Source organism: Dermacentor silvarum, chromosome 2 (genome assembly GCF_013339745.2).
Source record: "Dermacentor silvarum isolate Dsil-2018 chromosome 2, BIME_Dsil_1.4, whole genome shotgun sequence".
Taxonomy (NCBI): Eukaryota; Metazoa; Arthropoda; class Arachnida; order Ixodida; family Ixodidae; genus Dermacentor; species Dermacentor silvarum.
The window spans coordinates 174,374,414-174,662,771 of record NC_051155.1 but is presented as its reverse complement, the minus strand read 5'-3'; the positions used below and the strand labels follow the sequence as shown (position 1 = coordinate 174,662,771).

The 288,358-nt window shown below is 47.5% G+C and overlaps 8 protein-coding genes across 10 annotated transcripts in view; 4 read left to right on the top strand and 4 right to left on the bottom strand.

Annotated features, from left to right (window-relative positions):
* LOC119442150 (formin-like protein) overlaps window positions 1–67,552 on the bottom strand; it is a 262,196-nt gene extending 194,644 nt beyond the window's left edge. Inside the window, exon 1 of one of the 2 annotated variants that reach the window (XM_037706904.2) lies at window positions 67,092–67,552. In XM_037706904.2, coding sequence (XP_037562832.1) covers window positions 67,092–67,223 — 132 coding nt within the window. In that variant the 5' untranslated portion in view covers window positions 67,224–67,552. The remainder of the gene's footprint in view (window positions 1–67,091) is intronic. The other variant, XM_037706905.2, reaches the window with a different exon arrangement.
* A 211-nt stretch (window positions 67,553–67,763) lies between these two features.
* LOC119442153 (uncharacterized) lies at window positions 67,764–69,196 on the top strand. Its single transcript, XM_049661934.1, has 2 exons — window positions 67,764–68,102; window positions 68,283–69,196. Exons 1-2 carry the CDS (start codon window positions 67,908–67,910, stop codon window positions 68,748–68,750), a joined length of 663 nt encoding a protein of 220 aa, XP_049517891.1. The 5' UTR covers window positions 67,764–67,907; the 3' UTR covers window positions 68,751–69,196.
* Window positions 69,197–69,352: 156 nt separating this feature from the next.
* Window positions 69,353–80,518, bottom strand: LOC119442151 (4-trimethylaminobutyraldehyde dehydrogenase A-like). The gene is made up of 8 exons (XM_037706906.2): window positions 80,115–80,518; window positions 79,556–79,701; window positions 78,989–79,118; window positions 77,388–77,632; window positions 74,643–74,870; window positions 73,060–73,248; window positions 70,776–71,005; window positions 69,353–70,136 (listed from the first exon to the last, which is right to left on the bottom strand). The coding sequence occupies exons 1-8, from the start codon at window positions 80,239–80,241 to the stop codon at window positions 69,917–69,919; spliced, it is 1,515 nt and encodes a 504-aa protein (XP_037562834.1). The 5' UTR covers window positions 80,242–80,518; the 3' UTR covers window positions 69,353–69,916.
* A 234-nt stretch (window positions 80,519–80,752) lies between these two features.
* On the top strand, window positions 80,753–104,475 carry LOC119442152 (CCR4-NOT transcription complex subunit 9). Of its 2 annotated transcripts, XM_037706907.2 has the most exons (10): window positions 80,754–80,927; window positions 81,038–81,064; window positions 81,209–81,327; window positions 87,433–87,553; window positions 89,786–89,873; window positions 92,343–92,449; window positions 96,484–96,579; window positions 98,610–98,708; window positions 98,861–98,952; window positions 99,522–104,475. In XM_037706907.2, exons 1-10 carry the CDS (start codon window positions 80,916–80,918, stop codon window positions 99,697–99,699), a joined length of 939 nt encoding a protein of 312 aa, XP_037562835.1. In that variant the 5' UTR covers window positions 80,754–80,915; the 3' UTR covers window positions 99,700–104,475. The 2 variants fall into 2 exon arrangements, with proteins under 2 accessions (XP_037562836.1, XP_037562835.1); XM_037706908.2 differs by lacking the exon at window positions 81,038–81,064 and having other exon boundaries at window positions 80,753–80,927.
* Window positions 104,476–109,601: 5,126 nt separating this feature from the next.
* Window positions 109,602–119,335, bottom strand: LOC119440577 (sulfotransferase ssu-1-like). Its single transcript, XM_049663125.1, has 3 exons — window positions 118,935–119,335; window positions 117,363–117,654; window positions 109,602–110,796 (listed from the first exon to the last, which is right to left on the bottom strand). Exons 1-3 carry the CDS (start codon window positions 119,243–119,245, stop codon window positions 110,428–110,430), a joined length of 972 nt encoding a protein of 323 aa, XP_049519082.1. The 5' UTR covers window positions 119,246–119,335; the 3' UTR covers window positions 109,602–110,427.
* A 12,631-nt stretch (window positions 119,336–131,966) lies between these two features.
* On the bottom strand, window positions 131,967–135,171 carry LOC119440576 (sulfotransferase ssu-1). The gene is made up of 3 exons (XM_049662972.1): window positions 134,759–135,171; window positions 133,065–133,431; window positions 131,967–132,161 (listed from the first exon to the last, which is right to left on the bottom strand). Exons 1-3 carry the CDS (start codon window positions 135,169–135,171, stop codon window positions 131,967–131,969), a joined length of 975 nt encoding a protein of 324 aa, XP_049518929.1.
* A 26,718-nt stretch (window positions 135,172–161,889) lies between these two features.
* Window positions 161,890–236,670, top strand: LOC119440575 (uncharacterized). Its single transcript, XM_049662971.1, has 18 exons — window positions 161,890–162,105; window positions 163,906–164,142; window positions 171,724–171,986; window positions 175,675–175,778; window positions 176,390–176,513; window positions 181,208–181,402; window positions 182,703–182,825; window positions 186,400–186,758; window positions 199,285–200,173; window positions 216,826–217,081; window positions 217,650–217,886; window positions 220,384–220,646; window positions 222,063–222,166; window positions 222,910–223,033; window positions 230,149–230,343; window positions 231,138–231,260; window positions 234,122–234,429; window positions 236,150–236,670. The coding sequence occupies exons 1-18, from the start codon at window positions 161,967–161,969 to the stop codon at window positions 236,313–236,315; spliced, it is 4,209 nt and encodes a 1,402-aa protein (XP_049518928.1). The 5' UTR covers window positions 161,890–161,966; the 3' UTR covers window positions 236,316–236,670.
* An 8,017-nt stretch (window positions 236,671–244,687) lies between these two features.
* LOC119440574 (endochitinase) lies at window positions 244,688–282,463 on the top strand. The gene is made up of 9 exons (XM_037705472.2): window positions 244,688–244,886; window positions 248,523–248,798; window positions 251,621–251,880; window positions 253,217–253,320; window positions 255,970–256,090; window positions 256,936–257,130; window positions 275,110–275,232; window positions 279,662–279,814; window positions 282,340–282,463. The coding sequence occupies exons 1-9, from the start codon at window positions 244,688–244,690 to the stop codon at window positions 282,343–282,345; spliced, it is 1,437 nt and encodes a 478-aa protein (XP_037561400.1). The 3' UTR covers window positions 282,346–282,463.
* Window positions 282,464–288,358: the final 5,895 nt, after the last annotated feature.

Sequence of the window (288,358 nt, the reverse complement as noted above, 5' to 3'; positions counted from 1 at the left end):
GCGTTTGACTGTATCCCCAAGTCGTGTCGCTCATGTAACATTCATGTGTCGCGCTTGTTTGACGGGGGCCAATGTTGAGGACAGTCGGTGGCATATTACAAGCATCGCGGCACGCACCGAGATGCCGGCAATTCTTGCGGGCCAATCTATGCGACGTAAGGAACTAAAGCCGCTGACGCCGGTGAGAGGTAAAACGAGTAATGCGATTTACTGCGTGTCCGATCAGCCTGGAGGCAGGTTACTTGAGAGATCATTATGGCAGGTTACTTGAGAGATCATTATGATCTACACTGCAGGACCTTTTCAGAAAAAAAAAAAAAACTTCGAATTACCGTTGCCCAGCGTAAACAGAAGCCATATAGCAGCAAATCTCCCGATATCATCACACCAACGGACAGAGGCAAGACGGCCGACGGGATGTCATGCGCAGTGCTGTCTCGCTGCCTTTGAGTTCCACCACTTCCACACAATTACGGTTCGCAATTCGTTACAGATTTGACAGGTCGTCGCCGGCATAAGCGCAAAAAAAAAAAAAAAAAGAATAGAAGGAAAGACGAAAGAAACATCGGTGCACTAAGTTACTCGCAAATTTTACTAATGAGGAAGTTTTCTTATCATACATCTGCACTAATTAGTCTGATCTACAGATTTACACCTGCACTTCATCTGTATACAACGACCATCGTTGGCGCACAATTACACGGTGCTAATTTTCCCGTGGGGTGAGCGGTTTCTCGCACCTTTGGCAGACTAGCGTCCGCGTGTTGTTGGGCATACCACAAATTTAACGCTTGGAGATTCTAAACGCCACGATAACAGAGCGAGCATTCATCACATCACCATCATCATATTTATTTTTCTTGTGCGCTGGGAACAACACAAAGACACAGCAAACAGTTCGCGTCGCATACGAGACGCTGATCATTAAGTGATTATAAGCAAGGACGCGCGAAGCAGCATCTCTCTCTATCCTCGGCGGCCGTAAAGCGTGGGATAAGTATATCAAGTATCCGCGGGAAAGGAGTTACACACGACGGCGCTGACGCACCCTTCCGAGACGGCACTGGACCTCGACCCGAATATAAGCTACGAACCGACGCGCGTATACTCGTATAGTGTTTGCAGAGATTATACACACAGGCAGAGAGAGAGAGGCAAGAGAACACGTAGCGAAGAAAGGCAAAAAGAGCGCGTACGAAGTTATACAGCGGATCAGCAAGCGCGGAACACGAGACGAGCTCCATCTCGCAGCGTCTGTGCTCCAATGTTGACAGACATCCCGGCCGCGTGCTTTAGTCTGCGGCGCCGGCGTACTCGGGGACGCAGCGTGGAACAAGGCCGAGGGAAAGCGCCCACGTAAAGAGTGACAGCTATATAGAGCGATCGATTGTCGTAAGAGAAGCACTAAGCTGCGCGTTTCAGCCTCACAAGTGAGGTGACAATTCAGCCAGCGAGGACACACACACACGCACACACACACAACCTCTCCCCCTCCGCCCTTTCTTTTTCTTGAATTTCGCGCCGCTGCCAGTGCGACGTCACGAATTTTAAAGTATACGTGTTGTATATATGAGCCGTATAAGCACGGCGGACGCAGTTAAAGTCAATTACGTCACGGGGATCTGGCGCGGGAACTTCAACGTATATAGCTTCGCCACCAGCCTCTTCGCCACTAATTTCGGCGCATTTTCTGGCTTGCCACCAGGCATTCTGTCACATGATCTTCTTGGCACTGCCGAAGAGTATATAAATAAGGCAGCTTAGCCAACATTCCTCTATAATATAGTGACCTAGTAAAAGAGCAGAACAAAGAAAACGAGATGTCTTCCTACAGTTAAACAGCGCCGCAGAGCTGTGCTAACGATATCGGCGACGGGAAAAGGAAGTATACAACGCACTTGAAATCGCTTCAGTAAACAAGTATGCCTACATTCCACCGACGGCCGGCGATAAATGGCGCTGTCCAATGGTGACGAATGCCCTCTCCCTTGCGCACTTGCCGCCGCAACGGAGGCGCGGGCCGTGTATGGACACAGCCGGTGCGGGAAACGCGCGTTGCTGCTCCATTAATCCCCGAGGGACGGGCGGCCACAATTGCCGCCACCTCGGACCTATCGATCAACGGGGCGATTGTGCGCCCCTCCGCACATGGCAGGCGGGCGGGCCGACGTCCCAGGTGGGGAGACCCGAAGCTGCCAGAGACCTTCTCCACGCCGCCGCCACCATCAGTCTCAAGTGGGTTCCGGGCCTAATGGACCGCACGGGCGGGCAATGATCGCACCGCTTTTCCTCGGAAGTAGTAAACAGCCCCCCACCCCCCGCCCTCTTTTCCATCACCCGGTTCATGGTTATAGCACCGGCTAAACCTCTCAACCTCTGTCATTTTTTATATATACGCACCAACACGCGCAGCGATAGGAACAGTGTGCTATATATAGCAATGACAAGATCGACAAGTTGGGCAGCTCGGAGCGCACACGGTGTATGCACTCGGAGATGACTTTCTCTAAAAGGGACACTAAGGAGCAACACTGTAATCAGCTTAGGATGTTATTAGGTATTCTTCCAAAATATTAAAAAAATTATCTGGGTTTAGGGGATGTTAGCGCCTGTAGACAGCGCCGAATACTCCCGTTTCTCTTAATTGACAAATGGGCACCAAATGCTGCAAAAGTTTCCAGTAAGCAATAGAGGAAGTAACTTTGGCATTCCAACGGCAAAATACTACAACAAAGCGCAAAAAAAAAAAAAAAAAAATCGCTTAACCTTGCGCTCGACCGCGCAACGATTGAAACAGCGAAGCTGGGCGATCGTAGCGCAGCATTTTCCGGAAGTGCGCGCGAACTTTTCATCGTATTACTCATGATGATGATAATTTCTTTTCGCACGTCTTGGACTTACGGCCGTCACTGCGCGTTGCATAGCGCAGCTTGCAACACCGACACCGCGTTGCAATGCCGACAACGCGTTCCAGCAGACCCGCTCCCTGAATGCGTCGCTCTCTCTCTCACTCTCATAGCGCGCAAAACCTCTTCACCTCGCTGAGCACGAGCGTGCGAACGCAATCATATGGTTCGCATAAATGCATGCTCTGCAAGCGTGGCTGTATAGCCTTAAAATATTTACACCCTTAAAAGTGAAAAAGGGTGTAAATGTGTCTATAACTCACACCCTAAGGGTGTGAGTTATAAACACATTTACACCCTTTTTCACTTTTAGGGGTGTAAATTATTTTACAGTGTATATGGTTACGACGCTCGCCTTGGGATCGAATCCCGCCTCGCTCGGCAAGACAGTTCATTTTTTTTAATTTCTTCAGTTTCTTGATACGAACCACGAACCACATTACGGCTCGCTTAAACAGCTTCGCTGTTAAAAGAAAAGGTCATCGCTGGACAAAACGTAGGCCAAACATCCTCTTGAACATCCTCCGCAAGGCATTGCACTCGGCGCTATCAGCCATTTCAGAGGCAATCGGAGAACTTGCATATAGAAAGGAGATTGCGAGCCTTGCACGTGGGCGCGGTCAATAGTTCATGCACTACACATAGTCGAATACCATTATCGCATACACACAGGCATGCAGCGTCGCGATCAAGTTGCATCGATGCACAACGCGCTCCATCGTGTCGACGCACACCATGGAAGCCGCACCAGCACGAGCAGAAAAAAAAAAAAAAAAAAACAGCACCCGTACGCATCGCGCGCATTAATTTCCCGGGTCGGCGCGCACGCTGTGTCGCTGACGCCTCCGCCGGCGACGCGTACACGCGCGGTTCGGGCTCGGGTTGTAATTATTTATAAATATCCCAGCCTCCGGGAGAGCGCGAGAACACAACATGCAACGCCGCTCGGGCGATACATTACACGGAGAGCGCCAAATGCGGCCCCCGCAAGACGCACGATCCGCAGGGCGTATGGGTATACGAGCTTGATGAGTGCATTCGCTTCACCGGCAGCCACGCGCGAAGCATGCACGCAAAGCCAATTTTCCGCTGGGACAGAACTTTACACGAGGTGTCGGCTTAACCACCATATGCACATCGATAATGCGTTGCAAGAGAACACAGATATTCGTTTCGCACCGTTTGCCCCTTTTGTGGAACTAAGAAGCGAAAGAGGCGTAAGAACCTATAAGAAGCCGTCCGAAAGTCGAGAATATACATATTCGTATCTGTCATTTGCACCCACATAAATTACGAAATTAGAAAGTGCATCGTAACTATAAATAGACCAAATTTCTTAGCGCGGTGAAAATACGCGATTACCAACTAGCCCGATCTCTGACATTGTTAAACCAGCTATATATATAGGCGTACGCGATACTGAACCGTGTATTGTGTATTTACACAGATGTAGAAACGGTAGCAAACACGGCAGATCGAATATGATGCAGTCGTATATACGGCCAGTATGGACACTACATATAATACGACATTTGCATATATATGCAGCCAGCTGAATTCGCACAATGCAGCGTCTTGAAAGAGCGCTAGTTATATACTATATATAGCATCAATGGATCCTCGACTGAACCAATTAAGGCGATAACTGAAAGCAACATGTAAATATCCAATATGTACACTCTTATGAACTGTATTTTCCGTGCTATGGTGCGTTGTGGGGAGTTCGAAACATGTATGGACTGACTACATACATGTCCGTTAGAACTATATCTCGCCTTTCCTAGCTTTTTTTGCAATTGATGCTTCCCAATACTGCTGACAACCGCGTTGACTTAAAAGGAAACATTTTTCTCAAATACGAGCCAGAATGTTCCTTTGAAGGCGTGTGATATGCGCATACCATTGCCGACAAACGCACTAGACAGAAAAAAAAAAAAAGTGTCCAGAACGTCCCGAAGCGAACACGCTGACTTCTTTTACAGCGAAGGCACGGCCGCGTTGGAACGCGAGTTATCGCCCCGGCCATGCATTAAGTCTGCTGGCACGCAGCTTATACAAAAGGCCAGGAAAAACAAAGAAACCGGCACAAAGCGACACGAAGCTATGCGCGTATACGGCGGAAACCGCAGGTATTAACAGTTCAACGCCCCGCGTACGGAGTAATCGGCTTCCTGCAGTCTTTTTTACGAGGGATGTGTCACAGCTCTGGCATCGCGAGGGCCGCCATAAAAGAGAAGCACGCGCTGGGTATGGACAGAAAAATGCCGCAGCATGTGTGCCAATCTGATGAACCGTATATGTACAACGGCGCAAGAAACTGCGGTGCCTTCGTTGGTGGACGCAGCCGACTTGCATAGTGATTGGAGAGGATAAAAAAGGCCTGCTGCGTGAAAAAAAAAAAAAAACACAACAAACAAACAAACAAAAAAAAAACGAGAAAATGCGCCATGTATAGAGCAGATCTTGACTTTATGGGCTAGTTGTTGATAAACGTGAGACACAATTTTTATTTGCGCCACAGAGGCAGGGACGAACAAGACGGCGAACACGGCCAATGCAAAAAATATAGCTTGAGGCAGCGTGTCAGCGAGCAGTCAGCCTTGCTGACAAGGGAAGTCGCGAACTTCTGCAAGAAGGCGATAGAATGCAACGCATGCGCATGTGACTAGCACAGCAATATTATATATATATATATATATATATATATATATATATATATATATATATATATATACCGTAGTCACTACCTCATTTAAAGCCATAGCCTTTCTTATACTTTCTCCAACTTTACATCTGGCTGCATTTCATGCCATGTGACGCTATATATAGGGCCCATTATTTGGGGCCACAATGTTTTTAATGCACAGCTTTCCTGCCTGGCCTGGCCTGGAACCTCTTCAATAGCAGTAATTTAAAACACATGTCCAGTGGTGGAATTTGAACTATAGGGCACTACAGCGCCACCGGTGGACGATCTATACCCATTCTAATATACGCCCAGGGCTTCCTCGCTTCCGTAGTGCGTCACTTGAGCTCATGCCCCCCATGTGACGCACATTAATTTTCTTCCAATTTATACACGCGAGCGGTTCCTGGTCCGCTGATGCACTGCCCCTTCTGTTAAGTTCCGATTACTTCGTTAACGCACACCTAAGTGCGCGAGATATAAAGCTTTTCCTACACGCGCGAATTCAATCACGGTTAACCAATATCCGCCGACTTATCGACAGGCACGTTACTCACTCTTCCAGCCGCGCATGGGCGATCGCTCGCACGGAGAGTGGTATAGTACCGCGACTCTTCCGACAATTTCAACAAAAGAAAACGCAACCGACGCGCAACACGCCGACAATCCCCGATGCGAAAGACCTCGAACAATAGCACGTTCGCATTGAGAACTGCGCGAAAGTGTAACTATGCTATCTTACCGGCCGACGGAAGTAACTAGACGATAAGGAAAAGAAGCAAGAAAGAAGAAGAACAACAACAAAATCAACGCACTTTCGCAGTCAGTCGAGACCGACGGCGTTTCGCTCGCGTATACACGTTAGCGCACATGCAACGAGCGCGCTGCAGCATGCTTGGTATATACGATAAAAAAGGGACCGCGCGCGCAGGCGAATGGAGAGTTCTACGCGCCGCTTGGGCGCGCACTTTGCACGTTAACCCGGTTAGACTGGCGTAGCAGGTCGCGGCTCACTTCTCCGCCATCTCCTGCCTGCAGTGAGAACGAACGCAAGGCAGCAGCCGCTGCGGGCTCGTGATTGCGCGCGCCGATGCTTTCACCGCTACAGGAAGTCGCTCGGTTGATTACGCGAGAGACAGACATAAGGAGTCAGACCGTAAAAGTAGGAAAATCTAGGAAAATCCAGGACTGCGTATACACGCAAAGAATATAGCAAGAACTTCGCAAGAAGGGGCCCGGCACAGCACCGCGTTCTCCTTATATGCTAAACGCTGCTCATCTCGTTTGATCGCGGCATCTCGCGCGAAGTTTTTTTCTGAAGCATGCCCGACCCGGCACTCTCTCATCTCACCGAAGATGCGCTCGTTCGGTAACGCGGAGAATGGGGTACTGCGAAACTACAGCAAACCTAATAAACGGCGTGAAGAAGGAAAGACGCGAGCTGGAGCGCTGTATATGCGTGCACAAGTTGAGGGGGGGGGGGGGGGGGATACCTAAATGAATAGGCAAATTAAACACTGCCGTTCGGCGCGCTCTGCTAAGGTTCCACTTTACACTCAACATAGTGTCCGTATACATCGTGCTCACTGCAGTTCACGAACCGTAATGCTCAGCATACATACATATATATATATATATATATATATATATATATATATATATATATATATATATATATACAAGAGCTGTAACTGAACATTTTCGTTTCTTTTTCGTCCTCGCTCCGCTGTCATAGCGCTGCCGCCATATCATTTCATACAAACTCTGTACATGGCCCCTTCCATAACAAAGGAGGTTCGCGGCCATTCCGCTCGAAAAATAACAAGGCCTGTGCACTCTATGCGTTTCACCATCGCTCGCATAATCAACGTCTTCTGCAACGCGAAGAAAAAGTTGAATAACCACACAAATGGCTTCTAAGTGCACTTTCCGATTTAGTTGCGATCACACGGGACGCTCCTCAGCATCGACAGCGCGCGCGACGCGATAAACGCGGAGGCTGCTGCGCTGCAGCGCTCAGAGGTAATGCACCACAGTACGCGCGCAATCTGCGCGCGCTGACGCGGTATATATACAACGACGCACAACACACGGCGCGCATATGCGGCAGCCAGAAAAAAAGAAAATGTAACACACATCGGGTCGGTGCAGTGCACGTACTTTTGCCTTCGATGCATTCAAGGCGGGTGCGAGGGCAGCGCGTGCCTTATCTCTGCCCAGAACTCGGAGACTCTCAGGGAGAGCCGACACGGACGTGCCCGCGCGATAGTGAAGCGCCGAGTGCAGCCCTGAGAAACGAGCACCCGTGATGTAGTCAGATTGCTTGGCTACATCAACAGCTGCCAGCGCTATCTGCTCAATACATCGGCGGCGCGGCTTCTCTCCCCGGGAAGATCTATCCGCGTAGCACAGCACTCGAAGCCGGCGCACTGTGAAAAGCGAAAGCGAGAGATATCGCTTGCCAACACCGCGCAGCTCTAGGGGACCGACCGCGATTCTTTCTTCCGAGACACAATGCAGGCAACGCGTGCCAACGCGAATGCAAAACGCGTTGACTTTCGCAAGACGCCACTAGTATCGCGCTCGCATGCGTGCGTGCGTGCACCAGGTGCCGTGGAGGAGAAGGCGCGTGGTGTCAATGTGCCGAAGGCATCGCACCCCCAGGGCCGGTAGAACACCACGAACAACATATAGAACACCATGACACGAACACCACGAGGGAGCAATGGGAGGCACTGCTGTCTAGCTCGGCCCTCGACGACCAGCTCAAGCTGATTCAGAGAGCAGAGAAGATGGCAAGAGCCAGCGGAGCCCTGGACTAAGGGCCCCGACCATTAGCGATGCCCCATTGGGGCAAGACAAAACTATCTTTGGATTAAAGTTTATCTACCTACCAGGGCCGGTATTTTGTAGCGGTGCCTTTCCGGTAATAATGCCTTTTCGCGCTTATCGCGCTTTGTCAGTGGTCGGAGCGACGGTCCGCTCGCGTTATCAACGGGATCAGCCGGCCGTGAGCGGTGGATGATAAGAATAGCGTAGAATAAGTCATAAGGCATTGCTACAAAATCGCGGCCCAGCACACATCGACAGGAAAACACTGTGACGGTTGGAAAACATTGTCGAAATAGGTTATGCATATAACGGCAGTCTGGTGTCGCAGGAACATACGTGTGCGCGGAGCAGGAACATACGTGTGCGCGGATCAGATCAGACGGCGGTGCCCGAGGTCTACACTATACTCGGGCTTGTCAGCGATTCAGGCACATAAAACGAGAGCAGAATATGATCAGCGGCCTACAGTTTATAAGTGTCGTGAAAGCTTCCTTGGAGTGACATTCCGAAATTAAGCTTGGTGACTGCAGTTTACATATAATGCAAGTGAGAAACAGAGGAAAGCAAAACAAAAGACTGTTTAAAATTAGGGAGAGTGCTAATGAATTAAATCCTTATGTTCAACAGGGAGAGATGGGAGGGTGAAAGGATGGAGGGAGAGCGAGTTAACTCATAACGAAGGGTAAGTCAGTGCTCTGCGTCTCGTCTTGCTCATTCCTGCTGCCCTTGAGAGTGCGCTATATAAAGTGACGCGCCAAGTTACCAGGGAATAATATACGCGTATCCACGCTCTCGCGAACAGCTCAACATCTTATCTCAGTGACTCGCTATGGCGTCGCGCTGCGAAGCACGTGGTCGCTCGCGGTTTCGACTCCCAAACACGGCGGCCCCCTTTCGATGCGGGCGGAGTGCGAAAATGCTCGTCTGTATACCGTTGCTCTAGACAAACGTTAAAGAACAGAAAGTGGTCGATAATGAATCCGGAGCTCACCTCTGGCTGCTACGACGTCCCTCAAAGCCCAATGTGCAACTTCGGGACGTTAAAGGCCGCCATTAAATTTAATTTTAATTAAAACATCTCACGAAACCGACCTACCCAGTCGAGAAGGAAGAAATCAAGCTCTGCAGAACAACCGCGAACACGGAATCGAAGCGCTAGAAAATAAGCGGATATGAGGAGCGCAGATTCTTTCTTCGCCCATTCTCAGACTCTGGCAAACAGGGCTTAGAGCTCGGCGGCGCACCGTCGAGTGCGGCCGAGCAGCCGACGACGACGACAGGCAGGCGTCGATGGCGGCGGCAGTGCCAGCAATCTCTGCATACGCTCAGCTCGCGAGAAATATCGCGACGGAATAGCGCGCACGCTCGAATTCAGCGACGACCGTCGGGAGCTGCTCTCCAGCCTGGCATTCTCTGGCTTCTATTCACGCCTTGGCAGCAGGCTGCTGCAGCGGCAGATTCCGCGACGGGATCGAGGAGACCGGAGCAGCCGAGAGGAGGAGAGAAAGAAGACGGCGCATCCCCCCCCCCCCCCCTCCCTCTTGCTCCTTAAGGGCGGGACGCGGCTTAAGAGAAGCGTACGCGGCCTGATCGAGACAGTGAGCGCGAAACAATGCCAAGGACGAACCAAACGGTGGCGGCCGATGAAAGGCGTACTCGGGCGCCGACGACAAACAATGGCGTTCCCTCGCCAGCGCGAACACACACGTACTCTGCTTCTTCGTCTTGCTGGCCGCGCTGCGGAGAAGCTATAGCAGGACGACGTCGCCGCGATGCCCCGGAGAGAGAGAGAGGACAGGACCAAGGCCGGAAGAAGAGAGTTTTAAAAGACTCTCGACGAGACAAAAGGACGTCTCTCGCGCGCAGTGCCGGAACGGCCCATCAAGAGCGGACGGAGGACGCTGCAGCGACAATTGATTCCCGCTGCACGCATAGAAAACGCGAGCCCTTTTATCCTCGCGGGAAAAAAGACGGTCGCCCTCATTATGTGCCTGCGTTTGAATCAAACGCGGTTAAACGCGCGAGTATTATAGACTCCCAATGCGATATGGACTGATGCCATATATGGCGTCCGCTATATATATATATATATATATATAACGTGCCGTCGTTGATTAATCAGACACTCGTTCCAGTGCAATGTGCATAGGCTTTGATGCGCGAACACGAAGTACAGGCATTCCTAGCTCCATCGGTGACCTTTCTTTGAAGAACCCGCATTACTTGTGCTTGACAACTGGGGACACAGTACAGGTGCTCTTTGTAATACGGTCCGGTCCGCATTATATATATATATGATTGTTTCACTCTACATATTTATATATCGCCAGGTCATTTACATTCTGCAAATTCGAAAGACAGAGACACCGGATGTTCAACCCGCTTATCACGTCCGTCATGCATGACCTTACGATGGCCTAGAGAGCTCGTGCTCACTACGTTATCCATTTAATAACACGGGGAATGTTGTCTAACTGCGAAGGTTAACGCGAAGCTGTATAAACCCACTTGCGGCGCAAGATTCACCAGGGAGTTATTTTCACCCGCGGCGCTTCCGCATATCTCACCAACTGGGCGAATAGCTCGCTGACTGCGCGAGCACTGCCAGGCGCCTTAAACGCTGTAACACGCATACGTGATTGACATGCCATATGTGCTGCAGGAGCGACGAATTCCGGAGCCAGCGTTGGCAGGCAACCCCGATTGGAGTGCGCTGTTCTCAAACCATGGCCTGATTCTACATATACAACTGCGCGGTAGATCAACACACGCCTTATTGGAATTCCTGCTTGTCACGGGACTAGACGCGGCGCTTTGACAGAGCCGCTGTGTAACGCACTAGTGCGCATCCACTGCTTCTCTCTCCATCCTCCTTAACCGCTACGCTTTCTCCCTTTCCCTCTTCCGCAGCGCAGAGCAGCTGGTCAGAGCGCACCTGATCAAGCCAACCTATCTGTCTTCCATGTTAATAGAAGCATTCTCTCTCACTAAATTCAGAATGAAATAAAATTCACGGTTCTGGCGCTCATGCGGAGCTACAGCACTGGGCGAAATGCACGAGAGAAAAAAGAAAAGACACCATTCAGTGGGGGGTGAGAGAGAATGACCACTGTGAGAGAATCGCTACTTCAGGATCTCAGGAAGACTGCGCGGTGAAAGAGAAAAATGTGGAGCTTTCTTTAACAACCCGTCCTTTGGGCGACGACTGTGAAGGTAAGGGAAGCGCACGATTACGGCCGGGCATAGACAGGTACCATACCAACTATAACAATGAGAGGGATTGCACAGATATTCTATAACGTGTGAGAGCGTCCCGAAAAACGAACTGCATGGAAGCACGCACGGCAGCCGCCTCCAGTACTATATATGCGCAGATCCCGCTTGACGATGAAGTAATCAAAGCGGGCCATATTATACTGTCACCATCACGGAGTGAAATGAAGCTCTCCCGAGAACTAGAAGCCACTCAAGAAAGCCCACCTGGCATCACGCAAGTGCTTCGCAGCACCAAACGTAAATTGAGAGAGAGAGAGAGAGAGAGAGAGAGAGAGAGAGAGAGAGAGAAGAAAACAGGCCGTAACCACGTCGTGCCTTATACGAGCGCGCAAACGGCGGCCCGCTCGTAAAGCGCAGCGCAGTCTCCGGCGGCGCGAGCCCCCTGGGCAAGCGGCATCGCGCGGTCATTTCGGCGGATTAGGAGCCTTTTTCTATCCCCTTCACAAGAGTCGCGCAGGTTTCTCCCGGGAAACCTGCAGCGCTGCCGGGGGCACGCGGTGGTGCCATATCCCTGGCCCTCGCCTCTCCAAGACGGATTAGGAGCGAGAGCGGCCGCAGTATACCCGCCAGTTCTCATTTAGGCTGGCCGCTCGTCGGGGAAAAACAATAGAGGCGGGCAGACAGGCCATGAAGAGACTCTCGTCGATCGCTTCAGACACCGAGGGCTTTGAGGGTAGAGAGGGGGTGGGGGGCACTCGGCCCTGAGGTCGTCGGGGCCGCCGCAACGACGACCACGCTGACAGGTTGTCTCCGGGAGGGGTTAGGCCTCGCCCGAAAGATGCAGCGGGGCGCGCAAGCGCTGGTCAAAGAAGTTGCCGCCTCCCTTATTAAAGCAGATGCTTAGGGAAAGAAAGAAAGAAGAAGATTGAGCACTAGTAGTGAGCGGGCTCTAGGCGAAAGAGGATAAGGCGCAGCATGTGTACGTCTCTCGCACGGACCGCGACGGAGAGAGAGAAATAAAGCGGAGGCTATGCTGGCACGACAGGTGAGGCCACCGAAACGAGCCAGTGTTAGTAACGAAAGAGCCACCGCTCGAGGCGGAAGAAGATGCGACCTGCACGAGCGCGCGGAGACGAGACGACGAGGCGGCGCGAGCGCGCTTTACCGCAGTGCTTGGGAGCACGAAACTTACTATCCGCGCCACAACACTCGCGCACCGTTTCTGTACCGCCGTCTAGTCTATCCGACGAAAGAAAGAAAGAAGAAGAAAGAAAGAAAGAAAGAAAGAAACAGACACACAAACAAACAGAGAGAGAGGGAGGGACGGAGGAGATTTAGTTTGGGATGCGCCATAGAGTTGCTCACTATATTACCTAGAGAGAAAACTGGCGCTGTTGCGCTGTGGTATCCATGGGAATGCCGGTATATTGTGACTTCGGATTGGCAATCGTTCTCCGAGAACCAGAAAGCCTTGAAGACGCGCCTGGCTAGCACCGTTCCGCCTGTCACAATGATTCACTTGCTGCTAAAACAGAACGTAAAAAGATGCTTTAGCTTCATTATTACACAAAAACATGTTTTTTTTTTTTATTTGAGGACGTACTATAGGATGTACAATTATATGAAACGTAAAAAAGTATCAGGTGCCGCTAAAGTTGGAGGGCAGACGACAAGATTCTCGCTCGCTTTGGAACAACTTGCACTGTTCTTGCTTTTTTTCGCTTGATTAGATGTAATATGGGTGAATGAATGCTTTTTATGTAGATTTTAATTTAAGAACGCGTTTTTTGTGTAGCCATATGCACGTTTTAGACGAAGCCTCGTACAACACCAGCCAACGCAAGCCTCGCAGACACATATATACCATCATTCCCATGACGGCACATCGCCCTTTAAGAAACTCGCATAGACGGTGGCGCCAGATTACCCTCTAGGTGTTACAGTGAGAAACTCTACGGGATGCGCGCGCTGTGAGCACGAGCACGGCTGCGCTTGCGAGAACTGCGCCCACCCCGAAAACCCACTCTTCCGAGGACATATGTATGATTCTGGCCCGCTACAGCTTTTTCATTGTGCCGCACGCACAATGAAAATAACTTCGCGACGTTTATCTTTCCCGCCAAGTCTACAGGCGGGCTACAGCCCTCCCTATTTAAAACCCGTACATATACAAAGAAGAAAATTTATTGCGCCTATATACAACACGAAATGACCGACGCCGAACTCTGGTCAGAATTCCAAGAGCAGCGCTGCATGATGAAGAGGCGCAAGGAGCTTGATGTGAAGCGACGCTGAGAATTAAGCATCTCTCACACGCTTCTCAGAACGCAGACGCTCTCAGACGTATATCTTTCAGAGGTACGTATTCCTTCCCGCGTCGGTGTCCAGCTAGGTCCAGTGGCAAGTCAATCGCTTCTTCCACCGCACGAATAGTGACCGTTATTGTAATAACGGTCACTTCTGGCACGCAAGAGGCGTGTACCTATCCTATTGGGATCAGTTCGAGAAGGTATAAAGCAGAACACCGCCTTACATAACACACCGGTGAAGCTATACGAAAATATGAAGCAAGGTTGTCCGGCGGTACACAACAAGCACGCACACCCTTCCGGCAAACAAGTTAAGCGGCGCTACGCAGCACGTCTCTGCATACAGATCATACTGCTATACACGACCGGCCTTGGCTTCGTGAAGCGAGGTCGCCGAATCACAAACACCGTCTTTGCAAACAAGCTGCGCGGCGTGCAGCTGACTCCACCACGATACTCGTGCTGCGCATCCCTACTTTGCATATCCCGTAACTTTGGCAGCACATACCTATGTATACGTGCCGGTGCACTGAGAGATGCGCACTACGTGCAGCATGCCGCCTGCACACAACCGCTGCATCCAAAACACCCACCAATCTCTCGCGCTCTTTCCCGACCAATAACCAGTTCGCGCGTGACCGACGCGAAGCGGCAACAACACCGCTATTACGCACAAGGGCGCAATAATTGTACGTTGTGCAACTGCCCCCCCCCCCCCCCCCGGGGGGGGGGGGGGGTACGCGATGTGCGCCCAGAGAGCAAGCTTTGATCTTTCGCAATAGCGTGCGATGCTCCGCACCAAGCATATGTAGGAGCGTGACTACAACGCTGTGTATAGCAGGTCTCGTGCACTGCATGGTTCGCGATTACCATACGATGAGCAGATGAGGGATGCGTGCGTTCAAGCGCCGATACACTGAGACGAAAACAGGAGCCCAATAAACCTCTAACTTCCGACGTCTGTAGTACACGCGGGACGACGACCTACACGTTAACTTTAAACTCTTCGTCACCTGTGTATGGAGCCACTACGTCAGTGACAATTTCTGTAGATGGTCCAAGTTGAAAAGGCTCTTGCGACAAGCGTGAAGTTCCGAAGCTCAGAAGAGCGAGGACCATTTTTCCTGTCAAGCGCCGCCGTTTTAGAGCAACCGAGCAGAACCTTCGCAGAGAGTATATTTCAGAGCTGTAGTCATGACTGTAGTCATCTTATATGCGCTGTCAACAACGAGCATCAGAGGCGTCGCAGCTCCACGCGACTAGCACATACGGCGGCAACGATGGCGGATATGCATGTTCCACTTGCTGCTTTCATTTCGCCTTGACTGTTTTATTTTACTCCTCCACAACGAACACGTAGTGAGAATCATTTCTAAGTCCAAGCGCGCAATTAAACAAACACGCCACACTCTCTAACGCCTGCTGTAAACGTTTGCGTCTAAATAAATATAGCGCGCAGCGCGTCAAGAGAAACCCATAAGCAAGAAGAATCCAAGAGTAAGCCATAGTGTATATACGCCTCGACAGCACGTTCAAGTTTATATTGAGCTGCCACTCCAAGGTAACAAACACCGTAAAAGCGCCGACAAGTCTGGCTAACCATATCTATTGCGTCACACACACACACACACACACACACACACACACACACACACACACACACACACACACACACACACACACACACACACACACACACACACACACACACACACACACACACACACACACACACACACACACACACACAGAGAGAGAGAGAGAGAGAGAGAGAGAGTGAGAGAGACAGCTGCGCACAAGATGCAAGACGGAGCACAGGACACTCAGCGTGTGAAGGCGAGCGTCCGCGATCACATCTGCGGTGCATTATTCAGGCGATACACTTCAAGCACGCACGCAGCAAAAAAATTCCATTTGTCACAGAGGAGCACACAATGTGTATCGCGCGTGCATATTCCTTTTTCTCTCGATCTCTCCTTGTACGCATAGTGCGGTCATATTATGTAAATCTGCGTCACCCCGTTGCCTTGCTCTATGCCGCTATCATCAGACGCATTGTGAATTCATGCCTCGTGTATAACGAAGACCAGACGCACGCATAACGAAGTCGAGTCCAGAAAGCGACGCCGTATAACAACTGTACAGAGCAGCACCTTCACGCGCGCGCGCGTGTTCAGAAAGCGACAGCCGCTACATCACTTTCCGTCGGCCACGACGGCATACATTCACGCCGAATATAAAGAAAAACGTCATAAATAAACGTACACAACAAAGAAACCCGAGCGACGACAGGCTGGCCCGGTAAAAACGGGGTGGCTCGCGAAAAGCGAGAGGCATCGTATACGTCACACTTGTGCTGTCGGCAAAAGGCGCGCGCCAACGGGCTTGCTGCAAGAAGCGAGTCCGCGTGTTCCAGCTGAATTTAGAGGGGAAGCGCAGATAGAAATGTGCAAACGCTTCAACACGCAAGGAAATGTGTAAGAGCGGAGAACCGAAGCTAGACACGCCGGCAACCGCATCGTGAGTTCGCATCTGCATATACGACCACGTCACGTAGGGGACGTTGAGTGGCGCTAGCGAGGTGTACGCATGCGCGAACTTGAACAAGTTCAAGTTTATTCATCAACGATGTCAGTTTTACAGAGAAGTGCATACATAATTAGTATATACACAGGGAGTCCCAAAGTTAAAAACTGTCAGGGGGACTCCCATACATAAAAAAAAAAAAAAAAACGAGATATAGATCAAGCATTGGTTACGGTGATTTTACAAATTTAAAAAAAAATAAGGAATAGTGCGAAAAACAAGAATATAAGGCTGTTTAGTAAGAAATAAAATGGCAAAGAAAACTTCTGTAATAAACAAGCAATTCAAGTTTACAATACAATAAAAATAGGGGTAATATATCATGTAGTATTATAGCTACGTCAATTATTATTACAATCACAAAAGTCTGTTGTTAGGATGAAGAGAGTTGTTGTAAAAAATATTTCTTAACTTGGTTCTTGAATATACAGGGTGTTTCATTTTAGCTGCACCAAACTTTTAAAAATAGCCTTTGGCAGATAGCACAATTATAATCCTTGATCTAAACTACTCGATGAGGCGGCCATTACTTCCACGAGAAATCAAAACGCCTAATTGAGTAATTAGCATAATTACGCTAGTTAACTTTTTAATTAATGATTTTACGGCACATCTTTCAATCTACGAATTATAGCCGCTGGGTTCGCAAGGCGTATCCACTTGGGACGAATTCTCAGGACTGAACCAGTTTCGAGATAATAATTTTCAAAGTGTCCGACGAAATGCATGGACGTTCCAGTTAACTTTGTGCTTCAATGCATAAAACAGCGTTTTCCTCAAAAAGTTAACTGGAACGCCCATACATTTTGTCGGACACGTTAAAAATTAATATCTCGAAACTGGTTCAGTCCTGAGAATTCGTCCCAAGTGGATACGCCTTGCGAACTCAGCGGCTATAATTCGTAGATTGAAAGATGTGCCGTAAAATCATTAATTAAAAAGTTAACTAGCGTAATTATGCTAATTACTCAATTAGGCCTTTTGATTTCTCGTGGAAGTAATGGCCGCCTCATCGAGTAGTTTAGATCAAGGATTATAATTGTGCTATCTGCCACAGGCTATTTTTAAATATTTGGTGCAGCTAAAATGAAACACCCTGTATGTACTGTGGGTGATGATTTAATGGTATGTGGAATAGAATTCCACAGTTTGATTCCCGCAACCGTGGTAGTTAACTTACCATAGTTGGTGCGCACTTTAGGTAAAAGGCAATTATCGAGTTCAGAGAACCTAGTAACGTTAGTATTTACAAAAGTTTCAATGACAAAGCCATCTATATGTGCAATATTACGAAATAACTTATATATCACGATTGTTAACTTAAGCTGAAAGAGCTGATGAAGAGGATGAATGTTTAAACTGCAATAAAGTGGCGTTGCATTGGATTGGAAATGGCTGAAAGTCATGAGTCGAAGCGCCTGATTTTGCAGGCGTTGAAGTTGGCTGAGGTGTGCGAAGTATGTGTTACCCCACGCTGATATGCAGTAAGATAAATGACTGTGAATGTGTGCATGATAAAGGGAATGGATAATGTGTGGCTGAAAATACGAGCGGGTTTTGATTATGGCGCGTATTCCAAAAGAAATCTTACGGACAAGCGACTGCGGATGAATATTGAATTTCAGGTGCCTGTCTAAAACTACGCCTAGAAACGTTGTGCTATCAGATATTGGTATTAGGTTGTTGTCGAGACATACAGATATAGATTTCGAAATTAGTGTCGGGAAGGAATGAAAAACCATAAAAACCGTTTTTAGTGGATTGATGCACAACATGTTCTTTCGACACCAGGAAGTTATGTTATGCAGATCAACGTTAACATTTCGCTGTAGCTCGTCGACATTATTAGCGCAAGTAAAAATAGTCGTGTCGTCTGCATATAATATACAGTCGGTAGTTGTCAAAACGTTAGGTAGGTCGTTAATAAATAGTAGAAACAGTAGCGGGCCTATAGAATCGAGCCCTGAGGAACACCTTGATTTATGTTCTTAGCAGATGACAGTTTACCGTCAATTTGCACAACTTGAGTACGATTGGTTAGATAGCTAGAAATAAACTGAAGTGGCGGGCCAGTTATGCCGTAAGACTCAAGTTTATGTATAAGAATTTGGTGATTAATGGTGTCAAAAGCTTTCGTTAAATCTATAAATACACTTCCAACCAGCAAGCCTTGGTCGATTGCCTTCTTTACTTTATCGGTGAAGGTTAGAAGCGCAAGCTCGGTTGAGCAACCCTGCCGAAAGCCATACTGTTTAGGTGATAGTAGATTAAATTTTGCTAGATAGGATGATAAACGTGTATGAACTAGTCGTTCAATTATTTTACTAAAAAATGAAAGAATACAAATAGGCCTGTAGTTAATCAGAAGTTCGCGATCGCCTTTTTTGTAAACAGGTGTTATTTTACCAACTTTCAGAGAATTGGGGAATATGCCTGCTTTAAACATTTTGTTAACAATATCTGCTATGATAGGAGACAGATCATTAGAGACTAACTTGATACGAGATGGGTGAACAGAGTCTAGGCCAGGTCCAGTAGACCTAAGCGAAGATATAACATGAAGAACTTCCTTTGCAGTCGTAGGTCGCAAGTAGAAAGAATGAAGATGACGAGGCAATGTCGGTAATGGGGGATCTGCTTGAGAATCGCAACTACTACTGAAATACTCGCTGAAGGCATCCGCGATATCTGCTGGATGACAGTATGTTTGTGTGTCAGATTTTATTTTAGTTAAATGCTCACGACATTTATTATTTAAGAATTCGTTGATAACCTGCCAGCTGCGCCTCGTATTATTGCCATTATCCAAGATCTTGTTCTGAAAGTAATCTCGTTTGGCACATTTAAGTGTGGCTGCAAGTGTGTTAGAATATTTCTTGAAACGAGATTTAAGTTCACAGTTAAATGGCTCACAAATTACCCTTTTGTGGAGCCGATTTTTCTTAAAGATACATCGAAGTAGCGCCCTCGTGACCCAAGGTTTTCGAGGGGAACTAAAAAAACGAGTTATGGTAAATGTAGTAAGTGCATTCGTGAATGCAGCGAGTAATTTCAGCCAAAAACAACTGATAAGCCTCTTCAGCGCATGATTCACATAATACAACGCCAGTGGAGATGTGCGCATGACAGATAGCAACGCGTTGCATCGAATGCATCGGACGAGAGCAGTATTTCCTGTTTTAATTATTAAATGAGACAGCGTTCAGAGAGCCCGTCAGCTCTATATACCATAATGCATCAACAGCAGATGACTGCTAGCGCAAGATGCAGTTTTGTGAGGTATATCAGTCCAAAGGGCGTCTAAAGGGCGTGAGACCTACAGGACGAAATGTATACACGTGTCAGCGACGACTGTGCTTCAAGATTCTCAATGATGTCAATACAGATATTTCGATGGAGGCGAACAGAGCAAATATGAGGAGGGTGCTCCACACAAGGTACAAGTATAGCGACCTCTGCCGAAAATTCGACGGTTTCATTGGCATCACCATTGAACTCGGTCGCGATCACCACCGAACATCGCGAAAGAGGCGCATATTCCTTTCCTCTTCTTTTCGGAAAGTCGCTAAACAGCTATACTATACGCTTAATCGACACGCCCGACTATCACTATGACCCTTGCCCAACCAACGGCCTGCGACGCCATTTTCAAGGTCGAGTCCAAAGACTGGATTGCGTGGCACGTCGCCAAGCATTATCCTTCAATCGAGAAATGTATCGAATCGATAAAGCGTTGATATGTACTGCAAAAGGTTACGGTACATGTATATAGATCGCCGAGATATAAACATTTACCGTAACATAACTGGTCCAAGGCTAGCTGCACTGCGGATTGCGAGGGACACGGTGTATGCAAGCAGAGGTCTCCGGATCTCCACTTGTATCTCTGTCGCGCGCCGAGACCTTAAGTATAAATGGACCTTCTCGCATTCCACCTACGTCAGATCGCGGCTGCAGCGGGCAGAGGCACGCCATACAGGCACGCTGCTGAGCCAATACGGCTGCCTGGAATTATAGGGTGTCTTTCTACACAGGGCGTCGCAACTATCATGCACCAAGATTTGAAAATATGCAAATGCCACGTAGCTGGACAGAACCAAGGAAACGTTGTTTGCCGTCGCTTGGAGACATTCATATTATTTTTTTGCATTCCACCTAATTACATAATTAGTCTTAATTATTTATCAGCTTCTCGAATATTATAATTAGACGAAAAGTGTCAATGAGAGAATTGTAGAGCAACATGAAAAACTCCCGATACAGCTTTCTGTGGCGCAAGACGTGCTTCGTAAAAGTGTTTTTCCGAGCGTGAAAGAAGCCCGCGAATATACGCAAAACTGCAACGCGACTGGTCGTTCGAGGCACTTTGCGTGTATTCGCGGGCTTCTTTCACGCTCGGAAAAGCACTTTTACGAAGCACGTATTGTGCCACAGAAAGCTGTATCGGGAGTTTCTCATGTTGCTCTACAATTTTCTCATTGACACTTTTCGTCTAACTATAATATTTGAGTTGACTTTATATATATATATATAGAAAGCGTGCACAAATAAATAAAAAGAACGCAGTGCTGTTTTGGCACTGCAGTATAGTGAGGTGGGCTGCCACACCTTCGACAAATAACGAAGTTCCATATCCGGTGTCGCAAAACAGAAGGCGGAGCTCACTTACACACGAGCCGATATATTTTGGTGAATGAGATAGGCTTCGCAATTTTCGCGAGCGCGCTGCTCACGGAATCGCCGATATCGGTACTTATGGGCATCGGCTCACGATACTGGTATACTGCTGTTGATAGCCTAATAAAGACAGCTGACTAGTCCGCGATGTCTATATGTCCAGTACACGGTTTCGCTGCAAAGACCAACAATCAAATGGACATAGAGCGCTGCTGGACACACGCATTACGACGTGTCTACGAACCTGCAGAAGCTACCGTTTTTCTCGTTTACACGCCTTCACTTTCAAGTGTGAGGCACTCGAGCTTGGTGAGCACTCGGGCTTGGCGAACCAGCACTTAGCGCTGGCCGCGTCCACGTACCTTCTCCCATGAAGAGCAACTTGCCCTGCAGAACGCAATATGGTTCGCGAACTCAGAGAAGATGCCTAGCTATACAGTTTAGGCGACGCTGTGGAATGCAAGCAAGGCTTCAACTAGCTGTGCATTTCAAGCTGCGCTTGTGGCGTGCAGTTCTGAGCGTACAAGCTTTCAAATGATAAATCACACGGCATGGTACCTAAAGTGCGAACTTTCCATGACTCCTGTACAAGGACTAGCCGAAGAAAAAAAAATTCAGAACGCTTCCGCTGTCGAGAAAATGGGAGTAAGCGAAGCTTGAGGCAAGGCGACGCTGTCGCAAGCGTTCCGCTTCGTTTGCCCTAAACTCAGGGTCGGCGGCTTTTCGCTGACGTTTGGCCTCAACATCGGACTCCCACAACACGGGGTCCGCGGCACTTCGCCGACGTTTCGCCCCGGCTTCGGAAGCCCTCACGCTAGAATCGTACAAGCTTCGCTCACCCCCATTTTCTCGACAGGGGAAGGGGCTGGCGATTTTGCCTCTTTGGGTCCCACGTGTGACAAGGGTATGTTCAAGGGCGCGTTACGGGTCGCCGAGCCCACAGGCGTATGTGCCATTGAGCGTGGATTCTTTCTGCGCTATCACCAGGATCGGCACACTTTTTAGCGTGACACCACCGACCACCGACACTTGTGAGCCTATAAAGCTTCGCCTAAAAGAAAATATCGCGCGTAGTACCGTTACGCAACAAGGTACCACGATGCGCCTTCGCAGGCTCTCTCTTTCGTGCCTAACGGTCGTTTTCGTGCCGTCGCATCACTTCGGTAGTCAGCCGAACGAGCAGAACGAGCGACACTTGCTAGCAGGTGTGCTCGCCCGCTCGCGCGGTCTTGCGTTTGGGTCCGCGTGGAATCCGCGCGTCCCAAAAGCGTGGCGCACGCTCCACCGGCAACACCATCGAGCAAGCAAAAGAGAGAGAGAGAGACGTGGCCGCAGCGAAGGAAGGGGGCAAGCTAAAGAAAGGAGCCCGGTCGTATGACTACACACGCCTCACGCGCAGCAGGGTGGGCTACGTACGGGCCGCTAGGCCGGCGAGGTCGACAAACCCGCCTGAACGCCCCCTTCCGCGGCGGCGGAGGCACGAACTGCTGCGCTTAGCCGCGTCAGTGCCGGAAGGAAACGGGCGTCGTGCGAGAAAAAGGAAGGACGCCGAGAAAGCAGCTGCGTATAGCGGCCGGAAGAAACAAGCCAACCAGCGACACTGTGCGGGTACGCGGTGGCAACCGCGCACTCCTGCAGGGAAAACGCCTCGTTAATACTCGAGCCTACAAAACATTCAACATTTCTTTCTCTATAGGCAAGAAAAGCGGTTATTATGGCACTTAACGGGGACGTTATTGAGGAAAATTAAGCAAAGATTGCCCAACACCTTCGAAGAGTAAAATGTCGCCGGGCGAAGAGACCCGGAACGCAGAAAAACCGTATTGGCCTCCTTCTTGCACTTTTACTACCACCCCCCTTACCCTGTCCTCGATCTTCCACTATACGAGAATATAGTCAAGGCTGCTAAAACGAATATGGTGATTTGTGGTGTTTAATTGTGCGAGGGCCAGAAATTGTTTACATCGTCCTGATGTAAACAAATAAACAAATCAAATCAAATGGCCAAAGAGCGCCCATACTAACACGAACATAAGAGAAATATAAGCATGAACGACAACAGCAGAGATTAATGTAATACAGGCTTCAATGTGAAACCTAAACGGCTGAACGACCGCTTGAATACAAACAATGTGTTTCCACTGGGAGCTGGTAACCCAGCTTACAATCGATGTAATCGCGTCACGTGAACCACGTCACTTAACCACGATGTAACCACGAGGAGCATATTCGACAGGGTCTTCTGGAATGCTGACGCGCGGAGTTGGCCCCTGTGCTTTCCGCAGACATCACAGAACGCGCGCTGGCATTAACGTTCGCCAGCACAGAAACCAGGCCATAGCTGCCATAACTGACGTCGTCGACTTTGTAAAGGTAGTCGCCTTTTTCGCACATTTAGGTTCGGTAAAGCACCCGGAACGTGTGCGTCCTGATTGAGATGATAATCACTCGCACGAGCCCGCATCGACATCACCGTCGTCATTCCCCCTGAAGAAGGAACCGAGTTGGTTCCGAAACGTTGGGAAAATAAACTTTGTTGTTGTTGTTGTTGGAGTCACTTGAAAGTCGTAACTTCCACACTACGGCTGCGAACTTCCAAGGTCCCATCACGATTTCTCTTCCACTCCTGAAACCCATAAAATCACCTTTCAAATACTTCTCCGAAATGTTTTTCATGAGCTCTCCGTACCTTATTTTCCCGCCATAACCTCTGAACTCCAATTGCTCGCCTTCTGCCTGAGTTCTTCCAAACCGCCACCCATCCAATGCCGAATAGACAGACGGTACAACACCGACATCTCAGGTCATCCGTGGTCGCGACCCCACGGAAGTGGGCCAGCACCGCAGGCGCCCCACTTGCTCCGAACAAATCAATAAGGAGGAAATGGGCCGACAAATCGAACTACCATTCATCGCTCAACGCATAACAGTTTCAATCAGTTACGCGGTTCGCCGGCGAACGAAGCACACGGAGAGACGCGGAAACACCAGTGAATCACCCCATCAGTCACGACCGCCCGAAACAAAAAGGACCTTGAGCGTCACGAAAGGCAATCAATGGACTCACGCCCACGAAACAGTGCGCGCCGCTCAGCTCCCGCACGCCGGTGTACACAACGTCCCAACGCATTCTACTCGCGTCTCCTAACCGTATACGTACAGCACATACACCCGCAACACAGTTTTTTCCCGTGACCCCTTGCGTTGCCAGGGCCGGCCCGCGCACCACCACGCCTCGACAAAATGAACGAAACGCTCTGTCAGCGCAACGAAACAAAGCCATATACGGGACATGCAAGGTCACTCAGCGTCAACAGCAACAGAATGTTCGACGAGAAAGAAAGAAAATGGCCTGCTCCATTCACACGACGCCATGTGAATCTTCTCCCCTTCCTTCTTGCGGTTCCGCTCGGCTACTCGCACGCACGCCAACTCCCGCGAACTCGTTCACAACCCCTGACGCTCGCCTGCTTGAAAATCCTGACGCTGCGTATTAACGGCTCCTCCATCGGGCAACGCTGCGGGTCCATCCATCGTCGTCCTCGTCGCGAGCGGATGTTTGCTTCCACTCGTTCGCACGCGCAAACACATACACACGCCACGGAGGCCGCCAAGTTTCGGCCACCACCACCTGCGAGCCGAGACAACCCCTCACCGCCAAGACAAAACGGTTCCGAGCACAACAATGCAGCTAGCGCACGGTGGCGGCCGACCCCCGGGTCCCACGAGCTTCAGTCGTCCCGTGGATGCGTGCCCTCGTTCCTTCCCACCCACGCAAGCGCGCACGCGCCAGTATAAATACACAGAGCGCCGAAAACAGAAATCGCAGTCTAAACAAAGGACGCGAGCCCTCTATTTATATATCTGCCTCCTACGTGCCTCAGCACTGCATTCCTTTATTTATTTACTCCTCTATATTTTTCTCTATTTTCAGTACGTGCGAGCGTTCGATCGAACCATCCCTTCAACCTTGCGCTGTCTTTTTTGCTCGTTTATAATACGGGGCAGAGAAATGCGGGTCGCAGCTATCTGGACACGATATATATGCGCTAAGACATCGCGAGAAGCCGTACGCGAAATGTTGCGCCCAATTATCTCACCGCGGAATCGTCGAAGCAGCGCACGACGCGAAAGAAAACCTGCGCATAGATATACGCCGCCAAAACGAAGCCCCGGATAGACGAGATGCTTTTGCCGCGCACAGGGCGGATAAACATTACTGGCTCTCAAATCCCCTTGGGGCCCTCTCCTGCATAATATAATGTACCTTCCGTTTTCCTTTTTTTTTTTTCTGAACACATAAACACTTCTTGATTATAGAAAAAAAAATTGAAAAGGAAATAAAGACAGAAAAAGAAAAAGAACGTCTCTATTTCGCTACCTGCTCGTGTTAGCCTAATCCCACCACTTCCGGTAGTGATTTTGGAGGAACGTATGTTTGTAAGCAGGCCCGGGTTGCATATATAAAAAAAAATCCTCTTTCAAAAAAATTCTCTTTAAGAAAGCAAACTACCACAACACAGAAGTAAAACACGAGGCCGCGTGCACGAGGCATTCCACCCACGTGACCTCCCTCCCAGCAGCCCCTTCTTAAGCCACTCGAGATCGGAGAAGTCATCGCTCTCACCTGAAATGATAGGCAGCCGAGAACGGGGGGCTTTACCTACACACTAAAGCGGCGACTCCAGCAAAATGACAAGGCTTATCGCCATTTCCGCCAATTGAGCAAGGAAGCAATGGGACGGGGGGGGGCACCGACACTCGGCAAATGAGCTTCGCGTACGCGCGGAATACCTGCAGTCAAGACTCCTCGGAGACGTGAACTCATCAGAGACCAAGTGGTGTGAGTGGGTGTGAGCATACACAGAAGGTGCCCCACGCCTCCTGCTCGATGTATATGGCTCTCTATAGCCCACTGCAAAAGAAATGAGGTCTATATAGCGTTCGTGCGGCTAAATGTACAGTACACGGTCTCTCGAGATCGGCAGTTCAGCACAGCCGTACACTGAAGGCGCGGTCGCGCCCTCAAGAGGCCGACGGCGGTGTACGGCTCCCGTTCGAAGCCAGGCCGGGAAAAAAGAAAAAAAATATATATTTCCGTTAGGCGCGCTGCGGGGGTGGGGGGTAATGGCCCTGTAGGATTTACCGCCGCCACCACCGCAACCGTGCACACATTTATCGCGTCGCCCTTCTTTTCCGCGCAGTTCTTCGACGGGGCTTTACTCTCGGACGCGCTGGCCAACTCACCGCGCCGCCAGCCACTTCACCCGGACCGCCGCCGCCGACCCCAAAAAGGCGACGCCAGATGGATTGCTCGGGGAATTCATCCCGGCGTTTATATACAGCCGCCGCCACCGCCGCAACGTCTTACGCCAAAAACTATTTCCCGGTTATCCTTTTGTTTTCAGATCGCAATCTTCCTTCGATCTTGGCTTTTCTTCGAAATCCTAAACGTCAGCTCGAGTTCGATTTGAACCCCACTGCCCCGCAGACCCGTGCACACATATCTTTCCTTTCACTCCCCATTCCTTCGGGAGGTACACAGCCGCCATCCTGACTTTCTGCGCACATATGTGTTTTTATTCCTACCTGACTTCGGTGGGCGCATCAAGAATTTATCACGCCCAGTATACGGTCTGCTCTGTGTACGGACATCTGTTATCGTTTTGCCAGCCGCGTAAATCCTAATTCACACAGAAAGCAGCGAAAAGTGTTCCAACTTCGCAACAAAGAACAAACAAACAAACCAGTAAGGCAAAGAAAGCGATAAGTCAAGCTGGTGAGATAGCGCGACTTGCGGTGAAGGCTGCAGCGGACGAGCTCGCCGACGCCCGGAGAGAAATTCTCGCGCATTTCACTGCTGCAACGAAGCCAATTTCGCACACGCACTTTCCTTCCAAGTGCGCGGAGGTAGAAAGAAAGAAAGAAAGAAAGAAAGAAAGAAAGAAAGAAAGAAAGAAAGAAGAAAGAAAGAAAGGGAAAAAGAAAGAAATTAAGCTGCGAAAAGCGGTCGTGCGCGCACCGGCGAGGAAGATTGAAGCTTGTCTTCGGTCCACCTGCTGCGGTCAAGCTGGAAATGTGGGCGTTCACCCGAACAGCTGCGCGCTTGTTTCTTCCCTTATTTCTTTATCGACGCCGGGAGAAAGGGGAAAGTAAATTAATTCCCAGCATTTGCCTTTATTAATATCATTTTCTTGTTTTTAGAGATGTCTGCCCAGTACGGTCAACGACAATTCTTCCGAAGGTGCGGCCGGCCTCAACGAATCGCTCGCTATCCCCATTAAACGAGATACCAACGCAAAACCACCAAGAACGACACCCGCACATGCACGGATTCGGAGCATAATGTCAGAGCGTCGCAATAAATGAGGTAGTGTACACATCCAGAGTCCGGCAGCGATCGTACACTGTGAAGTACCGGCTGCTAAACATTACGTAACGCAGCAACTGTGAACAATATACGAAACCTCCTAACATCCGAGGCACGTGCTCGTCGTACCTGCGTACTTTTACAAGGGCTGTACACGCTGAGTAATGCTAACGAAGAGAATTCAGTACCCTGACTTGGAACAACACCCTCTAGACTATATAGAGGGTGTTGCTTGGAGCCTATGTTACCTTCTCTCTCTCTCTCTCTCTCTCTCTCTCTATATATATATATATATATATATATATATATATATATATATATATATATATATATATTCCCCTTCTCATCTACTGCAATTCTCTCCCTTCGAAAAGTTTGGACATCGACAACAAACTTCCCTATGCATCTATGGACAAGTTTAATGAGCGCCAAACGAATACCATAACAAGAGATATAGACCAGGAACGCTTGTCTCCCCCCCCCCCCCCCCCCATTCCGCCCTTACTAAAGTTTTCAATGAATATCGACCAACTAGCCCAGCAAGGAGCAATTATAAGTTATCTTTCCCCTGTTCACTGACACCATCGCTTTGTCGGTGACGCCGTGCGGCGGCCACAGCAGCAGCAGTAGCAGCGCATGACGTCACGCGTATGTGTTTGGCCATGAAGCCGCGCACAGATTGTTCTCGGCCCGCAAGCACGACGGCTGACGTCGTCCCCGCAAACATGTGTTTGCCTATAAAGATCAACGTCCTCACCGCGGAGCGCTATACACTATTTATACAGAGGCGGCGGCAGGTGGAATGCAAAGCAGCCATTCGGGCGCGCATCACCGACGGGGACTGCATTCCGTGTATAGCACGCCCGTGCACCGATTGAGGGCGCGATGACGCGAATGCTGCTCCTATATGTATACCGGGCCCGCAGGTGTCCTCGTGGCGACCCGAAATGTTCGCTCGCCGCCAGACAACCTCGGCGCCGGCCGCTTAACAACAACAACAAGCGAGACGGTGCCCGCGGCCACGTGGGCGCGTGTATGCGTACCGTAGTCTCGCGCGTGCTATCCATATAGGCTGTCTACTGTATTCACGGTTGAATTAAATTATGGGGGTATTACGTGCCAAAACCACCATCTGATTATGAGGCACGGGTAGTGGGGAACTCCGGAATAATTTGGACCACCTGGGGTTCTTTAACGTGTACCTAAATCTACAAGTACACGGACGTTTTCGCATTTCGCCCCATCGAAATGCGGCCAACCGTGGCCAGGATTCGATCCCGCGACCTCGTGCTTAGCAGCCCAACACCATAGCCACTAAGCAACCACGGCGGTAAAAATGCTTGCACGCGCAGAGCTGCTTGGTGTGTCCCGTACGGCTAACACTTTTACCCGTAAAGGGACACCAAAGAGAATGATGAGTAAAACCTTGTTCTAGTTTTGCTCATGGTCTTGAATTTCCATCTCCCACCTTCCCCGTGTGTCCCCACCAAAGAGAACAGTTATTCGAGCCACAGTAGTAAATTACTTTTTTTTACAATACCAAGAAGGTCACTCTTACCGTGACATAGGAGGCTTGGCGAGCCAGAAAAGACTCTACATGCGAGAGACGGGCGGCGACGCCCCGCCGTGACATCACATATTCAGACGGCTTCCGCTCGGGCCTTCGAGCTTTTATCGATAAAGATCGATTGCATTGCATTCCGAGAGATCTAAAAACACTGAACGTATCGCAAGTTTCGAGATCATTCACTGAGCCCACAATGGGTCGAATACGCATGAAATACTTTGAAAAGCGTGACGTAAAACTGACGTCGTGGCGCTGGAGTTGCGGAGCGAAATAAATAAATAAATAAATAAATAAATAAATAAATAAATAAATAAATAAATAAATAAATAAATAAATAAATAAATAAATAAATGAAACATGGAACTTCGTTGTCTCTTCTAATTATATATAAAAACATTACCGCAAGGTAACAAAAAATTTCATCTTGAAAGAATGGTTTACCAGTTTAAAGCAACCTAGCGTATACCTTTAGTGTCCATTTAAGGGGCAAAATATCGAATTGTTGATCGGGACGAATGAAGCTTTCTTTTCTGACGACCTTTTGTGGCAAGTAAACACAGTGATGTATAGCTGCAACAGACGACACGAAGTGTAAACGTTAATAGCTATCGCAGTCAAATTCCCAAAGTAGGATATTTCGGTACGCACCAGGTGGTCAGCATTAATACACAGTTTTCAACTGCGGGTTCTCTCACCGCAGCTGTAGTCCTGGATATGATCAAATTCTCTTACAACCTTAAAGGTAAGGATGTTCGCCATGGGGCCAACAGGCACCCTTGAGAGAGCAAAAAAAAAAAAAAAAAATTAATGTGTACGTCCGCATTTTCAACGCTGATATTCCCACGTTTTACCCCGGTCGTTTTAGATGAACATTCCTGGGCGCTCTGCGACGCTGGCGCCTCAGGCGCAAGAAAAAAATTGGTTTATACTTACTATAAGCTACCGCCAGCCCATAATTCTAAGCGACTACACAACACATATGTTAACTATACGTGTCCCTCGCATGCATCATGTACGCGCGGATGTTTTATTTATTTATTTCATCATTCATCATTAGTACAGAAGGAGGTCCCGGAGTTACAAGAACTCACCTTCACCTACCTGCATTTCAATTGCAATGGTTTCATAAGGTGCGCAAGTTCTGCGCGATAAATTACGGTTTACGAGAATGTGCTCAGTCGCAAAGCGTGGACGGCAGGTGTAATAGAAGGGGCGCGCACATGCTCGCGACACCACGAACGCCGCCGTGGGCGCCGGAGCCATTAGAACACGCGTCGACGCTATCAAGCACGGCGAACGGTCGCGCAACGGGACCGCGGACACGTATACGTACACGTATACGTACGCGCAGCACGACCACGCCCATATAGGTGACGCAGAGCAAAGTGACAGCACGAAACATTCGCCCAAAAGGACAGTACGTCTTAAGCAAGCCGAATGAAGGACTCGGAAAGTTGGACGATAAGGACAGCTTCATGTGTTTTACATACGAGCGGACTGTGCTGGAAAATAGACAACAGCGCGTGACAATCAGTCACTACATGCACGAGACAGAGGGATTGGAGATATGAACACAATAGCACGCTTTGTCTCCCGCATACAGTCATATATACGAAGGATCGAGCTGGTGCGACGCCTCCCACTTCAATGCGACATAAGGCTTGTTTATCTGTACCTTTACGAGTAACGCGGTAATCCCCACGCATCTCCCCTGTGCGTTGTATAGTTTTGGGGGCATTTGTGCCAGCGAAGCAGCTTCCACGTGTATACACTATTTGACACTGCTGCCGCTCATGGCAAATGCGTCATTTGTTACAGCTGCGATGTCAAACGGGTAAACCTTTCTTGAAGCGGCGGAAAAACCAGGAACTGCGCAAAAAAGCCAGAGAAGCTGCAATTTAAGAAGTAAAAGAAAATCTAAATATAAAAGGTCCTTATAAGATAAAGCTTAGAGGCGAGATGGCCCAATGCGACTAGCTAATAAAAGCCAGCCATGGCGACAGCCCTGACTGCACGCAGGCGTTAATTCGCCAAATCAACTTCAACAGTTTTATCGTCGACGCCGACCAACGATGTGGCGCTGTGCGCTGAAAGTTTGAAAAGAAAGTCGCCGTCGATCAGCCTGAATAGATCACGAATCCAAGACTGAAGCCGTGCACACTATACGCCTGTACATTCTTGTGGACACTGAAACGCACCTTCTCACGGAACGAAAATTTTACTCTGCTCTCGGAGGACTCCCGACGGACGAAATATTGTGAAAACCACTTCAAATGACCTGTCGAGACACCTTCGCTTACATACCGCGCAATCCCGGCGCATCGTTGGCTTATGTATGCACGCACGCGGAGTTGTTTTAGGTAAAAAAAAAAAAAAAAAAGGGGGCGTAACAGTGTACGTGTACACACTTTCAGGCTTTGCCACGCTCATGATTGCAAGCTCAGCGCAGCCGCCTCCTGCCTACTGCCCCGCAAAACCCACCAGCGAGATACGACGCAGTCGCAGGTCCGCTCATACCCTGCAGGGCTGTCCCAATTTCCTTTATACAGCTTGTTTGTCGCCACACTTGACACCGTGGTGTCATCGCCACCGCGCGAAGATAACCCACTGCCTTCCACCTCTCCGTTATCGCGCACTGGAAAAGCGGTGGGGCACTAGATAGAGACCCCATTCTCGAACAGAGCAGTTGCGCAATGGTCTGCAACGTCGAAGCGATGCGATGAGGGATGTGGAACAAAAAACGCGCTTGGCAACACTGCCGCTGACTCAACGAGCGATGAGAACGTATCGGTGGCTTCCGTTTTGCCACCACGCGTGCGCTTTGCTTGCTGTCCAGCAAATCTTACACACGCCTAACTTACCTGGGTGCCATGGGGAAAAAACGTGTGCCAATGTGTGAAACGTGTGCCAATAGCATCGTAGCACACGGCGGAGAGAACACTTTTGACTTTTCAGTATATAGCACATGCTGCCGATTCTATATGTCAGCAAATTCACCGGTCATCTTGAGGCACGTGTTTTCGGATTCTGACGTGATCGCGCATCGGCGAGATGGAACGTATATAAGCATTAGAAACGGCGTGTACTCCTCGCAATGCGCATGGACAGAGCTTGGCTGCGGGCGTATGGGGCTAAAGCAGACGTCGATACAAGCGCGCGTCTGTTATCGTTGAAAATGTCGCGCCATTTTCGTAGCCTCCCTATACCGGACGGTGTCAGCATACTTCAGTTGCACATGCACCCAAACGGTCGCTTGGCGCCTCCTGGCCAGTCAAGTCGTCCGAGTGTTCTCCCACTAACGAACGCGCGCAGAGACGGAAGTCGCGAGAAACAGATGCCGTATAGTTACAACGGACCCCATTTAAGCCACGCTTCTGCAAGACGTATTCATGCACGACGTATGAGGGACGCGTAACATAAGCGTTCATTCAGCGCAACACTGGACGAACTGGAGCGACAGGCGTCCTTTCAACCCGCTTGAGAGCTGGGCGTGCCATGACGTGAAAATAACGCGGACGAGAGATGCATGCTGTTCATATATACTCATGTCAGAGCCTCTCGCTGGCTTTCAGCCGATATCAACGAGCACTGACAGTGAAGTGCCCGAAAAATGATCGATAGAGAACGCAGGGCACGTGGGAAAAGGCCGAAGGCTCCCATCGGGTGCCCCACGAACCAGCACATATATATCACACGGAGCACGTTCGATTCTGCAAGCTTGAAGCGCACGTCGTCCTCATTTATTACTTATCATGCGCCGACACTATATATGCTGTTTATCGCACAACATTAGCTGTTCTTCACAGTTTCGATCACAGCGAACGTGAAATGCAGTAGGAGCGTCACAATCGCGGATTGGCGGTATTCGCTATATCGGGACTTCCCAGTTCAGCTCGAAACGATTTGCGAACGTTTTCAGAAGCGGCGCAGGTTCACGGCCACAAGACGGCGTTCCCGAAAACAACGAAAGAAAAGAGAAACTTTGGGTCCTGGAGGAGACTGCTGTAATCGCGTTCACCGATCAGTCATCATTAACTTACCGCGAACGGAACACAAGTACGGGCGTCATGCCTCTGGCACGGAAGACAAGGGACGGACACGAGAGTCGTGCATCGCGAAAAAGCAAGAGCACCCGCTGCCACGAAGTGGCCATTATATAGACGTACTAATTCGGCGGGACTTCTCTCTCGTCCTTTTTTACGTGTGACTGCGGACTTGCAACACCATGCGCCTGTCCGGGTAGGGGCCCGAGTGCTAAGGCGACGAGCTAAGTGGCCGCACGCCCTAATGGGCTGATCGATCATTGCCGCCTGCAAGCCACCGCTTTCCTCCTCCTATCTCCTACATCCTGCCTTTATCGGTATAGACGACACCGTTATCCATCGCCGTTAGGCCGACGCCAGTGACCATGACGATGGACCAGCGCCGAAGGCACCACGCGATGACCGTCAAAGACATATACATGTCCCGGGAAGAACTTTTACAGGATGCAGCGGGCTATAGGCGAAAAAAGAGAGAGAGTTAACGAAGAACACCAATTCCGCAGATATAAACGAGCTATAGCCGATAAGCTAAAAAAAAAGAAAACTAATTATAATAACTTACGGCCACAGCATATATATTATACGTCCCCAAGCTACATCGGTGGTCTACGAGCAATGATAACGGGATTAATTTTGACCGTGCACCCTTTGCGAGTTCATTGACCGGCATGCATGCACAGAATGTGACGGATGCTTTCCGCATTCGTCCTCAAAGCTGTATACTACAAATTACGACAGCACACCGTCAGTCGTGTTAACTTCGATGCACGACAAAACTGTGCCGCATCAGTCACCAAATCGACTAACACGAACAAGTCTTCTAACCACGAATCTCCTGATCAAAACGCTTCATATACTTTTCCGCCGACACCGGCTATGTATAGACTCCCTTTTCTAGCGGTATCCGCTTCCTTACTATAGAAATGGAATGTCGGCTACCTGTCGTATGCACGAATATTTAAGGGCGTTCCAAACAGTTGTTGCTAAGGTGATCTTGGAACGGCGGCATAGCGTTCATAGGCCCAAACAGCACGCAGCGAAATTTACTTTTGCGTGCTGCTTACTGAGTGGTCTGGTTACTGAAACACGGTGAAGAAAAAGAAGGAAAAAAGAAAAAGAACAAATAAATTATTGTTGTTAGAAACAGAAAATTTGAAGAAATGGTGGCAACTGCGCTCGTAAGAGACACAACGCCAGGCGACCTGCAAAACGAAGCGTTGAACTCAACGGCGTCAGCATACCTACAGAACGCGAGCGGTCGTCCCTTAATTAATCGGCGGAGAAACCGAAGGTCGACTGACGTGCATACGCTTCAGCACTAAGAGAAGTCATCAACTGAGGGAGATTACAAAGTGACGCCACGCTTGTACACACAGCAAGCCCTAACGGGCGGATCACACGCAAGCGTGAGTAATTACGAAACAGCGATTCGATTACCGATGGCTCAGATAATCACGGGGAGCTCATTATTGCAATGAGCTGTGCCAACCGGAGACCGCAATTTATGTGGCGAACGTAACAGCTATAGGAGCCAACTGCCCAAGGTGTGGATAATCACCGATTTCGGTCACGCCCATAGCTCTTTAAAAAGAACTGCAGCTATTCGGAGAAGATATACAAGCGCGAGGAAATGGAGCGAGACTGGCGCGCGGTGGAAACAAGACAGAACATTAATTGTAGCAAGCAGGTACAGGAACGAAATACTGCACTCGCGACAAGTGTAACACCGGTGGCATTAAACAAAAGTGAATCATATAACGCAATTAAAGCAAGCCCGTTAAGTCCTGCGCAGTAAAGAAGGTCGTTATCCTCGAGCAAAATGCGATGACTGTTGCTTCTAAACACCACGCCAGTGGAGAGTGACACCGCGAGAGGCCGAATAATGCGCACTTAGCAGACGCAATAGGGGAAGTCGAAAACAGTATTGTTGGCAACGTTTGAACAACGATATCTCGATGCGGAATACCGCCAACGGGCAATCGGCGCGCAGCGGTTATTGACACTTATCGTGTGACAGCGTGAAATCCGAATATACAGTGGCATACAACAATATACTTGTGTAGCCAATCATAGGAGTACAAGAGCACGATAAAGCTACAAGTCACGTCGGAACATATAATAAAGCGCGAGGTATTTGAACTTCGCGTGTTTATAATACGTGCCGTGCTAACGTCGCTTCATTTAATACGTGTCGCGTTAACGCTGTTCAATAACCCTTTAACATCGTTAATGTGTGCCACAATTCCAACAACCAGCTCGCCATGGCGCTTTCAGAAATATAGATGAACACGAAACGCCATGCCACACGCATATGGGCCATTTTACGTCTGGGCTCGTTCGACGCGCAGCCCCTTCGAAAAAACGTGCACTGTTTACTAATTCGGTGAGCACAATTAACTAAATGTTCGCAGCGGGTCTTGTTGTCTGAACCGTTCGCTAACAAGCTCGTTTTATAAGCTTGTGAACGACGCCCAAAAACGGCAAATAAGCAAGAACGGCAGATCAACGAGCGATAGAATTAAACCTGCAGGACAAGACTTTCACAATCCGAAAATCCCGCGGCACACGCTTTTGCAGTTTCTTTTTCTATTTTCCTTTTCAGTTGGGATGCTGGAAAGTGCGACAGCAGCAAACTTGCGCAGTAACGCTCGACGTCAAATAAAGCCAACGTTTTTTAAGTTCTATGGGAAGGGGAAGTCAGTTTCGAAACCGGCGAAGGCCTGTAGGGATGAACGCGGCGTTTTTTGTATCTGCTTGCGGGCCCAGCCACCAGGGTAACTCAAATTAATTGCCCCTCGCGATGCGCTATATAATCTCCTCGCGGTATACTTTTAAACAACCACTGCTCGATCCAAGCATAGCATACGCGGCGGGCTTCTCCTATCGTGAAAAACACGCGCAGAACTTCTTGTAACGTTCGCGCGCTGGCGCGCCGGGACGCAATAGCGCCGGCTTATTAGTATTAGTGTATAGGTGATCATTTGTAAGGTTTACGGAATTTTTAAAGCGTCGCCTGTGTCAGATAGCATAATTCTTAGCAGGAATATTCGAAGCAGATAGGATAAAGCAGGAATATTCGAAGAGGCGGACATTATCACGAGAAATCGAAACACATATTCAACTTATTAGCAATAATTGGCTAATTTAACTTCTTAATTAACTACTTTACGGTACATATTGCAATTTAAGAATTGTAGCCAGTGAGTTTACAAGACGCATCCCACTTGAAACGAATTTCCAGGATTACATCAGTTTCGAGATATTATGCCCGAAAGTGTGGGACGAAATACATGGGCGTTCCAGTCACTTTTGTGCTTCAATGCATAAAATAGCGTTTTGTTAGAAAAATTAAGTGGGCCAACAGAGCATTTTCAGGGCTAGTTTGATGGCGCAAAACTCAAAACTGGTGTTATTCTGGAAATTCATTCGTCTGACAATCTCGCCGGCTACAACTCGTAAATTGCAATATGTGCCGGCACGTACAATAATTAATTAGGGAAGTTAATCAGTGGATTTTTCCTAGTTAGTTCAATATGTGTTTCGACTTTTCGTGAAAGTAATGCTCGCCTCTCCGAACAATCCAGCTGAAGGACTAGAATTGTGGTATATCTGGAACAGGTGACTTTTAAAAATCCCATAACATTTAATAAAAATGATCACCCCGTATATACGGCTAGCATCGCAGATGCCTTAATTGTTGCGTGGAGTGCGCACATGCATTTACCATGCCCGTCACAACGTAGCGGGTACACAGGCCGCCTTAACATTTGCCGAATCGGCACGTAAAGCCGGAGTATACTTCTAGCCTTCTGACCAGAGTTCCTGCGTCTTTGCACATTTGCGAGTCCCCGCGCTGAAAGAGCCAAAACGGTATAGCGACCATGATAGAAAACCCCCCAAATAAATATGCAAACTCTTCTGTTGCTCAGATAGCTGTGCACGTTACGTCTGGCCATTCAGGAAGCGTGACGAAGCTGTCAGTTAAACATTTGCTTTTCATCCCTTTAATCTGGCGATTTGTGGTCAAGCCTTCGTAAAAAGCCGAGCTATACATAAAAAAAAAGAAAAAAAAAACACAGGAAGAAGGCGGTATTCTAGCGATACTAACATAAACATGATTAAAGAAAGAAAGAAAGAAAGAAAGAAGAAAGAAAGAAAGAAAGAAAGAAAGAAAGAAAGAAAGAAGAGCGGGGAAGCGTACGAAGTTTGTGTAATAGAGAGTTAGCCAAAGCTCGTCTGTTCGGGATGGAACATGGCAAAAAAAGAAGCACACCGACCAAATAAAACTTTAATAAAAGGAAGGCGTTTCGGCAAGCCATTGTGAAGAAGGCTTCCGTATAAGGAAACCGAAGCGTCTTGCTTTTAAAGTTTTATTCGGTCGGTGTACGTCTCTCTTTTGTCACGTAGAAGGTTTGATGTTACGATCCTTCAAAAATATTTTTCGGTGCGAACGGTATACCCGACACGATGAAAATAAAAGCTCGAAATTTCCGTTACACAGGGTTACAGCACATTCCAACCAGAAACGCATTTCAGAAACGCATTTTCCTAAACACCAACAGCCTCCGCTTTCGCCACCAGCGATACCTATCCACCTGGCCGTCTATCGCAGTCCGTCTTGCAAGAGAGACAGACCTCCGTGCTTCCCCGGGTCTGCTCAGATGCCGACGAGAATAGACCACGCACATCACGCAAACCGCGCCTCGTTCGAGGGCAGAAATTTCAAGAAAGAAAGAAAGAAAGAAAGAAAGAAAGAAGAAAGAAAGAAAGAAAGAAAGAAAGAAGGGATGCCTCCAAAACGGCCCAAAACCGACAGTTTCGGCCAACCGGATCACGCAAACCAGGCGCACGAACGCACGCTGCACACGGCCGCGCGCTGCGATGGAATGCAGCGCCGCGCCGCAGATCTTCCCGATTCAGACCTGCAACAGCATGGTCTATAGCATCTGCTTGCCGGTCGTCGTGACTCACGTGCAGTCTCTCGTTTCCGCCCGAAGGGAGAAAACACTTCTGTTGTTATTGTTTTCGCTTCCACTTATTCGTTACCTTTTTTTTTTTTTCTGCCCACCAAGAGAGAGAGAGAGAGACAGACACTACCATCGTGATCCGACTGCTCTGCAGCCTTCCATTTCACGCCGCTTTTCCTCTGTCTCCCTCTAGTTTCTCTTCAGGCATCAAGTAGCCGGTTCCGGCATCACGTACCGTCAAAGCCACGGAAAAGGGAAATCGTGAAGCCGAGACAGACAGGCAGGCCGCAGGAGGAGGAGTGGGAAGCAAGAAGGATTCAACGGGGGTGGGGGGTCGACCCCGCTTTCGGCCGTTTCCCGCTTCCACAACCGCGCGTATACGGAATGTCAACTACGAACAAAGGTCGGGCGCGCGTCGTGTTCCTCTCAAACCACCCTTTCGCCAGCCGAAGAAATCTCGTCCGCCTCTCGGGACTGCTCGAGACGAGACGACGGACGACGGCTCTGAAGTGTGGCGGAAGTCAACAGCGGAACCAAAGACGGAAATCTCGCGCAGCGGTCGCGAAGAACCAGTACGCGCTAGAAGAAAGAAAGAAAGAAAAAAGAAAGAAAGAAAGAAAGAAAGAAAGAAAGAAAGAATGAAAGGCACTTGGTCCCTTTTACCGCAGACCACACGCGCGGAGAGCAAAGGTCAAGAGAGTTACTAATGTTGAGGGGTCCGGAATAATAGACGTTCAGTGCCACTTACCGCGTTGCCGAAGAAAAAAAAAATTGCAGACATACTTACGACAGCTTACGAGTGGGAATGCGAAAGCATTATAGTCCCTTTGGTGAAATGCTTTTTTCCATCGCGTTCGTTGTCCGCATAAGCTCTCGCCTGCGCTGTAACTGCGTCTCGGTAAAGCCAAAACAAAACGAGCCACGTGTCATGTAGCTCGAAGGACCACTCAGCGGCGTTCTAATGAACATTAATGCGTTTTATTGCGATAGGAATTATATGAACACTCCAAGCGCATTTCTGCCGTCGCCGTGATGTTCCGTATAAAGCCCGAGGGCGATAACATCGTCGCCGCGTGCCGTATGTGTGAGTGAAAGCGTGCGAGGGTGAGACGACGATGGCAGCTCAATCTCGTGCGCGCGATGGAGGAAAGCGGGGAGGAATCGCGCCGTCTTGCGTCGCGCGCAAGGCACCGGTGGGAGGGGAGAGAGAGGGGGGCGCAATCGAGCGTCATTTACTTCTCTTGATCGCTCTCTGCCCGGCGGCTGCTGCGTATGGCGCGCCTGCGCGGGCCCTATATTGAAAGCGATCTGCGATGGGGACAGAGTGCGCCGAGTGCTGATAGCTTCGTGTGCGCTGTGTTATCGCGGCTTCGTTCGCGTTGAAGCGAGCGGCGGCACAAAGGTCAATTCGCTCTCTGCTGCTGCGGCGCTTACTCACTCCAGCGTTTTGACATCCGAGTTGCCGAGGTCATCAAGTGAGATGCGTTCATGTTTGCTTGTGCGCGCACGGCACCACCCTTGTTAATTTAGTTTGTATGCCTATGTCTACAAGTTTATACGGCCGATAAAACTACCATCCTTACTTCGCATAACTGTCCGGTAATTTGCTATCGCAATCGATGCTTCGCCCAGTCAGCTGTGCCTCGATCCGACCAGAATAAACGTATTCGGCATGTCATGAACGATGACCACCATCGAAATGCGCTAACGAATACCTCAGGCTAAGTTTGCAAAGTAAAAGTAACATAATGACTTTAATTGCACCCCCAAGGAGAACGACGATTTATGTTCGGGTATACCATCAGCGATCACACAAGAATGAAAAACCTCACACACCACAGATGCTTTGTCAGTCACATCGGAGGATATATACAGGCGATTACATCTCCGACGTTCAACGTGACCTGAAACACGTTGTATTCGTGTGAAGCGCACCAAACCACTAGTTTTCACGTAAGCAAAAATGTATGTATGTATGTATGTATGTATGTATGTATGTATGTATGTATGTATGTATGTATGTATGTATGTATGTATGTATGTATGTATGTATGTATGTATGTATGTATGCACGTACACACATAGTATGCACGTACACGCGCTCGATCGCTCGCGCGCGTGAGCGTACGCACACGCACGGACGGCTTCGTGATCCTGGGACGCGCAGCTGGCATCGCGCGGTTCTCGATTCCACGAAAACGCCTCATAACACCGACGCCCGTCGCCGCACGTACTACACCTGTTCTCATCGTGCCCGGCAGGTGTCTCGCCTTATACAATGTTAATTAAAACAGAAATATGGCAGGGGTAGCGTAGCTTCTGCAGGCAGCTCTGAATACGGTGACTTGACTGTCTGTGCGTGCCTCTGCGTGTACACACACACACACACACACACACACACACACACACACACACACACACACACACACACACACACACACACACACACACACACACACACACACACACACACACACACACACACACACACACACACACACACACCCGTGCACGCAAATAGCACAGGGCCATTCATTTGTTTTATTTTTCGTAGCACTACATACATACTCACGCTGCCTCGGCCGCTAAGTGCGCGTGGCGCGTGCCTGACCCTAATGACACCGGCGGCGGCCGGCGCGGGTAAAGAGGTCGAGACGGCCGGGGACGCCGAAGCGGCGGCGGCAACACCAACAGACCGCACTCTGTCTGCCGCCACGCAACGTAGTACTCCACCGGGCAAACCGCCGCGCCTATAACGGCAACCCACCTTCCCAAATGGTCCGCATGCGGACGTTAGACGACCGAAGAAGTATGTATCGCTCATTAGAGACGCAACCACACTATAGTATATATAGTTCAAACGAATCTTGCGGCTCGGCGCGTCGGCAAGATGCTTATACACGCACTCCTTGCCACACGGACGGTTTTTCATGCTAAAATGACGTCGACCCAAATACTTAAACTTTTCTTCAAGCACGACTTGGTCGAGTTATAACGAGATCGCGAAGTTCGGCGTGCTTGGAAACGTGCGCGTATAGCGACGCTCTATACCTGCAGAGAGTTCGACCCGCAGTGGCACGAGTGTCTGCCTCTATAGTGCACGGAAAGAGCCACGAAAACAAGCGCAGGGTGCTTGACATACGCTAACAGGCAGCAGCGTGGCGTCTTTCTGTCTGACATTAAGGTTAGAAGAAGAAACTTTCTAAACTTTTTCTTTAATGTACCGCACGCATGCACGCGTGATCCTGGGACGTAGCTGGCATCGCGAGCGGATCGCGCACTGTCTGCATGTATTTAATTTAAATTTATTTTCTTGCTACTTCATTCTGCCATTTCACGTTTCCTCGTAAACTCCTGGAGTAGCAAGCGTGTCACACGTAAACGATGTCATCCAATTGTTAATACAAGCCTCCTCTTCCTCCTCCTCTTGGTTCCAGGCTCGCATCGAGAGACGTTTCTCAATTCTGGGTCGATTTCAACGCATTACAGTTAGTCTCTGTGAATATGATTCGGAGTATCGCAAGCACTTCGTTAAGCATCGTTAAACCGGGCAAGACATTTTCAACGCATTAGACTTATGAATGAATCGAAATCACTTCGTTAAATCTAAAATTTCACCAAATCGGGCTTCATTAAACCGAGATTTGACTATAGAACGAGGTTTGACCGTAGTATGATCGGAGAACTCCGGGCAAAGCCGCGTCGAGGCCGAAAACGAAGCACCGAACGAAAGAAGGCGGGCTGTCCCGCACAGCAGCGTCGGTCTGCGGAGCAGCCGCAGCTCCAGCACGTTTGCGCGCGCCGGCGCCGGCGGCGGCAGGTTCGATGAGTCACCAGCGGTTGCCGGCAGCGGTCGAGAGACGGGGCGAAGAGGAGGAGGAACGGTGTATAGTAGTTGGGTGTGAAGAGGGGGTTAGCGCCGGCGACCTTCCACGCGGCAACACGCTCGGCCAAGGCGGACGGGGAAGGGGGGAGCGTGGTATAGGCCAGCCAGCCGAGCCGAGCGGCAAACGCTCGAGGCGAGAGGCTGACGTTGTCGCTAGCTCGCTTGCCAAAACTGCGAGGGACGGACAGGCGGCGTGCGCGCATTTCGTGTCGCGCCAAACGAAGCTTGCCAGGTGTTTTAACGAGAGCAGCCGACAAGCGAGACCCGCTGGGCAGGAGCGGCTCGGAAGGACGCCGCCGCGAAAGATCCGCGGCGTCGGAGGACGTTTTCTTGGCAGCAAACAATTTTTTTTTTCTCTTCTCAACTGCTTCGCTCCGCATACCTCGGGGCTGCGCTTGCGGCTGCGATTGATTGATCAGAGTGAAAGGCGTCCCCCGTTGCCTCGTGGCTTGCTTTCTTTTGCTTTATTTATCTTACCTTGGCACTGAAACAAGTCATCCGACAGACGGAAAATCGAGGGGTAAAAGAAAAAAAAAAAAAAAAGACACCTGCGCTGCCTTGGCCAGACCCTCGTGGGGGACCGAAGCAAGAGCGTCACGTGACCGTACTGTCTCCTCTCATCGGAGGAACTGCACGCGTTATCGCGTGAGCTTTCAGTAATGAGAGGAGAGTGCGGGAGCTCCGACAGATGAGGGAGTAGGTCTGCGGATGGTGTCGACAACACGAAACCATACCAAACCGAGCAGCGAGCTGAGAAAAGCTGAAGCTCTAAAACGGTCTTTGCTACAAGTAACCACTACAGGATACGCGTACTTTTTTCCACTTACAATGAAGAGATCGCGAACGTCATCTAACCTGGGTACTTAAAACAAAAACACCCTCTTCGCATACCAGTCAATAATAAGCAATATGAAAAGTAGTGACGTAGCTGCAGATGTGTCCTCGGGTCTCAGGCGGATAGAGAGAGAGAGATAAAAAAATGTCACAGTTTCGACCTAAGGGCGAAGCAATGAATGCGATAGCAACACAGCAATGCCATACGAAGTAAGGTGAGCGGCTTTGGTAGCAATATGAATTGTAGTAAACGTGAGCTGATTAAGTAAGCAGGTGTGCTGCGCCGTAAGTAGACCGACATGAAGAGAGACTCGATGACCACGAGAAGGCACCTGTGAAACGGTGGTGTTGATGAGAAGCGCTTCCCGTGGGCAGCGCGTGCGAAGGGACACACCTGTAGCGCTGCACTGCCGATCCGGGCAGCATTGCATGTGTAGCGTGCGTTGGAAAATGTGGCCCGACTATTACTAACTGAATGAACAAGCGTGGTGTGAGCGCGCACAAACAAACATGAATAGATCACACTGAATGACTGCAGACGACTGTCAAAACGCTGGCAGCAAGCAGCGGGCGAAGGTACGTGCGGTCTATCGCTTCAACGGAAACTGAGCGGCGAATGCACGGCGCATAAAGGTCAGAGCCGTGTGGAGATAAGCGACGGTGCGAGCGAGCGACGAGCGCGGTTGCTGGTCCACTGGCCATTGGCCACTCCACTGGCCATGGCTGCTCGACGTACTTGCTGGACGAGAGCTTTTTCTCCCGCCAGGGTATCGCCGGTCAGCTGTACCTCCCACCGCTCAAATGACGTGTTAGGCGTCTTCAAATGTTGAGGTTAGCCCCCGCACCCCCACGAGATGTGAAAGAGTGTAGGGCGTGTGTCGCCGCACCAGGGGCAGATGCCGCGATATGTTTGTGGGTATATTTTGCTGTATCTGTGCAGGTTTGGGAATGTGTTTGTTTGGATAAGTCTGAGGGCTATTGCCTCTTCAGTGCTGAGCTTTTTGTGAGGGGGAGGATGAATCCTGCGGTTGAGTCGCTGGATCTCGAGTCGGTCGCAGTAATTTGATGGCAGGGGCACGAAGGTAAAGGGTGGGGATTGATGAGACGAATGGTTTTGCCCCGCTCGGTTGATTACCGCTCGAGCTAAGGCGTTCGCCCTTTCGTTCCCTTCCAGTCCCGCGTGGCCCGGCGTCCACGTGATTTGATGGGATTCTTGCAGCCTCGGGCCTAGAATATGAGCCGCCAGCACCGGTGTTCGTCCGTTGGTAAAGTTACGGCAGGCCTGTTGCGAGTCGGTAACGACATGGACTTCCCTGCCCACCCTGTCATGTTGCTTTATTACTAGCGCCTGCGGCTATGGTCTCAGCCGCAGCTGGGGTCTCTGCCCTGACGGAGGCCGCGAGGGTCAAGGAGTTGTCTGTCCCGTTCACGGCCGCTACCGCGAAGAGGCCCCCTGCAGGGTAGGCCGCCACGTCTACGTACGTTACGTACGGGTCTCCCTTGAATTGTCGGCGCTGTCTGTCGACCCGCGCCTTGCGTCGTCCTTCGTGGAGTTCATGACTCATGTGCTTTGGTATGGGGTTCACCTTGATGTTGCTCCTGACCTCGGGCGGGAGTGATCGTTGCCCATCGAGGGCACGAAGATCCGTTGCCGTTCCGGTCCGGTGGAGGATGGCTCTGCCCGCCGTCGTGTTCTGTAGTCTGGCTTTTTGCGAAGCCATAACCGCGTCCGACAGGTCAGCGAAGGTGTTGTGGATACCGAGAGCCGCTAACTTCTCGTTTGAGGTGGTAACAGGGAGACCCAGGGCCGTTTTGTACGCGCCTCTGATGATGGCATCGACTCTGTGAGATCAGCTGTTGGATGACGAGTACAAACATCATAATCGCAATCGAAACTGAGCGAAGCCAACCAGGAACTAAGTGTAGTAGTGTTAAGTTTAGGTATCAGTGGCTTACGAAAGCGGAACCGGGTGATCCACGGACTTCGTAACCAGGTTTCCATAACATCCTATCCGTTTCACATATAGATACACAAATAACGCCGTTACTGCGTCTCAGCACATATACCAACTATATATATATAGGTTCCCGTGTGCTCCATACGTACTGACCTACAACGAACTTTTTAAAGAAATACGCTTACTACAAAGGCGCAATAACACGCGGAAATACACACTCCGCGCTGTTAATGGGCGCTCCAGCCGGACATCTCACTTTTTATTGCAACTGCAAGACTTGAGATTTTTTTTTCCCCCAAACATGGTAATGTGAAACGCGTTGTATTAAACTGATTGTATTATTGCGTAGCACGCGTAACAACGTATCAAACTGTAGCTCAGCGCAGGTCCGTTCCACAAATCCTGGCGCATACGGTTCCCGAGAGCTCACGGTCACGTCATATACAGCGCCGAGATTAGAGTCCGCAGACCTTTCGCCGAAGGCGAACACAACGGAAAGGAGACGTCTACTACAGGTCGTCGTCGGCGACGCGCTGGCGCAGAAGGCGACGCCATGGACTTCGTGAGGCGATGGTGACGACGGTGGGGTGGTGGAATCGACGGGGCCATTTTTGGCGAGCGGCGGAAATAGCAGCGGGGTCGCCAGCGCTGGGGGGGAACACATTCCTGAACCGGGACATGGCCTCTCTTTGAAAAAAACAGGGCTGGCGCCGAGGACGACGACGACGCTATTTCCAACGCGACCAGGGCAGGCCGGCACGCTCCACTACGCAAGCGCGGAAGGGCGCAACCAGGCGACGACGACAACGACTCGTGTATACAGCCGCACCACATACCCCCCTGCTGCAGTGGTCACGTGGATTTCCCGGAGACGATCCACGTGACGAGCATGACTAGTATGGTCACACATACCATACGCACAAAAAACGAGAAGAGCCACGCGGCTTTCTTTCTAACAGTAAAAACCAAGAAAGAGGACAGGGTCGTCACAGGAGCTGACAATGGCACAGGAAGAGGGATTGGCCTCCAAACAGCGCAGCGCAATCTCTCTCGCTTCTCCTAAGAAACGAACGAAAACGTCCCGAGGAACTCAAGATATCAGGAAGTTATCATAAGAGAAGTATACAAAACAACTTATAATGTCATGTTGCTACTATATAGGCAGCAACACATGAAACTTTTGCGAGGATTAGACCTAGATATGTCTGAATCTATTTGATTTCGACCAACTATAGTTAGCATAGACTAACTGACTATATGTTGGCAATATCACTTGCAGAACATTACCAATCGCGCAAGCCTGTTTGCGCATTTCCATATGGCCTCCCTCTCTCTCTCTTTTTACTTACTAAACCTGAAGAGGAAGGAAGGTCCGCTTAAGATATTTATTTTTTCGCTTAACTTCGTAGCCCCAGAATGTTTCGCGGGAAAATACGCCTATCACTTCACTGCGCATCAGCCGCACTGCACAGACGCCAACTGATAGCAGCAGTTACGTGGATGGGCTGCCGTTGTTCCCGAAACGTTCCTTCCCACTTATTATTTTCAATTCCTTTTTTTTATTTTCTAAAACATTCTTTAGAAGCTGCTATCTGCAGCTAGCGGAGCAGCTTCAGCATACGTGAAGTGGCTCTTGAAGCGAATTTGGATGCCCATCTTGACAGCCGGCCGCTTCCCGGTCGCTCTCGGAGGGAGGTGCGAAGTCCAGAGAAGAACTGCCAGAGAGAAAAAGCTCGAAAAGGCTGATGAGAAAAAGAAAGAAAAAAAAATGAAGAGGGGGGACGGGGGAGCAAATAGCACCGCCGTCGTGTTTTTGAAAGCGCGCACGTTTAAATAAAATTGCAATTTGCGTACGATAAGAAATCCAAGAATAAAAGCCTCGAGACAGTTTCCCACCTACAAACGGGAAGCGGTGGCAGGGAAGCGGTTCTTTCTTTCGTTCGTTCTTTCTTTGTTACAGTTGGTGCGTCGATGCGCGCTGCTGAGACGGAGCACGCAAAAATAGTAAGGAGGCACATATCTTCTTAGAATGAATGTCTGAATATGCAAGCATACAAAATTATATAATGATGTATAGTCAGTCTATGTGAAGCCTTATAGCTGAACGACAGAAATGATATGGTAAACAAAAACATAAGCAAGACAGGTTTTGAATGTTGGTGGCACGCAAATAGAGAAAAACGTGAGTGATGTCGAATAAGTATTGGTACATGGTGACGGTACATGGTACATTGTATATAAGTATACAATGTATAATATACAATATAAGCATAAGTATTGGTACATGGTACATTGTACCGATCTCATATAGGATGGTGTACTCGTGTGCTTGTTAGAAACAACAAGGAGTTGAAATTAAAACGTGTGTAATTATATTACAGTTACACATGAACCTAAATAGAATGTTGGAATGTGGTGGCAGAAGCCATCGCACTATATCAAAGGTGAACTCACCCATAATCATCATTATAATAATTATCATCACCCATGGCCGCCCCATGCTAGTGTCTCTTCCTCCTCTTCGGGGTTTTCACTGCATGTAGGCGCCTTATTTTTCATTTTTCGTTATCTAGGAATAGTTTTGACCATCCGATGAAAATGCTATAGTCGGCTATTATACTCGGTGTTTTTTTTTTTCTTCGTTTTTTCCCTCTCTCGAAGAGATGCTTGATCGTAGCAATGGTCACGTCTGACTGGGCATTGCCGCCAGTTTCGACATGTTATATACAAATATCTACTACTTCCATTGCGAGCTACCACAATGACGAGAATAAGTGTTTAACAAGTGCCACGCCGACCCGAATAGACGCTGAACCTTCGCGAAAAACAGGCTTAGTGCAGCAGACAAGAGCAAACGATTGCGTTGACACGTCTATTCTTCGCTGTTCGTCGATCGCTTCAAACATACACCATTTGACCACTGAAAACTCAGTCGCGCGTATGTAGCCTTGTCTTTAGAGAAAATTCGCACACCATTGTCCAACGCGTGTGCAGTCGTACCGAGGGGCGCACACGACCACTACGACACCCCAACTAATTAATATAGCCACTCGAGAAGTTCTGCGCGCCACGCACCGTGGCCTCCGAGATCTGGCAGCGCGCGGATCTCGGAAGCCATCCGCGAACGAACGAAGACACCATCGAAAGTTCGGTCAGACGAGGCGACGGCGCCGCAATAAATTAGCCACGCCGCGCGCCAAAGGGTTGGCCAAGGCCGCACACGTCCACAGACGCAGAGGAGGCGGCGAGCGGCCGGTTTTTTTCACTGCCTGCACCGAGGCACTGAATGAAGGACTCCGCCGAGAAGCTCTACACGGGGCAATCGCGGTGCACGCGTTACACGCGCGATCTCTGATTTCCTGACCATTCCGGGGCGCCCAGATCACGCCCCGGAAACCAGTTTTCTGGAGTAAAAAAGAAGAAGAAGAAGAAGAAAATAAAAAAAGAAAACGAAGGCAGTTGACTAGGGCCGGCCACATACATGCACCCACGCGGCATATACTATGTGCATGTACGAGAGTGCATGCACTGAGCAACGTAGTGCATGTAGTCCGTTTTGCATACGTATCCGAACGCCTCTAACAACGCATGCACCCGTGCGCGTCGCCGCGGCTTCCGGCCCCCTTCCCCTATAAAATCCCGAATGCGAGGAGGAAAAAAAAAAGGGGGGGGGGGGGGCGTAAGAAGCCCGTCATCGAATGTTTTTTTCCAGTACGACCAACGCGCAGAAAGCGCTGCGCACGGTGTGTGCATAATAGACCAAAATGATGGGGGGTGCACAAAGAGGAATGAAAGTCGAGCGGGAAGAGAGAAGGAAATGAACGCGTATACACGGAGACGCGCCGTGATACGGAACGGCAGCTCGCGTATGTATACTTCTGTAATACACAGTACGGTAATAGCTTAAGCTGCGGTCGTTCCTATACGTTTGAATACACTGGGCTGCATGCTGCTATAGCTGACTAGTTCACAGTGGTACTCGGGCTTTATGCTGCGTAACTGATCGATTACCCTTCTACGTAATCGCCTATAATGCTTTGCCAGCGAAAGCCATGGTAAACCCGCAGCTCGGTCACGGCTTAGACCAGCGTCGTAGCACGAAATTACCATGTTGTAATGTCAACGGTATAAGTATATAAAAAAAGGGAAAAAATAACCGAAATCACAGTAAGCGGACAAAAAACGGAGATTCCTCGAACAGGAACAAACCCGGGCCCTTTGGTTTCGGGATACATAACGCTCCGACCAACTGTGCCGTCATGGGAATCGGCGAAGTGAATTGCGCCGCCGCAGGGAGATTGAAGGTCATTTCGCGACACAGCGACAGCAATAGAATGAGATGACAAAAAAAAAAAAAAAAAAAAGTGAGGGGTCGTGTTTGTTGCGCAGCTGTTCGCTAGGGAGTCAATCCGGAGGTGGGGTGCGTACCCGGGAGCAAATATTCGCAATACCGATGAGGCATGCGTCTGCGCTTCAGCAAAAGCCCGGATACGACTCAGCACGTAGTAGTGGGATGTCAAGATATTCATCCAGCCAGAACCGCCCCATAGGGAAGGATCCACCATCCAGAAGCGCTGGCGTTCAAAGCGGCTGGAAATTTTAAAGCGGCTGGAAAGACGTTTAGAGCATTGGTAAAAGAAAAAGAGAGAGATACAGGGAATAGATCGGCAGAGCCGGGTTCGTTATATGCACAGCTAACTGTACAATATAGAGGTTTTAATGGAGTGAAAAGATGACGGATAGAAAGGCAGATTGCGAGATTGGTATTGATGTAGCAAAAACTGATTAGCTCACGCAGGCTATGTGAGTAGACGCTCTGTTTCGAAGGGTATGTCGATAAGAATAATCATCAATCATCGGGTAAAATCACCGAGAGCGCAATGCAACGATGAAAACAGCAAGGCTGAACTGTGGCAAATATAAGCAGAAAGGTATGCCAGCACTCTCAACGGTGTCTGCGGTTTGACAATAACAACGAATCTAAGCAAAACTCCTATAGTAGTGACCCCCGCCCCCCATCGCCCTCCTTTAACTGCGACGTGCAGTTAAGAGCCATAGAACCTGGATTTGCCGTGTCAGGTCCGTTCATTCGTCCGTACGTTCGATGTAGGGCGTGTCAAACGTAATTAGTGGGAAATCTTTTCAAGAGCGTGGGAACAGGAAACACGTGTTTGCCGAGAACTCACTCCGAAGCGACAAGGAGCGCCGCCGCCGCCCGCAGCTTCCTTTTACCACAATGCTGTTGTTTTGTCGGAGCTAATTGCGTTGTGACTCTGCAAGGCCGTACAAAAAGTCTGCCGGAATCTTTTTGAAGTCTGTTGGTTTACTTTAGCATCGCCTGTAACAGGCTGACTTCCTGACGACTCAACTTCCAAACGACACTCAGATAATGCGGTCGCCAAGCGGCGGTGGCCGAGTTAGAGACCGAGCACGAGGGCACGTTGCGCGCCACTTGAAAACAAGAAAAAGAATGGAAAGACGACGACAATGACGAAAAAAAAAAAAAAAAGGAACGAGAAGAAAAAAGTACGTAGGAGATGGAACACGGCAGGACTTTTAAACAAGAAACCAAGACGCAAGATCCAACTCCGCACAAACCGTGTGGGCGCAACCACGAACAGCTCGCATTTTTCTACCTTATTTGTATAGTCCGGCGGGGTGGTAGCCCGGCCGTTGTGTTAGCCTATAACGCGCGCGGCGGTGGCACCGGCAACTCCCACGACCATTACATCGACATTAGAGGGGGAAGCGACGAGGCGCTCACCGGCCGCGGCCGCCTTCGAAGAACAACCCCGGCAGCCCCTCTTCTTCCCAACAAACCTTTCCTCGGCAATGGAGCGCCGCGCCATCAGCAGCAGCAGAAGAGCCGTCCTCCATGCAAGTCATGAGTGGCGCTCGTCGCATCGCCCATCGAATCGGTTCTATATCTCTCCCCGCGCGCCGGCTGGCTTCGTGCCGTTTCGGAGCCGATGGGGACTCGGAGAGTATGGTGCCTGTAGTACACTGTAGTACACTATATTATACAGTATATAATATGCACAAAACGTGCATACGCGTGCATACGAGGAAAACGTGCATACGAGGATATACGCGTGCGAGCCGGAGAGAGTGCCTACACTTCTTCCGCTATTCTGCAGTCGCAAGTGACCACTTTCTGCGTCTTGACACGCACACCTTCATGGGGGAAGAAAAATGGAAACTCGTTCGGGGAAAAAGCTATTACGGTAATTTATTTCGCGTTCTCTGAACTAGACTTGTCAGTATTTTCTTTCTTTATTTTTGTGGGGTTTTGAGGTCGAGGACCTTCATTTAAAGCAATAGAACGAAATGTCAAAAAATGTTGCGCCACTACTCCCTTTATAAAGAAAAGAAGTTAACAGTTAAATAACTTCTAGGTTTCCCCGGCTTCGCTGTTTGTTAGCGCCTCACGTGGAATTGTAGCCAGCGAGACACTGAGCCACCTCGGTTCCTCTCTCTCACTTCTCGCTCACTGCCTACGATGAATGCGTTTCATCCGAGAGCGTATACGAGCCTGTATACACAGTCCCTGCAGTAGCGAGAAAACAGTATATCGTTCAACCGTGTATACGAGCAATGAGCGCTCTTGCGGCAAAAAGGGACCCGGAGATACGCAACGCCGTTTTCTTATAGTATACCTGCATATATATATATATATATATATATATATATATATATATATATATATATAAGCACACTCGCGCGTCAGGAAGTGGCCGCACGCGAGCGCCTTTCTTTGTTTCTCCGTGGAAGAGAGAAGCTTCGCGTGCGCTCGCTGTAACACCCAAGAAGCCAGCTCATTTTTGTCGACAGGAAGCGGTCCTCAAGTCGGCAGGGGAATGGCGTAGAACAAAGGAAACAATATAATCAAACGCACAAAGGCTCGTTAAGTGTATTCCGGCGGCTACAGCTTTCAAGGACGTCGCTGACGTCGCACGTACGAGGCGTGAACCGCCACGCGCCCGCTTGACATGTACGCCTTTGTGTGGTCAATATCTAATGTTGCAAGGATGATTTAAGAAAAATGTAATAACACCTGGTTCACAGATCATACGCAAGACAACGTGCTTGCATATGCGCCCATGCAGGCATCTCGCGTATATGCGCCAAAAGCGCTGGCGATTTTCGGAGGCGAGGAATTCGAACCGGCGACGTTTCCAACGACTATACGGCGCAACAATCGTCACAGAGCCTGCTCTCAGCGGGGTAAGCGCACTATATGCCAACGTAAGAGAAAAAAAAAATCATGATGATTAATATAGTTTTCTGGAACGAAGGCTGCGATGGTAATAAAGCGATAAAAAATGGTGATTGGTCGACTCAAGGTAATATTAATAAATGCACATTATCAGTGCACTATAAAACGAGATAAAAAAAGGCTGATGCATAGTGCTACACGTTAAGACAGAGAATGTTTAGTCATCCAATCCTTAGAAATGTTTCCATAATAATTTCAATAATACAGAAATTTAAACGAAAATAAACAGCTGAGAGATTCACTGCCTGCGAGTGATGTGGTGGCAACACGTCTTTCACGGATTTATATAATGACCTGCACAGACCTCAACCGACCGTCCAGGTCGCGCCCAACCATGCACTGCTTCCAGCTAGAAACAGGGGGACGTACTACGTATTCAGGCCCCCAATCCTCAGCGATACAAGCTTTCATCCGCGCCAATTCCATGCAAGAGATGCAGCTGGCCAAGAATGATGTACGCGTGCTGTCAGCTGCTGCGCCCGAGTCGTCCAGTGCATGAGCTGCATGCCAATTATTTCCAGGCTGCCACGCGCGTGCGCGTGTTGCCAATACAATTCGAACTACCTTTGCGGCTTTACATCATCCGATCACAAGTGAATTAAACGCAGCGTATATACAACCTATATACATGGCTTGAACGTACGCAGTCGTGTCCTTGCTGAGAAGACCACCGCGACTAACATTTATACCTTGGCATTTGCATGGCGGAGGAGTCTTTTGGAAAGTGCGAAGGAAAACCAAGGCTCGCAGAAGTCATTTGTAAGAACTATTCCTACGAAAGGCCGACCCCGCGCACGAAACGATCGAGATGGCAGCGAAGGCACCGGCGTGCGACTAAGCATGGTCTTACGAAAAGAATAAAGCTTTACGAAAAACCGACGCCACACAACCCGAACCTCCGGTTCTCCCTCGCGGGGTTTCAACACCCCTTTACACTTAAGTGAACATGACGTACGAAACGTGATTAATATCGAGCGTATATGGGCACGCTGAGACTGGAAAATATATGAACCGCAGAACGTTTTTCGTAGGGAAAAAAAAGTGCCAGATAAAAGAAGACACGGCGGATGCATACTAAGAGAATGTGCCACACAAAACAGAAACGTGAGCAACGGAAAACTGTCAACAAAAAAGTTGCAACTAAGCAATGCACCAAATGGAGGTGACTGATTACGTATGCGCGCAGAGAGTATAAGAGGAACAATTCACCGCGGCCACGTCCATGGCACGACGCCAACGTATACAGTGAGTGGGTTACGAAAACCCGTGCCACGCAGCAGCAGCAGCAGCAATGCGAAAGCCCCGTTCATCCACACACATGCACGCAACTCACATTTTTCACTCGGGGCCAATCAATCACGACAGCCGAGCTCTGCAGCACCGGCATCGTCACACTGGCTCTGTCAGCAGCGTGCGGAAGCCGGCGCAGACTCGATCGCACCATGCAGCTTCGTATACAGCCTTTTGTTCTCTCTCCTAATTATCGGCTTTCTTATTCAACTTTGCTGCGTGCATCAATAACTGGAAGCGCGCCGCTGAAGGGCCGGCCGGTCGTGCGATGCCGATAATTCAATATATGCGAATTACGCAGATATTGAAATCCCAGGAACAGCGCTTCAGCTATACTTTTGAATCTCTTCCGGCGGAGGTGGAAATGTTGAAACCAGAAGTACGCCTCAAACGTGCAGGCAGACGTCTTCAAAGAATCAGATTGAAACGAAATTAAACGCGAGCAGAAAAATGTAGAAATAATAAGAAAAAGAAATCTTATATCACAAAATAACAAAATCGAAAACTTATTATGTGCAGCTCGACACAATTAGTACTTGAACGTCTGCATGTATTTAAAATCAATGCGCCTCACAAGAAAATAGTCAACATGCATCATGAGTCCAATTTGTTAATGCTGATGTTGCGTCCTTAAAAACATCAACGAAGTAAATGCACAGCGCGTAACCTCCGTGTTCCGAAGTGTCATAAGACAAATGAATCGCGTCAATCCAACTGTTACGTGCAATTAATTTTTCCCCAGTAATCAAACGCGAAGAGCTCGACAATCGAATACAAGCTGCGTGTGCGTCTTAGCTCTATATAGTGACAGATATTTAAAGTTAAAGGGCAGAAAAATCGCAACCTATGGAACAGGCAAACGGGTGTAGAGCTGATATTCAAGGTGATGTTAACAGGAAGAACTGAAATTGTGCCGGTCATGTAAATCCGTACAGTGGTCTATTTGAGTAGCAACATGGGCGCCAAAAGAAGGTAAACGCAGCCGATAAAGACAGTGAATTAGGCGGTGCATTATGACATTTGGAAACTTGCCGGCATATATGGGAAGTCCGACTGATGCAAGACAGTGTGGTGATTACGGATATCACTGGAAGAGGCCTTCCTTCGTCCTGCAGTGGCCACAAAATTGACTGAACGACGGACTCCGGAGGTAATAATCTCGCCATTTCTCGGGGCGAACGCTGCATCGCGATAACTTGGTATAACCGTTTCCAAGTGTCGAACGCGCATACAGGAGCGTCAAGCGTTTCTGAATTCGTGTCCGCCTCGGGGAAACGGACCCTAAAAAGCGATTCGCGTTGGACATACGCGCGGGAGCATGACAAAGCAAGATCAGTGCGCCCAGGAGGACGGTGGACGCTGAGTTAGATCGATGATGACGGAGTATCGGCGACATCAGACGCGCCGGGAGAACACCGCGGCGATACGATATACGGGCTCACTATATAGTTATACGTTTACGGGCGCGCAAGCAGGGAGCAATGAGACCGACCCACTCAATTAGCTTTCAATGCGCCAGTGGGAGTGGACCGCAGCTGCACGACATTTAGTGCGACTGTGAACAGAAATCGCGATGAGAAGCAGCGCATAAAGCAGAGTCGACGCGTGATCTATAGATACATATATAACTATATACTCCTGGACGCCGCATCTCCACCGCACTCCAAAATATAAAAGCATGTTTCTCACAACTATATATTATACAGATGCCGATAGCAGTATATATACTAGTTATGCTGTAGTAGTATAAGCTAATCAGGAGCGCCTTTGGCTACACCCCTGCCAAGTGCCAGCTCACGTCTGCAATCATAACTACGCCAAGTTTTTTTTTTTTTTTTTTTTTTTTTTCGGTCTGTTCAGAACAAGTAAGCGCCTATATCATTTCTTTGCATTCATACTTCCGCTATGCTTTATTTCTAAATCGCTTTCTTAATCCGGAAATATTTCAGGCTACGCAGTTTTTCTTTCACTTCAATTTGTCGTTTTTAATACCTTTTTTTTTAACTTTCTGGTCTATTTGCGCAATATCGTTTTCTTTTCCTTTCTCTCTCTCTCGGCTCCGTCCTATATAAACCGTAAACTCGACGCTATCAGCTCAATTGCTGTGGTGGTCGTCGGCCACGCTAACGCGCGGCCATTCTAACACGTCTACGACCTCACCCCCATCGCCAACATACTCAGGAGGGCTAGATCACTGTGTTACGCGCAGTTCGTCTCACCTGCAGAAGTGACGCGGCACCCGCATGCGTATACAATGTTTGTCGTGCATCGTCATCGTCAATGATGACGCGAGCGCTTGCTTTAAGACATGCCAAGCCACTATATACTCGGGCCACAGTAAGTAAATACTTACTCATACTCACTCACCTATATACTTCGTATGCTCGCTCACTCCCGTTCTATACTCACGCTCACCAACACCCACTCGCGTTCATTATTCGTAGTCCATTCACACTTACCGCGGCACTCACTCCAGTCCATGCTAACGTTCACTCACACCCTCAGTCACACACATAACACGCCAATGTCAATGAGTGTGGAGCGAGTACTCGTGAGTGCGAATATGCCGACCGATTGCTATAGAAGTCACTCAACGCATCGGCGCGACGATGAAAAAGAAGAAAAGCCGAGTAACAACCACTGGGCGGCCAAGCGTACTCTCAAGACGTTAAATCGTTTCATTCGATGATGATGATAGTTGCAACTATCGTGTAATAACCGCTGCGACATGGCTCAGTGGATATACGGCGCCCTGCCAATAGCGCACCCAGGATCTCTGGTAGGGGGGATTGAATTTTTGTGAGGGGGGGGGGGGGGGAGCACTTCGCATAATATGAAATTTCCTTGCTTTATCCATAGGAGTTCAACAGCAAATAAAATGCCTAATATTTTTAATAATAATGACACCAAGGATGATGATGTTTATTTCTTCAGCGTTTTACTCAATGTAATTTAAGAGTGAATGAATCAATGCAAGAGAGTGATGGAGTGTTTTTGTTAACCAGGAAAATTCGACCTCAAGCCCCCTCCTGAATTGTAATGAGTGACAATGTGAACAGAGCACTGAAGGTACACGTTGGACTGGTGGGGCTGGACGCGTGGGGGGGTGTTACAACACCCCCCCCCCCTCCCCCCGGGGTGCGCCCTCTGCTTAAAGCACGAGGACGCGGGTTCGATGTCGGCCACGCCGGCCACATGGGGAATGCAGCAACGCTTTCTTTTTTTTTTTCATTTCTTTTTTTTATTTCTTTTTCTTTTTTTCAACCGTGCAGTGGATGCACTTTAAAGAACCCTAGGTGATCAGAATTAATCCGGACCACTCCATTATACGGCGTCCCCCATAAACCACTGGGTAGTTTCGAGACGTCATACACTTTTTTTTTTTTTTTTTTTGTAGCAGCGAGCGTGTTTTCACACATCCCCTGCAAAAGCGGGGTAATTGCGCATGCGTGACGAAATATATCAGATGCACGCGCAACAGGAATCTGGACAAGACGGTAACAGGCCACACAGTTAGAACCGTGCACGCCGTTTGCGAGCCCATCCTGCATGTAGGCCACATATCTTTTCTCCACTCACGTGACCGCTGCAGTAGGTTTGAAAGGAAAATCGGCTATTGTGGCCATTCAGCACTCCTACTACGAACACTTTATGCGGAGGGAGAATGCAAATGCTGCCGTTTCCGATAACAACAGAAGGGTCACCTAATCCGAATGAAGTCTCTGCTCAGGATATTACAGTACGCTCCGCTCCAGGGGCGTTGACCGTGGAACGACGCAACCGTTGCGACTGGCGTGCGTACACGAGCTTTATCGACTGTCTCGATCGCGCCATGCGCCTGATACAGCGAGCCACAGAGGTGCTAACGCAGGCAGGAATCCTGGCTCGGCTAAGCTGTGTAATAAAGTGATCGAGGCTGTAGCGGCAATGCAGAAGACGGTGCAAGAAGTCAGGAAATGAAGACAAAAATAAGGGCGGAGCTGGCGCTGGACGTAAGGACAGCGCCCTTTGGCTGCGCGAGATCCCACGGAAGAGATTCCATTGTGCCGGCAAAGTAAGGCAGAAAAATACCTTCTACCAGCACTCGTTGAGTCATACAGCGAGATCTTTTATCGCTTTTTTTTTTTTTTCCTTTCGCCAGCTGCGTGCCCGCTTACTCGGTTGGGTTATTGCGAGATTTTATTCACGCTGGTTTATAGCCACCGCTAAGAGAATTAATAGCGGCGGTGCATGTCCGAACGCATGTGTAAGAAAGAAAAAAAAAAAGGAGAGAGAAAGAATAATGCGGTCTTTTGAAGTGACAGTTATTTTTGAAAATAGGCGCTTAGCTTTATTTTTTATGGGAAAAAGTGCCTCGCAGGACAGCATGGAGGAAAGTTCTGAGCCTGTCAAGCAGCCAAAGCGAATCAGGCTTATCTGTAGAGAGAGAGAGATGGCAAAAAAATAATTAAATTCTTGTGTATCACGTGCCAAAAGAACGATCTGATTATGAGACATGCCGTAGTGGGGGACTCCGGACTATATTCTAACCACCTGGGTTTCTTTAACGTCCACCTAAATCACAGTACACAGGCGTTTTTTTATTTTTTTTATTTCGCGCACATCGAAATGCGGCCGCCGCGGCCGGGATTTGATCCCGCACCTTCGGGCATAGCAGCGCCACGCACTAGCCACTACGCCACGAAGACGGGTAAGAGAGACAGAGAGTAAAGACAGAGCGTTTAACCAGAGTAAAAGTACGGCTGGCTACTCTGCACAGACGCGAAGGGGTATTAGATAGAAGAGGGGATAACGAAAAAATGAAAAGAATATGCCTGCGTAAACGCAATGAAGGCGCACGACAACGATTGCGTGCAGTCTTTCATATAGTCCCGGACCTTTCTTAAAAGACAAAAATGCTTTTAAAGCAACTCGGGTTGACGTAGGCTAGAACTGGAGTCAGTGAGTGAGTGACTTTATTTAGGTCCTGAGGAGAAAGAAATATCTTGGTACAGACCAGCCTAAATACAGTTGTTTTTTTTGTGTATTACCGGTATAAGTTTTAATACGTATATTGTTAAAAAGTCTAAACGGGCACATCACTCATCGTTTTGTATCATTCGAACCGCAGCACCCTGCATAACGATCATCATCATCAGCCTATGTTTATGTCCACTGCAGGACGAAGGCCTCTCTCTCCCTGCGATCATCCAATTACCCCTGTCTTGCGCTAGCTGATTCCCGCTTGCGCCTGCAAATTTCCTAACTTATCACCCCACCTAGTTTTCTGCCGTCCTCGACTGCGCTTCGCTTCTCTTGGTATCCATTCTGTAACTCTAATGGCCCACCGGTTATCCATCCTACGCATTACATCCATGGCCTGCCCAGCTCCATTTTTTCCGCTCAATGTCAACTAGAACAGCGGTTATCCCAGTTTGCTCTCTGATCCACACCGCTCTCTTCCTGTCGCTTAACGTTAGACCTAACATTTCTCGTTCCATCGCTCTTTGTGCGGTCCCGAACTTGTTCTCCGAGCTTCCTTGTTAACCTCCAAGCTTCTAAAATTAAATTATGGGGCTTTACGTGCCAAAACCACGATCTGATTATGAGGCACGCCGTAGTGGGGGACTCCGGACTATATTCTAACCACCTGGGTTTATTTAACGTGCACCTAAATCTAAGTACACGGGTGTTTTCGCATTTAGCCCCCATCGAAATGCGGCCGCCATGACCGAGACTCCAAGCTTCTGTCCCATATGTTAGCACCGGTAGAACAATGATTGTACACTCTTTTTTTTTTTCAATGACAATCGTAAGCTCCCAGTTAGAATTTGGCAATGCCTGCCGTATGCGCTCCAACCCATTTTTATTCTGTAAATTTCCTTCTCATGATCAGGGTTACCTGAGTAATTGACCTAGATAAACGTACTCCTGTACAGACTCTAGAGGCTGACTGGCGATGCTATAACAATTATAGGGTCCAAATAAACGCCTTCGACCGAAACAGGACTTCCAAGTCCGGTCAGCGGACAAAGGCCCAGCCGCTTCCTGGCACCTGCACACCTCATTCCAGGAGCAAGCCATGCTCGTCAACTCCAGCTGTTCATTCTCGAAGCCTTCGGAACCGTGGTCGCCAGTCGACGATCCGCGAAGACAGAGACGCAAGATGAAAACACCCCCGGGGACGACAAGACAGCAATCGAATAAAGTGCTTTGCTGTCTGCGGAGAACACATTTCAGAATACCGGCGGGCCAATCTGCTCGTAGATTGTGTTCTAGCTCAGGCGACTGTCGGCATGAAATACGGACCAACAAAACACACCGGACCTTGCGGCGGCGGCCAACGAGAAAGGAAAATTCGCCTCGAAACGCAAAGAGGCGAGCGAAGCAGCCGTTCAACAAATCTCGTTCGAGCGGTCAAAGCCACCCTCAAGGACGCTCGTTCTTCGGGGAGACAGATACGCAGACCGAGAGAGAGAGAGCTCGAGAACGAAACAGAGCAAAAAACGAAAGAAAAAGAGACGACAGTAGGTTTACAAAAGACGACAGAAGAACAGAAAGGCAACCGGTTTTTCAGACGTAAATAAAAAAAAAAAAAAATAAACAAAAATGCCGGCTGGAAGCTTCGAAGGCCGTCGTGCGGCCGGCCGTGCTGGCGAAAATCAACGTCGCTGCCGGGACGCCGTCGGCTCGCGAAGAAGCGAGGGGGAAGAAGGACATGCACGTGACACGCTACGCTACACAAATGGGACCATGCGCCACTTGGGGTAAACACTTTCTCTCGCGCCTCCAGCGAATCACGCACGCCGGGCCTATTTTTGTTTGTTTGCTTTTTTTTTTTTCCCGCGGAAGGAGGGGGCACGGTAATAGGTCACCTGGAGGACATGCCGACAAAGAAAAAGAGAGAGAGAGAATCAGACAGACAAGGGCGGAAAGTGAAAAGGAAGACACTGCCACACTGCACAGTGTATACAGCTGTCTAGCACGGAACCAGGATACGCTTCACAAGAAGAGCCGACAACGGACTCGGCAGCAGCAGCTGATTATCCGCGGTTTAAGTGGAGCGCGCCGCAGACCTAGAACGACATATACGAGAGGGACACACTGCCAGCCACACGGGCCACTTTCTTTCCGCTCCTGCACTGCGATTCGATTCGTCTGAGACGCGAGCAGAGATACTGAGCCGTGCCGAGGATGAAAGTCCGCAAGATCCTCCACGTCGTCAGTTTATCTCGATGGGGAACGGACGCAGCAAACGAAGGAACCGGCAGAGGACGTGATAACAAATTAGATACGGTGCTTGTTAAGCGCACGCATGCACGCACACACACCTGCCCTCTCAATAAGACTGGTCTATAGTCGGCAGTATACTGCTTAAATTTTCGGTCATCTGACGGGAACTGGCGTGTTATTGTCAATAAATACAGGACACAAACGCATGCATCGGTATGACGTGAAAATAGTGCTGTATCACTGCGTTTGGTTCATATTTTCTCATTACGCAATGTAATTGCACTCTGCACACTTTTCCTTGTACACTTCCTTCTTTCCTTCCTCGCACAAATTAGAGCATCAACTGGACTCGGCGCAGGGTCGCGGTCAGCTGCACGCCTGAGTCACCAAATCCGATTGTAACTAAAGTATGGTTGTGAAGCACGCCAACAGCGAAACGGCGCTGAAACCGGTCGTCGCGTATCGAGGCCAGCAATTCGATTCCGTCACGGTGACTGCCTTTCTTCCAATAGGCAAAAAAAGAGCCACTCAGTACCCCATTTGCAGCGCAAAACGCGGACCTTATCCACAATTCCCATCAGTATACAAATAATCCGCTCAAATTACTTCAGTATAACGGTCTCACTAAAGGGAAACTCCGGAAGGGTATATATATATAAGCCAGACAACAACTCCTTTTCTTTATATTTATATTTTTTTTCTCTAGCGTTTTCTCGAGCATGTGTTACCCGGACGCGTCGGTTTCCCGATCACTTCCTGCGGCCAGGCAGCAACAACCACGGCGAAGAAACACTGACGCGGACCGCCGAGCTCAGGACGCGATAATCTCTCCCCGACAGGAAACTGATCCGGCCCTTCGCCAGGCGCACTCTCGCAATCTGTGCCCTTGCAGAACCGAGTGCATGCACTCCGCACAGCTGGTGTCAGCTAGCCCTTTCGAGCGTCTCTCGCTGGTGCGAAAAGCGACTGCAATTAGACGGGCCATACAGAGACACTCCAACTGGCGCGATCACGCACCCGAAAGATGCCCACGACATTCAAAGCCGAGTACTCGGGGTGATCATTTTTTATAAGTTTTACGGAATTTTTTAAAAAATCGCCTTTGCAGATAGCATAGTTTTTGTCGTTGAGCTGGGTTATTCGAAGAGGCGGAAATTACTGGTACGAGAAATCGAAAGGCATATTCAACTGATTAATAAACACTTACTAATTGACTTCTTAATTACCTTACGGCACATGTTGCAGTTTACGAATTGCAGCCGGTGAGCTTGCAAAACCCGCATCCACTTCATGATAAATTTCCAGGATGACACCAGATAAGGAAGGGATTTGGCGTGGCAGCTGGTATACATAAAAGGATAACGCGCAATATTTCGCTTTAAGTTTCTATAATTCTATGTTTGCGAAAGAGTAAGTCGGTATGTTCTGCGACCGTTACATTCTCAATTAAGGGGAGTGCCTTTATCTGCATTAATATAAGTTTACCCTCATTTTAAAATGTGTGTAAACGGAAGAAAATGGATTCAAAACGTAGACAAAACTGGCGAATGCGGAACTTGCGGCCTCCCCCCCTAATTTGTTTTTCTCTTTTTCTTATTTTCTTTTAGGAGGCTCCGAGCCCGCAGTTGGAGCATCGCTCGCCTAGCATATGGACAGCCTGTAGCTGAATGCGTAATTACGTCTCCCTCGAGGCCGACACCTGAACGATATTCCAGGCTTCATTCACATACCCGCGCTGGCGCCTCGTGACAAGATCTGGACATGCTGCCGTCTGCTCGGCACTGCATGTACTGACAGTTTATCCCCGACAAACAATGTTCACAATTCATTCCAACGGAATCAACCTAGTTACTTCCGATAACATTTGTTTCTACGAGAACGGTCTAAAAGTGCGAAAATACTTTGCGATCAGTGACGTCGTACTAACGTGCTGCGGAACAAGCGCCAAATTCGAAAAGGGATAATGTGCCCTCCATTTTCTCCACGGATAACCAACCCTTGCCCGACAAATAAATATTGTAATTCAAGTCTTATATATACTTCACCAGATTAGATTTAGCGTGACCATTTAATCATGTGATGTAAAACCGGGCTGCGACTACGACTGTCCTTTCATTTCACTTAGCGTCACCGTAGTTTCTAGTCAGCAGTAGTTTTTCTAACATTCCGTATATGACCATCGACCGTAGATATGAGCAAACCCCGGGACGTTACCTTGGAAATTGCGCATGCAGCCAAATTTTTATTGCTTATAATCCTGTCTGTTTCGCCTTAAAGTCGTGAGCAAAAGTCTGAAGACCACAAACGGCATTTTTTTTTTCTTTTCTTGGCAGCCTATAGGCATGCAGACTGAAATCCACTAGAGCCTTCTTGCGCCTGTTCAACCAATGTCATGCACCGAGACAATTTCACGCTGCACGGCTGTGCTAGAATTTATTAGTTTGTACTGATGCCGTGGCCTCTTGACTTTTGCTTCTAACTGTAGATAGTTATACGTAAGAGGAAAACAAAGAAAAAGAAAAGAAAAAAGAAGAAAACGTCGTCAAGGGGATTCCTTGCGGTTGCTGCAAGAAACCAGGGAACGCGCAAACTCCGTGTTTGAGCACCACCCAATTTTCCCAATCGTTGGTCTACTTGAGTTCATTTAAAATTAGGTCCATCATTCCGAATTCTTTCTATGTCTCGTTTTGCTACCCTCTGTTTCCTTCCAAGCATTTTCTTTTTCTCGCCGACTTGGACTTTAAAGCTCAAATGAGGAGGAAGAACCGGTCTTCGGCGAGACAAGTTAGATTTCCATCACTCACGAAACGCTTACACCTCTTCTTCGGAGCGGAGAGTTGACAAACCGGTCGCTAATTAGGAAAGGCCTTCTTTGATTACAACCCCTTAATCAGGGTTTCAAATTCGTACCTATAGATCTTCTCGATCTTGGAAATATATGTCCTGTTGTGTCGCTCTTTCCTAGTCGGTTCATTCTCTGTTGTCAAGTACCTCGTTAAGTTTTCTGACAAGTTCGATAAAGGCGCCGCAATGTTGTTTACCAGGGAAACGCATAGCCGGGAGATGCACGCTGAACACAATTGTTGCTGATTGGGGTGATTACTTAGAGAACACTGCAACGAATTTGGCTCAAGTGACGATAACGGTGTTAATGACCTTCTCCAGTGCGACTACTTTCAAAGGACGAAAACCGCAGAATCGAATTATCCTTTAGCGCGTTTAAAGAGCGAAATGAATGTAATATATATATATATATATATATATATATATATATATATATATATATATATATATATATATATATATATAAGTTCATCGCACTGCCACCGATAAAGATCGGCCGATAAGTTTTCAAGAGCGAGGCATGGTGCTCCGACGAAAGCTAAGTAAATATACATACCGTGTGTCCCCAGCTAACGTTAGCCAAGCTGTTCCCACGATAAAAACAAAACAAAATCACGGAGAAGCTCTTCTGGGAGCTGTCTAAGTATGCGCAAGCATCGTGCCACTTGCTCATCTCCACGCAGCCCGGTGTCGTTATCAATGTTATGAAACATGATCCAAGCAGTATAAACGACAGCGCTTCGGCGACACGAACGAACTGCTGCGGATGGCGGCGCAACGTTGAATTGACGAGGCAAGTAAACTACTGCAGGTGGCGGCGCCAGGTGCGCTGATGACGTTCCGATCACTGCAAGCCGATATCGTTCCTTTAGCGCTTTATCCATCCGCGTCGAACCACTATCAACCGTAACCAGCCGTTCTCCGGAGGCGGCTGCCGCGCGGGTCCCTATCATGAAAGCAATCTGCGATGGGGACGCAGTGCGGCGCGTGCTGTGTTCTCGCCGCTTAGTTGCCGTTGAAACTAAGAGGCAGCACGAAGGTCAATTCGCTCGCTGCAGCGGGTATACTATCTCGAAAGCGATAGTCATACGGGACGGACGGACGGGGTTTTCTCGTTGGTAGCATAGAAATGCTTACGCCCCATTAAAAGAAAAATTACAATAAACACGGCACACGATACAAGAAACCCTACTGTGTTGGGTCGTCCCCGCATAGGTTTTAAAATCGTATCTTGTACCTTGTTCCTTTTTTTTTTTTTTTTTCGTTGAGCAGTTCCCCTAACGTTAATCGGGACACCCTATATACGAAGCGATTGCCAAGCAGCTCTCTCGCCACATCAAGTACTTCAAAGGGGGAAACTAATAAAAGAAAAAGAAACGCGCTAGCTCCTCGAGGCATCATCACGCTGAATACATTCGAAATGAGCTGACAAACAAGGAAGATGGATAGAGAAAAAGCCCTCAACAGCCTCACAACGTAATAATCTGGCCGTGCCGACAACGCCAGCGAAGGGTTTTCCGGTAAGTTTACCATACATGCATCGCTTTGAAAACACATTAAAATGAATCAAACACCGCCAGTTGCAGCGACTGAATGCAACAGATGAAATGGAACGGGCTGACTATTTGCAGCAAACTCTCCACACACTCTCAAGACGCGAATTCGGGTCTCTCACACCGGGGCAGTGGTAGCTAAGTACGCGCTCGAATCCTTGACCACGAAGCATCCGAAGTAAGCGGCGAAGCAGAACACTCGCCGTGCGTTCATTCAATCGCGCGATGAAAAGCAGGTTTCATCACAGACGCACGGGTCGTCGCGACGGGCGGGCGAGCGTGTCCTTGGGGGCGGCCGGGGAGTTTTTTCCACTTGCGAAATTCACGCAAGGGTGACGAGGCTCGCTTGGCGCAGCGGGAAATGGGCGCGGCGTCCGATTTCCAGACAGACGCGATATCCGTCCGCACAAGCAAGCTCGCCTCGCGCTGGTCCGCGCCGCTTCCAAACGTCTGTCTCGGCTGATTTTTTGCTAACAGACGTCTCGGCTGATTTTTTGCTAAAGCCCCCAAGGCGCAGATAACCCGTTTCGCAGTCAACGCGGCGCGTAAAACAATCCGCGCGCATAGTATCATTTCTCGATGACAGTATGTTGGCACCGCCGACGGACGGATAAACAGCAAAAGGTTTCGGAGAACTGCACACTTCCTTTTTGTAAGACCGTGAAGAAATGTAAGACGCTATGGGGGCAGAATATCTTTTCGGCAAGTAGGTACGCGGAAATGTGATTTTTTGCCGTGCTTGTCATACGCAAGGTTAATTGCAGCAATCGACCATTCGAAGACTGCTGAGGTGACCGTCAGATCTAGATTTCACAACTCAAGATTTTCTCAAATAGCAACTCAGGGTAGAGGAGCCACCTTTCATGCCATCCTGCTGGTCTCCTAGCAGCAAGTACTATACTGCTTACATTACACTTTATATGGGTGAGACGGCGATAGGACCAGCTGTGGTGCAACCGGTGCATCAGACCGACATTTAAAAGCCCTTTCGCCTTCTGCACCTATCCATGCCTCGAAACGAAACCTTACAAATCCGGCACGCTGCAGCGAAATTGGCGCACGGCAAGGCACCAGTTAAAAAAAAAAAAAAATCTGTTTCTTGTTTGCACATGCGTCGTCCGCAGCAGCTTTGTTTGAAGATGAATTCAGCAACGGACATCTCCGCAATAACTATCAACAGTTTTTACTTGCAACTCGTCAAATCGCTGCAAGACGAGCGCAGCGGGTGTGAAGAAGCTCTCGTGTGCCTAAGTTTGTATGCAGTGGTATGTGCAGCCGGATTAACTGAAGCGAACATCCCAAAAGTGTTGGAGTGTACACGAAAGGCTCTATCCGGGCATAATTATAAAGGCACAGCGATGTCGGCCGCAGCTGGAGACGGCGGCAGGAGATGCGCAACAGACAGCCAGAGAGCAACAAGTCGCAGACTAACGATCTATCTGCCTCTACTCCCCACTGCGAAGCCCAGCGCTCTTCGCCGCGCTTTTAAAAGGGCACATTCCGCACAGCACGCATAAGTATGGCAACAGCTGTGCGCTAGCTCAGGCTATGACGCGACGTCTGAGGCCTGCTTTCGCTTTTAACACGCGAGTGACTACAACATCTACCGCAAGGAAAAGCAGCGCAACTTTACATGCTTCCTTTACTAACACCTCGCGTGGACGACACGAGCGCGACAACCGGTGCTTCATAAACAGTGAGCAACAAGTGATTCATAAAACGCGCGCCTACTTAGCCTCAGGCAATATGCGTGATCCAAATAGCTGTATGATAACTGGCGCATACGCACACAATATTCCAGAAAAATAAAATCCCTCCATGACGAGCACTGCCGCGTCTCTTCGACGTCTGCTTGTCTTCACGTCGGTGCAATGGGCTGACAGTTTGGCAGCGCTTGACGAGCCGTGACAATGCGAACACTGTTGCGTGCCCGACCGCGAGACATCCGACTGCGGGCCGTCCGGCCCAGCAAGCGGGCGGCTACGGGACAGACAATAGAGCGGCGACGCATGCCGTCTTGGGACGGGGCGATCAGCGCTCTGACAAGCGCCGTTGGGATGAGGAGAGGCCTTTCCTTACCAGAACTTTGGTGAAGCGTCGCTCCAGCTCCGGCGGTTCCGGCATGGGGAGCTTGGCATTATCCACAGTGTGAAGTCGAACCATGTTCGACCTGGGCGGATCCTTGCGCGGGGTGCTCGCGCCGATGCCCATGTTGTTTTGTCGCCGCGACTCCTCGTCCACTCCCTCTCTCTCAAATCCACTCGGACGCGGTAGTTGGGGGGCAGGGCACACACACAAGAAAAGAAAGTTCACAGCCGGCTATTAGGCACTCCCACGGCACATTCACAGACGGCACTCGACGCTTCTCGACACCGCACTGAACAAACACAAGACATCCGTTCGGTTCCGCTGCACTCGCATGATCCAACGACGCGCGCGAACTCGGAGCGCCGACGACGAGCTGACGGCGGCAGCAGAACGGCAGCGGCACAGCGAGCACCCGCACAGGCCGCGCAGACTTCTCCGAAACGGGAATAAAAGTGCGCATGCGCCTGAGAATGCAAAGACGGCGAAGTTTGCTACTTTCAGCCAATCACGTTTCGAATATAAAGTAAACACTTTTTGAAAAAGATGCTAATTAATAAAGTCTAAGTGTTACTTTTATAACATAGTTACATAGGTTTGATTAGTTAACATTGCTTAAGTTACATTCAAAGCGTTTTTTAGGCTTGCATTATTGTTTCATAGAGGGCAGCACTAAACAGTAAGTTGCTTTTGCCACACAGCACGCGGGATAAGCAGCGAAGTCTGGTAAGTGGCTCGATAGCGAGAATTGCGTATGTTCGTTTTGCAGCGAGCTAACACGTGCTTTGCAGCTTCGATACAGCCGCACAAATGAGACCGAATGCTGCATGTTTGGCGCTGCGTCTGGCCTCCAAGTTCGAGAGGATTCCAGCTTACCGCCTTCGTGAACCACCATGGAGTTTTCGTGCATGCAGTCACGCGAGTGTCCAAGAGAGGCACCGAAACGCACAGTCGCGCGTTTCGTCGTTGAAGACGGACATTTTCGAGGCGATGAAGGGCTACCCGGTGAGCTTTGATCATCTTTATGATAGTGTGGTGCGGACGCTAATAAGACAGGGTTTCGAAGACAAGCACATCGTCCAGGTCGTCACCAAGGCGCCGCGGATCGTCGAGTTGCACGGGTCCCTGAGCGACATTCTCTCCTTCTGGAGGACCATGTTCAGGAGTGAGCCCGTTTTCTTGCAGACGATGTCCGAGTACCCCGAACTGCTCTACTTGAGTCCCGAGGCGGTCGAAGACAGGCAGAAGGAACTGTTCACAGTCTTTCCTAACAAGGACATTGTCAAGCTGGTGGAGACATGCCCGCAGGCGTTTGTCGACGACTGGGACGAGATCATGGAGAAAGTGAACTATATAGCGCACGGCATGGTCATCAGTCCGGAGCACATCATCAGTAGCGCCGCCCTCGGTTACAGCCTGCTCCACATCAAGACGAGGCATCAGTTCTTGCTCTGCTGTGGCAAGTACCGCACGCCAAAGCCCAAGGAAGTTACAACCACTAATCCACCCCTGGACAAGATCATCGGGCTCCCACTTCGCCTGTATCTCAACATATGCGGAGTCACGGCTGAAGAGTACCACGTGTTTGAAAAACTTATGAAAAAAGAGCAAGAACGGGAAGCAGACGAGGATAGTGACGACGAGCTTGATTAGCAAAGCGCCTGTTTTATATTCATTAGGTTTGCTGATGTGTGCAGCTTTATACATGCGCCAAGTTACCGAATTGTAGCGCCAGAAGGAAGTCCTAATTGTGTATTTCAAAGTGCGTGACACGTACTGCCTTTGACATAGACGCGAAGCCCGGTGTGCTGCAACCGCTGGCCATTGTGAATAAAGTGTATACGAGAAGTTAGATGTCTAGCTAGCATAGATTACAGATGACAAGTTACAATAATTTTCTCTTTCATACCTGCTTTTATTTGTTTGTAGCTTGCAATATTCGCGATGAACTCCTCTGCGGAAGGCCGGCTGCATGACAGCACAAGACGGGGAAAACTTTCACTTGTATCCGTCTTACAGCAAATCTAGTTCGGCTTCTGTTTCTCACACCTATTGTAGTCGTTTACAGTAGCGCACCCAGGATCTCTGCCAGGGGGGGGGGGGGGGGGTTGACAGTTTGCCAATACCATCTAAACAGCACTAATTTCGATTTCTTCACAGTAAATTGTAAAAAAATGCGCTTTTTACGAGTGTGCAGACGATTGCGCGCCTTATCTCTTAGTTGCAGTACTCAAATGCGTAAGGAAAGAAAAGGGGTTAAACAAAAAGGGGGGCTAAGTGGGCCTCAGGGGGGGGTTACAACCCCCGAATCCCCCCCCCGTCGGTGCGCCACTGGTCGTTTATACCAAATTTCTGTTCCAATTTCCTCCGAGAACCATTCTGCTGCATTAATCACTGGGAAAATTATGATGTGCTGTTTGCTAGCAATGCCAAATGAAATTCAGTGACTGCACCACACAGTAATTGAATGCCACACCTAGAGCAGCAGCACAAAAGAAGAACACAATTACACAGAGTGAGACAGCATTGACAAAGGAAAAATGTCAATTCAACAAGTACTGTTCAACGCATCTTTATTTACAGACAATACAAAATTCCAACCTTGTTGGGCACTCCTGCATGGCTTATCGTGCATTATCTTAATTAACAAACCAAGCCATTTTATTTAAATTGCTTGGGATTCTGTCAATTGAGCCACAATTTAAAATGTTGGATCACCAGGATGCAAGGACATGCACAGTGCACTGAACCTCCACAAGTCATCTGTAATGTTTAATAGGAAAGCATAACTGCATGAGCCTGGCACGGCTGCATTTCATTCAGAGCTTGTAAAGTGGACAGTCCACACCGTCACCCATTTCTACATAGATTGTCTTCTCCTGGGAGTAGGCTTGCAGTGCTGCCAAGCCATTTTCTCGTCCGTATCCTGACATCTTGTACCCTCCAAAGGGCACCTCTGGTGGGAACACATTGTAGTTGTTTATCCAGACGATGCCAGCTTGAAGCTTGTTTGCTACTCGGTGGGCTCTCCTCAGGTCTCTGAAAAAGAAATTCGGACAGCCATGATTAACTAAGGTAGCCAAAGGTATGCTATAGATAGAATTCCATGCACCTTTTGTCTTAGTGCTAAATGCCTGAAGAACATCCTCAAGTAGAAAGACCAATGTCATCTTTGCTAGCTGATGAAAAAGTCAGTCAAATAGAAGGGAGGTTCATTACATTTGCTTACGGCGGTATATGTTGAAGATAATTTTTTTTTTGCACTTGATATGTTGCACAATTTATGTTGCAATTATGTGGGCAAAAACCAACATAATATCCACCCTACCAAGCATGCAAATATTGAATGCTCAAGCTCATGAGCCATTGTGAATTGATATTTTCGTGCCTCTTTTTGCACCGTATCATCATTTTGCCAGTGCTAGCCATGAATATGTTACATTGCAAACCTCACATTGTCACAATAACCACTGTGTCATCTGTAACCGAATGCCCATTGCAAGCTGCATCGTCCGACAGACGACCTCTGCCGACATGGATATTTAACATCGGTTAGCATAAGTTCATTAGAATAAAAAGCTTACTTATGACGATGTTTTTTTCATCTACGTTCCTGCATTCACCAACCTATGACAATATAACTGATAGAAATGGCAACAACCTACTGTAGCCACTCACTTAGTCATGACTCCAGCAGCCAGTCCAAAGGGGCTGCCATTGGCTCGGCGCAGAGCTTCTTCCTCGGTGCCAAATGCAGAGACGCTCACCACTGCACCAAACACCTCCTCTTGCATGACTCTCATACTGTCAGTGCAGTCAGCTAGTACACAGGGGCTGAGGTAGAAACCCCCAGACAGGTCTGGGTTGGCAGGACTCACCCGCTCTCCGCCGCACAGCACACGTGCTCCCTTTTTGCATTTTGAGGAGAGGAGGAAGAAAATAAAAGCAATGTGATATGATAGCAAGCAGACAAACTCGACTGCAAAGCCTGAGAAAAATAAAAAAATGCACAGTTGTGAAATGTACTGCAAGTTCTCTGCTTAATGGGCAAAGCAACGCTGCACATACATTAAATAACTTGCCCACATGTTTCGATAATTCTGTCATCAACATCTGAGCCAAACATTGTGTCTCTACAGTCGCAAAGAGTGCAGAATGGTCCACTTTAAAAGGGGCTGTGAGGCCGCATGCTTGCTTCATATGTTCTCACAGTGTTGCGAGTTGCCCACGTGTCTGGGAGGCAGCCGCTTGGATTTTCTTTTTGTTTTTGAGTGCTAAAAAAAAACGGTGTGGAGTCGGTGGTCACAGTGAGCACTGTAAAGGTGCTGTACGGATGTAAAGAACAGATTCGGAGAACGTAGTCTTGTAGACACAGAGTTTGGATTCCACCAATGGTGATTATTTGTCCCCTTGGGCAAACATTGAGTGAGACTGCTGTATACAGTATTGCGGCACCGTCTCCCGACTTCTTTGCTGGCTAGAGACATCACCGAGGTTTGAAATGGCCTGGAAATAAATTGTACGTGCCCAGCGTTTCTTGCCGAAGCTGTGACTGATATTTTCAGCCACAATTCATCCCTGTAGGTTGTGGCATACCAACCACTGGCGATTTCATTGGCAATTATGATTCCCATTGGCAATTGCACCTGAGGTACGGGCCAACAGCACTACTGCCCTTTTTCTTTGTCTCTTTGACCTATATTAATCTGGACAATATCCTGTCCCTCAGTCTTGGCTGTTCTCAGATTTGCTGATTAATCAGTGAGGCACCGTACAGTAGTCTGGGCTCTTAACAGTCATTGAGACAGTCAAATAGTGAGACACTGCTTCCTCTATCGTTCAAGTTGCAACTAATTTGCCTTACATGACATGTATCTACGTAGAAACCTCTACGTATAACCATTTCTTGACCACCTGGTCAACATAATTTCCTCTCTGTGTTTGATCATCACTGCCGATCATCATCCGAGAAACTTCACATTCTAATGGAGAAGCAAGAACAAGAACAGACCTCAAACCCTACTGGCGCAGCACGACAATAAGCAACTAGTAGGCCTTCAGTGAGCCTGGCCACCAGCCAATTCCACAAGCGTTTAAAATTATCTGGACTAGGATGTCGGGCAGCACCGCCAGCAGCAACAGGTGAGCGGAATTCCTTGCATTTTGTCCAAGTTGGCATGGCAGTTGTTCAGTGAGGTTAACCATGTCTACACATAAAATGGCAAACAGGATGAAAGCTAATGTAAACTTTGATATTACATCTGAAAAGGAGAGGGTCAGAGACGGCAGGAACTGCAGAGCTCCAGAAAGGCTGAATCTGAGACGTCAGGCACGGTAATTGTTACCGAGATGCAAGGAGCTCCGTAACGTCCAAGCAGGCCAGATAGAACGATAGAATGGTGCATATAGAATGATATAATGATAAAATTCCCACATAGAATGATAGGTTATAAGTGCAAAAGAAACATACATGAATGGTGGCGGGGATTTCAGTAAATATAAGGAAAGAGCAGGCAATCTCTTGAACAAAACTGAAACCTCCTCGCTGGTTGCTCGAAAATCAAATTTGCCTCAAACGTTCATGATTATATTGTCTAAAGACACCCCAAATTTATTTGCCATGTTCAAAAAAGATGGCACGGTCCTTAAAAATAAAAGAAAGGACGTATTATTGCCATGCATATCCTACTGCGCTCGACTGTGTCAATCATCTTTAGAAGAATCTAACCACTGACAGGGACATAGTAAGATGAATGTATACCAACTTTCCCAGGTTACAGTTCTTTCGCTGTGGCAATCATCACTACATGAGGAAGTGTGCATAGCAGCAGCCTGCCTATCTCTCGTTTCCCATACTCATAAATGAGCTGTCCAGACTGGAATTCAAAGACAAATAGAATTATCATTTGGCATCGCTCCTAGAACCTCATTAGAGGTACAAGACCCTGCAATGTGGATGTACCTCCTTTTTAGCACCTTCGATGTAGGACTGGACTCGTGCCGCATGCTCAGCGCTGATGGTTGCGCCCACAGTGGTCTCTGGGTCAGCGGGGTCACCAATTTTGAGCTCCTTGGTGGCCTTCACCAGGTGATCGAGAAACTCTTCTAGCAGTGGCTTTTCTACGAAGACCCGGGTGCAATTGCTGCATACCTGCAGCGTGAGGAAGAAGCAGATGCCAACAGACTCTTTTTCAAAAATTAGTTGAGGGACACGGTGTAAGAAAATGAAATTATCAAGTGCCAAGAAGATTTGAATTAAAATTGACGGGCATATTTAGACCATCATTATAAGCCTCTTAGCCAAATTTCATTATTCTAACTAAATTTTCAGAAAAGCTGTGTCTGGCACAGGCACTCAGTCACTATGCTAGCTTGAACAAACCATGGTTTTAGAAATTAAAAGATAGCTTCCCGTGTATATGCCTTGGACAGCTTAAAGGGGGCCAGGTGTGCGCAAGTGGAGAGTTATATTTTTATATTTATGTTTCTTTCTTCAAAGTAAAAAACCATCCAAATGATGACATTACATTTTTCCATCTTCTAATGAGCCTAAACAATTTCACTATTTCGTTATGAAAGAAACTAAAATTAAGAAAACTGAGCCAGAAAAAAAATATTCTAAAGCTGGTCAGGGCACAGAATTTTGTGACCGAGACCTTAATCCAGGCTTAGCATTACCAAGCTTCATAAGAGCAAGTGCAATGGTTAGAAGTTATGTTCTGTAACACTTAGTTATGTTCTGTAACACTTATCAGTTAGAATAATATGAAAAAGTGAACATAGTAAAAGCGCTACTCACGCTATGAAATATTATAAGAAAATTACTACATAACTTTATTGCCATAATTTTATTTGTTCTTCATGCTCAGACATAAGGAATGATTGGTAATTTTCGGCAGTATAGCAAGTCATTGTGAGAACTTGTAAGTCATTCCGAGCCATAAGGGGAATTGTTTCAGTTTAGCGGTTCCTAAGAAAGAACAAGCATAAAGCAATACTTGGAACAAGATACCAGGAGCAACGTTTACAAAACTGTATTTCTAAAAGAGCCAGGCATCAAGCTGATCTAAGTTCTCAGGTTGTTGTAACACCATAGTCGTCGAGACTGTTGCATTAGCAAAGTAATAACACTGGACATTCCAAAATTCAAGAACTGCAAGCCCCATCTGAAATCAGAAGAATTATGTTGTTTCAATGTGTCCAGAGAAGTGAAGTAGAAGAGGAATGAAAACATCCATTCTAGGTTAGTATTTGTTGGAAAGTTGGACTGGGGCATGAGCATGAACAGGGCCTCCCTCAAATAGCACTAAAGGCTGGATGATGCTGTGTTACAAGACAGATTTGGCTTACAGGATTCCACTTGCTGGCCACTTACACGAACATCATCTTCTTGTGAACATCATAATGCAATGCCAGAATCAAATGATTACATATTCCTATCAACAAGACAGCAGCGCCAGAATTTCAATTGAACACATGGCCTCACGCCGTCACGCCCTCTTGGAAAAACTGATGCTCCAAAATAAGCAAGCAAGTGAAACTTACCTCTCCTTGTGTCAGAAAGTTGCCCAGCAATGTAGCCTTCACAGCTTCAGAGGGTGACGCATCAGCGAAGACAATGAGTGGGGACTTGCCCCCGAGCTCGAGGGTGCAGCGCTTCATAGAGTCAGCACAGCGGCGCATGATGGCCTGTCCAGTAGCTATGCTACCCGTGAAGCTCACTTTGGCCACGTCCGGGTGCTCGCACAACAGCTCACCTGTCTTGCCCTCGCCCTGCAACAAGCAATGCGGTGGTCAGCTAATTGTCCAGTGCCATGACACGTCGGCGTTAAACTTTGAACTTGTCTCCCAATCACATGCACTGAGCAGCTGCAGTAAAGGCCAAGCCGTCAACAGTCATCTCTGAAGGGACGCTAAAGAGAAACACTAAAAGTTTGAAATGGTAAAATATTCTTTCAGAACTTTCCCTTCAATAATTTGGTGGGAAAATGTTAATAACTAGTGGCGAAACTTCTCTTTCAAATTATTGCACCAAAAACTGCGCTGGTACATCAGAGAGATGTCGCTGATTTCAAGGCACTTTCTAATGTTTGGGCCACTCTGACGCAGTAAAGGTTCTCGAAATTTGTTAAGCAGAATCTTTCGTTTCTCGATAATGCAGTGTTGTCCTTAACTGATAAACAATTAACTAGATCTGGGCAGACACTATCAAAATAAAGGATGCCATGGCAAGTTGGTACAGGAACTTCGAGGCAGGAGCTCCATTCATCTTCTGCTGTGCCATAATATAAATGACAAACTTCACTCTGTTTCCTCAAGCAATCCAAATTGAAAGGACGCATGCTCCCTTCAATAGATGACCCGTAAAATGAGAAATCGCAGGGAATTGTGGGGCGCACCGTCTGCTAGCAGCTTCCGGTTCGACGGACGACGCGGCGGCATCGGCGGCATGCCCGGCGCACGTGTTTTTCTACGCGGTTTCAACTGTCAGTCGTGCGAAGCTTTCCGTCCGCTTTGTGGACCAGCAATGTCGTACCATTCATGCAGCTGATTTCTAGGTTTCAGTTCACTCTGGGCGCGACGATGACGAGCCAATAAAGGCAAGGATACGCTTTTATTCATAAATGAACTCTGGTTTTTGTTTCGGCAGCTTTTTTTGTTTCTGCCAGGTTTAGCTCTATGACATTTGCCGCTGCTTTGACGCACCGTCACTGAGTGCTCTGCCTGTGGGTCAGTCATTTTATCAAGCGTATAGAAGCATTACTTAGAAAATCGGGTGCTGAGGCGATGGCTATAGCAGCCTGGTAGATACTGCCCTGTGATCATGGCTGCAACTGGTATCGTCAGTGACGGCGCAGCCAGCGTAATTAGAAAATGAAGTGGTGAAAATGTTTGATAACTGCCGGCATTTCTTGGTCAAAACTCGAGGTTCATTTGAAGTGGTACGTAGTTAGAAGTTCTTGTTTTTTTTTGTCAACAAAATGGGGAAATGGCCGTATCGCCGACATATTACGGCTGCACATTATCTCTATTTGTATTCAAGGAACTAAGGTGGGCTAGTTGGTTATGAGTATTATGTATGTATCTCGCTGTGTCCCGTATAAATTTGCGCTGTAAAATCATGTTTCATACTACCTCTATATGTGCATGCGTGTACTAAAATAGTTATTATTGCTTGAGTCAATGTTGGAGAATTTTGGGATCGAATCCCGGCCACGGCGGCCACATTTCGATGGCGCCGAAATGCGAAAACACCCGTGTACTTAAATTTAGGTGCACGTTAAAGAACCCCAGGTGGCCAAATTTTCCCTACTACGGCGTGCCTCATAAATCAGATCGTCGTTTTGGCACGTAAAACCTCATAATTAAATTTTTTGAATGTTAGAGAAATAAATATCTTGGGGAATCATTCCGTGTCGGCCCTATACACAGCTCATCGCCGCCTGATAAGTGCCACTGTACGTTCATTTTCTTGTTGTTCACTGATCGTTCAGTTTTGGAAGTGGCAGCCATGCCTCTGATGCTTGTGCACAGCTGGCTCAGCAACAGACGTTGCAAGGCCGTAGTTACATGAGTTTACCTTTAACGGTTGAATTTGAGCAGCCAACGCCTGAACTGCCGATCATGGTTTTGCTAGGCGCCTGCAACCGGGTAATCTTTGTGTGTGACAAAGACGGACTGCAAGCGCATCAATAGGCTTCAGCGGCGAAGCGGTGGCGGCGGCTGCGCTTCCTCGAACCGGAAACCACGAGCAGACAGCGCATCCCAGAATCCCTCGCTCTTTTACGGGTCACCTATTGCACGCCCCTCAGAGACTAAGTCATCTCTTGGAACTGGAAGAATGCCTGAAAGGTTTTCAGAAGCATATTCCCTCTAGCAAGACTTAATGTTCTGGCTTCTGTGACAATTTAAAATTTATTTCACAGTTTAACGCACACAGCTCGATTCCTACACCTGCACGTGCCTAGTATCTTGGTAAGAGTTGCAAGTTGCATTTTCTTTATTGCAAAGGCATAATTTACTGACACAGCTTAACTCACTATTCATATTTAGTATCTTTCTAAAATCAAAAAGTTCATCAAACAAGTCACAAATGAAGAAATTGGAAAGGCAGTCAGACGAAGGGACAGCAGGGTGCCTAACTATCCTCTATGCCAATGGCAGCACCACAAGGGCTGCCATGTCATATCATTTAGAACTGCATTCTCATGGCGACTGAAACAAAAACTAAATGTCTTGTGCGATTTCATACACACAGTGCGTTTTCCACACCAGCACACGGTGGCATACCTGGACAAGATTGACGACACTGTCAGGCAAACCGACATCGCGGCAAATCTCGGACAGCAGGATGGCGGACAGGGGTGTCAGGGGCGATGGCTTGAAGACAAAGGTGTTGCCGCAGACGAGCGCAGGTGCCATTTTCCAAGACATCACCTGGAATGGGTAGTTCCATGCACCAATGGCTGCCACCACACCAAGTGGCTCACGACGCACCATGGCAAAGCTTCCTCCAGGCAGATCGAACTGCTGACCTGGACCACAAAGTGAAGGGCTGCAGAGGTCACTTTGCTTGAGCACAGGGAGTTGCTACAGAACAGATTGAGCAATTATTTTGCCTGAAGACAAATAATGGCCATTTGTGATTGGCCATCACCACAGCAATTGTCATGTTATCACACCAATTGCTATCAGGAATAGCAGATGCCCAAGCGCCAGCTGATGAGGGAATGCCCTAATGCAAGAGAAGCTTTCAGAATACAGGCTGATACATAGAAGAAAGAATTTAAAGCTTAATAAAATGACATCAAAATTTCAGAAATGAAATTACGAGTTCTCGGAAGCTGCAATGCTCCAGCTGCAGTGCCAAGTTATGTCATACAATCACAACTTGTTCTTTAAAAATTTTCTCTCCTCTTTTGCAATTTGTTTAGGTGAAGCCTACATATTGTAGGCTTCATATTAAGGAGTCACTTGCCTAACCCATGCAAAAAGTGTATAAAATTTAGACCAGGGATGTCTGCTCTTCCATGTGCCTTTCACAGAAAGAAACAGTGCCCATTGACACTTAGATCAGTGATCCAATGAAGGCACAAGCTTCATGGTTGCTTAATTATTCCAATTTCCCCTTAAACATTTATTTCAATGGTGTAAAAAAAAAAAACATATTTACAACTTATAATTGGAACTGATGCCAGTTCAGTATCTTGCTTTGAGCTAATTGGTCATTCAAACCAAATGATAAAGAGTGTTGCAAGATGATGATAACACACAAATTGATGGGACTTTTGCCAGCCTGGTGTGCATCTCATTAACAGACCAATTTCATCACATGCAAATCTGCTCTGCTAGCACCACCATGCCTGTAGTCCATGCTTTCCCAGTGTACTTAGGTTCAAGCAATCTTCAGGGGAATGTTGATGAAAATTTAATTGTGGATTTTTCCAGTGAATTATTAGGAGACATAGAACTCTAACACCGCTACAACTGTGGAGTCCTTTTTTTTTTTTTTTTTTTTTACGACCCTGCCTCCTGTGCATAGGAAAAAATTACAAGACGCAATAAAAAAACTATGCACTTCTTAGCATAGTTGCCCTTCAGCCCACTAAGGACTACAGTTACTGACATACTTTGCAGCACCAGTGGCCACATTTAAACTCATGGTGAGATCTGTCTAATCACCATTTTGGTCCACCCTTTATCATTTAAATGCCAATGATACCAGTCTTTAACATATGCATACAAGTGCAAGTCAGAATCCAAAAGTGGGCTGCGCATCCAAGAGCAGCGCATTGAATGCTTCGAAATGCAAAACTTAAAATCAGTATCTATTACGAATGAGCTCCTCATTCTCTCTGTTGGCAGCTGCAGCAGTTTAACAATGTAGGTACCTTTTATTGATGCCGCAATGCCACCATAGTACTCGAGCACATCGGCGCAGCCGTCAATGTCAACAAGAGCTTCCCATATGGGTTTCCCTGTGTCAATCATTTCAACCTCAGCAATTTCCTGTTGCCTTTCCTGTTGAAAAAGGACAGTGTAGGTATTAGACATAGGCACTGGTCATAACATTGTTTTATTCTGTTAGAGTAGTGGTGATGGTTCTTCCATCACTGTCAGCCTTTGTAACTAACATTGTTTTACTAAAGCTGTCCTGTTTAATAAAACACATTAAAATTCAGGTTTACGAGACCTTAAAATATCTCTGCATTTCCACAGGTTAGAAAGTCCTGTTATACAAGTCATAACTTTCCAAGATAAGAACCCGTCACAAAATTCATGTGGTTGTATGCACGTGTATTAATGCAATCAGCGGTGAAAAGAGCATTACGATATGATAATGCTGGGCATAAATGGGCTAACCACTTAGTACCAGTTGCCTTTTAATCTGTTGTCGCAAGAAGACGCAAAACACGAAACAGACGTCTTTAAGTGAAGTTATAGAACGTTGAACGTACTCTGACTTTTTGTGCGATGGCCGTGAGAAATTTCCCACGCTCCCCATGGGAGAGTGCTGACCACCGTTCAAATGCCTTCTTGGCTGCAGAAACTGCTTTGTCCACATCTTTCGGTCCGGAGGAGGATACGTGGCACAGTACTTTGCCTGAAATACCACAAAGAGGGAGTTGTACCCAGCAAATTGACCCAACAATTGTTTCTCTTGCTAGTGTAAGTTAAAGTAGGCATCCAAATTAAAATATTTCCAGAGCTCTCTACACTTTTCAAATATTTAGTCCGCAAGCTTTCTGACCTCAGTTTTCGTAAGCAATATATGCAGAGTACCTCAAGAAAACTTGGGGTATTGCATTCAGTCATGCTTTTATTTTTTTGAGGTCCTAATGAGTTATGAGCGTGTTCACTACCACGGAACATTTTAACACAATAAGCAACTGTACCGCTTAAGCAAAATGATTTCGCTAGACAAATGAACAAAGCAGACATATGATTCACAGCTGCATAGCTAATGAAAACAACTACTAATCATCGCCCACGCTTCCCGAGCAACTGATTTCTGACCTGTCGCTGGTTGCAGTACCTTGATTTCCCCGACGGGATCCACGGCGGCAACTTTCTTGCCAGCGATAAAATTATGTGGTTCAACGTAGAGCGAGCGCTTGCTACACCGCATGGTTTTCGCGAACATTTCACGTGTTTTACTCAAGCTGAACCATCCGAAGCACGGCTGAGGGCACGACCGGTGCGATCGCCGCGATATAGATTACGTGGAAACCATGGCAACCATATATCACACGCAAAACGCGCGAAGCGCGCATGTGTCACTGCTTCTGTTGGTAGCAATTAAGCCCAGTTCAAATGATGTGCCATCGAAAACACAAGTAAACTGGAAACCCGCATCAACAAACTGCTCAGACCAAACCAGGCGGGCTGCCGGATAACTTTCGGTCTTTCGGTTTTTCAGTGCATCGACACCATCACAATCCAACCATCCAACAAATCCAACATAATTAAGTACCGTAGCCATCACAAGTCAGTTTAATTAAGGAGAATAATAAAAATACTGAAATGTTTGCACTAAAACACAAATTTTAACATTTTACTGCACAATCGCACTTTATTATTAAACCTGCCTGGGTTGCCATGCGCAGTTGACCAAACATTTACTATGGGTGCTATGGGTTCGAGACTAGACTAGTCTAAAGCCAAATACGCCTAGTGAATAAAAAAGGACGGTCGCAGCGGTTTGCTGGCACAGATCAACCACTCAGTCAGACTCAGTTTGCTCGAAGAAGCGTGAACAAATTTACCTGCTTTACATTTGCGCGTTGGCTGTGTCAGCAGCTGTATCACTGAAGTGTTATGAACCCTACGGTAAGTCGTAATTGCTTGAGACGCCGCCGGTAATAGAGCCGCATTCCCGTTCTTCGGCTGCGGACTGTCAGTCAATGGAACCAGATATATTGTTATTGTTTGCTTTTCAGGCCTGCAGGGATCAATTGAACCGACTCGTTAGTATCAAGAAGTACTTTCCTAATAGTTAACGGCGTTATAAAGTAAAAAGCGGCTGAGCGTCGCGACTGGCGTGATTTTTACAGCTCACCCTACTCATATTCGTGCGTTCGATGTTTTTGTGTTTCGATGCTCTCTCGCAGGTCATGATGAACGTGTCGCAGCATTCTGTCATGCAGTCCGTGGACAAGGAGAAGATATTCCAGTGGATAATTGAACTCTCCAATCCGGAGACACGCGAAAATGCGCTTCTGGAATTGAGGTTAGTGATGCTGCCTGATTTTGGGGTTCATGGTTCGCGAGTGCATTCGAGCAACGGAACTCGTTTTCGTGAGAAAGTATTGATGCGCGCTGTTATGAAAGCTGAAGGAATAGAAGCTGTCTGTATAATTATGCAATCGTAGCGCTCGTTATCGCTCGCGTTTTGAACTTTTGTGCGTGTGTAATAGCAATGTTCACAAGGACGGAACAGCTCATGCAAGGTGAATGTTGCGCCGAATCGGTTGAATGTACCATTTCTAAGCGCCTTTAGAGCTGACAAAATTTCGTGTGTTTTCGGGTCGTACATCAAGGATGCTGCATAAATGTGCACATGACACACGAAAGTAACTTGCTCGCAGTATTACTGACCCATGTTATTACTTATTAGCGGCGTTAACAGGTGCGAGTGTTATTATTTTTTTTTTTTTTTTTCACAGTTTACTTGAAGAACACTAGATGCATAATGATTTATGCGACAAAGCAGCTCATATTGTCAGATTTACTGTAGCCTCTAGGTATGAAGCGTTTTGGTCTGCCATGTAGCATACTTAGAGCAGTTTTCCCTGCTCTCTGTGTTGGTGCAAGTGCTCAGTATCACGAGAAGGCGATATTTCTTTATGTAACTTCAAGGCACCGTACACACTTTTCGATGCGTATCTGTGGGTCTCACAGTTTTGCAGCTTCGTGATAGAGCTAGAAACTTCATCCTTGTTATGGTTTACATCCTTTGAAAGCCTGTGTGAGCAGGAATACATTGTGCTGATATGCAAAGCAGTATGTACCGACTGCACTACTCGGCAAGTCAAAGTAATGACGGTGAAGAGTAACAATGTCGACCCATGCTTGCAGAAATGTTGCATGACCGTAAATGTAAAGCGATGTATTGTGGAGACAAGGCTGAAAGGTTGTGGAATTTAGTTTTCCTGCAGTCATTCAAAAGCTTCTGAAAGCTGCCAGGATGAGAATATCGCCACAGTCTACTATTGTTACTGAAAAGGCACAGGCCCATATTGGCTAAATTCATCATCTAGCTTTCCATGGAAAATGATTTGACTGGCCTTTATGATAGATATCTGTTTTTATGTGGTAGAAAATACAGTCCACACTTTCAGTCGTGTTGAGTGAATTTTTTAATCAATTTCGAAGAATTGTATGATATGAATAGATCCTTACCACTGGAAATAAGTTGATCCATTACATCATACACAGTGGTATATCTTAAAGATGTTAATATTTTATTTTATTTTCAATACTGTGAGCCCTTTCGGGCTGTTACAGGGTAGGATAATTCACAACACTAAGAGTGAATATACAAACAGCGTAATATAAGCAACACAATGCAAACTGAAAGCAAAAATGTATAAACAGCATACAATAGCATAAACAAAACAGCAGCAGAAACAGTGCAGTACAACGCCAAAAAACATTGAATTTAAACATAATGGTTCTAGGTTTCTTTCAAAACTCGCAAGCGAATTCATACCGTCAAATATTTCTGAGTTAAGCTTGTTCCACTCTTCTACAGTTTTGACCAGAAACGAATGTTTGTAAACGTCAAGTCTAGGCACATAAGGTCTAACAACGTATGGGTGACAGGACCGAGGTGACACTCTGCCAGGAGGCCGCAAGTAGAGTCCGGGATTTATGTTTAACATGCCATTGTACAATTGATAAAAAAAATTTTAGCCTGGCTATCTTCCTGTGTGAAGCTAGATCTGGAAAGTTTGCCTTATCAATCAATGCAGTAACAGATTCAGTTCTCTCGTATTTAGAAAAAATAAAGCGCACAGTAAGACGCTGTATTCGCTCGATCTGATTTATTAGAGTTCGTCGATACGGGTCCCACGCTATGCTCACGTACTCCAGGGTAGGTCGAACAATCGTAGTGCAAGCCTTCAGCTTTACGTCAGTAGACGCTTGCTTTAATTTCCACCGAAGCATTTCCAGCTTTCGCTGTGCTGGATCCACAAATGTTGGCAACATGTTCGTTCCAGCTTAAATTATGTGTCATGGTAACACCGAGATATTTCATCTTCATTGTTCGTCGAATTTCCTTACGTCCAATTCTGTAAGCAAATTGCAATGGGGATTTTTTTTGCTGTAACGCTCGTGCAGACCGATTTATCAAAGTTAATTTCCATGTCGTACGCTGCACACCAATTAGAAATTACGTTTAGAGAATCATTTAGCAGGGATTGGTCGTGGACGCTCCTCACTCGACAAAATAACAGACAATTGTCCGCGAAAAGGCGAACTCAATTAGTGGGTCCACATCTTTAGCAATATCATTGATGTAAAGCAAAAATAGCACGGGTCCTATCGCAGATCCTTGGGGCACCCCAGAGGTGACAGGCAATGAGGCGGAGTACTCCAGCTGTTTTCACAAACTGCCGTCTGTTACACAAGTACGCCTCAATCGACTTTACTACCATGGGATTTATACCATATGTTTTCAGTTTTTGAATAAGCTTTACGTGGCAGACTTTATCAAACGCTTTTGAGAAATCCAGTGCAATAACGTCAACTTGCTCTTTCTGGGTTATAGTATCTGCAAAATACCGAATTGTTTCAAAGAGCTGCGTAACGGTTGACAAGCGCCTTCGGAAACCATGTTGTTTAGCATAGACGCCATAGAGTAAATTGTCTTCGGCATACTGTACCAGATATTTGTTAATTACATGTTCAAGTAGTTTGCATATGGTGCATGTTATCGAGATGGGACGGTAATTACTTAATTGTAGCTTGTCTCCAGCTTTGAAGATCGGAACAATGCGGGCAACTAACCAGTCATCTGGTAAGGCACCCATTTCGAGAAAAGCAGTGAATATTTCTACTAAAAAATTGGAAACCCATTCACAATAATGTTTTAGAAACGCATTCGGTATTTTATCAGGATCAGAACTTTTCCTCACATCTAGATTTAGAAGTAGTGCTACGATTCCGTCTCTAGAAATAATGACGTCACTAGTATGTTCTTCGTTTACCCCAGCTTCTTCTACCAGATATTCTTTCTTAGAGGAAAACACCGTGACAAAGTAGTTGTTAATATAACACTTGCTTTATATAAGCAATCCAAAAAAAAAGAACTACTGTTGTGTTTTTTTATGCAAGACGAAGGCTTGTTTTCTCTCACTTGTGCAAACAGAGTAAGGTCTCGCTCTGTGTTGCAGGCTGTATGACATGGATGTTGCTTGAACAATGGAAACGATGTGACTAGTTATAAAAAAAATAACTAAATTTACTTGACAATGAGAGTCGAGTGCACTTAAGGGGCTATGACGGGGTCCTCTACTATTCTAAGTGTATTATTGTAACTTAAGAGTAGAGAGGCCAATGTGTTTGTACACGCACACACACTGGGCTCTCGGCATGCAATTTAACTCAAAATGTAATTTTGACACCGCTCTAGTTTTTTTCCACCGACGCCAACCATCATTTTGGCATGACTTGTGTGATGTCAGGAAGTGTTAAGTCTCTGCTGTGTCTGTCGACTGCTCTGAAACAGTACAAAACCACATTGGATGTCTTGCTCCTCACCCAATTGCACAGCAAGGGCATTGTGGTTGAATTGTGCCCTCAATTTTGTCAATAAAAGTAGCACAAACCATTGAACTCTTACAGAAATTATCTCGGGCTGCCCGCCGAGACGCACCTGCAAAAAAAATAAAAAAAAAACAGTGGATGGCGACAACAGATTTCCAGTTCTTGCAATTGCTTGCAAATCGCAAAAGCATGGCCTTTCAGATTGGCTTCTGTTACTCTGAGAGAGCCATAGCTCAAAGTGCAACTCATTTTGCCTCCAGTTAGTGTTGCCAGACTGCTGTACTCAACTGTGATAAAAAAAAAAAAGAACGACACAAATTTTGTACTAGATTGAGTGTGCTCAAATTTGGCCAGCTTGTTGCGGGATGCATACGGTTTACCATGCAATGCATAATTCTAGCTCAAAAATTTGTTGTCGGGGCCCCTCTAAAAGAAAGCAGCCCTTGTAATGGTACATGCTTTGCCATTCACGTGTGGTAAAGCAAGGAAAGCACATCAGCTGGAAGACTGTTTTATTGCTACATGGCTTGTGTCCCATGCACATACTACCTGCCATGTGTGCTTCGCTCCAACCTCAGACTTTCTCTTTGGTTTTATAGAGCACAGGATATAGTCTGAAGCAACCATTTCAGTAGAGGACACACAAAACAGTGATGCCGTGCCTGAACTTGCTAATTCTATCTATTCTCAAGTTTAAATCTGGTTTGTCGGTTGTAGCTGTGCATATTGCTCAGAGGGCATAACCTGTTTTGCCCTCTGATCATTCAGACCTACATAACAGAAGTGCATCTATGGCAGCTGAGTTGGGTAATGTTTTCTCAGCTGGCCGCTTTCAGTGTAGTACCTAATCTTATTGCTGCCTTTGATGTGATAAATAGGAAATCAAAATTTTATAACTTTTAGCATTTGTGGATAAATTATTCACTGCTGTTTGTGCTTCTGTCGAGACAACCTGGACTCTATATAATGCTGACATTCAGAAAATGAGTGTGCTTCAGGGAACAGTGACAGCGCCCATATTGCCCACTTCACTATAAATTCGACATCATTCTCAGTCTCTACTGCTGGTGTCGCAAGCAACTACTGCTGTGGTCCTTCACTTTAACATGTCTCTTTTCTCTCAAAAGTTCGAATGATAAAACATATTTGTTTGCATCAGACTTGGAGCATCCTCTAGCCTGTTTGGATGTGTTGCCACGTGAATGACATTATAACAAGACACGTTTTTAAGTGTGGGAGATTACTGACCTAAAAGCAGGCAAGAGGAAAAGATTAGTGTGTAATCAAGTCATTTTTATTTGTTCACTTTGCTTATTAGTAAAAAAAAAAAAAAGGCAAGAAAAGAGTGATTTTTTTTTTTTTTTTGCTGCAAGCTTTGCTCTTCAGCTGCAGTGGGACTGTAAGTGCCTAAGCCACTTCGTTGCATTTTTCTCTACTTTCTGGTACCGTAATGCTTCAGCTGTACTCTGTGTACTGTATGATTATGTTGTCTTCATCTGGCCTGTAGTTACATTTCATAAGAACAAGCTGTGTGTCTCGTTGGACGACCCGACGACGGCCGAACATCACTCGTCGTTACTCTCAACATAGCGCCCTCAGAGACGACGGCGATTTCGGGTCGATGCGGCAGGCATAGTTTCTGTATTGGAGGCTGTGGCTTGTCGTCTCGCCTGTCACCTTCGTTAGGCTTTTTTTGCGAGTATGACCTGTTTTGTGAGCCTCGCTTTTTTTGTGCGGCGTGCTGCTGCATCGGGCGCAGTGCGACTCCGACAGACACTCCAGTGTTTCGTAGCCATAGTGGTTGCGAAGTGTGATGGCGTGCTTGAAGCCTCGTCAGTACTAGACTCTATCGGTACTTCCAAGTGTGTTTGAAGTCACACTCCTTGGCAGAATTCCCGTGCCCCCCCCCGGTCGCGAGTTTACGAATTTGAAAGTCTTGAGGTTGGCAGGTATGCATAGAAAATGTTGCACTCGTCTAGTTTTATCTGGCTGCGTAAAGTAGATGCCGCCATCGTGGGGTGCCACTATGTGCTTGCTCGCTCAGGACAACTGCATGCTCTGAGTAGTCTTTGTGGGAGATGTAGATGCAAAAAATGGGAAGTAGTAGTGTTCTATGTGAACATCCAAAATCAAATGTGAACTGCACGCCATGGTGACGTGCAGTAGGCAGAGCATTGTGGGCATGCACAGCGAAGGGGATCAAAGAAGATTTCCGATTGCCAATAACTACGCTTCTGCTGAACGCAATGAAGTACTATTTGCTGAAAAGTATTTCTGAAATTGTTTGTTTTAACTTCAAATGCATTTCTTGACTTCCATAAAAAGTGTTTCAGGGCCACTTTAAACGGCACAGCTGTTTTATTTTCGGTGCGCTGTTTTCTCATCACTGCTTTTGCTTACTTAGATTGTGAGCCATTCATCCTCGATTCTGGTCTCCAACATTTTACTTAAATGCAGCTTATTGCAGTAGGCTTGTGGCAAGTTATGGCTCTTTGGTATTACCTGCCGAGTTTCCTGTTTAACCTGATCACACAGGTTAACGGACAATTTAATGTACTCGCAGCAAGAAGCGCGAGGTTGTTCCTGACCTGGCTCCGATGCTGTGGAACTCGTTTGGCACGATTGCAGCTCTTCTACAGGAGATCATCAACATCTACCCCGCCATTAACCCTCCAACACTCACTGTGAGTAGCCGTTCCTTGATTCTATTTTTGTGGAGGGAAGAAGGGAGTAATCTGGAATAAGCTGGCTCTCCCTATTTTATGCTCCTTTTTTTCCTGCCTACGATTTAACAGGATGTTGTCCATTATTGGCAAGCGTGCGCACAGTCGTTGCCAGCGATATCTCTGCAGAAGTTGTTTGTTGTGTTTTACTAGGTGTCCAGCAATTATCTCCCAAGTTTCAGATTGGCAACGAACTTTTACGGGAAGCATAAAAATGTGAGGCATGTTTGATGATTGTTGCAGCCACTTCAGCAAATGTGTCGAAGTACAGTGTTCACAAATCCTGGTAAACAGGTAACAAATCACAATAGTATTCTCGTCAAGTATAAATTGCAATCTTTTTTTTTCTTTTCTGCTGTAGGCATCCACATTTTTATATTCATCTGCTCTTTATTTATTGGTCATTGAAGATAGCAGTGCGCATATAACAGTCGACAAATTTATTGTTTAATAGATAAAAGTTGGCACAAATTGAGACATGAACATACTGAACTTGTTGGGTCTCCAAATGCGCTCTTGGGACAAAGGAACGACAACACAGTGCAAACAATCGCAAGGGCATTTATTGCACTTTTCCTACACCAATTCCAGCTAGCCGAATCACAACCAATAGAACATGCCGATGGGGCGCTGACGAATCGAGAATGTTCGACTCACCACCACAGGATAGCGAGCGAATGTTTGCCTATGCTGGACACCAACGCCTAATCGTTTGCATGTATGGTCACACGAATGGTGTTGTGTTCGAACGATCGGGTTCGTTCGTCTCAGTGCCCCACTCCAAAACCTTTATCGGGGCGGTCACACGAGGCGTGCTGGCGCACGCGTGAAACGTCCGCGCAGCTCGCTGACCCCAAGTCAAAGGGGCACAGCCCCGCCGTTAGGTGGCGTTAGCAGCGCAACTTTCGCGCTGTATCGTACTAATCTGCAACTACACAGACAGCCAGCGGTGCCCAGCTGCGCGAACAAGCCGGATTACATGAGATGCGAGAGCCGTAGGGGAAACCATAGGGGGACATGTGAAGGTCGAGCATCCCCATAAACTACGATGCAGATTTTCATTTCAAGGATTGCTGAAGTCTGTGAAATCGGTTAAGATGGGACTTGAGCTTGCATGAAGTGTTTTATGAAAGCTATACATTTAGTGGCTGACTATGCAACAATGTTACAAGAGTAGTGCGTGTCGCATTACTTCGCATCCAGCACCATGGGAGCCCAGCTCTATTATTAAGAGCGCAGCCAGTGGCAGTGCTCTTGGAAACACGTGGCGAAAGTGAGGAGCAACTTACTGTGAATTGATTCAACGCCGACTTAGAAGTCAGGATGTAGAAATATGAATGAGATAGGCAAACTGAGGCACATTGCAGTTCTTGTTGCATGAACCTTGCACTAAAATTGTCACATGCTTCTGTGTTCTCGCATCAGTATTGTTTTTGCACCTTAACTTCTAAAGTGTGCCCAGTTGTTAGCCTTCTCAAATTGATGTGCATGGCCTCCAAGGTGATGGTGCTCAGTCTCGTCTATTTGCAGAAAACACTTGGGTGTGGAAAGTGTGTGAACACCAATGTTTTTCATTGGTTAGGACATCGACTAAAAACTTAAACCTAATTACTTGGAAACCTTTAAGAGATTAATAACAGAGTATCTGAATTTATGTATGCGAGCTAAAAGAAAGTAAACAAGACGGATGATTTATGCATGCAAACTTTGCAGAAAAGACGTAACCATGCTATTTGAATGGACAAGTCGCCTGTCAGCAATACATTGCCCAAGTGGACATATCAAGCTCATTTGTACAGCTGCAGGTGCAAGGAAGCTTGTTAAGGGGGTTCCTTTTGCTTATTAAGTCAGACAAGCTGCAATATGTGTTCCGTGGCTGCACTGGGGAAGTGAACAAACAAAAAGGAAAGAAAAGGGAAAAAAAAATCGGTAATCCGTTTAGTTGTTAAGTGGATAAGCATTGAGATGCTTGTGTTGTTTTGCTCGTGTGAGCAGCACCACTACTTTGCGGAAAAAAATATGTTGCAATTGAAGCATTATTTGCTTAATTGGTAGGTTAATCAATCAATTACACAGCCCTAGTTTCTCACCTCTAATAGTTGAAAAAAAAACATTTTTGAGCGTTTAAGCAGCAACATTGGAATATTCACTGAAACACATTCCTGCTGGCTTTGTCTCTCATACTTTTTGCAGGCACACCAATCCAATAGGGTTTGCAATGCACTGGCCCTGTTGCAGTGTGTGGCTTCACACCCAGACACTCGCACCTACTTCCTTGCAGGTAAGAAATGTGTTGACTGGCACTGGGGGGGGGGTGCACTTGCAATTTAGATAGATTAAATGCTGGCAGTCCTTGCTGCAGATGGCAGTAGTATGTTAGAATTTGCAAACATGACTCAGTTTGATAAAATGAAATTCTTCATGCAAAATCTTGTTTTATCAATTTGGTTTGCCTCATGTCTGCCGTGACTTGCGCATATGCAGGCACGAAATGTGTAATAGTATGTTGTGAGCTGCTGAAATAAAGTATGTATGTATGTATCTATGTATGCATGCGCTGGTCCAGGAAAGAGCTAATGAGAGGCAGAACATGTTATTGAACATTATGAGGCCATGCCACTGTGATGTAACATATAAATAGAATATAGGTCGACCCTTTGTCTTGACGTAAAGATTGCCTTTGATGCAATTCTCCAGAATGGCAAGAACGCGTGATGCGGCTTGTTGCCGCTACCTTAACATGTAAAATGACTGGATTCGAATTGAATTTGAATGCGCTTTCATAATCAGACTGAAAACAATGTGCCATTATTGTCATGCTATATGTGAACTCGTTTTACCTTGGTTGCCATCTTGTGATGGCAATATTGATGCTACTGGTAGACTAGCTTTGACGGTGGGTCGTTGCAAACGTGGTTTTGGTTTTGTATTGTTATTGCGTGCTCAAGCAATTTTCGGGTTCATTTTCTTTGACAATAAAGCGTGCATTTGAATCGGGTAAATACTGTAATAATTGTGAGCTACCCTGATCCTGGGGCAGTCCGAAAATAGGCGTTTTCGACAGAAGATGACATGTGACTGAGACCGACGCTGACACCATTAGTGTCGCCACTGGGCTTAGGTGTGTGCTGAGCCAAGTTCGAATAAGGCCAATTTTAGGATTGAAATAACGGAAGTTTAGGACCATAAAAAAAATGGATGGATGCCGACTGAATTAATGGAAGTCTACTGTACCACTATGGGTTCTTTCATGTTCTGCAGAAACAGCGTAGCATCTGTCGAATCGACTGTTGCGCCATTTCACTTCGTTTTTGGAAACCGTAAAACTGGGCAGTGCTATCATGCTCTAGTTCACTTCCTATTCTATCACATTGTTTTCGAATTCAACACTAAATTGGAGCAGAGATCCACTTTTCTTGCACCCTGAGGCAGTATTAACCTTTTAAGCAACACTAGTAAAGCAAATTTGCATAGAGTTTTCAAAGTTTGTGTTTGCATTGGAAGCAACGAAAAGAGAAACGCATCCCTTTTCATTACGGTGTCTCATAGTGGCAAGACGATGATTAGAAATATGCCAAAGACTGGTATATGAAACGGCAGGGGACTTTATTATTGGGAAAAGACGTCGGCCTACATTACGGTTTATAGGATACACCAATGGAAGTGGTCAGAAAGCTCTAGCGTATGTATTAACATGCAGTATTGTCATGCTGTCTTAGATGTTTTCCATCTGGATGGTTGTTGAAAGCTGGCTTGGCACTATCTTTTTTTTTTTTTTTTGTCACAAAGGCAACCCCATTATATGTTGTATCTGGGGGGGGCTTCTTTCAGTTGATTGCTAGGGAAATGTTTTGGGTGCATGACTGACATTTACTGAGCCTTTAATTCTTAAAGAGGTGCCTCATGTTAGTACAGTGGCCTAAGAGATGAGTGCTTTGTTGGCCAAGTCTTCTAGAATTTATTAATAAGTTCGTATAATTAACCCCTTCTGTGCCATAGACAAACTGGGTTTACCCAAGTGCTTTTGGTAGCTTCAGCCAACCCATCAATGATAATTTTGATTTTTTTAGAATGCCATGGATGAGCTGATTTCTGTGTTTCGCCATAATTCTGGTAGATAGCACCAAACATTGCAATGGGGTGATACAAGCAGAAACAAGTTTGAAAGTTTGTGTGTGCTGAGGTCTTCAAAAAATGGCACTGCTGGCAGCTGCAGCTAGCCATGTTGGCTTTCGAAAATCAAGTGGTCGGCTTCTCGAGCAAAGAAGACCGAGATTCAGCGCGATTGATTCACCATGCGATTCGAAATCTACTATTCGGTATCCACAATTTTGCACACCCCTATTGAAAAGCTGAGAAGTGCTCTCTGCAACCCCCCCCCCCCCCTTTTTTTTTTTCCTTATCAAGGAAGTTTCACATAAGCATGCTGTTCACTTAGCTGTGTAATGCACAATGTATGTTGGACTATATGACACCTGCTCAACCTGAATCAAAAAGTATTAACTGGGTGAGGCAACAATTAATAACTATAGTGGGAAGGCACGAGCACATTTTCAGATCTTCCATTGTTACCAGCGTTGAATTCCATTACTGTTTTAATCTAAGAATGTGTCATTGCATGCAAAATAAGCATACATTGCCACATTAGAGAGCTGAAGTCATGAAAATAATTGCTGGATATATTTGAACTTGACAGTACCATTTCTGTTGCTTTTCTTTAGCATGTTGTGACAGAATGTTTTTCTTGCAGCAAACATCCCATTGTTCCTGTACCCTTTCCTCCACACTGTCAGCAAGACGAGGCCTTTTGAATATTTGCGGCTGACCAGCCTAGGTGTGATTGGTGCTTTAGTCAAGGTAAGCCCCCGTTACAGTAAGCGAGCAAAAGAAAATGCACGATTGCCATTTGATAATTCTTACAACGGTGTGGTTAATACAATGAAAGCTTGTCATTGTGACTGTTATTTAAGAATACTATTGGACAAGTCGCACTCCTCATCTAGTCTCAGTAAATGTATGCATTGCTCTATGGCACATAATGCCCCCAGATTTGAATGCATTTGGCCAAGCATCAAAAAGCTATGGCAATGATGATGTACAAGCTATGAAAAAGTAGTGATAAAAAAAAAAAAAGCTGAAAGCAAGGCCCACTGAAACATGGCCAGAAGTAACAGTATGCATCATTGTCACTCAAAAAGGAATTGCAGGAATCAAGGGTATGGCCTTGCCTTGTGGGACGGTGGGTGTGACGGACAACTTTCATCTATTCACTGTGACACGAGCAACATGCGATATGCCGCAGGATCCATTGGTGATGCTTAGTATGCCAAGTGCATTGTAACGGATACCGCTGTTGTAGTGAAGGATAGGAGCGAATGTGTCAGGTGCGCAAGTGTGTTGCAGTGGCAGTACAGTGAGGGTACTAATGTCTGTATCCTGGACAAACTGCCGGTGAGTTATAGACACACACATGATCTGTCCATAGAGTGTGTGTGTGTGTGTGTGTGTGTGTGTGTGTGTGTGTGGAATTGGTGAAACTCTGTTGTTGTAATGTGTCTAGCTTGGTTAAAGTTGACGACATCTTTTTAGTCATTTCTTCACTGGCCACTACCCTTCCACCAGAATGGTTGGCTTTGTTTATGCCTCCATTTCCGCGCACGAAACTTGGTTACATTTATGAGTGTTGCCACAAATGTAAAGCATCATTGTAAAGAATTTAAGTGTGGTTCACTATAGATGCTGCGTCTTTCTGGCCATGGTCTAACTCTTGCATATCCTGATACAGTGCAGTAGGACCTTGTTGGTACAATTTTATTCGGTACGATGTCTCGGCGCCAATGTTCGCAATTGAGAACAAGCAAAACGACTCGATGCACTCAAACTTCCTTTTTACCAGTTGATACATTCTTGGTAAACACTATCTTTTGGCGCCAATGTTCAGTATATCGCCAGACTGCGATTCTATATGTTTCCCAGCCTCTAGATCCATTGTAAGCAAGAAAAGGTTCGAGGCACGTATTACTGAGAACAGTATTTTCCCACCGCAGCAGCTTTCCCGCAGTACTTACCCGCCCGTGCCATGTGAAAACACCAGTGTGCACTTAGTTTCCTATTCCAGTGCCAGCAAATCTCCTTGCGGGTCATGCAGCGGTCCTTCGAGTTATAAACTCCTTGTGGGGAATCGAAGCGCGTTAAAATGCTTGGCGCGTTTTGACTTGGCCTCACCAAGACACAGTTGGAACGCAGGCAAGAGCTTGCATGGACAAGGACCACGCGGGTAACAAAAGCAACCAGAAAACAGCGCCTGCACGCTGCGCCGTATCTGCTCCGTCGAGGTGCGCTAGTGATGTGGCATCGCGGTGATGCCCTCTCCCCTCACTCAACACCTGGCGCACTAGCGCAGCAGCAGGTGTTCCGATTCACCCGCTCTGCTTCTTTGAGGTGCACTCGTGACGTGGCATTGCAACCAATGGGAATTTTGGGTGCCTTTTCGCTGCTACAGACGCCGTCGGCTTTTTCGCTCAATGGGCCATTTGATGCTCTTGCATAAAGATGTCGGATAGCACCAAAAATTTACAAATAAAGATATACAGTTGCCATTGAGCTTGCTCTGCATACAGAACACTTATCGCATTGCTTCTCGTGAGAAGTTCATAGAGAAGTGGCTGTGACAAGTGCAACATTTTTGCATCTGATTTAAACAGAAGTGAATTTTGCGAAATAAAGATTGTGCTGTATTGTCTGCAACTTTCACTTTTAAATGAGCGGGAGGGAAGATAATGGTGGAATAAAAAATCCCTTGTAAAAAAAAATGGTGTTTCTGTAGTAGAAAGTCTGCATGTGGTTGATAAGTTCGCCTGCTTCTGCTATGGGGATGTGGCAGGGCTTCATGTGGCAAGTCTTGCTGACTGCTAAAGTTGTAAGCAATGCTGTGGATGGAGCGGCACAGTGGCAAGGAAACTAATGCTTCGGTAACTCCTTTCGACACAAGTCTTTGTTTCCTACTGCAGAGTGGATTGATGATGCGAAGACTCGTATTTCAAGAGTGGATTGTGTTTAGATGCTTTTATTTTTCTGTGTGGTGTGTCTGAAAACTTTGGCAAGAACTGCAGGTACGAGCATAGTGTCTAGTGTTGTGCAGAGCATAGCAAAACATACCAGCTCTCGGCGACTGAAGTGCCAGGTACTTTGCAGTTGGCTGGCTACGACTTGACTGCCGACGATGAAGAGAGCGGCTTCCAGCAATACAGGCTCATGCATAATGGAAACGAGCTGTCCAATCCACTAGCGATGCTGCACAGGCTAATGCTGATAATGTGCGACAGCGCTACTCGACGCCAGAGTGTCACCCGTTCTGAGCACCCGGTGTTCGGAACACAGACCGCCAGCTCTTATCGCATGTGAAACATCAACCTCTTCTGCTGTGTTAACTTAAAAAAAAGAAAACATTGTTTTTTTGCGCCATTGTATTTATTGTAGCTATGTTTCTTTTTTTCTTTAGTTTTTGAAGGAATAAAGTGGTCAGTTTCATGCATGTCTTTGAAAGAAATTTGCACCTACCTTGTGCCTGTCCCTCTGTGTCGAACAGTCAATTAAAACAGTTTTTGAGAGCATGGGAGTTCTCCAATTGAAGTTTCATAGACAAAAAACAAAACAAAAAAAGGCAACAAAAAAGGTCACTCGAATTATGTGGTGTAATTGAAAGCCCTGCTATTGCATGTGTCAAAATGTTCATTGTGAATTGTGGTTGAAAAAGCTTTTAGGAAACTGTTTTGCTCTTCTGTAGTGTTGTCTTATATACCAGATGCTTGCAAGAACACGAATGCCTGGCATTTGAGCCTGACATTTGTACTCTGAAATAGCTGGAGTGTTCCTTGGTGAATGAATAAAAGAAAAGTTAGAATGGTAAGGCCTGATATGAGGGCTCAAGTGCTTTATTGAGTGAGGCTTGCAAGAAACTTGGTTGAAGTTTCAGCAGTGTCTTTCTGGCCACTTTTGTCCTTTCAAAAATGGCAATAAAAATGTAACATCAGCAAAACACTAAAAGTGAGCACTTAAATTTGCATAGCAACAAAAGATGGTTCATGTCTCCAGCAAGAACTGGCAGTTTGTGTCTCTGACAGCTGGATATTTGCGGCTGTGTTAGCAGGTGCACCTTTGTGCAGCCCTAAGCCTCAACTCGACCCCATCTGAAGCAGCAGGCCCTGCATGTGGCAGAGCCGTCCATCTTCAGCTTCCATTAAACTTTCTCCTTGACTTAAGTAGTTGCTGCTTTTCATGAAAGCCCCTCAGCGATTCGTGAGCTAGTTTTTTGCAGTCCGGCGCTTTCGGCATGTGCTCAATGGCTCTGAGTGTAAAGATATTTCTGAAAGTAGTCATCGTTTCAGTAATTGCTGACAAGTATTGTTTAAGCAAAAGAACTCAATTGAATAAGTGGGCTGAAATTAAGGTGTAGTTGAGGGATGGGAAACATTCAATTTCTTGAGCTGGACATGGATTCGGGAAACTAGCACCTGTGTGTTCATTGGGGTTAGTGCAGGACAGGCTAGAAAAATAGTCGGAAAGCCTTCACCCTGCAGCAACTGTTGAGACTGATGTGTACGATTACAAGAAATGTTGACAGGGGCCGACTTCTGTCTTCACCATTTAGTGCTTCTTGGCACGTTTTGAAGTCTCCAAGCATTGGCAGCCTGTGCTGTTATCCAGGTTTTGTGGTCACTGTTTGGACTCGTTGCCACTTCTGGTTACTTGCTGCTATTGAAGCCTTAGTTTGGGGATGTGAAACCGTATGTGTTGCTCTGTTCTTGTTCGGAGTTGGTGCAAAGTGGTCAAACGTGTTTACATTTTCTTTGGCTTTTCTCACACGATTGCTTCTGCTTTATTCCGATCAGACTGATGAGCAAGAGGTGATCAACTTCCTCCTGTCGACAGAGATCATTCCGCTCTGCCTGCGGATCATGGAGTCTGGCAGTGAGCTCTCCAAGACGGTAAGGCTTCTGATACATGTTCGCAAAATCTCTTTGAAGCCCGAGGCAACTTGAATTGTAAAACTGAAGTTATCTAGCCGAGCACATCTCAGTGCAGCATGGCTGAGTATGCAAATGCCACACACGGTACACAGATGCATTGCAGTGACAATACGAGAGGGGTAACTGGGATAATGCAAAGAAATAGCGAAGCTGTTGGGAGATATTGCAAAGAAATCTGAGCTGAAAAGCCACATGAGCAAAGAACATCATTCATGCTGTTAGCTTGTACGTGAAGAAAGTGCGCTGCTCAATCCTAGTAGTACCCACATTCACGCTGAGTTTGCATATTGCTACTCACCGTGTACCTTGCTCCCAACAACCCTTCACAGGGCCTGTCTACAGTCTGTCCTGTGACTTGCGTCATGTACACTCGGCCACAAAATATTGCGGGGCACGCGAGTGCGTGGCGAAAGGGCCCTCCGCACCTTTTGGCGGTGCACCCCTGGTGTCGAGACCGACGCTTGCACGCATGTGCGTCCCTCCGTGACTGCAAGCGTGCATGTTTTCGCACTGCCTCCTTGCGGGCCGGCGATATTTGAGTGTAGTCGTGAGGTGCCCCTTTTACGATTGGCACTGTGGCGGCTTCAACTCGCTGTGCAGCTGCTGACCATAACAGGTTTTAAATGTTGAAGCTTTATAGTATCCAAGGTTTTGTGATTGAACCACATTCACACACCAAGAGAGTACTTGAAGAGATTTTCTATTTTTATAAAGAGTGAATGCACAATGAATGAGTGAATGATAGTATACAGTTGAACCTCACTACAATGAACGTCGCATCAGAAAATTTCCACTACATTGAAGTATTCTCGTTTTCTTGTCAGAGCTCTATAGCTCTTGCCAAAACGCACTTTTTCATGTGTCATGCTGTCTCATTGAACTTTTATAGAGTACCAAGCCTGAAAATTTCATTTATGTGCAGGAAGTCACACTCTGTTTAATTTAGCACATAAAAAGACGTCTACGAAGTTTAAATCATGGATTGGTTCCACCAGAAACTGCCGCCAATTACCCGTTCTCACCACACTGCCTGGGCATGCAAGTCACCATTGTTTGATAGTGATGACGATGAGGTTGATCAAAATTGCGGGTGCATTTTGCGTCCACCCATCGCGCAGCTTGTGATGCGTCGACGCGAAGCTGGTACGTATCAAACATTCGATCTTGATGCCCTTGACTGTGCGACACTGCCAGTTGAGGCTGTGTTGCATAAACTCAGTTGGAGCTTTCTGCCCACGAGCGAGCTGGAGTCATTACGACCAGTAAACATACAAACTTCGTAGCTATACACGGTAGTTGACGGCTGATTGCCTGTGTACCCAAGCTTTGCTTCATGAGTGTGGCTGTCAGTCCAGCCTGTGTGCATGTTCTCATGCCGAATTGCTAATGTGGTCTAGTGGCATAAACCTTTTCAAGAATGAACTTCCCACGCCCGCAATACCCACCAGCTAGGCCTAACCAGCGCTGCTTCGTGGGAGGCGGTGACGAAAATTGTAGTTTGGGGCTGAGTCGACGAAATTGTCGTTGCAGCTGCTGTACAGTATTCGGAATGCCAAAGATTCGCCTCTACAATGAAAATGAGACTATGGCCTAGAGCCTGAATTGTGGCAACTTTGTTAGCAGCTACCATGTTTCCGATATCGTCTGCACAGATCAGGTCCGAAAAATTGAGACACACCTGTGCAGTGTCTGAAGTTTCAGTCACTGTTACACATTGGTTCCGAATAATCGAGCATGTCTGAAAAATGAGGCATCCGAAAAATTGGTTGCCAGCTCTAGTACTAATTTCACAGCAACGAAATTTTGTTTAGGGGGGTTTAACTGTACATAAATTTTCTGCCTCTTTTAGCAAACGGGGTTTTCTGTTGCCATGCATGATCTGCAATTTCCATATGTGATTGGATACAGTAGTAACATTCTTGTGAAGGTTTCACACAGTTGCTGCGTATCTAAAGTGCGATGATTCTCCTTTTTGTGCCATATTTCAGGTTGCCACTTTCATCCTGCAGAAGATTTTGGTTGATGAGACTGGTCTTTCGTACATCTGTCAGACGTACGAACGTTTCTCTCATGTGGCCATGATCCTGGTAAGTTAATCTTTTGTGACCTTTCGTTGTAGCTTTGAGTCAATAACAGGCCTTTTTTCATTTCTATGTTTACGATCCATGTGCCTTCTGTGGCTTTTGCTAGTGTGCCAACTGCCAAGCCTTTGTGGAAATGTTGTGGTTATATTGTGCAGGGCAAGATGGTTCTGTCTTTGGCCAAGGAACAAACTGCACGGCTGCTAAAGCATGTGGTCCGGTGCTACCTGAGGCTGTCTGACAATCCAAGGTTTGTGTCGTCATGCTAGCAATTTACTAAATGTGTGCGCCGCAATGGCTCAATTGCTGGTTCTATTCTTTGCTATGTTGGCCACATTCCAAAGAGGGCACAATGCAAAAACACACTTGTACTTAGATTTAGGTGCACGCTGGTGGACCTCGTGTAATCCGACATCTTTCTGAGGGCCGGTGTTTGCAAGGTGCACATTGTGATGAGAACAGGCTCCTACGAGAGTGTATGGAGGTGAGCATAGAGCTACACTTTAGTATTACAGCATTAGCCGTAATTCATGTCATCCAGCTTCATTTGTGGCATTGCTGTGGGTTGTTTTCAAGAAAAGTATGGCTATTTAAAGAAATTCGAGGTGCTTTAGCCGCCATTGCTTGTGGAGCCTTCGCTTACAAAAATTTTATGCTTCAAACTACCAGGCCACTAGGACAGGGATGAAGTGCAAACGCAAGTGGGGGAATGTTTTTTGGACAGTGGCTCATTACTGCTTAATGAGAACAAACACGAAATGCGTTTTAGTGCCCCTTTTAGACTTAAGCCCACCTACTGTATTCCTGCAAAACTTGCAGGGCTCGGGAAGCCCTGCGCCAGTGCCTACCAGACCAGCTGAAGGACAACACATTTGCAAGCTGCCTGCAGGATGACAAGTCCACTTCACACTGGCTGGCCCAGCTGCTGAAGAACTTGGAGACAGCACCGGTCACTGACCCCAGGCTTACCTACCAGGGGAGCCTTCCTCCCCAGTAGCCCCTCCTCATCACCACCACCCAGGACGGCAGGGCTAGGTCACCACAAAGCCCCGTTATGAGTGGGAACTGAGTTTGTTGACAGCAGCTGTAGTCTTGGCATCATCTGCTCGCATGTGATTTGCGTCGGCGTGATGTCATCTTGACGAACACTGAATGTGATACCCTGCAGAGCGGCAAAACGAGGGCAGGCTTACTGTGTGCACAGTCTCCTTCTAGGCTTTTGGATTACTGTGGTAGCGCATGCATATCACTGCTGGCTCATGTCATTTTGAATATGTGCAGTCAAAGTGTAGATTAAGGCATGGCTGTCCTGTTGCCTCTTTGCTGTCCAAAAGGTCTTAAAAGGAGAGTGGTTACTCGTAACATCAGTGACATTCAACCAGCCTTGCATCTGCCATAATGTTGTGTTGTTCTTGACAGTAACCAGAAATAAGTCGTCCAAAAGCGGTACGCAATTTCTCAAACACTATTGAACAACTATGTTTGAAGAATTGGGTAGCTATGTGTGACAGTGTCGGACAAATGCGTGTAAATTGTCAGCTAGGCTGCAATTGCCATGTGATATTGTAGTGTCCATCTAGGTGCCACTGATGTAGTTGTCAGATGAGCTGGCACAGTTTCAAAATTGTGAAAGTGACATTCGTTAAACTGAAATGTGCAGTAATCTTCTTGTTTTGTGGCTTTTGTGACCCTTCGGCATGTCTGCAATGTTTAGGAGTGAGTCATTCATGCTTGGGTGCTCACCTCTAAGGTGACTGAGGTTAGCCTGACTTTTGTCACAGTGCCTGGAAACAGGCAATCGTCTTGCCCGTTTTCCTGATGTATGTGGAAATATTGCCTGTGTGGATTCTTGTTGGGCTATAACAGTCTCCATCATCTGCCAATACATGTTGGCGGCTATTGAGTTTAAAAAAGAATTTTGATTGATGAAAGCTTTAGATTATGGTAAACAGAGGATGCCTACAACAGGCAGATGTTGAAGTGCGCTGTTCTGTAGCACGAAACAAAACGATAACTTTGGAACAGTCCACACAAAATGTGGAAAATAACAAATGTTTCATTTCGGTGGAGACGGTGCTGCCCTTCTAGTTATGCACGGTTAAGAATTCTCAGCAACAAAATATTGTCGAAGGCACACATGCAGGCCCCCAAAATCATCCACAAGTGTATCACTCTTCTATCATTTTAAGCTTTAAACTGTATAGGATCTATTCTGTGATGGTGTAGTATATAGTCTTGTATATGAGGTATGCCTGAAAATTGTTGGGGGAACGTGTGCGTGCATTAGAATTTTTTCTCGACAAAGGGCTTGTGCATGTGCCTCAAACATTTCTATGTAGCTAAGGGTGCAGCACCACTCGTTCCGCAAAGAAATTTTGTTAATTCCCACCATATGTGTATTGTCCAGAGTTTTTTTTTTTTTTCTTTTGATGTCTTATGTGCTGAATGAGCACTCCTAAACTCAGTTTGCCAGTTGCCATAGAACTGATTTGCCAAAACTCAAAAAATGTGCAACAAACTAGCCCCATTTGCCAGTTCAATAGGCAAATATTGTTTTATTGGATAATCAAAGAAAAAAGGGATCATGCTCTACTTCAGCACGCTGTTGATCGCTTAGAGCCACATGACCTATAAATGTGCTATCCTTGTTGCACATGCTGCCCCTATGACAGCTCTCTGTGGACCACTCTGCCTCCATGTAAATAGCATAAAGAAGTCCAAGGTGCCACAAGCTCAGCCGAATGTAATGAACCTAAACATTTTTTAATAATCTATAGGTGGTGGATGTATTGCAAGAGTAATGTTACCATGCAGGGCTGAGCGCAGGTCCTAAATCTTCCTTCTTTGTACATAACTTGTCACAATGTAAGTCTGTTAGTCGTTACACAGGAGATTCATGTGGAAAGTGAGGCTTCCCTGGTTTCTGGTGGTAAGGAAGAACAAGAATGGAAACAGGGATTGTGATGCTTTCTTGTTTCCCTCTATTTACCCTTTGCTGTCTTTCTTTGTTTAGCATAAACTTGAAGCACCTGTCCCTAATTTGCTTGATTTCTCAAGCCTGCACAGTTGCACCGAATATATGAGCAATTTGCAGCCGACTTCAAGCAGCTGCGTAGTGTTGGCTATTATGTTTTATTCATCATAAAACTTGCGAGTGTAGTTGCAGCATGGATATTTGGTGCCACTGCTTCACTTTGTTCGTTCTGAGCTCTGAAGGGCCTGTTGACACTCCAGCAACAAACCTTGCGGCAGGATTAAGGAGAATGGGCTGGACAGGGAATTGTGGAGCATATTGTGACCATGTAACATCTCGGTCTTCTGCATATTGCTACTGAAGGGCAGGTTTCAAAAGTTGTGGAACTTTTTTTTTTTTTTCCTCTGACACTTCTGATGCACGTAAAGTTGTCTGGTTGTAGATTTTGTTGTTGTAAGCACATGTTTGGGTACACTATGTGCAAGCTTCAAGAGCAAGTTAAGGTGGAGCATATCCTGTGATTTGGTCTCTTATAGTACTTCATTGTATGTTTTAGGTGTCGGGATGGGGATAAAGTTTAAAGCTTGACTCGTGTGTGCATTGTCAAGAATTCAAAACAAATATGTGCATTTAGTTAGGGTAATCTTTAGTTGAGCCTCTATTTCTATCCTTAGCTTCATCTCTCCACATTTAGTTTTGAGCAACAACTTCATTTTCCTGGGTGGGCTTTCCTGGTGCCCTAGCTTTAGTCTCCTCCTCAAAGATTCCTTGACTTGGTTATTGGTTGGGCTAAGTGTACTGTGAAAATGTTTAACACAACTTTCAAATGGTACAGTAGTAAGGGGTTAATGACGTGGAACATGGACGAACTACAATATGGCTGAATAAGAAGTTAATTACGTGTATGGCTTTCAGACTTTGACTCTTAGTCCACACAAATCAAGGAAGCAATGTGGGCAATATTTCTTTAAATTTGTTTTTCCTGCATCTATATATGCAGGTGTGCAGTTTTAGATGTACAGTCCTCTAACACTTGATATGCATGACATCACCCCACAGTGAATACCAGGTGAAAAATAATAGGGTGGTCTCCTTACCCCCCCCCCCCCCTTTTTTTTTGCGGAGTCGCTATTATGGAAGTTACTTAATTTTGCAGGCCAATTTACTGGTATGGTAAACAAAAGCACCTAGAGAAGTTATTTTACTTTTGACTGCTTGTTATTTGTCTAGCCACTGTCGTCACCTTGTGCGTGATGCATTTTTTTAATGATTTTGTTGGAAGCTGACCAGGGTGCAGATAATTGTGTAAAGTGTATATAGCTCTTTCTTTTTTTGAAATTGTAATGACATTTGCATATCAGAAGTACTATTATTGTATCCATAAGCCACTGATGGTGTAGTCTCCTTATCCCAGCCAACAGTTTCGTCCTTGCTAAGCTTTTGTATGAGCGGAAGGGCGTGAAGCGATGTCACTTGTCCACTCCAGATAGCCAGTAGTACTCCAATCATTCTCAGGCTTCCAAGATTTCACAATATGAAAAGAAAACTGGGCCATAACATGACATAGTCAAGGAGGCATTTTTATGTTACAATAATGTAACCTTCGTGCTCTTATGTCCGTAGCTGTAATTATTGTGTGAACAATGCATTTTGGGGTGTCTTGGTGTTTGAACTGATGAGATATCAATTGACAGCGCACATTGAAGCACAATTTACTGGTGCTTAGTGTTACCTTGAGTGTGGTGATTTCATGTGTGTGTTTGTGTGTCATACATCTCTGGTGGCATGGAGCTTGTTAGTGTTGTGAGAGATTTATCTGTTTGTACCAAAGAGGCATTTGCCACTGACACCAGGATGTCATACGAATTTGTGAGGTGTAAGAACATTTGATGACTTTGAAGTTATCTAAAAGTGGGTTGTGCTCTGAATTGTAACTCGCACACAAAATTCATGAGAGCATAAATTGCATTCCTACAGAGCTGTGAATAGTCGCTACTAGCAGGTTCTGCCCATTTTATAGTAATGGAACTGCCTGGGGGGTTTTTAATTGACTGATTTTCACGAGAATCTCAAAATAATTGATGCCTTCTGGTATTTTGGCTAGTTGAAATGGCCTCATGTCAGTGTCACTCTAAATTGTGATAGCTGTATTATAGAGCATCTTCATTTATTTGTATGTAAACGATGGCATTATACATGCCTGCTTAAATCACAGTGTATTGGTTCGTGTCCTGGCATGTGCTCTATGCTGTTAATTTGTAGCCTGCGTGCCAATAGGCAAATTATCTATGAATGGCGTGTTCATTCATATTAGTATTTTTTTTCATAAATGTCAACCAATTGCTTGCACAAAGCAAAACTTACAAGACATGCCAGACGACATTATGAAAAGATTCTAGTGTATTTTGACCGTCATCTACACGAACGCACAAATGTAAAATTTAGCTGTGTGCTTGTTGACAGCACCTGTCTCTTCATGTATTGGAATTATGGCTGTTGGATTCTGTCACATTATTTTGTGTATTCTTCGTCAACAAAGCATGTATGTCAGAACATTGTATTGGTTGACGATAAGCAGGCTTACAAACTGGATGCCGTCTTTTGAGTGTTGCCATGAGCTAATGGTGTTTCTTCTGCATCCCTACTTTGGGGCCATCTGCGTCGGAATGGTGAGGGAGAAATTTGATTGCGAATGCTAAGCCTTGCTCCATCTACTGGGTTGTGCCACTTTGTCACTTGTGATTCCCAAAGTACAAAGTTTGGTTTTAAAAGAGCAATAAACTGAGCACTTCAAACATGGCTTTTCGTCTGATGTGGGAGAAGCCTCAATAATTGTATCGGTGCTGACATGCAGTGTCGGTTTAGACACTACAAATGAGGTTGCATGCTCCGCACATTCCAAACATTTAAATATAATTTATCTACATCTATAGCTGGTACTCTCTTTAGCCCACGAATTTGGAGAAACGTACAAAAAGAAAATGCCTATATCTATATGTTTGGGAGATCTCTGTCATATTTTAATGTCTGTGATCTGAGGTGGCTAAGGGGGCAAAGGGCCCTCTTGGTTGATTCTCACTGCTGATGTGCCTCATGTCTTGTCTTTCGATGAAGGAAGCACTAATCGAGAGAGAAAATGTCCTGCAGCTCTACGACCTTTTTTTCTGTGCATCAGCTGATGCAGAGAACACACACCTACTACTACCAAAGCCCTCTCTGCAGCACCAGTTCCCTAGCCTTGCCAGCGGTTACGTGTGGAGACTATGGCGGCACCGGTCACGTGCAAGTGATGATGCTGCTTTTGTATGAAACGACTTTGTGTGAAAATCTGCTGCAGAATCTTAGTACCCTCGGCAGCCCCGGGTCGCTGGCTGTAATATATAAAAATCAAGGGGCTTAAGTTTAAGTTACGTAGGCCCAAGGTGGCGCTGGCATCAACCTGCTCTTAGTCCTCTGAACTGCTAAATGCACAAATGGTCACATGATGCTCAGTGGCTGTGGCATTGTGGAGAGAATGTGGAAGCATAGGACCAATACGGGAGAAGGCAGCTACTATGGTGGAAGAATATGGCAGTGGCTGCTTACTGACATCTGTGGTTCTCATGGCCTTGTAGCATGCTGCAGAACGAAACTATGGCTGCGGCCTTTCACCCATGAAAGAACTCGCAGGTACTTGTATGGCTCACTCGAGTGACTAATGCAATATCGACATCCGCATTACTTCTACATTGTCATCTGTGAGCTATCATATCACATTATGATCAACTAACGCCGTCTACTTGCAGCTGTTTACGAGTCGCCGTCTGCACGACAATCATTGCTGCTCCTCCTGTCATGTATGTCATTCCACTCCGCTGCTCTCGGTCATTCTCGTCCTGCCATTTGCTGCGCCAAGAACATATACGTCCCCATATCGCCAAAGGCTCAGATTTGACCCGCATAATGGTATTGCATAAAAACCTTTGCGAACACTCATCCGATGCACTGATAACACGTCAGCCCACCCATGGCTTTGATTGCACTGCTTCTGGGATTGGGCCCCGTTACAACCAGGTTACAATCCAGAAGGCTCAGTTCTGATGTACCTTTCCAGATAGAAGCAAGTGCCAGTGGCTGGTGTGCAATCAGTTTATGTTAAAAACGCTGCAGGGTGGATGGTGCGTGTTCGACGCTAGATTCTTGTTCCTTGTAGCTTGCTGTCCGGTGTTACCAAGTGGTAGGTGACTGAGGTTGACGGGCTGTAGGCGTCGGGAAACCAGGCTACCGGGCAGGGATGAAAACGTTGCTTTTGCAAAATCTTGAACAATTTGTTTGCAACATGGTGAATGATATCGAAAAGAGAAATTGCTCAAAATAATTTAACTCTTTAAATAAAAAAAGTCACCCTTTAAAATTCACTGTTTAATACATGAACGTGTCTGTGTCTTAGTGTGCGCTAGAAGGCGGGCGCTTTGTAGACAAATTATCACGGCAGTTGATTTTTGTAGAACTATTTAGACACAAAACACAATAGAAATTGGAAAGCTTTGTTGTGGAATGCTGTAATAGGTTAGCAGGTGCGTCAAACAAAATGTAATTGATGAAAGTCGCGTACGGCCATTTGAATATGTCCGTTGAATAGCATAAACCCATATTTATACCAGGAAACTGCAGCCAGGTCGCGTAACTCCTTCAATGGTCACACCTGAAATAAAAACACGTACTATGTAAATTTCAGAAATGGGACATGCGTAACTATTGTAGGAGTGCTGGATATTGGACCAGATAATCTATGGTCTCTCAATAATCCTTCAAGCATTGTACTTTGAAGCAGGTTTTGACGAATCCACGATTTCTCATGACAAACATTAAATACGCATCACGCGCAGACTCGCGTTATTATCCTCAACGTAAGCATCGCAAAAATCTGACGCGAGCGGGGCAAAATTCTACCGCTACGTAGATCGTACACACCTCATATATCACGTGACGGGCACTCTATGCAGTGCACACGTCGCGATGCTCCACGCGTTCACGATACCGATGCACCAAAAGTGTGATTTCGTTTGCCCGATAAGCTTTGGCATGCGAACTCTTGCACATACAGTGTAGGTAGAAAATCCACAGGGCATCGAATTTAGGCCGCGTTATAAATATGCTGATTTCATTTAACACGGAGTCCGCATTTCGATGGCGAAATGCGAAAACACCCCTGTTCTTAAATTTAGTTGCACGTTAAAGGACTCCAGGTGGTCGAAGTTATTCCGGAGTCCTCCACTACAGCGTGACTCCAGGTGGTCGAAGTTATTCCGGAGTCCTCCACTACAGCGTGCCTCATAATCAGATCGTGGTTTTGGCACGTAAAACCCCATAATTAAGATTTCATTTAGTTCAACTTGACATGTATGATGAGCAGATCGAAAAGCGCGGGCGAGCTCTGGGAACAAAGAAACGCCGCCTCAGTGTTACGCGCTTTCTCTCCTGTCATCATCCTCATCATAAGCCTATATTTATGTCCATTGCAGGATGAAGGCCTCTTCCTGCGATCTCCAATTACCCCTGTCTTGCTGCTAGCTGATTCCAACTTGCGCCTGCAAATTTTCTAACTTCATCACCCCACCTAGTTTTCTGCCGTCCTCGACTGCGCTTCCCTTCTCTTGGTATCCATTCTGTAACTCTAATGGTCCAACGGTTATCCATCCTACGCATTACATGGCCTGCCCAGCTCCATTTCCCCCTCTTAATGTCAACTAGAATATCGGCTATCCCCGTTTGCTCTCTGATCCACACCGCTCTCTTCCTGTCTCTTAACGTTAGGCTTAACATTTTTCGTTCCATCGCTTTTTGTGCGGTCCTTAACTTGTTCTCGAGCTTCTTTGGGAACCTCCAAGTTTCTGCCCCATGTTAGCACCGGTAGAATTTAATGACTGTACACTTTTCTTTTCAACGACAGTGGTACAAGCTCCCAGTCAGGATTTGATAATTCCTGCCGTATGCACTGCGTATGCCGTGTGCACTATTAATTAAAAAAAAAAAAAAAAACATAGGCGCGAATAGTGCAAGGAAGACGTGCGACTTCCGTGTTTAAATGTGGGGGCCCGTAAGAGGTGAAAATCTGCAGGCTGGAAATTTCACGTCCATCAAAGCGAACTTATCGCGAACAAGAAGCGCAGCGCCAAAGAGGTCGTGCGAAGTTGCGCCGATCGAAGTAACAGCAAACGAAACAAAACTTTTCCGCAGCGCAGCCATCGAACTTCCGTGTGATACGTCACGCCTACAAACACAGATTCCGTCGCCTTTCAAAATTTACGCAAGTGGCGGCGATTCAGCTCATGCGACCTCATAACATTAGATGCTGAAACAACAGGTTTGAGAGCACAGGATGCCCACATATTTCCCTCAGAGGGCCTGCTCGTGAATTGTGCAGTGCAAAAAAAGAAAGAAAAGAAAAACCCACTGACTTGGAGAATCCGCCAAGTTCAGCAGCTTACATGATTTGCCCTAAGAGTCTCTCTTTATTCCGGAACCCCCGCACCCTTTTATATGAGACAGCGGAAGCGCGCGCGTTTGTGCTGATTGATTCATGACTTGAGCGGAAACAGCGCAGAATAACAGGACGTCTGTCCCTTTCTCACGTCCTGTTAATTAGCGCTGTTTCCGCTCAAATTATATTTTAGCTTGCCCTCTACAAGCTGTACGCGGACAGAGTCCTTTCAAATCCTTTAAAGATGTACTACTCCCCTGTTACCGAACCATGTACGCTGCGAATTGAAGCTTGCTGCGTGCTGTGGATTGAACAAATAAGCTTTATACTATACACCGCTTACATAAAGTAACTTAGGGGGTAGTATGCTGGCGAAAGCTTTCTGGGCTCAGCGTACCTGGGCGAAGTCGAGAAAGCTTCGACGCGTCTTCAGACGTGGTGGCTGGGACTGGCCAATCGGAGCGTCACGTGCTCCTCACGCGATAACGGCATGAACATCTTGATTAGTCAACGTTACCTCGGACGAGGTGGCGCCGTGGCGTGATCTTTTAACAGCCGTGAAGCCGGCTCCCAAGAAGGAGCACAACAGCGTAAACTTTCGTGGAGAAGCCCCACTCGCAGGCGGAGGCGTAACGGAGGCTTTGCGAGGCATGCTGGCCGTCATCGGATGGGCCGGTCGGGAGGCCTCCACGGGATGTGGTTTGGACATCCTTGGTTTACATGATGCCAGTGGATCTACGTATTTACTAGCGTAACACTCGCCGGTGCATGACGGTTAAAGTTGGAATAGGTGACTATACCTGTTCTTTACGCGTGGTCTATTGCGCTGCGTGACGTGCGTTCCTGGTCCAACACTGAAAGCCTGAACATAGCTGCGGTGGTTATAATGCTTTCCGGAGCTGTGAAAACGAACCACTTGACTAGGCGTTCGCGCAGCAATATTAGTGCCCTCAAACATCTTAGATGGTACCAACGAGTTACCGATGCTGCATGTAGACCGAACGCATGAACACATGAATATAGACCACCAGGAAAAAAAATGAGAGGCTATGGCCATACCCGTCGAGTCTGATCCATCGCCATATACGCCGCCAAACCTCCTCGACCACTATATACACAATCGGTAAACTTAGGTTGAAATTGTTCCCACAGAGCATGCGGTCTACATTATTCTTGTATCTACTAGCTTTTCTGCGGATGTGCTTTTACAATATAGAAGACCAACATATTTTGGCCGTCGATGTGGCGCTTACAGGGCCGCCGATCATGATAATTCGGTTATAATTTATAAAAATTACTTCGTTTCGACATTCGAAAATGAACCCCATTAGTAATGGTGACGACCTTGTACGATAGCCTAACGTCACCGCTCCTCTAAATACAACTGCTAACACGTTACAACGCATGTGCAACAAGCTGTTCCTAACTTATAGTATATTACTCCTGCAATAGTACAGGGTGTGCTAACCAGGTAGGCCAACATGGTCGATGGGTGGTATACCACATGCACCAACCAACATGATTGGTGGTGGTATACGTTCACCCATGTTAAGTCACTGTAAATGTCGAAACTTCGGTCTCTCATGACAGCTGACTTCGGACCGACTTCGGCAAGATTGGCCAGTGACGCTTAGGGCCGATGTTGCACCATGCACATTTCGGATGAATGGTGATGACTAGGCGTGCATAGTTTATGTACAGCACTATGCACACACTGAAAACATCAGGGGCCGTATTTAGTAAGTATCCTTTTCAATTTCAGTTCTGATAATATGAGGCCGATCCCGGAGATAACGGCAACGCGCTGGCGACCGAATCATTAACTGATAGCGAAAATAGTAGAAAATGAAATAGATCGTTACAAAACACAGCCCTCAATCAGTATTGACATACCTCGTCATATGATAGCTTTGCACAATGCAATTTTCATTACATACACGGAGAGATAACAGGCGCTATTGAATGCATCAGAACATGATCTAAACAGAAACCCAACACATGTTTGGCCGTAGGGGATGGTCTGTTTGATTCTCTTGCTGCATTTCATCTGGTAGGGTCCACCGACGAGTATGCAAACAGCACTAGCGTTTGGGAGCCGAATTTGACGCACCGAGCGCAGGATCTTGCTCGCAGCTTTCGCTGGGGAACACGCATGGCTCCCAGCGACGTATTTGAACGGACTGCTCTGCCCTCCTGGAATTCCTCGGGTCCCTATCTTGACCTACTTGAGATGACCACAACCATGGAGGATGTCGTCGAAACCAATCCTAATTATTATTAAACACGCGTTAATTATCATTACGTAATACGGTTTCGAGGTTGCAGGCGGCGACGTTCTGCGCGTTGCTCTGTCCCAGCGTGCCCAAGAGGTCTTCGAGTGGCGTTCCCTTGGTTCGTTCGGCGAAGCACTGCACGAGCCTCGTGGCTTGCTCTTCGCTGAGTGCGGCCTCCCAGCGGTTGCTGCAGTTCAGGCAGTTGATGTAGCACCGGCCGTCGCGGAGGTATTCGGGTGGCGGCGGTGACAGTGATGCACCCTTGGATGGTGTATTGAGGGAGCAGTCGTAAGTGCACAACCGGTGCAGTTCTTTCAGCCGGCGGTCGTCGCGCACCAATCGCTCGGCGGGGCCGCCTAGGAATTCGCCAAGGTCTTTCACAACCTGCACCAGGCGAATGCGGTACACTTCAGTACACTTCCGGCAAGGGATAGCTCGACGTCGCCGTGTCGACTTTATACAATGTGCAGTATCACCACACTGTACAAAGTCCAGCTAAATGTGTTACATAAGATTATGAGATACAACGAACAGCCGACGCGCTTCGGCCATTGTTACAGCATCGTTCGAATACGTTTACCAAAATGTACTCTGATGACCCCATGCAGTAGTGAGTTTTTACCGCAGATGGAATATACTACTACATCCTATGCACTATTATAGGTTATGTCTGGAATAACCTGGAGAAAGAAGCTGCGCTGGCTCGCATGCGGCGCCGTGAACTATATATTTGTCGTCATCGCGTAAACGAAAACGACCATAACCATTTGTAGCTGTTTTGAGACGTTTTCAAAACGTTCTGTGTTTCGCGGGGATCGCGCTGGATGCGTGGAAGCCGAGTCCTTCGATGAAAAATTATCAAAATGCTCATTGTGAAGGGAACCTGCCAATGCTTGGCGACGAGAAGACCAAAAGGCGTCTTAAAACACGTTTCACTGTTTCTGCTTTAGTTCAGAGGTTCTGCAACCAACAGCCTCCTCAGAATTGAAGTCCAGCCCCACGCAATGCATTGCGTGGGTCCAGTTAAGTGTATACAACAAGACGTAGAATTTTACATAATTGCGAGCAGTTATGTAAGATTTCCGGAAATTCTGAAGGCGTGGAAAAAAAAAAAAAACAAGAAACAGGCTTTTTCCGGAAATATTGGAAACACTGGAAACATATCTTAAAATTTCTTATCATGCACGCAGAAAAAAAAAAAAGACAGAAAAAAAGAACAGAAGACGCGGGTACATGTAATAGCAGGTTTCCAATATTTGTGGCAAGATGATGACATTCTATAACAAATAATCTACTTCTTTATTCGGCCCGAGATTCACGGTATATAGCTTTCGAAATTCTCATCTATCATCCATGAAAGCTGCTCTTTTGCTCGCTTAAGAAGAGAAGGCTGGCGTACACTGTCTCGCACACGTCCGGAACTTAGTTTTTCGCATTGCGGATGCAATATAACTCATACGCGGTCGATTACATGTTGCTGTTTCGCCATGGCAAAAACAAGGTCAAACATGAGGGCACCTTAGGCTTACGGAACTGTGACAAAGGATCAGCCATATTTAAGTATATTCTCTTACACGACCCGCTTAAAACAGTTCACAATTCTAAAATATTTTTTTTCACCGTCTTTATTCATTGTGTGATGAAAATGTTTGTTAATAATTGAAGAAAAAAAAAAACAAAACTTCCTTTACTAAATTCCTCGTCGGAACCTCAGTGCCTGTACATGAGACCTCACGAATTCAAAAATTTTATTCTCGTATTTGGGACATTTCTGGCTTCAGATAAGTTCTCAAAGCCTGCCATTATAGTTGAGCCTTTGATTCCTTCAGAACGCATTTGTAGTCCTTCGTTAATGAAAAACAACTCACTTTAGATCCCACATGCAAGTGCTATCGAAATGCATGACGTCTTTGACTAGCCATCGTGGGGAAGTTCAGGGCAGCGTCACCACCCAGATTTCATTTCTTGCGTGTTTTCTGCCTCACTAAGCCTCTTCTTCACGGGAACTTTTTGCCATTCATGAAGCATAATGTGCTAACGCTGCTTAATTTAACATTTTTCTTAATTGTAACCTGCAAGAATAAAATTATCCGCTTGATATGAAATCTACCGAATGAAATAATTTGTCGCAACCAAAACCTTCAGCACCTTGCTCTAGAAGTGCGTCAGTTCAAGTAGTGCAGCCAGACAGCCCTCGATAGGAAGATGACCGCATAAAAGCTTGCATCGAAATTGAAAGCCGACGCAAAGAAGGACCTTTTGTATATGCTTCACTTGTTGGAATGACAATGAAACCACGCCAAGCGGTTTCTTTGGAGAGAAAAGCTACTGGAAGAATAATTTCTAAATGTGGTTGTGGGGGGTGGCAAGAGGTGGCGCGTTTTGTTCCGCCATGATACTGAGATGGAACTACTATAGGACGGCGCGCTTGCTTTGATACCAGGAAACTCAAACGCAGAAGAGCTACTCAGAAATACTGCCCAGAATTGTTAGTCTATTGACTCAAGTGCACTTAACGCTAAATTGAGACAAAAGCAAATTCTGTTCCACATATATACCGACCAAAACGTCGATGGGCAGACTACGAAAGACATCTGGGATGGTTTCACAAATGTTTCCTACTGAAAATATCCTCGCATGGTGTTCTGAGGACGTCCTGGGGATGTGCTCAGACCATACAAATGGTCTCGATTGGCGTATTTTCAAGCTCGCGCGGGGGTGCCCGGAAAACTCCTAAGTATACGTCCTGAGAATCTCAGCATTTCACGGTGTTGTTTGGAAAATATCATTGCGAATGAGAGCTTTACCAGGGCTGTTCTCCCTGTCGTTCTTCAACCGTAAAAGGCTGGATCCCGTGTCCGGCGGTAAATGACGCACGCAGATAAAACAAAAACGAAAGCAAGAAAAAAAAATTAACGCAGCACACCCAATATATGGTCAAATAATTTACACAAGCTGTATGAAATATTATGTCGCATGAATGTTTGTGTTCTCAAAGTGATACAAACTTAAATACATGCGTGATTTACATCAACGAACTGCCATGTTATTAGGTAAATTTGAACCTTTTTTCCCCGCTCTTTATGCCTTTGGAAAAAACGACAAAGAAACAGCTTCTCCCTCAAATTCTGTTTTTTTTTTTCCCGAGCCCTCAAATCTCTACCTACGGTTCCGCAGATAACTTAGGTCTGAAAATTACAGTAGCGATTAGCTAACTTGAAAGTTCTGATAAATGGGTGACGTCGTGCAATGGTGCTTTGTTCTGAAGTCCCAGATAGCAGTATGAGGCGGATCGCAGCATTTGACATGGCTGCGTTGACATGGCATACGTCACGCGTGCTGGGATCGCCATAAACGACAAACCAGGTTCGTACGTATCCTGCCACATTACACTCATCGATTACACTAAATGTACTTGGGCCACTTTATTGGGATAAAAATTATATTGACACTCCAAGCGCATTTCTGCCATCGCCGTGATGTTCCGTATAAAGTCCAAGCACGATAACATCGTCGCCGCGCGCCGAACGCTGTATGAGCGAGTGAAAGCTTGCGAGGGTCAGCCGACGATCGCGGCTCAATCTCGCGCGCGCGAGGGTGGAAGGCGGGGTGGAAGCTCGAGAGAGGGTGGGGGGGGGGGGGCGTTTTGCTTTGGCGGCTGCTGCTTACAGCGCGGCAGCGCGGGCGCCGTATCTTGAAAGCGATCTGCAACGTGGGCAAAGTATGCCATGCCGAGTGCCAGTACGTTCGTATGAGCTGTGCTTTCGACGTTTAGTTCATTTTGAAGCGAGAGACAGCACGAAGGTCAATTCGCTCGCTGCAGCTGCCGCGCTTCTTAACTCGAGCGTTTTGACAGCGAGTTTCCGCGGTCATCCAGCGAGATGTGTTCATGTTTACCTGCGCGCGCGTGACACCGTTCTTGTTAACTCATATTTTATCGTTTCAATGCTTATAAAAGTAAGAAGCTGTGCCTGAGATACGACGGGAGAAGACGTGGAGGAAGAGTGTAGACAACCCTTTATGATATAAGTGTCGCACCACAAAAGAACACATAATGCTTTATGATCAAACCGGGAATTCACTGATATGTTACTTGTGTGAAATTTAATGAAAAATGACAGTCTCCACTATGCATGGACTATTGAAGTGGTACAGGTAACGCGCATCATTTAACATATGTCCATGCGGCAGTTTTTGTGTCCACAGAACTCAATTAAGTAAAAGAAAAGTAACTCATAGGAGGATTACGAGCGCGTATGACGGGAATGAGTAAGGGTTAGGTGTGGCTTTCGTTCCCGATGTCGAGCTCGCCGAATCACTTGGGGGTTCTGAAAGTTTGACTACGACGATGTGACGATGATGAAATGACTACAATGGGATGACGACACTGGAATTACTACGAGAGAATGACGACGTTGGATTGGCCACGATGGCATGACGACCGTATGACGACGACGAACCGACGACGGAATGTCGAAGAAGAAATGACGACGAGGAATGAAGGACGGCATGTGAGAATGCGATGACGGTATGGCGACGGCGGCTTGACAACGAAGGCATGATGGCAATGAGATAACGATGGTGAATTTTTGACGATGCTATGATGACGACGGCGTGTCGACGATTGCATGACGTTAGTGGGATGATGACGATGGAACGACAATTGGCATCACGATGACGGTACCATTTTAGCGACCGCGACGCGCCAAAACTTCCACGATACGGCAGGCGCAATCGGTGGGTTTCGCCGCCCGTGATGCGGCGGTGTTATCTTTGCGTCCGGTCACCGAACTTTCTCTCTAATTGGTGGACACACTTTCTGGTGCCTCTTTCGCCTCTCTCACTGCGGACGGCACCAACGGCGCGAAACTGAGCAACGAGCTAAGAAATGCAAACGCTGATAGTCAACAACTTCGCTGAGTGGGTCGAGTCCTTTTATACACCTGTTGCAGAAATGTAAACGTCGGGCAATGCCTCTCCTAGCCGAACTTGCCAGAAAGTGCGAAGGAAGTGTTCGTAAAGAGTAACAGGATGAGTAGGAAATAACGCGTTAGTTCCAACGGAATGGAACTTTCTTTCTTAGAAAGAAAGAAAGAAAGAAAGAAAGAAAGAAAGAAAGAAGAAAGAAGAAAGAAAGAAAGAAAACGAGAACGGCGATGCCCAGGGAAAAGGAGTGAATGATAATGATAATCATTACATTCACAGTGTGCCGTGAAACTAGTTCTTCAGCTCAAATATTGAGCACTGCACAAACTGATATTGCTAGCTGCTACATCACAACAGAAATCTCCGGCGCGGGACGTTTCTCCTCATCGAACTTCTCGGAGGCCCATGACTGCCACAATGAATAAAGCGGCGCTCGCTAGTCGCCATAACGGTGTTGGAACGCGGATTTATGAGATAATGTTTACCTATGATGATTATTGCACCCCTGTACAGCGTGTGGAAACAGCGTGTAAACTTTTGAGCTCGTTATGCCAGCGTATCTCAGCGTGTCCACGGACGTAGCCAGAAGTTTCGGATTTAGAATTTTTAAATAAAGTATAGCGAAAGGGTGTCTATCTGCAGTGGATATTATTAAATGTTGGCTGGAGGAATGACGCCATTAATGTAGAAAAAAAAAACACCGAAGGAAACTAACGTTAAGTCTTTCGGACCATTAAATACTTCAAGAGTCGATGGCTTATTTGTAGGAACCACGGATCAGGGAACACAAGAAGCAGAAAGGTAAAATTAAGGGGATCCTTGCCTCAAAGAGGTGGATCGTAAAATACGTATATCTAAACAAGCGGAAAGGTGTTCGAGCCGCACCCGCGGGCCGTGGCACCTCATGCTGGCACCACTATTCTTACTACTTAAAAAAAAAAATGTCGCAGTTTCGCCCGAAAGGTGAAGCATCAATTGCGATAGCAAATTAGTAGACAGCTATTCGGAGTGGGGATAGCAGTTTTATCGGCTGCATAAACTTGGACACATTCGCTTACTAACTGAATTAACAAGCGTGGTGTCAGCGCGCACAAGCAAACGTGTATAGATCACACTCAATGACCGCAGACAACGCCCCGCCGTGGTTGCTCAGTGGCTATGGTGTTCGGCTGCTGAGCACGAGGTCGCGGGATCGAATCCCGGCCACGGCGGCCGCATTTCGATGGGGGCGAAATGCGAAAACACCCGTGTACTTAGATTTAGGTGCACGTTAAAGAACCCCAGGTGGTCCAAATTTCCGGAGTCCCCCACTACGGCGTGCCTCATAATCAGATCGTGGTTTTGGCACGTAAAACCCGATAACGCTGGCAGCAAGCGCAGCCGCCGCAGCGAGCGAAGGTTCGTGCGGGCTATCCCTTCAACGGAAACTGAGCGGCGAATGCACAGCGCATAAAAAGGTCAGAGCCGTGTGGAGATCGCTTTTAAGAGACGGTGCGGGCGACCGCCACAGCGGGGCAAAGTCAAAGCGAAGTTGTTGGCAGAGTAAAAGTTGCCCCCCCCCCCTCCCGTCCGCGCTGCCTTTCCGCTCATTTCGCGTGGGAGATTGAGTGGCCAGTTCCCCTTGCGCCCGGTTGCAAGATACGCATTTGGTGCCGCAGCACAGCGTCGCCCCGCCTCCCTCCCATACCTCCACGGCCTTTCGCGCGACGGAAGTCGCGTTTGCTTTCCGCCGTGCGTTCGCTCTCCGTGATAGCGCGCGCCTCCGCGCGCTTTCACTAGCGCATACGGCGCGCGGCGACGATTTTGTCGCCCTTGGACTTTATACGGAAGCTCACGGCGACGCCGACGGCAGAAATCCGGTAGAAGTGTCCATTAAATTGCTATCGCAATAAAAAAAAGCAATTGGAAACGAGCTTTCCCGCTATTTTAGATGTGCTCAATGTACGCGCAGCTCTGGGTAATTTCATTGTTGCTCGCACATTGACATTTTGGTCAGGCGGAGAGTAGAGAAAGGCGTTAATCACGTGTTCAAAGTCCTTCTTGAGATTCTCGAGCAGGACGAAGAAGTAGTTGGGGCTACTGCGGTGCTCCCACCAGGAGTTGACGTGGTCGAAGTAGTCGTTGTCCTCCACCGCGCCTGCGACGAAGCGCTCCAAGTAGTCCTCGAAGGTGACGCCCGCGAACCGGTAGTCGAGCGCCCTTGTCGTCATCTGCTCGTACAATGAAACGCAGCAGTCGCGGTAGTCGCGCACCACGTACACGTACTTGGCCGCCTGACTAAGCCGCAGCTTCTTCGCCGGCAGGTGGCTCTTCAGCCTGCGAGGAATTAGGGCGTGGAGGAAATACAGGTTCTATTTTTTTTCACAAAGGTGACACCTGTCCGTCCCCAAAAAACAAAACGGGAATTCATCTATCTATCTATCTATCTATCTATCTATCTATCTATCTATCTATCTATCTATCTATCTATCTATCTATCTATCTATCTATCTATCTATCTATCTATCTATCTATCTATCTATCTATCTATCTATCTATCTATCTATCTATCTATCTATCTATCTATCTATCTATCTATCTATCTATCTATCTACTTTCCACCCTCCCGCTGTCGTCTCCCTCATGAGCAAAATAATTGCGGGGTGACAAACCACGATGTAGTTATGATGCACGCCATAATGATAAAATCCAGAGCCCCACGCGTCGTAGACTGACAAAGCGACGCGGGCATTGCTACGATTCATGAAATCCACTGGCCTCAGTGACCGATTGTGAAGTGCTGGACTATACCGCACGTGTTCACACTGAGTACCTTCTTCCCACTCTCTCCTTTCTTTATTTTCAGCCCTTTAATTCCCTTCCCCAGTGTAGGGTAGCAAACCGGACGTGCGTCTGGTTGACCTAGCTCCCTGCCTTTCCTTCCGTCTTTTCCTCCTCCTCCACCTCCGGAGGTAATTTTTTCCACCTTGAGTTATTTAACGTGCAAAGAGCGTTTTTATTTATTTTTTTCTTGATTTCGTGCCCATCCGAAATGTGGTCGCCGCGGCCAGAATCGAACCCGCGGCCTCGGGTTCAGCAGTAAAACGCCATAGCCACTAAGCTACCGTGGTGTGTGCTTCTCTCGGGAGGTCTGACCCATTTTGGTCTGACCGCATAGTGCTGCTTGGCTTCCCTGGTGTTACAAAAACAACAGTCAATTGCCAATAGTTATGCCGCATTTAATCTTCGTAGGAGGGCACTTCTGATGGACAGTACTTCTGGCTTATTCCAGTCCAATAGCACACACCATAGCAGGGATAAGTGTGCGTATGTGTCTATAGTCGTGTCTTTTGTTCCTGTACTTGCGTGTACAATTCCTCTAGACTATTCAAACGCATCAGGCTCCCATATTCATTGGGAACCTGGCGGTATGGGCTTGAAAACCGGAGCAATATCTACAATTTGTTCTTCGTCGTACAGTGCTGGAAGTCCTTCATTTTGCTGCGCAGTTAGTATCATTGGGTAGCGATTTCTCAAGGAACGTAGCAGGTGGGATAAAACACGATGAATTGATTGCTCGTGCAGACAGCGCTCATTGGAACACGTAATGCACCGACCTGCGGGGCGGTGCCGTGTCTTCCACCTTGCGGCCCATGCGTTCGAGGAAGAGCACGTCCCGCGAGAGCGCCGTATAGTCCACAGGTCGGCGGCCGCCGTGGTTGAGCGCGTAGAGCAACATACTGAGCCAGGTGCCGCCCGAGCATGGGTAGCAGTTGATGAACACGTCTCCAGGGTAAGGCCGGTACATCATGGCGAAGAGCACGTCGCTCACGTTGGAGTTCCACGGCGCGAGGACGCCTTGGACGTCGACAAAGAACGACTTGGTGCGTTTGGGAGACTTCGACGACGACGCCGCCGTTGCCGCCATGATGAGTACGCGACGCTGCAGTGGGCTCTATGCCACCGGGTCGAAGGCTGCGCGCTTGCGTGACAACCAGTTCCTTCGTCTTTGGGGAGGCAGGATAGCTGCGGCCTGCATGTACGTACGCGACGCCAGCGGCCCGACTTTACAAGAACAAAGCGGCTCCGCCTGGCGTTGCGGTACTTCTTCGTCCTCTTCTATTTGTTGTTATTTCTTTTTACATGTGACACTTCTTCTACCCAAATGTACTTAATCGTTCTTCAAAGGATTTCACAACACCATCAAAAACAACGCCCACGACAGTGTCAGTGACAACTACAGAAACAGCAGTAACTACAGCCACAACAAACGCTAACAGTATAGTTTTGTTATCGTTTTCAAATGCTCCTTTTTAAATAAATAGAAAAAAGCCGCAGTTTCGACCGAAAGGCGAAGCATCGATTGCGATAACAAATTAGTAGACAGCAATACAAAGTAAGGATAGTAGTTCTATCGGCCGTATAAACATGGATATATTCGATTGCTAACTAAATTAACAAGCATGGTGTTAGCGCGCACAGGCAAACATGAACACATCGCACTCGATGACCGCGGACACTCGCTGTCAAAAGGCTGGCGTGAGGAATCGCGGCAGCAGCAGCTAGAAAAGTGACCTTCGTCCTGCCTATCGCTTCAACGCAAACTGAGCGCGGCGAGAACCCAGCACACCCAAAGGTATCAGCAGTCGGCACACCTAGACTCTGTACTCATCGCAGATTGCTTTCAAGATAGGACCCGCGTGACCCTATTTACTACGGTGTCGTCCATACACAGTTGCTGCCAAAGTACAACGCCCCCCCCTCCCTCCCCTCCCCCAGTGCCATGCGCGCGACGGAAGACGGCGCGCTTCCTCCCCGCTTTAATCCCTCGCTCACTTGAGGTTCAGTCGCGATCGTCGGCTCACCCTCGCACGCTTTCACTCGCACATACATCATACGGTGCTCGGCGACGGTGTTATCGGCCTTGGGCTTTAAACGGAACATCACGGCGACGAGTACGGCAAACGCCGACGGCGACGATGACGGCAAAAATGCGTCTCGAGTGTCTATCGCAATAAAAAAGAACCTCCCAGTGAATCAGTGCTGCTAAAACACATTGCCGTCTGCAAGACGCGCTCAAGAAGGACACGCCGTAAAATTGCATAGACTAACCGAAATGCATGCTATGAAAATCCGAAAGACTGTAAAAAAAGTGCTGAAGCATGCAATGCTGCGAATGTAACAAGCTCCCGAACGGATATACAACATGTGTATGTTTTCAAACCAAAAACCTAAATATTCGAATAAATGCAGAGGCAAACTATCATAATAAACGACACCATATGAATTAAAGAACTAGACTCGCCTTTAAATAATAAATCCTGCAATCGAACCAGCGTCCCATTTCACTGTTCAGTCTATAGAAAACTTCGAAGAGCTCCGTGTGTTTTACTGAATTCGGTGGCACGCACAGGCACTGAGGAAGAAAGCGTTCGCTAAAAAGAACCGATGTTAAGATCAGGATCGCCTTGGAAGAGTGCTTCCCGCATCATGTGGCTGAAAGAGAAAATCAGTATCTACTTAAAGAATAGCAAGAGCGTACAAAATAAGCTCACCTGACATGGAGGAAATGGTGTTGGTTTCCTCCGTTAACCTCATTCGAATTTTCGCCTTCATGAATATTCATACCTCTTTTGCTTTCCGCACAACTGCTTTGTTACACGTTGTTGAAAAATCTCACGACAGCGCAAATTAATTGACCATTGGCTATGTCACGCTGAATACATCATTTCAATCTATATCACCGAAGCTGTTAGCATTTCAGTACTTATTAATCTAGGTGTAATGACGAATACAGCACATGCATCGCTGCGGCCACATGGCTCCTGAAGTGACAAAGATCAAAGGACCGGTGTCGCCGTTTTCCTCACGCTGGCGCTTAGCTTGAACTGTCCGGGTGCTCTCTGCGCTGGACCTGACATGACTGGGATTCTCCGCTAAACGCCAATAAACCCCGTAGCATTTGGTGGAGGTGCGGGGTATCCCAACGACTCGCCCTGGAACTCCGGAGACCATGCCAGACGACGCCGGTGAGCGACTCACTTCGTCAACTGGGCCAGTCACCTGCGGTGCCGTTCGTGAACGAGACCCGGCTGTGTTCAGTGGCACCGCTGATACCGACGTCGACGACTGGCTTTCGTCGTACGAACGGTTAAGCAACCACAACAAATGGGATGATCCGACAAAGCTCACCAACGTTGTTTTTTATCTTGCGAATGTCGCCAATCTCTAGTTCCGGAACCATGAAGCAACTATTGCGACATACTGCGACATGGAATGACTTTAAGACTGCCTTTAATACCCCTGACAGACGGGCAAAAGTAAAGTCCTTTGCTGGAAACCCCTTTTGTTACTCCGAAGGACCCTTTGCAGAAAGGAGTTGCGCCGATGACACACGGCAGCGCACTAACTTCTTTAGGTGGTTCCTCAAATGAACGCCGCAAAAAAAAAAAAAAAAAAAAAAAAAAAAAAAAAAGAAAGAAAAAAAAGGAAAAAGAAAAAAAGAAGAAAAAAGAAAAACAGCGCTGCTTGTTAAAGCAGCAAGAGAGAAAAAAATTACAAGAAGCTGCGCATGCAGATTACATTTAGTGATTGTAGAATATAAAAACATTTTTTTTTCCAATTTTTGATGGCTTATAGTGCGCATATTTGGAATTTAACATGGTGGTGCTAGCGACGTGGTGCGGGCGTTTGAGTATAGCTAGAGTAAATATTCATTGTTCGACAAATCGCATTACCGCTAAAATTTAAAACATTTTTCAAAGGTAAAACCAATACTTACAGGGCAGGGCATCTTAGATACGTAACAGGTTTTCTTCTGTTGGGGCTGTATTTTGTAGCGATGCCCTTCCGGTAATAATGCCTTTTCGCGCTTATCGCGCTTTGTCAGTGGTCAGAGCGACGTTCCGCTGGCGTTATCAACGGTATCAACCGGCCGTGAGCGGTGGATGATAAGACTAGTGTAGAATATGTCATACGGCATCGCTACAAAATCACGGCCCAAGATGAGTTGTGCGCGCTGTATGCGAGAGTACACCTTTCCGCTTGAAAAGTAGATGCCCGATCTTCTTTCCCGCAAAGGAACTTTGCCGGGAGGGAGATACTCCTTTGTCGTGTGTCACTGCGCTTGAACGCCTTTCCAGTAGAGGTCCCCTTACCTAAAGGACTTTAGAGTGCCCGTGTGTCAGGGGTATAATACAGTCTTAAAGCGCAACAGCCGGGCGAGAATTTCACTAGTTACATCGAAGACGTCATTGATCTCTACAACAGTGTGAGCCGAACGATGACTGAGGAAGATAAGATTAAACATACCCTCAAGAGCATGGAAGACGACGCTTTTTTGAAATGCTCATGGCCAAGAGTTCTTTCACCGTTGCAGTCGTATTCACCTACTGCCAAAGCTTCGACGAATTATGCCGGCAACGAGCGCTCGCCCGCCAAACTGTTCCTCACGTGGCCTCCCTTTCCAGTTTGGCGACTGCTCCCGGACAGAATGATGACGGGTCTCTGTTGCCTCAAATCAAAGCCTTCATTCGTGAAGAGGTGGCCCGCCAGCTGTCGCTGCTTCCTCTCACCCAGGAGCCAGTCCAACCTTTGTCCTCGGCTGTGCAGCAGGCCATCCGCGAGCAGGTTGAAGAGGCTCTTCCGCCAGTCCACCAGGCCGCTCTGATTGCCGCACCGTTGGCGTACGCTGAAGTCATGTCACGTCCTAGACAAACAACACTCCCCTACTCGACGCCGCCACCGCACCCAGCACTTCTCCCTGTGCCTCAAATGCCCCCTCAGTACTTCCGGCCGCAAGATCCATGGCGCACGTGGGACGATTAGTCACTATGCTTCACCTGAGGTATCGCGGGACATGTGGCGCGCTTTTGGCGCCGCCGCCTGCCACGTCCGGACGTCGTCGTTGAGCCACACGTTCGAACCGGTCGCCGAACTTCTGGACCGGTAGTCAGAACTTCAGCAGCCGTCGTTCACCATCACCGCGTCACCGTTGGATATTGCCGTTGTGTCGTCGCCCGCCTTCCAACGAGGGAAATTGAGTGCTGCAGCTTCGGAGGCAAGAGCTGCACGCTTGTAGAAATGCGCAAGACCTCCGCTATCGCCGCAAAACATTACAGAAATGCAGGTTGAAGGAGCTGCCACATTCGTACTCCCGATTGGCTTTACCGAAGTCTTTGATTCGTTCGTTGACGCAAACATTTCCCTCGAGCACCGCGAGCAATTCCTGTCTCTCCTAGATACTTTTCGTTCTTCCTTCGACTGTACGGAACACGCCTTGGGTCGTACGGACAGTGTTTCCCATGGCATCAAAACTGGGTCCAAGCCTCCCCTCAGATAACGTCCCCATCGCGTCTCAGCGGCGGAGCGTCGTATAATCAACGACGAAGTGAATGACATGCTCGAGCGTGGCGTCGTTCAACAATCCCAAAGTCCGTGGTCTTCTCCAGTCTTCTCCAGCGTGCAGTGGCACGCAGACTAGTGTGATTTGTTTTATAAAATGAGTGACGAATTTGACGTCCATGACGTGGACAGAAGAAGAAATCTAAGGCCTCGTGAAACGCGAATTGCTCGGACGGTTAAGCGCAGTTGAAAAAAGCAATGAGTTGCTTGCCGATCGTGAGTAGACTGATCTGGCTTTCGGCCAATCTCCTGAGTCATTTTGAGAGGGAGCTTACATGTTGTAGTAATTATGCTTGAATAAAGATTTCTTTCTTTCTTTCCTCTTTCTAATGGTCGACTGGACCCGGATATCGTCTTCTGTGCACAGAAGTTGCTACTGGTGTTGCGGGTGACTCCTGGCATTGCAGTTTCTGTGGTTGATAATCTTGCGTGCATCCAGTTCTGTTTTAAAATTACGAGCCAGGTAAGCCAGAAGAGACTGCGAATAATTAGACAAGATTTGTCGCTAGATATAATACACTCGTTTCCTGCTGTTTACGACTACTCTTCCCCCCCCCCCCCCCCCTTCTTTTTTCTGTGACTGCTGCCAGAAGGTTGTATGCAAATGTAAGCAGCTTTAAATAGTGGTTGAAGAAAAATTTGGCAGGGAGAGAAGCATGCATAGCAGACAACAAATCTAAACTTGCTCTCGCATATTTCATGGGCGCACTGGCACGCGGACTAGTGCGATTTGTTTTATAAAATGAGTGAAGAATATGACGTCCATGGGACACCGGTGCTCAGCATGTTGTTCCATGTTGCGTCCGCCAAATATTTGCATTAGGTTTGTGGCGAAGAGCCACCGTGGAAGCAGAAAACCGTGATAGTCGTCTGCGGTAATTACTTGGCAAAACGCGCGGTGGTGGTCGGCATGAGCCACTGACGTGGCAGTTACGTGAAGCTTTCGTAACTTCACAATCACCGCAGGAGATCCAACTCGTGTAACTGCGGCAAAATTAAGCTGGTAGCCGTATGCGCTGATCATTCAGATAATGCGCGATCAGCCCACCTGACAGTTAGTGCAAGATTTCTGGCGTACTTTAAGCAGACGTCGGGAGTGATGGCGTCTGCGGAGACATATATATATATATATATATATATATATATATATATATATATATATATATATATATATATATATATATATATATATATATATACGCTCACGGGTCATATAGCTAGCGATTTATAAATAAGAGTTGCTGCAGCGCAATGCAGCTGCGGATATAGAGACCTATGGAGTGAAATATTAAACAGGACGAAGAAGAAAGTCAACGTCGAGTGAATGCTAGCAAAGAGGTGGTCGCCAATCTGATGGCCCCGTGTCTCGCAGCAACAATATACCGGCAAAGATTGTCTTGCGAACTTGAATCCCTCGCCCACTCCCCTTCTTCTGCCAATTTTTGTTTGTTTGTTTCAATTTGCAAAGAGACACACGTATAGAGGTCAACACTCATGTATAGAACAACGGAGCGACGCGCTCGGGACTGCGCGAGCGACATCTACAGTTTGAAATAGGCCACATCTGAGCATGCGCGGTGCCAATGACGCGCCTTCCTCGCATTTTCTCTCCTTGTTTATCGCCGCGGCTGCAACAACTGCTTTGGCCGGAAGAAGCGCTGTCAACGGTGTAGCGCTAAAACCCCTATATATAAAAAGTAGCGCCATCCACTTCCCTCCTCCTCCGTTCCACTATCGCGCTCGGCGCGACCAGCGCGATCGAGGCGCGATATCGACAGTGGCGCCGCCTGCGTCGGGCCTGCCGTGGCAGACGACAGCTAACGCGCTACCATAGGAAATCCGAGGAAAACTTCGATCGCGCCCTGCGGAGAAGTTTTTGAGGCGCGATTTTGCTTCGTCAGTCAGTAACTGGTCTTAATAATGCCGTTTTTGAAGTAGCAACGCGACGATGCGAGACAGCGCAAATATCAAGTGTACAGCAAGCGTTTGTGCACGCCGGATGGTAAACAAAAAAAAAAAAAGTTGCAGTGGCTTAGCTCGGCTATGCCAGGATATACGTAGCGTTAGCAAAGGTTCAGCTGATTATTATTAGCTTTCCTGGTTGTCTAGATTGTCAAGGATTAGCTTGATTGTCATGCTTACTGCTGCTCCAATGACACACACGCGGTATACGTATTATGTGGCACATGTATATAGCCTTCTTCTGTTCATTCCTCCTACGCTCAACCGCTAATTGCCAGGCAACTACTTCGGGATCCGATGAGTCAAGCTTCTCCGTTCTTCTGCGCTGTTGAGCAGCATTTGCGCTCTCCTTCTCCATGGCTATACCACACTGGCAAACGCCACTCAGAAGCGCAGCGGCTCCAGCGCAGTGTCAGACGGCGACTGCACAGCGAGCGCGCGCCGGCGCCAGTGCGTCTACCACGGCTACGACGTCACTCCTCTGGAATGCGCAGACCGGCGGCGGTGAGTCGCGCGCGGAGGCGGCGGAGTGCGCGAGAGGTGCCGGCTCCGGTGGCTCCGGTGGCTCCGGTGCGCAAGCCGTGTGACATCACTGATCCTTGCGCATGCGCAGCACGGCTCTTGATGTGCCGCGCGAAACGGGCTTGGCTAGGCCAGTGTAGCTAACGCTACAAAAGGCCTTTTGCCCTCGCCTTGTCGGTTGCGGTAACTTAAGACGCAGCAGCATGCAATCACAACGAAGTTCTTGTCCCTAACACGTTTGATCCGTTTGTACCTTCGTCGCACAGGCACGAGAATGGCAGTCGGAGCGCGCTGGAAAGAAAAAATATACAAAAGCGCAACGCGTGCTTCCACGTGACACGGATTGGCCAATGGGGGATGATAAGTGGTTCTTGAGGGAAAGGGAAAGGTTGGCGCTATCTTCTGCAGCCCTTGAGGGAGCACGGCTCAGCGCCAAATCCAATGGGGGAGCGGAGGAGGCTGGGGCGACAGGAGGCGGCGAGGAGGAAACGCCGGGGTGAGCGCGGTGGCGGCAAGATCTAAGAATGGCGCTACTTTTTATATATAGGGGTTTTATGTAGCGCCGCCAAAAAAGAAAAACGCGAGGAATCGCTCGGCTCGGCGGCCTTATACTGCAGGCTGATTCTCAGTTCGCGGTAACGTCATACCGCCATTGCGTCGCACATATATCTCGCGCATCGTGCCATGGATTTTGCATAACGCATTGCGTTTATTGCCGTCTGTTAGGAGTGAATTTTACAAACCTACTTTCATCGTTAATTGGTCGTCAACCCGCCAACGTTAATTCCTAATAATTGTATGTTTTGATCGCACATACAGAAAAATGATGCCTAGACATCCTGAACTTATGAGATTTATTGAAATCAACACATGTAGGTACCTCAAGAACGCTGTCAAATGTAAGCACAACATACATGAGTAGTAAGCGGAGGCATTTCCTTGTGCGTTTCGTGAGCGAACATTGTCAATAATAACATTGTCAATAAGAATAAGCTTAAAGCATAGCTTGCACTGGACGCCGAGAACGATTCGCTGCGTTTTTGTTTGTTTGTTTGCTTGCTTGCTTGCTTTTTTTGTTCTTGCGCTACACCGTTGACAGCGCATTTGAGGGCCAAAGCAGTTGTTGCAGCCGCGGCGATAAACAAGGATAAAACTGCAAGGCCGGCGCATCATTGGCGCTGCGCATGCTCAGATGTGGCCTATTTCAAACTGCAGATGTCGGTCGTGCAGTCTCGAGCGCGACGTTCCGTCGTTCTAGACATGAGTGTTGACCTCTGTACCTTCTACACACTCAGGAAAATTACACCCTCGAGGGTGGATTGGAAGTCAAAACATCCTTTTTACACACTTGATTTCTCTGGAAATTCTTTTAAATGGATGCTTTCGTTAGACCCTTACTACACCCTTTCGATAATTTCAGGGTGTTAAAGGGTGTTTTTTGCGAAACATATGCCCAGGAGAATTTAAGTCTGCTTGAGCACTTGAACATTTCAAGCAAGTAAAAAGCTATAAGCGTCTGTTTACCAGCGGCTTGCGCCAAGTCATCGTTCGAGCACGTCACGTGGTCACAGTAGGCTGTGTACGTCAACCTGCTACTTCATGTACATGGCCTCCCCAGCGGCAAAGTGGAAAGACCACAGCCTTCTTCTTGTATTTCCTACTCTGCATTTCGCTTTTTACCACTGGGTTCGTTTCGGTTATCTCAGCTCGGGGTCCTTTTATAGATCAGCTGCCAATTGCCAGCGAATCGCAGCACGTCAGCCGATCATAGTTCTTCAGGCGCTTGGTAGCATCAGGGCCCACGCAATATTATGCGCAGTAAGCGTTGCGCTGTTTCATGCAGTATCGGTTGGCATAAATATTCGCAGCTGCATGCGAAGCAATCTTCTACCGATAAGAACACTACATTTATTGTGAAGGTGGAGCCGCCGCTGGTCGTTAAAAATTAAATAAATTATGGGGTTTGACGTGCCAAAACAGAGATATGATTATGAGGCACACCGTAGTGAGGGACTACGGATTCATTTTGACCACGTGAGGCTCTTTAACGTGCAGCTAAATCTAAGTACACCGGTGTCTCTGCATTTCGCCCCCGTCTAAATGCGGCCGCCGTGGCCGGGATTCGATCCCGCGACCTTGTGCTTAGCAGCGCAACACCATAGCCACTAAGCAAACCACGGCGGATACCCCTGGCCATAAAGTGGAAAGATACAACTACTTTGTACTCTTCTCTCCTTACTGCCTTTAACGTTTATATCATCGTCTTCATCCTAAATTTATGTCCACTGCAGGACGAAGGCCTCTCCCTGCGATCTCCAATTACCCCTGTCTTGCGCTAGCTGATTCCAACGTCTTGTCGATTTGAACTCTGAGTGGAGAAAATCTTGCGTGCGTCTTGAATGTTCCCTTCACACAACTACCTTGTGGCGAAACGCTGCCCTTCATCCGCCGGGGTAGCTCAGTCAGTTAAGGCGTTGGACTGCTGAGCACGAGGTCGCGGGATCGAATCCCGGCCGAGGTGGCCGCATTTTGATGGAGGCGAAATGGAAGAACGCCCGTGTGCTTGCGTTGTAGTGCACGTTAAAAACCCCAGGTGGTCAAAGTCAATCCGGAGCCCTCCACTACGGCGTGCCAAAACCAAACTGGCTTTGGGACGTAAAACCCCAGAAAGAAGAAACGCTGCCCTTTCCTGGACGCATTTTCTGAGCGCGCTATAAATTATTTGCGGGCTTCGGATACCGAACACCGACTGTATTAACGCGAGAGCGCTTAGGGCCCCGTGTCGCAGAAAATCCAGCGCCGGTGTTGGCGTAAGCATCGGCGCCTGGGGCATCCGTGGCGGATAAATTAATCTCGAACCACCCCGACAACAAAGGCCCTCCGCATGGCGCAAGGAATTAGCGAGCAAAAATTGAATTTCTCAAAGTAAAATCCGTCAGAAAAAGTAAAACTTAACTACAACCTACAGACTTGATAGCGTCGGATTGTAATTTTAATACCTCATAAGCAGCCAGGGATCTTTGAATGCTATCGCCTTCCACTCTTAAAGGTGAAGCTTAAGCGCACTCCAATTCTGATGGTGCGCGGCTCACGCAATATTTCTTTTGGACGCGCACGCCTCGGGGCAACAGCAAACAATTAATAAATAAAAAAAGTTCTAGGGTATTTACATTTTCATATAAAACGGCTTATAGTACCCCTGGAAAAATGTCTTCCCAGCACTGCATTTGTGTTTAAAAGTGAAGCCGACTTTAAGGGAATCAGTGTAAGCGTGGTCTGTGTAAGCTGGCTTTCCCCGTTATGTGTTGCAGTGAAACCTACTCATAAAGAAAAATGCGATGCGAACGGGGCGCGATAACGCTATCGCGTTACACTCTTAAAGGCGAAGCTTAAGCGTCCTCCAAATTTGGTCATACCGTTCTAAATAAAAAAATCTGTCCACGATTCAACTGCTAGTGCTCGTTGTATCTACGCCTCCTAGATATCGATATCTAGGAGGCGTTGGTTGTATACGTTGCGGTCGTTTGGGGTTCGCTAATTATAATTATAATCACAATTATAATTGCAAGGACGTTTTAGATGCCTATGGAAAACAACAAAAATAACGATAAAACTATCAACGCTGTTTTATTTGTACTGAGAAAGTTGAACAAAATCAGGAAACACAATTTGATACTGTGCCCGCAGTCGACGCATGAATATTGAATATGGAATATCGCAACATTGCAGCATGAATCTTGGCTATGCGAGCAATTTTCGGACAAACATGTGGAACTATCGCGCCAAACTCTGGCGTTGTCTCGGTGCACTTGCGGACTATCACCTGCAACTTCGTTGCCGAAGGAGAGAAGTGCTTTTCTTGCGATAGCAATTATATAGACACTCCAGCAGCATTTATGCCGTGGCCGTCGCTGTGAGGTTCCGGATAAAGTTCAAGGGCGATAAACCCGTCGCTGCGCGCCGTATGCTGCATGTGCGAGCGAAAGCCTGCGAGTGAGTTGCGATCGCGGCTCAATCTCGCGCACGCAAGGGAGGGAAGCCGTAAGGAACCGCGCGTCTTCCGTCGCGAGCCACGCACCGGGGGGAGGGTAGGGAGTGGGACGGGGCGCTATACTCCGGGTGGCTCCGGCGGCCGCGCGTGCCCGCACGGGCCGCTGTATCTTGAAAGCCACCTGCGTCGGGTCACGGTCCGCCTTGCGCTGTGTTTTCTTGGCTTAGTTCGCGTTGATGCGAGCACGAAGGTCAATTCGCTCGCCGCCGCGCTTGCTCACTCCAGCGTTTTGACAACGAGTTTCCTCGGCGGTCATCGAGTGAGGTGTCTTCTTGTTTGCTTGTACGCGCGTGACACCATGCTTCTTCATCGAGTTCGTATGCCTGTGTTTGCAAGTATATACGGCCGATAACACTACTATCCTTACTTCGTATAGCTGTCCAATAATTTGCTATCACAATCGATGCCTCCCGACTTGGCGCGGCGCCCTCTGGTTGAGCCTCCACTCAGGCGCCCCCTTCGCCTAACGCGGCGAATGACGAGCCCCTTAAGGTCTTATCACAATTCAACTCCGCCTTCCAGGCGAAACTACGACTTTTCGGAACTGACTTGAGCTAAATAACTACTATGGACCTCGTCCCTTATGCTTTGCCCTTTGGCGGTATTGTCAGGGCTAAGTCTAATTCTTGATACATGCAGAGATAGGTTTTGCAGAAAAGCGTTTCTCGAAGTGCCTATTGGCGCTCCCTACAATACCACTCGCACCTTTAACGTGATTGAAAAATGCCAGCTTACATTGCAATACAACCACCTTTCTACTAAAACATTTTTGTACCATTGAGTGATCCTTCTCGCCCCGTCACGCTGTTATTGCAAGGCTATCTGAACTGAAAATTTATTTCCCCTGTGCGTAAGCGGTCTAATATATGTTGAAGATTTGGCGCAAATCTGGAACGCGATCGAATGATTGCGATGCCTTTCACTCAATATATTGCAGAATAAATTTTTGAAAAGGCTCAGATACGAAGGGAGAACGCAATGTCCCCCATTCCGTCTTGACGTGATCTCACAGTTAGGGCAGCGCTGATATCTAGCAGAGCCCTGCCCGTACCGCTCCTTCTATCCGCCGTGCATATATATAAGTCAACGGTTCAAGGTTGGCCTCAGGCTCTAGTGCCCGATATCGACAAAGCTGCGGTGACAGGATGGGCGGGACGCGTTAACTGGGCTCGTTTCTAAAAGATCGGAGGAGTGTGAATGCGTGTGGCGATCTTTCACTCGGGACCAATTGATAGTCATGAACGCCCGATGGCTGGCGTACATTAAATGCCGCGCTGGCCACGGCGTCATTGACGGCGGCAAAATAGACGCGGGCCTCCAAAGCAACAGGAGAGAGCAAGCAATGCTACATGCAGCGGAACATAATTCGGCTCTCAAAAAAGTTCTACAGGACCGCTTTAACGATTCTGGACGTCACTACGTAGCAGCAGTTGCAATTCTCAAGCTTACCACGCGTACACATCCAAGCATTACCTGCCATTTCAATTTTCACATGACCGACACTCATTCCTGACGCCATCGCCACGTCTTTGTCCGATGTGTGATAACCTGACGATCGATTCACGAGGGACAATGAGAACTAGCATATGTACTTTGTGCGAGTGAGAATATCACGCGGAATGGGGGGCACTCATTTACGCACTCGTGGCTCATATATTTTCAAAAAAAAAAAAAAAAGCTCGGCAAGTTTCGACAGGGCGGGGCGTCAGAACTAAATGGGAAAAACGTTGTATTCGCTCCACAGACGAGCAATGTCAGTGCCCTTGGTTCGCTCCTGGAAGACAAGGTCCATGCGCTTGGACTGGCCGGACGTGAAGTAGTTCTTCCAGTAGCCAGCTGTCGTCACGTGTGCCAACGCCCGGTCGGGTGAAGCGGAAGACGGCACGGGATCCGATGCCATTCTGACCTGCGATTACGAAGAAATGATTTCTTGTGTTCTGTGCTGCACATCGTGCTATACGAAACTTTCCGTGACCGATTGGCAACTGGAAAGGGGGGGGGGGGGGGCTACGAGGTTGCACTCTGGCGTTGGACGCTGAGCTGTAGACTGCACTGAGTGCACGACGCTTTGATGCAGTGGAACACGTGGCGCCGCGATCCGCGCGTCCGTATATATATGGTCGAGCTGCTGAGTGGATGACACCCCACCAAAAAGCTGCTTCCACTATAGTGCTATATCTATTGTAAAGTACGAGCCGCACTTTTTATACGCAGAATGATAGCGTTACTTTCATCGGCAGATGAGGGTGCGCGAGACCTTATGACTTCGTTCCATAAACCAGTAGCGTATACCAAGGCTTCCATCACCGACCTCACGCTTTCGTCGCTCTTTACTTTCTCAAACTTCAAACTGTTACAAATACCACTTACTTTGTGCTTGTTGGCCAATTTCGACCATTCAGCCAATTGAACCAGTCCTCTAAGATTCGCGCGCTCTGTCGTTTCTTTATTAGGTACTTGGTTGCTTGGGATAGCTGAGTGGGTAGGATGGCATATAGCAGGCACTTCCTACACATGAACGGCAGTTTAACGACATGTTTGAGTAGTGTATTGTGCCAGTACTAACCTAAAGGTGCGCAACTTGGAGGAAAGGTTGCAGAGCTCACAGTCAAGGGTTGCTGAGCTCACAGTGGTGACACGCACGTGGGTTGCACTATACTTAATGGCCCTGGTCGTCTGAGTAGTCACACCTGTTTAACTTACGCAGCGTTTTTCATAAGACAGTTCATTTACAGCTTACAGGCTCGATCACCTCCTGCACGTACGCGCGGCACCGCTCAACTAACTAGTCTGCGTGGTGTCGGTTCACCTCCATGATGCGGGTGTGCTCGGGTCCATTGGCGATGTGCTCGAGCACCTCCTGCATGAGCGCCACGTTGCGGCTGTTATCGATGGCGTCGCGCCAGCCGACGAAGTTGAGCACGCGCTCGACGTGGGCGCGAGACTCCATGCGCAGATCCTCGAGGACGACGAACATCACGTGCGGCTCGTGACGGTGCGCCCACCACGAGAACACGTGCCGGAAGTAGTCGTTTCCGTGCACGGAGCCCCGCAGGAACAGCTCGAGGAAGTCGTTGAAGCGCCCTTCGCCGAAGTCGTAGTCCTGCGGGAACGTCACCGCGTCGTCGAAGGCGCACGCGCAGCAGTCTTTCGGGTTGCGCAGCATGTAGATGTACCTGCGACATAGGAAAAACGCTGTTCTTGAAGCACGGTGCAACTTTCACGAGCTTGTGCCATAGACATTAAAAAGACCCTGGATGCAGAAACCACTATTGTAGTTCTTAGTATCGTGTATTGTACCATTTCAGGATTTAGTAGACATTCCTTACCAAGTACCGCACATCGCCCGCTCGGGAACATTACAGCGCAGAGTGGTGCCTATCACACCCGCGCTCGATGACACGTGTTGTGACCGATAGGACGACACACAAAATTGTGTCACAGATTCGCAACGGTAAAGTTGAAACTCCATGAGAAATAGATAAGTGATTACGTCTTTAGCGCTGCAAATATGATGCGCACTTCAAGTACCAGTTAAACTTTTCTGACTTAGCTATACATGAACAAAAGGCGGTGCAGACAAGGCGCACACGATGTTCGACGCCGCGAAGTTAAAGCGGGTGGTGTGGTGTCAACATTGCCGATGGCGTGGTATCACAACAGCTAGTATCGAGAACGAGAAACGAAATAAACACGAAGCAGATGAAGTAGCCCGAAGTAGCCTAAGCTGCATCCTCCTACAATCCATTCGCGCAACGCAATACCAGGAAACGAGAACTCGAAAGCAAGAACATTGAGCGGGGGGTATTAATTATGTACTACAAAATTATAGTCACTTTCTCAATAATGTAACAGAATTGAACTGAACAACTCTGTTGAATCAGTATATGTGATGTCTCGCGCAGCGTACACGAAGCCACAAAGCGATAGCAGGACATTTATCAACATTTTGCGACGCGTTTCCATGCAGATATTCAACAACCCTTATTTATGCTCGCTGTCTTCAGCCGGCGTGAAATCTACTCAAATCCATGACGGAATCACGGATGACGGCTGGCGGGATGGTGTGGACCCTCAGTAGAATTCTGCCCAAGCGCGAGAGCCGGACACAGACTGTCCATGGAACCATAGAACCATAATTACCTTGGGATCTAAACATGTAGAATGAATTGCCCCATACGAAAAGTGATACTATTCCTAGACTGTAACAGACGGAAGAAATAGTTAAGGAAATGTTTAGCTATACTAGAGATAGCCCGCCAAGTAGAGAAAGTTCCGTAAGTCTGATTGTTATAAAGCTCCGATTCCACGAACAATGCATGAAATATCGATTGAATCGTCGGCTCGTGCATACTGTACGAATAAAACTACAAATGTGCGTTCGCACATTCAAAAGATTCACTCTCAACGCATCATCATGACCTGCGCATCCATACTTGGCGATGCGCAATGTGAGCGAATCCAAAACGGCTGGCTACAAAACGAATGGAACAGGTGGCTTACTTGGCTTGCGGATTGATGTTGAGCTTGGCGTAGGGCAGGTGCGTGCACAGCAGTCTCGGCAGCTTCATCGACTCGACCTCCTTGCCCTTCCACTCGATGAGAGACGTGTTAACAACGAGGCGGGCCGCCGTCGTGGCTGCCATAGAGGCAGCCATGTTTGCGGGTGGCTGCGGGGCGAGTCCCATCCCCACCGCCGCGCCCTGTGCTTGTCGAGCCCCGTGCGTGAGCAGGTGCAACACGATGGCCACGGTCTTGGTGCCGCTGTTGGGGTAGCCCGCTATCACCACGTCGCCATTATCGGGCCGCATGCGCGTCGCGTACAGCACGTTGTCGCGCGAGAAGGAGCGCGGAACCAACACGCCGTCCACGTCCAGGTACTGGGGGCCCTCCATTTTGTCCAGGGAGTGGCCCATCGCCGCGGAGCTTTCGACCTGCGCTAAAGCGACAACGTAAGAACGCGCCGTAGGGACTCGGTTGAGAACGAAGGATGATCCTAATGGTAAGTACAAGTCGAACAGCGGCGCAAGAAACACGCAAGTGTCAACCAAGTGCCGACGCTAAAGACAAGGTCGACGTACATGGTTGTTCAAATGATTGGATGGTTAAATATTGATTGTATATGTGTCTATTCTGTCTTCTTTGCATGCCTAATATTAACTTGATTCTTATATTAATTGTATCGTATTTCACGCGCAATTAGAATGATGCCCATCGGGCCTCCTTGGGCGTCCTGCAAAGTAGGATACGCTCGTTGTATTCTTCAGAAGTCTCGACAGCCACGCATCTGTGCTGCGTGACTCTCTTCCGCTGTAGGGCACCCCAAGCGCTGCTCGACGTCCGGCGGCTCCTGGCGGGCGCGTTAAGGACCACGCTTTTGGGCGAGACGGGCCACGTGAGCTTCAGCCTTCTTCTTGGCATGGCTGGCGCGTGCTTAACGCGCGTCGGCACTCTTGTTTGCTGGTTGAACTCGCGCAGACTCGGAGCAATTGCGTTTGCTCTCTTCAGCGTCGACAGCTGTCTTTTGACGCCGCGGCATGTTGCCGGTAGAATCCCTCAGGGGAAATCCACAGTCTGGTCATAGAGAAAGAAATTCAACAAGAGCGGAAAACAGCGCTTGCATGTAGGCTCCCTAGAGCGGATACTCCCATAGAGCCTAGTAGTGACGCCGGATTTTTTGCGACACGGGACCCTTAAGGCTATCGCGTTAATAGTGCCGTGGTGCCGCGTCGAAGGGCAAAAGGAACGCAGGAATACGCCGGGAGCCCAACAAACTAGGCAACATCAAAAAAAAAAAAAAAAAAAAGAAGAAAAAGACAGATGGGTCGCCGAACAGGCGTACGCACATTAGGGAGCTTACATGCAAGCGCTGTTCTTGCATGTAGGCTCTCTGGCTCACATGCGCAGCCGGCGTCGCTCGCTTCGGTGGCGTGTCTTACGCAAGACGCATGCATCTGGCGTGTCAATGGCCTGTCGCTAGGTAACGCAAGAAAAATATGTCGCAAAAAATAAGTTCATTTGTACGCAAAACGTTTTCGTTTTAGCGGGAAAGAATAAAATAAAACATGTCTGTTAACTTCATTTCACATTCATTTTTTTCCGATGCTCGCGGCAGCCATCGGCTGATGTGAATACTAGCGTGACGCATTTCCTGTAGCCAGTTTTCGCCGAGTATCCCCTCTTGTTGAACTTCTTTCTCTATGGTCTGGCGCTTTCAGCGTGCCAGGGCAGTGGCTGGCGAAGTAGGATAGGTCATGCCGGCGTCGCCAGAATCGTCGATGATTTGGCCCTTGTATAGTTCGGAGCGTCGAACGTGGCCCGCAGAAGCGCGGCGTTCAGCTGCTGCCGCAGCGGATGCGCACAGGTGTGCGGCGAGCCAGCGCTTTTACAGCGAAACTGTTAGCCTCTCGTTGGTCGGGATTTTTCGTGGCGTGCTCACCCAATAAACAGTAGCTGGAAAAGGGCTTTGTTCCAGCTTCCGGGTAACAGATTTGTTTTATAGTGTATTCGAATAACAATCCGAAGCTATAATTTCTGCAGCTTGTGTGTAAGTCGTACTTTCCGCATTTTCTAACGGAATTTACTTTTAAACATTAATTTAGCTGTATAAGGCACTTGCGCTTGGCGGATGGCCTAGAAGAATGAGGACGTCTGCTGCACTTCCGCACACGTGCGTGCACGCGTGACGTACATTGCTTGTGGTGGTGGTACTTGTCTAACGTCCACAGCAACTTCGCTGCACATCCACTTTCACAGGGTGGAATGGAGGCGTTTTTTTTTTCGTTTAGCGAGCCAAACTTAGCATGCTCTTTTTAGTGCACACGAACCGTAGGCCAGCATGCTGCCGGCCAGCCAAGCTAGCGCGCGATGTACTCTGGTCTAGTGGCGTCGGCGTGCGACATAGGACATGTTCTATTCCCGCGTTGGCCGCGCCAAAGTGCGCCGAACGCCGCCGGTCACGCTGAATGCGCCGAGACGCTAAACTGTATAAATGTCCACTATTCGCCAGCGTAGCGGAACTGCACCGCGCCTGGCGCGCGTACGTGCCAAGGTAGCGAAGGTGCCATAAGAGCCCATACATCTTGCAATGGCGGCTTCTGGAGGCGCGGCAATGACAACGCGGTGCCAACGTCTCGGCGGAAAACAAAACAAAAAACACCGCATATCCACGAAGTGAATGATGATGAGTGGGCGAAGCACCGGCCGAAGAATCATTCGGGCAAAACGCCGGAAGCGCTTCCGGCTTCCGTTTCCGGCTTCCTGAACCAAAACCAGGAACGGAACCGGAAGTGGAACCGTAACCGGAAGCCGGCTTCCGGAAGACGGAGCGTGGCGTGCATATATATATATATATATATATATATATATATATATATATACACTGTACATGTGTACAGTATATACAGCGCTTATATTGACCCTTTTCGCGGAGCAGTTTGCTCTAGAGGAACGAGATGGCGCTTTCGGCCGTGCGCCATACGTTGCCTCAGCGAATGCGCACGAATACGAAACCATTACTGCTTCTGCCCTGCTACTGTGCAATCAGCTGTCGAAAATGCAAATGGGTGTGTGCTAATGCACTGTGCCCAATTCATACTGCGAAATGTGTAACGATAAAGGGAAGACATGTCCGGTAGTTCGCTGCAAAAATAGTTATTTACGTATTAACGAATGGAATCAACCTGTGTCGCCGCTGCCACATAAGGACTGTCTGTGTTGCCACCCTTCGCGATGCGCGGCTTTCCTCAAGGATAACAAAATCCATCCGCCTGCGCTGTATAGGTAACCTCCAAAGAAAGGACTTCAACTCCGGAACGCCGGCATTTGGGAGTGAGTACCGCTCGTTACAAAATGAAGTAGTGCCACTTACTGGCATAGTAAGTTTTCCGCACGTTATCAACACACATCCACCCTTACTCGCACGAAAACTTACACCCACCCTATCACCAACGTGCGAGTGAATAGGCGCACACTTGAATCAATGTGCCGAAGCATGAGTGACGGCGACTACACCGACAAGACATGAATGTTGGAAGCTGCATGTTTCGTGACGGTCCACAGAGTAAGCGAGGGACTAGCGATAATACGTACGTCTTTACTACGAGCTACCGCAAAGAACAAAACATTTCAATTCCAACTTTTGTGCGCAGCAAGAACAAATTTATCGCAGCAGAGCACACCCGCGAGTGATTACGCTGAAAATAAACAATCAGATAGTGGCCACACCGAGGAACTTTACTGAGTCAGAAATATGACAAGCCGCCGGTTCAAAATGTTTGCCAAATAAAGAACGCAGAGCACACTGATCCCGATTTAATTCATAAGCGAAAAGTTTGGACAGCTTGGAATACATTTCTAGCCCCGCTTTTAGTACAAGCACCGCATACGCTGCTCGCGCCGTTTGGACAAGGCGTAATGAGCTCTGAAAGCACTTACATGTCCTCTAAAGCTGTAGCTAAAGATGCGTGTCGTGCACACAGTCACCGTCTACGATATGCGTCGAAACGGAGGTTTGCTGCGCCGCACCGGCGTCATGCACTTTCATTGTAAACGCGGAGGCAACGGAGGCGGCTGAGGCAAGCAATGGACGCGTCACCACGTGATCAAACATGGCATCGCCCACGGGAGCGCCGCGAAAAGGGTCAATAGCCCTTGTGCACCGCAGCGCCTCTAGCTACGGACGAGAGAGAGAAAGAGCGCGCGTCGGGAACGAGAGAATAGCTGCGCCTCTAGCGGGAGAGGCGAGTACTAGCGTGGCTACGACGGCGCGACAAGGGACAAGGCTCAACCCCAAGGAGCTTCGCCCCTAAAAAAATCAACATTTGCCGTTCGAGGCTTGTTGCGCCAAGTAGTCTACTGCGTCAGCTCACATCACATCGCTATGACGTCGCATATACTGAGCCCACAACAATACAAATGAAGCGTAGTAAGTGAGAGCATTTGCTGCAACATCGCGTCCCAATGTAACTTGTATGCACCCATCTATATTTATAGACCTCATTCTATAACGGCACGCTTTACACTGGTGAGCCTTGAGAGTGTTGCATGAATTCAGAGCAATGCATGGGTTCACCCGAACGAAGTAGCATATCCATGTGACCTTAGTACCAACACACATCTTTTATTTCGATGTTAAGATAAAATCAACTTTGCATTGAAATGATCCACAAAAACTACACTTTATTCTTCACTAATCCATCATGCGTGCCACCTGTAGCTTTTCTCTGGTAGTGAAGACATAACTAAAACATTATAATTAGTGAAAAGGCAGTTCAAAAATAAAGTTACTGTTCAAATCTAATAAGGTTAGCACTGTATATATATATATATATATATATATATACGCATAAGAGAGTCTTGACGACATTTCAGTGTTAAATACGGTAACACAATCTCGGCATATAGCAGCACGTATCGCCCCGAGCAAACTTCCGAAAGCCTGCACAGTTTCGTATTCATAATTATTCGTGGATGGAGGCAAACAGCCTGTGACTTCACATTATCCTATTCTTATGGAATTGTCTGTACTTTTTCAAATGTTTCCATTGGAGACGTATTGGGTGCATAATTTTCAACAACTGCCCCGCGAATGTAGTCGCGCTTCAACCACACGACCATAATTGATGCCGCTGCTCATTGGCTTGGAACCGTATTTCAGCCTCGCCTTCGCGACCATGTGAATTGACCTTGTCCGTGCCACGATGCAGTATAAATTCCCGTTCGCACACTTTGAGATACCGCGCCACGCTAGAGCTTCGTCAAGGCCGGCCACTGGGTAGAGATCAGTGAGGCCGCCGCGCCGCTTTCCCCTCCGCGTGCGCTCAAGGATGACAGCGAGCATGCGCACTCAGACGCGCTTCTCCGACCCACTCTCCTTCCTCCCGAACTCTACGGTGCTTAGGGTGCCGTGATGCACGCGCAGCGAGGCACCCTATCGAACTTTATCGACGACGGCTGATGATGGTGATACATTGGCACCTCCTTTGAAACGGGGCGGTGACAAATAGTCGCCTACCCTACTTGAGTTAATGAGATGCTATACATGGTTTTCATTCTGGCATTTTGGTATACCAGATCCCGGATGAATGGATGGATGGATGGATGCTGGCTGGGTGCTATGAGCGTCCCCTTTGAGACGGGATGGTGGGTTGCGCCACCAAGCTCTTTTTCTGATTTTGCTTAATGTCTTAAATATGTTTTAAGAGACAAAAATTCTCAGCATAAACATTTATTGGGAACTTTGTTATTATTAATAAAATGATTGGGAACATTGTTTTTATTCGCCTCTGTTGTTTGTGGTCTTCCTACTTTTCTCCCACCAAACCTCCAATCGCCTTTTAGTAATCCTTACGTCGGACATGTTTACTTCCCCCCTGCTATCTCTGAACCCAAGGACTTTAGGAGGCCAGCGGAGCCTAAATTCACAGCTTCGTAAATCTCTTCAGATTATGGGAAATTGAACTCTGGCACTCTGCGCCGTCTGGCGGATGGCGGGGCAGTTAAGTTATTTGACACTTTGTGGCGGCACAGCAGAGGGCGACAGCGTGTGTACACAGATAGTCACATCCCACCAGGTTGAGGGTTCTTAAACAGTTTTTTTATTATTGCTTAGTTGCTGACAATTGCTCGTATTCTCGCCATGACGAAATATCATTAAATACCATTGTCATGTTCATATGGCATCTACAAGTCACCTAACCGATCGTTTCTTTCTATAATTGGTTACAAGATACATCAATCCCAGATACGCCAATTCTAATAGAAGTCGGCTAAAAAGACCACGTATTCAAAAGGAACACTTAAAACCGGTCGGGCACCGTGTACATGTCCTTTCTCCGTGATTCATGCGCGCTGCTCGGCTTATGCTAACGGCACGAAAGAGTTAGCCTAACCCAACGTTTTAGTTACCCTTATGAGTAGAGTTGAAGCACGAAAGGAAGGCGGGAACGACCAGGACACACTGTGATAAGTGCAATTGCCCATGTGTGCCTTGGCCACCCCCTTCGGCCTTCCCTTCACTTTAGCGCTTCAGCTTTACCCATTATGGAAGACCAGCTAGCCGGCTCCAAATTCTTGCTTTGGATCGTAAGCTGCGCAAATTTCTCGCGCAATGGGATTATCGCTATTTCATACCTCATGCGTTGGTTTTTAGAGCGCAGCTCTTAAACACCCGTTCCTGCGGCGAGCGTCGGCGTCCTCGGCGTAATCGAGCTAACGAGCACAGCGAAGGATGAAAGAGCGAGCGCGTAGCGCAGCGGGGGATGAAAGACGGCAATAGCGAAGAGAGCGCAAAGAGGAAGAGAAGGGTGCAGCGGAACCATGAGGCAGTAAGAGAAGGAGGAGGGTATGGCGAAAGCGTGACAAGAAAAGCATAGTGCCGCGCAATATTGACTCTGCGGTGACGATGGCTACGATATGGCACCAGAGTAGCGTGCATCGTCTGTTCACCGATGACACCAATGGTACCATATATGGAAACAAAGTGCTGCATGAGCGGAGGTCTGTCTGCGGCGGCTGGTGTGAATCGCCTGGCTGATCCAGGATCTCCGTTAGAGAACTTCTTGGAAATGCACAGAGAACTGTGAAAATGCACTTAAAATTCCTACAGTAATGTGTCACACATGAAAAAAATGTATCAATGAAAACCTACTCCTTTGTATGCAGATATCACTCAAGCAATATATGAATATTTTGTAAAGAGACTGGCTACTTCATTTCTTAATGTCACAGGATCAACAGTCTATTGGATATAGCAAAAATAATTAATTACAAAATGATCATTTACCTTACTTAATTATTTTGGTACTATGAGTAATGGAAACCAACAGCACATTGTTTTAATAAATAAATACATTAATTATTTCATAACCATAACTTCGAATTATTTGAGTTGTTTCTAAGTTGGATAACTAAAATTAATTCAGTTATGAAGTAATTATACGCATTCAGCTCTTTATATTGTGGTGACAACCACTGTGTATAATTCAAACTAGAATACCTCACTGAAAATGAAGCCTTTATTACAGACGATAGTCTTTCTTGGGCTACCTAAACGCGAAAAACTGTCTGTAACTCGATTCGACCGCGCCTGCCAAAACCAACCAAGCTACTAGCACTGGTGGTACGGGGTCATACACGTCAACATTATACAGTGCAAAGGAAACCTCAGGCATATCTGAGGCAAAATATATGTCCATAACTGTTATTTTCAACGTTAATTTAATTAAGAATACACATTGGACTGGTTTTTACGTTAGTAAGTTAAATATCAACGCGTTAGAAATGGTGTCGAAGAGACGCTACGTGTTAAAAACAAGCCGACTGAAGCCGCGGCTGTGTAGCCTGCTTTAAACCAACAGTAATAAAAGGTCCCAACAGATGGCGCGTGAACAGGGCGAACGCGGCAAATTTGAATTGAATTCAGCAAAACCTCCGTTACATCCATCATGGGAGGAGTGAGAAGGGAGGGGAAGAGGGTGAGGGTGGGAGAGGGGAAAAGAGAGGATGTTACGTATCAGGGTCGGCAGAAGACTACATTCTTTCGACGTCATTTGCAGCGAAGCAAGCAGATATGCAGCCAATTTTTTAAACAATGCGTAGTTTGAACTACATAAACCGCAAAAAAGTTAACCGACGATTGCGTCACTCCCTAAAGCGAAATTTGAGCGCAGCTCTATACGTGTTTTCATTTTGCGATATATTGGCTGGCGCGGACAATCGTTCTCGTGTGGCACGTTGCAAACGGAGCGAAGTGTGGCGCGACTGCCTCGCAAATCTGGAGATGGCGAGAGACAGCGCGTGGTGCCCGCTCGTGGGTGACGCGTGGGCGCGATTCACAGCAGCCGCCGCCGCTGCCGCCAAATCTACCAGACGACGCGCGCTACTCCGGCGCCATCTCGTAGCCATCGTCGCCGCACCACGCTTTTCTTCTCATACTTTCGCCATAACCTCTTCCGCTTTCCGCCTCATGGTTACAGTGGCTAGAATACTAGAAGTGTGATCACCGCCAAGCGGCTGCAATGGTAGGTAGTGACGCCGCTTTACGATGTTTCCGCCAGGTGGCGCGCGCTGTCGTATACACGCATGTGGGACACAATGGAGGAGAGACACCTAGTGGTGATAATGGGCGGAGTGATTGACGTACTGAACGGACGAGGAGCAGGAATCACAAAGCAAATAGCCAAAGGGGTCACCGACCTGCGGAATGTTTCAAAAGAAGTACAAATCGCGGTGTGCACGGTGCCAGAGGTTGAAAGGCAGGGTTATAAAATTGAAAGGGCAGTTCTTGCAGTAAACAGGGAAATTTGGACTCTAGCTAAAGCAATGAATTTTACGGTCATTGACATCAACCGAGAAGTGCACCGAGCAGGCCGCGAAGGCGCTTTTGTGCGTGACGGGATACATTTTAGTGAAAGTGTAGCAATACCGGTCGGAAGTCGATTCGCGGCACGAGCTGTAGCTTTTTTAGGCGGGCCCCAGGCAATCAGGAAGCAGGATTGAGTATTGAACATAGCGAAACACCAGTAAAGGGCAGAATTAGGCGACCAGGAGTCAGGAAAAGACGCAGAAAGGATAAGAATAGAGAAGGTAAAATTTGCTACATTAACATGCAGGGTGGTCGTAAGCAGGAAAAATGGCTGGAAATTCAAACGCAACTGAATGATGAAGCGATTAGCGTGTACGCCTTGACCGAAACGCATCTACGAGATTTGGAGCAGCCGCCTGTTATTGACAACTTTGTATGGGAAGGGTGCAACAGAATGACCGGGTCAAGGAAAGGCGGAGGCGTAGGCGTACTAATTAGGCGAGGTCTGAAGTGGCGAAGGGTAAACGAGACATGTAAAGAGCATTTATGGATTAGTGGTACATGGCAAGGTAAAAAGACGTGGCTGGGAGTAGCTTACCTATGGACAGGTAGTGATAGCAGGGAAAAAAATAAGGAATTGGTCGATTGCATTAGAAGCGATATTAATGAGTTCAGTAACTCGGGCCAGGTGATATTAGTGGGAGATATGAACGCGCACATGGACGATTTAGACGGATATACTGATTACAACGGCTCTCTAGTGCTGAATTTGTGTGATGAACAGAACCTTATAGTAGTTAACAGGGAGAATAAGTGTCATGGACAGGTAACGTGGCAATGCGGAAACAGGCAGTCATGTATCGACTACGCCTTAGTCTCAGAAATGGTCTACGAACAACTGGAACAAATGATAATAGACGAAAATGGAAAAAATAGCCTGGGAAGCGATCATAGACGTTTAGCATTAACGTTTGGGAGAGATACCAGCGCAGAACATGAACCAATAGCCTCAGAGTTTTTAAAAATGAATGACGAGCAAATAACAGAGATCGCAAACAACATAGAGAAGAAAATTGAGGCTTTTCCTACAGCAGTCTGGGAATATAAGGAACTGGTGGAGGTTATGCAGCATGAAATAAGGCGGACACGGCAATACAATTGTTGGATTGGAAAGAGGAAACCACGTAAGTGGTGGAACAAGGAAATTAAACAAGCTATAGAAGAGCGTAAAGAGGCATCTAGGGTTCATCGAGAAGCCAAAAAGTTGGGATTACAAGAAGAAGAGGTGCTCCTTAGATGGAATACATACAGAGAAAAGAAAAGGGTTGCGAGTGAGCTCGTGCAAGAGAAAATTAAATGCGCAAGTGAACGTTGGGTGCATAACATTCACAAAAGAGACAAAGGCGCCCCAAAAAGATTCTGGAACCATATAAAAGCACTCGGAGCTCCAACTAGAAACTCGCAAACGGCTATAAGGGATGAAGACGGTAACATCTATGAAGGCGATGATGCGCTGCGGTACATCACAGACGTTATCAGGCATAACTTCGGTACGAGAAAAAGTGTAGTTCAGACAACAGATCCAGCAACAACAGAGAGGCTTGAGAGATCAAAATTCAGCATAGAAAGCTTCTATTGGAAAAAGGCAGCAGAAAATGTCCCTAACAACACGGCAGCAGGACCCGATGAAATCCCAATACAGCTAATCAAAAACCTCGGTCCAAAAAGCAAGACACTGCTGACTAATGCCATAGAGCAAGTGATTAGAACAAAGAATATTCCCGTTGGATGGCGTGAAAGCAAGATGAATCTCATCTACAAAGGCAAAGGAGATAAGGATAAGACGAGCTCGTACAGGCCAGTTACAGTAACGTCGGTGATATATAGAATGGCAATGCAAGCCATAAAATTAGAACTGTCGAAGTGGGTGGAGGAAAACGGTGTATTGGGGGAACTACAGAATGGGTTCAGGCCAGGCAGACCCTTAGAAGACAATATGTTTGTACTAACTTAGTGCATAGAGATTTCAGTAGCTCAGAAAAGACCTTTATGGGTAGCATTTCTAGATATTAAAGGAGCTTATGACAACGTAGACAGGGAATTGTTGTGGGATATTCTTCAATACGAAGGCATAGATGACGATTTCGTGGAGCTGCTGAGGGAGATATATCGAGACAACCAAGTACAAGTGGCATGGGAAGGCCGAAAAGGAAATGAAATGGTGGGAATTCACCAAGGATTGAAGCAAGGATGCCCTCTGTCACCATTGTTGTTCACGCTTTACGTCAAGGGCATAGAAAGACGACTGGAAAACAGCGAATTAGGTTTTGATTTATCCTACATGCGTAATGGACAAATGGTGCAACAGAAGGTCCCTGGATTGATGTACGCAGACGACATTGTGCTACTAGCGGACAATAAAAAAGATTTACAGATACTTGCGAATATCTGTGGGAACGCAGCGACAAATCTAGGCCTTAAGTTTAGCACAGAGAAATCAGGGATTATGATCTTTAATGAACACACGAGTAACTTCGTGGTGTCAATTCAACAGCAAGTAATACCCATAGTGAAGCAATATAAGTACCTCGGCGTACACATAAACGAAGGAAAGAATTACTCAAGCAACCACCAAGATAATCTGAAAATAAAGGGGAAGCGGAATGCAGCATTAATGAAACACAGAGCACTGTGGGGCCACAATAAGTATGAGGTGGTGCGTGGAATCTGGAAAGGAGTAATGATGCCAGCGCTAACATTCGCAAATGCCATTATATGCTTAAAATCGGATATATTGGCGGGTTTAGAAGTTAACCAAAGATCAGTAGGCCGGTTGGCTTTGGGAGCACACGGTAATACGACAAATGAGGCAGTGCATGGAGACATGGGTTGGGCCTCTTTTGAAGTCAGAGAAGCACAAAGCAAAATTAGTTTTGAAGAAAGGCTCAGGAACATGGATGAAAATAAATGGGCGGCTAAAGTGCACAAGTATCTCTACATGAAAAGCGTGGACACAGAATGGAGGAAGAGGTCAAGGAAGTTGGCAACCAAGTACAGGATAATCGAAACTGTAAATAGACAACCAGGGGTCATCAGAAAGAAAGTGAGAGAAATAGAGACCGTGAATTGGATGCAAAGAATGGAAACGAAAAGGACAATGGAGATTTACAAGAATGAGAAGAAAGAAATTAGAAGGGAAAATCTGTACGATAACACAAAGGGCAGTGCCTTGCTATTTGAGGCTCGAGCCGGTTGCCTAAGGACGAAAACATATCGGAACAAATATTCGGAACTAGATGAGACATGTGTATGCTGCAGTAAAGATCCAGAGACCACTCAGCACATCCTAATGGAATGCGACGGGATCCACCCAGCGAGAACCGTAGGTAACGTGCAACTCCCAGAAGCGCTTGGGTTTAAAGTGGAAGGAAACATAAACAGATCAGCCGTAGAGATCAGCAAGAGACGATTAGAGTACTGGTGGAAAAAAAGCAGGGAAAAGATGGATACGACCTGATCTCTTAAAATCATAGGCAGCGGTACAAGCTAAATTTTTGAAAAAGGTATACAAAAATGCGAGATAAAGAACATGTGTAGTATACCTGATTAAATCAAGCAGGCTAGGTGACTATTTGTCGCCACCCCGTTTCAAAGGGGATGCCAATAAATCATCATCATCAATCATCACGTTAGGCTCTCAGGCTGAGTACGTTGTTCAACGCTGCAACTAGCCAGTCAAACGTGATTCTTTTGCCTGTTTTCGCTGTTCTTTCGTGCTGCATTTGCTGGTCGGACAGCCTTGTCGTGCTTACGTTGTCTTTTGCGGAGTGTGTGCCATGAGCAGACGTCAGAGCCACTGTTTTGTTCCCAGATGCTCAACTGGGTACAAATCATGCAAGGAGAAACTTTCATTGTTTGGTGTCCCGAAAGACGACCATTTGTTCCAGCAATGGCAGCGTAATATACCAAGAGCAGACAAGCCTTTGGAAAAGAACGCTGCCGTTTGCGAGCTCCACTTCGATCAGCAGTTCATCTCGCGCCACTTCGAGCACGTTATTAACGGTGAGGTAGTGCGTTTGGACAGAGCTAGGCCTGTGCTATTGCCGCATGCCGTCCCAACGATATTTCCAAATGCTCCTTTCTACCTTTCGAAACGTGTGGCGCAAAAAAGAAACCCCAAGGAGAGGTCACACCCACCGCTTGTGATTCCCCAGAAAAGACGTCGAAAGGACGACGACCGGGAGCCGCAAGAGGAGCTGCAGGATGAACCGGAGCCACCCGACCTTCCAACTGCGCCCGTTTACGACTACAAGGACGTTCCACTTCCTTCAACACGGTGGGGAAGGCACGTATTTAGTGAGGAACCGCTAAATGTCGCCTACAGCTTGTGCACGCCTAGCTCGGACATGAGCCTTCTACACGCAGAGAAACTTGTTAAATTTTGTGCCAGTGGAAGTGCCATAACACACGAAGTATTTGTGCGTGGTGTGAAGATTTCGATGAATGGGCCATGTGAACCAGCTTCTCTTCTGGAGGCTGTTGATGCCATGCCCGTGTGTTCAGGGGCAAGCTTGTTGTGCGAGTTTCCTTTTGCATCATCTGGTAAGAACTTGAAGGTATGGAATGGGAAGCTCTACCAACACAAGTGTAAAGGTACCTCAAGTAAAGATGAAAGACGCTGCATGAGTTGCAAGTACTTGAGGAAGCTCCTTGTCAATCAGAGATACCGGAAGAAGCAAGCAGCAGGCAAATTGACCCGTGCAACAAAGCTTAAAGCTAAAGCTCAAACAGTACGCCGCCTTAGAAACAAGGTGAAGACTCTCGACCAGACCATTGCACAACTAAAACTAGAGAATGAAGAAATTGAAGAGGGCGCACTCTTGAGCAAAATAGACAAGCTCCCATCCAAACAGAAAAACGCTATAATGCAGTGTTTTGAAGCTGCAAGGCGCAAGTCCCTAAATGGCATGCGCTACAACCCAGAGTGGATGTTGGAGTGTGTCATCATGCACATGAAGAGCCCACGACTTTATGAGCATGTGCGTAGGGAGAAAATTCTTGTGCTGCCCAGTCGTACATGCCTCAGAGCATTCATGAAGAAGTACGACACATGCTTTGGCTTTAACAAATGTGTCCTCTCGGGCATTTCTAAGAAGACTGCTAATATGGGAGACTTTGAACGTCATGGTGGACTAATCATTGACGAGATGAAACTTGCAGAAAACTTTGGTGTTCAGCGGGGAAGCGGAAAAGTTGATGGATTTGTGGACCTTGGTTCTTTCACTCCCGAGGCTGACAAAAGTGTTCCATGTGATCATGGTCTTGTGATAATGTTTCAACCTTTGTCAGGTTCATGGCACCAAATCTTGGGGGTATTTGCGTCTAGAGGCAATGTGAAAGCCCCACTGCTTTCCAAAATCATTTTAGAAGCAGTTGTCCTGGCAGAGAATGCTGGCCTCAGGGTAGACTATGTGACATCGGATGGAGCATCTTGGAACCGTGCAATGTGGCATCGATTTGGCGTATCTGGTTCGGCATCAGCTATTAAGCCTTCAGCACCTCATCCAACTGACGTCAAGAGGCGGCTTTTCTTTGTGTCTGACTTTCCACATTTAGTAAAGTGCATCAGGAATGGCTTCATCAAAAATGGCTATAAAACAACAGACGGGCATGTTGATGTTAGGCCAATCAGGATAGCTCACGACTTGGACAAGTGTGCTACAACGTTGAAAGCTATGCCGAAGATTACAGAAGTGCACTTGAACCCCAACAACTTTGAAAAAATGAAAGTTAATTATGCATTTCATCTCTTTAGCCTTGAGGTTACACGAGGGCTTTTCTTATACAAAGAAGCAATCTCAAAGTCATGTTCATATAGAGAAGCGACAGAACAATTTGTTCGCTTCATGGAAAAGCTAATTGTTGTAATGACATCAAGAGTGCCTTCAACGGCACTGAGAAAAAATTCTGAACAGGAAAGATTACTGCAGGGTGTTCTAGCATACTTAGACCGTTGGGAAGCCTGCACCGGACCTACGAAGGCAGGCTTTTTGTCTGCTAGCACTGCAGAAGGTCTAAGAGTAACTCTGCAAGGCACTTTGGAACTTTTAACATACCTGTCAGAGGAAGTGCACTACAAATATTTGTTGACTTCACGCCTCAGCCAAGATCCAATCGAAAAGCTATTCGGGATAATTCGTCAGTTATCCGGATGCAACGATCATCCCACATCGACCCAGTTCCTTACTGCCGTGAATTCCCTTAGCTTTTACAATTTGGTAAAAGCACCAGACACGGGCAACTGTGCAGGTGGCACACTTACGTCATTAGTTGGAACTGATGAAGTGGCCAACCATGTCGACAATTTACTGGACACTGGAAACCTGGACAAAGCTTCAAGTGTACTACAGGCATCGACTCTCCTTTCTGACCATGTGTATCCTGTGCAAGTCAGTGACGCAAGACTGGTGTACTATTTGGCTGGCTATGTGGCACGGAGGAAAGTTATGGCAACAAAATGCCGGGACTGTTTTGAGCAGCTGCTCACATCCCTCGAGAACGCAGATAAGGATCTTGCGTCATTCACATCATTCTGTGATGTTGGAGGGCTCTTGTACCCGTCACCTGAACTATTTTCATTTGTGGAGGCACTGGAGGACACATTCACATTGTGGTTCAGTTATAATAAGCTCCAAAGGGACACTATAGTTGAACTTCTTAACTCAATGCAGACCGTGCCATCTCTAGGGTGCGACTCACTCAAGCAAGATCTGACGAGCAACATAATCAAGTTTTATGTTCTCACACGGCTTCACTTCTTCACGAAATCTCTGAACAAACAGAGAAGTTCTGCAAGAGAAAGATCAAAGCACCTCAAGCTTCGAAGAACGATGTGATGTGCATCACCCTGTAGTGTGCTAGCTTTGTTCCCTACTTTGATGCCCCCAACTTCAAATAAAATGTGTAAGAAGAGTAAAATGCTCTCCGATTTTCTGTGCAGTTGTTAATTGAAAAATATTTCCAGCGTGAATACGCAAGAATAATTAAGTCCTTAAAAACTATCTCATGCAAAATGTTAAGTATAACAACATGAAGGAAATTGATATCAATGTCGCAGTAGCATTTTGTCGTGCTTATTGAGGTTGCTTATAACCTTGTGAAATGGCAATCCCCCCAAAATGTTAATCGGTTACATTTCTTAGCACCAAGGAACGATCGCAAGCAGTGGCAAGCTTAGCTGGCCGCGATGTTTGCGATTGTAAAGCTTCACTTATGATACTGTGCGTACGGTCATACCATACGGCGATAATGTTTGATAATATCTGCCGCGAAGTTCATTTATATATGATGCACTTACGCCCTGCAATATAGTAGAATCACATAAAAATTTACGGTGAAAACAAAACCATATCCGCTACAAATCAGCCTTGACATAGCAGCTTCGCTGCAGCGAGCCGAGCGAGCGACGTGTAAGCTACAATCAGCGCCACCTAGACAGCGCCGGTCGAGGCATCGGTGGAGAGCGTCAGCGCAGGCGGCGCGGTCTGCACACTTCCCCTATTCTAGCCACTGTATCATGGTTCCACTGCACCCTCCTCTCCACTTTCCTCCTCGTGCCTTTTTGCTCTCGCCGCTTTTCTCATGCCCCGCTACGCGCCGCGTTCGCTCTCATCTTTCGCTGTGCTCGTTCGCTCGGTTACGCCGGGAACGCCGACGCTCGCCGCAGGAACGGGCGCCTAAGAGCTGCACTCTAGAGAAATCGCAAACAACACAATCTTCGAGATATACGCGCTAGCGGCGTACAACCAGTACAACTGACAACAGCAGGAATTAGTGACGGAACGACGGATGTTGGCACCCACCGGGGTGGCTGATTCAGCTAAGGCGTTGCGCTGCTGAGCACGAGGTCGCGGGATCGAATCCCGGCCGCGGCGGCCGCATTTCGATGGAGGCAGTCGTGTTTTGAAAACTTGGAGGCAGTTTTGTATTGAAAACTTAGAGGCAGTCGTGTATCAGTATCAGTCGGAAGAATTATTCTAGCGTGTTCGTGCTCCGAGATATCTGACTCTAAATTTCGATTGTACTGCGCACAGTTATCGACTCGACGCGAGAGCGGTTTATGCTTTGCGTTGCTGCGGAAGGGAGGCATTTTGAACATTTTTAGGGCATTCACATCTTGATGGGTGAAGTGTTGTCATGACATTTGTGCATGACAACACCGAAGTTGATGCGGCAGTATGAAATATTCGTTAGAATAGCTAAAAAGGTTTCTGCTGTTGATGGTGCAGGTGTTGCTTTTGATTTCAATAAAACTTACAATACTTGGAAATCAGCAGTCACTTTATTTGCGTAGCCCAAACAAGGACCATGCCCGGTCGTCTAGTCACCCTTACGCACGCGCACTGCCCTCCGGCTTCTCCGCTCGCGCCATTATCTCGGCATGGCAGCTGCCGCCATCTTTACAGGCTGTGCGGTCGCGTGTTACGACAGCGGTTACGGGTTCTTCGATTTTTTTTATTTCGCCAGCCGTGAGGGGAAGGGGGGCAGTTATTATTTTTGCCAATGCCTCCGCCGCGTTGTCAGACTAAACGCCGCACCCAACAGCCGCTCACATCAGGGAGGAGCTTTGCGCCGATCCTCACTCTCTTGCATGCTTAATCATGCGAACGACAATTAAAATTTGGAGTTGTATATCTCGGAGCATAGACATGCTAGAATAATTCTTCCAAGTGAAACTGTGTAGAAACACGACTGCCCCTAACATTTGAATACAAACATACACACTTACTGCAGTTAATAAAAAGTTAATTATTCAATTTTAGTTAATTCGGCTGCTGACAGCGATAATTATCTCACTTTGTGTCCCCCTGGCCACACAACTAATTTGCGTAGGTGGTCTTCACGTGCCTCCCAGTGCCTAATTTTAAGAAAACCGTAAAGCTTAATTTTGAACACCCGGTATATCTAGCCTGTTTTGTTTCTTAAAATAAAATTTGGGATGATATGTCGCAGGTTCGTTATAAATGCGTAAGCACGGGTCCGTCTTTGGAGTTCTGTTGGGACACCTTGATTTCCTTAAGAAGATTATTTGTGTTCGGCTGAGACACCTTCGTTTGCTTTGGAGGACTAACTTCCTAATTCTCAAACAGCCCTCGACCCGAAGCTCTTCCTCCACTCCACCTTGTTGAGCACAGCGCCGCCTCTCGAGTGATAAAGACGTGACAATTCTCAAGAATTCCCATGAGTGATCACGAAGCTCAGTGACCACTTCTTTGGAGGGATGGCGGTGCTATCTTTCCTCTTGAGTCGAGGTGTTGGGTTGACTAGAGGAACGTTCTTGAATACGTGCGTAACGCTCCGCTCCAACGCGGCAACCACTACGCTGGTTGTTTACGATATGCGAATCACCGCGTATGAAGACTCACGACGCCACCTACAATAAGAACGATGTGGCGTAGTAGCCGAGAGCGCGAGCCAGCGTCCTCATGTTTTGTTTCTCACGCGACGTCATCCTTTTACACAAGGCGCGCATCTGCTCCCGTTTCTCTAACCACGCGACGCCATCCTAGGCCCGTGCGCTGGCGTTGGCCGCTGACGTCACGCTCCCCCACATCCAGCCGCTGCTCGAGGCTTCACCCCGCTCCGCGAGAACGCCCACTCAGATAAACGGATCCGGCGGCTTTGAGCTTCCTATGCTTAATGTACGACAATAAAAGTGCGAAGTTACAATGAAAAACTTGTAGCGTACGAACGGTACTGTGCTCGTACTGGATATTGTCAACGTGTAACTGTGATCACAATGAGTGCTACAGTTAAAAAAAAGTTGCCTATGCGTAGTTCTTAGTTTAGCTGTTAGTTATTATTTATATATGAACACTTCAGCGAGAGATCTCTTTCATTAAGCAGGTTGGTCGCAGGACCGATGACAGCAAATGAGGCAACCGATGACACCCCAATGCGGAACTAAGTTGATCAGGCCCGAAGGCGTTCGCGCGGACATCGGCGTCCTTAGCAAAAGGGACGTCCCCTCGTTCATTCGACGCCACCGACGGGACGAGTAAGGCACGGCCGGCGCCAGGAGGTCCAAGGTGTTCATGAGAAAAATTAACTACGGCAACTTCGCGACACCACACCCCTACGGAGTACAACTAAGCTTGTGAGCGAGCTAACTTTACTTTTACATGGCTATTACCACTGGTACTCACGAAAAATAATTTTGAAGAATGCTGGTGGCCATATTTTTTTTGTGACAGGGCCATCCCCCTATCAGCGAGGGGGCGATACAGAAATCTGAGGGGGGGGGGGGGGGGTCAGGACATCCGGACATCCCCCCTGGATCCGCGCCTGGCCACACTTCACTCCGTTTGCAACGTGCCGCACGGGACAGATTGTCCGCGCCAGCCAATACATCGCGAAATGAAAACACGTATAGTGCTGCGCTCAAATTTCGCATGAGGTAGTATCGTAATCATCGGGTGAATTTTAAAACCCTAAATTCTATCTAAATTAGAGGTTAAGGGTTTACGGCTAAGGGCCCTAAGCTGTTTTCGAAGATTCTATTTCAGTGCACGAGATAGGAAAGATTTGCATCAATCCTTTTGACATCAGCTATCAGTGTCTTCGCATGTGCCTTACAGCGATGCAACTGCTGAAAGCCTCCATGCTTTCTTCTTAGTGGTGCTTAACCATTTTGTTGCCATTACATCCTTGTGGGTGAGTGCAGGAAACGTCAGCGTTGACAACGTTAAGTGATACTAACGTGGTGCATGCCTCATCAGACTTTACCCGTTGACATCTAGTACTAGTTTCAGCTTTCGCACCAAAAAATAAACAAAAAGAAATAAATATTTATAAACGCGGTATATAACCTGTAACTGATGACAAAAATAGACAAACAAGAACTATGCAATTGCACAGGCAGTTGACATAGTGGCCTCGACTACGGGCTCCATGCTTATGGTGCGAATACATTTAGCTTTTTCGTTGTGACAAACACAAAAAATCTTCTGTGAGCGGGTAACGTTGTTGCGAATCACACGTAAAGGATTAGAGAGAGCACATAGACTTGCTTACTTGAGGAAAATTAATAAAGGGCTTGAAAGAATGCGACCAGTCGTCTGTATCCAAATCGTCCTCTTCTTCTCGAGCTTAGACGTGCAGAGAGGCTCACGGCGCGAGCATCGAAAGACTGGTCTTTGTTGTCTTTCATCCTGTCATTTTTTTAGAATGAATGAATCCCTGAAATCTTCATTAGTTTTAAAAGGTGGAAAATGACTGCATTGGAGAACTTTTGCACGTACTTCTTTATTCAGTCCACCAGATAGCGTCGGCTCGCTTTTCTTTTTTGCATTTCTAGTCAGGACACTGTGTGGTGCCCATTCGATACGAAGGGGAAGTCCAGAACAACAACAACAACAACAACAACAACAACAACAACAACAACAACAACAACAACAACAACAACAACAACAACAACAACAACAACAACAACAACAACAACAACAACAACAACAACAACAACAACAACAACAACAACAACAACAACAACAATAATAATAATAATGTTTATTCACCAAAAGATACACAGCAACACAAACAGGCCTGTCTAAGCCTCAATTGGCTTGTAGGACCGTGTCATGAGCATAATACAAACGGTAAATGAAAAAAAAAAGATATCGGTGAGACACAAAGACTAACAGAAAAAAATGACCAGAAAAACATAAGGTAATATTTGGTTATTCTACTTGAAAGTAGTAGTAGTAGTAATAATAATAATAATAATAATAATAATAATAATAATAATAATAATAATAATAATAATAATAATAATAATAATAATAACTGCGGCAGAACTCACCTCACGATGAATGTGGACAGTAATGCGACAGCATTGACTCAGTATAGCGACACAACGTATTACCACCGTCGAAGCGAGTTATGCATGAAGCGTGCACTGCAGCGCGGCTCCCCTTTCGCATTTAAGAGCACTCGGCGCCATCTAGCGCTGCCGCCGCGAAGCCTGCGCATGGTCTTCTGAATGTATTGGGACGCCTGGGTGTGCGAACTAGGCTCCCATCTCGCGCTTCTTTCTGGACGCACGGCGCCATCTTGTGGCACCACCGAGAAGTCTGCGCGTGGCCTCCGATACGAGAAGCGTGGCGCGCCGGTGCCTGCGAACGCTCAGAATTGTCCATCGCTTGTCGCAGACTCACTGGCACCTACTCGCTGATCCAAGTTGGTGAGAGGTTCATTGAAGAGCGGCCCAGTGCACTTGTGGTGCAACCTGATAATGCATCGGGTTGCTGTCCTTGAGGAACTCTTGTGACGTGGGTTCTATTCCGCTCAGCATCGAATAAGTTTAAGGGGTACGTTTCATCGTTGTAAAGCGGCACACTGTCAGTGATACATACTTAGTTAACCAAGATGACGTCAAAGACCTTCATTGAATAGCGACCCACACCAACTGGCACAAATCCAGTGACCCAAGTTGGCATCAAAGAGGTTCGTTGAAGATCAGCACAGACCTAGTGACACGTACCAAGTGTATTTGTGGCGCAGTCTGCAAAATGCGTGGGGTTACTGTCCTTGACGAACCCTTGTGACGTGGGGTATTGTTTCCGCTCAGCTTAGGAGAAATTGAAGGGATCGTTCTTGTCATTGGAGAGCGGCACATTTCCAGTGGCACATATACAGGGTGTTTCAGCGAACATTAAATTTTTTTTTTAAATTGGCCGTGGCAGATAGCCCAATTCTGGTTCATGAGTTGGTCTATTTGAAGAGGCGGACATCACTTGCATAGTAAATTAATATTCATAATCGACTAATTAAAAAATTCACTAATGTTTTTTAATTAATGGCCTTATGACACATATTGCAATTCACAAATTCTAGCGGTGCGACTGCAAAGCATATCCACTTGGGAAGAATTGTGTGGATGACACCATTTACGAGATATGCGCTTTGAAACTTGCGGTAAAAATGCACGGTAGTTCCACTTTATTTCTTAACAAAACATCGTTTTATGCATTGAAGCACGAAAGTAACTGCAACGCCAATGCATTCTTCCATAAAGTTCTGGAATTAATATCTCGAAGCTGGTGTCATCCTGAGAATTCGTTCTAATGGGGCTCACTTTGCCAACTCCCAATGGTAACACTGCTTCCGACCCCGACAAGATATCTGATATTCAACACAGCACTGGCATTCGCGAACGTTAGTGCTCGAACCATTATTCCTTTCCAAATTTCTCGCACCATTCCTATTTCTGGAGCCCCAAAGTGTTCGATGTTTCATAATTGCTGGATTCGCTTCCCCTTCATCCTCAGATTATTTTGTTGGATTTTTGAGTAGCTCTTTTCTTTGTTTATGTATACAGCCAGGTACTTACGTTGCTTGACTACGGGTATGACTCCCTGTTAAATTCATACCACGTCATTACTCATTCCTTCATTAAAGATAATAAGTTCCGATTTTTCTGTGCGACAATTAAGCCCTAGATGTGTCGCTTCATTGACACACGTATTCGCAAGTGTCTGTAAATTCACGCATTGCCCGCTAATAGTAGCACAATGTCATCTGCCTACATCTGCACCAGGGACGATCTGATGCACCCATTGCCCCATTACAGAGGTAAGATTAATAAAAACCTAATTTACTATTTCCCAGTCGTGTTTCGATGCCCTCAACATAAAGCGTGAACAACATGATGACAGAGGGCATTCTTGCTTGAATCCTCGGTGAATTCCCACCACTTCATTACATTTCCGGCCTTCTCATACGATGTGTCTATACATGTCTCTATACATTTCCCTCTGCAATTCCACGAAATCGTCATCTATGCCCTCGTGCTTGATAATATCCTACTGCAATTTGCTGTTTACATTTTCACAAGCTCCCTTAATATCCAGATATGCTACCCATAAAGGTCTATTCTGAGCTGAGTTAGTCAAAAGATATTATTCTCTAAGTGTCTGCCTGTCCTGAACCTATTCTTCTGGTTCCCCCCATATATCATTTTTCTCCACCCACTTCGATAGCTCTATATTAAGGGCTTGCACTACTATTCTATATATCACCGACGCTACTGTAACTGGCCTGTATGAGCTCGCCATATCCTTATTATCATTGCATTTATAGATAAAGTTCATCCAGCTCTCACGCCATCCAATTGGAATTTTCTTCGTTTGGTTTACTTGCTCTATGTATACTGGTCGGCTGTACCTTGTTCGTTAAGATCAGTTGTTTGATTAGCTGTTTGATTAGACCCGGTACGATCAACGCTACCCGGTGGCTGCGGAAGGCGCATGGTCCGAATACTACCGCCTGATACATGCCGGGTTTGAAGGCCCCCTGGCCACGTATCTGGCTACTTCTTGATTCAGTCCACCAGGTATATATCATTGGTTGTGCTGGCTTTGTCTTACATTTTCACCAAGGCCACTGTGCGGTATCCACTCGACACAAAGGAAAAATACACAATCAACAACATCATCACCATCATAGACTGTTAACGTAGACCACATTGTCGTTGTTTTCATCACTCAGAAAACTAACGTTTGTGAAAGCTGCATCAGCGCTTTGTATTTTCCGTTTTAATTACTTCTCTCCACCTAGCGGGTTTCCGCTGAACTATTACGTTAAACACTTGCCTTTGCTACGAGTTGTCGATAAATTCGGCTTCCCCGTGCCATCTGCTAGCCGCCTGGTTAGCTCAGATGGTAGAGCGGCTGCCCCGGAAAGGCGGTGATTCCAGGTTCGTGTCCCGGACCAGGACGAATTTAAAGGCGAAAGCCTTTAATGGCTCATACTCGCGGCGTCCGACCGTCCGTTCGTCCGCGCCCTGGAACGTTGCCAGCTGTGGCCTCTCCCCCTCACACTCTCTCAGCAATCACTTGATGTCACAGCGGCGCATATAGCAACAGTTGCGCCACCACAGATGTGGCCTCTCCCCCTCACACTCTCTCAGCAATCACTTGAGGGCACAGCGGCGCACGCGGCAACACTCCTTCGTCAGACGTCTCGTTGCAGCAGTCGAGTTAGTCGGATGGCTCCAAAGCGGCCCGGTGATGATTCCAGGGCAAGCGGTTCGGAGAAGCGCCCCAAGAATGTGGATTCCCCTGATACCAAACGCCAGAAAAAGAATGAGCGAATGTGCATGCGGTGGTAGTCAGTCGAATGGGCACAGGCTTTCGCCGAACACACTTTGGAATTAACAAAGTGCCCTTCAATTTTTTCTTCAACTGCGAGGCTTTTATTTCGAGGAACCCGTATGGGTTTCCTTTGTAGCAATTGCTACGATTGGGCGGATGTCTCATTTTCTATTTTAATTACTTCTCATATAAAGTTCATTGTCGGTCTGTCTTCACCTAGCGGGTTTCCGCTGAACTATTGCGTCAAACACGTGCCTTTGCTTCGAGTTGTCGATAAATTCGGCTTCGCCATGCCATCTGCTAGCCGCCTGGTTAGCTCGGATGGTGGAGCGGCTGCCCCGGAAAGGCGGTGGTCCCTGGTTCGAGTCCCGGACCAGGACGAATTTTTCAATTGCGAGGCTTTTCTTTCGAGGAAACCGTATGGGTTTCCTTTGTAGCAATTGCTACGATTGAGTGGATGTCTCATTTTACATTTTAATTCTTCGTATTTGTTTGTATGTCTTGTTGATTGTACCCAATCCTGCATAAGCCCCAAGGGGGCCTGCACTATCTGTAAATAAATAAATAAATAAATAAGATCGTCATCATCATCATCTCGATGAGAACGAGTAATTCCGATGTAGGAGGGACTGACTGATTGCCTTCTTGACCAAGTCCGATCAACGCTATCTGGTGACAGCGGGACGTGCATGGTTCGAATCTCACCACCGGATACATGCCGGTTTTGAACGCCCTCTGGTCTGGCTTGCGGCTCTTTAGAGGTGCACCGCGTGGGAAAGCTGTACTAACAAAAACAGTTGCATGGAGAACATTTGGTACGATTGCTAGAAGGGAATGTGTTTTACTTCTCGAAAGTTACAGAAATTTTCAACACACTTTAGTAAAAAAAAATTAACACCTATGTAAGCCGAACTAGATTTCCAAGTTTTTTTCTAATTTAGTATTATAGCTACAGTTTGCGATTTCGTGCAAGAGAGCGAGATAGATAGATAGACAGACAGATAGATGAATATATAGATGGATAGATAGATAGATAGATAGATAGATAGATAGATAGAAAGTCTAATGATAACAGGACATGTTAGCCTAGCGTTATGCTGGACCATGCTACCTCAGTTGAAATAGGTGGTGATAGTTTAAAGAACCAGGTGCCAAATTCACAACGCTCCTCGTTCGTAAGGGCTCTTCTCCATTTGCTCACCGCTTTCCCTAATAATGTGTCCAGTATCAGGATTGGTTGAACTTTTCTCTTACGAACAATTCTATCGTAAAAAAAGTCGCAGTTTCGCCCGAAAGGCGAAGTATCAATTGCGATAGCAAATTAGTAGAGAACTATACGTAGTAAGGATAGTAGTTTTATCGGCTGTATAAACTTGGACACATTCACTTATAACTGAATTAACAAGCCTGGTGTCAGCGCGCACGCGCAAACATGATTAGATCACACGCGATGACCGCAGACAACCGCTGTCATAACGAACAGCAAGATGAAGAGAGAAAAATGATCCTCGTATTAGAAGTGCACCGGCGCTTCATAGATTATAAGGCTGGTCTGACTGACTCGGCGTCAACCAGCATGCATAGCCTAATCATTATAATCAAGCAAACCTCGCAGAGATACCGGAACCGTATCGGCGCCGTTCACACCGTCCATCTGCAGAAGCAATGCAATGCCAAGGACCGAGCAGGCCGGGATAATGGTTCGTTTTATTGCGATAGCAAATACGAGATGTATGGACACTCCAGACGCATTTCTGCCGTCGCCGTGATGTTCCCTATACAGTCCTAGGGCGATAACATCGTCGCCGCACGCGTATGCTGTATGTGCGAGTGAAAGCGTGCGAGGGTGAGCCGACGATGGCGGTTCAATCTTGCGCGTGCAGGGAGGAAAGCGGGGAGGAAGCGCGCAGTCTTCCGTCGCGCGCAAAACGCCGGCGGAGGGTGGGAGCGTTCTACTTCGGCGGTGGCTGCGTATGGCGCGACAGCGCGGGCCCGATATTTGAAAGCAATCTGCGATGGGGACAGAGTGCGCCGAGTGGTGCACTGTGTTCTCACCGCTTAGTCCGCGTTGAAGCGAGAGGAGCAACAAGGTCAATTCGCTAGCTGCTGCTGCAGCTCTTTCTCAATTGAGCGTTTTGACAGCGAGTGTGCGCGATCATCAAGTGAGATGTGTTCATCTTTGCTTACACGCGCGAGGCACCATGCTTGTTAATCTAGTTAGTAAGCGAATGTTTACAAGTCTTTACGACTGATAAAACTGCTATCCTTACTTCGTATAGCTGTCTACTAATTTGCTATTACAATCGATGCTTCGCCTTTCGGGAGAAACTGCGCCTTTTTAAAATTTTGCTCTCATCCAGCATCTATTGGCTTTTGGGCGAGCTTATCGGGCACGTTCTCGTGAGGTTGCACCCACACACTCACGACGTGCCTATCCTCAAGCTCGGTGAAAGGAAAGGAAGGTCGTCAGAAAGAGAAAAAGCCCAGCGTATATAGGATTGTTACGCACGCCATGAAGGAGCTTTATGGGAGAGCGCTCTGCAAAAGGGTTAGCGACCTGATAAGCGGTCGGTGTCAAGATCTTGGAGCAAGGTGCGATCTCGCGATATACGAGAACAACGCGGAACGCAGCACAACCACTTAATGAGAGCCTGCGAGCCACCGTCGACTGGGAATTCTCTCAGGAAAGCAACGGCTTCTGGTGCATCAAGTCTTGGCAAACTGTTCCTGTGCCCTGTTCGGCAAATTAGCGCAGCCAAATTTGTTCATCAATTCTGGCGTTTTGAGCGCGTACGTCTACCGACGTAATGTCCCTTCATCATTTTGCCATTGATAAATGCCCTACAACAAAATACCGTAAAATTCTTAAGCACGATATATAGATTTCACATCTCATTTGCAATTTTTTTTCTGTTGCCTTGGTTTCACTCCATTAGGAGGCTAAGTGTGGCGCAAACGCAGCCAGTCAGCAACGAGAGAAAGAGCCCGCGCAGCGCGAGAGCTACGAACAAGGAGAGACAGAGAGAGCTGAGCACGCGCAGCGCTACTAAGCGCCGCGAGCAACAAGCGACGAGCTGGCGCGCTGCCGCAGAGCTAACACACAGTGGCGCAGCGACGCGACAGAAAAAAAAAATATATTTTTAACATTTCCAGGGGTTTTATTTCAATGGGCGCAGTAGCGCCGCGTAGTCGAGGTTGTGAGGTTTCGGCCTGCTCTCGCCGAGCCATACGGAACCGCACGCAGAAGCGAGTGCAGATGACACCGCGACGGTCGTACCGCAACGCCGTCCTTGTTCCAGACGCCTCGGCGATGATGCTGTTGCTACTGCTAACGGCCGCCGTGGGCCTGTCCGCAGCTTCTGCTGCGGCTAGCGCTTCGGGAGCGCTAACCAATGGTAAGCACCCGCATCCCTCTTCACCTGATGATAGGCGTAACGCGCTGTACTCGTTCGTAGAGGACATGGGATCCGTTAGATAAAGCATGGACAACACTACGCGTTGTCCTTTCTTTCTAAATCGTGTTGTTCTCCTGTTTTCTTTCTTACTTTTGTGTCTCAAGTTTTGCTCATCTACAACGTATTTCGCAGCGATATTTGTAGTCATGTACTTGATTTAATTGTCACTGGTTAAGTGAGAAAACCGAAATTTCACGCCGCAAAATGCCGCCCCGCGACCACTTCTGCAGAGAGCACCTTTGCCATTTCACGCGACTATGAAAATATCTGCGAAAGCTCCGGCTGTGACACTGCAGGTCTTTCCGAGTCTAAAACTAAGCACACGCAAATTATCCAAGAAGGTTAAAGTGTTCTCGAAACGGGAAAGTGTTGCGCGGTTTTCGAACGTTTACCTGTTCAGTGTGAAACGAAAAAAACAACTGTAGGGTGCTTTGTGTGACATTGTTAATTTTCCCTGTGCCCTTGTACAGGTCCGTGTACAGTGGAGGCCCAGGCAGTGATGTTTTAAAGAGAGTTCAAAAAATGCAGGTGCCGCCAGGAACGAAAACTTTCTTTTTTAAATTACACACCATTTTCACACACAGTAAAAACGTTTTTTTGGAGGGAAAGGAATTGTTTTTACCATGGGGATCACACTGTTTAATTTGCAACCAGCCATAGACAATCGATCATGTTTTTTTTACACTGTTGGGAAGGCGTTCATTTTTGGGATGTCTTACAGAGAACAGTACGGAAATAATTTCCACTTGACCCGAATGGCATTTCGGTACTTAAGCGTAGATAACGAGGATGGGGTGCCTTTTGATTTAATTATGCTTATGGGCCTCCACTGTACTTGGCGGTCCAGAATGGCAGGATATTACGTTGATAAGGATGCACGGCCTTCACGAATTTATTTTCGTGAGAGCATGCACTGGTTTGTTGAAATCAAGAAGGCATTAGCGGAACCCCCCCCGAGTGGCTCTCAAGAGTAGAGCCGCTTGCGGATTTGCGCGAATTATAATTAGACGCAGCCAGCACGATGGTGGTTGAATATGCCTTCCCCTACTGTATATTGTAATTGTATATTGTACTGTTCCTTTTGTGAAATGTTATGCGTCAAAGCCAGGCAATAGAGAAAAAAAAAAAGAGAGCTGTATAGCCTAGTGATTACGACGCTCACCTTCGGACCGTGGGTGCGCGGACTCGAATCCCGCCTCATTAACAAAGTTTACTTTTATTTATTTCTTTCTTCGTTGCCGATGATGATAGTTTCTGATACGAACCACAAATTACGGCTGGCTTAAACAGCATCGCTGTTAAAAAAATTCTGCGTACGTGTCAAATGACCCATAGAGCGAAATGCAGCTCCCCTGACGTGAAACCTGGGGAGGTGCGAAGCATGCAGTGATGCAACGCTAATGGGCTCATGCTGCCTTAAGCAAGGCTCATAACCCCGTAAACGCTGCCTCCCAATTACGACGACAGAAGAGAAGTGAAATTCTGCGCTGGAATGATGAGCGACAACGCAGCCAGCTGCGGAAGACGACGACGAACGCGGGAGCAGTGGCACGAGCGCGTGCCGAGCGCGAGCACGAGCCGCTTACTTACCGTGACGACGACGACGACAGGCGACGCCGACAGCCCGGGCGCATAAGGTGCTTCGCACCTCAAAAAAATAAACGTTGTGCCATGCTTTACACGGACATGGCGTCTTCGAAATGAACCTGGAGTGGTGTTTTTTGACGTGTTGTTCTACAGGCACCTCAGGCGCCACTGGAAATCGGGTGGATGGCGGTGGCGGCGTCGAAAAACCGAGGCGTGGTGTCATCGTGTGCTACTACCAGACGTGGGCCCACTATCGGCCCTCGTCCGTGAATTACGACATCGAGGACATACCCACGCATCTTTGCACCCATCTCGTGTACTCCTTCGTCGGACTTGACAACTCCACCTGGAAGGTCACTCACGTCGACGAGGAGTTCGACCTTGGAAAGGGTCAGTGGTAGAAGGAGGGGTTGGAAACGGTTTCCGTTTGCTATTATTGGTGAGAGGTCACGGTGTTCCGCTCATCAAGCTGCCTCCTCAATAGCTTTGCCTCGGAATGTTCTATTTAAGTATATATACGAGGGGGGCAAAGAGGTCGTTTAGCGAATTAAATGAACTTAGTTGTGTTTAAAAGAACGATTTAACTCTACGTATACCAACTGTGTTGAGCAGATTTTTTTAGAATGTCTGTATTAAAGAAAAGTAATTATATTTTGGGCTTTTACTTCCCGAAACCACGATCTGATTATGAGATATGCCGTAGTGGGAGACTCGAGAATAATTTTTGACCACCTGGGTTTCTTCAACTTGCATCCAATGCACGGTACGTGAGCGTTTTTGCATTCCTCCCCCATGAGAATGCGGCCGCCACGATCGGGATCGAATTCGCTAGTTCTCGCTTAGCAGAACAACGCCATATGAGAGAGTTTTAGATAATAGGACGCAAGCCGGGCACCACCGAAGTGTTGGGGAACACAAACCGCTGGGCGCACTTAAGAACCTATAAAGCGAGCGCAAAAGAGCGCAAAGGGCCAGCAATGGCGTGTGCGTCCACCAAAATTGGGGGCTGCTTGCGTCCCCTCACCTAAAACACTCTATAGTCACGGAGCTACCGCGGTTGGTTAGGATATCGCTCGTTTCGTTTGCAAAAAAAAAAAAAAGAAAGAAAAAGAAAAAGAAAAATGCTGATAATGGGAAAACTTGACAAAACAAAAGCTAGCATAAAGTTTACGGCTATATTTAATTCAGCAGTAAGAAAGCGATATCACAATCCAGCTAACTGCCCATATTGAGGATTCCAAAGCGGAAAAAAGTGACATACTATGAAGCGCAATTAGTTGTACGCCAAATCTGTGGTTATAACTTTGGTAAAACTCCCGTACGTGCATGTACAATTTCGCGCTAGCTATCAACTAATCTTCAATATTTGTCCGCTCTACTATCCAACACAGCACAGTTTGCTAAATTATGATACCTGCTTTTGGTGCAAAACATTTTAGGCCCCAAGTCATTATAAACTGGTTTATTTACGCGTTTTTGCGTGTATTTTGACAGAGAAATCGGATTTCCGCACCGAGTTGAAGCTTCTTTTTAAGTCTAAAGATATGTCCGACGTATCCCTTCAACTTTTTAACACGTACGTTTGGCGGATAGGGCAGTTTTTTTTTGTGCGTGGAAGTACGTCCGACGTATCTAGTTGCTTTTCGCATTTTTCACGTTATAGGATACGTCGGGCATAAGCTCTCGGATCAGGTAATACGCTAGTGCCTCGCGCCAACGTTCCTGTTGTGTACGCTGCAGTGAAGCGTACCTGCGTCACAGGCAGCTGGCGCCGGTCGGCGTGCCCATCGCTGCTGCACCTGCTTCTATAGCCTTGATGCGTGCTTTCCAGTGGCGCATGTCGCTATAGCAACGAGTGTATTGTTGAAACCAATTATTCAAGGCCTCCCATATCACTACGTCTACAGCTGCAGAGATCGCGGCTCTCCACTGTGCGCTTAATGTGCGCTTCAAACTACTAATAACGACTTGGAAATTTTGAGACGTCCTGCTTCGTCATACGTTTAAAAGCATTCTCGATCGTGTCCGTACACACCTACAATTTGATGCTGCTTCGTGCAGTGATTGCCGTAGGTGGCGTTCTGTACAAATATGGGAGAAAATAGACTTGCATGCCGTAGCTCACTTTGATGGAAATCAATGCCAGCTGCGCGGCAGAGGGCCTGTTTCTCTAACAAAATAGGCGTTTAGAAGTGGCGCTGTAGGCATTCAATACATTATAGATAAAATGTTTGAATAGAATTACACAAAATGCTCAAAAATAGGGCTTTGCGAAACGGTGAAAACAAAAATCAAGCCGCACAAGCCTGAACAGTTTGCAGTCACTGGTTAAACTTACGAGTACAGAGGTAGCTGCAAGTTTTTATTACTTGTTTAGTTTCTTCATTATAAGTTTTACTGTGATGAAGGGCGTGACTTTGTATGACGTTAACTTTCTATGTATGTACTGCTCTTCGTCTTATCACTGGTTATGACCATTTGGTGCTCATGTTACTATAATAGTTCCTCTATATGCATAATTTTATTTATTGTAATAAATATCGGGAAAAAATGTTGTTAGTGTTGTGGTAGGATCTTCGATTGCTACGCTACAATACCCGGGTTCCTTACCAGCACACTACAGATTTTCTTTTTCCTTTCCTTTCTCTGCAGCAGTTTGCCTGACGTGGTGAAAACCTTTTCCGCACATCTGACAAGGGCACGATGACAGCAAGCAGTGCGGGCTCACTAGTGCTTGACAGCTACATCCATCAGACCGTCGTGTCATGAGGTTAAGTAAGCTTGCTTCGCTGTTTTTACATGTGAAAGATAGTACATGTCAAAACAGCAGAATGAACATACTGTAAAAACAGCGCAATAAACATACTTAAACGCATGACTCGATGGTCCAAGAGGTGTGGCCGTCGAGTGATAGTGGAGCTGCACTGCTTACTGTAATCTTGTCATTCTGAGATTTAAGTCGCGACAAATGTGCCTCAGATCGAAAAAAAGTTATTCGTGGGGCCGCAAAATTCATATGGGAACGGATTACCAGCGAAGCTGTTTAGGCTGCATACATTGGTTGCATACATTATGAAATCTTGATTTTTTTTTAATACGGCACCACACTACGCCGACACAAGCGCCGCCGAGGTCACCGCAACTCCCATGCATCTACCGAAACCGCTGCTTGACCCGCGCCGGCACCTCTGACGCGCGTGACGTTATAACCACAGAAGTGCAGGCCACGTGCACAGGCGCCGTCGCCACACTCTTTAACCTTCGCCCCTACCCGTCTCCATTCCTGTCCACGCGCCGTGATAGGGACGTAAGCCGTCCAGGGTATCTGGGAACGCATGCGGGGAATGCATACGGGGCTAGAGGTACACATCTTCGCTGTAAAAAAGTCACAGGCTTGCGCGGCACACGCAGCACGATCACAGCGTAAGCTAGTGGAGCGGCTCAAGAGTAGCTCCAATTTCGGTACCACGCACAACAGGATCTTCTCGGCGAAGTCCCTTCGCCTCATTTTGACGAGACCGATCTGAACTGTCCTCCCAGCGTCGACGGCGAGCTGCGGCTTGTAATGCTTTCTGCACAGCAATCTGCTGAGTCCGATCAAGACTGGTTGTAGTCGCGCACGTAGCTCTACGATTCGCTTCTTCAGCAGCGATTCGTACCTTGCGTGGAGACGCCATAACGTGCACCGAAGAGGTATCCAGAATACGTGGCGCACATCTCACATCCCTTGACCCGTAGCAGGGTACGTTGTTGTTGTTGATGATGATAATCATGATTGTTTATTGGAATCTTCAAAACGGGCTGGTGACAAATAGTCACCTAGCCTGCTTGAGTGAACCAGGTCCAGTCACATGCAGCAGGTAATTGCTATATGCAACTTACATGTCGGGAAGCTTAACTAGATGGCGCCACCATACTGGCGGAGGCTCGGGCAGCTCAGGATCGCGTTGATTGCGCGCCTCGTCTCAATCGCATCTCGTCGTCTGCGCCTGCGCAGGCTGCGTTTGCAGGCGCCTTACCTAGATGGCGCGACCATACTGGCAGAGGCTCGGATCGTCTGAGCCTGCGCGCCTGCCTAGGGAGCGTTTTTTAGGGCATTTTCCCGCTACCCGATAGCAAGCGCTTGCGTGGCTCAGTGGTAGAGTATCTGGCTCCCCCGCAGCGGGCGCGGGTTCGATGGCGGCGGGAACCGGGCACTTTTTTCGCAGTTCCGGCGACGGCGACTACCAGCGGCGGTGGCGGAGGTGGCGGCGGCGGACACCATCGCGAACCGAAACGACTATTGGAATGAGCCCATAACAGCTTACCCTGTAAAAACGCGTGAGGAGTGCATTGAACCCGGGTACCCAGGTGTAGCGATCCGCGATCAAGCCACTCGAGCAACAGTGAGCAACACACAAACTTATGCACTGGCAATATTAAATACTGAATGCAAAATGTCCATGTTTCTGCCGCATCAAATTTGTTGATTTCCGAGTTTCGTAAGGTCAATTCTTCTGCAATTTACACACATTCTACTCTAACCTTTGATCTATGACGTATTTAACGTCTATAGAGCCACTTCTAAAGGCCTCTCTTGATACAAAAGCGAGCCCTCAATCGCACAGGCACCGATTGCTATCGAAGTGAGCTACTATTTCTTTTTACAGCGAAGCTGTTAAGGGCCGCTCAGTCTCCGATGGTCGTGTCCGCGTGTAGAAAAAAAAAAACTCTAATTGGCCGTATGCTGTATGTGCGAGTGAAAGCGCGCGAGGGACGCGCGCTTTCACGGGCAGCGAACGCACAGCGGAGAGCAAACGCGACTTCTTCAGTCGCGCGAAAGGCCGTGGGGAGACAGGAGAGAGGAAGGGGAGGCGAGGTTTAGCTGCGGCACCAAATTCGTATCTTGCGCCCGGCGAAAGGGGAACTGGCGACTCAATCACCCACGCGAAAGGAGGAAAGCGGGAAGGCAGCGCGGGAGGGAGGGAATGCGGCTTTTGCTCTGCGAGCATTTAACCACATACTTGTACTTTGCGCAGCGACGGGTGGTCGCGCGCACCGTATCTTGAAAGCAATCTGCAACATGGCTCTTACCTTTGTATGCGCTGTGCTTTCGCCGCTCAGTTTCCGCTGAAGCGATAGACCGCATGAAACTTCGCTCGCTGCTGCTGGCAGGCTTGCTCACGCCAGCGTTTTGAAAGCGGTTGTGTGCGGTAACACAAACAACGTGCAGAACTGTTGTCGATGGCGGCGGCGTTTTGCCCGCGTTCGCACCGAACGCGCGTGGCGTCGGGGACTTGTTTATGAAGAACGTGCCAACCTTTGCCGTACACCCTATGGCGGTGTACCGTAGTGACCACAAGGTCATGGTCCCTGTGGTCACTAAATAAATGAAAGCCATTTTTACACTTAGGTCCAAACCTTGGATACATAATGATGAAAGAACATTGAGTCAGTGTGTTTGAAATGACGTGCTGCAAGTTGCTCTATGGTCTCCAAGCTACTAAGTGCGTGAACGCAGGCCTCCACAGGCGCACAGGAGACGACACAGGTTTGCCTGTGCCATTTTATTCATGTGCCTGTTTTAGTGCATTTAGTAGCTGGATGGCAGTGGAGTGCTAGTACAAATGGAGATACCAGGACATCAATTTATTAAACCTGAATATCTGAATTTCGTGTTTGGCCAAACACGACCTGACTTGGCCCAGAGACACGCCTGTGTTTTCGTGCTTGTTGCAACACCGTTACATGGAATTCCACCGCTAAGTCACCCCGAATAATGGAACTAGCTAGGACTAGCTTTGTCCTTTCGTGAGAGGAGTTAAAAAACGAGAAATTGTCATCGCGTGAAGTGACGTACAGCAACGTAGGTGATGGTTGAAACTGTGTAGTGCCAGAACTGGGCTACGAAATTGGAGTATGCAAAGTCGTAGGTGAGAGAAGTATGTGGCCATAATAATTTCTCAATGTCTAAACGAATGTCTTAAATCATAATTGTTAAACTTCTGAGTTCCATGAAATGTTAAGTATGTACAATGCGGTCCCGCCATAAAGGAGCGCACCTGCGGTACCACATTAAAACAAAATTCTTTAAATGCTGTTGAAGCTAAATGCGATCTTTTAGAAATCCTATTGTCGGAAATATCATTGATTCGTTTTTGTGCTATCAGAAACAATCGGAGATCGACAGCGATGAAAGCTTCTAGAGGAGGATTGTAGCTTAGATACAATCAACATAAATTCAAGCGCGAACAATTCCGAAGCGACCTCCAATGCGTTGTTCCATTTTCAAGTTCACCTGAATTTGTAAGAAGAGAAGAAGGGGGGGGGGGGAACCGTAGGTCCGATTTTTGTTAGTCACAACCGCATGACGCCTACAGGCGATGAAGCCCCCGAAAGCCAGTGGAAATTACTTGTTATTTTAAAGGGGCCCTGAACCACTTTTTATCGAAGTGGAGAAAGGCATGTGAAGTGAAAATAGGCTATTTGAGAAATATTTTGCAGCAAGAAGTACTTAAATACGTTCAGCAGAAGCGGAGTTATTGGCATTCAAACACGGCCTCCACTGTGCTCCCGTTCCGTCTTCAATGCCTTTCACTGCGAAGGCTACGGCGGAGTGGGGCGCTTTCACAACGCTCCGCCTTCTAAATGTTACCGTGGCGCGCAGTTCAAATTTCATTTTGGATGTTAACGTAGACGCCACTTCCTATTTTGCTGCCTACGCCACGCTAAACTTAAGCGAAACGCGATTGTCCTCAGCGAGCCGCAGTGTGTTTAGCCACTGGACTCGTGACGGCACCCCGAGGAGGCCGCGGTATCTATACGCTTCGTAGCCTACCGCAGCTACCAATAGCAGCCGGGTATGCGAATCCGCTTTATTACAAAATAAAGCGCCCAGTGAGGAACATGACTTCTGTTGAAAAGAGAGAGATATAGAGAAAGGTGATTCGTGCTCCGCTTGCCAGCTCCACGAACCGCGTACGACAGCAAAACTTGGCTGAGATGTTCACAGCAGCGTATGCTCCCCGCGGTCTATGAGTAACACGAGAACAAGGTGAGAGCAGGAGCCAACGTTTCGACAAGTGGACTTGTCTTCTTCAAGGCAACATATGCTCTCCTCGGCACAGTATATATAGGTAGGGTTTTTCTAAAGGGGAGAGAAGGTGAGGCGGGTGGGTGAGGTAACTAGCGAGAGTGTGTTACCTCTATCGCCTGTTACCTCACGCATCCGCCTCACCTTCTCTCCCCTTTAGAAGAACCCTACCTATATATACTGTGCCGAGGAGAGCATATGTTGCCTTGAAGAAGACAAGTCCACTTGTCGAAACGTTGGCTTCTGCTCTCACCTTGTTCTCGTGTTACTCATCGCCTTGAATCGCCATCTCCCGCATTCCCCTTGTTTTGCGCGGTCTATGGTATTTCACGAAGCCCGAGGGGTGGTTCAGGGTGACGGCTGTTCGGTTACGGCTGTTCGGTTACGGCTGTTCGGTTACGGCTGTTCGGTTACGGCTGTTCTCACGTCCAAATTCTTGGGTATTTATGTATGTGTACAAGATCTCACTCTGGGAGCGTTAGTTAACGCCACTTACATTTTCCTTCACTTTATCATTTCTACATTTCAATTAAAGCAACAAGTAATTTCTACATATGGTTTCCTCGGTTACATTACTTCTTGGCTTAATACGGTTGTGTTTCGTAATAGTGGCTTGATTCGGAAAACACAACGTACATTATGGATTACTACATGCTTTGAAACCGACTACGGAGTGATTACACATCGCACTTCTATGTATAATTACGTGTAACAGGCGTCGTGATCTGTTATTTCTTGTTCGCATTTCAATTTATGCGGATAATACAGGAGGAAGAAAGAATGATAGCCGATAAGAGAGCGATTGTAATGACTGTGTAGGATGAAACGTAGTGTGGTATATGATGCTTCTGCTAAGGACAGCTGGATTGATTGGTGGATTAATGAATGCTGACATGCAGACGGGCTGAACCGGTTCGTGTCTCTAAAACGACGTCACCCGCACCTGAAGACCTTGCTGGCTGTGGGCGGAGGGGTCGAGGGTGGCAAGAAGTACTCAGATATGGTGGACACCCGCTCCCGTCGAAAGGTGTTCGTGCAAAGCGCCCTCGAGTGGGTCCTGAAGTACGGCTTCGATGGTTTCGACCTCGACTGGGAGTACCCGGGCGCCTGCGACCTACAGGGAAAATTCTCCGACAAGGACAACTTTGTTAAACTCGTCAAGGTATAGTGTCCCTCAAAAGTTAGGAAGAAAAACTTTCTGGGGAAATCACTTTCCGGGGAAATCGCACTATTTGAGCGAGACAGTATATCATGACGTCATGATGCGCCGAATTTCTTTCTACCGAAACCGAAACTGAGCCGCATTCACAAAGATTTTCGTTCGGAAGTGCCCCTTGCCATTGGCCTCCTGTCAAAGCTAATAATATGTCCAGCATCAAGATTGGCTGGAATACGTTCTTACGAATACTTATATCGTAAGAATTTCTTTGTGAATACGGGCACTAGTTTAGAGGTGCCGATATCATAGTGTATTATTTGTGGCGCTCTGACGCTTGCCAATATTTATTGCTGTGGTTAAGGGGATTTGAAACTTCATTTACCGCGAAAAAAGACCCATTGGAAATGTCATGTCAGCACCCCTTTAAGAAAAGAAGCTCAGGTTAAGTTTTTAGGGGTGGACGTCTCCTCGGAATTCATCGGTATCTGCCTCTATGGTGCGTTTATTGTATAGAGCGTTTTATTGAGGGCGCCGCCATATTGCGATCACAGCGCCTTCTATCGTCCGATGCCATGCTGTGGTATGTGGGATCGCGCAGAAGGTTACATAGCGATCGTGTTGTCGACGAATAGTGGCCAGTTTTCGCTTTTTCCCGAGACCTCTGAACAAGCGTTTGCGATCGGGAAACTTTTTACGGTGTCGTTACTAAGCTTTGAGCTTCGATGTAGTCGATAGGAGGCGACTCAAGTCTGAACACTGTCCATACGTAACATACGTGCAACTTGTTATTATTGTATGCCTAGCCTTCAACTCTATAATGGTACGACTCAGGTGAGAGCAATCAGGGGTGTCTCCGTGTGCCATGCGGTGTGCCGCATGAGTGTACATCACAATCCCGGTAACTAGCAAGGCTCCGAGGAAATACGCTTTGCTAGATTTCGTCCTGGTAAAGTTTTCGCGGTAAGATTTTCTAAGCATTGTTTACCTGGCATCCGAAAATCAAGCGTTACAAAATAAAGAACAGTAATATATAAATCGACCGCAAGGGCCGTTAATGTAGAATACACAATAAAACGACCTGGTGTCAGTGGCCTCGAATATGCCACGATCGACCAGACGAACGCAACGGGTTGAAAAAATATGCGCACTGTCTGTGCAAGGGCCTCTCGCCGGCTCGAGAGAGCTGAAAGACGAACGAAATAGCAGCTTTATTTTCTGAAGTAATACAGCGCGCAATGCGCGGCGTCGGCCAGCCAGCTTGTGGGGATTGAGGTATGCGTAGGCGCCTTCCCGCGAGGCATACGGTTGTCGGCGGTGGCGCTCCACTCGCGATGGGGGCGGGCGCTCGCGCTGCCGGCGGCTAAAGACCCTCACCGGCGGCGGGTGGCCGCTGTTCGTAGAGCGAGCGCGGGCCCGCGCGGGCGTGCGCTTTACACGTCGCAGATCGCTTTCAAGATACAGCGCCCGCGCGGCCATCCGTAAGCAGCAGCCGCCAGAGTAAAACGCCCCTCCCTCCCTCCCTCGCCTCCCCCCTTACCTCGCGCGCCACAGAAGACGGCGCATGCGTGAGATTGAGCCGTTAACCCTCGCAAGCTTTCGCTCGCAAATACAGCGTACGACGCGCGGCGACGATGTTATCGTGTTTAGACTTTATACCGAATATCACGGCGACGACGACGGCGATGGCAGAAGTTCGCTTGGAGTGTCCATAGAATTGCTATTGCACTAATCACTTTAGCGCGCGTGCACGAAGAAATAGTTGACGTCGTCTATTTGCACTATAGTTGATCGACCCGAATACGCACCTCTCATTCATATCCCAGTTTGATAATGGATGCTGAGTTCGTCGCCGTGTGCTCACTGGTAACAAAATCTTCTGAACGTATACACGTGACGAAGCAGATAGGGTCAAGTCTTTTCTGTTTATGCTGGCAATCCAAAACCGACGCTTCTCTAGAACCACAGCGGCGGAGTCCACGGAGTCCCCACGTTCGCTTGCGAACTGGTACAGCAGAGCGGTAGCCCGTTGGCCTTGGGTCATCTGACATCGCAGGAATAACAGCAGAACACGTTAGCATCGCACAATTTTGCAATGACACCGCTACCGTTCCAAGCTGCCACTGGGAGAAACGGTAATCCGCATATACCAGTGCGAGGAGGAGAGCGGTGCGGCGCACTGGTTCGACGCTACGTTCCTCCTCGCTGATAAAATGGTCTACAGGCACACACTGCAACATGAGAAGCAAGAGATATCACACATTCCCGCCTTGTCACTACACCTATTGCCAAAAAATAAATGAGCGAATACTGCGGTAGGCGATAAGAGTAGACATAGCGTATAGAAACAATCATATATAAGCGAACTGTCGCAGGATGAAGAAATGCGAGTTAAGCCTCGTGTAATACGAGCTGACCGGCCCAGTAAATGTGCGTCAGAAACATACTGATTGTCAGGCAGCGGAAGCGTCGAGGCTAACAAAACGATGGTATTATAATAAACGTTTTTATTATGGTAGGATGGACAAAGGAGCGTGCGATATATTGTTCCGTCTCGCCGGCGGCAGGATTCCTTCTGTTGTGCGGCAGCATACCTCAGTGTTTTCGTATAATGCAAAAGCTAGAGAGTAGGAGGGCAGCAAAAAAGGAGGACAAAACTAAGAAGTATAGAGTTTGCGCTTATTCAGTTCGTTCCTAGTGCAATGTCTCCCCGTTGAGCGAAAAAGTCGACGTCTGAGCAGTAAAATGGCACCTAAATTATCATTGGCTGCGACGCCACGTCACGAGCGCGCCTCGACGGAGCTGAGTGGGTGAAGCGGAACGCCTGCTGCCGCGTTATTGCATGAGGGGAGAGGGAATCGCGCGACGCCACGTCACACTTGCAAGCGTGTGTTATTTGTGCGTTCCTTGTCCGGGCAAGCTGTAGCCTGCGTTATAATTGCGCCTCGGTAAGGCCAACAAAATGCACCAAGCGTCTGAACACGCTCGCTTGCCCGAGAGGAATTTATAACACGAAGGATCGCTCCGCGGTGTTCCAGCGGACTTATTGCTTTCGCGTTCACAACTCGTAAGAAGTGCTTAGGTGTCCTGGGATTTTTTTTTTGTTTCCATTCTCTGCATCCAATTCACGGTCTCCGTTTCTCTCTCTTTTTGTTGCGATAGCAGTTATATGGCCATTCCAGGTGCATTTATACCGTCGCCGTCGCTGTGAGGTTCCGTATAACGTTCAAGGGCGATAAAATCGTCACTGTGCGCCGTATGCTGTGTGCGAGTGAAAGCTTGCGAGGGGGAGCCGGCGATCGCGGCTCAATCTCGAGCACGCAAGGGAGGGAAGCAGGAAGCCAGCGCGCCGTCTTCCGTCGCGCGCAACGCTCCGGGGGGAGGATAGAGAGGGGGGTGTGTTCTACTTGGGGCGGCCGCGGAAACAGCGCACGGCGGACTGTGTCCCCGACGCAGATGGCTTTCGAAATACAGCGGGCCGCGCGGGCGCGCGCTGCCGCCGGGACCACCCGGAGTAGAACGTCCCCTCCTCCCTACCCTCCCCCCGGATCACGCCCACCCGGGCCGCAAGGCTCGAGGGGGAGGATAGGGAGAGGGGCGTGCGCGTTCTACTACGGGCGTATTTCAAATTTCAGTTGAAAAGTGCTGTGTTTTCCATAAGTAAGGCATGTCGACCGCGGCGTCATCTGTCCAGGAAATGAGGGTCGTGTTCGACGAGCACAAACTCCTCATCACATGCGCCGTTCCCGTGGCCAAGTTCCGTCTCGACGAAGGCTACGAGGTCGAGCAGCTTGGCCGGTGAGTGTCCGCTGCGTTAATGCGTCGCTATGAGCTAGTTCCTTCGATGCCACTTGAGGAACATTAGGGTCGCTTGTGCTAATCCTTTGTGGGAACAATAGAAAGGAGAAAATGTAATTTTTTAATATCATCTCAGATATCACAAAATCTCGCTGTATGAGAGTACATAATAGAGTAATCTAATTCTTGCTTATCCTGCCGTAACGATTGCTCAGCGAGGATATTAACTAGTGCGAGTACTAGCATCTTTACAAAAATGAAATCAGGGGATTCAGTCTAAATGTCGAGTCCGCGACCATTACAGAAAATTGCTCTAGCTTGCTTTCCCGAAAGGAAAGGGGTAAGAAACAGCGATGATGATAATATAAAAAAACGCAACACTAAGGGGATAAAGTACGCCTGCTAACCCCATGAAGATATTCCGCTCGTTTGCCTTCACGTTGCGGCTGTACGCGTTATGGCAGCCACAATTAAATTAGTTGTGTAAATTGAAATTAGGCATCGCTACTAATTGGCCCACTATGGGGGAGGTGAAATAGGCACCTCTTTGAATGTACCTAAAATGTACCTGAATGTACCTCTTTTTTTATTTTTGCTTTACCGTTCTTGAGCCTGCTGGACTACATTCACGTGATGACGTACGATCTACGAGGCTACTGGAAGGGCTTTGCTGACGTGCACAGCCCGCTCTTTAAGCGCCCATTTGACAAGGGGTGGTACGAGAAGCTGAACGTGGTAAGCTGGTCATCCTCATGTCTGCTCTCAGTGACCTATCTACGAGACGAACACGCATCGTCCACATATGGCATAGTATTTTATTTTATTTATTTAAAAATACCTTACAGGCCTCAATTGAGGCATTGAGTAAGGGGTGCAGTACATAGAAAACACACAGAACATACATAGAATATTTGACATACATAAAACAGTAGCAATTGACATAACCCAACCGGATCCTCAACCGGAGTACTAACGCGACATAGTGATATAGCAGTAAACACAGCTACATAACGGTACCATCGCTATAATAAGGTGCAAGAACGTAGTGTAAATACAAGAATGCGTGGTGCGACAATACTAAAATTTCACATTTTATTAGACATATAGTCTGTCAAGGCGTCACGGAATGAATCATGGTTGGAAAGGCATGCGATGGTATCCGGGAGAGAATTCCAAAACCTGACGGCACGAGGAAGGGCAGAGTATTGGAATGCTTGAGTAGTACCGTGAATGCGGGCATAGCTGAAATGATTATGAAGCCTGTGTGACGTGGAGTAGGGTCGTTTCAAGCATGCCGGTGCTCGAGTGGAATGAATGAATTTGTGAAACAGTGTTAACAGGGCAATGTCTCGGCGAGTGTTCAGGGTTGTAATGAAAGTTGAAGTTTTATTTGAGTTACACTGGACTGGTAGCTGTAATCGTTTAAGATGAAACGGCTTGCCCTATTTTGAATCCGTTCTAGCAGTTAAATTAAATATTTTTGATGAGGGGACCAAATGGGAGACGCGTACTCCAGCTGGGACCGAACGAGAGTTACATAGGCTAGCTTGCGAACATTTGAAGGGACATTTCTTAAGTTGCGTCGCAGGTATCCCAACGATCGGGAGGCGTTAGCTGAAATGGACGTGATGTGTTCTGACCAAGAGAGATTCGATGTGAATAGCACTCCTAGATACTTATATCGATTAGCCGTTGCAACAGGGTAATTATTAATATGGTATGGATACGATGAAGTCGTCGGCTTCCGGGTAAACGACATTACTTTGCACTTTGAAGTATTTAAAGTCATTATTCATTTGTTGCACCAGCTAATAATTTGTTCAAGGTCCTGCTGAAGAATGAGATGATTGTCTGAACTTTTAATTGGGCGATAAATTATGCAGTCGTCGGCGAATATTCTTATAGTAGTGGCCCGTGGCCAGCCCACACACATCATGTGGGCGCTTGCGTGCAAGTTAAAACATGTGTTTAGTTTTGTTTGCATCTGTCTAGAGCAGGGCTGCAGAACTCGAAACCAGCGAAGGCCATAACCAACTTCTCTAGTAGCCACAGGGGCCTCACTTAATTGAGAGTCGCTACAAGTATTGTTTGTGGAAATGCATGCCTGTTTGGTGTAATTCGTTGCGGCCCTGAACACTTATTGTATGCCACCTCGATAATTGCTGAAAGAACGCTGTTCTTCAGAGCCATAAAACAACGGCAGTTCACTGATGTAGGTGCCTTCGTATATAGACGCCATTTTTACAGTATTGCTGAATATGGTTCCAAGTTTGTTTTAATCGTGGTTCTTATAAAAGCTATCGATGGACTGCTCCCTGTGCATGGCTTTTAGCTACGTCTAAAACTGCAGTTTGATGAGGCCTAGCTGCACTACGGAGTAGGTCTTTCGGCGTCACAGAGAAAGGTTCAATTTTTGGAAGACCGGTGCTGAGATGGAGTACACAGAAATGACCGGAACACAGATTTGCGCTATCTTTTTCTTTGCACTTCGTCTGAGCACTGGTCTTCCAGAATTTGAACTATGCTACACCAATTGGCCGACGTTTCTACCTTACTGAGAACGGGTCGCGAAACAGGTGGTCGCTCCGTTTCCCATCTTTTAATAACTTGATACGATGTTGTAACTGTGTCAAAAGGTTCTTGACATGTTCCTAACGGTGCATTCAGCTGGTCGTTTTCGAGTGTTGCAGAGGGTCCCAGCGGCGCGCGCGTTCGGCTGGTCTAAATCGAGCGCTCAGATGGCATTCGGGTGGTTGTTTCGGAGCACCGCGCTTCAGCTCAGAGCGCTCGGAGGCGCTCCCACCTTCTACCGGGAGCAGCGTGACCGGGAGGGCGACTGAGATTTGGTGAAGTTCTGTTCACGTGGCTCCTGTAGCTTCCGTTGCTGGCTGCGGCGACGCCTCGGTGCCTGCGTGCCTTGTTTGTTTACAACAGAAGGAGCACTGAGGTGTTTCCTCTTGCGGCCTCCGACTGCTCGAGCGAGCGGCTGCAACGCTCGACTCGCGCATGCTTTCTCTGGCGCCGATCTAGAGCGAGCTCCGAATCGTTGCAATCCGAATCCGAGCCGAATGCATCATAATATTCAGCCTTGTGCAGTCTTCTTTATTTGCAGGAAGTTATATATTCGATTTGAAACAAGAAACAATATCTGATTCTAGAAATTATTGAAGAAAGAAAAAGCGGCTACATATACATATATGAGACAGGCAAAAATGATATTGCAACTTAAGCTGCTAGAATGGTTGAGAGGTGGCTTTCCGCATTCGAATACCGACATTGTGGGTCGGGTTAGCAGCACGTCATGGCTACTGAATCCGTAGTCCCTTTATTACAAGCACCTTTAAATGTGACGAGTGAAGAGCGGCTTATTATTAATGCTAAAGCGTTGAATGCTAAATGCTAAAGCGTTGAATGCGTTAATGCTAAAGCGTCTCATGAAGCGGAAAATTCGGCGACCGTCACGCGTTAACATCCGATGGCAGCAAAACCTACGTGACCAAGTGATGACGTAACGTTCCCGGCGCTGGACCTGCTGCGGCTAGCACTGCGAAACCCCACGGTGAACAGCCACGGCATCGGATGGAAGCCATGTACCATACCCAAAAAATTGACTTTGCCCAATTCTAAAATTGAGTTGACTAACGCCCAAAACCAATTTGGCCCACTCCAAAAATTGACTTGGCCCACCCCCCTAAATTTGGATGGCCTAACTCCAAAACTGGCTTTGCTTAATTCGAACCGATGTTCAAAACCAACCTAGCCTACTCCCAAAATTTGCTTGGCTCACCTCCAAAATTTGGGTGGCCCATCCTCAAAATTGACTTCACCCAGTTCGAAAATTGAGTTGACCCACGTTTAAAACCAACCTGGCCCACTCCCAAAGTTAACTTGGCCCACCACCAAAATTGACTTTGCCGAATTCGAAAATTGACCCACATTCAAAACTGACCTGGTGCACTCCCCAAATTGACTTGGCGCACCCCCAAAATTTGAGTGGCCCATCCCCAAAATTGACTTTGCCCAATTCGAAAATTGAGTTGTCTCACGTTCAAAACCGACCTGGCCTACTTCCTAAATTGACTTGGCCCATCCCCAATATTTGGGTGGCCACCCCCAAAATTGCCCAATTCTACCGACTTTGCCCAGTTAAAAAAATTGGGTTGACCCATGTTAAAAACCAACCTGGCCCACTTCCAAAATTGGCTTTGTAGTGAACGCCATCCGCGCGCCGCTTTAAATCGCCCACGTTTAAATTGGCTAGTTTATAGCGCCACTCTTGGACACCACGTCAAGCACCTAAAACGCAAGTCTGTTGGCGCACGCGCCTCCCCGTGTCTCGTGAGAAAAACGAAAAAATGTCTTTTTAGGGGCGAAGCTCCGTAGGGTGTGGGTCTGTCCCTCCTCTGTAGTAGTAGTAGTAGTCGTCGTCGTAGTAGGTAGCCACGTCTACTTTTATGAAAAAAAAAAAAAATTCCGAAAGTTGTGTCCGTAGCGCGGAATCGAACCAGGGACCCCTCTCTTCCGAACGCGCGGCGCTAACCACTACGCCACGAAACGCACATGGACACACGCACCACGATGACAATAAATACCCAACATTAACGAAAGACTGCGCGTTTCTAACGCGTTTGTGCTAGCGCGTTACGGCCCGTGCAAGAAGCTGGTGTAAGACGCTGTGGTCTCTCCACCTTACCCCCGTATTCATAAACGCTGATGGCGTCGGCAAACGCGGTGCACGTTCCGGCATGTGTAAACGGCTGCGTAAGACGCTGTGGCCGCTCCCCCTTACTAGAGAGTACTGCACGTTTCTAACGTGTTTGTGCTAGCGTCCCCTTAAGCGGGAGATGGTGCAATTATAATGAAGGGCGCTGTTATAAAATAGGAATGATGTCACATATGGCGCGTGTCATTGGTGGAAGTCAATCGTTCGATTTAGTGCGGCGAGACTGGGCGAATTACACGGAAGATTCACGGTTTACCGATGATTCCCTCCGGAACTTCGCCCACTCATCATCATTCACCCCGTGGATATGCGGTGTTTTTTTTTTTTTTTTCTCACGAGGCACAGGAAGGCGCGTGCGCCAACAGACTTGCGTTTCAGGTGCTTGACGTGGTGTCCAAACGCTGCCATGTTCTCTGTAGCGGAGGTTGAACAGAGGTGAGCAGCCTTGTCTAGAACGCGGGAACGGCGGCTTCCGGGGCTCTCCGGAGCCGGTCAGCGACGTCTAACGCTAGCTGCTGGGTCCGTCGTCAAGCGGTATAGTGCTGGGCTCGTTTGGGCCCCGCAGCTACCGTCAGACGTCACTGGCTGGCTCCGGAGAGCCCCGGAAGCCGCCGTTCCCGCGTTCTAGACAAGGCTGCTCACCTCTGTACATTTTGCGGCCATAGTTTCCACTTGACAAGGTGTACCCGTGCTTGCTTGTTTTTAGCACGACAGCCTACGCCTGTGGGCGGATCGCGGTGCCCCGCGCCACAAGCTGATCGTAGGCGTCCCTCTCTACGGCCGTACCTACACCCTGCACAACCGGGATAACCACGGGCTTCGGGCGCCCGTCAAAAAGGGGCTGAACGGAGGGCCATTGGGCCGCTTCACTCAGGTGACCGGCCTGCAGGCGTACTTCGAGGTATGAACGCGAGTCCTGCCTCCTCACGTAACCAGCATGTGTGAGTAACTGGCGTGGTTTGATGTATCTGAGTAAAGTCCCGTGCCTAATATACGGTGGCCGCGTGGCTAAGCGCCGACGCCAACACATGGATTCAAGTACTGTATGATAAAGTGTGCTTGCTTTTCATTCCATCTGTGCAAACTTCGAAGCGCTCTGTGAGCTTATATATATATATATATATACAGGGTGTTTCAGCGAACACTTTCAAAATTTATTTAAGGTTGCCTGTGGCAGATAGCCAAAGTCTAGTTAATGAGCTGGTCTACTCGAAGAGGCGGACATTACTAAATCCATAATCAACTAATCAACAAAAATTCACTAATTAGGTTTTCAACTAATTACCCGAGGGCCCATATTGCAATTCACAAATTGTAGCCGTGTAGTTCGCAAGGCGGATCCACTTGGAACGAATTCTCATGATGACAGCAGTTTCGAGGTAATAATTCCCGAACTTTGCGGAGGAATGCATTTGCGTTCCAGTTAATTTTGTGTTTCAATGCATGAAGTGACGTTTTGTTAAGAAATTACCTGGAACGCCAATGCATTTCTCCGCAAAGTTCGGGAATTAATATCTCGAAACTGCTCTCATCATGAGAATTCGTTCCAAGTGGATCCGCCTTGCGAACTCCACGGCTAAAATTTGTAAATTGCAATATGGGCCATCAGGTAATTAGTTGAAATTTAATTAGTAAATTTTTGTTAATTAGTAGATTATGCGTTTAAATTTTTTGTGCAAGTAATGTCCGCCTCTTCGTGTAGACCAGCTCAGTAACTAGAATTGGGCTAGTTGCCACAGGCAACCTTAAATAAATTTTGAAAGTGTTCGCTGAAACAGCCTGTATATATATATATATAAGGCTACAGAAGACAGCACAGTGGCGTATTTCTTGAGGAAACTGTGCTCTTTTTCCTAAGGTAAATGAAACGCGCTTCAATGAACGAACCAAACGCGTTGAATGCTCCATAAACGTTGTTCCTAGGCGTTCGAAGTGCTGAGAAAACTAAAGGCATCAGGCGTAAACTCCTTCGACATTGTTACTGCCTGTCTACTGATTCCCCCCCTGCGCCCTTACCCTTGTTGTTCAATTATTTGCCCAAGAGCCTAGTTACTAACATTATGCATTAATCATGGTTCGCCTTGAGAGTGGGTCATACATGAGCCGCCATGATAATTGCGTGGCTGAGCGGCCGCATGAGCAGAAACAAGCGAAACCATTAATCGATAATCGTTAAAGTTTTCAATCGCACGCTTTCGCAGCTGTGCGAGAATATTCTCAAGGACGGCTGGACGCGTGAATGGGACGACATTGGAAAGTGCCCGTACGCCTACAAGGACAACCAGTGGGTCGGCTACGAGGACGAGAAGAGCATCGCAATCAAGGTACGTCCGCTGGACATGCTGTCTTCGCATTCCGAGGAGGTGCAGCTTTTCTCTGAACTGCACTTGATTTATCGGCTGTATCTAATCCGATGATATTTCCTTGTCTTTCACGCACTGGCTTCACACACGTGGCATTGAAAATGATGCATCGCAATGTAATGCCCCTAATTATGATCACGAATTCTAGGGCTGAAAGCAGTGCTTTTTATTGCGATAGAAATTGTGTGGACATTCCAGGCGCATTTCTGCCGTCGGCGTCCCGCGAGGTTGCGTCTAAGTCCAACGGCGATAACATCGTCGCCGCGCGCCGTACGCTGTATTTGCGAGTGAAAGCGTGCGAGGGTAAGCCGGTGATCGTGGCTTAATCTCGCGCATGCAAGGGAGGAAAGCGGGGCGGAAGCGGGCCGTCTTCCGTCGCGCGCACGGCTCCGCGGGGAGGGGAGGGCGCGTTCTACTCCGGGCGCGGCCCGCGCGGCCGCGCGCGCCCGTCCGAGCCGCTGTATCTTGAAATCCATCTGCGACGGAGACAGAGTCTGCCATGCGCTTTATTTTCGCGGCTTAGTTCCGCGTTGATGCGAGAGGCACCACGAAGGTAAATTCGGTCGCTGCTGCAGCCGCGCTTCCTCACTCCAGCGTTTTGACAGCGAGTTTCCGCAGTTATCAAGTGAGATGCGTTCATGTTTGCTCGCGCGCGTGACACCATGCTTGTTAATTTAGTTAATATGCCTATGTTTACAAGTTTATACGGCCGTTAAAACTACTATCGTTACTTTGTCTAGCTGTCCACTAATTTGCAATCGCAATCGATGCTTCGCCTGTCGTGCGAAACTGCGTCTTTTTTTATTAATGAACACCTCCGGAAAAGATTGGATAAGTTGCTTTGACGATTTCAACTACCGAGGTATCGCAAACGAAAAAAATAAAAGCTATTGATAGAAAGAGGGGGGTGCAAATAACGTGTTAGATCAAAGTGTTAGAGTTAAGAAACAGAAAAGAAAAACTATTAAATTATTGAAGAGAAAGTTAATAGTGTGGGTAGCAGCATAGCAGTAGAAATGATTAGAAGGAGCGTTTTATTTTTTTACTGACTTGCAATCATAGTCACATGCCGTGATGAGATGTTGGTTACTCTTTCGAGGACTATACGTTTGAATTAGAATGCAGACAGCACATTGAAATGACGGAAAGCTAATCAGCGAACACGGTGTTGTGAACTTGCCCCCAATACGACGTCCAGCGCAAATCTTTACAAACTGCACTAAGCCCACTGGACTCTAGAACATTTTCTGAAACAAATATTCTGGGACCCAGGCCACATTCGTCGATGACGCAGAAAGCTGTTCGTACGTTACTGCAGTCTTTGAGGAAAGAAGGCCTCAGTGACCGATTGTACTACTGCTGTGTGCGTGCGGTGCTTATTCTCTCTTTTAACTCTCTTGTTTTTCTCCTTTAACGCGTTAGCGCTAAGGGCCCCGTGTAGGCAGAAAATCCAGTGTCGGCGTCGTTCTCCGTGAGCGAAAATTTCCGTATATATTTAGGTACATGTATATGGCACGCCTTTTTATATGACATGTGGTATATGCGGGTTATATTGCCACTTCATTCTATCACTAAAGTTGCTCATACCTTATCTTACATGCTTGACAAAGTTGTTCCCCGGAATTTTGAGAATAACAGCCCACAAACAATTGCCATGAACTCAGTGGCTATGGTGTTGGGCTGCTGAGCACGAGGTCGCGGGATGTAATCCCGGCCACGGCGGCCGCATTTCGATGGGGGCGAAATGCGAAAACACCCGTGTACTTTGATTTAGGTGCACGTTAAAGAACCCCAGGTGGTCCAAATTTCCGCAGTCCCCCACTACGGCGTGCCTCATAATCAGAACTGGTTTTGGCACGTAAAGCCCCATAATTTAACAAGTGCCATAAAACAAAACATCGACAGCGCATGCCTTTTATGAAAAAAATCTTCGCAGACTCAAATATTAAAAGCGCGAAACAAAAACAGAAACCTGAAAAGGATGTTCTTCTTTCTTTTTTTTTTTGGCACGGCTATGCACGACCTCCGGGATCGGCCCACGTAAGACGCGCCGCGTTTCTACCAGAAAGCTCGCCTTCGTGAATAGCGTTCGCCGCCAGCGTTTCCCGGTAAACATTACGGTTACTTCAGCTGCAGTTGCCGGGAAGTGTGAGAAACAGTCAGGGATCTTTGAATGCTATCGCATTCCACTCTTAAAGGCGAAGCTTAAGCGCTCTCCAAGTTTTATTGCGATAGCAATTATATGGACACTTCCACCAGATTTCTGCCGTCGCCGTCGCCGTGAGGTTCCCTATAGATAAAATCTTCGCCGCGCGCCGTATGCCCGAGCGGAAGCGTGCGGGGACGCGCGCTATCACGGAGAGCGAACGCACTCAATCTCCCACGCGCAAGCAAGGAAGCGGGAAGCCAGCGCCGGAGGGAGCGGAGGGGGGGGGGGGGGGGCGCACTTCCTCTCTGCCAACAACCGCGCTCGTCGCTCGCTCGCACCGTCGCTTATCTCCACACAGCTCTGACCTTTATGCGCCGTGCATTCGCCGCTCAGTTTCCGTTGAAGCGATAGACCGCACGTACCTTCGCCCGTTGGTGCGGCGTATGCGCTTGCTGCCAGCGTTTTGACAGTCGTTGTCTGCAGTCATTCAGTGTGATCTATTCATGTTTGTTTGTGCGCGCTCACACCACGCTTGTTCAATCACTAAGTAATAGTCGGGCCACATTTTGCAACGCACGCTACACATGCAATGCTGTCCGGGTCGGCAGTGCAGCGCTACAGGTGTGTCCCTTCCCACGCGCTGCCCACGGGAAGCGCTTCTCATCAACACCACCGTTTCACACGCGCCTTCTCGTGGTCAACGAGTCTCTCTTCATGTCGGTCTACTTACGCCGCAGCACACCTGCTTACTTATTCAGCTCATGTTTACTACAATTCATATTGCTACCAAAGCCGCTCACCTTACATCGTATGAAATTGCTGTGTTGCTATCGCATTCATTGCTTCGCCCTTAGGGCGAAACTGTGACATTTTTTCGCTTTCAGGAGTGCGCTGATTGGCTGTTTCAGCAAAATTGGATGAGCTGATTGGGTGGTTGAGCCCGACGTCATTCAATTTTGCTCAACCAGTCAATCAGCGCGCACCCTGAAAGCGAAAAAAGGAATTTCGCCTAGGGGAATGTTTCAGAATACGGCCCCACGACGCCGAGCTAACCCGAGATATCGAACACACGCGGCAACGGCGAGCCGAGGAGACGGTGTTGCGGGCAGAGCAGCGTCAACGTGGCAATGGCGGGAACGCGTTCGCTAACGACGTCACTAACGGCGCTGCCAATGGCGCGCGCGCTTGGGTGCGACGTAGAGAACGACGTAACTGACGGCTCAGCCAATGGAGACGTTTAGCGAAACATAGGACGAACGGTTTTTCATTTCGCCTAGCCATATACAGCTTTCGCTGTAATATAGGCCGAGGATGTTGATGAATATGATAGATGTGCATTCTCTCGACTTCCTGGATATGAAATGTCTTGATCATCTGTACGTGCAGATGGACTACATCAAGAAAGAAGGCTATGGCGGCGCCATGGTCTGGGCCGTGGACATGGATGACTACCGGGGCGACTGCAGCGATGGTCGCCGGAACCCACTGATGACGATCATACACGAAGCCATCGGCGGATACCGTGTGCTGGCACCCGAGCAAGTCACAACGGAAGCGCGCGTCAAAGGCAGAGCCTGGAAGTCCACGACCACGAGTACGATCGTCCACCCGAGACCTCGACCTCCGCCAGAAAACACGCCCGAGTGCACGGACTACTCGTGGCATTTCTGTCCACACGAGGCGGACCCCGCTCGAAGTGCGCAGGCCAGGTCTCAAATTCAACCGAACTCCGAGGACCGCTCAACGTATGCTGTGTTAGAACCGGGGACTTAAGTTTGTCAGTATTCAAAGAGGAAGGGGGAGGGGAGTAAGGGGATGGGGGCTTAATGTGCATGGTCATGCAGAGCCAGTACTTTCGTGTGTGCGTAACGCCTTTCTTTATGCAGTGTTTAATAATGTGATCAATAGCTGCCATGGCGCGCTTAGGTCATGTCTGGCCCGTGCGCAATTAAGCATGACGATTCATCAACCTTTCGGAAAGTGCATTTGCGAAATTCGATTTGTGATGGCTGTAAGCAGCCCCACATAACAGACAGCACAAAGCTATCCGTGCTGTCAGTTTGATTCTAGGATAGCTATCATTCCTAAAAAGGTATTTGAACAAAATTTTGACAATCGCGGCATTCGGTTGCTGATATTTATTGCACATATTCAACATTGGCGAAGGTAGGCCGGGACTCATTCACCATAATTCTTTGCGGCGCTCTTGACCGAACATGAGCACCGCATGACTAAGTTCTAGTCAGAAAACATTTCGCCAATAAACTCAAGAATAAGTCCACATATAGAAGCCACCAAATGTATTATGTAGTTTGAGATAAACGTGCGATCAGAACTGCCTTCGTGTTTTTTAGTGACAGATGCTATAGACATTTTGCTGGAATCCTGGCCTTGCCGACACCGGTGACAGCAGCCAAGGTATGCACAAGTTCGGGTATCGACAGCGGGTGTAGTTGGTACACTTGTCCATTGAAATGGAACAGCGCTCAACAGAAAGGCGGAAAAACAATTAAGAGACTGGATCGGCGCTAGTCATGTTTCCTTCTCAGTGCGCGTCACTGATTAGTACTGTTGTACTGCAGTATCCAATACATCGAATCGGAAATCCCGTATCGCCATTATATAATAAACACATAAAGATTTTATAAGTCTTGTTTAATTGTGTAAGCAAAATTGTTTAAAAGACGTGCGTGGAAGAAGAAATTCTTTGTATTACCTGAATTTTCTTGCGCACATTAAGAAATACTTTTGCTAATATTAAACAAGAATGTTTGGCCAACAATTCCAGTTGCCTTAGAGCCTGCACGAAGCAGGAGAGCATTGGACGTTGGTGCTGTGGTATATATATGATATGAGTTCGTCTTCGATGTCACATTATTTGAAGTATTGTGATGTTCAGTGATGATGTGCGCGTGGACGGAACAATTGTTTGTTTTCCCTATAAGTAGTAGTGTAAACGGTTTTCCAAGTTACGGTTACTTGTGCCGTTATTAGTACAACAATAAAGTTACCTTTGTATATTTTGAACAATTTATAAGCAGGGCTACGCAACTTGAAATCCGTGAAGGTCGAAACCAATTATTTGAGAGCTACGTGCCTCATTTCCTGTCAAATGTTGAATGTGTTGTTTTCTAAAAGGCAGTCAGCGTTTGGTGTTACCGCACTCTTTGGGCATCTTCGGCAACGTCTTGTCGGTGACTATATACAGAAGGCGGCTCTTATTCAGCGTCATCTCATGATGACTACACGTTTGCTCATGATGCAGGTGATTTCGAACAGAGACGCCAGTTCCAGGCGTAGTTACCTTTTTCGTATTGTGTCCTCATCGAGGTTCTCATGAAACCGAAAAAGGGGAGTGCTCTTGGTGTATGCGAACGAGCAATGCAAGTCTGTGAGCTAGCTGAACTGTGGAGTACGTCTTCCGGTGTCACTGTTAAAAGGTGTTGAAACAGGTGGCGGCTCTGTTCGTCATCTTCGAAAGACTTGAGACGCTGTTGGAACTGTGTCAAAATGTTCTCGGCGTGTTAGTAAGATTGAGTGTTTCGCTTTTATCTCTACTTGCATGAACATTTCTGTTCGTATTGAAGAGTGTCATCTGATGCTAGATATGAGGGAAGAAATTAAAGAACGCCTGTAGCACCCTCCTCCTGCAGGTTAAGGAGGTGTCAAAGGTAGGCGTCATAAAAGGACAATGAGGGAAAATGTGGTAGTTTGGCCCGAAGGGTGAAGCTTCGACAGCGATAGCAAGGTATAGCGTTGCGCTCGAACTCGGACGGTGTTCTCACGATACGCGGTTGCAACAAGTTGGCGCGACGAAGCACGCAATCAGCAGTGCCCTGGTAGCCCTGGAACAGTGCCCTGGTAGCCCTGGAACAGTGCCCTGGTAGCTACCAGGCTGCTTACAGTGCTGTGCTGGCATGAGTAGGAGCGCTGACAATTGGGTTGCAGGCGTCGCTGGTGGGTGGGTGGCGCTCCGTTGCTAGGCGACGCCCGTGACGTCATCGCTCAGCAAAGTTTTTTGGTTCGCGCGTTACGGACTGACGATCGGCTTAAACAGCTCTGCTGTTAAAAGCAAATTTGGCATTACAAATGCAGCCGAAAGTGATTGAAATAATAATTTAACTAATATCGTTTAAATTTTAACCGTCATAATTGCTTAATGTTTAGCATTTATAGTTATTTATAAAGCGAACAATGTGCAAATATACAATCACTACAGTTTTAGGCAGTAGCATTAAAGAAAACACACAAAGCCATGGTGAATGCTAAGTTATGCTTATATTAAATTGACAAGTTTGCAGGTTTGCCATCTGCCTTGTTTGCAGCAGAGGCATGAATAAAGTGTGGCAAAGTTACATCCTATACGAATGACTTTAGGCTCAAACAGGAAATCAAGCTTTATTTGGTAGTGGAATGCGATTATGGCGTCATGTATTCTTTAAAATTGTTATGCACTCTAAATCTATGCAATTACACGATCTTATATTGACTCTGAGCGACTGCTGTCTAGTGGAGAACTACATACGCTCACTGTTGCATCACAACAGCTTAGCTATGACATGAAGCTAGTTAAGGTAACCCACCCTATTAGTAAAGTATGCCAAAACAAAGACCAATTAGGTACATCTTTCAACAGTGTGTAAAGTAGCAAGCGGCCTTTCTTATACAAACAGAAGGTATTGGAATGTGTTGATAGAAAACGAAACATGCTGCATTTCAAAGCTGCAATCAGTGACAGCTGCTGCTTCCTTGCCATCATGCAGTCATTCCTTCCTGCACAAGCAAATCCAGCAAGTGCACTCATGGTGTAGAGTTCCTACAGCAACTCAGCATTAGGCCCGGCTCATCACCCAATGGCTGTAGCGTGTCATTCCAAGGCGTCTGCCTGTGGCTGTGCAACACCTGTGCAGTACTGAGTGGTACCAGTGCATAGTTGCAGTCAACCTTGACGTGCAGTGCTTTGTAACACCTGTGCATAATTGTGTATTTTATATGTTTTGGTGCTTACAAGCAGCGAGCAGTTGTGAACCACTGGGGCCATTACTGTTAACGTGTGGTTGATGTGTAACTCAAGCAAAAACATTTGCGCTGTGATTTGTGTCAGGATGCAAAGACATTATGTGTTGGTGATCTTAGACCAACATACTTGGACTGATATCAGCCTTGTTGCATTCTTGTGTTGTTCTATGTATTGGGCCTGCAAATACCTCTTGTGAAATTAAGCCCTGTAACATGTTTATCGGGCAGTGTGTGGATCTGTGCTTAATTTGCAAATGGTCCAATTGTCGCGCTTTCCTTGTATGCTAGAGATGATACAGTTGATGCTCTCGCATCTGACTTTCCTGCAGACAGTTCTCGTACGGAGTGTTATCTAAACTTGAGAGAACTCAGTGAAAACTTGAAAATTCTGTGTTGTTTGTTATTCAGCAGTACGGTTTTAATGGTTCCGAAGATGCAAAAGGTGTGATGAAACTACATTTTCAAAGGACAGAATTAAGTGGTCGCTTATTAGCTGTGCCATTCTGCTGCTGGGCTTGATTTCCAGCCATCACAGCTTCATTGCTTGCGAAATTAGAAAAACAATTGTGTGCATGTTAAATAGCCCCAGATGAATCAAAGCTAGTCTGGAGCCACTACCGCAGCATTTCTAGTAGTCATTGTGTGGCTTTAGTGTGTTAAACCCCATATAATCCCACTTACAATACCCGTTATTGCTCGTTAGGTACCTAAAAACAAACTATAGCACTCATTTTTAGTGACACATATTAGAGGCTCTAGTCATCACATTAGAGTACTATAAAACATGGATATGTCTTGTAAATGAGTGGTCATGGTAATGCAGAACTTTCTGCATAGGCATACTAAAGATGGTTGGCAAAAATGTCCAGCGAACACCCATTAAACCTTTGTGAACACGTAAATGCACAAGAAATGTAAAAATTTGTTTTCGATGAATGTTCATCAACCGACTAGTAGCGACCGCTAGGTGCTGACATAACGAAAAAATAGCAAACTTTCAGAGCTAGCATAAAATGAACAACATACACATTCATAACATAACCACACATCATGATGATTGTTACGGATTTGCAAAATGTTTGACTATGTGACAACTGTTTTACATCCCATTCAGGCATAAATATTATGCTCAGACAAGAATTTTAAAACAACTTTTGAAAATGAACATTAGTCAGTACAGACCGCCATGTGCTCAGATAGCAAAAAGTACAGAAAATAATTGAGCCCCCAAAGTATCTAGGAAATCACACAACAAGAGGGATCATTATGGCGTTGCATAACTTGAAATACAACTGTGTGACGTAACATTTTGCATTATATTCATCCATCAGTATAGCTTATTTGTAAGTAAACCTTTGTAAAATCACTAAACCCCTGGAAGAAACTGCTAACACGCACCTTAGTAGACTTCCTTTAGAAAAAGAAAATACGACAAAGTGTCCATGGACTGTTACTTACTTTTTCACACATTCAAACATTGTTGTTCTGTATTACTGAACATACTACAGTCGAACGTCTTTGTAACAAAGTGTTTGGGGCCTCCGAAATAATTCGTTATACAGGTCATTTCCTTGTAAAGGTCGCACACCACAAAGCTCAATATAGAACCGGGACAGATAAATTCTTTCGCTACACAGGTCATTTCGTTGCAGAGGATTTCATTGTAGAGGCGCTCGAATGTATACTATAAAAAAGATCTATGGCTCAACAGTTATTATTATAAACGGAATCTGCACAACAGTCGATGACAAACTAAAACGTAATTGCAAAATATATCGTTGTCTAACTCAAAAAGGATATGTAGAAATGCCCCTGCCCATTAGGTTTGTTCATTACAGTTATTTAACAGCAGTGCGGAACTTCTTTTAATGTAAGCTTCTCGTGGGAACTATGTCTTCAAGCACAGAAGTACAAAGGGCGGGTGCAGAGCAGTTTTATGTGCCGCAGAGTTTCCTTTGACTGTTCAGGTTGTCGTCGTTTTATATACTATGCTGTGACGTGTTCGCAAGTAATAAGAGCAGTCGAACAAGCTGCAGCAGGCTACGCAGCTCTCGTAAGAAATAATTTTTTTCTGGGTTTGCCGCTCAGCAGCTGCAGCATTCCGTTCCATGGCGTTGGCCTCCTGGTGAGCAGAGGCTGTGGCCAGCTGCTGCACTGCTGGCAGTAGGCCACGTAAGATCTGCGGATGCATACATAACTTGCCTGATAACAATTTGTTATGTCTATGTTGTCAAAATTTAGTATTCTCTTGTGATGAATCAATCGCGATATTTATAAAACTCACATGAAACCTCACTTGTCACATAGCACTGTACAGAAATAAGGTATCAGCGTTCCACGAGTAATACTATTTCCTGGATGTCACCACCAGCAAGTTCTTTTCTGTATCGACTTTCAAAAAAAATTGCAGACATTTGTTAATGGTGGTGAACTGAATAGAAAGTAGTCTAGTAATTTCATGAGCAAGACTAAATTACTGCCCCTCTTGCATTGAGAGTACTTAAAAGGCACTAAGGCATAGTTGTACTTGAGGGGGATGAGCTGAAAAACAAAATGTGCTCTTGATCCTAGAATGATTTCTGTTAAACCTAATAATTCCCATGTTCATGAAATGTAATTTGAAAACGTATTACAATATATTTTAAAAAATGGCAAAGATGAGATATACACAAATAGTTAAGACACTTGCGCCTGACATTTCCAGAGATAGATATCTGAATGTATCAGAATGTATTGATATAGAAATGCGCATTTTTTGGTAGCAAAGAGTTAATAATGCCAGTAATACTTCTCACATGTGGCGGTAAACTAAATAAGAAAGTTGTGAACGTTAATTTACCGTGGATTATGTAGCAGTGCATAAAGTAGGATGACATAGTGCGCACAAAATTTTAGAACTGTATACAAATTCCAACATTTTCTTACTTGAAGACATCTATGTGGCAGTGCGCAATAGATCTACATACCTGGTTATTTTATTCGAGAAGCCTCACCGACTGCACGTAGCTTTCGGCGACGTCGCTCATCATCTCTTCGATGATGCCCACCCAAGGTGATCCATGAAGACGGTGAGGTGCCTGACGTGTAGGTGCTGTGAACATAAATTCTGCAACACACCAAAAGCCTTGACTTAAAGTAAGCACAATTACAAGAACCTGGTAGCATAGGAAATTGTGGATGGATATTCATTGCACTCCAATAAACAAAAGGATGTCTGCATTCAGAAAACTTCTCTCAAGACAAATCATCTTAAAATGGAAACAGTTTATAGATTTAGCAATGCAGGTGTAGGACAATACAGTGTAGGACAAACATTGCAAACATGTTTCGTCTTTGGAGAGTGCCACAAAGAACCAGGCAAGTACCACCAGTTTGTCCTTTTTGTCCTAATTTCTGTTCCTGAACACATACCTGACCTACACATCTGCGGCAACCCTGGCCTAATCCGAACAGATTGTGTCACGTACTTACATTCTTAAGGACACGCTAATGCCAGAAAAATAAAAATTGAGCAACGTCAACCTATTCACTGGGGCACTGTGACTTATGTTGCCATTCACGATGCTCCACTGCTCAATGTTCCACAGATCAGCACTTTATCTAGGGCTTTACATCATTACACAACATATTTTAGGTGTGTGCAATGTAGACAGGAGGCACAAAAAAAGGGAGGAGGGACACAGTTTTAGTGCACATTTTGGAAAACACGCTTTTTCTTCGAAACAGCACGGATGGTAACTCCACTTGTCACATGTATCCAGAAGCGCTTTATAAGCACACCAGCCAACCTTATAACAAAATAGCAACTGTCAAGCAATAATAAACAGTTACTGATATATGGTAATAGCACACGTACAGTGAATATTTCTGTGCAATATTTTCTTCAATTATGGTTCTTCCATTCCTACCTTGCATAGCAGCGTGTATTTACTTCAGAAAACGTTGTACAGCTGCTTTGCGCTTCAAAAGTAATGTCTGATGAAGGAAAAGTTATTAACTGCATTTGTAATACTATTAAAGGGATAATCCAAGAGGCAGAAAGGTTTTCCTGGCATTTTCTTTCACATTAACTTCTGCTTATTGGCAGGGTGCCAGTTGCAGTATCTACAGGCTACGAAAAATAGAACTGGCACGACACAAAGAATCAGACGAAGCGCATTTCACAGAAGTACCTTTGTGCCACATTGTGCTCTGCAGTTGACCTTCCCGTGCAAACGAGCATAATTAATCAAAATAATTACATTTAGTGGCTTTTCGTATGCTGTTCTTCGTTACTTTTCAAAAGCATTTCTTTATGGTACCCTTTGAATTGGAGGTCCTTCTCCCAAAACATGTGCAAGAATCGGTAGGCGGCAGCCGTGGAGCTAGCGAAACGGAAGCAAAGCAGGTACATCCGACGTATCGGAGAGGTTTAGACTGGCACGAGCGAAGATACTGCTCCAGGAGAACATTCCCGGTGTCTACTACGGCCCCTACTTCTCCCCCGGGAAAATCAGTGTTGTTAGTTTGAAGGTAGGGCGCCGTAAGGCGCTAGAAAGGTATACTCCGGCATGATTGACTCAGCACGAGCGCCGCAGGTGCGAGATAGTCTATCCGACGTACCTTTAGCTTCTGGGAGGCACAGCGATCCCCAAATGGGGCGTCAGTGCCCACTGTTTCCCTTGTTTCGCCGCTTCGGCAGCCAGCGTAGGAGCGTAAACTCGCGCATGGGCATGGCCAGCGCGCGACCTCACTCCACAATGCCGGCACGACTAGGGTCAAGTGCATACAAGACGAGCAAAGAAACTGCTCCTTCGGCAAAGGCAAGGAGCAAAAGGAGCAAAAGCCGCCAGATTTTTCCTCTCGCACCCGCTTTTACTCGCGTCTGCGCACAAAAGTCGGGCGATTCTTGAAATAACCGTCTTTTGCCATCGGGTCTCGCCAATCTGGACTAGTTTTGAACGCTCAATTAGCCTCGATCCATGCGAAACTTAAGGTCAGAGAGAGAGAGAGAGAGAGAGAGAGAGAGAGAGAGAGAGAGAGAGAAGTTTAATGATGCGAAATGCAGAGAGGTCGGCCTGAGGTAAATTCCTCTAGCCAGCTACTCGGCGTTGGGGGAAGGGGAAGAGGGAAAGAAAGAGGGAAGAGGCGCATGATGGGTGACGATGATGAGAGAAGGAGGATGTAAAACATATGGCAAGCACTTTGGCATGCTCAAAGCCTACAGTTTAGGCCCGTACTTTTTAAAAAGTTCAGTAGCGCCTGGAGGGCCTTGAAACTTGATTGAGCGTCTGGCCAAGGGCCTAAAATAACGTCCTCCGACAACGGTGGGCTGTCGAGACCCGTAAGGTAATTATTCAACCTTTGACGCTCTTGTACGTACCTAGGGCAGTCACAAAGCACATGACCTATAGTCTCATTGACATTGCACAATTCAAAGTCTGGAGACTCGGTGCGTCGCATGAGGTGAACGCATCCGCGCGTAAACGCTACCCCCAGCTTTAGTCTGTGCAGAAGACTGGCACAGCTGCGTTGAATTTTTGGTGGTAGCCTAAATTTCATGGTAGCGTCCAATCTCTGCAGTCGTCTGTGTCGATTATCCGGATTGTCCCAGTGCTTTTCTGACGATTTTCGGATGACACTGAAGCGAAGACAGTTGGCGTCCGCTCTTGAAAAAGGAATTGCAAGCATTGACTCTGATTCTTCGAGTGCTTTCTTCGCTTCGGCATCAGCCAATTCGTTGCCGTGTATACCACAGTGACTGGGAATCCACTAAAATGTGATGTGGTGGCCGTTTTCTTGCGCTAAAGTCTATAGCTCGGCAGTTTGAAGAGCCAACACTCTGTAAGCGCTTTCTTTCAGCACCAGTCTAAGTAGTTGCAGAGCCGATTTTGCGTCACTGAAGACTGTCCATACTTGAGGAGGCTGTTGCAAAATATATTGAACGGCCTCTCTGATTGCCACTAGTTCCGTAGATGTTGTAGTCGTCTTGTTACACAGACGAAACCATCGAATGACTTGATGCGCAGGCACGACGAAAGCCGCACCAGACGCATACGACGAGACCGATCCGTCTGTATACACATTCACCGAGGAGTTATATTCTTTCGACATATATTCAAGTGTTAAATGTCTGAGGCCGACGGTAGGAATTCGCGATTTTTTAGAAATTCCGGGAATAGATAGACGCACCCTTATTTTGGACATCACCCATGGGGGCATACGTGGAAGGTCAGCAGGGGCAAAGTATGATGGTATGGCAGATTCCTGGCATTTAATGGCTCTTGAAAAGGTGGAGTCCGGCCGTATGCCAGGAAGTGTCGATAAGGGGTGGCATCCATGACGTCGCAGTAGTCGCAGGAATACTCGAAGAGGTTCGCATCGTAGATAGACAGGTAAAGGGGTGACGCGAGCCTCCTCAATTGTTCCGTAGGTTGAGGTGCAACTTGGAACACCGAGACATGTTTTCAGTATTTGTGCCTGGGCACTTTCCAGCGTACGCAAACATGACCGGCTCATACCTGATAAAACTGGCAGGCTATACCGAATGTAGCCGACGTAGAGAGCCTGGTACAGCCGGAGTAGCGAATGCTCAGATGGACCCCACTTCATACCGGCCAGAAAGCGAAAAACTTGAGCAAGCCCAGTTAATTTTTTCTTTAACATTGTCACATGCTTTGACCATGAAACACCGTGGTCAATGACAACGTCGAGGTATCTGTGGTGGGTCACATATGGGATGTTATTGCCATTGATCATAATTGGGTACCAACACATAAGCTTCCGCGTGAACGCTATCGCAGCGTACTTTTCTGGAGCCTGTTGCAGTCCTTGGCACTGCAGGTACTGAGACGTTAAAGAAACAGCTCGCTGTAATCTTGCATGAATTTGCGGTCGCGTGACTGCGGACGCCCATATGCATATGTCTTCTGCTTAGGCACTGATGCGTACTGTATCACGAATTATTTCCGCAAGGCCAATAAGGGCAATATTGAAAAGAGTCGGGCTGAGCACTCCTCCTTGAGGCACTCCACGGACCACAACGTGTCTTCTCGTTTCGCCATCAGTCGTGGAAATGAAGACTGTGCGACCATCTAGGTAACTTTCAATCCACATGTAGAGACGGCCACCGATGCCCAAATTACCGAGGGCATCAAGAATGGCTTCGTGCAGTACATTGTCGTAGGTTCCTTATATGTCCAAGAAAACTGCTCCTACAAGTTGGTGTCGCCTTTTTTCGTGTTCGATCGTGGACACGAGATCAATGACCCCATCTATTGCAGAACGTCCACGTCTAAATCCGGTCATCATTTCAGGATAAAGCTCATTCCCTTCCATGAACCATTCTAATCTAGTGAGCACCATTCGTTCCATCACCTTACCGACACAGCTAGCTAAAGCTACTGGCCGGTAAGATGACATTTCGTAAGGCGATTTTCCTGGCTTTAGGAGGGCCACCAAACGGCTGGTTTTCTACTGCTTCGGGACTGTACTGGATGACCACGTGGCGTTATAGTACGACAGCAGGACTTTCCGACCTTCCACACCAAGGTGGCACAGAGCAGTATATGAAATACCGTCAGGTCCAGGTGCAGAAGATCGTCTCGAAGCAGCAAGTGCAGCTTCCAATTCCGGCATCGCGAAAGGAAGGTCAAGACCATACACACGCTTGCCAGCGCGCGCTCACTCGTGGCCGCTCCAGATATAGACGCCTTGGCAGACTGATTGATAGCGCTTGAAAAATACGCAGGTGGGATGTGGCTACTATTTGACGGTCGATCTGGTGAAGGACAAAGCCAGTCAGCACTCCGTAACAAGGTCAGAATGCTGCATATGAGGGCGAGCACACACTCAAGCCTTGTCGTGCACAAAGCAAACGCTGCGCATACGCACTACGGTTGCATGTCACTGCGGTCTGCTACGTAGCGTAGATACCGCGGCTGCCGCGGGTTGCCGCGACGAGTTCACTGGCTAAGCGCACTGCGGATCCTTGAGGACAACTGCGTTTGACTTGCGTTTGGCGCGTCGTAGGCGCCAAAATCGGAAATAGTGGCGTCTACGTGGAGATAAAAATCAAATTTGAGCTGTGCGCCATGGCGACGTTCAGTAGGTGGAGTGTTGTGGGCACTCCCCCCCACTCCGCCATAGTCTTCGCAGTGCAAGGCATTGAAGGAGTGGAAGCACCGCGGAGGCCGTGTTTGATTGCCAATAACTCCGCTTCTCCTGAACACATTGAAGTACTTGTTGCGGCAACGTATTTCTGAAAGCCTATTTTCACTTCAAATGCCTTTCTCCACTTCGATAAAAAAACACCGCATATCCACGGGGTGAATGATGATGAGTGGGCGAAGCTCCGGAGGGAATCATCGGTAAACCGTGAATCTTCCGTGTAATTCGCCCAGTCTCGCCGCACTAAATCGAACGATTGACTTCCACCAATGACACGCGCCATATGTGACGTCATTCCTATTTTATAACAGCACCCTTCATTATAATTGCACCATCTCCCGCTTAAGGGGACGCTAGCACAAACGCGTTAGAAACGTGCAGTACTCTCTATAGTAAGGGGGAGAGGCCACAGCGTCTTACGCAGCCGTTTACACATGCCCGAACGTGCACCGCGTTTGCCGACGCCATCACATGACTGCTGAGAGAGTATAACCCCCGTATTCATAAACGCTCCTCGACTTGAACTTGACTTGCCACCGCCTTCAACGCGTTTCGAACGCGCTGCCCAAGGCGGTGGCAAGCCAAGTTCAAGTCGAGGAGCGTTTATGAATACGGGGGTAAGGCGGAGAGGCCACAGCGTCTTACACCAGCTTCTTACACGGGCCCTAAAGCGCTAGCACAAACGCGTTAGAAACGCGCAGTCTTTCGTTAATGTTGGGTATTTATTGTCATCGTGGTGCGTGTGTCCATGTGCGCTTCGTGGCGTAGTTTATCCATGTCCGCTTCGTGGCGTAGTCAGTTGCTTTCTTGCGTCCGTGGTGAACGGTCGTGCGTAGCATGAGCTCCGAAGGAGCGGCTTCAGCGGCCCGGCTGGGCCGCGGTATCAGGTCAACTGAAAAACCAGGCCAGGACTACCAAGTGATTTTGCCATCATTGCCAACAGGTGCGTCCGTTCTGCACACAGTTTTTTTGCACGGGGATGTCAAGGCAAGGCCTTACAAGGTGGACCATTTTCGCGACGCTCTTATACGACTGTCGCTCATGCCGGAAGTGGTTGCCCTGGTTGCATATCAGATGAACCATCTGTGGGCGGTGACTTTCAAGGACGAAGAAGGGAAAAAAGAAGATTCTTGCTGCAGACGCGTTTGATGTCAAGGACCACCGTTGTGTGGTCGTCGACCCGTGCGACCGTGGCGTCCGACTCAAGCTCTACTGGCTTCTTCACGGAGTACCCGACGAAGAAGTTCGTACTGCTTTGTCACCTTTTGGAAAAGTGACTGAAATCACCAGGGACAAGTGGCGGGTTCAAGGATGCGTTGACAAAGGGTCAACCACCCGTTCCGTGATACTGAAGCTGAAGGCTGGCGTCACCACTGAAGACTTGCCCCACCAGCTGCGAGTAGCGGAAGATGTCGCGCTCGTGCACGTCCCAGGCAGAGCTCCTCTCTGCCTCCGATGCCGGGGCATCGGGCACATACGACGCGAGTGCCGCGTACCACGCTGCGGGCTTTGTCGTCGTTACGGCCACGACGAGACTCAGTGCGTGCGAACCTACGCAACAGTGACAGGCCCGGCATTGAAAGAGGACGCGACTGATCACCTGATGGACGTGGTAGACGCAGTGGAAGCCGCTGGTGAAGGGAGTGATGTCCAGCCCTCAGTGTTGACGCCTCTGAAGAAGGCAACACCTGCTGACGAGGCCAAGCCATCGGACGGCGGGAAAGACCCATGGGATGACACGGCAGAGCCAAATTCCTCGGTTGAGATCGAGGATAAAGACGCCAAGGAAACTTGCACCTTAGCAGAAGCGACGACCGGGGAAACGCAGGACACTTACGACACCGTGATGCCTGCGTCTTGCAGTGCGCCTGCTAAGAGGCTTCATGAGGAGACGGATGAGCAGGAAGAAAAGGATCAAGAGAAAGGGTGTAGTGACGAGCCTCCACCGAAGGCTCCACCCGGACGCCGACCGGCGTTCAAGCCCAAGCCCGGCGTTCAAGCCAAACGCCGCACTACAACCCCGACGCCTCCGCTAATGCGGAGGCGTTTCTAGGAGAGCAAGAGTGTTGTGGTCTGGGGACTAGGGTTTGTGGGTGGGATGTGCTTTGGCCGTCGTCATTGCTGTTTAAAGCCCCGAAAACCATGGTCCGCCTGGCTAGACCACCGTGTCAACGAAACAGGAGATGTGAGACGGACGATGTGTGGTAACTGCATGGTGTAGATTATCTTGTCTTTAAAATGGCAGCTAGCATTTCAAATGGTCTTTGTGTCGCGACGTTGAACGTGCGTGGACTAGGCGCGCGTAGAAGGCAATGTCAAGTTAATCGTATCCTTGTTGAAAATAATATTGATTTATTGGCCGTTCAAGAAACAAAAATTGGGAGTGATGAACAGACGGAGCGAATGGTTAACATTTTCCGCCCCAGATATAGCGTATGCGTGTGTCATGCGGTGGGTAGGTCTGGGGGCTGTCTTATTTTCTTGCGTACCAGCATTGCCGTGGTAGAAGCGGTCACGTCATCCGAGGATGGTAGATTGGTTCTCTGTGATTTTACTTTTTCAGAGATGCCGTGGAGGGCCATATGCGTGTACGCTCCTAACGTAGCACGGGAGCGGGAAGTCTTTTTTGGTCAAGTTCAGCAGCACATAAATTGTGAAAGGCATGCCATTTTACTGGGTGATTTTAACTATGTTTGCTTTCCAGAAGATACATCTAAGTTGCCCAGCGTTCGCGATAAAAGTGCCTTGCTTTTAAGTTCGATTGTCAGGGAGCAAGACCTTGAAGATATTGGTTATGTGTTGTCAAGTGAAAATCATGCCCTGTATACGCACTACCAAGGTGAATGTCATAGCAGGTTAGACAGAATTTATGCTCCATTAACCTTTGTACCTTTATTCTCAAATTATCAAGTGATACAAGTTAGCTTTAGCGATCATTGCATGGTTATGTCAACGATAGGAAAGAAACAAAGGGCATCAAAATTCAACTGGGATTTATGGAAGCTAAATGATAAGCTTTTGCAAGATGAAGTTTTTAGAAAAACAGTTCAAGATAAGCTCGAAAATTTGCTCAGCACCACTACGTCAGCGTGTTTCACTGCAGAATGGGAACTCTTTAAGACAGAAGTTAAATTTACCGCAATTGAGAGAGCATGTGTAGTCCAGCATAAAGAAAAAGAACGTGAAAAGGAATTGCACCTCAGTTTAAAATACATGCTCTGCGCAGAAAGCTCTTCGCCTGGATTATTTACGAAAGAAATCAAACAAGTTAAATCTGAGCTTGAAGTTATAGGATGAAGAGAAGTATAAGGGAGCGGTATTAAGGGCACGGGCAGAGCATTTATGGATGGGAGAGACGCCAACCAAGCGAGCAATGTGCGATGAGAAAAAACACGCGGCTTCCAAAGAAATAAGGGAAATAAGATATCAAGGGGAAGTCACTAATGATGTTGGAATGATAGAGCACGCATTTCATTCTTATTATGAAAGTCTGTTGGGGAAAAAGACCTGTGATATCGAACGTTTTAAGACTCAATTCTTGTCCTTAATTCCAACAGTATCAGATGAAGTCTGTGAAGTGCTCGAGAGACCAATAGGCCTTTCGGAAGTTGAAGATGCGATTGACGATCTCCGTCCCGGCAAGTCGCCAGGGCCTGATGGTCTCGGAGGGGCCTTCTATAAGAGCTTTAAAAGGGAAATAGCTGTAGCATTACACCGTGTGATAAGTGAGATGTACGAGAGGAAGGAAGCGCCTCCTTCTTTTCGGACATCGCACGTTATTTTAATTCCTAAAGCGAAAGACCCAGCGAAGCTTTTGGCGGTTGAATCCTATAGACCAATAAGCTTGACAAATACGGACTATAAAGTTTACACTAAAGTACTAGTGAGACGATTGCAAACTGTGATAAAAGAACTTGTGGGCCCCCATCAAACCTGCGGTATCAAAGGGAGATCAATATTTTCGAATATACATACAGCAAGGGCCATACTGGAATGTTGTGACGAAAAGGAGGGCCGAGTGGCCATGATACAAATTGATCTTGAAAAGGCTTTTGATAGAGTCGTCCATGATATCATTTTCTTGCTTTTAGAACATGTTAAAGCCGGTTCAGTGATAACAGATGGAGTGAAAATGGTGTACAAAGATTGCACTGCAAAATTAATAATTAATAGAAAATTAAGCGCCAGTATAAAAGTGCAGTCTTCAGTAAAACAGGGATGCTGCTTGTCGCCTCTTCTGTTTGCCTTGTATTTAGAGCCGCTTTGTTTGAAAATAATTAGAAGCCAATCTATTCGTGGATTTATCTATTCAGGAATTGAGACTAGAGTTCTAGGCTTATGCGGATGATGTGGCAATTTTTTGCAGAGATACTGAGAGTGTGGAGAAAACTATGAAAGAGGTTGTTTCTTTTTGTGCCGCAACTATAAGTGCTGTCAGCTGGACTAAGTGCCTAGGCTTATGGCACGGCAGCTGGCCACAGACACTCCGCTATTTTTGCAACATAAATTGGAGCGTTATCCCTGCAAAATACCTTGGGGTGCCATTGCAACATTATCGTGACAGTGCAGAGTATTGGAGCGAAGAAATAAAAAGAGTTAAAGACCAGACAGAAAAATGGGGTGGGCATAATTTCTCGATGTTTTCAAGAGCTAGTGTGTGCAATTTGTTTTTAGTTACAAAAGTGTATTATGTACTACAAGTTTTATGCATGGCAAGAGTTTCGGTGCAGAAATTTCATAGAGTGTTTGCAGTATTTATATGGGGATCTACTTGGGAAAGAACTAGCCGATGTAACTTGTTTCATTCGTTGAAGAATGGGGGACTCGGGCTAACACATTTGTTTTTGAAACAGATCGTAAGTAGGTTCTTTTTCTTACGGGATCAAAGTGATATATTTCTGCGTACTGTTATTCAAGTGAGATTAAGTTCTTCGTTGCCTGAGTGGGTTGTTTCGTCAAGAAATGAACGAACACCAACGCCAATCGGATTTCTGAAGGAAGTTGTTATGTCATTTTCATTACTGAAAGCTCATTTTTCGAATGAATTTTTGTCTTCTGTGACGCGAAAGAAACTCTATCGGGATCTTGTAGATGTTTTCTTACCGCTTCCTGTATATCGCACGATATACAACTTAGGACCTGAACGGAATGTTTTGAAACGTGTGAAAAATATGCCTGTTAGACCTTCAGCTAAAACATTCTTTTTTCAATTGCATTCTGGCACTCTCCCTGTGAAGCCATGGCTACAAAGTAAAGGCATATTTGTTCCATGGTCTGTTAACTGCATCATATGTAACAAATCGGAAACTATCGAGCACATCTTCCTGGATTGCCATGACTCCGTTTTCTTGTGGGACGTTCTCAAACGAACTCTGAAAAAAGAACTGCCGATAAGCCCTTTCGGTATTCGTTTCTTGCCATGCGCAGACGCAGAGGGAGTGCCGGCTGACATGATAATGCTTTTGTGTATGAACAGTGTGTGGAAAACGCGCATGGATGTCAGGAATGCCCGCGTAGATGCAAGGTCGGCAAGGCAACACCTAGTTGAAAGTCTTACGTACACCCGGGATGCCCTAAGGCACATAATTGAACCACCAGAGTGGATTCAGGAGCTTGACGTTTTGGTGTCTGTGGTGGCCTCTTTGAAGGCCTTTCAAAGTAGCATAGTCTAGCCAAATTATGCGTTAATATTGTGTAGCGCCAAGTGACCTGCTTTGTATTTGTACGGGTGTATGTATTGTTGCAAAGAAGGGAATAAAGAAAAAAAAAAGCTTCGTGGCGTAGTGGTTAGCGCCGCGCGTTCGGAAGCGAGGGGTCCCTGGTTCGATTCCGCGCTACGGACACAACTTCCGGAATTTTTTCTTTCACAAAAGTAGACGTGGCTACCTACTACTACTACATACTACAGAGGAGGGACAGACCCACACCCTAAGGAGCTTCACCCCTAAAAGTGGTTCAGGGCCCTTTGAGGACTCCAACCGAGGCTCTTGCTTTTAGCAGCGAAGCTGTTCTAGCTAACTTAAAAAGTGGCGCCTGCTGTCGCAAAACCTCGCCGAGATATGACGTCACTGCGTTGCCTAGCAACCACCTCGCAGAGCGGCGTGTGCCTCGCCTCCTCTCCGTGCCTTGCACATGTTGCCTTGACATGGGACCTTAAGAAGACGGAAGGAGAGCATGCGTGCGGCGCGCGCAATGCTCAGGATAGGGAAAGAGAAATTTAGAGCGAGATAGAGAGAAAGAAATCGTAGCAGCACCAACGAGGCAACGCGCAGTGCTGCTGCCGACGCTGTCCACGTTGCCTAGCCGCGCATGCGCCGAAATAGTAGCGATGACGTCACCTCGCGTTGCCTAGTAGTAACCGCCGGCGCAGGTGCGCGCTCGCTTCGCCCGACACAGACACGGCTCTTGCCTGCCTGCCTGCGTTTGTGGCATGCCAGAAACGTTGTCGCTTGGAGGCGCCGACACTTCCAGCGCTAGTCACGCGAAATGTCGCGAAAGGAAGGTACCTCCGAAAATGATCGCTCGAGAAGATCTTCCTTACGTGCGTAGTTTTAAGTTAAACCAAGTTAAGACCTAGCAGCAACCAAGTTAATACCTAGCATTAAAAGCCAGTTAGACTTGAGGATTGACATTTTCGCTGTGCCTAAGCTTTGCACGACCGAGCGCAAACTCGCCCGCTTTTTTTTCCATGGAGGAAGCGAAAACAGATAGGGAAACGGCAGCCCGTTGTTCAACTGCGCGTTGGAGTAGATAAAATTTAATAATAATAATAATAATAATAATAATAATAATAATAATAATAATAATAATAATAATAATAATAATAATAATAATAATAATAATAATAATAATATCATTATATTATTATATTATTAGAACGAGCGTGGCCTGTGTAAGAGACTAAAGCCGCTTGATAGACGCTCTTCCGAGGTCGGCGGAAGAGCGTCGGCAAACCCGTGACCACTACCCTTTGAAACGTGTTGGCTACAAATACTCCCCTAGCCTGCTTTATGTAATCTGGCTTTGCTACAGCTATCGCAGTCAAGCACTTTGTCCATCTATATGCTTGATCTTTTCGGTCTTAATTAAAACGTCTACCTCGATATTGTACAGTTACCTGTCTGTCTGTCTGTCTGTCTGTCTGTCTGTCTGTCTGTCTGTCTGTCTGTCTGTCTGTCTGTCTGTCTGTCTGTCTGTCTGTCTGTCTGTCTGTCTGTTTGTCTGTCTGTCTGTCTGTCTGTCTGTCTGTCTGTCTGTCTGTCTGTCTGTCTGTCTGTCTGTCTGTCTGTCTGTCTGTCTGTCTGTCTGTCTGTCTGTCTGTCTGTCTGTCTGTCTGTCTGTCTGTCTGTCTGTCTGTCTGTCTGTCTGTCTGTCTGTCTGTCTGTCTGTCTGTCTGTCTGTCTGTCTGTCTGTCTTCTGTCTGTCTGTCTGTCTGTCTGTCTGTCTGTCTGTCTGTCTGTCTGTCTGTCTGTCTGTCTGTCTGTCTGTCTGTCTGTCTGTCTGTCTGTCTGTCTGTCTGTCTGTCTGTCTGTCTGTCTGTCTGTCTGTCTGTCTGTCTGTCTGTCTGTCTGTCTGTCTGTCTGTCTGTCTGTCTGTCTGTCTGTCTGTCTGTCTGTCTGTCTGTCTGTCTGTCTGTCTGTCTGTCTGTCTGTCTGTCTGTCTGTCTGTCTGTCTGTCTGTCTGTCTGTCTGTCTGTCTGTCTGTCTGTCGTCTGTCTGTCTGTCTGTCTGTCTGTCTGTCTGTCTGTCTGTCTGTCTGTCTGTCTGTCTGTCTGTCTGTCTGTCTGTCTGTCTGTCTGTCTGTCTGTCTGTCTGTCTGTCTGTCTGTCTGTCTGTCTGTCTGTCTGTCTGTCTGTCTGTCTGTCTGTCTGTCTGTCTGTCTGTCTGTCTGTCTGTCTGTCTGTCTGTCTGTCTGTCTGTCTGTCTGTCTGTCTGTCTGTCTGTCTGTCTGTCGTTCTGTCTGTCTGTCCCTGTCTGTCTGTCGTCTGTCTGTCTGTCCTGTCTGTCTGTCTGTCTGTCGTATGTCTGTCTGTCTGTCGTCTGCTGTCTGTCTGTCCTGTCTGTCTGTCTTGTCTGGTCTTCTTGTATGTCTGTCTGTCTGGTCTGTCTGGTCTGTCTGTGCTGTCGTCTGTCTGTCTGTCTGTCCGGTCCTGTCTGTCCTGTCCTCTCCTGTCTGTCTGTCCTGTCCCTGTCTGTCTGTCTGTCCTGCTGTCTGTCTGTCTGGCTGTGCCTGTCTGTCCTGTCTGTCTGTCTGTCTTCTGTCTGTCCTGTCTGTCTGTCTGTCTGTCTGCTGTCCTGTCCTGTCTGTCTGTCTGTCTGTCTGTCCCTGTCACTGTCTTGCGTCTGTCTTCCTGTCCTGCTGTCTTCTGACTGGTCTGTCTCTGTCTGTCTGTCTGTCTTGTCTGTCTGTCGGTCTGTCTGTCTGTCTGTCTGTCTGTCCTGTCTGCTGTCTGTCGCCCTGCCTGTCTGTCTTTCTGTCTGTCTGTCCCTGTCTGTCTGCCCTGTCCTTCCTGGTGAAAGCGAGGGCGTACCGTATTGCTCGAGGATTAAACGTCCGAGCAACGGCAGGGCCCAGCGACGACCTTCCATCGAATTCGCGTGACATCTTTTTACAGCAAAGGCAGCAGCGGAGACGTTTTGGACATCCTCTGTCGAATTCGAACAGCCAACAGGACAGGGTCTGGCGTCGTATTCAGACGAATACGTACACCATCCTGCACCACCTACACAGAATACATCCCACGAGGTTCATTGACGAGTGCACGTGGTGCACAGACATACCCACATTAAAACACATAACATGGGAGTGTCCCAAGAGGCCTCCGCACATCGACAACCCAATAGTACTGAAATATCCACTCATGAGGAATAGGCAGTGGGAGGCATGGCTTTCGGACGAGGGCCGGGAGAGCCAAATGGCTCTTCTGGACCAAGCCCAGCGAGCCGCTCGTGCCAGTGGAGCCCTGGAATAGAGGCGCCAACCAGCGTGCCTTCCTTTATTTATTTTCAATAAAGTTTCTACTCGCTCACTCCCGCTTTAATCCCTACTGGGGTCAGTGGGTGTGTGCCAGTAAGGGTGTGCCGCTCTTCGATGAACGTCTTTGACGCCAACAGAGGTAACTATATAGGCATGTGTCACTGGGAATGTGCCTCTCTATAATGAGGAAAAGTACCCCTAGTATGAAAATATAACTTGCTGACGCTGGGAGCCGAACCCACAACTTCGTCATTGCGCATGCGTTGCACTACCAATTATGCTACGGCGACGGCTACCAATCGACCCACTTAGTTGGCGCTTTATGTTTACTACTTCTAATCCTGGGGTGCATGATAGTGGGTCGCCATCTTTTCGTCCACCTTCATGTTCTTCTTTATTATCTTCCACATTTCAATTTGAACCGTAGCTAATTTCCCCGATGCTTTGCTTGGCATCGTCGTCTGTTGGCTTTATATGGTCATGGTTTAAAAAACAAGCGAACCCCTCGGTTTCCCTTTGTCTCGCCTTTGTTTATATATATACAAATAACCTGTGTTCAAATTCCCCTGTACTGTCCTTGCTGTCATTGTCTGTTGGTTTCTAGCATTAAGAAGCCAACCGACAATGACACCAAGGACTGCACAGGGGGAATTATCTGCAGTTGTTAATTGAATAAAAGAAATCATAAATAAAGGAAATGAAAGTGGTGGAAAGAACTAGCCGCGGTGGAATACGAACCCATATCTTTGCATTACACGGGCGATTCTCTTACCAATTGAGCTACGAAAGCGCCGTTTTCAATGTGCTTTCTCGTGTATTTATGTTTATCTACGAGAACTTACCCTGGGAGTGTTAGCCAGTGCCACCACTCATGACCTTGCGGCCGTGGTGGAGCAACCTTTCTGCTGCAGGTTCACCTCCTATCTGAACTTCTTAGGTGAATGCAACTGGTTCGACAAACCCACACATGCTACCTAAAGGCATCAAAACCAAGAAAAAATCGGGCCCCCTTGGTTTCCTTTCTTCCAGTGCATATATATATATATATATATATATATATATATATATATATATATATATATATTAGGAATCATACACTTCACACGTGAGACTTGGATCATCTGCAGTTACTCAGGCAACAATACGGGACAAACCAAGTCGTCTTCGCAGTTTACACTGTTCCACTCAAAGTGGAGCCACCGCTGAACCTCACCAACCTACTTTTCTCTGAGCAAGATCACCACACCAATCGTAGAGCTGCTTCCAAAAAAAAAGAAATAAAAAAAGGAAACACTAGCCAAACCAAACAAGACCCAGACCGAGCTTCCCGATCCGACTGGTTGCCCAAAATACCGGACCATTGCCAGCTGGCACCGCATGCAGCCACAGCTGCGTTCAGTGCTGTGTTTAAAAGAGCAGTCAGATTGTTGTCGTGCAACGGCCACCCCGAAGAAAAAAAAACACAAAGAGAGAAACTGATCCCCGTAGAGGTGCATCGGCGCTTTATAGATTATAAGGCTATTCGACTGCCTCGGCCTCAACCAGCAGGGATAGCCAAATCATTATAAACGAGCAAACCTCGCAGACATGCGGCAGCCGTATCGGAGCCGTTCGCCTCGTCCATTTGCAGAGGCAACGCAACGCCAAGGACGGAGGAGGCTGGGTTAACCGGTCGTTTTTATTTTTGCTCTCAGCCAGCTTCTATTGGCTGTTTATCGGGCACGTTCTCTGGAGGTTGTACACACACACACACTACCCACGTGCCTATCGTCAAGCTCGGCGAAAAGAAAGGAAGGTCGTCAGAAAGAGGAAAATCGCAGCGTATGTAGGATTGTTACGCACGCCATGTAGGAGCTTTATGGAAGAACTCTCTGCAAAAGGGTCAGCGACCTGATAAGCGGTCGGTTTCAAGGTCTTGGGGCAAGGTGCGATCTCGCGATATACGAGAACATTGCGGAACAGTGCACAACCGCTTGATGAGAGCCTGCGAGCGACCGTCGACTAGGAATTCTCTCAATAAAGTAACGGCTTCTGGTGCAACCAGTCTTGCCAGGCTGCTCCTGTGTCCTGTCCGGCAGGTTAGCGCTGCCATATTAGTTCGTCGATGTTGGCGTCTCGATCACGTCGAACTTCTTGAACCGAAGTCGGCGGCAGCCTGCAGAGATAATGTCCCTTCATCATATTGCAATTGATAAACATTCTGCAACAAGATACCACAGAATTTCACATGTTTAATGGAGCACGCGATAGGTATTATATCGCATTTGCGCTTTATTGTTATATTGTCTTGTTTTCACTCTAAAAGGAGTGTAAGGGCGGGTATATTGGTATGATCTGTGACCATCTGCAAGAATGAGACGTGACAGTGTTGCCACAGGCTGTGATGCTCCATACATAGTTACATATCATTATTTATCACCTACCATTGATACCAAGTGATGCTTCATATAAATGGCTAGACAATGCGGCTTCAGCACTGAGATTCTGACTGAATTGGTATCGACGATACACTGGCTTTGGCACTGCCACGAACAACAGTCATTATTACAGACGCTGACGTTGTGAAGTATCAGAAAAAAACGATCAGCTCATCAAACCAAAATCATAATTCTAAGTAGAACAATAACGGAAAGCTAATAAAACCTTCATATGACCCCTTGCATTGTGTATACATGGCCGCATTGCATTTTTAGGTTAGGCGTTTGATAGTAGAATTGTTCTGCAAATTCGAAAATAATTTTGTATGAGCAACAAAGCGCAAAACCGAAACTGAAACTTGAGAGAGAAGCCAAGCGAACCTCTTCGTCTGATGTCACGAGTGGCACATCAGCAGGGAAGGCGGGCAAGGCATGCCGGTCTCTCCTGCGGGGAGAACGATAGCGGTGAAGTGCAGACGCTCTGCTCATTCCTGACCGCGGCGGGCCTTCGGGTGACAATGTCAGCTGCATCAGCGCTTGGGATCTGTCAAGAAGTGACAGATACAATTCCAACAAATTCAATAGCCTCCAATTGCCGTTCGCATTCGACCTGCCACCACGAGAGCCAGCGCCCATGCGCAACATATTGCGCTGCAACGTGAAGAACAAGGGTCGTTCCAACCACATATTTTATTCGTGCTGCTTATTATTTTAGGTATTTTACCATTCTCAGAGAAGTACTTCGCATACTCACTATAAGATGTTGTGGAATTCTACTTTCCGCATATCTATCCCGGAAGAAAGCCGCTAGCGGCCGCTCGCAGTTCGCTTCAAATATTATTTCACAGCCGCGTATCAATGACATCAAAGAATTTCAGAACATAGCAAAACATGCAGGTTTTGTGCATTTAAGCCACGTTACATCATTCTGAGCCACGTTGGTATGAGCGATCACACAATTTCGAAAACAGTAAGACCATAGAGCGGGAGAGTTGTTATGGTGCCTACTTATCATTCTGCACACAAAGAATGTGTTTTGTAAAGTAGACATAGATTAGGACTTTGCGCGTATCATCATTCAATTAGAGAATGCGTAGTTTTTTTTTTCGCGAAAACGCTGACGCCAGCATTGACAGTTTTGACACCATTGGCACCTGAACGAGGCGGCTGTTTGCGCTGTTGTATCGAAGGTGACTCAGCTTACTGCCCACTTGAGATGCGAGGCAAACAGTGCACTAGGGAAGCTAAATAACGAGTCAACATAACAATACATACAAATACGCCAATGTACCTACTCACATTAATTTAGGGAAGTGCCGGCGAGTGCGACTCGCAGCCTTCGAGAATGGCAACGCACCGATGTTGATGGTACGCCGTGTCGACTGTTCTAGCTTTTTGTGTGTGGATTGTACGAGATGAAGAACGGTTTATTTCAAATATTTATGATCCTAACTGAACTACAGAAGCACTTTTCTTCATCCTAATGGCTTACTTACCTTCAGGTCAGTCGTTCAAGTCCGCCAGCAGTAGACGCATGAACTCGACGACTGTGATAGGCCTAACTTCGGCTGAACGAGGTCGACATCGCCTCCAATTGTGTGTGGATGGCGAGGGCTGAAGCTAAGTTCGTGCAGCGAACAATGCAACACCACTTGCCCCCCCCCCCCCCCCCCCCCCCATATCTTGCCCGTCAACACAGAACGTAACTTCAAGCGACCGCAACTTCTCACTCAAAACTAGAGCGCTGCACGGGCTAGGGCTTACCCGAAAGCCCGGGCCCGGGCTGGGCTCGGGCTTACTCGCTGCATGTAACGTGCAGCGAGTTATCCTTGCGCGTCTCGACTCTGAAAAACCTGTTGCCCCGGCGCAGCTAGAAGCTAGCAGTGCTACTCTTGTGTACTTCCCTTTTCTTCCTGCGTCGTATTTTGCGCTGTTTGAACAGAATGTAAAAGTCAAGAAAGACCGAAGTCGCCTCAAATCAAAGGGTGTCATTGTATTCCTTATCTAAATCAATGTAATTAATGTTTTCAGCGTGGAGTGGTAATGTTTTCAGCGCGAATTGGTAAAACGATGACTGATAAGATAAAATAATTCGTCACGCAGCTGAAATATGGCACTGCGTCCATCCATGATTGCACGCATGTTCTAAACCGGCCGCCTAGCAGCAGCTCATTACGCTGCACCATGGAGGAACGAGAAGCTTTCTTTCTCCATTTACTTCCATCCATGCGCTGCGCTCACGACCGGTAGTGGCTGCAGGCTCCAGCTAGAGTGTACTAGAATACGGTTAAGTGGAACGAGTGGTTGGGGCGGCGCATGCTTTGCAGTGAGGCGCCCGACGTGGAAAAATACTGTGGTGGCGTTGCGATAGAAGTGGATTGAGCCGCATCAAGGTCGCGCCGTTGGAAACTGCTGGCGCTACTGCTCGGCAGGGTCATTCGTACTACTTCGCGCGCTGGTATTTGCGTTCAGACCACTCGAATGGTGTTCATAATTGAATATGACATGCATTTATGCCTTAAAAATAAATTTCTTTCATTCGCTTCTTTATTTCGTTTCTTTTTAATGACGCTCGGTGATCTTTTTGGTCTCGGGCCGGGTTTGGGCCGGTCTTGAGCCGGGCTCGGGCCTAAGGTAAAGGGGTGGCGGGCCGGGCCGGGCAGGTAACGTAAATTATTTCCGGGCCCGGGCCGGGCGGGTATAACGTAGATTATTTGCGGGCCCGGGCAGGGCCCGGGTCTCGCCATAAAACTTTTGGTCGGGCTCGGGCGGGCAGCCCAACGTAAAAATGGGCCCGGGCCGGGCCTGGGCTGAAAAACTCGGCCCGTGCAGTGCTCTACTCTAAGCACTAGCTCATTATCACTAGCTCACTCCTCGGCCCTGCCGTCTGCCATTAATTCGCAGCATGCTATGCTGCGTAGAGCACATTTTACGTCATATTACAATGTGGCTAGTAGCTAAGGACTGAGCAAGGTAGGTGGTTCAAGAGGATTTACGAAATTAATTTGTGAAAAATGTGTGCAACTCTCAAGCCTGATGTTTTCAAGAAATGGTAGAAGTGCGCAGAAGAACGCACTCAGCAAATTTCATTGAGATCCGCTGACCTCGAAAAATAGCCGGAGTTGCGACAGAGAGAGGAGAAGATAATTTATTAGAAAGGCAGGGAGGTCGGCCTAAGCTAGCATGCTCTGGCCTGCTACTCTGCACAGGGGAAAAAGGAAAGGCGACAAAAAAGAGTCATGACAGTTGATGATGAGGACAGGAAGAAGGGATGCATATATACACTAACACAGTGGTTTCCTTAAAGTTTTTCGTCTAGTCCTGTGATCTTTAAGTAGTCCAGAGCGGCCCTTGTAGCTATTGCTGCTACGTACGGTCACACATTGGGGATAAAGTATTACTTTCAGACAATGTTTGCCTGCCAATGTCTGCTAGCGTCGATGCCAGCGTCTTTCGCTGTGATGCGTAGAGATGGCAGTCGCTAAACAGATGTTGGAGAATATTAGACACTTGGCAGCGTTCACAGTTCGGGCTGTCCGTACGGCCACTAAGATGTACATAGCGTCGTGTGAAGGCGACGCCCAGGCGAATCCGGTGAAGCATGCTTGCTTGGCATCGCCTCACTTTAGCCGGGACGCGAAAAGTCCTGCCACAGTCTATTTCCCAAAGGCGCCTGTACCGATTGTCTGGTTGAGCCAAGCAATGTGCTGTTCAGTCTCACGTGATCGTAGTCAACAAAGAGTTTGCACTGCTTCGCGAGTAAGGAATATTTACTTCGACGGCTGTAGGAATAGCGGTTCTCGCTTCCACATCAGCTAGCTCGTTGCCGGCCAAAAGCCGCCGTGACCAGGTACCCACTGGAAGGCAATGAGTGCACCGTTCCTCTAAGCAAGATCAAATATTTGTGGGATGTCTAATGCTAGCATGTAATACTGGCCTCTTCTCGAGAGAGAATCGATGGCTTTCAGCGCTGATCTTGCGTCAGAAAGAATAGTTCATGTACGTGGTGTCCGGTAGGGGACAAAACGGAGAGCTTCCCGTATTGCGACAAGCTCTGCAGCTGTTGAGGAAGATTTGTGGTCCAATTTGTATTGGCGGGATGTGCCCAGCTGAGGAATGACAAAGGCCGCGGTCGAGGAGCATGAAGTAAGCGATCCGTCTGCGTATAATGTGCACAGAGCCGTCGTATAGCCCAGCGAAATGAGTCAAGGTGAGTTGTTTAAGGCCAGTGGAAGAGATACGAGACTTCTTCGAAATCCCAGGTATGTGAATGCGAACGTTTGCTATATGCAGTATCCACGGGGGCGCTCCTGAGATGACGGTAGGTGCGAAGTCTAAGGGAATGATATTTCTGTGAGTGGTGAGACATCTTGAGTAGTGATTTAACGGTAAGTTTGTCGTGGCCAGGAAACAGCGAGGAGCCTCCGAAGTCATTCGAGTACGGCGGACTCATACAATGAACGGAAGACGACCAAGGTGATTAAAGTGGCTAAAGGAAATTAGCTTTTGAACATTTGAGACATGTGTTTGACCACCAAGTGCTAATAAGACTCGCATGATAATGCCAATCGCATTTTTTAGCTTCAGACGACAGTCGAATGAAAGTGCATGCATGGTCTATCATTCCAACGTAGAGCGCGTTTTTATTTTAGCTGCACTAAATAATAAAAAAATGTATGTTACCGATAGCACAATTCTTACTCAATGAGTGACCATTACTTCTACAAGAAATAGAAAGGCCTAATTGTATAATTAGCGTAGTTACACTCATTACTTTTTAATAAATTAGTTTACGGCATATATTTCAATCTAATAATTGGAACCGGTGAGATTGCAGGGCATATCGACTTGGAAGAAATTCTGAGGATGGCACCGGTTTCGAGATATGCGCCATCAAACTTTCCTTAAAAATGCAGTGTTGAATTGAACGTTCCAAAACCGCGATCTTATTATGAGGCATGTCGTAGTGGGGGACTGCGGATTTAATTGGACCAGCGGGGGATATCTTCAACGTGCACCCAATGCACGAGACACGGGCGTTTTTCCATTTCGCCCCCATCGAAATGCGGCCGCCATCTGCCGGGATTCGATCTCGCGAACTGGTCCTTAGCAGCGAAAATTCACTGTTGTGTCACTTACTTTTTTAAGGAAACTGTTTTAGGCACTGATGCACGAAAGTAACCGAAACGCCAGTGCATTTTGTCGGACACTTTGCAAATTAATATCTCGAAACTGGTGTAGTTCTGAGAATTAGTTCCAAGTGAACCATTTGTAGAAAAATATATGACGTCAATTAAATAATTAAAACGATAATTAGTCTAATTAGGCTGATTATTCCATTATTAAATTAATAATTTTGATTTTTCGTAGAAGCAATGGTCGCCTCAATGAGTAATTTAGCTCACGGGTTAGAATTGAGCTATCGGCCACAGGCAATATCTAAATATTTGGTGCAGCTCAAAAAAAAAAAAAAAAATCCGGTATACACACAACGACAGCCCTGCAAGATGGCACGCCGCTGCAGCTGGAGATGCGACAGGAGAGATCGCGCTGTGTTTGTAAGTATTAGTCGTGAGTAGTGTATACCTAGAAAAATGCATGATATTCAACCCAAGAGCTTCGACCTCTAGGGCGTACTCCTATAGTATATGTAGTATATGCACTAAACTTTAAACGCGTAGGCATCGATGTTTTCTATTCTCGCGCCTCTCTTCCACTTCTTATTTCTTGTGCTTTCCCAATGATTCTGTAGCTGTGTTTCCAGCACCGACGAGAGGCTCATCCTACGCCTTTCTTGAATTCTCGCTTTCGGAAACCTGCATGTAACATTCGCCGAAGAACCGAGTAGCACATCTATTGGAGGCAACGACATTTAAAGCCACAGCCATCGCTTCGTTACCCGCTTGCAAGTCGGAGCCGTTGTGTCGGAGTCGTTCAAGCACCACTTAGTAGAAACGCCTGCTCCTCCATCATCCCTCACTCTCAGACTCGCGGCCGCTTGCTGCATCCTCCACCGGAGGCGAACGCTAACCTCCCGAACCGCCGTAAACGCCCGGGCGTCGTCCTACTTGCAGACCGTTCATTCACACGCGCAACACCCGGTTTGCGAGCCGCGCGCATAAAAAAAGCGAAAAGAGTGACGTCGACGGGCGCAGGTTTCTTCCGGCGAATTCTTTATGGTGGAGGAGGACATAACGCTATGGGAGGATGGCGCACACACACACACACACACACACACACACACACACACACACACACACACACACACACACACACACACACACACACACACACACACACACACACACACACACACACACACACACACACACACACACACACACACACACACACACGCGCGCGCGCGCACACACACACACACACACACACACACACACACACGCGCGCGCACACACACACACACACACACACGCACACACACACACACACACACGCGCGCGCACACACACACACACACACACACACACACACACACACACACACACACACACACACACACACACACACACACACACACACACACACACACACACACACACACACACACACACACACGCGCGCGCACACACGCACACACGCAGAAACATATAGACAACGCACACATAAAGAAGCAAAGAAGCAGAACAACGGAAAAGGCTGCGACAGAGAGAAGGCGAATAATAAGTCTCACTATGCACAGATACCCGCTTTCGAGTTCGCGCGCTCAAGCGGGTGAGAGTGATACGGTGAGGCAGGTTCTGCCGCGAGGATCACCGTGGATGCGCTCCCGACGAGAAGCCGCGAGCACTCGCCAACGGGTGAGACAGGGTGGTGCGAGTGGAAGCGAATTGGGTAATAGAAAACAAAAAAAAAAAGACAACAAGAAAGGTATAACAGAAATGAGCGGATGCTAACGCATGCACCGCGGGTGAAAACAATACACTGCGGAGCGCACATCATCCGTCGGTCGGCATGTCAAAAGGGCTGAAGCGCGCGCGCGTGCCGCTGAGAGAAGAGGAGGCGACGCGCGCGAAGGCGACTGTCCCCATTCCTGGACGAGCATGGTGCATCTCCTTGCCTCGCGCATCGATTCCACGTATACACCGAGGAACCCTGCCACGCACCCTCCCCTTCCTCGTGCGCCTACGTAGACGGCTTTCGCGGAGAGTCGTCGTCCGCGCCGATGTGTGCGTGCCGTATATCCGTTGCCGGCGCCGGTAACGGGTCATTGCGCGAAATCTAATCGACCTATAAAAAGTGCCGCCCAGGTGGGGAAAGAAAAAGACAGCGCCCCGCAGTTGGCGCTCCACTCGTTTCGGCCTCTACTCGCCGAACCGGGCGGCCCCGCACGCAACACCCAGCGCAAATGACACCGCGACGGTCGTCGTACCGCGACGTCGTCCTTGTTCCAGAGGCCCCGGCGATGATGCTGTTGCTACTGCTAACGACCGCCGTGGGCCTGTCCGCAGCTTCTGTTGCGGCTAGCGCGTCGGGAGCTCTAACCAATGGTAAGCGCACGCCTCCCTCTTCACCTGGTGATAGGCGTCACGCGCAGTCCTCTTTCGTCGAGAGCATGGGATCCGTTAAATGCAAGGGGACGCCGACGAACGACGATGAAAGTAGGGAAAACAATGCGTGTTTTCCTTTTTTTTTTCTAAATCACATTTTTTTTCGCTTTCGTTCTTCCTCGTGCGTCTCAATAAGCTATGACCATCGACAACGTATTTCGCAGCGACAGCAGTTGTCACGTACTTGATTTACTTGTCATTGCTTAAGTGAGAAAACCGAAAATTCATGCTGCGCGCACCGCGAGGAGCTCTGCGGAGAGCACATCTTCCATTTCATGCGACTATGAAAATATTATTAGCGAAAGGTCCGGCTGTGACACTGCAGGTCTTTCCGAGTGTGAAACTAAGCACTCGTAAATTATCCAGGAAGGTTCAAGTGTTCTCGAAACGCCAAAGTGTTGTCCGTGAAAGATTAACAATAAGAAAGTTGGGCAAAGCATGCTTCACACGAACTTGACGTCTTCGAAATGATTCTGACGCGGTGTTTTTGACGTGCGTTGTTCTACAGGCACTTCAGGTGCCTCTGGAAATCGGCTGGACGACGGTGGTGGTGTCGAAAAACCGAAGCGTGGTGTCGTCGTGTGCTACTACCAGACGTGGGCTTACAATCGGCCCTCGCCCATGACTTACGACATCGAGGACATACCCACGGACCTTTGCACCCATCTCGTGTACTCCTTCGTCGGACTTGACAACTCCACCTGGAAGGTCACTCACGTCGACGAGGAGTTCGACCTCGGAAAGGGTCAGTGGTGGAAGGAGGCTTTGGAAACGGTTGCCGTTTACAATTATTGGTGAGAGGTCAAGGTGTTCCGCTCATCTGGCTGCCTCCTTAATGAATAGCTTTGCCTTGGAATGTTCTGTTTAAGTATATACGATGGGAGTAAGGAAATCGTTTAACTTGGCGCCCACTACGCCGAATTCAATGAGATTGGTTGTGTTTAAAAGAACGAAGTGAACTCTATAAAAGCTGTTTTGAGCATGTTTTCTATTTAGAATGTCAGTATGTATAAAAATAATTGATTTCTGAGCTTTTACTTGCCAGGACCAGGGTATGATTTATGAAGCTCGCCGTAGTGGGGGACTCGGGATCCATTTCGACCTCCTGCGCTTTTTTTAACGTCTATGGAGCCAGTTCTAAACGCCTCGTTTGTTACAAAAGCGAGCCCTGAGCCGCGCTGGCCCCGATTGCCATCGAAGGGAACTACTATTCTTTTTTTTTATAGATACTTCCGTTGATTGCGCTGAATCCGACCAAGCACATGCCATGAAGGCAAGGTATGCGTGTATGATGGACGGCTCTGTACGTGTAAACAATGTACTCTGAAGGTGTGTGCAAAACTTCGCGGGCTGAGGCTTGGTGGGAGAGTTTTCTCTTTATGAACGTACCGACAAAGAAGTATTAAGGGATCCGTTAGACTTATCTTCTATTTCACGTTTGCGTGAACGTTCAACGTGTCTTTAGACACTTAGTTTTCCTAACCCCTAGAGGGATGTTGACGACCTCAGCTCGCCATAAGCGATCATCCCTTTTCATGGCTTACGACGAGCCCACCTCATCACATGTATTTTGCCGCTTTCTTAAGGGTTTCTTGTCTACAGGAGACATCAAACAATATTTTTCTCTGTCCATACAAACACGTTGGCAGACGTTCTGTCATCATTGCCTTTTATTGAAGTAGATTTTTCAAACTATTTGCAGTGATATTGTGTGCTTTAACCAAGTCATTGAAGCATATCACATGCCGAAAACGAACCATTTTGATACTTCTGCGCAAACGTTGCGCCGGAATAATGAAAAAAAAAGTCTGTTTGAAAAAACGTGCTGCAAATTCGTGTATGATCTCCAATCTACTAATTACGTGAAAGAAGGCCTCCACAGGTGCGCAGGAAATAACATAGCTGTGCCTGTGTAATTTCGTCCACGTGTCTCATTTAGAGCATTTCGTAATTCCCCTTCTTCCTATCTTCCATTTCTATGTTTTCGTCTCCTCCTTTATAAAGAGCAGGAAGGCGTTGTGCCCCTTCCAGTGGCAGTTGCCAGCCTGCTCCTCCCTTTCCCTTTCCTGTCAAATGTACATGTTATCAAAACAAATAATAATAATAATAATAATAATAATAATAATAATAATAATAATAATAATAATAATAATAATAATAATAATAATAATAATAATAATAATAATAATAATAATAATAATAATAATCCAACTATTTCGAACGAATAGTTGGAAGGCAGTGGAGTACTAGTACGAATGGACATAGTAGGACATCAAATGATTAAACCTGAATGCCTGAATTTTGTCTTTGTCGAAATACGAGCTGACTTGGGCGAGAGACGCGCCTGTGTTTTCGTGCTCGTCGCAACTCCGTCACATGGAATTTCACCGCTAAGTCACCCCGACAAGTGGAAATAGCTAGGCTAAGCTCTGTCCTTGGCTAAGAGAAGTCAAAAAAAGAAAGAAAGAAATTCTCGTCCCGTGAAGTGACGTGCGTCAACGCCGCTGATAGTGTCTGTTGAAACTGTGTAGTGCCAGAAGTTCTGGACTATCATAAGAAGCCAACAGGCAATGAACACAAGGAAATAATAGGGAAGATTATGTATTGCTTGGACTGAAATACAAAAATAATAAGAGCATACAGCTGAACGCAAAACAACTCGCCGTCTGTGGGAGCCGGATCCACATCTTCCGCATTACGCGTGCGATGCCATACGAACTGAGATATACGGCGACGGCTGCTCCCACGCTCAAATTCTTGGCTATTTATGCACGTGTACAAGATCTGACGCTGGCAGCGTCAGCCACTGCCATTTAGATTTCCCTTTACTTTATAATTTCTGTATTTCATTTAAAGCAACAAGTTATCAACCATATGTTCTCATTGGCTTCGTTACTTCTTGGCTTCATACGGTTGTATTTTGTAACAGCGACTCAATTCAGACCACGAAAAGGACATTTGGGATTACTCCAGGCTTAGAAATCGGCTACGGAGCGGTTACACATCGCCCTTATATGTATAATTACACATAACAGTCGTTCTGTTCTGCTATTTCTTGTTCGCATTTCAATTTATGCTGTTAATGCACGGGGAAGAAGGAACAGTAGAAGGAAGGAGGGCTATTGTGATGACGGTGTACGATGAAACGTAGCGTGGTATATTATGCTTCCACTGAGAACAAATGAATGAATGAATGAATGAATGAATGAATGAATGAATGAATGAATGAATGAAAAATGCAGATGGCCTGAGCCGGTTCGTGTCTCTAAAACGACGTCACCCGCACCTGAAGACCTTGCTGGCTGTGGGCGGATGGGCCGAGGGCGGCAAGAAGTACTCAGACATGGTGGGCACACGATCCCGCAGAAAGGTGTTCGTGCAGAGCGCCCTCGAGTGGGTCCTCAAGTACGGCTTCGATGGTTTCGACCTCGACTGGGAGTACCCGGGCGCCAGCGACCGACAGGGAAAGTTCTCCGACAAGGACAACTTCCTCAAACTCGTCAAGGTATAGTGTCCCTCAAAAGTTAGGAAGAGAAACTTTCTGGAGAAATCGCTTTTCTCCAACATTTTGCAACATTTTGCAAATTCTATACGTTATACGCAAAATCAAAGGAGTAATAACGCGTATTCACGAAGTTGTAGAAACTCTACGACACGCATCTAAAAGGATGACACAAAGCAAGTATGAGGACTACGAAACATAACTTGCTTTGATACTAAAGTTAATCTCGAAATGCTGGACCTGCCGTCATCGATGCTGTCATGGCGCCTTGGCACCCAGCGACATTTGCTGACGTCGTGTAACAATAAGGCTGAGTATGCTGATGGTATTCACGAAAAAAAAAAAGAGTGCTAATAGAGCGAGTCAGTATATAATGACGTCATCTGCGCCCACTTTCTGGCTACCGAAACCACAACTGAAATCGTATTCGCAAAGCTTTTCGTTCGCAAGTACCCCTTGCCATTTCCCGCCTTTCAAAGCTAATAATATGGCCAACATCAAGATTGGCTGGAATTAGTTCTTACGAATAATTCTAGCCTAAGATTGTTTTTGTGAATACGGGCACTGGTTCATAGATGCAGATGTCATAGTGCATCATTTGGGATGCTTTGACGCTTGCCAGTATTTATTGCTGGGGTTTAGGGGGTTTGGAACTTTATTTACCACGAAAAAAGACGCACCGGAAATGTCATGTCAGCACTCCTTTTAAAAAAGAAGTTTATGTTAAACGTGTAGGGATAGACACCTCCTCGGTATTGATCGGTAGCTGCGTCTACAATTACTCGTTCATTTATTGTATATGCACACACTGCAACAACAGACACAAGAAAGATCGCACATTCTCAACTTGGCACTACAGCTATTGCCAAAACATTATATTAGTGTATACTGCGGTAGGTCATAGTAGAGTAGATGTTACATATTGAAACATTCGTTAGCACATTGTCACAGGATGAATACATGCGTGTTAAGCCTCGCATAATACGAACTGACCGGCCCTGTAAATGTGTGTCAGAAACATAAAGATTGTCACTCAGCAGAAGCGTCGAGGCTAGCAAAATGATGGTTTTATATTACAATTTTTCGTTATGGTAGAATTGACAAAGGAGCGTGCGATAGATTGTTGCGTCTTGCTGGCGGCAGGATTTGTCCCCTGTTGAGCGGGAGCCTACATCAGTGCGTTTGTATAATGCAAAAGGCGGACAGCAGTAGGGCTGCAGAAAGGAGGACAAAACGAAGAAGGATAGAGTTTGCCCTCGTTCAGTTCATTCCTCTTGGAAGGCCTCTTGGTTTTGTGCAGTTTTGCATACTGCGTTGCGTAAGTGGGCGTCAGATAGTAGGCCTGTATTTGAAATTTCACTTGACAGGTGCTGTGTTTGCCATAAGTAAGGCATGGCGCACGCGTCGTAATCTGTCCAGGAAATGAGGCCCGTGTTCGACGAGCACAAACTCCTCATCACGTGTGCCGTTCCCGTGGCTAAGTTCCGTCTGGATGAAGGCTACGAGGTCGAGCAGCTTGGAAGGTGAGCGCCCGCTGCCGTTAAGGCGTCTATATAAGTTAACTCCAGTTATGTGACTGAAGAAAGATTGAGGTTGCTTGCGTCAATACACTGTGAGGGCAATAGAAAGGAGAAAATCGGACTGTTCTTTTTAGATCCCCTTTGTTCTCACAACTTCTTGCTGTATAAGGGTAGACAAATGAACAACGTAACGTTTTGCTTAGCCTGTTGTGACGACCGCACTGTGAGGGCTTTGGTTTAACTAGTGAGAGTACGAGCACCTATACGAATACAAAAATGGGAGGAGCCCTCATAAGGCGCATTCGGATGCCGTCACAGAAGATCGCTAAAGCCTGCTTTCATGACGGGAAAGGGGAAGGAAAGGCCGATGGTGACCATGCACAAGAATGCAATACTAAAGTTATAAAATGCACCTGCTAACTTATTGAAGCTAGTCAACTCGTTTACCTTCAGGTGGCAGCTGTACAAGTTGCAACATTTGCAAATTACCACTGCACGTTGAGTTAAAACATTGCTTCTTATTGGTCTACTTGGAGGGAGAAGAAAAAGCAGCAGGAGTCCTGACACCGCATTCACAAAGCTGTTTCTGAATGTTTGGGCACCTTCACTATGATTAACTGGGCGTCACTATTTGCTGGCTTTCTTTCTTACAAACTTCTCCTGCGTAAAAAGCGAAACGTGAATTCGGGATCTCGAAGATCGGTTCGCTCATTTTCTTTTCGATTTGCTGTTTCTCTCTTCTTCAGGCTGCTGGACCACATTCACGTGATGTCGTACGATCTACGAGGGAACTGGGCAGGCTTCGCGGACGTGCACAGTCCGCTCTTTAAGCGCCCATTTGACCAGTGGTCCTACGAGAAGCTGAACGTGGTAAGCTGGTAATTCTCATGTCTGCTGTCAGTGACCTATCGGCGAGACGAACATGCATCGTCCACGTATCACACAATAGTGGCCACGATCAGCCCACACACATCCTGTGGGCGCTTGCGTGCAAGTCAGAACACGCGTTTTGTTTTGTTTACATTTGTATAGAGCAGAGCTGCACAATTCAAAACTAGCGAGGACCATAACTATAGCTTCTATGGGAGCCGCAGGGCCTGCACTGTATTGAGAAAGTCTGCATGTTTTGCTTGCGGAAGGGTATGCCTATTTGGTGTAAATCGTTGCTGTCCTCAGGACGTCCTCTATGCCACGTGAATCATTAAGAAGAGAACGCTATATTTATTTTCTTTTTTTACATTTTAAGATTTTACGTGTCAGAACCAGGATATGATAATGAGACACGCCATACTCGGGAAGCCTGGATTAATCACTCAATTACTCAATCACTTTATTTTTCTTAAAGACCCCTGTTGGGGTATTGCATAAAGGGTGGGTTTAAATAATGCAGACATTCACAGTAGTTGCAAATGTTGACGGCAAGTTATAGCGGCGATATGGTGGGGAAGTGCGTTCCACTGAGTTGCTGCTCGTAAAAAAAATGTCACAGTTTCGCCCTAAGGGCGAAGCAATGAATGCGATAGCAACACAGCAATGTCATACGAAGTAAGGTGAGCGGCCTTGGTAGCAATATGAATTGTAGTAAACATGAGCTGATTAAGTAAGCTGGTGTGCTGCGGCGTAAGTAGACCGACATGAAGAGAGACTCGATGACCACGAGAAGGCGCGTGTGAAACGGTGGTGTTGATGAGAAGCGCTTACCGTGGGCAGCGCGTGCGAAGGGACACACCTGTAGTGCTGCACTGCCGATCTGGGCAGCATTGCATGTGTAGCGTGCGTTGGAAAATGTGGCCCGACTATTACTAACTGAATGAACAAGCGTGGTGTGAGCGCGCACAAACAAACATGAATAGATCACACTGAATGACTGTAGCCAACGACTGTCAAAACGCTGGCAGCGAGCGCATACGCCGCGCAGCGGGCGAAGGTACGTGCGGTCTATCCCTTCAACGGAAACTGAGCGGCGCATGCACGGCGCATAAAGGTCAGAGCCGTGTGGAGATAAGAGACGGTGCGGTCGAACGAACGACGAGCGCGGTTGTTGGCAGAGAAGTGCCCCCCCCCCCCCCCCCCCCCCCCCGCTCCCTCCGGCGCTGGCTTTCCGCTTCCTTGCTTGCGCGTGGGAGATTGAGTGCGTTCGCTCTCCGTGATAGCGTGCGTCCCCGCACGCTTCCGCTGGGGCATACGGAATTTTATCTATACGGAACCTCACGGCGACGGTGACGGCGACGCCAACGGCAGAAATCCGGTTGAAGTGTCCATATAATTGCTATCGCAATAAAAATGAATTGGTAAAACTAGTGGTACGGGCACGTGGATGGGAAACTTGAAGCAGATGACCGATGCGAGGGGATCTGCGTGGTGAGAGTGCGCAGATGTATGTTTCCTGTCTAAGTGGTGAATAAATAAACTTGTGAAACAAGGCAAGGCTGGCGACGCTACAGCGAGTAGAAAGATTAGACAAACCGGACTAATATTTTAGAGATGATATTCTAACGTTGTCGGAGTATGAGGAGTGAATAAATCTGGTGGCCCTGTTTTGTACAGCTTCGAGGGCATTTGTTAAATATACTTGATGAGAGTTCCAGGTGGCCGATGCGTATTCCAATTTAGTTCTTATGAGCGAAGTGCATGCTTGTAAATTAACCTATTGTGGGGCGTCCCGCAAGTGACGCTTTAAGAGGCCTAGTGTTTTATTAGCAGATAATATTATGAACGCCAAGATAAATCGGGGTGAATAGTGATTCTTAAGTATTCCTATGACTGGAAAAGGTCAACTGTGGAGTTAACAATTCTGTAATGAAAAACAAAAGGTGTTCATCGTCGGTGAAAAGACATATGCTTAGACTAGTTAGGGTTTAGTGTCACGATTGAGCCACCGCAAACACCAATTTTGCACTTGGTTTAAGTCTGCCTGTATTGATCCTTGGTCAGAAGGGATTGTTACGGAACGGTAAATAACGCAATCATCTGCGAACAGGCGCATACGACAGGACACGTGTTGGGGTAGGTCCTTATTGTAAATGAAGAATAACAAGGGAGCGAGGACGGAACCCTGCGGGATGCCGGAGGTGACTGGAAGTGGGTCGGAAGACTGCTTATTAATGAACACTGATTGAGAACGATGCGTGAGGAATTCAGCAATCCACGCGATGATGTTTGGATACAGGTTCAACTGGGAACGATTAAGAAGTCAGCGTCGATGAGGTATTTTATCGATTGCCGTAGCGAAATCTAGGAAAACGGCGTCAGTTTACAAATTAATGTCAAGGTGAGTGTGCATGTCGTGAAGAAAAATAGCTAGTTGAGTTTCATAGGAAAAGTGCTTGGTGAATTCCATGCTGTGATGGATGGAAGAAGTTATTGGAATCTAAAAATTGCATGATTTGGGAGTAAATGACATGGTCCATGAGTTTGCAGGGCACACTTGTCAATGAAATGGGGCGATAATTAAGACGTGAATCGGCAGTACCTGTTTTGTGGACTGGACTGGCCTTCCACACTTTCAGTCGTCTGGTAAGGTTCCTTCAGAGAGTGACTGCGAGAAAAAAGAAAATCTGAACAGGGTAGTTAAGTGTTTTTAAAATTTTTTTAGTGGATGTCATCTATACTAGAGGCGGATGAAATCTTTATTTTGTCAATTACTCTTAAGTTTACACTACTGATGAATGTTATGGCTTCCATAGCTGTAGTACTAATAAATTGTAAAGGAAATCATAGCGCATCAGATTCGTCAGTAAAAACGGATGATAATGCGGTGTTAAACGTGTTTGCAGTCAGTATCGGACATGATTTCGCCGGAATCCTTAGTGATGGGGAGAGTGCTCGTTTCCTTTGGGTTTATCACCTTCCAAAATTTCTTCGGGTTGTCCGCTATAGTTTTTGGTATATCTACTGCGTAGATGTACCAAAAACTATTTTTGAATGAATTTTTTGCTTACTTCGGCAAGTTTATGTTTAAATATTGTCCACGTTTCATTTACACTTCTGGTATGAGAAGATGTTTCAAGGATTGGCAGGAAGCTAGTCATTTCAGCCTCGATTGCTTCGCAGTTTCCCCTGTCGTAGGGCTTTACAGTTTTCTCGGAAGCTTGTCTTAATACTGGCGAGAAGTTAAAATTGACATGAATTACATTATGGTCGATGATTTCTCGGAGGCATGTAATGATCGAATTCTAGGCTGTCAGGGTGAGTGGTCAGTATTAGATCTATTTTCCATGCTATTCGTGTCAGTTCTGTTATTAATTGTGTCAAATTAAAATTCAGGTAGATATCAAAAAACTCACTCGGCTCTTGACTGACTATGGGTTGGGGCTGACTCTTCCACTTTATATTAAGGTAGTTCCCAAAGTCCCCAAAAAGAATGATGTGTGCCCTGGGGTGCTTTGAGGCTAGCTTTCAGGCTATATTAATTTTGACCCTCTGGTTTTTTTTAACTTGCACCTAATGCACGGTACACATGAGTTTGTGTATTTTGCCCCCATCGGTGGAATCCTCTGAGTGGAATCTCCTGGTTACGCAGGGCATATGTGATTTAACCCAAGCGACCCAAACTGATTTCGAATATCAGATATTTTCCCTTCATTTCTCTTTGGAATCTAAACGCAAGTTTTACAGCATTGCTATGGTGCCAAGTCTAGTTTGAACGAGGTTCTTATAAAACCAAACTGATGGGCTGCCCCCTGTGCATGGTTTTTGGCTGCAGCGAAAACTGTGGGTCTGCAAGTCTGTGAGCTCTAGCGGTGGAGTCAGTCTTCCGGCGTAGCAGAGAAAGGATCGCGAAACAGGTTGTCGCTCTGTTTCTCATGTTCGGATAACTTGAGACACCATGGAAAGTGCGTGAAAAGATTCTCGACATGTTCCTTGTGGCACATTCGTCTGTTCGTTTTGGAACGTTCCAAAGAGCTTGGGTGGCGCGCGTTCGGCTGCTCAAAATCGAGCGCTCGGAACACACTCGGCTGGTTGTTTCAGAGCGAATACGGACATGGTGAGTCGGGTAAGCAGCACGTCAAAAAGTCGGCTCGCAAATCCTTCGTCACTTCTTCTTGAAATGCGTCGAGAAAGAGCGGCTTGTTATTTGTGTCGGCCTAGTATGAAGCACTCGAGCCAGTGTTACTAGATTCAAACCTTGATTGCCGTTCGCTCCCAACTCGCTGATGTGGGATGTGATTTGCGAAGCTTGAAAAGTGGCGAACGCTACAAGCCAAAGCGTCGGTTCGCAGCCACTACCTCCTTCGATCGACATTCAATCGGTACCTGAAGTGGCGAAACGCTTGTTCGATTCAAATACGTATATGGACGTTGGTTACCGGGACGAATGCGCATCGATTTGCAAACAATGATACCACACTCCCACATGCTTTTTATGATTTATTTATGTGCATAACGCTGTCAGGGATTCATTGCGTGCGTCAGTCGCGCTTGGCTACTCAATTGATGCTTCTCTCGTCGCAACGCCATGAAGTGAATGTCGCATCAGAATACCCACCCAAGTCTGAATCAGGCTGCGGGCCAAAAAAAGAAAAAAAAAAAGAAAAAGGTAGCGGGCCGCATGTTGTGCAGTTTCGGTATAGATCGTCATGTAGGAACGCTTTAGACAGTACTCGCGCTGCGTAGCGCGGACACAGCTGGCTCTGCAGGAAGTTATTCTGTTGTTTGTGAGAATGGGCTTTCAGAAGGACAAATATACAAGCTTTAGTGGCATGCCAGAGATGTTATTCTGGCTGATCGTCTGGAATGCTACTCCATGTGCTGGGGGATAATTGTGATCCACACAGCGATCCCATGAACACTAGAAAGGCACATACACAATAGATATATTTACAAAGTTTCGTTAAAGCTTGTGGCCCGCAACAACATCAGCAGCGCTTTCGTGGCGCGCAACCGGCAGGTGGTGTTTTGCCACGCTACAGCCACATATCGCGCACTTGATTTCTGTCCCACTTACCAAGGACAGCACTCTACACCAGGAAAGTCTCACCATTTGGCGGAAAGGCTCTTCCCTCCCCCTTCTGCGCCGGTCTGCTTCTCCAATATTGCCAATAATATAGACGTCGGTTCAAATATACGCAGAGAAATGACAACATCCGCGAAAAATGGAACAGTTTGAAGTTATTAACAATATGCTGACTTTTTCATGTGCAGTATCCACAAGGCTCTTTGTTACCTTCGCCACCACCACCATTAGCTAGCATCTGTTCTAGAATACAGGCCCAATGCCCGTATTCACAAAAGCCACTTACGCTAGAATTGCTCGTAAGAAAAAAAAATCAGCCAGTCCTGATGCTGAGAGAGAGAGAGAGAGAGAGAGATAAATGAGATGCGAAAGGCAGGGAGGTGATGCTGAACACACTATTAACGAAGGCAGTTGGCCAATAACAATAAAAAATGTGGTTGATCCCTCTTATATAGGAATCGGTATAGAACACGAAAGTGAAACGTGTCTTCACAGAAGTAGTGTAATGTTTATTGCACATTGATATATAATGTCTATTGGTGTTTTGTGGCTAAAGCGCCCTTAGGCGTTGATGCACCCACGCTGACGCCTGGTGGCACGTCTCCTCCATCACGACTACCAACGTCGATGACCATGAGCAACCGTCGTGCATATGGAAGCTGCACTACGCTGCACACGCTAGCACAACGCGAAAGACGAAGCACGTAACTGACACACTAATACAACGCGCAAGACAAAGCACGTAACTGAATCGTCACCGAGTCAAATCAGCGCGTACAGCGCGTCGTAATTGCAGCCTCCGCGATCAACTTCAGAAACATTTTCAGAGCTAATTGCGGAGGCCACGCTCCGCTGTGCTGAGTACGGTGAACGCCACCTAGTAGTTGGTAGTGCTTCTTGATGCCAGCGTCCCTTCGAATGCTGGCATCGAGGCGTCGTAGTGCTGAGACCACCGAAGCGTTCACTGTCGGTGCGCGTTAGTGTCATAATGCAGTACTTCTCTTTTCTGCTCGTAGGCGGCGGCACCGCCCCGAGCAAGAGCGCGGGTACACGGAGGAGTGTTAGATATATAAGGCGCGTCTGTGTAGCTCTCTGCAAATGCGTTTGTGGCGCAATGGGTTAAACGCTCGGCGATCTATCGTCGCGGACCGAGAGGTCGTGGGTTCGATTTCCAAATTTTGCATGTTTGTGGAACTTTTTCTTCTGGTTTCTTTCTTTGTATTATGTTCGTGTATGTTCGTGTGACGTATTTCCGTGACGGAAATACGTCAGTGAAGTCTTGGTGGACCCCGGCATAAAACACTTTCGTGTTAAAAAATGAAGAAACCTCCCTTTCGAGAGGAAAACTTTGTGAACACGGTCCCAGATTTCCATGCAGCATCTCACTACACGTTTCTTCTCGTGGCTTTGGACGTGAAGAGCAATTGTAGGATGCTCGCCAATTTGTCGGCGTATGTGCTGAAGCAAAGTAATCTAGAACCAGTGGCGAATCCAATAGAAAGTAGAAGCGCATGGCGAAACGCAAGGCACATGCTCTATGTATACAAGGCGAGGTGACAGAGGCTGCGCATTTTGAGGGCATAGCATCCACTTGACAAGCTGTAACCGCCCTTGGTTAACAAAGAAGCTCGAGAACAAGTTAAGGACCACGCAAAGACCAACGGAACGAAAAATTTTAGGCCTAGCGTTAAGAGGAAGAGAGCGGTGTGGATCAGGGAGCAAACGGGGATAGCTGATATTCTAGCTGACATTAGGAGAAGGAAATGGAGCTGGGCAGACCATGTAATGCGTAAGGTAGATAACAGGTGGCCATTAGAGTTACATAATGGGTTCCAAGAGAAGGGAAGCGCAGTCGAGGGCGGCAGAAAAGTAGGTGGGTTGATGAAGTTAGGAAATTTGCAGGCCCAAGTTGGAATCAGCTAGCGTAAGACAGGAGTAATTGGAGATCGTAGCGAGAGGCCTTCGTCCTGCAGTGTACATAAATATAGGCTGCTGATGATAATGATAAACCGTCCTTGCGTGTTTTCAGCATGACGGCCTACGCCTGTGGGCCGATCGCGGCGCCCCGCGCCACAAGCTGATCGTAGGCGTCCCGCTCTACGGCCGTACCTACACCCTGGGCAGCCAGGATAATCACGGACTCCGCGCACCCGTCAAGAAGTGGCTCAACGGAGGGACACCGGGCCGCTTCACTAACGAGACTGGCTTCCAGGCGTACTTCGAGGTATGAACCCGAGTTCCGCCCATGAGCATGTGCGAGTTGGTTTTGACTACAGCGAAAAAGATTCATGTAACCAGCATGTGTGAGTAAGTGGCGTGATTTGATGTTCCTACGTAAAGTGCTGTGCCTAATATACGTGGGCAGGTTGGTTAAGCGCCAATGTGAAAACATGGATTCAAGTAGCATATAAATGATATAATAAAGTGCGCTTTCATTTCATTCCATCTGTGCGAGCTTCGAACTTCTCTCTGAGCTTATATGCTTGAGCAGAGCAATATAAATTACAACGTTATAGGCCGTATAGCGGCCTTCGGAGAGCCGGAACGTTCTGTGACACCATCTTCCGTAAGCTTCCGTCGGATGAAGCACGTTGGATAAATGTAAGCTTGTCTGCCGTGTTAACACTGCAAAAGGCAGCGCAGAAGCATTTTTAAAGAAACTGTACTCTTTCTCAAGAGGTAAATGAATCGCGCGGCAATGAACTAACAAAACGCGTTGAATGCTCCATAAACGTTTTTCCTAGGCGTTCAAAATGCTGAGAAAATTGCAGGCAGCACGCGCAAACTTCTTCGACATCGTCACTGCCTGTCTACTGATCCCCCCCCCCCCCCCCCCTTTATCAGTTATTTGTCCCAGACCCTATTTACTAATATTATGCATTAAACATGGTTCGCCTTGAGAGCGGGTCATACATGAGCCGCCATGACAATTGCGTGGCTGAGCGGCCGCATGAGACCGGAACTGAGAGAAACCATTCATCGATAATCGTTCAAATTCGCCTTCGCGCGCTTTCTCAGGTGTGCGAGAATGTTCTCAAGAACGGCTGGACGCGCGAATGGGACGACATGGGAAAGTGCCCGTACGCTTACAAGGACAACCAGTGGGTCGGCTACGAGGACGAGAAGAGCATCGCAATCAAGGTACGTCCGCTGGACATGCTGTCTTCGCATTACGAGGAGCTACACCTTTTCTCTGAACTGCACTTGATTTATCGGCTGTTACAAACCCGATGATATTCCCTAGTCTTTCCCGTACCGGCTGTACACACGTGACATGAAAACTTAAGCGTCGCAATGTAAAGTATTTAATTATGATCACGAATTGTAGGGTTGAAAGCAGCGCTTTTTAATAATGAACACCTCCAGAAAGGAGAGGATAAATTGCTTTGACGATTTGAACCACCGAGGTATCGCAAGTAAAAAAAAAATGTTATTGATAGGAAGAGTGGGGTACAAACGACGTGTTACAACAAAGTGCTATAGTTAATAAATAAAACACAAATTCAAATAAATTATTGAAGAGATAGTTGATGGTATGGGTGGCGGCATAGTGGTAGAAATTATTAGGCAACATTGCTTTACTTTTTTACTGATTTGCACTCATGTTCACATGCCGTTATGAGACATTGTTTGCTCTTTCGAGGGCTATGCGTTTGAACGGGAATGCAGGCAGCTCAATGAGAGCACGGAAAGCTGAACCGACGCATAATGCTTTAATCTTTTTCACAGGGGTGGTTTCAAAATTTACTTTATCCGTAACAGATGCTGTGAAGAAGCCTGCAGGGCCGTGCAGAATATTTGCCATCTGTGTATTTTGTGACGAACGCAGCGATGGGTGCTAAGGGACATGGACGACCGACGCACCAGTCCCGATAATGTTACGATGTCAATGGTGTCCTGCACACTTGCATAAGTATTGGCTGCGGTTACGCGCTGCCTAGTAATTGCATAGAGAACACGCGATTAGCACTCGTAGATCCAGCAGAAGCACTAGTAGTACCCGCCGGGGTGGCTCAGTCAGCTAAGGCGTTGCGCTGTTGAGCACGAGGTCGCGGGATCGAATGCCGGCCGCGGCGGTCGCATTTCGATGGAGGCGAAATGCAAAAACGCCCTGTGTGCTTGTGTTGTAGTGCACGTTAAAGAACCCCAGGTGGTCAAAATTAATCCGGAGCCCTCCACTACGGTGTGCCTCATAATCAGAACTGCTTCTGGCACGTAAAAACCCAGAAAGAAGAAGAAGCGCTAGTGCGAGCACTCTGTAACGTAGGTACACAGATGGAATTTGAGCTCGGTACCTAGAAAGATGGCTGGACGTTCATGTGAGGCCACATCATAAATCACGGCCAACGCTCGCCAAGAGCGCGAACAAGTCGTACGAACTCGGCAAACGGCGTTCACTACCGACGTCATATCAGGCTAAGTGTTCGCATTTATGTCGCGAACTCCAAGACCACGCACACACACACACGCACACGCACGCACGCACACACACACACACACACACACACACACACACACACACACACACACACACACACACACCACACACACACACACACACACACACACACACACACATATATATATATATGCAGAGAGAGAGAGCAAGGAGAGAAATTGCAGGGAGATCAACCACACAAGAGTCCGGTTTGCTACCCTACACTGGGGGTAAGTGAAAGGGGGAATAGAAAGAGGAAAAGAGTGAGAGAGTGAGCACTGAGTACACGTGGGATGATGCACAGGGACGCTATAAGCGGTCTCTTAAACCGGTGCACTTCAAGTAGCGCACTAGTGCACGAATCGCTTTTTGTGCCAGTGACGGGTGTAGCTATGGTCCAAGTATCGTTGACTCAGAGAACGGTCTCGAGTCCAGTCGGTTCATAGTTGTCCTGAGGGAGAGGCGTTGTACGTCGTAGCGAGGACACGTACGCAATAGGTGCTCGATGGTTTCCTCGCACCCACAGGAGTCGCACATAGGGCTCTCGGCCATTCCCATACGATAGGAGCAAGCGTTTGTGAACTCCACGACCAGCCACAAGCGCCACAGCAAGGTTGTATCGCCGCGGGAAAGGCTAGATGGCAGTTGTAGCCGTAGCAGGGGATCAAGCTTATGCAATCGGCAATTGAAGGTACTTGAACTCCAGAAAGCTTAAGACTTGTGTGCAAGCAGACGAAGTTCCCTGGCAGTGTCCGTTTTCGCCAAAGGTATTGCACGTGTCTGGGTGTCTTCTTGGGCAGGCCGGGTAGCTCTGTCAGCGAAGTCGTTGCCGACGATGCCACAGTGAGCAGGAATCAAGTGAAAGGTTATGTGGTGCCCTGTTTCCAGAGCATGGTGGTGAACTTTCCTGATGTCGGATATCACCTGCTCGTAAGTTCTGCGATGTAAGGCAGACTTGCATGATACTGTGAAGAGCTGCCGTAGAGTCATAAAATATGACCCATTGCTGTACTGGCTCCTCAGTGACGTCGGTCACAGTTGCATAGATGGCTGCAAGTTCTGCCAACGTAGATGTAGTCATATGTGACAATTTGAATTTTACTGTAAACTTTTTGGCTGGAACGACGAACGCGGCAGTGGAGCTGGCAGGTGAGGTCGAACCGTCGGTATATGTACCTATGTATGCAGTCATGATATGTCTGGTGCGGTAATAGGAGCGTCAGTTGTGTCAGAGCCGGCGACGGATGATTGGCCTTCATTGTAATTCCGGGAATAGCAAAATTATATATATATATATATATATATATATATATATATATATATATAGTACGGTGCCTACGCGTCACGCATGCCACACATTAGAGTTAACTTGTTGGACGCGAACGGTTGGACGCGAACTTTTTCTGGTTTGCGCGTCCCTGGGCAAACGTATTTCTGAGTGTGGAGGCGCAGAAAGCGAGTGTGGGTGGAGCTTGTACTTAATTCTCAGGTTACTCACCGAACATAAAAGTTTATCTATGTCGACTTTCTGAGCATGCCATCTCTTGAACATTTGTGAACGCAGATGGAGTACATCAAGAAAGAAGGCTACGGTGGCGCCATGGTCTGGGCAGTGGACATGGACGACTACCGGGGCGACTGCAGCGAAGGTCGCCGGAACCCGTTGATGACGATCATACACGAAGCCATCAGCGGATACCGTGTGCCGGCTCCCGAGCAAGTCACAACGGACGCGCGCGTCAGAGGCGGAGCCTCCACGTCCACGACCACGAGTACGACCGTGAAGCCGAGACCTCGACCTCCACCAGGAAGCACGCCCGACTGCTCGGACTACTCGTGGCAATTTTATCCGCACGAGACGGAGTGCTCTAAGTAAGTACGCGGTGGCCAGGTCTCATTTTCAACTGCACTCCGAGGAGAGCTAACTGTTTGCTCTGTCAGAACCGGAGACTAAAGTTTCTCAGCATTCAAAGGGGATGGGGGGGGTCAGGGGGTACAATTTCACGGCCATGCAGAACCAGTAAGTTGTGTGTGTACGTGACACCTTCCTTTATGCAATTGTTAATGTAAACACTGACCCTTGAGAAAGTACCTTTGCGAAATTGAATTAGTGATGGCTGTAAGCAGCATGAGAGAGCAAGTAGCAGACTGCTATCCGTGCAGCCAAACTGATTGTACGGATAGCTTTTATTCAAATATATTTCAGGAACATTGTACAATCGAAACCTTCGGCTTCTTATATTGATCGCACATACTCAACATTGGTAAAGGGAGGCCGAGACCAATCCACCATAATCACTTGCGTGGCCTTTTAGGCCAAATGGTAGCACTGTATGACGGTAATGTTCGAATAAAAAAAAAAGAATTCACGAATACACTCGAGAGTAATTCCAGAGATAGAAGCTACCAATTTATTTATGTAGTTTGAGATAAACGTGAGATGAGAACTGCTTTCAAGTTTTTTAGTGACAAATATTATAAACATTTTGCTGCAATCGCGGCCGTGCCGACACTGGTGATAGCAGCCAAGGTATACACAAGTGCGGGTATCGACACCTTGGTCTAGTTCGTATACTTGCACATTAAAAGAGAATAGCTCTAAACAGAAAGGTGTAAAGACAATTAAGAGACTGTATCGGCGTTAGTCATGTTTCCTTTCCAGTGCGCATCGCTGATTTTCGCTGTTGTACTGCAATATCCTGAGATTGTCAATCTCTTTCTCTAAAATGTTCGTCAGCGATATTGCAGAACACATTCGATAAATCTCAGTAACTTTTTCCAGGTAACTTATGCTGCCCGTCATCGCTTGTCAATTCAAGGACAAGTGTTTTTACAGTCTGATCGAGAATCGATCGTTTGCACGCGAAATTTGCACTATAGCTTTGCATAAAACCCCTGGCTTCCTGCAAAAGGTTATTTGGCCTTGGCCTACGCGCACAGGCCTGTTCTCTCAGGAAACGAAAAGAACACGGGTGACACACACTAACTGATCAGCGTCCCACTAAAACGCTTATAACATTGTTGCGTAATACGGGCCTCAACGAGACTCTGCAAATAACTGTCAGTGCATTTAATACGATGTATGTGTTAATTTGTGTGTGCTTTGTTTTTATATCTCACCCCCTATTATTTTCATCCCTTACCACATCACATGGAATCATCCCTTACCATATCACCATAGCTTTCTAAACACAGCCAAATTAGGCTCTGCACGCATGCGAAATCCTTACACATTGTTACATTTATAACGCAATATTTTGTTGAAAATGATGAATTCCTAAAGTTACAAAGCCGTTCGAAGCCGAAAGAACGACGTTTAGGCAAATCCATGTACGGCCAATATTCCCATACCGACTGAACCGCAATGCTCGCAGTTCCCGTGGACACTAGCGCCACATTTCCCTCTAGTGATTTTTTGGAGGAAACTCTAGGCGATTTCCAATTTTAAGGTTACAAGGCTGCGAACGGGGTGATGGGGGCGTAACGAGTGAATGGATGTACGTCTATAAGCTGCGTCTGCTCTGCGTTCGTGCCACAGCTAAGTACAGTTGCCTGCTTCGCAACCGTGACACTTGCCCTCAACTGTCCGCAGGTACTACCAGTGTAGTCACGGGAAGCCTATGCTGCGCAGCTGCATCCGTGGTACCGTTTGGGACATCGACCGTAACATCTGCAACTGGCCGCAGAACGCCAATCGCGAGGAGTGCGTGTCTGCAAAGGACGAGGAGGAAGACGACGAGGACGACCGGATTAAATGACGAAGGAACGTGTGGGGTGCTTTCCTATCTCCTGTATATGACGACGGTTTCTCCGCTACGAGTGCCCGTATTACGTCTACCTAAATCAAAGAGAACATGTGATCTTGAAGTATATTTTCCTGAAATGTTTATTTTTCTGGACGTTTTGAGCCATTACCACTGTGTGATATGGTGCGCCTGGCGCCTGTCGCTTGGAGCATGACGCAGGCACTACAATTCCTGGCTGTTTACGAACAGGCCGATGAAAAGATTAAGAGCACGATTCATCCTGTAAGGTTGAAGCTTTGCTCAAGTGCCTCAGTGTGAGTGGTTACAATGCTTAAAAAAACAATGCAATAAACACTCCTGTTTTCACTGCCTAGCGTGCTCCATTTTTGACTACGAGCTGTCGTTCCGAGGAACGTTTCGGGCAGTACAATTGTGTCACAGAAATTAAAATAAAAAAGGAAAGTAAACAGCTTAGGGGTCTGGCTTCTATACGATTGGTTTTGAGAAGCCACTGAATATTGACAAGTATATATGTCCTTTTTATGTGCTTTCAACATACAAAGTTTATGACTCAAGACTGACGAAGCACAGCAGAATGTTCAGTCTTGTGCTACAAAGGAGTTTTAATTCAGTAACACTTGCATTCATTATCATCGTCATCATCAACATACTTTTATATCCACTGCAGGACAAAGGCCTCTCCTAGCGATCTACAGTTATCCATTTCTTGCGCTAGCTGGTGCCAAGTTGTACTTGCAAATTTTCTAACATCATCACACCACCTAATTTTCTGCTGTGCCCGACTGCGCTTGGCTTTCTTTCGCACCCATTCTGTAACTCTAATGGTCCACGTTTATCTGTCCTTCGTATTTCATGGCCAACTCAGCAAATTTTTTTCTCTCAATGTGAACTAGAATATCGGTTACCTCCCTTTAATCTCCGATCCGCACTACTCTCTTCTTGCCTCTTAACGCTAAACCTAACAATTTTGCTCCATCGCTCTTTGCGCGGACCTTAACTTCTTGTCAAGCTTCTTTGCCATCATCCAAGTTTCTTCCCCATATGTTAGTGTACCGGTAGAATGCATTGATTGTACGCTTGCCTTACATCTCATCACAAATAGTCAGTTACCTCGGGCACCACCTTTGCTTACTGTGTACTGTTGTCTTTTTGCTAATATGTCCAATACAATTACAAGAGAATGCCCTAAACACAGCATGCCTCAAACAGGGCTCGATGCTGTGGTAACACCAACGATACTGTGGCGACGCCGGTACCATTTTTCTCGCCAGATAATGAATGTAATCGTGAAAACATCTTTGGACTTTGTTACAACAGCTATTAAAACGCCGTGACGTATTCTAGGGCGGTGGAGAATTACGTTGAGGCTAAATAACTCGCGGGTATACAGGCCGGGTGACTTGCGCTGACGTATAGGGACAAGGCTGTTGTGGTCTCTGTTCGGTGCCTTTCATCCTGGGCGGGAGCTGCTACATGTAATGACGGCTACTCCGAACAGGGTAGTCGTTACATGTTTTTTGTGACATCTGGTAGTGTAAATTAGATGTAATTATTATTCTTCAGCGAGCAGTACAAAAATATGAAATGTTTTTGTTGCGGATGAAAACGTCTGAAACGCATAGCATTTTTTTCGCTAGCATGCCAAGCAGAACCATCTCTCATAAGCTGTCCTCACTTTTTTCCTGCGTCTGGTAAGTAAAAAAAAAAAAAAAAAAAAAAGATATGCCGACACCTGGGTCTGAATTTTCAAAGAGTTCTAACGCTACAATTTTTCGTATAGGAGCAGATGCGAGCGAATCCTGATGTTCGAACTATTATTAGCGACGGTTCCGCACTTTAGGCGGAACATTGCCAGGCACATGGCCTGCACATACAAGGGTTCCCACTCAATTTAATGTTGCCATGCCATATTCTCAGATAGCTTCTGCGCGGTTTGATGAGCTGATGAAGTAGCATTTACATCAAGTAATGTTTGAGGGACACTTAGCGGGGTTAATGACGATGTGACATTGGCAAAAGCTAACGCAAATAACTGTCATCAATTCAAACTACAAAAAAAAAAAAACATTTCATCATGCTTGTTCAACGCGAATTCTGTAGGTAACAAGGACCGCGTATTAACCGCCTCACCATACGACTGCTTAGACGATATGCAGTATCCGTAGGTATATATGCTTCTCTAGAGATGGCGGACGTCATACCATGGATGGTCCGACGATCATTACTGACCTACATTCAATCCAGCCTCTAAACTTTAAAAACTTGCCTTCCAAAGCCCACCATCCAATGTTTCAATGACTATTTTGGTAAATTAAGGCAAGTTAGATGCGCGGGGAAGCCTGCTTACGGTATTTGCATATCGCTCGACCTCGGCTCACATACAACGGAACGGACGGTATTGCTTCGCCAAATCTAGCGACATTAACATCGGACATATGCAAAAAAAACCACCACCCAAGCACTCCGTTTAACTAGCGAAGATGAAACGTGCGGCCCCAGTGTTTATCACAGCGTTAATTACGGTGGTACAATTAAGTCTTTCTCAATTATTGGTTACGTCTTTGTGTTTCTTAATGAGGCTAGTGGCGCACCGACGGGGGGGGGGGCGGGGGAGTTCGGGTGTTGTTAGCCCCCCTGAGGGCCGTCGTGTTAACCCCCCCCCCCCCCCCCCCCCCCCCCCCCCCCCTACACCATGCGTCCAGCTCCACCAGTCCTACGTGTACCTTCAGCGCTCTGTTCACGTTGTCATTACAATTAGGAGTTGGCTTGAGGTCGAATTTTCCTGATTAGCAAAAAACACTCTATCACTGTCTTGTATTGATTCATTCACTCTTAAGTCTACTTTGAGTAAAACGCTGAAGAAATAAACATCGTCATCACACACACACACACACACACACACACACACACACACACACACACACACACACACACACACACACACACACACACACACACACACACACACACACACACACACACACACACACACACACACACACACACACACACACACACACACACACACACACACACACACACACACACACACACACACACACACACACACACACACACACACACACACACACACACACACACACACACACACACACACACACACACACACACACACACACACACACACACACACACACACACACACACACACACACACACACACACACACGCACACGCACACGCACACGCACACGCACACGCACACGCGCACACGCACACGCACACACATTAAATCTGTCCGTCACGTAAGGCAATGAATGGCTCATACCCCTTAAGCAATGGCTCATACCCCCGTAAACGCGGCCTCCCCATTACGGCGACAGAAGAGAAGTTCTACGCTGGAATGATGAGCGGCAACGGAGCCAGCTGTGGAAGAAGACGACGACGCTCGAGCCATTGCTTATGATGATAGTTTCTGCGTACAGGCGCGGCCGCTAGATGAAACGCACAATGTTTCATGGAGTTGCCGTGGCACAGGCAACGGACGGGCGAATCGGCTAGCCATATGCAGCTTCGCTGCAAAAAAGGAATAATGATGTGTTAGCCCTCGTGGACACAATACTTATAGATGACGAAGAAGAACGAGAAGACCGCAGGTTATTCGTTCATCGATTTGCGTTGCTTTTCTTTTGATATGGTTTTCTTTTTCCGCACCCGAGAATTTTCATTTTAAGTTTGCAACTTCCAAATTGTTCATTTCCTTGTCCTTATTCGTTTCATTTAGCCACCCGATTCATGGCCAATACCCGACTGTGGGTGTGCGCCACGATCACTCATGTCAACAACAACCACGAACAAGTCAAGCTCACCACAATGACAACACACAACTTCCTTGGTTCAATATTTTGGATCGCCCGTCATGTTTGCAAAATTTCAAAAAAAAGATGTCCGAAAATTAATTTTGCTGGCTGCCAATGCACAAATTCTGATGTCGCTGTGCTCACCATGCAGGTCATCCCGGTCACGACATTCGGACACAAAGCTAACGGACACGCAATCACACTCGAGATGCGAGTGTTTTCAGCAAACTGTAAAATGCAAGTGGCCGATCGAATTTCATTTTCGTCCTGACAGTGTCTCTGCTGTGAAGAACACAAGCTGCTACACTCCGTCGATGTGCGCTATATGCCAACGAAAGCTGAGTTGAGACAAGCCCGAACAAACACCCGTGTCTGCGAGCTGTACCTCGACTTTCATGGCTATAGACGTGCTTCGCTCGGTGTGCTTCGTCGCCCCCTCCCGGCAAGCCACGTTCCAAGTAGACGGCTATATTCCCGAACGTGGGCCGAGCGAAGGCACAGACAACACAAAAAGGCTGCGTCTGGCACATAATTCAAGTGTTCGCGACGTTTACATCCTTTGGAAGCTGTATACGTGAGGCGTGTACCGCTTTCGGGGACGTTCAATAGCGTTTTGATTTCGCGTTATTCAATGCCTGCGAAGGCAATATAGTTCTAGTGCTGGAAGATGTCGAGCCGGTGAGATATATGGCCGCAGCGAGTTCCCGGATATATGGTGCTTGCAAATATGTGGGAGTACATGGCGGCGGGCGGGTGTTCTTGATTTTTCTTGGCCTTCTCGAAGTTCCTGCAAAAGAGCAGGGATGATTTGAGCAGTACCAGCTCGAAAAGCAGGTTCAGAACGTAATGCGTTCTTTCAGCGGCATTTTTTCCTGATTGCGCCATTGTGTAGCCGGCATCGACCGTGGCCGCATGTTCTACTCCTACCAGGTCACTTGTTGAGGACAGGGACGGGCGGTAAGTGCCCGTAAGCCCGACTGTCTCGCCGGAACTCTTTCTAATGCTGTCTTTTTCGATGGCGATACTCACGTTTTGGATGGCTGGTAGCGATGTGCTGACCCTGAGGCGGTACCGCGCCTGATGTTTAGTAACGGTACTACGTCGCGTCTTGCGTGTATAAATTGATGCCCACCCTCGTCTTCTTCATGGTGATCATGAGGTATGTACGGGTGCCAGAATGGTCACCGAAATATGGTGGAAACCAGGAATGAAGATATCTTTGATGACGACTGACCGAGCACATGTAACCGACTCAGTTTTGTAAAGCTGGCATTTGTGCACAGCGTGGTAGTGGGAAAGTTGGGTTCATTTTTGTCTGTTATCTGGAAAAAAAAGTTAATTGGCTATAAAGCGGTAAATGCGAGAGAAATGCGTTCGCATAATGTCACACCTCTTTGAGGTCCCAGATCCATGATTCAAACCACATTCACCAAGTTGCAAAGTGTTGTTCAGGCGTTTACTCGGCCCACGTCCTGCCTCTTCGAGGTCCTTGATCTTATCTACTCGATGAGGTAGCCATTACTTCCGCAAGAAATCAAAATGCCTAATTAAATACTCAACATAATTACACTAATTCCCGTTTTATATGAATAATTTACGGCACGTATCTTACTCTACAAACTGTAGCTAGTGAGTTTCCAAGGTGTAGCCACGTCGAATAAATTCTCCGGGCTGCGCTAGTTCCGAGATATTAATTTTCAGTGTCCGACAAAATGCATTGGTGTGCCAGTTACTTTTGTGCTTCAGTGCATAAAACAGAGTTTTCTTCAGAACAGCAACTGGAACGCTAATGCATTTTGTCGGACACTTTGAACATTAATATCTCGAAACTGGTTCAGTCCTGAGAATTTCTTCCAAGCGGATACGCCTTGCGATCCGCTTGGAAGAACTTCTCAGGACTGAACCAGTTTCGAGATATTCACTCACTGGCTATAATTCGTACATTGAAATATGTGCTGTAATGGAATTAATAAAGAAGTGAATGAATTATAGGATATATATATATATATATATATATATATATATATGTGTGTGTGTGTGTGTGTGTGTGTAACACTTTTTTCCGCTGTGACACTCTTCATGATAACGCATTAAAAATGTCTGGAAATTAGCGTAAGGAGGAAGGACTGTGTTCACCGAGTCTGGAGTTTTGCCGTTTAAGTTGATTTCGTACTAAATGTACTATAGCACTTGAGCATTTGAGTACCGCTTGCGCCTGGTAGCTGCTCAATTGCAATTAAGGGATATGAGCCAAGATGGTAAAGGCTGGATGAAAAAAATTAAGGATAAAGACCGTAATGATGCCGATTTCGTAAATCACATTTATCAAACAGTGTCAATTTGGGGCCGCCAAGCGTATACATATCTTGCGAGCCCGATAAGTCGTTGAACTATGGCAGCTCCCTACAACAGGCGGCTCCTGAAACAGATTATTGCGGCGACACTAAAATTTCGCCCGAGTTCTCAAGCTCTAATTACAGTATCATTAAAAACAACGTGAAGATATGGAGGTTCTCCAGATATTAGCACCAAGCTATAACAATCATCAGGAGGATCCTGCGCCTATAGGATTATTTGTTTCTGCACTTATCTACAGCGTTCTCTGCCGCACGTGTTTTACACCAGGCAGAGCTTAACAAGGGCTCTCGAACTTCAGCGACCATTTTGAATTCCTCTCATGTACGCTTCTTCAGCGCTTATGTGACGAGCACTTGCGTTTGTCGAGGGCACCCGAAGAATGCATAAGGAGTTCATTGCGTATACACCGCTGGTTCAACGAGATGGCTTTGAAAGTATCGCTCAGTGGTATACCCACGTACATTATCTAAAAACATAAGCATATCTAATAAGCGTTACTGGAGTTTCACGACAAATGTTAACGTTGAAAAACCATCTGCATCGTTTGTATAAAAACATCGCTTCTACTGAACGCATTTAAGTAATCTTTGCGGCAAGATATTTATGAAATATTCTATGTTAACCTCAAATGCGTTCCATGACTTCAATGAAAATTCGGTAGAACCCATCTCCCGACTACTGTCGACAGTAATGCGTTTAGAATTGAACCAATATAGCGGTACAAAGCGTTGACACCGTCGAAACCAGCTATGTATGAGCTGTGTACTGCAGCGCTTTCCTAAGGACACTTGGCGCCGTGTAGCGGCGCCACCGTGACGCGTCCGCGTGGCCTCCGAAATGCATGGCGCGCTGGTTCGTGCGAACACCGAGAAACGCGTCGTGCAGCAGCCGGGTTCCTCTCTCGCGCTTCTTTCTAAACACGCAGCGTCATCTACTGGCGTTGGCGAGAAGCTTCTTTGAAGACACTGGTATTTGAGATGGATATTCTGGCTACTCCGTTTTACGTGTCGATTTTTGCGTCTGAGAATTATGTAACCCAGACATTTGCTCATTTTATTACGACGACTTTTCGATAGAGACTCTTACTGTTAGTGCAGCACATATTCTTCTGTTTCATTTAGTAGTCGGCTAGTGCATGTGCATAAAATTACATACATATACATACATACATGCATACATACATACGTACATATATACATACATACATACATACATACATACATACATACATACATACATACATACATACATACATACATACATACATGTCTTTCACCCTATATTATAAACCAATGAAAAGACGTAGCCATCGCCAGCAAACGGCAACAACTTCTCTGTTTATTTTTATGAGAAAAAAAGCTATCCTTGCATTATACCGCGGTTTGCAAATTCGGCCCTAGATCTCGTTTTCACAAACACACTCGAATGTTATAAGAGTATATTGTAAAGGCGCCGGCCTACGGTCATAACGAACATAGCAGTATACACGTGAGAGCGAATGTGGGGAATTAAGTCCCGGGAAGCTTTTCCTTTAAAAGAACAGCTTGAGAGCCAATTTGATGCTGCCGTCGCTTGAAATACGTCCGATCGCGCGATTAGCTGGCGGATGTTACTGCTAATTCTGGTGTACGAGCTGCTTTCAGTGAATACGAACCCACGACCTGCGCATGCCACTCGCGGTGCTTCACTAGCGCAGCTATATATACACGACTGAAATGCGACAACTAGGCCGCTTGGACGGCGCAAATACCACTCTGCTGCGCCGAAAGACACTTTTTAAACGTTCTGAAGCAGCTTTACTGTTTACTTGCACTATAAAAGGCTATGCTGAAGAAGTAATGGTTGGTCATTGTTGTTGGAAAGACCCGACATTTCTGGAAACACGCACTAATACCAAGAAAGGAGAGACGTGTGCGCTGATAGACACTGGGTGCTAGTGTTTGTCTCTTTTGGTGTTCGTGTGTGTCCACGAGTGCGTTGTCTTGACGACGATCCTTGACATGTTCAGCGGTACGAGCGCTAGAATGCAACCCGTACATGTGGAGGTCTCCCTTGGCCGGGGTGGCAATAGTATACCGCACTGCGGTAACGCTGGGCCAAAGCACGATATTACATTTGTTTTACGAAATGATAATAGTATTTAGATTACAAACACGTTCGTAATATCTCCGACTCCAGGGCATCATGGGAGCGCCATCATTGGTCGGCCTGCTGGTTGTTATGGTCGTGGTCATCGTTCTCCATGCTGGCGAAGTGGAATGTGGTGGAAAGGGCGTTAAGTGTGGTAAAGGGGTCAAAGGTGGCGGTTGCAAGGGGGGCGGCAGCAAAAGAAGGTGGCGGGACCCGATAAGGCGCCGTCCAAAATGGGAATCATCGGGAGGTGGTAAGTCATGGCGAATATATCTTGTCACAAAAAAAAAAATAATACTAAGACCAAGCAGATTAAGACAAGTCTTCAGCGACGTTCGATTTAGCTCAGTTCAGTTTATTTTCGTGCAGTTAGTTCGGAGCACGAATATAGTGAGATAGCTGTTATATCGGAAGCAACACTGTATCTCACGCATTTTGTACTTGAAAGGGAAGTTATACAATGCACATCTTTTAATACCCAAATTGGCACAGAAATCGGTAAGTGATCCAGGCATGAACAATTCAGAGACGAATGGAAATTATACGTTTGTGCCCGTCATCAGTGGGCCAATAAATATCAAACGACATATGGAACTGTTTCGGAAAGTCGTAAAAGCCTGTATTATCTTGCACGGCTAGCGTACCTTTAATAGGCGGGGTCAGTGTAGACATCAAAATGAAAGGAGTTTCTGAAAGGGCGTTTAGTCTGACAACGGGGCGATGCATTGGCAAAGATGATAACGGTCCCCCTTCCCCTCTCGGCTGGCGAAATAAAAAATCGAAGAACCCGGAACCGCTGTCGTAACACGTGACCACGCTGCCTGTAACGATGGTAGCAGCTGCCATGCCGAGACAATGGCGCGAGCGGAGAAGCCGGAGGGCAGTGCGCGTGCGTAATGGTGACTAAACGAGCGGGCATGCTCCTTGCCTGGGCTACGCAATTAAAGTGACTGCTGATTTCCAAGTATTGTAAGTTTTATTGAAATGAAGAGCAACAACTGCACCACCAACAGCAGAAACATTTTTAGCTATGCTAACGAATATTTCATACTGCCGCTTTAAGTTTGGTGTGGTCATGCACAAATCTCATGAAAACACTTCACCCATCAAGATGTGAATGCCCTAAAAATGTTCAAAATGCCTCCCTTCCACAGCATCGCAAAACATAAACCGTTCTCGCGTCGTCTCGATAACTCTGCGCAGTACTTCTGGACGGATGCTCTCACAGGCAGATATTATCCTGTGCTTCATTAATTGACATCACTGGGCTCTGTTACATAAACTCAATCTTTAACGTAGCCACAAAGAAAAAAGTCGAGTGGGAAAGCTCAGGGGATCTCGGCAGCCAAAACATTGCTCCTGCAGGCCCGATCCACAGTCGTGGAAAACGAGTGTCCAACCAGCTGTTTGCCGTGGTGGAGAAATGTGGTGGTGCCCCGTCGTGTTGGAACCACACTTGGCGCAGATCATTCAAGGGAAAGATTAGAGACAAAGTCGTCGACGACAACACCTAATATTTCTTTCGTGTATATCTTTCCGTTCAAGTTGTACTCAAAAAAGTAAGTTTCAATAATCCTGCGACTCCACACATTCACACTCCAGTGAACTTGATGCTTGTGCTGCCGCAGCCAGTGTGAATTTTCGTGTGACCAATAATGCGCGTTGTGAATATTCACAGTGCCATTGCGGCAAAACTGAACTTGATCTGTTCAAATTATTCTGTGTAAAAAGTCGTTTTCTACATCAATTTTGATCACGCCCCAATTGCAGAAGTCAACTCGCCTTTCAAAGTCCGTCTCACTTAGGTCCTGGTGAAGGTAAACATGATACGGACGGAACTTACGCTTTCTTAGAACATTTGCGACTGTTCCAATGGTGCGACAGTACTGATGGGCAATCTGTCGGATGCTGAGTTCTGGCATCGACGTTAGGCACGCGACAACGTCAATTTTAAAGTCTTCATCGACGATTGTATTCCTGTTCTGTCTCGGACGATGGACTGACCCTGTTGTGCGAGAGCGCCGAAACACGTTACTGAAGGTAGGCCTAGGTGGAAGGGGACGGTGTGGGTGGCGAGCCGCGTACCAATGAAGCCAATGAAGCGTTGCCATTCATCTCAGCCATTGCAAGTACCACGTCTATTTTTTCTTCAGTAGGATACGTCATCCCACCAGCAGCAGCCATATTAGCACGAAGGGACTCCACGTGGATATTCTTGGTTATCCTTCCCTACAGGGGCGCCGCTATTCCAGAAGCACTCTAGTAGATAACAGTGAAGCTAACGCGTCCACAAGATGATGTCCCGGTGCGTTCTCAAGTAATACAAAAACGTGCCAAAAAAAGTTCGAAAATCGGGGTAGCTTGCACTAGTTGCGCAAGGCTAAAGACACAGCGGAGCTGATCGGTTCCTAGCTGGTCCTGGCTATACGAAGTGTTGCTAAGTTATACGAAGTAATGCCAAGTGATGCTAAGTTTAACGAAGTCTATAAGCATTTCTTTGTGGTCCGTGGCATCGGGGAACGCCTCGCGAAGCGCTTGCAGTCAGAGCACACGTAAGGGAAGTGGGTCGAAAGCTATGCACAGTGTACGGGCGGCGCGCAGCCGACGACACGCCGGGATGACGTCATGGCGAATGCGCAGTAGCGCGCAGCTGGTGGGAGCTCGGCCGAGCCGCCGCCAGAGGCACCTGCTGCAGTCACGGATACCGATAGCGCTCGGCGCTAATGCGGGGAAACGGAGAATTAAGCGTGGATGGCGTCGGCAGCACCTCTGCGCGTTGCCTCGCTGGTGCTGCTACAATTTGTTTCTCTCTCTCGCTCGCATTTTCACTTTCTCTCTCGAGCATAGCGCGCGATGCGCGCACTCTCTCGCTCTCATTTTCTCTTTCTCTCTCTCGAGCATAGCGGGCAACGCTTCGCGAGGTGGTTGCTTCTCTCTCCCGAGCATAGCGCGCGACGCTCCGCGAGGTGGTTGCCAGGCAACGTAGTGACAGGCGGCACACATTACGGCCGGCTTAAACAGCTCCGCTGTTAAAATGATCTCCTGTTATCGCGTTTAACAGGATCACGCGTACTACGTACGGCACACTGCACTGTCATATCTAGATTTCGCCACCCGAGAGGGGAAGGGGAACAGTTATCATCTTTGCCTATGCCTGCGCCTTGTTGTCAGACTAAACGCCGCACGCAACAGCACGTCACATCAGGGAGGAGGTTTGCGCCGATCCTCCCTCTCTTGCATGCGTAATCATGCAAACGACAATTAAAATTTGGAGCCGGATATCTCGGAGCACAGACATGATAGAAGAATTCTGCCAATTGAAATGGTGCGGAAATATGACTGCCTCTAACTTTTGAATACAAACGTACACACTTACATCAGTCAATAAAAGTAAATATTTTAATTTTAATTATTTAGGCTGCTGACAGCGATAATTATAATCTCACTGGCCACATAACATATTTGCACACATGATCTTAATTGGCATGCGTTCCAGTGCCTAATTTTAAGAATGCCATAAAGCTTAATTTTGAACACCCGGTGCAATATCACCTTCCAATGAAGGGAATTGTAACCTGAATTTCCTTCTTGCCCAAAACGAAACTCTTGCTGCATACTTTCTATGCATACATTCTGTAACCTTACCTTACTGAGTTCATCTAGCTCTTGCATATGTCCTGCCAGCAGTTTCTTGCCAACTGATCATAAAGTTCTCTGAATCTCAGCGGCATTTGCCTTGTGCATTTAGGACTGAAAGGCATTACACTGCGATAAAAAATCCTGAAATTAATTTTCATGGATTGCACAAAGCAGTGGTAAATACGATGCATTGTTAAACTTCGGGCTGTACCATTTTGTCTGCAAGTGCTTCGCTTGTTCTCCGTGACAGCGGCAGGCGCCGGCGTCCCGTTGGAAACGGGCGATGCCAGGAACGACGACGAGAGGTCGGACAAGGTCGAGCAGCGGGCCGAGTCCCGAAGCGACGAGAGGGCGCCCCTGGTCTGCTTCGTGCGCGGCGAGCAGTTCCACCGGCCTGGAATGAAGCCGTTCGACTTGAAATCCCTGCCGCTTGAAAAGTGCACTCACATTGTCTACTCTTTCCTGGAGACGGACAACAAGACCGGAGAGCTCATGTTCCGTAAGAGAGGCGGCAAAGACGAAAAGGGTGCGTTTGGTCCTCTTTTTCCTAGTATATCACGCCACTCGGCTCCCGGGATTAAACAGGGATTTACTGTGATGCAAAATGTTTAACCCAAATACGGTCTTTCTAATTGAATATGCTCCTCTGCCTTACCGATCAGACGAGAATATTCTGATAATGCCTAGACAAGCTATTCAGGGAAGATTGAAATTGATTGAAGGAAGAGGGCCTCTATTCGCAAATTCTTTTTACGTGAGAGTGAGAGTGCTACCTCATTTGACGGTGTGTGGGCACCTCCCACCCATGATAGTGATCACCGTGACAGAAAGACCATCGCCGCGGCCATACTCAGTCGCAGACTGCACTTACAAAGTAAAAAAAAGAGTGATTTGTTTATCTCGCTCACATGATCAATCAATCAATCAATCAATCAATCAATCAATCAATCAATCAATCAATCTTGATCTTGCAATATCCCCATACAGGTGAAACAAAATGTTCTAGGAGGATGTTTGCCCAGGGGGATATCACCACGCGCGGAACTGTTATTTTTAAACGTCATGCGGTATCACGTGGCTTCTAGTTACTACGAACGTTGTTTAAATGCAGGGAGCTTACGCGTGAAGGAACTCTTTCACATGAACGGCACTTCAGGAGCAACTTAATTAACGTAATTTTCTTGAATTCTGTTTCCTCGTCCGTGCGCTGCTTCAATGGTCTATGAGGTCACCGACACGAAACAATTTCCATGGGTCTTGTCGCCACTGTCGTAATGCGTCAATCACGCCGTCATGACAGCACAATATGTTAAGGCAAAAGCCTTAGCTGTCCATGTTGGCGGTGCCCTTGGCAGTGGCCTTGACGAAACTGCGCCGTGACGATAAGTGGCTGACGCAGCAAAAAATGCTCGGACTGACGTAACCTTTCGCACGGAGGTTCCTGTAAACAAAGCAAATTAGTGGCTTTGAAAAGAAAACTTCGTACATTTCGGTTGGGGTGGTAACCGAATCCTGGCCTCCGGGGTGTGAGGCAAGCACGCTTCCCTGAAGCCACGGCTGCTACACGGTTCTGGCTTTCTAAATGTGTGCCTAGTGTGTGCGTGATTGCACACCTCACGTCAAAGTCTAAAGGTGTGGCCTAGTGCGTGCACTAACATGCTGCACTTCAGGTACTACGCTAAGTGTTCATATGTGGCGATCAGGAGGTCACCTTAGTGCCACACGTGTACTTCCCATTGCGGCTCGTTATGTCTTGCAAGAAGTCTATCCCCGATTGTATAACTTAATGCATTACCAATATGTCTTACAAAGAAGTCTAACCCTGATTGTATAACTTCATGTATTACCAAATATGCAGCAGGCTTTCGCCTTCTTTTGTTACAAAAGTGTAACACCTGCCGAACTTTTTCTGGTGCCGTTTGAGTGCACGAGATACGTGAAAGTACACAGAGACGTGAAGCTGATCGATTTATCGTGTTTACTTCCCAAACCAGTGCTGCGGGCTATAAAGAATGACGCAGTCGGAAGCTCCGCAATATTTTGAACCAACCTTAGTTCTTTATCGTGCACCTAAATCAATGTACATGAGCAGTTCGGCATTTCTATGTCATCCGAATGTGGCCTCCGCCACCGGGAATCGAACCTGCAACCTTGTGCTCAGATGCTGAGCCACTGCGGCATGTCCGATGTCAAAACCAGCAAGTAACTTGCGTGGGCGAAACTGCAAGATTAAATTAAAAAAAAAAGTCGCAGTTTCGCCCGGTAGGCGAAGCATGAGTTGCAATAGCAAATTTACTAGTATAGAGTATACGGGGAGTGAGTGAGTGCGAACTTTATTGAGGTCCTGAGGAGAAAGAATTAAAGCGGGGCCGGAGGCCCCGCCAATCGATCCGGTGGCTCCACCCAGGTCGGGGCCGGTAGACAGAGTATACGGAGTAAGGATAGTAGTTTTATGGGTTGCATAAAGATGGACACATTCGCTTACTAACTGAATTAACAAGCATGGTGTCCGCGCGCTCAAGCAAACATGAATAGATCACACTCGATGGCCGCAGACAAGCCCTGTCAAAACGCTGGTGTCAGCAAAGCGCGGCAGGAGCAGTGACCGACGGTTCGTGTGGTCTTTCGCTTCAACGCAAACTGAGCGGCCGAAAGCACAGCGCATACAAAGGTCAGAGCCGTCTGGGGATCGCTTTCAAGATACGGTGCGCGCGACAGCCCTCAGCCGCGCAAAGTACGCAGTTCCTGGCATCCAGAGTAGAAGCCGCGCACGCTCCCTCCCGCGCTGCCTTCCCGCTTTCCTTCTTTCACGTGGGAGATTGAGTCGCCAGTTCCCCTAGCGCCCGGTCACAAGATACGAATTTAGTGCCGCAGCTAAATGTCGCCTCCCCTTCCTCCCTCCCATCCCCCCACGGCCTTTCGCACGACCGGAGACGTTTGCTCTCCGCTGTGCGTTCGCTCTCCATGAAAGCGTGCGCCCCTCGCGTGCTTTCACTCGCACATGCAGCATACGGCGCGCGACGAGTTTATCGCCTTTGGACTTTATACAGAACCTCACGGCGACGGGGACGGCGACGACGATGGCGACGGTGACGACGACGACAATGGCGAGTACGACGGCGACGGCAGGAATGCGCTTGGAGTGTCCGTATAATTGCTATCGCAATAAAAGTTACCAAGTACCTGGAAATTATTGTCGTACTTCAAATTCAAATTAATGATACTGCTTTAAGCATGCATGGGCTCGCTAAAAATAATAATAACAACAACTAATCAGCATTTTTCTTACATGCTAGTGAAAACCTTGAAGTCTTAGGGAACCATTGTTACATGTCCTCTCTATTGCAGATATCTTGAAAGAGCTGAGCAAACTAAAGGAACATTCAAAAGGGAAGCACTTGAAGATACTTTTCAGCTACGGCGCCGGCGCGCACACGCAAAGCCTGATGAAACAGATACGCGACGAAGGGAAGCTCCAGAGCATGGTGAATCACATCGCGTGGTGGCTGGAGAAGCTAAGCCTCGATGGCGTAAACTTCCATCTCGAGGGACCGGGTCCCCCCGTCTGCAAGAGAAAGGAGATTATCATCATACTGAAATTCATCAAGGTAAGGAACTCTGCAACAGACTGCTGCGTGGATTATTTAGGTCAACTCCACAGGGAACAAGCACAACGAAGCAGGTGCTGCAAGTATATGAAGTAAAAAAAACATTTATTATGGCATAATTAACCATTTAACTGGCAGCTCAACAATATTGTTGACCTAACAAAAACATCTGCAAAAACTAGACAAATCCAAATATTAGTCTGTGCCTCTCAATTTACCTTCATTTATGTACCTGCTCAACAGTGGTATTGAACAAAATGTAGAGTGTGAGCTGCAGCAGATGTATTGCTCACAAAGCCTGAAGGCTTCGTCGTTATCTTCTTAGCGCACTTGGGGGCCAATGCGAATTTCTTTTCCTTTTTTACCCAGGCTTAAGAGCTTGGTTAAAAACTTCATAAACTTGGTTTCTTAACTTCAAAAAGGTACATCTCAAGAACACACATTAACCTTGCCAAAGCAAGTGCCAGAGACCAGTTTTGGGCCGTACATTTACCTGTCACCACCTGGTCAACAATAATTTTGACCTACTGTATCTCGCTTAGCCTTTTAGAGAAACTATTTAGTATTTCAATTGGTATGTATTTGAGCAAAGTAAAGAAAAACTAAAGCAAGAAAAACCATTATAGGTCAAGTTTTTCTTATCTTGCCAGTTAAAGGCAATATGTATGCTATCACGCCGGAATGAAACGCGAATGGAAACAAAATAAAGAACCATAGCTCTTACGCCTGATTATGTGAGATGTCTGAACTGGGCTCAGCCATGTGCAAAGTGCGCTTTGGCCCCAAACTATATACAGGGTATTCCAACTATCATTCACCAAAATTAAAAAAAAAGATCCAAATGCCACGTAGCTGGACAGAACGAAGGTAATGTTGTTTGCCGTCTCTTGGAGATACTCAGATTATTATTTGAATTCCACATAATTACCTAATTAGTCTTAATTAATTAATCAACTTCTAAAATATTACAGTTAGATTAAATGTGTCAATGAGAAAATTGTAGAGCAACATGAAAAACTTTCTATACAACTTTCTGTTGCTGAATACGTGCTACATAAAAGCGTTTTTCTGAGCGGGAAAGAAGCCCGCGAATACACGCAAAGTGCCTCGAGCGAGGCAATCTTGCGTGTATTCGCGGGTTGCAGCAGCGCGTAAACACAAACGACCTTCGGTTGCGAAAGAATAAACAATCTGCGTGAGGGTCATGCATGTGGCCCCCGGGTTCCGACGTGGGTGGCGTTCAATTATAGTGTACGCCACAAATGTTCTCTTCGGAACATTTTTCGGTTGTTTCTTAGCTGCCTATATATACGCATATCCACCTTTTCCGGCACAGACATTACGGCGCAAGGTTCAGAACAGAAAACTCATCGCGGCCCAGCTTCCCGCCTGCCGCCCGAACCGCAAGTGCTTCTTATTTATGAGCGAGAAAATGTCCAGGTAAGTATTTAGCTTCGCATGGTATTCTTTGACTATCATGACCTCATGCACCGTTGTGGTTGTTCGTGCTGGTGCTGCTGCTGCTCTACTACTAGAAAGCGTAAGCGTACACGGGTATTAATTGTCGTCATCAAGGACTGCTAGTAGGGACGGTTTTTAATTGTAGCGAATAACACCAAGGTTTATCTTTATGCGTCAGAATGGTTTATATATACATATGCCAGACTTCGGAAGCGCGCTGACAAGGCCTTACAGCGCCAAATGTGAGAAAACGCTCGCATTGCCGTCGTACTTAGCGATTCGCAGGGATCGAAACTAAATATCTTGCACAGATACCTCGGCAGGTGTCTCGAGAGACCCCTAAGGTGCCAGAAATCAACGCTCTGCGAAACTGCTGTGGGTGGTATGCGCGGTACTTAAAAGAGGCCCTGAACCACTCCTCGAGGTTGGTCAAAAAACGCAGGCCGCGGATAGCATACGCTGCTGTGAACAAATCTGCCAAATTTTCCAGTCGTATGCGTTGCATGGAGCCCACAAGCGCAGCTCAAACTCGCATATTTCTCAAACACTCTCTCGTTTCGAAGCTGCCGCCGTCTTGAATATGTCGTCTATATGCAAGATCCCCATCGACGACTGCTATTGGCCAATAGCTGACATCAATCAAGAATGCTGTTTGGATCAGTCCGCTTGTTCCTACTTTTACTGTGTGTATTTATTTCTACAGTTTAATAAACAGGCTGAAGTAAGCAAAAACCTGCTTTCTAATTTCGATAAGAATTAGGTATTTCCGGAAAAATCTGACTATCGTCTGCTCACGCTCGGCCATGGCCGCAATATGCACACGATAGGAAGAAGCGGACTGATCCAAAGAGTTTGGCCACCCTTCTTATCGGTGTCGTAGCGGTTGGGCTTAGCTAATTTCGATTAGTTTTGAACACTCAACTAGCCTTGAACCACGTGAAACTTAAGGTCAGACAACACGTACGCTTGCCAGCGCGCGCTCGCTCCAGGCCGCTCCTGCATGGCTACGCGCCTTGGCAGACATCGCTTGGTATCGAGCTATTGACAGAGCTTCAAAAGGCGCAAGTTGGATGTGGCTGCTTTTCATTGGTCAAGCTGGCGCGGGAGAAAGCCAGTGAGCACCACGTAGTACGGCCAGACTGGAGCACATGAGCGCGAGCGTGCACTCGCAGCCCTGCCGTGCACAAAGCAAACGCTGCGCTATGCGCATTGCAGTTGCATGTAGCTGTGGTCTGTTGCGTAGCGTAGATACCGCGGCCGCCGCGGGGTGCCTTGACAAGCCCGCTCGTTAAGGATGCCTCGATAGTACCGCTTCCCTCCTTTTAGGGTGTTGACACTTCGCGCGGCGCTGCCATTGTGGTACACCTTAGGTACAGCCGCTGCATACGCGCGCCGTTCGGGTCAACTGCGGGCGGCTAGAATTCACATCTCTGGCACGCTCAAATGGCACAATTTTAGCCCCTGCATTCAAGGTTCGCATTTAGGGCTACTTTACAGTCAAGTAAAAAAAAAACGATGAAACATGGCTGATGGGGAAACAGGCACACGCGCAGTGTATAGCTTTCACTTAGCCATTTCTATTTAGCTTGAACTCACAAACGCAGCCGAGTTGTTGCTACTCGACGTATTCGTGCGACCCTGGTCACAAATTCCGCATCCCAGTCCCTCCACGAAGCACTCACCGCGACTGCCTGCTGTCTGCGACTGTCTGGGTGCCGAACGGCGCGAGGACAGTCAAACGCTGTCACCATCCTAAATGGAGGTGGTGGTGATGGTGGTGGTGAAAACCTTTAATAGGCTATGGAGGGACAGCAGCTATGCTTGGACGAGCCCGTAAGGGACTGGTCCTTAGAAATACTAGGTGGAGGTCCCTAGTTGGGGACCCCAGTGGCGGTATAACCACCGCCCGGGCGCGCACGACTAAGGCTTGTTGGGCCTGCAAATCGTGGCAGCCGAGCTGGGTCGCCACCCAGTCTTCCCGGGTTGGGTTGGGGATGTCACCACCCTAAATGGAGGCAGTATTATCGAGGTACACTGGTTCGTTTGGCACGTCGTAGGCGCCACATTCGGAAGTAGTGGCGTCTACGTGAACATCCAAAATCGAACTTGAACCGCGCGCCACGGTAACGTTCAATAGCCGGATCGTTGTGGCTTCGCCGCCGTAGCCTTTGCAGTGCAAGATACTGAGGAAGGAGAGGGAGAACCGCTAAGAGTTTCAAAGGGGATCTTTGATTGCTAATAACTCCGCTTCGGCTGAAGGCATTGCAGAACTTTCTACTGCAAAGTATTTCTGTAATAGTCTAGTTTAATTTCAAATGCATTTCTCGACTTCGATAAAAAAGTCTTTCAGGGCCCCTTTAAGGTTCGGCGAGTCTCGACAATGGAAGTACGCATATTGGTGGGAACATTTTATGAAGTACCTACACGTGACATAACTGAGGAAATATTTCGCTGTGAGAAATCGTAAGCTCTGGTGCAGCAAGTGACGAATAGTGGAGCTGCAACATAATTAATGACACATTATAAAATCTTTAATTACATCAGAAACGTTCGAGATTGATGCTGGGTTCACTATTCTGTGCCCTACAGCTTCTAGAAAGCACCTCGAAAAATATTACCTTCTTACAGGTACCTCGACTACCTGTTCCTAATGACGTTCGACTACAGGCTGGATGATTTGTCCACGACGAAGATAACCAGCGGATTATATTTCTACACAGATCACAATGGGCCTACCACAATTGAATCCGTAAGTCGTGGAATAAGTGGTGTCTCTCATATTGTGCTCAAACAGAACTGACAGCAAAACTCTGGAGAGCCCACGACACGTATGAAATGCTGTGTGTTTGCATAAATAAGTGATGCAACGTTGAATGAATTTCGTTTGTTATATACATAAATTCTAGCCATTCGAAATTACGTGAATTATCGTTGAATAGTACTAATACTGTCTTTTCTCCCTCCCATTCGCATCCGAAGCTCAGCAGGCGTTCCATGACAATGTGGCCCTGCAACCCCCCCCCTCCCCGCTCCCGCCCCCTTGTTGTCTTCTGGTGGCGCGTTCAGAAGGATTATTGTTCGGAAGTGCTCTTTGCCACTCACCGGCCGCAACTCAAGCGTCAGATGGACTTTTCTCATACGAACAAATATGTTGGAGGCGCTTTTTTTGTGAATATGGGCCCTGCTTATTAGCAACCTGAAACGACCAAGCGAGCATCAGGAGCGTCAATATGAGGCGGCTTTCTCTTGCGTTTTCAATTGCCAGCCAATCTGCTGTGACTCCACCAATCACGGCATTCTAAGTACGAACGACTTTGTCCGGTGGTCGCTTAGGCAAGCTTGTTGTTTCTTAGGCATCACGTGTAATATGAAGCAATACTAGAGGCAAGTAAGATCCAATCTTACTCAAGTTTATTGCTTGGAAGTTGGCTGTAAAACAAACCTACATGACGGTGGGAAAACCAGCGGCATACAAATACTTATAAAAGCACTGATGTTATTTAGTTTCCCCCTTCTTAGTTCTGATTATTATCAAAATTAGGACCTGGCTAAGCTTGCCTATCACGTCAATGGTCGTTTCTGTTGGACTTTTAGGAAACCTGCATTGGAAAATGGGTCGATTCCGGCGTGCGCAAGTACAAGATCATACCGGGGCTCGCCGTACACGGCCGCAGCTTCACGCTAGATAACCCGACCTATAATGGCGTCAGTGCCAAATTGAAGAAGAACCACCCGCTCGGAAACGCCGCAAGCTTCACTAAGACGGACGGCTACATGAACTACGTCGAGGTGAGAGTGACTTCTGCCTCTGTGGCACTTAAAAAGATTCTGCCCTGCTTTCAATGCTCCTCCATTAGAATATTGTACAGCACTGAAAGGAAACTGCCGCGAAGTGAATCATGGATCCGTGGATTTAGTGCTCCAAGCAACGTTGGGATCATGAGAGACGACACTGTGGAATGCTCCTAATTAACTTTGACAGCATGGAGTTCAAGAGCTACACATAAATCTGAGTGAATTTAAGTTTTTGCCTGTGACAAGATTCGGCGAATAGGGGCGTGAGCGGCGCGCGTTCAATCAGATGCGCAACTCTGCTCCCCAAGGGTAGCATGTGCAGTAACTTTATCGCCCACTGTAGGTCCGTCGAGGCGCGCTCGTGGAAGCTCGTGCCGTGGCGTCGCAGCCAATGAGAATTGAGGCCGCTACAAACATCGGACGCCGGTTTTTTCGCTCAATGAGCCATTTGCTGCTTTCGCACCAAAAGGAACCAGGAAGCTCGCCTTCGCACATCCGCGTTTGCACGGTAATGAGGAAGTATAAATGCTTCTTGCGGATAGAACGCATTCGAATTGCGCTACGTAGGTATGTGCATGCCGCCTTTGAAACCATGATGCTATCAAGGCGTCAATCATACTCGCTAGCAGTCAGCAACTCCGTTTAACAAAAGGCTCGGTATAATTTGTGTGTGCCCTCGCTTGCGTGCGTGTGCGTGTGTGTGCGTGTGTGTGTGTACTCATGTTTCGACTCTTGATTACTCACACAAAGCTTCGGCGTATAAAGATTCGAACTCGTTGGACCTGCTGCATGTTTTTTTTTTCATGCAGTTTCTCGCAGACCTTGAATCCGGCTCCGCGACAATAGTCTAATGCTATGTGCCGCTTTGCAAGTCCCGGCTGAGATACGCTGGTCACATATTAAAGATCATCAGTGATTGTGAGTGTGACGCCTGTGTCATTGTCATGAGGTGCACGTGCTGCGTTGCAACGAAGGCGAAGAAGACAACGACGACGACGAAGGCGCGAGCATGACCGTGCATTGGCACTCAGAAAAACTGGAGGACGCTTAAGCTACGCCTTTAAGAGTAGAATGCGATAGCGTTATCGAGACCCGTTCGCATCGCACCATTCGCATCCGGCAAGTAGGCTTCATTCACTGCAAACACAGAACGTGGGAAAGCCAGCTTACAAAGACCAAGCTTACACCGATCCCCTTAAAGTCGGCTTCACTTTTAAACAGAAATGCAATACTGGGAAGGCGTTTTCCCAGGGGCAGTATAAGTGGTCATACTAAAACGTGAAGGCCCTAGCACCTTTATTATTATTATTATTTTAATAATTCTTTGCTATTGCGCCGACGCGTGCGCGTTTCCGAAGCGCATTTGACCTGCCGAAGCCCAATTTGACCTGCCGTAGGCTCTCTAACCTGCCGACGATGCGAGCGCCATCTGGATATAATTTTATTGCGATAGCAATTATATGGACACTCAAAAGCAGATTTCTGCCGTCGGCGTCGCCGTCGCCGTCGCCGTGAGGTTCCGTATGACGTCAATATAGATGAAATCGTCGCCGCGCGCCGCCGAACGCTGTATGTGCGAGTGAAAGGGCGCGAGGGGCGCGCTTTCACGGGGAGTGAACGCATGGCGGAGAACAAACGCGCGTTCTTCGCCGTGCTCGCTTAAGGGCTGCAGAAGTAGGCGTCTCTTTCCTCCTTTACAATCACCATATATGTAGAGCAAACGCGCCTAATTCCGATGCGCGAGAGGCCGTGGGGGAGGGGCGGGAGGGGGAGGAAAGGGAGGCGACGTTTAGCTGCGGCACCAAGTGCATATTTATATCAGAGGCTCCGGCAACAGTCACCAACGCCGCACGCATTTTGAGCGAACGCGGGCAAAACGCCGACGGCGTCGACAACATTTCTGCGTGTTGCCGGTGCTGCTGCATGTCCAAGTTTATACAGCTGATAAAGCTAATATCATTTACTCCGTATAGCTCTCTACAAATTTGCTATCGCAATTGATGCTTCGCCTTTCAGGTGAAACTGCGACAACGTTTTTTTGCAAGAACCCGAGCGCGCGGCTGTAGGTCTGGTAGAAATGCTGGAAAAGGGGTTTGTGTTAGAGTTTCCTCATAGCAGAATTATGTTTTCTCGTACATTCAAATTACAATCGGACGCCGAACGGCAAACAATCCGACGGCGAATCCGACGGCGAATGATAAAGTCATAATTTACCATTTTTCTGACGGATTTCACTGTGAGAAATTCAATTTTTGTTCCACAAAACCTTGCACCACGTGGAGGGCCTGCGCGGTCGGGGTGGTTGGGGATGATTTTCTCCGCCACCGATCCGACATCGCACGCCGACGCCGGTCGCCGACGCCGGTTTTTCACGTGAAAGAACAGAGGTCCTTTAACGTGGTCAATACAGACCTAGTGGTCAATACAGACCGATTTAGGAAATGAAATACGAAGCGTATGTTCTCTGTCGCACAATCACAAACAATGCTTTATATCAATTCGATGACATATAATGCTGACAAACGTAAATATGGATCACCTTTAAGTATGGAGTGTCTAAACAGTCTGCAAACTATAGAATCAAAGTATTAATGTTCACACATCGCCATCTGATTCGGCGTGGGGCGTCGGACGATCTCACGGCTGTAATGGTGCAGCGACGAATGGACTGCTGCTGAGGTATCCCAGCTGGAATCGAGAGGCGAGAAGATGTGGCACGGCGTGACAGGAACATAATAAGCCTGGAGGGAAGGTTGCGAGCACAGAAGTTGTGGTTGCTGCTACGGTGGACGGCCCGCAGATGAACACCAGCTGCAGACGTTGAGCCGTAGGCTGAGGAACACCCGACACAGGCAGGAGCCCGGACCCATGGGCCGACGGGCTGCTTCTTCCGCCGTGGCTGTCTTTTTCGCTCGGCTTCCTCTCTCACAATGGCGCCTCGCCAGCGCTCCACGCTCGCGACACGAAGTTCTCTCAAGATTATTCTTTTTGTTTCGCCTTTTCTGAGTGCCAATGCACGGTCATGTTCGCGCCTTCGTCGTCATCGTTGTCTCCTTCGCCTTCGTTGCAACGCAGCACGTGCACCCCATGACACTACCACACTGCTGAAGTTTTTATTGCGATAGCAATTATATGGACCCTCCAAAGCGGATTTCTGCCGTCGCCGTTGCCGTGAGGTTCCGTATGACATCAACGGCGATGAAATCGTCGCCGCGCTCCGGGCGCTGTATGTGCGAGTGAAAGGGAGTGATGGACGCGTGCTTTCACAGGGAGCGAACGCACGTCGGAGAGCAAACGCGCGTTCTGCGGCGTGCTCCCTGAAGGGCTGCAGAATTAAGCGTCTCTTTCCACCTTTACAATCACCAAATCTAGAGAGTAAACGCGAATTCTTCCATCGCGCGAAAGGCTGTGGTGGGACGGGAGGGAGGGAGGGGAGGTGACGTTTAGCTGTGGCACTAAATGCGTATTTAAAATAAAAACGTTGCGAGGCGAGAAGGTGGGTATAAATTTCCGACGCTGCTCGACGAGTGCCCCATTCGGATATCGTCGAAAACCACCGAGCCGCCCCCAGAGTTGGCAACAGTCACCAACGCCGCGCGCGTTCGAAGCGAACGCGGGCAAAACGCCGACGGCGTCGACAAGTTCTGCGCGTTGCTGGTGCTGCTGCATGTCCAAGTTTATACAGCTGATAAAACTACTATCCTTACTCCGTGTAGCTCTCTACTAATTTGCTATCGAAATTGATGCTTCGCCTTTCGGGTGAAACTGCGAAATTTTTTTCTGTCGAAAAAAAATAAAAGACTCCGACACAGAGGTGTGCATCATGTCCTTTCACATGAAATAGATCATGACACAAAAATATATGTTTTCAAAGAAACGCAGCAGTGCTGAGTACAGGACACCGTTGTGTATGTATACGGTGCCTCACATGTTCGCCCTTCGTATTTCACTGTTTATGAAAATCCGGCTTTTTGTATCGGATTGTGTCTACTTGAATTCCAGGCTTTTTTTTTTTTTTGCTATGGGGCCGTTCAGTTAAGGTGGCATTTGCCTCAGAGGCCTGCTGTAAAGAAGACGAACCAAATATATGTTCGCTTTCTGTGTCTAGAAATGAGTAGCCGTAATATTGGGTATATCTTGACAAGAACGCGCGCTTTCCTTTATTCTGACTTAACCTTGCGACTACTTGAGATATCGGTTGCGTACGGCCCTCTGATAGCGCCTTCGTGAATCTCTCGTTGGGTGCCCTACAGCAGCTAATGTTCCCATTGGAACTGGCTTTGGCCCCTTTAGAAGTAACCCCACCATCTTTAAATATACCGGGGATAACTGGAGGAATCAGCCATTTATTATTATCCCGTGACAGCTGCTGATTTGGGCCTATCCAAGCGGGGTTGATATTTTCTGCGTCACGAGCCCCTTGAATGTTGCCTAGGATGACATCGTACACAGGTGATTCCATTCACCTCACCAGCGTTTCTCCCGTAACATAAGGGGATGATAATGCAAACCGCGCCTTGGAGGGAAAGTGGGTCGTTCAATCAATCAGTACCACGGCCCGTTGCTTGCCTGTGTAAGCTTCCTGGAGAACCAGGCTACGGCGTAGCACAATGGTATTGCAGCTGTGTCCCGCAGAACTGAAACGCTGCACGCGTTTAGTGTCCCCCCTATCACAGGCATATTCCTTGAAGGGTCATCTGCATTGTGTATGTCATCTATTGTGCTGACCAGATCTGTCTGAGGAGTTCTTACACCACTTTTGTCTCTCAGTATCCCTTCGGCATACTTGAGGCACAACGACTAGGAACACAAACCAAAGCTCCACCTCACCCCAAGCTCAACAGGCGACAGGCGAGGGACTGGCGCCGAATATAGACAAACACCTACCCACACTTACATAGACTCCACAAAATATTTCCCAACAAACACAGCGACAGATGTCCATGGTGCGACTCCACCCCGACACTAGAACACATCACTTATCAATGCACGCAGCGTCCGGCAGACGCCGTCTCGCCGCTACTTAAGGATACACTTAGCAATTGGTCGTGGGAGGGGCGACTCTCCGAACTGGACTTGGGAAGCCAATTGGCGACCCTCGACCAGGCCATTCGCACCGCAATAGCCAGTGGGGCCCTGGAAGAGGGGCTCCACCCACAGTAACCAAGCACTATCTTTATTTAAATAAAGTTGCTTCTCTCTCTCTCTCTCTCTCAGTATCCCTTCGGGCCACACATGTAGGATATCTCCTGTTTGATGCATAGTGCTGGAAATAGGTTGGGCGTTATTTACAAGACAAGACGCTTTATCCTGCCTTGACCCTTTCTCTGGGCACAGTTTTGCCTCATGACCGTGTCGACGGCATTTTGGGCAAAATGTTTTTGTTTTTGGTCCGGCAGTTTGAAGCCGTATGTCCTGCCTTACCACACAAGAACCACTCCGAAGTGGTATCGCCACCATCTCGACCAATTTTCTGACTGGGAGTGTTATTCATTTCGGAATGTTCATTTAAGTAATAAAACTGTTTTTGTTGTTGGGCTTCCATAAACTGATCAGCTACTTTTGTAGCAGCACACAAGGTACGGCACTCTCTCACGGAGAAACGTCACTAGTTGTTTATTGCAATTCGCTAAGAATCGCTCAGTCATGACCAACTCGGCGAGACCTTCAAAAGTTTGTGGGGCCTCTGAAAGCTCTAGCCATCTGTCAAAATAGCCTCTGAGCCAAGCAACGTACTGTGTAGCCGTTTCATCGGTCTCAGCTTTGGATGCGCGGAAACGTTCGCGGTAACCTTCTGCCGTAAAACGAAAACGCTGCAGCAAAGCTATTTTGACTTTGGCATAATCTAATCTGTCTTGCGGAGACAGTCTTCCATACACCTTCAATGCTTCCCCCGTGAGGCACATGCTCAGTGCAATGGCCTGCTGCGGTTTTGGTGGCGACAAGGTAAGCGTCCAAATCGTCTCGGGCGTATTCAAACCGCGGGAGAAACTTGCACGGATTTATCGTTTCTGAACAAACCGCTTGTTCAGTTTCAGGGGATTCTCCCACCTGTGGTCTGTCAGCTCGGGCTGCGTCCATTTCAGCGAACTTAATGCGTAGCTGAAGGCTGCGTGTTTCCGCTTCTGCTCGAGCTCTTTCAGACGTCACACGCTCGGCAACAAGTCGTTCACGCTCGGCAGCGAGCTGCTCACACTCCTTGTTTGCCTCAGCTCCACTGCCCTCTCATCGCGATGACGTTTTTCTGCGTCCGTTACCCACTTTCTCAGTTCTGCCCCCGACAAACCTAACGTTCCCCAAGTTCGATTAATGTACGGGTGTCCATCGTCTGGATTAGGTACTTGTCCGACAGAGAGTAGCTTCGTCCGTTCGCGCGGACGCCAATGTGTCACGGTGTAGATATTTTCACCGTACTAGGTTCTTTAACGTGGTCAATACAGACCGATTTAGGAAATGAAATACGAAGCGTCTGTTCTCTGTTGCACACTCACAGTCATGTTACTCTCGAGTACCGACAATGGTAATTGTTTGCATGATCTGGTAAAACATCAAGACAGTTCTGGAGAGCACTTCTAAGTGCTCTCCATTATCCGAGCTGTGAATGTCTGGTACGCGTACACCAAATTCCTAGCTCTTTTTAGCTTTGCGGCATTTCTACTGACACAAACATTGATCTGGTGCGTAGCCTCAATGGGACATCCTATCTGGGATTCCCGCGTTCGAAGTTGCCGATAGAGCCTGGACAACGCCATGGAAGGCGGTCAGCATCATTTGATTGCTTACAAGTTTATTCGCCTACTCCTGGTCAACCACGCAAGCGTTGTCTCCGCCATGCCTGCACCATGCTCGTAGAAGCCATCAAGGAAATACTTTAGGTTGTAAGTTGTATTACCTGTATTAAAACGTTACTTCGAAAACAGACGGAAATAAATCAACTGTCTACTTCTTTTCCTTTTTTTTTGCCTCTGATCACACGGCAAGTTGTTGGCGTTTAACTGTGCTGCGGCATTATTCGGGTATCTTTGCACTGAATCTATAAATTAACGAACATCATTATCAGTGTTACTAAAGAAAAAACAAATCACCACCCCTTCTAGTCCGTGAAGATGGTCGAACAGGAAAGCTGTGTTAGTTACACCGAGTGTTACACCATGCAAGTCAAACTTTGCAAGCAGTCTATATTGTAAATATTTTGTTTAACCATTCTTTCACCTGATTTTAAATTTTGCGTGCTTCGCGTGGTGACCACGCTTTAAAAGAAAGGTACGGCCTGCCGCGTCAAGCCGGCTGCAATGGGAGCGAACGTCCCAGCCGTAGTTGCATTCGCGGCCGCTTGGCTGGCCCGAACGGTGCGGCTTATTGGGGATGGGACGCATCGGCGTCCACGGGCAACGGCGTTCCTAGCACGTTTCTCACGCTTCTTCTACGACGTTCCCAGACAAGGTTGGCGTTTGCCTCTTGCGTGTTGTGGTGCATCGGCTCCGTCAATTACTGACGAAAGCCACGGTCAATTTCGTGCAACCCCATCAATTTTTCTTCCATCGGACTCCTAAAGCTGCCCGGCACCCGAGGACACCAATCTCATCCAGGTGGGCCCATTTTTGGCAAACTTAGAGCGATTTTCCGTTCCGGCCTCGCGTTGCCGACGCTGAGCCTAACGGCTACGTCGGCGCGCGGGTGAGAACGGACCGGTCTTGCAAGATGACGGATCTCTCTGCTCAACGCGGTTACGATCCCGACGCCATGGCGTGGGCGACGATCCCGGTCCCCGAGGGACAGCAATCTGCGGCTGCGGACCCCATCCGCAACGAAGAACTCTTTCGCATGGTTGAGCGCCGCTCCCAGCGCAAAGCTACGAAAATGGCTCCATCGGCCCCGCCCGCCAGCAAGGCACCTTCAACTCAGACAGGATCCGCCACGCGTGCGGCAAAAAGATCCGGCGCGAAGCGCAGCAAGCCTACAACGACGTGGAAGCCTAAGCCTCTGCCTCGACCACACCCAGAAGACTTTGTCGTCATCATCAAGCCTCGTGAGCCAGTGGCGCTACGAGACGTCTTTCAACGTGGCGCGCTCGGCGCCGCCTTCGTTACTCTCGTCGGAGTACAAAAGGCGGCGACGCTCAACCTGCTCCTCTCGCCGGAGCAGAACCTCATCATCGCTAGCACGCGGGAGGCCCAAACGGCGGACCAGCTGCTCGGCGACTTAGAGCTACAAACTGACAAAGGCAAGATGGCCGCCCACGGCCACCTGAAGCAACATGGCGAGGACGTCTGCTACGGCGTGGTCACGGTCGCCAACCACGAGACGACCGACACCCTACGCCAGGCTCTGCAGTGGCGTGCAGGCGAACTCTTGGATATACGAAAATTCGGCACATCGAACAAGGCACGACTCACCTTTGCTGGCAGAGTCAAGCCTCGCTACATTCATTACAACTCGGAAATCACCTTCGTTCAACCCTATTACCGGACCATTCCGGCCTGCGGACTGTGTGGCACCGTTGGACACCGGGCTGATTCGTGTCCCAACCCAGCCAATGCAAAGTGCGGCCTGTGTGGACAGCAGGCGGAGCTAGTGGAGGGGGTGCGGACCCCTCATGAGTGCAACCCAAAGTGCGCGGTCTGTGGAGGAAGCCACGCCACCAACTCGCACGAATGTACAGCCAAATACAGACAACCCAAGACGACCACCCCTCAACAGAGCGGCCTCCCCAAGTCGGGGAAGAAGACTCGTCATCATGCGGCGTTCTCGCACGGCGGATCACGCTACGTCGACGTCACAACGCAGCAGGCGCCACCACGTGGAGGTGACGTCAAGGGCCAAGCGGCGCAGCAGCAGCCACCACACGACGGCAAGGGGAACCGCGGCCAGCAGCAACAACAGCGAAAGGATGCGGGAGCCGGTGCCTGGGCGAACGCAGTGAAATATGGCAAGCAGGTGAGCGGTCCCGGTGGGGCAGCCTCCCCTTTCCTATCCCCCCCTCCCTCTCCTACTCTAATTGCCGAGGAGATCCGTAAGCACACGGAGCCTCTCCGCGCTAAAATTGCGAGCCTTGAGGCTCAACTCTCCAACCCACCGTCTGCTCCTACCTCCGCCTCCAGTGCGGAGTCCATGGATAGTGAGATTACGCTGCCGAAGCCGTCGGGCCATGATTCTTTTGAGACTATGGAGGCGCGCCTCAGCGCAAAAATGGAGCTCCTGATCGGCACCGCGATGGCCCAGATGCTCGCGAAAATTGATGAGCTGATCACGAGTAAAGTTAATCAAGCTGTCGCTGCGCAACTCCGCACGCTGCGCAAAGCGGGTCCCCTTAGGGACGTATCCGGCCGCCCCTCCAAATTTTCGCGTCGCATTGTAGACATTGACGATGACGAAGACTGCACCCTGGCAGGCCTAGATGCCAAAACTTTGGTCCTGCCTACTGGCTCTGGGGCATCTCCACTCACTCTTAACGCCCAACCTAACCATGGCGGGAACCCCTAAAGTTAGGCGTTCTGCCCCTTCCAAATCGGCGTCCCCCATCATCATAACCCAGTGGAACTGTCGGGGCCTCCGCTCTCGCACGAAGAGAGCGGACCTCTGACTTTTTCTCTCAACCTTCGAGCATCTGCCCGCGGTGGTTGCCCTCCAAGAGCCAGGGAAGGGCGCTACCCTTACGAACTATTCGACGTTCCAGCATGACCCCTCGTCTTGTCTCTGCGTTCATCGAAATTACACAGCTAACAAGGTCGATCTTGACCTCCAAACCAACTATTCCTACGTAATGGTGACTCTCCTCCCGCTCCGCAAACAGGACCCATCCATTCACATCCTCAACGTATACTGCTCTCCAAAACTCCAAAACGTCTCATTCGCGGACCTCTTCAGTCGTGCGCTGAGAGTTGCGGGCCGGGACCCCCTCCTGATTGTGGGCGACTTCAACGCCCCAAGTCGGGTCTGGGGGTACCGCCGTGAACAGAAGCGTGGCCGCAAGTTGGCGGAGCTTACGTCCACGCTGGGCCTCACTCTTCACACTGACCCTGTCCACCCAACTCGGATTGGCAACTCCGTGACCAGGGACACCTGTCCGGATTTGACCTTCACACGCAACATTCAGTTCGCCGACTGGGTCAATACTGAGGAAACCCTCGGTAGCGACCATTGTCTCATCAACACAACCATTCGCACACGCCCCATGGCACGACCCTTCAAACAAGCCCACATCCCAGATTGGACGAAATTCAGACAAAATTGGCAGGACACTGTTCCCATACACACGCAAGGCTACCAGGCCTGGTCCCAGCAATTGGTTTCTAGCTTGCGTTCTACGGAAACACACATCAAACTCTCAGAGGCGGTCTCGGATGTGGATAACCACCTCCTCCACCTTTGGGAAGCCCGGCACAGCCTCGTCCGCCGATGGCGCCATCAGAAACACAATAGGCAACTAAAATCTCGCATAGCAGAGCTTACCCAGAAGGCGGCAGAGTATGCGGCCCAGCTCGCCGACTCGAACTGGGTTAGCCGCTGCAATACGGCTGCGCGACAAATGTCCAGCCGAAACACATGGCGTCTCTTTCGCGCCCTCATTGACCCCACACAAACCCGCACTGAAACGCAGAAACACTTGCAGCGCGCCATCCACGGCTTTGCTGGTAACACAACTCAGCTAGCACACAAGCTCAGGGACCAATACCTGTGCACTACCCAGGATACCCGAGGGACGGCATACTCATATGCAGGCTCTGAGAATGCCGAGCTGGATCAACCTTTCCAGCTCCATGACCTGAAGGCAGCCCTGGCCAAGATGAAACGTGGCACTGCACCCGGACGGGACAAAATTACAGTCAAGCTCCTGGCAAACCTACCAGACTCGACTTATAATTCACTGTTGGCATACTTCAATTCTATCTGGCTGGGAGAAGTGCCCCTCCCTATCGATTGGAAGACAGCACTTGTCACCTTTATTCCTAAACCTGGCAAAGCCGTAAATCCGGACAACCTCCGCCCCATCTCTCTCACCTCTTGTGTGGGCAAGTTAATGGAGACGATGGTGCGGGACCGGTTGTCTACTTTCATGGAAGACCATAACACATTTGCGGACACCATGTTCGGGTTTCGCCCCCACAGATCCGCACAGGATGTCCTCCTCCAACTTAATCGGGAAGTCCTAGACCCCATCGAATGCCCCCATAACGACAAGGTGGTTCTGGCCTTGGACCTTAAGGGAGCATTCGACAACGTCACTCATGAAATCATCCTAATTCATCTCTCTCAAACCAACTGCGGGCGTAACGCTTTTCAGTACGTCTTACAATTTCTAACACAGAGACACGCATACTTGCACATACAGGACACCGAACATGGCCCATACACTCTAGGGTCCAGAGGTACACCACAGGGCGCTGTCCTCTCCCCCCTATTGTTCAATATGGCCATGAAGAACTTGCCTGCCCAGCTGGAGGCTGTCCCGGGGGTGCAACACGCACTCTACGCGGACGACATCACCATCTGGGCCACGCAAGGCTCTTTGGGAGACGTGCAGGCCAACCTGCAGCAAGCAGCGACCATAGTGGACCGATATGCTCACGCTTGTGGCCTCCAATGTTCCCCCCAAAAGTCTGAATTCGTGCATCTCCGCCCCTCGCCCAAATGCACGTCCAAAATTGCTCTCTCTCTAGAGTATGGTCGAATCCCTGAACAACACGAAATTAGAGTCCTCGGACTTTTCATCAACCAACACCGCCGGTCCGACACAACACTAGGGAAGCTGCGGAAGGTGGGGGACCAGGTGGGCCGCATGGTCCGCCGAGTTTCCAACAAGCGCGGGGGTCTCAGATGCAAAGATGCCTTGCGGCTGGCTAATGCATTTGTGACTAGTCGAATCTTGTATTCGACTCCATACCTCCATCTCCGCAAGCATGAGGAGGACGCCCTTGAGGTCATCCTCCGAAGGATGATTAAGCGGGCCCTTGATCTCCCGGTCAGCACCTCTAACCAGCGCCTTCTAGGCCTGGGGATGGTGAATACGTATCGGGAGCTCAAGGAAGCTCATCTTACCAACCAAATCACACGTCTTTCTCAGACACTGTCGGGTCGCCGCCTCCTTGCCCGACTACACCTCCAACCTCTCAGACAGATGGAAGAGCGCGTACGTATGCCACAAGAATGGCGCTATGCCCTGCACGTGCGCCCTCTTCCCCGGAACATGGCATGCACACACCATGATGGCAGACGCCTGGCTCGGGCGGAGGCCCTGGCGCGCCATTATGATTCTAAACCCGGCGTTTTCTACGTGGATGCCACCGGCCCACACCATGGGGGATGGTTTACGGCCGCGGTGGTCCACGAAGGCAAAACAGTTAACGGCCTTAGCTTTCGCGCTAGAGACATAACATATGCGGAGGAAGTCGCCATCGCGTTGGCTATATCCGATTCTCGCTCTCAAACCATCATTACCGACTCGCGAGGGGCCTGTCGGAACTACGAACAGGGTCAGATACCATTCCTGGCCTATCGCGTCCTTCAATCTAGCTGCCGAACCGGGGACCCCTACCCCCGATACGTCGTTTGGGCTCCTGCTCACATGGGATTAGAGGGAAATGAGGCAGCTGATGCTGCCGCCCGCGCGCTTTCTCACCGGGCTCCTTATTTCTCTGACCCCGCCGATCAGGACTCCACCCCTAACCCAATCTACTCGTATACAGAAATTACAGCTTATTATCAATCCGGCCACGAACTCTACCCCCGCCCATGTAGAGGCCTCAAAAAGGAGGAGGAGCGTCTCCTGCTCCGTCTCTTCACGAACACTATGCTGTGCCCGGCGGCTCTTAAACATTTCGATCCGGCCTTTACTGGAGCTTGCCCGCACTGTGCGGAGAAGTCTTCGGACCTCTACCACATGGTGTGGGCTTGCCCATCCAACCCTGCCTTTTCCCCCTTACCCAACCCTACCCGGGAGGACTGGGAGGCTGCCCTGCTTGGCTGCTCAGACCTACGGGCCCAAAAGGCCCTGGTTAAGCGCGCCCAGGCGGCGGCTACTGCCACTGGCGTCCCGTACTAGGGACTCCACCTAGTGTTTGTAAGGGGCGGCCTCTTCAGGGTCGTCCCGAACATACCTCCTCGTACGTTTTGCCGTACAAATAAAAGTTTTTCACCACCACCACCCAGACAAGAGTCCTCGACCGAAGCTCCGTATATACATCCAACGCTAACGCGAACTCCCTCTCACATCCCACTCCTCCGTTGACCTACTTTTTTCCTATATCGCCATTGGTTGGCGCGCCTCACGCTCTCCCCCTGCAGCGCGAGTATTCGACGGCGCGACTTACGTTCTCCCCGTTCTCCTTTTCATCTGCACCCGCTCACAGCATTATCACAGGGGAAAAGGGGTGACGTACTCCAACCCCTTTCGCCCTGTTGAGCTCTTCTTTTCCTCTCCTCTCCCGCTAGGCCACGTGGCCTCTCTTTAGCAAACTCTGACAACGACATACTCGGGTCCACATAAACAGCTTCGCTCTAAAAGTACTCGCATTTCCCTAAATATGCTCAATTTGCCAATTATTTCTAGCTCGTAAAGCGCCACATTTTAATAGAAGTTGACGCTGTGTCTGCAGTACAAAATGTTTTCGTGCCACCTATACAAAGCTCGTATCAATTGCAGAAGCACTGCGAGACGTCTGTGACACCGACTGTTCTAACAAGAGATAAACACAAAAAAATTGGAGGACGCTTAAGCTTCGGCTTTAAGAGCGGGACGCGATAGCATTGAAATATGCTTGGCTGCTTATCAGGCTTCTCGGCAAGTGCAGCTTTTTTTGTCCAACTTCGCCTCCGCGCGTGGCTGCCGTATGGAGCCTACGTGCAACTGCTGAGGAGGCAAGCGCCATCTGGATGGTGTTTTTGCAAGGAAGGAACCGTGGTGGGCCGCTGTATGAATTGTAGAAATGCTGGTAAAGGAGGCTTGTGTTTCAGTTTCGGTCAAAGATAATTATGTTTTCTCGTATATTCAAATTAAAATTCGACGCTATCACGTCTGTAGGTTGTCGTTAAGTCGTACTTTACGATTTTAACAGCGGAATTGTTTAAGCCGGCCGTAAGTTGTGCCGCGAGCCGCAAAACATCGCTGAGCGATAATTCACCTTGGTTGCCTAGCAACCACCTCGCGGAGCGGCGTGTGCTTCGTCTCCTCTCCGTGCCGTGCAGATGTTGCCTTGACATGGGACGTTAAGGAGAGGGAAGGAGAGCATGCGCGTAGCGCGCGCAATGCTCGGGAGAGGGAAAGACAAAATGAGAGCTAGAGAGAGAGAGAGAGAGAGAGAGAGCGAGAGAGAAATTGTAACAGCACCAATGAGGCAACGCCTAGAGCTGCTGCCGACGTCACCCGCGTTTCATCGTGTCTCCGCGTTCACACCGAACGCGCGAAGCGTCCGTGACTGCAGCAGACGCCTCTGGTGTCGGCTCGGCAGGTTCCGACCAGCCACGCCCCAGCAAGTGTGGAGGCGCCGCTTGGTCGTGGCGTCACCGGGGAGATAAAGCTCAGAGCCGCCGCGGCAGAACTCTCTTTGACTCACTGGCGAGTACATGTACCCTTGACATGGGACGACCAAAGAAGATCCGGACACCCGAAGAAGAAGCCGCTCTTCTGGAAGCGCGTCGCGCGGCCAAGCGAGAATCTGCGCGTCAGCGGCGAGCCGATTCGGAATACCGTGCCTAGCAGCACTTAGCATTTCCTAGCAAAACTTAGCCAAGCCTAGTAAAACCTGGAAGAAAAGCTAGGACGATCACCAGCTCCGCTGTTTACTCCAGCCTTGCACCCCTAGTGCAAGCAGTCCACGCTTGTCTTCTGACGGATTTTACTTTGAGAAATTCAATTTTGTTGACTAACGCCTTACGACACGTGGAGGGCCGGTGCGGTCGGAGTGGTTCGGCATGATTATTTCCGCCAACGACGCCGGCGCACCCACGGTCATGCCGACACCGACGCCGACCCCGGATTTTCTGCGACACAGGACCCTAACAAAACTCGGCCAGTACAATCAGCGATAACTGACGCGCGTTCCGTCGAACGCGCCTCCACGCAATGGCTGCGGGCGACACGTCAGGGATTATAGCTTTAGGTCAGGGGTTGGTGCACAACGCCATCGGAGAGCGGTGGTCGTCTATGGCAAACATTCGTTTAGCGAAGACCTTAAGGCCATATAGTTTCTCACTACATTACCTAGAGGGAAGACTGGCGCTGCTGCGCTGTGGTATCTAGGGAGCCTACATGCAAGCGGAGCGCTTGCATGTAGGTTCCCTAGTGGTATCCATGAGAATTCCGGTATATTGTGACTTCGGATTGGCATCGTTCTCGGAGAGCCAAGAAAGCCTTGAAGACGCTCCTGGCTAGCACCGTTCCGTCTGTCACAATGGTTCATTTCCCGCTAAAACAGCACGTAAAAACTGCTTAAGATTTATTATTACACGAAAACATGTTTAATTTTGAGGACTTCCTATTGGCTGCACAATTATATGAAACGTAAAAAGAATCAGCTGGCCGCTAAAGTTGGAGGGCAGACGACGAGATTATCGCTTGCTTTGGAACAACTTGTCTGTTCTTGATTTTCTTCGCTTGATCCTGCATTGCAGGTGAGTATAAACTTCATTGAGAGATGTAAGATGAGTGAATGAAAGCCTTTTATGTAGATTTTACTTTAAGAATGCATTTTTTGTGTAGCCATATATATCCCCACGCTTTAGACGAAGCCTCCTTCAACACCAGCCTCGCAGACAAATATCCAGTCGTTACCATGAGAGCACGGTGCCCTTTAAGAAACTCTCATAGACGGTGGCCTCAGATTACTCTCTAGGTGTTATAGTGAGAAACTCTATGCACAAGGCGAAAGCGCACATGGTGCCCAGTCCGGCCGCAAGAAAGATAAGTGAGATATTGTTCGCCAACGCTACCAAATAAATGCAAGCGCTACAAAGATACCCTATCCGAAGAACCCCGGCCGTTGCGCGCGCTACTGCGCAGATTTTTCTCTCACAATGTATTCCAGAATATGGGCGGATATAGCGTACCCAACTAAATATAGTACATTTCAGGCGTATTTCTTATCATTTTAAATAATTTCGATAGTGATGCAACGTAAGTTGATGTTTCGACATTTGCCAGTGGAACATTTCGTCTTAATTGGCGCCGAAAGAAGGTGACCAAGTGTCGATGTTGAGAGCAATTTTAGCAAAAAAGAAAGTGCAGGAACCAAAGACAATGATTCTCAATTTAGGCGAATTGCCGAACGCTTCTAGAAAGCTATTCGCTTTACTAAAGGTATAATGCACTCGACAGCGTGTATTTGCGGCAGTGAGGATATTGTTTCATTGCGAAATTCCGCAGAGGATAGAGGCGTTAACCAACACACCTGTAGCGGTACATATACGTATAAGCCCATTCCTCCTATTAAGCACACTTCGTGGCGGGGCCAAGATGTGTGACAAGTACGAAGGCAACATGCACCGGTCTTGGGTTGAATGTAGTGAAGCTCTCATATATGCTTTTCGTCAGCTCTCCTGTGCCTGTGGCGAATACGATCAGGCACTTTTTCCCGGACGAGGTTCGTGAGGGGTGCCGTCTTGCGCCGGCTGCTACACCCGACAGGGCCTCGGTAAATGGGCTCGCAGACTGCCACGCTGTAGCCCCCTGGGCGTGTGTAGCTTTTGCTGTTGCGTGTCTTGCACTCTGAGCAGTTCTGAGCAGCCGGAGAACGCTGCCTCCACCTTCGCCATCGCTCGATCCAACGGAGGCGCCAGCTCACCAAGTGACACCATCGGCTTCACTCCACTAATTACAACCATTAGGAAATGCGCGGCACGCCAGCCCTTTCGCTTTTACTTGGCTGCCTACATAAGTCGAGCTGCTGCTACGAGCAAACGCATGCTCAGATTCCACTTCCTGCAACTCTTGTTCTGAAGACTATCAAGCCCACGCCAACATCACCGCACCCAACCGAGGCTGAAATTCAAGAAGTCATGGACTCACAGACTGCCAGGTATTAAGTTACGAGAGAAGGCTGCGTTTTTCACCCAGTGTCATAGTCACCTTAGTGCGACCGAGCACAGTTCTTTGTCCAAGATTTCTGAAACGACAGTGTAATCGAGTACGAGGACAACGACCATCTCGCTACAGCCAACGGCGCCCGCCTGAACCATATTGGGCGACCAGGATGCCGATGACACTCTGGAGAAAACAAGTGCGTGATCCATGCGTCGTCATAGCTGAGTGTGAAGGGAAAAAACCGGGGCATGGGAGAGAGAAGGGAAGGAAGTTGATGTATGCAGTGGAGGACACTCGGCAGGACGCCATCTTGCCTCTTTCGTCTTGAAAATATATTGTACGTGAATTTCAGCACTGGCGATGCTGTGCCAGAAGATATAGTACCGTAAATGTTGAGTGTATGTGAGTCCTTTCCACTGCCTTCGGTATGAAATGGTGACTGATGTATAATAATACCTGCCTCCTCGGAAAGGTTGGCACTGAGCCATGCTTCCTCCAGGACTGTAGAAGATAGCGCCAACCTTTCCCTTTCTCATCCAGAAACACTTCTCTTTCTCCGAAAGACAACAGTGAGCGGCCGCCACCTTGAAACACGTGAGCACTGAACCGTAAGTGAAGAGTTGGGCAAGTGTAAGTTAATTGGTAATGGCTTTCACAGCGCATCATAAAAGTTGAGGCATAAATGATTAGCGCGTGCCGTGAAAGGGGGAGCTTTTGTCCTGTTCTTTCGCGATATATGTACCGCCATTATTAAGCAAGACTTTATGGAGTGGACTGTCCGGTTATAAAAAATAACGATAAATATACAAAGCTATGATTTTTCTGACAAAGTAGATATTTTTGAGTGGTTTGTCTAGCAATATTTTTTCGGCACAGGAGGTTGGCATCGCCGCCCTCAAGTTATAGAGCGCCATAACTGGCAGGGATCCATGCAACCTTTCTGTATGCTCTTTCAGACGTGTCAGCGTGCCAACCAGATGCACTGGAAACGACAATGGGCGTCGTACGCGGCCACTGCGTACATCTACTCTAGCGACCAGTGGGTTAGCTACGACGACAAGGGCAGCGCCGAGGTTAAGGTATGTTTGTTACCACGTATTTTCGTTTCTGGCTTCTTCCTTCCCTTGCTGGCGGTTTCGGACCATCAAAATATCCGCCGGTCAGCATGGCTTAGTTTGCTAGCAGCGCATGTGTCGGAATTGACGAGTACGACGCTCGGATGTAGCTGAAATTTCTGCGCGTCGACCCCTTTGCTGCCAGTCTGGCTCATGTGGCGAAGCTGTGGTACGCGTGTCATGAAGCGTTTCAGCCTTACACAATTGCGTCGTGCACACATGTTTGAGAGTAGTACAGGCGGCGTTGTCTTCGTTTCGTACCTGTGTGATGAGTGTTTCCGAGCATGATTTTAGCAGTCATTGTAGCGAAGACATGAAAGAAGACACGCTGGAACGAATCAAAACTGAAGCATTTATTCAATATGTGTAGAACATCATTATATTTTTTGGGGAAGAAAAATGGCAGATGTGATGCTTTGGGAAGCATACGTGCGCAAAAACGGTATGCAGGCTTTCATGCCACATTTCACCCATAATATATGTCAGAATAGGAACTTGGTCCCAATAAGAACCGTCTTTATAATGCATATTTCGACTGTGACAATTAAATACTGATTGAATGCGAGGTAGCTAGGATGTTGGTCACGATGGACGTCTGCTGGTATTAATATTTCCGGGGTGCTAGCGCGCTATTTGCGATATTCCGGCTTGGCTGCGATGCTGTTGCCTGCGAGCCTTAGTTTATTATGCTTGCACTTTGTGCCTTCTGATACCTTAATGCCCTTATTTACCTCGTTCTTCTATTACGTCAATGAGCTACGTAAAGGACAGCCGCTTTCAAGTTGATGATGTTGAATAAAGCGTTTTGACATGCAATGTCGTACGAAACCACTAGTGTTTGTCACTTACTCCGCACTTTTTGTTGAAATCCATTGTTATCGATAGTCACAAAAACTGAAACAATCCATAGTATAAGAAGATTCATACAATTGGCGGAAAGGCACGGACCTTTTTCTTTTTTCTTGGAAAGGTTTGGCCGTGAAGATAATGCCTTTGCGACATTTTCTATTTCGGTTTTCTCAGAATGCGGCCGCCGCGGCCATACATAGCAACGTATTCGCGGTATAGTACTGAGCAGAAGAACGTTATAACAACTCCACCACCATGACGGGTATAAAGCCGTTTAGGCAACAAATAAGTGAACCAGGAGTAAGATGACAAACAGGCTAAAAAGGTTTGAAATTGCGGGTTGTTTCTGCAGCATTTGGAGCTCGACTTTCGATAGCATTGCTCATGACATCTTGTTGCATTATGTAGGGTGACAGCGATTTTTTGGACTGCATAAAATTGTTCTCCAAGCAAGTGAGTGTGTTTAAAGCACTGTTGTGGAACCCTTTCGGGCACAAGTTGCTTTTAATTTGAGAAGCACGAGCTTCACGTTAGGCAACTTTCCCAAAGAGAAAATTGGGCATCGCTTATGATACACTAATCCCACAGCTTTACGCGGTCGCATGGAGTTAGTATAAAAGCTGATATTTTAAAGTCGCTCATATATCTTTAAACTTGGTATCGTTATAAGTTCAATGTGCGTTAGCCAAATTTCTAAATCTTAATGTCTGCCTCACTAAAACCAGAGCCAAGCACTTCTCTACGGCGCTCGCAGTTGTGAATGAAGAAAGGGTATAAAAAATTATAAGCGCATGTAGAATGCTATACGCGTAGTGCGCGCCGACGCAAGTGCCACTGGTGGCGGCCTGGCTAAGTGCACTCGGGAAAACAGGCAACCGTCCGAAGTTGTATTCCGCGTCGGTCTTGCGTTTATCTCTTTGATGCACGTTTGCGGAACGAAATAAGCAACACCCACCGCATTTGTATTGTATAGCTTCAAGGCATGTCGAAGAACAATTGTTGCGCGGTGGGGTGCTCAAATACCTGCAAGAACTTGCCGGCGACACGATCATAATCATTCTCGCGAGGGCTCATGAGCGGGAGCAACAACACCAATGGTTCGCCGGCCGTTCGGCGGGAAATTTCTTGTTATCACGCTTTCTTTTGTGATCTTTGTGTTTGTTGCGCTCGATCAAGTTTACACGGGTAAGCGATGAAGTTGATCACAACCTACCAATGCTTTGGCTCGGTTTGCCCGCAGTGCAGCATGCGCGTAAATGGCCTTTCGCTTCAGTCCTGAATGCCGCTGGCTGCCTCAACCACTTGTCGCTTCTTTACCGTGTTGCTCTTACTATATGGGCTGCACGACTGTACGATTGCTTCGTGTTGTGTGTTAAAGTTACTGAAGCTTGGCTTGCGAGGACAGATTTCCTGTTTCGTTTTATGCGGCGTGTTAAAACGTTGAACCAGCTGTCACGCAGTTCGTGTTTTTGGATATATTTTATAAGCGTGTATTCGCGCTTGTTGAGCTATGGCTAGTTGCCTCATGCGGAACTGTTGATTTTTTTAAATGCGAGGTTTATCGCCTCGAATTGTTTGTAAAGGGCTTAAATCACGCTGTTGTGTATCGGAATGACTACAGGCAAGTACGCCTTTAACATGTTGTGGTTGCTTGAGAAATGTGTTAGAAAAGACGTAGCTCATGGTGAGGATTGCGATTAACTGCTGCATATGGTATTGCTGTTCGACTTTCGCTGAAAAATTCGCCTCATATTTGTGAAGCCGTTACACCTTGATGCTGTCCGAGCAGACTTACCACGCAGAGTTCCTTTTTGTAGGTGCATTCCATACTCAATTGAACTCTTTCTTATTATATTTTGAGGCGTATGAGTGAAATACCTAGGTTGCAAAGGAATAAACCTATAGCCTTGCCGCCAGCACCAATCTAAATTGGCCGGTTCTGCTTCGCCTTTAGATATATTGTGTGGCTTCTTTATTCCGTAATACTCGAAACAAAAATACTCAGAAGTTTCTAAGACTAGCTTTTCACGTTTCCAAGCAGGCCACTAAGGGAATTTCATCTTGCGAAAACTGCAGCAGGAAAGGCAGTTTCCTCGACGTACGCAGCGGATTCGCATCCGCGGTGCAGCGCTAACTCGCACTTTAATTCGCCCGTGCGTTTAGTGACTTTGTTGCCTAGTGTACGCATTTACGTTAACAAATTCGTAAATACTCTTTTTGAGGCGAATTCGACGGCACTTATTCGGCGATGTCACGTGTATTCATCGGATGCAAGTTCACGGCAATGTGTGCCGCCATCGTACCACGGAGTCTCGTTTGAGATAAAAGTGTGCGCCAACGACGTGTACCGATTACTGAAGTAAACAAACATTATTACTGCAAGCGTAGGATTAAAAAAAAAACGATTGAGACATCGCATTCCTCAATACAACCAAGCGGCTACTTAACACGAGCTCCACTTCGTATAACTCGGTTTCTTTGCGATTGTCTGCGGGACACACTCGGTACGTATGCGGAATGGTTTGTACCAAACTACGGTAACATAGTGTAAATGTCCGCTCGCAGAAGGGCCTGCGACTTTCCTGCAACTGCCACCGCTGAAATAGTGATCTGGCACCCGAACAACGAGAAAATCGCAGCCGCGAACTTCAGCCATAGTTGTTGAAGAGGGTTGTCTTCTCTTACTGCTCCCGAGCGTGCTTTCGAAAGAGCCCGCTAGGTGACTATCAGAGGCGCCTCTATAGGTAGTGCACTAGGCGTATAGAATGTACACTAAAAAGCGACCACCAAGGCTGGAACACAGTGTTGCTTTAGGGACTTGTATATTTACGGAGAAGACGTCAATTTAATAGTCAATAGCAGATACATACAGTATATACAATGATAGCAACAGAAAAATCATGTGTATTGCTTTTTTCTCGCAATAAACCGAAGAACGCCGCTAGAGTTGGGCGGCTAAAATAAAACAGCAGTCATCTATACGTAGTGAATGTATAACTTACAATGAACGAAGGTTTAAGGTATTTTCTCGTTTAGACCGTGCACAGTGTGGATCATTACAGCCTGTAGCAAGCTTTCAATTGATGATTGCGCCACTAAGTGACATTGAAGAGTCGGTTGAATCATGAAATAGGTGCTTCCGATGCCGGGAAACGCTTTGCTTTCTTCTGGAGCAGCATCCCAACCGTTTGGTACGGTTACGCTTTCTAGGTCTTATTAATTTTTCTTTCCATCTCTCTCTCGGCTACCGCTAACAGATGCTATTCAGTGGAAGCTAGATACCAAAGCCTGTGCTTGGTTTTGTTTTGGTCCGCCGTTTCTCAGCTGGTAGTACATTTTTCGGCTCTGCCAGCAGCGCCCAAAATGAAAGACCTATACGCGCAGGGCTCATTACGAGCTCTGCTAAGCAATGAAAATGTACGCACCCACGACGAATCCAAGTGAGATCGCACGCTCACCTGAAGCTATGCGTAAGTAGCAACCAGTAAGTGGCATGTCAATGACTGCTGCTCTCCCTTGCCGGGCTTTGGCGCGCTGATCGCAGGTCAAATGGTTCCGGGATCACTCTCTGGGCGGCGTATTCGTGTGGTCGCTGGAGGACGACGACTACGCGGGAATCTGCAAGAAGGGTGAGCGGTATCCGATGGTGGAAGTCTGCTGGAACATTATGAAGGATTACCGGCCCCTTCAGATTACGGTGAGTCCGGCGATACGTGCTAACTCGCGGTGTTCTAATGTATACCTTGACGAGCTGGCGCATGGATTTTCAACAGTACGGGTCTTCTAGTCAATTGACGTTCATTCTGTACGCACAGACGTAGCCAAGAGTTTCAATACCACTGCGTAGCATGCTGTGACCTGTCGTATATAAGGTGTCAGCGAATTATAGTCATGGTTTTACAGCGAAGCTGGTATAAGCTACTTTTCAGCGGATCGCTGCGTTTGTAGACCGAGCGCGTAGACCAAAAACTATCACCATCAGCAATGGCTCGAGCGTCGCCGTCTTCTCCCGCAGCTGGCTCGTTGGCGCCCATTGCGAGAACGCGCTCGTGCCACTGCTCACGCATTCGTCATTGCCGTTGTTCCGTTGCCGCTCATCATTCCAGCGTAGATTTTCACTTTTGTCGCCGTAATGGGGAGGCCGCGTTTACGGCGGTATGAGCCATTTCTTAAGGGGGTATGAGCCATTAATTGTCTTGCGTGATGGACAGATTTAATAACAGAATTGCTACGCGAATGTGTGTGCGTACCAATCGTTACGATGACCACCAATAACGACAATAAATATGTTCGTGAATCCCACTCTGTGAAGACGTTCGCGAAGAACCTTTCTAGCGTCGTTACAGAATCCATGGCCGTCTACCCTAGCGACCATAAAGCTATATTCATCTTAGTGACAAAATAATAAAGACGGTAGAAAATGACAATTCACGCGGTATGTGTCTTTATTTAACTGAGTATAGTTTATCACCATATACACAGCTCCGCTGGTCATCCACATTCGCAGTGTGGAATGGCGCTGAATTTTTTCGAGTGTGACGATGCTCGTCATTCTCGTGAGACTTCGAACGCCAAATGTGGTGCGGTAGCATTGCAACCGAGCCCAGTGGCAGGCCATGCGACGTCCCCTCGAAAGTTGCAATATTTTCGAAGTGAGAAGCCCCTTCGAAACGCTGGGTTGATACCGTAGGGGCCGTTGCGTGTACATGCCGTGGACGCCAGCTCGCGTGCACGGGTGTAGTGTAGCCTCAGTGACTAGTTAGCGGGAATAGACGTGCAAGTGTGGTGTTGGTTGGCATTTACTTCCATTGTGGAGTGGAACTCGGTGATGATAAACGTGTAGACAATAAAAAAACACAGATTAATGTTGCCACAAAACAATGAAACCAGTGTCAGGATCATGGTGTGACAAAGACGACTACTGTATTTGGTAAGCCGATGCGCCAACTTTGTCTTCACTACCAGGGTGTTTGATTTGATTTGATTTGTTTATTTGTTTACATCAGGATGATGCTGGATGGCCCAGGCAAAAAGCGACAAATTCGCTTGAAGAAAACTTGAGCCCGCCTTGTACATGGCATCACAGCAAATGCAAACGCTCAAATATGTCTATACAAAAAAAAAAAAAAAAAATGGGTACAGAACTACGATAAGCATACAAAAGAAGTTGTACAAAAACATTCATTCTTACAGAACTGATCCTACAGGCTTCATCAATAGGTCACTGCATATATCATATCAAATAACCTTAAACATATAAACACACATATATCCACAGTTGATTGCTGGTTGCGGCCCATGTTGCTCGCTTTGTCTTTTCTACGATAGCGTTAATACGCGGCATTAGCCTTCTTTCAAAGGGAGCTTCGTGCCACTGATCTAGTGACGTCGTAAGCGTCTGCATATGCGGTGCTGGGAAGTCATTCGAAACATAGGGCTTTATCCGGCACATGCGGAGCCTCTGGTACATGACGCGTTGAAGCCTTGAGCAGTGCGGACTGTCAGGGACGACCTCATAGTTGACGTCACTTAAGGGCGGAATAACTTTGTGCGGCCTGAAGTACCGCCTCAACAGTTTCTTGGAGAGGCCATGACGGCGGATACGCTTATAATGGACTATATACTGTTACGTTGCGGAAGTCACATATAAAGATGTATATTTACCATATTTACAAGACAGGCAACGATGTACAAACAAGATGGCTGTTGTTGTTGCCTATTACTTCTGACTCTGGCGCCATTCTTTTTGCGCAACGTAACAATATAAGCTTATATAGACTTGCAACAAGAGGCGGATATGCTAAGGTAATATAAAACCTGATTTATCAGAGCAAATAATTTAGGCGAACAGTATTTCACGCTTGGTCGCAATGTTTGAAAGAAACATTGGGAACAACAATTATACTTTCTGAGGTTTTCAGCATTTCTCCTCACGTTATACGGTTTTCATTTTGATCGCTCTCAATGTCGCCAGCAGCTAAGCTTTCAATGTTGAAAATAACAGTAACACTTGCTTATACCAGATGGTCTGCACGAGAGCTTGACATTAGTATCAAACTCCCAAATCGCTTAATTTTTTGTGAACTTGTGGGGCAGGTGATCGTTCCTGAGGTGTAGCTTGTATTAGTTGCTATGAACACATACAACGTAACGTATTTGCCTTTGTCGAACATTTGTCGATCTATTTGCACTGTAGGATCCTCAATTTTCATTTGTTTTCAGGTATGACAATGATGAGAAGACTCCCATGAAATGGCTACGTCATAAAAGGTTCAAAAAAGAAGAAATAAATCAAGCCCGCACTGATGGAGACTACATGTGTCTGAATGACACATTTTGTTGTACAGAAAACCTAATAAATTACGTAATTCATTTGTATGCCATAGTCTATACTTGGCTAAATGGTAAGGATTACGAAGATTTCTCTATCATCATCCACCTCTAGTCTTTGTGCCATGAGACACCTTCCACTTCACGTGGACTTTTTCTTGACAGCAGTTTTTTTGTACCAGAGATTAAGCGCGGTCACATTACTTCAGTAAAAACTACGTTCACTGCATGCAATATAAGAGGAGTACACCGGAAGTACGCCTATGGTAGACAGGAAGTACCTATATGTACATTCGGATATATGGAATACAACCCGGTTTATCCGTATTTAGGATTCATACGAATAAAAAAAAAGGCAACGCGAGCAAAAATGCATTTTGTATCATCGAAGGCATAATTCGGCCGATATCTGCCTGGTTGGGGACAATTGAATTAAAGAGATTCATAAAACAGGAATTCATGTACTGCATATGGTAGGTTTTACGTGTTCCCCACTACGAGCCCTGTCAACCTGTCGTCACAAGATACTCTTTCCGCTCACCGGAAAAACGAGAACTTACATTGGCCACTCAGGACACTTCCTGGAAATGGCGTCAAATGTGAGTCCTAATGATAACGGCTGTATGGTGTCCGTTGATGTGGTTTGGCTGTTCACTAGTGTAGCTGCGCCCCTAGCTTGGGCTTTTTGTGACACGTTGTGCGCTTGAATACGACCCCACACGGAAAGACCACACTCCCCTTTCAATTAATCACGTCTGTACAAGAATCACTTCGTCGTCGTTCTCCACGATGTTCCGAAAAACACGACGCTAACACTTGCCACGCAACGGAGCTCAAGTGCCTAAGTTGTCAAGAATCGCACGCTGCATCCTCAAAAGACTGTCCACGCCTAAAGGAAGAGCAGAAAATCTTGAGGAAAATTGCCAGAGACGGATCATCCCACAGAGATGCCTCCGCTGCAATAAGGCGACATCGCTCCCGGAAACGAAAGTCTACGAAATACTTTTCCGGTTCAAGGGAGATGCCTCGTCCGGCAACGCTGCCTCCTGTTCAATGTGTCTCCAATAAGAGTACGAATATCAGGGAAAAAAGCGGCCATGCTATTCATGCTTCATCAAGTGAGGTGTGGCCAGCGCTGCCGAAGACATGCCAAACACCAGAGCCACAACACATGACCCTCCACTTGAAGTCCATTGTCGCTGCAGTTGACCAGATGCGAGCCAAGGATTCGCAAGTGATTGCTCTGCTAAAGTCGCCCACGAATGTCATGCGCCTACTACCGCCAAACATGGACACGCCGGCTGCTCGTAGCGCACTGCAAGTACTGGACACGTTGACTTCAGTGCTTGAAAGCTTCGTACAGCACCATGGCCCACCCCTCGCGGCCCTTCCACAAGGAAGTCAAGAAAGCGTCTCTATTGCAGTGGAATGTCCGGGGCCACAAATGAAGAATTTTAGATTATACACTTTGTCTTCGAAAGCCATTTTCCCATTCTCGTAATTTGTGGACCGAACGGTCATTTCTGGCTATGAGGCATTCATGTACTCTACCTGTGGTGATGTTAGCAAGGTCACTGTATATATTAGGTGTCAACTGACATACGTGTTGCACCCAGTCCCGCCTCACGACGACAACCAGTACGTTTGTTTAATTGTAAAAACGAAGGAGCTTAAGTTCACTCTTGTCGCTGTCTACATTGCTGCTTCAAGTCGCTTCGACTATAAACGAATGCACGGCGTGTTATCAGCGGCCCCCGACCCAACGATTCTCATCGGAAATTTTAGTGCTCACCATCCGCTTTGGGAGAGTTTGAAGACAGACTCCAGGGGAAGGAGACTAGCATTTTTTGCCGCAAAGCACCTTTATTGCCTCAACGACGGTAGTCCGACGTATTTACGAGTGCTTACATGCAGCAGCTGCCTAGATTGGACCCTGGTCTCTCGCCGTCTTGAAAGAAACGTGCAATGGTTCTCAGACATCGAATCACATGGAAGCGACCATATTCCCACATATCTGAAGATCAAGGGACTATTTAAATACTCTTCCACGACTCTCCAACGAATTGATTGGTCGGCGTTTCGGTCACACATGGAGATAGTATGTCAGGAGGGGAACCATTCTAGTCTGGAACACGATATTCAAAAAGTCATGCAAGAAGCTACACGCTGTCTTCAGCCTTTCCCAAAATATGAAGAACCTGAACCCCAACTGCAGCGACTATGAGCGATTCACCGGCGGGCTGAAAGAAGATACAGGAGTACTAAATCTAACCACGATGTGATAGAGGCAAGGCGGATGCAAACGAACATTCAGCAGCCGCATTGATCCACTACAATCTCAAAGATGGGAAGGATTCTGTGAGCCGTTGGGTAAACGTCAACGCTTATCTCAGATATGGAGAAGCGTGCGTGGACTTCGCGTATCACCGCAACAGTGTGTTCCTTTGAAATCTCTCACTTTGCACCAAGGTAGAGGATAAATTGAGATTGCTGAAGAATTTTGCTCAAGGCTTGCCGGCTTGCAGCCCCAACGCGCACTTACAGCATTTGTCACTCCTCTGTCTCAAGACTTCCGTATGGATGTAATGTTTTCAGTGGAGGAGCTTAAAGCGGCACTGACGATTTGCAAGCGCTCTTCGTTACCTGGGTCGGATGGCGTTGCCTATGCGGTGCTCGGAAATCTTTGGCAGAAAGCATGACTCATGCTGCTAAACCATTACAACGAGTCTTGGCGCAGCGGTTTGGTTCCACGTGAATGAAAATGCAGCCGCTTGGTTGCATTTCTCAAACCTGTTAAATCACCGTTAGATTTGTCATCATACCGCCCCATGGCGCAGGCCAGTTGCGCCAGAAAAATAATGGAAAGGATGGTTTTGACGCGCCTGGCCAATGGTACATGAAAAATTACAACGTGTACCCAGATGGTATGGCTGGCTTCCGGCGTGGGCACTCATCCATATATAATCTCATCGATTTGGTCACCTTTGTTCCGCATCAAAAATGTCTGAAACGACTTACGGCGGCATTGTTCCTTGACATGAAAGGCGCCTACGATAATTCAGCACATTATGCCATTGTAGAGGCTCTAATTGAAGCTGGAATCGGTGGCCGCACTTTTCAGTGGCTATGCAGTTATTTTCCAGTCAGCCATCTCCTCGTGATCACCGAGGATGGCGTCACAACTCACCACCAAACATTCCGTGGAGGTACAGCAAAGCGGGATGTTGAGCCCGACACTATTCAACCTAGGGCTTGTTGGCCTAGTCAGACGCCTGGCCAACACAGTTCAAGCATCAATCTATGCTGACGACATCTGCATCGGGGCGTCTGCTGTAACACGACTGCAGGTACGAGCGAGGACTACAAAAGGCAGCTACGTTAACATCATTGTACTTGCGAAAACGGAACTTAGAGATGTCTTCAGAGAAATGCTGCCTTGTTACATTCACTCGGAAGGCGATGAGGCCTGACTCTGTAAGTGTCAATGGGCAAGCAATTGCAAACGCACGAAAACAACTCTTTTTAGGGGTAATTATTGACCGCGACCTATCATGGAGCCTGCACATTTTATACCTAAAAAGAGGCTATCGACATTAACACACCTCAAATTTCTCGGCAGAAAGTCATGGGGTACAATGGTGTGGTCAATGCTGCAGCTTTATTATGCCTTGTTCCTCGGTTTCGCAAGATACAGCCTCCATGTGCTAGGAAACACCTGCAAAACAAGCCTGCGTGTACTCCAGGGACTACAAGCTCAAGCCCTAAGCACGTGTCTCGGTCTTCTAAAGTGTGCGTCTACAGCGGCAACGATTGTCATAGCGCGAGATCACCCAATATCAAAGTACTTAGCCACCGACGGTCTTAGAGTGCATATTCCGCACGTTGCCCGACTGCCTCCTCACCATCCTGCTTCTTTACCTGCAGAAAGACCACACACTAATTTTAGTCGTATAATTGCTGCCAATCGTACCGCCTTGCCATCGAACTACATGCCTGCAGCAAGACCATCCTCACATTTATGGTGCCTTCACAAACCTGAAGTATGCCTCACCATCCCAGTAATCACGAGGAAAGCTAACATGCTGTCGTTTTTCCTGAAACAGGCCACATTAGGACTTTCACATGAGGTGCACAGGGGCCACGTACCTGTTTACATCGATGGCTCAGTTGCACCTACAAGTTGAGCTGCCAAGGTGGTGATTCCAGCAAGATCCGTCAAAATACAGCTAAAAACGTCACATATGTCATCAACGACATCTGCTGAACTGGTAACCCTCTGTGCGGCTCTTCATTTCATTCAGGAGGAACGGCCCCATCCATGGTCAATCTTCTGTGACTACAAGGCAGCCCTCCAGAGTTTACTCTCAGCTCTGCGCCATGGATCACATGAGCAGCTCGTCCCAGAGATCATACAAGTCCACCACCACATAGTTGACGAAGGACACGATATAATATATCAGTGGTTGCCTAGTAACTGTTACATACATGGCAATGATCGAACGGACGCAGCTGCCCGATCTGGCCGTGACGGCTTCAACTGCGTTGGCATTGCTGTTTCGAGAGCCGACACAGCGAAAAACTTTCCACGCTTGCGTGTGACCTAACTTTGGTTCAATGAAAATCATCCGGCTTCACAAGTGCAAGACTTCATACCCTGGATCTTAATTTACAGCTCCGTATTCCGTCCGACATTCCAAGACGAGACTGCACCCTTCTAGTCCGTCTATGGCTTGGAGTAGTATTTTCAAATGCGTACCTGTTTCTTATCGGCATGGCCAATAGCCCACTTTGTGACTTCTGCGGGTGCAACGAAGCAATCGCGCACCTTATTTGTGAGTGCCCTCGTTTCAACCCACAAAGAGCATCCCTCTGAACCACGCTAGACCAACTGCACAACCGCCCAATAACGGAAAACAACATCCTGGAAAACCGGCATACATGAACATCAGTGCGAGCCGCTATGAAGGCACTGCTGCATTAATTAAAAGACAGCGGACTTGGTGACACATTTTGACTGTACACTGTGCGACGTAGTATGAGACGTTGACACTGTGTAACACTAGGAATGCCTTCGCAGACTGCGTGACAGTGCCCACAGAAACTGTACCATTTTGTGTGTGTGGTGTGTGTTTTTTTAACACGAAAGTGTTTTATGCCGGGGTCCACCAAGACTTCACTGACGTATTTCCATCACGGATATGACGTTCTTACAATGTACACGAACATAATACAAAGAAAGAAACCAGAAGAAAAAGTTCCACAAACATGCAAAATTTGGAAATCGAACCCACGACCTCTCGGTCCGCGACGATAGATCGCCGAGCGTTTAACCCATTGCGCCACAAACGCATTTGCAGAGAGCTACACAGACGCGCCTTATATATCTAACACTCCTCCGTGTACCCGCGCTCTGGCTCGGGCGGTGCCGCCGCCTACGAGCAGAAAAGAGAAGTACTGCATTATGACACTAACGCGCACCGACAGTGAACGCTTCGGTGGTCTCAGCACTACGACGCCTCGATGCCAGCATTCGAAGGGACGCTGGCATCAAGAAGCACTACCAACGCCTAGGTGGCGTTCACCGTACTCAGCACAGCGGAGCGTGGCCTCTGCAATTAGCTCTGAAAATGTTTCTGAAGTTGATCGCGGAGGCTGCAATTACGACGCGCTGTACGCGCTGATTTGACTCGGTGACGATTCAGTTACGTGCTTTGTCTTGCGCGTTGTATTAGTGTGTCAGTTACGTGCTTCGTCTTTCGCGTTGTGCTAGCGTGTGCAGCGTAGTGCAGCTTCCATATGCACGACGGTTGCTCATGGTCATCGACGTTGGTAGTCGTGATGGAGGAGACGTGCCACCAGGCGTCAGCGTGGGTGCATCAACGCCTAAGGGCGCTTTAGCCACAAAACACCA

What these genes read in the sequence shown, in the direction of transcription:
- LOC119442153 (XM_049661934.1), top strand. Translation starts at nt 67,908, where the DNA reads ATGAGACCGAATGCTGCATGTTTGGCGCTGCGTCTGGCCTCCAAGTTC. An exon ending in AGGCGATGAAGGGCTACCCG is followed by an intron (nt 68,103 to 68,282) that starts GTGAGCTTTGAT and finishes GTTTTCTTGCAG; the next exon opens with ACGATGTCCGAGTACCCCGA.
- LOC119440576 (XM_049662972.1), bottom strand. Translation starts at nt 135,171, where the DNA reads ATGGGCCACTCCCTGGACAAAATGGAGGGCCCCCAGTACCTGGACGTG. An exon ending in AACATCAATCCGCAAGCCAA is followed by an intron (nt 133,432 to 134,758) that starts GTAAGCCACCTG and finishes CCTATGTCGCAG; the next exon opens with GTACATCTACATGCTGCGCA. An exon ending in AGCACACCCGCATCATGGAG is followed by an intron (nt 132,162 to 133,064) that starts GTGAACCGACAC and finishes TCGTAATCGCAG; the next exon opens with GTCAGAATGGCATCGGATCC.
- LOC119442151 (XM_037706906.2), bottom strand. Translation starts at nt 80,241, where the DNA reads ATGTTCGCGAAAACCATGCGGTGTAGCAAGCGCTCGCTCTACGTTGAA. An exon ending in GGTACTGCAACCAGCGACAG is followed by an intron (nt 79,702 to 80,114) that starts GTCAGAAATCAG and finishes GTGGTATTTCAG; the next exon opens with GCAAAGTACTGTGCCACGTA. An exon ending in GTGTCGTCAATCTTGTCCAG is followed by an intron (nt 74,871 to 77,387) that starts GTATGCCACCGT and finishes TGCTTGTTGCAG; the next exon opens with GGCGAGGGCAAGACAGGTGA.
- LOC119440575 (XM_049662971.1), top strand. Translation starts at nt 161,967, where the DNA reads ATGACACCGCGACGGTCGTACCGCAACGCCGTCCTTGTTCCAGACGCC. An exon ending in GGTACGAGAAGCTGAACGTG is followed by an intron (nt 176,514 to 181,207) that starts GTAAGCTGGTCA and finishes GCTTGTTTTTAG; the next exon opens with CACGACAGCCTACGCCTGTG. An exon ending in GTCGGGAGCTCTAACCAATG is followed by an intron (nt 217,082 to 217,649) that starts GTAAGCGCACGC and finishes GTTGTTCTACAG; the next exon opens with GCACTTCAGGTGCCTCTGGA.
- LOC119440574 (XM_037705472.2), top strand. Translation starts at nt 244,688, where the DNA reads ATGGGAGCGCCATCATTGGTCGGCCTGCTGGTTGTTATGGTCGTGGTC. An exon ending in ATGAGCGAGAAAATGTCCAG is followed by an intron (nt 253,321 to 255,969) that starts GTAAGTATTTAG and finishes ACCTTCTTACAG; the next exon opens with GTACCTCGACTACCTGTTCC. An exon ending in GCTACATGAACTACGTCGAG is followed by an intron (nt 257,131 to 275,109) that starts GTGAGAGTGACT and finishes ATGCTCTTTCAG; the next exon opens with ACGTGTCAGCGTGCCAACCA.
- LOC119440577 (XM_049663125.1), bottom strand. Translation starts at nt 119,245, where the DNA reads ATGGCGGCAACGGCGGCGTCGTCGTCGAAGTCTCCCAAACGCACCAAG. An exon ending in GACACGGCACCGCCCCGCAG is followed by an intron (nt 117,655 to 118,934) that starts GTCGGTGCATTA and finishes AATTCCTCGCAG; the next exon opens with GCTGAAGAGCCACCTGCCGG. An exon ending in TCAAGAAGGACTTTGAACAC is followed by an intron (nt 110,797 to 117,362) that starts GTGATTAACGCC and finishes CGCCTGGTGCAG; the next exon opens with GTTGTGAAAGACCTTGGCGA.
- LOC119442152 (XM_037706907.2), top strand. An exon ending in TCGCACCTACTTCCTTGCAG is followed by an intron (nt 89,874 to 92,342) that starts GTAAGAAATGTG and finishes TTTTTCTTGCAG; the next exon opens with CAAACATCCCATTGTTCCTG. An exon ending in TGATTGGTGCTTTAGTCAAG is followed by an intron (nt 92,450 to 96,483) that starts GTAAGCCCCCGT and finishes TATTCCGATCAG; the next exon opens with ACTGATGAGCAAGAGGTGAT.